The 214,545-nt window shown below is 31.1% G+C and overlaps 9 protein-coding genes across 9 annotated transcripts; 7 read left to right on the top strand and 2 right to left on the bottom strand.

The window, feature by feature from the left end:
* The first annotated feature begins 20,404 nt into the window (after positions 1-20,404).
* On the top strand, positions 20,405-26,092 carry LOC132740030 (uncharacterized). The gene is made up of 3 exons (XM_060727886.1): positions 20,405-20,794; positions 23,813-23,980; positions 25,093-26,092. Exons 1-3 carry the CDS (start codon positions 20,551-20,553, stop codon positions 25,548-25,550), a joined length of 870 nt encoding a protein of 289 aa, XP_060583869.1. The 5' UTR covers positions 20,405-20,550; the 3' UTR covers positions 25,551-26,092.
* Positions 26,093-27,517: 1,425 nt separating this feature from the next.
* On the bottom strand, positions 27,518-30,869 carry LOC132740031 (carboxypeptidase N subunit 2-like). Its single transcript, XM_060727887.1, has 3 exons — positions 30,784-30,869; positions 30,020-30,097; positions 27,518-29,639 (listed from the first exon to the last, which is right to left on the bottom strand). The coding sequence occupies exons 2-3, from the start codon at positions 30,044-30,046 to the stop codon at positions 28,308-28,310; spliced, it is 1,359 nt and encodes a 452-aa protein (XP_060583870.1). The 5' UTR covers positions 30,047-30,097; positions 30,784-30,869; the 3' UTR covers positions 27,518-28,307.
* Positions 30,870-36,820: 5,951 nt separating this feature from the next.
* On the bottom strand, positions 36,821-59,074 carry LOC132740032 (exportin-6-like). Its single transcript, XM_060727888.1, has 24 exons — positions 58,935-59,074; positions 58,184-58,274; positions 57,501-57,613; positions 56,528-56,725; positions 55,728-55,887; positions 54,672-54,806; positions 53,781-54,216; positions 53,317-53,443; positions 52,616-52,725; positions 52,057-52,165; positions 51,076-51,168; positions 49,894-50,123; positions 49,087-49,179; positions 48,311-48,461; positions 47,798-47,944; positions 47,042-47,231; positions 46,281-46,436; positions 43,883-43,997; positions 43,314-43,373; positions 41,420-41,531; positions 40,821-40,976; positions 40,222-40,320; positions 38,656-38,886; positions 36,821-37,703 (listed from the first exon to the last, which is right to left on the bottom strand). Exons 1-24 carry the CDS (start codon positions 58,935-58,937, stop codon positions 37,599-37,601), a joined length of 3,420 nt encoding a protein of 1,139 aa, XP_060583871.1. The 5' UTR covers positions 58,938-59,074; the 3' UTR covers positions 36,821-37,598.
* An 11,519-nt stretch (positions 59,075-70,593) lies between these two features.
* On the top strand, positions 70,594-84,521 carry LOC132740034 (uncharacterized). The gene is made up of 5 exons (XM_060727890.1): positions 70,594-70,666; positions 71,753-72,151; positions 72,702-72,875; positions 82,533-82,583; positions 84,332-84,521. Exons 2-5 carry the CDS (start codon positions 72,052-72,054, stop codon positions 84,394-84,396), a joined length of 390 nt encoding a protein of 129 aa, XP_060583873.1. The 5' UTR covers positions 70,594-70,666; positions 71,753-72,051; the 3' UTR covers positions 84,397-84,521.
* Positions 84,522-86,954: 2,433 nt separating this feature from the next.
* LOC132740033 (sushi, von Willebrand factor type A, EGF and pentraxin domain-containing protein 1-like) lies at positions 86,955-95,467 on the top strand. The gene is made up of 9 exons (XM_060727889.1): positions 86,955-87,008; positions 87,400-87,585; positions 89,901-90,272; positions 91,152-91,535; positions 92,246-92,419; positions 93,261-93,437; positions 93,783-93,962; positions 94,652-94,828; positions 95,171-95,467. The coding sequence occupies exons 3-9, from the start codon at positions 90,008-90,010 to the stop codon at positions 95,380-95,382; spliced, it is 1,569 nt and encodes a 522-aa protein (XP_060583872.1). The 5' UTR covers positions 86,955-87,008; positions 87,400-87,585; positions 89,901-90,007; the 3' UTR covers positions 95,383-95,467.
* Positions 95,468-95,868: 401 nt separating this feature from the next.
* Positions 95,869-118,963, top strand: LOC132740035 (adhesion G protein-coupled receptor L3-like). The gene is made up of 31 exons (XM_060727891.1): positions 95,869-96,045; positions 96,706-96,882; positions 97,463-97,642; positions 98,285-98,464; positions 99,039-99,218; positions 100,179-100,352; positions 100,731-100,907; positions 101,190-101,402; positions 101,764-101,943; positions 102,626-102,727; positions 104,147-104,247; positions 104,405-104,599; positions 105,164-105,259; positions 105,799-105,916; positions 106,763-106,858; positions 107,111-107,186; positions 107,870-107,978; positions 108,449-108,495; positions 110,006-110,120; positions 110,535-110,638; positions 111,336-111,438; positions 112,342-112,492; positions 112,945-113,014; positions 113,587-113,653; positions 114,058-114,143; positions 114,660-114,786; positions 115,334-115,375; positions 116,241-116,324; positions 116,711-116,780; positions 117,131-117,192; positions 118,002-118,963. The coding sequence occupies exons 1-31, from the start codon at positions 95,880-95,882 to the stop codon at positions 118,047-118,049; spliced, it is 3,696 nt and encodes a 1,231-aa protein (XP_060583874.1). The 5' UTR covers positions 95,869-95,879; the 3' UTR covers positions 118,050-118,963.
* Positions 118,964-120,080: 1,117 nt separating this feature from the next.
* Positions 120,081-154,193, top strand: LOC132740036 (uncharacterized). The gene is made up of 34 exons (XM_060727892.1): positions 120,081-120,319; positions 120,650-120,835; positions 123,395-123,523; positions 125,665-125,796; positions 128,560-128,679; positions 129,531-129,638; positions 132,322-132,512; positions 133,652-133,931; positions 137,889-138,062; positions 138,305-138,481; positions 139,133-139,333; positions 140,336-140,512; positions 141,019-141,132; positions 141,361-141,461; positions 141,701-141,889; positions 142,618-142,707; positions 143,265-143,379; positions 143,686-143,784; positions 144,230-144,302; positions 144,549-144,648; positions 145,504-145,550; positions 146,089-146,200; positions 147,337-147,440; positions 147,895-147,997; positions 148,430-148,580; positions 148,944-149,013; positions 149,233-149,299; positions 149,900-149,985; positions 150,625-150,751; positions 151,128-151,169; positions 151,320-151,400; positions 152,566-152,635; positions 153,195-153,256; positions 153,884-154,193. Exons 1-34 carry the CDS (start codon positions 120,271-120,273, stop codon positions 153,905-153,907), a joined length of 3,951 nt encoding a protein of 1,316 aa, XP_060583875.1. The 5' UTR covers positions 120,081-120,270; the 3' UTR covers positions 153,908-154,193.
* A 13,990-nt stretch (positions 154,194-168,183) lies between these two features.
* LOC132740038 (serine-rich adhesin for platelets-like) lies at positions 168,184-191,847 on the top strand. Its single transcript, XM_060727893.1, is given in 28 exon segments — positions 168,184-168,663; positions 170,768-172,134; positions 172,136-172,634; positions 172,833-173,009; positions 173,290-173,490; positions 174,676-174,852; positions 175,326-175,439; positions 175,628-175,728; positions 175,961-176,149; positions 178,277-178,366; positions 178,934-179,048; positions 179,357-179,455; positions 179,960-180,032; positions 180,270-180,369; positions 181,600-181,646; positions 182,237-182,348; positions 183,651-183,754; positions 184,221-184,323; positions 184,981-185,131; positions 185,529-185,598; positions 185,832-185,898; positions 186,482-186,567; positions 188,106-188,232; positions 188,645-188,686; positions 188,834-188,914; positions 189,902-189,959; positions 190,514-190,575; positions 191,212-191,847. Coding segments are annotated over 28 exon segments (4,500 nt in total). The 5' UTR covers positions 168,184-168,617; the 3' UTR covers positions 191,254-191,847.
* Positions 191,848-200,871: 9,024 nt separating this feature from the next.
* On the top strand, positions 200,872-209,188 carry LOC132740039 (uncharacterized; the record flags this gene model as incomplete). Its single annotated transcript, XM_060727894.1, has 3 exons — positions 200,872-201,045; positions 201,363-201,491; positions 209,073-209,188. Coding segments are annotated over exons 1-3 (405 nt in total), but the record flags the coding sequence as incomplete, so codon positions are not given.
* Positions 209,189-214,545: the final 5,357 nt, after the last annotated feature.

The following is a 214,545-nucleotide window of genomic DNA, read 5'->3' on the forward strand; positions in this document are numbered from 1 at the left end:
ATGCCCCTATGGCGATGGGGTAGGGTTTTGTTTGGTAGCAAAATGAAAATTTTCCGTTTTTAAAAAAGCATTTTTAAAACTTTTAAATTGAAAAATTTTTACCAAAAAGATTTATCATCCCAATGTTCTCATTTAAATTGAAAACAAATATAAAACCTTTATGAAAGTTTAAATTTAAAATTCAAATAAAAAAACTCAAAAAAGACAAATTTTCCTTTTTTACACTTTTTGGGAAGGAAAAGAAACTTTTTTTTGTTTTAAAATTGACGTCATGTAGTGATGAAAGGGGGTACCCAAAAAAAGGGAACCCTTATTTGGACATTTTCATTTGAGTAGCAATTATTTACTTTAAAAATTTTCCGTTAACTAGGGCAGGGGCAAGGGAAATAAAATTTAATTATTTTGGTTTTGGAGTAAATATATTGGGGGAAATATTATAAAACCCTCCCAAAAGAAAAAAATTTTTATCCCCCTCCCACCCTAAACGCCCAGTGAAAAAAAAAATTTGAAAAAAAAAGGAATTAATTTAAATTAATTAACCAAAAATATCTTTCCCAAAAACCAAAAAATAACATAAATTTTAAAGGGGAGAAAAAAATGATTATTTTTTGGGCTACATAAAAAACCAAATTATTTAGATTTAGTTGATTTTAATGTTTTTGAAATTTTTTAAATCCCCCTGGGTTATGAGGGGAAATGGCGTCATATTTTAAACCCTTTTCTGTTTTGGGTTTTGGCAAATTTAAAAAACCCCCAACCCAAACCCCAGAAAAAATCTTTTTTTGCTATTTTAAATTTGGAGAGCGGCGATGATTTTACTTCCCCTAAAATAAAAAGTAAAATTTTTGTTTTTTCGTAACAAACCCTTCCCCTTTTTAAATTTTTTAAATAACATAATTAAAATTTCAGAAAAAATGGAAATTAAGAAATTACATCAATGGGTTAATACCGTATATTAACTATCTTAAAAGGGCATTAAAATTTTTTTTTGAAAACAAAAAACGGGGAACAGGGGGTTCCCATTTTATTTTTAAAAAAAGAACTGGACCATTCTCTTTTATAATTGGGTATTTTAAACCCTTGGGGGATATGAAATAAAACCCTCACAAAAAATTTTTAGTTTAAAACCCCAGAAAGAAAAATTTTGTAAATTGGAAGCATTTAAGTATTTTCTTTTATATCCCAAAAATGAAATTCCCATACCCAAAGAAATTTTTACCAAAAATTTTTTAATGTTTTGGGCTTCCGGCAGGTTATTTAAAAAGGGTTTTAAGGGGTTTGAATGAAAAAACCTTTTTATTATTAAAGTCCCAGTATTTTTAATACAAAAGGGAAAAGCTTTATTTGTCGTTTAAACCACCCTAAAATTTAAAAGGATAGCCCAACAAATAAAGGGCCAAAAAATAAAGTTTATTAAAGGGACTGGTTTTTTTTGGCCCCAAAAAATGACATAGAAATGAAAAGAAAACCTTTTGTTTCTTAATTTTTAAAAAAGGTTTTTAAAGATAATTTTTAAAAAGTTTGCAGGGGTTTTTTCCCTTGGGAACTATTTTACCCCCCCTTCTGTTAAATTTTTTTTAAAAGAAAAGATTTGGAAATTCCTTAGGGTACAAAAACCCTTTTTAAACTTTTGTTTTCATTTAAATGGAAATTTTCAAATTTTCATTTTCATGGTTTTTTTCCTTCATGTTGTAATAATTCTTCGTGTTTTTTTTCAACTTTATAAAAAATTTCCTTTGACGCCTTTGGGTTTTCATAAAATTATTATTTTTTCAATTTAACTTTTAGCCCTTACCTTTATTTAAATAAGGGTTTTGAAAAAAATGAAAAATCCCAGGTTGATTTAAAAATAAAAGGGGAAAAAGAAAGGAATAATGGTTTTACATCCTCATAAGTGTTTGGAGAAAAAACTTTCGTCTTTGTTTTAATGAAACGCCCTATGAAAAACCCCCAGACCCTTTCCCAACCAGTAGTTCGGGGCCCAAAAACCCAAATTTACCCACTTTTTCCCAATCCCCTTTTTTTCCCCCCAAGTCAGTTTTGGGCCCAGTTGGAATTGAAACCCCCCATGTTGTAATTTTTCAAGTTGTGTCCCTAAAAAACCATAAAGGGATTTTGGGTCATGTTGAAAAGGGACCCGATTTTTGAAAAAAAATGTTTTAATGATAAGATGATTAAAAATTGACGATGAGGGCTAAAGTGAAATTTTTTTTCTGAGTATCTTTACGGGCATAAATATATAAAATTTAAAAAGTTGCTATTAAATTAAAGGGTTTTTTGCAAAAAAAAAAGCCCGAATAATCAAATAAAAGTGAAAAACTGTGGCTCAAAAAAAGGGTTACTGTTGAAATTTTGGGGAAGCGTTACATTAATAACATCATTTTGCGGGAAAAAAAAAATTTTTAAAAATTTAAAAACCCCACTTTTTTGATTTGAATTTTGGGTGGACAAAACCCAATTTACAAGACTTGTTCGCCCTTTTCAACAAGTGGCATCCACTTATTAAATACTGAAAATAGACTTATGAAACATACGAAATTTTTAACATTTACCTTAAACTTTTTAAAAAAATTTTAAAACAAAAAACTTTTCTTTAGAAAAAACGAACGAAAGACTTTTTGACCCCGGTAAGAAAACCCGGGTTGGTCCCCACGACCTTCAAACCTATTAGCTTTTACATTAAACAACATTAAGTATACAAGGGTGATGATGAACTCGTTCGCGTGTTTTGCATATAATAAACATATAAGATCTTTGATTTCAATCTTAATATACAATGTCAAAATATTTTTAAAGGCTGCAGTGTTAAACAAGTATAGTACATAAAAACTTTATTGATAAAAAATACATGCGCTTCTTATCACTTTTACAAGGAAAAGACGAAAAATCTTGAATAAGCACGGCCCACGAAAATAAATATACAAGCAGTCATTTGCCAAGCAGATATCTGACGTAACGGTTATTGTTATTATTCTGGCTTAAAATACATGTATAATGTCAAAATATTTTCAAAGGATCTAGTGTTTGTACACATAAAACTTTATATTCGCGCTTTTTATAACTTTTACAAGGAAAAAATCCAGAAATCTTGACAAAAGTACGGTTTACTAGCAGTCATTTGCCAAGCAGATATCTGGCGTAACGGTTATTGTTATCTTTCTGGCGACATGTGCATTATATTGCCTATTAGATGAACCTCTAAGTTAATGCTTCTTGTCAACGAAATGGGATTGCCACAAAGACATCTGGAAAATGGCACATATTTTACAACAAAAATGTGTAGATTGACTTTTTCTTTCAAATAATTCACATAATAAATATGTAAAGCCTACCTGCGGGTCATTTCACAAGAGCCAATTTCAGATTTTTTGTTTCTTGATTCCCTTTTTCCCTGGGGGAATCTAAATTTCTCCGCGACAATAAATCTCGGACATTGTGTCTAATAGTCATTTGTCTCTCACCACTGATTCAGATATCATGTGGGAAAAGTAGTCAGTCACTTACAGAGAGATTGGTAATTAATGATTAACTATCTAGGAAAGTCGGCAAGATAAACTTATAAACCAAATAAATAGTTTCCTAATAAGACGGTAGTAATTTCAACTTTTGAAATGTGCTGCAAATTTAAGTCATATGAGCAGACTCAAGTTTAATCCTTTTGAAATCATTATAAATAAGTCTATACCATTCATTACACAGGCTGACATAGGGAGAAAAGACACAGTGATATTTGATAGCCGATCATAAATGTTTTCTTTACGTTCGAGGTATAGGAATATATCTGATTGTTTTATTAGGCAAATTTCTACTATAGAAGTTGTATAAAACTTGTACCTACAAATCGATCTCTGGAAATACATTAGAGATTACTTCTAATGTTTCATGAAAGATATAGAGTTAGTAATAGATTTTTTGGAATAACGAAGTTGCTATGAGATCTATTTTTATCGTGAATATTGTATTTTGCCCATCTCAGTATCTATAAATTCACTGAAATATAAACTTTAAGGAAATAAAATAAAAGAACAAAATGAACTATTTGTAATTCATATTATTCCACAGTGTAAGAAATAAACTTTTCCGACAAGTTCTTTCGTTTGGGAATTTAACTTTTGACCAAAATATTTTCTATTTCATGAATTCATCTTTTTACATTATTTAAAAACTGAAGACATTGTTAGAATATGTTTACATTAATAAAACATGACCTGTTCACTCAAAAATCGTACCACAACTTGCTATACCACAGCATGTCATGAAATGTTAACAAAAATATATCACTTAAAATATTGATACATGGCACAAAATAATGCCAAAAATATCATGAGACTTTTATACTAAAGTATGTCATGAAATGTTGGTATCGATATCAAATCCTGGCATAGAATGTAAATCAAAGCATGTCATAAATGTTAATACCACAATATACCACGAAAGACCGATATCAAAACATGCCATGAACTATTATAACCAAACTATGCCATTGAAACGAAATTAAGAATGGTGGCAAATACCAAAAGTATGTAAAAAAATGTTCAAACCAAAATATGTCATTAAGTGTTAATAGATGTATACTTGAAATCACTTTTTAAGTATTCCAAAATGAACTTGTATTTATACGTAAGAAAGAGTCATGGAATCGTAAAAATGTGTAAGATGCAGGTAAAATCAAGAAAGGATTGCTACCTAATGTAGCCGTGATGCTTGAATCTGTAATATTACATTCTTGGCGTATTCCTAACATATGTTCTTTGTTGATCTTTGCGTTCTTTACATTTTCCAAATAATATATAAAACATGTTTTTTTATGAAATAAATTTTCAATGGACATAAATCATTAAATTAGTATAAGATTGATGGATATATTCAATGAAATATTATCAATATAGTGTATTGTTGTTGACATTGCTTAACAGTGTGATAAATAATACCATTACAAATCCATTGAATATCAATAAAACATCTTTAAAAGCCAAGTAAATGCCTAGAGAATTTTTCTTTCAAAGAATCTTTGATCTTCGAGATATCGTATATTTTTCATTAGGCTAATGTAAAGATGACAATATAAAGCAAATGTTGAAAAACAAGTTGATTTATTATTTAGAAAGGCGAGTGAAGGTTCATCAACTGGTCATTCAACTTAAATACACCGTACCAACAATATTATTTTAAAAGTTTTGCCTATATTTGTATATAAGTAAGAACATTAATCATCGGTTATCATAAACAAATGGATTGCTTTTGAATCAAAACAGTTTTGTTCCAGTTTCGTGACAAGCTCAAACATCTACAAAACTTTTGCTGACATTTCTTTTAAGCGTATGATAATATATCAGACTCCATATTGAATAACTGTGTTAAATATAGAAACAAACTGGTCAATATGTTTTTCTGTCGTTACAAATAGGTTTCATATGTCTTTTGTTCTATACATCATGAATGTAATAATGTAATTTAATGAATGTTACGGAGACAATTAAATCATAAGCTTGATTACATTGGAGATTTGTTTAATGCAAAGGTTCCTGTTTTTTATCAGTTTATCTTTTTTTTTTCTCATTATATGTGTTTTGCTTTTGTGGTTTTGTGGGTGTATGTTTCTCTCTTTTTAAGTGCCTTTGGTTTTTTAAGACAGACGCGGTATGAGAGTGGGTTGGATAGTTGCAGGAAATAGTTAGTATGTAGGACTTCTCTGAGATCTTTACTGATGTCTTAAAAAAATGAGTGAACATCAGCAACATTTTCACGCATACCCCTCCCCCCTCCCTCTTGAAAACAAGTAAAATGTCCTTGCACTTGCATTAAAACATGTCAAAATTGCTGGGAATATCCTGTATCCGCTTCTGTTAGAGTGCTCGCTATGCACTTTGCTTATCTGAGCATACCGCTATTTACACATGCCGTGTCCTTCTATAACATGTTTCAAATGATTATAATGTGTTGACAACACTTCTTTCCTTTTAATGCGTGCACTAACATGGTAAACGCCATCACATGTAATGGAACCCCTGATTACATCACCTTATAACAAAGATATTTTACAATAATCCGTTCCGGTTTGGATAATTATACTTTGAACGAATTGGAAAATGTTTCTGCAATACAATAATAATGTTATACAATGATAATTTGCAGCTAAAAACAAATCATCGAATCAAATCATGTATACAATCAATGTACAAATAGAATCTATAGACAATGCGATACTATTTTCATTATCAATATTTATCCTGGAGAATTTTCATCAGGAACTTATAGGATACTTGTTCTTACACATCGATCCGAGTGATAAAACCCGAGATTACTTATTTGATTAATGTCTTCTGTTCGATATGGCTGTTTGGGAAAGGACGTCTAGTGGTCAGAAGATCATGTTATGACTCGGCAAGAAATGACAAAACATGTAAATTACTTTAAATAAGATCAATGATAGTTTTGTTTCTGCAAAAAGGACTTTTTTTTTATTTCAGTTCTTTTTTGTTCAGCTTCTTTGTTGCATTTTTGTTGTTGTTTGTGTTTTGTCGTTTTTTTTATGTTTGTTTTGTATTTTGTTTTTTTTTTTTTGGGGGGGGGGGGATTTTGTCGTCTTTGCTGATTGACTTTTAGCTTTGTTGTATATATGAATCTTGAAAAGGATAGATCATTCGTGAGCAAGGAATTGCAGGCTAAAGAAATATTACAAACAAACCAATTCTTTAAATCATTGCTTGTGACTATTCAGTAGTGTACTTGCAGAGTTCTAGTTCGTAACGGTATAAATCAGTATAAACAGGTATAAGCTGCTTTACACTAGTAAGTATAATACTGTTATAAATAAGGATGTTGGTGTGAAATAAATACGATAACATCAAAATAATCTTGTTCATTAATGAGATTGATGGATTTTACAAGAGTTGTCACATGTGCTGACACTCCTTCAATAAATTATTCTTAAATCATTATTTCAAACAAATAGAGAGAAACAGAATTCCTAAAGAACGCCCAAAACAACTACATTGAAATATTTCCGGCTCCGTTCGATTGAGTCTGTCCATGGACGGTACTGGAAGTGAAAGTCCTTGAAGACGGCATATTATAGATAAGACTTCAATGCTATCACCATAACCTAAGGGTTATTACATAGTATTTAAGTACGAATACTGGAACCTACCAAGATGAAAAAGGTTAATTTTTGTTTGTTTGATTGATTGGGTTTTACGTCTCACTGACACAGAAAATGTCATGTGGCATTATTTCATGTACGAACTGGCACCCCCGAGTAGACCCATCGACGTTCCGTAGCTAGCTGGATAGCTTGCTCACATGAAAGAATCCAAGTCTCTGTCGGGATTAAAAAAGGGTCAAATAGAAGGAATTAAAACTACAAGCATGTACACACAACAATAATGTCGTGCTGAACGATCTTCAAGGATCGAAAATCTATAGAGGTTTTTGGTGTCAATTTGAAAATTGATTTTTTTGTCTGATTGTTCACAGAAAATACTACAAGGGCTAACAAATACCTTATTACATGTATGTAGAAATAAACCTGTTTTATGTTTTACAATAATCTACCATGTTGTGGGCGAAATAAGTATCTCATTAATTATATAGTAATGAAAATGCTACTTTAATCTGCGTTCACGCAAAATCTACGCCCAGTTTTATGATGTACTTAACCTGATTTCTTTTTTTTTTAATTTTGTATATCGGGTTATTTTTAAGTAGAATACTAAAGCGAAATGATCGACAGTTACAGTGAAGAATCTTTTATGACAGTTTCTACAAATATTATTACAGTATATTTGTTTCAGTGGACAAGGCATTCACTATTACACTGAATAACAATGTAACATAACAAACAAGAAGTGTCTTTAAAAAAGATACTCGGCCGAACTAAAACTGGTTTATTTACATATCGTATCTTGAGAAACATAGAAAAAGAATCATAAGAATTATGATGTTGAGCCTTGTATTGAATTATAAGTTTAAATTTTTGAATTATTAAAATCATATGCATATGTTGGCAAATACAATGTATTTTAATAGAAACAAAATCTTAAATCTGAAGTAAATCCTTTAAAAGTAAAGAAGAACTACAAACAAAACAATTTATTTTGTACTCAAGTTTTTCCTCTCAGTTTATTTCTAACCATCAAGGGATTCTTTTATTTCTATTTTTGTGAATGTCGTTTCAACTCAAATGAAAAAACATTTAAAGCAGCATGCCTCCAAATTCATGCTAATATTTAAGAAAAGTTTGAAAATGTATTAAGAAGTAAAATACTGTAAAGTGAACAGAGAAAGTAATTTAAACATTGCAGTCGGCACTTACAATCCACGTTAATTACAAAAAGAGGTTAAAATATACAAATATACCTCTTACTGCGTTAGTAACGCAGTAGAATTATAGTGATTGATACTGCAAAAGCAGTCATTAATCGAACATAAAATGTAAATAATTAATTAGATATTGAATGTGTTTACTCTTCTTAAAATCTTAATACATTTTTCTAAAGATTGAATTTCTTGAAATATTTTGGCTCATCTGGAAGCGTGCAGCTTTAAGTTATTGAAGTTTGTTCCAATCGAAATTTTAATTGAAAATTTATAAATGACGACGTTTTGTTGATACGAAATTCCCGAATCAACAGATTTGCAACACCTTTGGAAATAACGAAAGAAACCTAAAATCCGGAAAAAGAACCGAAAGAGAGCCTTCTTAACTAAAATTCTTTGGAAAATGTTTATTATAAACAAACAATTCAATCGTTAGCCGTTAAATAAATACTGAATAATTATGTAAAATACATGAAAATTATAAACTTTGTATATAACTAATAATACCAGATAAGTTCGTTTTCTTGTGTATTTTTCGCTATTTTCATGCGCATGAGTAAACGGGAAAGTTGATGAGTTGAAAGTGGTGGTTTTCACTAATGTGTGTCGATCGTGAAAACAGCGTAAATTAATATGTAGGATACATGGAAATATAGAACTTATAATGTGTAGGAGAAGGCATGGTTAAACAGAAGATAAGTATCCTAAATTTAAAGATGTACTAAGGTCATCCTTGAGTAAAATATTTTAATCCCAGAAATTTATTAAAATTAATGAAATTTTTATTGAATATGTCTAACTTGAATAAAAGAATTAATAAACTATGTATGAGAGGCTGCGTTCCCTATTACGGGACAAGTACAGTTGGTCCTTTCTAAAAAAAAATCATTTTTTAATGACACTATTGTGACCACCTATAGTGTATAGAACTTTAAACATGACATACAGCTCGAATTCGCTATTCCTTTCATTACCTTTTTACATCAATATTGACAAAGAGGGGTGTCGATAAAATTCTTATATAAAATAATACTACTTATGTAAATTTTTAACCACCTAATCAGTCACACATTTGTTATGCCTTTAGCATAATAGTGTAGTGGTAGAGTGTTCGCTCTGTGAGTGTTTTTTTTTTTTTTTTTACAAATAACTGGATTTTAGTTTCACGTGCATTTCATTCACACAATGCTTTTTGAAAACATTTAGTTATACGCACATACGCATTCAACAGTTTAAGTATAAGACAGCATAGCCGTGATTAGGGTGATAAATCACCAATGGAAGATTTATATATATTTGTACAAATGAGTCAAAATTGTATAAAAAATGTGGCGAATAGAATTCAGAGTTTAAAACAGAATAAAATTGATAATACTATTCAATCTGTTAAATGACTGTTAAAATCAAATATATCTAATTTTGCTTCATCGCCATAAGTTTTACTTTATATTGTGCAAAACATTATAAAAGAGAAAATGAAAAGTTACGTGACACACTATAAAAATGTTTCCTGAAATTAAAAACATACTCAAGAAATGTGCACAATTGCGGATTTGAACTCTAAAAAATCATGTTCATAACCTGAGATCTTCATAATCTGAACTCTCTAACTACTACGCTACTCGAATTTACTTGTTTTCCGCACTTTTATTCTTCTATATTACAATAACAAATCAAAATATAATAATTGAAGCACTTGAAGAACCCATTGTATTAAAATGGTACGACCGATTAATGTTAACGTTATCGTGCTCGACTTATATCTACTTTGTATCAAGTCAAAACGTGTTTATTTTATTTATACAAAGAGTCTTTGTAGCAATTATAAAAAGAATTTAAAACACAATTTGAGCATAGTGTATGTTTAAATTGATAGTCAAAGAACTTATGAATGTAGATATTTCGTTTCCAGACTCCTTAAAATCAATAAAAAATAAGGCGGGTAGTTTCCTAACCATCATTCCTGGAGAGTTACACCAGTACTAGACTACCTTTCTCCGCACTAAACTAGCAAAGCATCTCCTGGGGGGGGATCGAACCCACGCCAGAGAGGTAACTGGATTTGAAGTCATCGACTCTAACCCCTCGACCACAGAGGCGGTGTAAAAGGGAGGTTACTGTTGTGCTCAAAATAGAGTCAGTTACAGTGACTTCCCATGATATTATTGCAAATGGATAAGGGTTCCACAGGATGGTGACTGTTGTGCTACAAATCGAGTCGGTTAGAGTGACTTCACCTGATAACATTGCAAATTGGTATAAAGTTCCACAAATCGAGTCAGAATGACCTCTTCTGTTAATATTGCAAATGGCGTAAGGATTCGAAAGAGATGTGTCTGTTGCGCTAAAAAAGAGTCGAATAGAGTGGCCTCCCCTATAAAGATTGCAAATGACGTAAGGGTTCTAAAGGGAGGTTTCTGTTGTGTTCGATATAAAAAGAGTCAGTAAGAATGACCTCCCCTTAAAACATTGCAAATGGCGTAAGGGTTCAAAGGGAGGTAGCTGTTGCGCTCCAAAACAGAGTTGATTAAAGTGACCTCCCTTGATAACATTACAAATGGCATAAGGGTTCAAAAGGGAGGTAACTGTTGCGCTAAAAAAAGAGTTGTTGGTTAGGGTGACTTCCCCTGAAAACATTGCAAAAGGCGTAAGGGTTCAAAGGGAGGTAACTGTTGCGCTAAAAAAAAATTAATAGGCATGACCTCCCCTGATATCATTGCAAATGGCGTAAAGGTTAAAAAAGAGGTTAATATTGCACTAAAAATGGGTTGGTTAGAGTGACCTCCCCTGAAAACATTGCAAATGGCGTGAGGGTTACTGTTATGTTAACAAGAGACAGATAGAATGACCACCCCTGAAAACATTGCAAATGGCGTAAGAGTTCAAAGGAAGATAAGTGTTGCCTTAAATAAAAGAGTTGATTAGAGTGACCTCCTCTGATAACATTGCAAATGGTGTAAGGGTATCAAAGGGAGGTTACTGTTGCGTTAAAAAAAGTTGGTTAGGTTAGAGTGATTTGTTAACGTTGACACTATATAAGAGATTTTCGACCATGCGACCACATACATGCATCGAGGACATGTTTGAAGGAAAGTGACCGTGCGACCACATACACGCATCACAGGATTCCCATTCTCTTACGAGAAAGGGACAAACAGATGTCCGCCCTTTTATTAAAGTGCAGACTTAAAAAATGCCTTTGCCTTATATTATTGATAAGGAGGCTAATTTTTACAGATATGTCTTGAATTGGTTTATATACAACACATGAACGTTTCAAAAACGTTTTATATACGTCAAATATTGGAGATATATTTCACACGTTGTTTTCACATAATTACCTGGGGGCATTTTTGTCGAAGTACTGTCCAAGGACATAACTTGAGCCTATGTTTACATAAAAATTAATATCAATGCGAGAAAAAGAGGTTAAGCAGACTGAAGCCTAATAAATGAAACACAAAGTAAAATGTCATATTTTCATGTGCCTTGATAGCGCAGTAGGCAGAGCTTCCGCATGGTCCGTGTCAATGTTGTTTTATGCATTTAGATGCTCGTATCATAGTTAGGTACCATTACATTTGAGTGTTTTATGTATCTTTTTCTTATTTGACCAGTTTTGTTTCAAATAGTTACAAATGCATGAGATAGAATATTTTTGTACACAGGTTGATATGCAGTTGTGTTAAGTTTGGGGAAAACGTCAAACATCAGGAAAAAGCATTATCAGAAATGTAAGAAATATAATGAAATGAAGTGTGTTATATATTGATCCATATATTCAAATTATTAATATTTCGTAATCGTAGTGTGTTTAAAATTGTTTGATTTTTAAAATGTTAAATAATTTTTTAAAAAATCACTTGAAATGTAGTTAGTTTCTAAAGAGTGGAACAAAAATGAAATAAAAAAGAAACATAAAATAGAAATAGAAATTTATAAGAACCAAATACATGTACATGTATATTCAAATGACCATACAAAAGACAGACAAAAGTGAAAAAAGGAGAAAAAACAACAACAACATAATAGTAACATGGCAGAGCGAAGGATTCAAACATATAAGTGCAAATCATTAAATTTACTGTGACGTTGATAAACGATGGTACCAAGACCAAATTATCATCACAGGATAATATTGACAATACACATTTAGTTTCTATATTCGACTTATTCTACTTGAAAAAAGAAAAGGTAATGTGATGGGCTGCAATTCAGGCTGCAATAAGAAAAAATAGATTAAACTTGAGCAACACGCAAATATGACACTGTTAAGACTACAAACATGTATTTGCAAGTCTTACCATAGCTGCTGAATTTGACCGTAACAAAAGTATGAAGTAGGCCATCACGCAGTCACGCAGACCTTCATCCGTGTGACGTCATTTAACGATCTTCTCGAGAAAATTCCCTTTCAAAAGAGATACCTTATTTTCAGCTACATCTACACTTCTTACCGTAATCTATAACGCAAAACATATACATTACATACGTAGAGACTTTATTATTTTTATTTATTTATTTATTTTTTAATTCCTGGTGATAAGATTTAATACAGTGATACAAGACTATCTAGATCTAGTTCAACGCCTTTATGCCTAAATTGACAGTCATTACGCCGCCTGCCGGTCAAGTTGGAAAGGGGTCTTACAGATCAGCAAATCAGCGATAGATAAGTTTCCCATTGAGGTCACATTCAAAATGTGCAATTATCTTATTGTTAATTAATAAATTCATAAATATCCACAACTGATAGACGCTGATATTGTAAGATGATAGCTTCCAGCAGAAATCTTAAACTTATGGTAATGTTCGTTGATTCATTTACCTAGTATGTAAATTGTAAGCATTGTTGAATAAAGTAAGTTTTATCCAAATAAGAAAACAGTTTATGACAAAGCTTTATTTATATTCTGTATTGTAATTCTCTACAATCTCTTCTACGTAGTGACCCCTTTGATCAGTAAAATCTGCCAAGGGAGGTAATCACTGTGAGGAGTTTGAAGTATCTGGTATTTTATCGCGACAAAATATGGTAATTGATTTAAATCTACTATAACAACCTCTTGTCTACATGAATATATAGGTTTGCAGACCTCTTGGGGTCTCTTCAAGAATGAAGAAGTAAAAAAGATAAAGACTTTACTCAATATAGATTCATTATAAGATTTAGTCATTTCGTTGGCTTAATACTACAAACCCGTATGTCATTTTTTGTCATTTTTAGAAAATCGCATTTGAAAGTTTGAACTGTAATAACTTTTTAATGATATACCGTATAAAGCTAAAATTTTCAGTGAATTTAGGAATCTGTATGTTATACATATATACCAAATTTTATTTCTGTGCATACAATTTTAAAGCTAAAATCTCAAATAATTTATTTCAATTTTTCATAATAAATAAGAAAACACATACATATTCTGAATTCTAAAACCCCATTCGAGAGATACTGGGTTGTTGGCAAAACATTCAGGTCATTTCTACACCATTAAAGCGACATACGGGGTTCTAAGTGAAACATTTGAAGCAAAATTGACTAAGTGTAATAATTTTCGGCTAGAAACATAGCAACATTTCAAGTAAAAAATATCATTAACTTCTCCTACTGTGTAAAATATTACACGTCTGTTTGAAAATCTATGCTACTATCAAATGATATCTACATCAATTGTTCAAAGTATGCACTTGTTATGTTACATGTTTATCAACCGTGGGTATCCGACGATGCATTTCTGTCACATACCTATGTTGCTATAATATTTCAATTTTTGATTTAGAGTGTACATCAAGTAGATGCTTTTCGTACTTTAGAAACAGCGTTGAATCTGAAACAATTTGTCCTGATAGAATCTAGATGTAAACAAAGTGGTATTTTGTCTTCCATTCAAGAATATCTTATAGCTATAACTTCATGGATGATCAAAATGCAAATTGGAAAAAGGGTTCAGCTATATAGCCAATGAGTACCCCTTCAAAAAGTGTAAAAACTTAAAAATAACAAGCTTCCGGGAAACAAAAAAAATTTAGTACTCATCGAGGCTGTCCGAAATGGTAATCATCCGAATAAATGTAGTATTTACATATTTTTCTATTCAAAACATTTACTATATAATTCAAAATGATTCTAGAGCTATAAAAACTAAATCATCAATATATGTATATTACTGTAAGGTAATATGCTGTAATTATCTTTAAATAAATCACTTAAGGTTTTTCAAATATATGGTTGTGATAAAGTAGGCAGCCATTACAGATGTGTCATGTATCACGTGGTACAAAATCAGAATGTTTGATTGGACGAGAAGTTACTGGAGTCTAGAATTAAAGTTTGATGTAAATAGCGAGTTACGGGTTTGTGGAATTGGAAATAAACATTTTATGTAAGTTCTACAACTACATAAGTATGTTCACTGTGAAGAGCTCACTGAGACGAAAAAAATGATAAAAAAATCTCAATTTTGCCAAAAATCGAGTTACGGGGTTGTAGAATTAACCCGACGATTTGTAAAACGGAAATATTTGGTTTGCTACTACTATTTGTATTTATTCTGTGTAAGATACTTTCATATTAACCTAAACACTATTTAAATCGTTTTGAATTTTTGGTGTTATACATATGGAATTTGATAAGGCAAGCGGCATGCCTATTGATGTAATGAGCTAGTTTGGCAAAGTTCCAATTTTATTTTAACATGATTTATTATTTATGATAACGGAATTTATACTAAAGGACGTTACCCGAGAAAAACAAGAAACAGTCCATAGCTCACTGACTGCTTGTAATTAAATCATGACATAAAACTAGGAGAAAAAATGTCCTAATAATTGGATAAGTAATACAATACACTGTTTTATGTCGCTTCATGTCGGTAAGAAAGTATGTTCATTTTGTTTTGTTCTACGGCGCACCAACACAATTTAAGTTATATGATGCCGAAACAGGAAATATGATTTTTGCTAACCTCAGATGTAACAAACTTAAAGCAAAGCCAGGAGTCAAAACAATTTCACATGCTATGGCTGAGAGATGCATAGACTCCAGTTATTCGAACACATCTAGCCACCAATTACAATAACGCAGGGACAGAGGGTGAAAGTTCTTCCATATTTCAATACATTTAGTACTAGGCCTAATGAAAAGTTGTACACATAACTTTCAGACATTCAGTTGCAGTTCTTCAAACAGTATGACAGTTACAGATTCTTATGATTAATTACCTTCAACAACATCTATATGCATGTCAGTCAAAACTGTCTAGAACAATATATATTCATAGATATCAAAAGCACTGTGTACTTTGTTCTATTATTAGAAAAGTATTAGTGATATGGAAATGAAACATCTCAAAACGATATAAGCATAATGTGATTGGACACGCCTAGCTTTTTGAAGAAAAAAAATCGACCTTTTCTGGTGTCAGCATAAGACAATGCTACAAAAATTCGAAAAGGATACAGCGCATTTTTTAAAAGCTTTATTATATTTAATAAATCATATTGTTAACATTGCTATATTTGGTTGACAGTTTAGTTCCTGTCATATTATGACTTGTCAGTGTTCAAAACTACTAGTATTTAGTATTGATAATGATGCGTATATATTCATATTTTGTGACATAACAATTACTATACTTTATCATATAATGATATTTTAAAATAAAACGCTTGTGTCCTTACCAACACGGGTACATTTTCATTATCTTTTCATGTGACGGTGATCTTGTAAAAATGTGGACACATTAATGGCGTTAATCAATGAAAAGTTACACTGATTTACATAAGAATTATACACACATACACTAAGGCTGGCCTTAAATTAATTACAAAAGTAAAGTAAATTATCTTCGTGTGCCGATCTATAGAAATGATATTTAATTATTCAAATACATGATATATATAAAGTGAAATGTCTTAATTAAGTTACATACATAATTTCCTCTTGATCAGTCATATACATATAATATACTTGAACTCATCGCGATGAATAAAATAGTGGGGCCTGCAGCAGCCATACATATTCTGTCCATTACTTAAAAAGTATCCTTCCTTGAAGGCTGTCAAGTTCAGATAAGGTTAAAGTTCAATACACTTTAAGTGTTTTGATAGTTGACATAATGCGAAAATCAAAAGCAGATTGCCTAATGTAAAAATAGTTATATATTCGGCATGTAGGAAATGTAACTATTTGGGAATGTTTTTAAGCAGATAAACGTTTGAAATATGGATGTCGTCTCTTATATCATAATTAGATGCGCAAAGTAGAAAAAAGCTATTATTATGGTCATTAGTAACATGTTTTGGGACACCTTACAGAGCAATGATTATTGTAACAGTGTTAACCACGTATTTGGACATATTGACATAAGTGCCGATATTGCGGCTCCGTAAAATGGTATTGCACGGCTGTGCATATATCATTTGTGCTATACAAACATAGCGTAAAGACCGTTATAATATATTTTTTTTTATCTAATTCGTGTAATAAATTCAGTATTGAACTTACACATTTCATATTTTATTGTATATTTGTATTATTTAATGATTTATGCATAATTTATGCATGATAATGAAATTAAATGTGTTTTCTTTTGTGAAATTTCAATAGCCAAATAACCATTTCAAGGCCTGTGCGCAGGGATGTGTGATTTTCTATAATTTCTTTTCGTATAAATTATCGAATAAATAATATATAATCGTGCCTTTCGTCTGTAACATGTCACGTTAATTTTATGTGGCGAAAAACATGTATATATATATATGTTGACGCTGATAAATATTTTGTCTTGACTTGACTTGTTACATGTCTGCCAATTTGCATGACAATTTTGAAAATGTATAAAAAGATAAAATATTGTAAGGTGAGCAAAGAAAATTATTTTCTCATTGCAAATAACATTTACAATCCATATAAATTACCAAAAAGAGGTCAAAATATGTATAAATATCCCTTACTGCGTTAGTAACGCAGTAAATTTATGGTGAAAAATACTGCTAAATCGGTTATAAATCACTCATAACATGGAAATTATTACTTGTATCTTGAATCTTTTTACTTTTCTTAAAACGTCAGTACCTTTATTCTCAAGTTTGATTTTCTTGAAATATTTTGGTTTGTCTGGGTGCATGCAGCTTTAAAAATAATATCTTTTTAACATGCATACAAATTATATTTCGATAAATGTTGGGAAAATTATCTAATCTATGTCAGTAAGATAAAAGTGACATTAAAGCTGCACGCCTCCAGATGAGAAAAAAATATTTGGATAAAATCAAACCTGAGAAATTTACTAAGATTTTAGGAAAAGTATAAAGATTTAAAAATCTAGTAATAGTTTACGTGTTATGTGCGGATAATGACCATTTTTTCAGTATTCATAACTATATTTCTACTGCGTTACTAACGCAGTAAGGGCTATTTTTGCATATTTTGACCTCTTAATAGAAATATACATGGGCTGAACATGCCATTAATAATGTGTAAATTGCATTCTTTTGGTAACTTCACAATATCAAACTGTTAAATACAGTATCAAATTTTCATGAAAATTAGCATAAAACTGGAGGCGTGCTGCTGCTTTAAGTTCCAAGGACATATAGTGAGTGAACAGGTGAAAGTCAAAATAAGTTTACATAGTGCCATAATTCTTTTCAATTTTATAATTCACTTAGTTTCGCATGAATAATAACTCACGCGGCCGAAGGAAATGTATGTTAATATTCATCGTAGTTCAATTCATAAAAAGATAAGGCTACTTGTCTTTTCCTATTTTAGGCAGATTTATATTTTATCCTAAACATTTTCCAGTATCAACGGGTCGTCAATCTACAATTAAAATAATCAGTCTTTTGAAATATTTAGTCAATTCAGCTCAACGCTACACTAGCATAATGTCAGTATTTCTTAAAGGCACATTATGCCCCAGAAAAAAACGGTGACACAAAGGTGACATTTGGGCGTAACCGAAGTAACCGAAGAAAGATATGAATATACATGAATTCTCAAACTAAACTTTAGCAATTAAATATATCTTTTGTATCCTGTATACTTTATAATTTGATAGTCAACGTCTAGTTTTTTGCAGAGTAAATACAAATACGATGTGGTTTTTATATAAATAAAGTCTGTTACATACATTTTATGTCATAAATGAGATAAATGTAGATATCAGCATATCTCCATATATTTATTCGATCTGAAAGAATTGTATAACAAATGATGTTTGCTTAGATGTTATGATTTGTAATTTATTGTACATATGCCATGCTCTGTTATTGTTCGGTTTTGTAAATATGTTTTGCTCTTCAATATTGGAGGAATAAAAAGTATCTATCTATCTATCTATCTATCTATCTATCTATCTATCTATCTATCTATCTATCTATCTATCTATCTATCTATCTATCTATCTATCTCTATCTATCTATCTATCTATCTATCTATCTATCTATCTATCTATCTATCTATCTATCTATCTATCTATCTATCTATCTATCTATCTATCTATCTATCTATCTATCTATCTATCTATCTATCTATCTATCTATCTATCTATCTATCTATCTATCTATCTATCTATCTATCTATCTATCTATCTATCTATCTATCTATCTATCTATCTATCTATCTATCTATCTATCTATCTATCTATCTATCTATCTATCTATCTATCTATCTATCTATCTATCTATCTATCTATCTATCTATCTATCTATCTATCTATCTATCTATCTATCTATCTATCCATCCATCCATCCATCCATCCATCCATCCATCCATCCATCCATCCATCCATCCATCCATCCATCCATCCATCCATCCATCCATCCATCCATCCATCCATCCATCCATCCATCCATCCATCCATCCATCCATCCATCCATCCATCCATCCATCCATCCATCCATCCATCCATCCATCCATCCATCCATCCATCCATCCATCCATCCATCCATCCATTCCATCCATCCATCCATCCATCCATCCATCCATCCATCCATCCATCCATCCATCCATCCATCCATCCATCCATCCATCCATCCATCCATCCATCCATCCATCCATCCATCCATCCATCCATCCATCCATCCATCCATCCATCCATCCATCCATCCATCCATCCATCCATCCATCTATCAATCTATCTATCAATCTATCTATCTATCTATATCTATCTATCCATCTATCAATCTATCTATCAATCTATCTATCTATCTATCTATCACCTACCTACCTACCTACCTACCTACCTACCTACCTACCTACCTACCTACCTACCTACCTACCTACCTACCTACCTACTACCTACCTACCTACCTACCTACCTACCTACCTACCTACCTACCTACCTACCTACCTACCTACCTACCTACCTACCTACCTACCTACCTACCTACCTACCTACCTACCTACCTACCTACCTACCTACCTACCTACCTACCTACCTACCTACCTACCTACCTACCTACCTACCTACCTACCTACCTACCTACCTACCTACCTACCTACCTACCTACCTACCTACCTACCTACCTACCTACCTACCTACCTACCTACCTACCTACCTACCTACCTACCTACCTACCTACCTACCTACCTACCTACCTACCTACCTACCTACCTACCTACTTTGTCGTATAGCTTTTTGAGAAATATAAAATAAAATAAAATATAAACTAAAAGCATATCTGAAGTATAATGGGCCTTTAACATTATTATTTTAATCTTTAATGTTTTTAGCACGACTGAGATGAACGTTTGAAGAATATTAAAACCACATTCGAGTTTGCATTGTAAATAATCACTGATGGTGTCATAAAAGGAAACATGACCGTGACTCCAGTAAGACCCAAACCCATGATGTCAAAGTTTAAAGGCAAACGCATAATATGCATATTTGCACCGTTCCTAACAATGACTGACACAAGTTTCATATAACCAATGCACGATTTTAAGTTTAATAAAAACGCTATATAACATAATTACATACACGCTGTATTAGGTGTATAAAAGTCACAAACCGAAGATATTATTCGTCGTGAGGTATAAATAACTTAGCGTGAAAAGAAACTGTATTTAAAATTAAAATACAGTCTCGCTTGAGATACGCTGTATTTTCAAAGTGGTTTTCCACCCAGGGACTACGGCTTAAATGTTACCCTGAACGCTTTATGAGTAAATAAGATGTTTTCATTTCATAAGAAAGATATAAGTATGTAGAAAGTTAAATTATGGCGAAACATGCAAACTCTACAAAGCGTTTTGCTGGCGTCGCCCTAAGCTTTGACATTTTTGGATTCTGTTTTAATCTCGTAGGGATATTTGGACCAGCTTGGCTAGTGAAAGCAGACGACAATAGGCAGTGGACGTTTCATGAAGGCGTTTGGTTAGCTGAATACTGCCAAAATGGAACTTGCAGAGTATCTACAAGGGAACATGCTTTAGAAGATATAGGAAGAAACCAGTACATATCAGGTTTATATATTTTTTTCTCTTATTACTTTAACATTTATAACTTTTGCATTTAAACATGTTTTTTAATATGCATAGACTAGTTTGCAACTATGATCTTTTAAGTTGCATAAAGCGTAAAGTTTAAAACTATGATTTTTTAGAGTTGAATAAAAGCTTATAGTGTGTTAAGTTTTATACTGTAAAGAATTACACAATGTGCACAATGTATAGTTTGTGAAATATATTGCAAATACACTCAATTTTGTTTTATCATTGCTTAACCCATAACTTGTTGGAACTGAAAGCATTTGACATCAATATCGAGCCAGGCCAGCCTGAACATCCGCTAGTTGCTCATTTGTTGTTGTTATTATTGTTTTTGTTATATTAAAATCCCTTAACTTTTAACCTTAACTTTTAAATTGACTGCGGGACTAATCAAATCGCGCAAGTTTACCAGGTTTAGATAAGAACATAAATCCCAAAAACTCCATATTAACAGACAGCAGGAAAAAAGAAGTAACCAAAACGTTTATGCGCATTTGTTTCAAAAGTTTCCATCAAATAATATTAGATATTAAAAGGGCAGTAACAATAATAAGAAGTTTTTTTTTTACATTATTTCACTAACGTAAAAAAGTGAAAATGTCAATGACATGTCACCCCTGAGTGAACAAAAGTCATCATTGAACTAAATGATGATAGTATCTGATCGTTTATTGAACTTATCGTTAGTCTGTATAAAAGCAAAAATAGACAGTGAACCATAAAGCGATATAGGTAAATATTTATTTCTTTTTCAATTACAATATATACTTTACAGTTATTATCGATGATTTAATACTTTGTAAAAATGAAAGATAGCTGCAGAAAATTTAATGCTAACATTATATAACGTTATGCATATACAACTGTATGCGAAGTTCATCGTCGTTAAACTATTTTCTATTATATTTCCAAAAACACTGAAAAAAATGCAAAAAGAATATACGTAACTTTAATGTGAACTACAGTGTATATGCTATACAATTCTTAAACTAAACATTATTACAAACTAAGTGTCGAATATTTTCTTAAACTTTTACATTTTTATTACTATTAACATTTGTTTTAAAGCTAAATTCATTGCAAAACACATGCCGGCAAGTTGTAGTTGTTGTTGTTTTTCATTACATTCGAAACCAAGATTAATATACCTATATAAAGTTCATAAACTGAAACGCAATACATTAAATGTCAACACTCAATAGTATTAATTTCATTTAAGTAAAAAGACGCTTGAATACTCGTAATTGTCATCGTTGTCACTGTTTTGTACGCACTCTTTACCACGCAAAATATCTGAAATGGACTTGCCCACATTTCAATCTGGTCGAAACCATTCATTATTTTTAGTGTAAAATACGCAACCGCTTTAAAGCTGCACGCTTCCAGATGAGCCAAAATATTTCAAGACAATCAATATTGAGCAAAATGAACTAACATTTTAAGAAAGATAAAACCATTCAAGACCAAAATTATATTTTACATGTTAAGTGCGGTTTAAGACTGATTTTGCAGTATTTTATTATCATATTTCAACTGCGTTACTAACGCAGTAAGGGCTGTTTTGCATATGTTGATGATTTCTTTGGTAATTCTTTAAGAATGCATGTGCCGATTGCAATATGTTATTTTTACTTTATTTGTTCTGCTCACAATATTTTGCTATGAAAATTCAATTCCAAAATGTTCATTAAAATCAACATGAATCTGGAGGCGTTCTGCTTTAAAGTAACTATCAAACTGAAGCTCGGTCAGTAAACTGGTAATATTAGCCATTTTTTGCATTAATTTTATACCCAAAATTAAATTTTGGTCATAAAAACGTAAACGCGTGTTCAGTCAAGCATTTATGATATATTTTTTTATTGCGAATTTATAAAAGAAACCTATAAATTTTACTAAAGTTGAAAACGTTTGGCCTTATAATATAAGAGAACCATGAAACTTGGAAAGGTATTCAATTATGTTAAGGACAGAAAACATTTTATATCTTAACTAAAAAAAAAAAGAAAAAAAAAAGAAAAAAGAAAAAAAAAAAAAAAAAAAGAAAAGAAAACACCAATATTCAAAGATGGTTGTAAATATAAAGTATGCCAGGTGACATTTTCTGATGCATTATTCGTGTTTATTAAGTGTGTAATCAATAAAACTGCCAATTGTTTTTATTATTTTTCGTTGCGCGTGGCTCTTTTCAATTTCAATTGTTGATTTTTTTTAAAATTTTTATCTACCATAAAAAGTTTCACATCTGAGGCATCTTAATGATTGCGTTTAACTCTTACCGCTCTAAAAATCTTAAAAGAAGTTCGCTATCTTTCGATTCATATCATCTTAGGGTTGTTTTTGATGTTGTTGAAAATATGCACCGATTGAATAACGAACAATGAAGACCATGTTATGATTGCATCGGCAGATCATGGTCTGTCCTGGTTGCATGGGTAGAAGTATTTGCTACCAGCAGGCTCAGAGTTTAATTACATGTTAACTGAAATGAATGTTGTCAATAAGAAAATATAGCCATCATTAGATAATCCTTAAAATATTAAAGCCCTCAGATGAGTTGTGAAGAAAATTATGACAAGAGTAAGAAATGTTAAGATATGCAAATTCAAAAGATTGTCAAAGCAGCACGCCTCCAGATTCCTGATAAAATTCATGAAAATTTTGAAAATGTATTAAAAAAGAAAGAAAAAAATGTTGTGAATTGAACAAAGAAAATAATTTACACATTGCAAACGGCACTTATAAATTACCAAAAAAATTATCTTGAATCTTTTTACATTTCCTAAAATATCAGTACAATTTTCTAAAGTTTGGTTTAAAGCTTGCAACTTGAATATTTGCTGAAATAGCAATTTTGAATATCATACCCAAAAGGTTAGGGATATTTCAACATAGAAGTAGTCCGATACTTGAAGTTATTAACACCGTATGCTAGCTTGTATTGCTCAGTATTAGTATAAGTATTAATATTTGCATTCTTTTTTCCAACAGTTTTGGAAGAATTCCACTGGACGCAGTTTAAAGTATTGACGATAATGGCCATTGTGTGCAATTTTCTGGCAGTTGTTTTGACAACAATATTTCTTTCAAAGAATCCTAAGAACCAGACTATATCTATTATTATACTATTTGCAAGCGGGATCACATCCCTTTCATCAAGTAAGATGTTTTCATTTTAAAGATGATCCAAATTTTGTTAATACTAGAAAGGGCTATACATACATGCACGCCATTTTTTGTGATAGTCACTTATGTATGAATATCTAATTACATCGCCAACAGTTTTGTTCAGGACTTCGGTTCACTTCATAACATAATTTGGAACGTGTCAAATTTTGTTAGATTTTAGATGCCGTTTTCCTGGTTGTTTGTGTTCCATTACCTAACTTTGCTTTCTAATGTGTGATATGTAAGCAAATGATGTTTGTGTTTTAAGGTTATTGACGTATATAATACAAATAGGCATTCAGCACATTTGTTACAGATTGTTAGACTTAGATATGATTAGCCTAGTGTTATTAGCCTGAATTTAGCTTATACTCGTTTATCACACACATGTGCCGATTTTGCGACTCCGTAAATATGGTATTGCACGGCCGTGCATATATTTTGACGTGACGTCATTAGCGTTATACAAACATAGTGTAAAGACGCGCTAAATATTAGCGTTATACTATAGGCGCGTCAATGAAAAATGACTCTTTTTTCACTTTCAACGGTCTTTATTTTGGGTAAGTGATAAATAGAATATTAAATTCTTGTAAGTTCATTACTGAATTTATTGCACTCGTTGAATAAAATAATATTATGCTCGCCAGAGTTTATTGCACTCGTTGAATAAAATAATATTATGCTCGCCAGAGGCTCGCATAACATAATTTTATTCAACTCGTGCAATAAATTCAGTATTGAACCCTCACTCATTCAATATCCTCTATTTATCACATGTCCGTGCCGACTCCGTAAAAATGGTATTGCACGGTCGTGCATATTATTTTGATATGACGTCATCTGAGTTATACAGACAAAGCGTTAAGGCACAATAAATGTTAGCGTTACACTAGAGGCGCGCTAATAAAAAATGGTTCTTTTTCACTGTATTTGGTATGTGATAAATAAAATATCCATTTTATAACTCTTTGAATAAAATAACATTATGCTCGCCAGAGGCTCGCATTTACTCGTTCAATAAATTCAGTATTAAACTTACACTCATCCAATATCCTCTATTTACGTACAAAACGTTCTCTGTTTTGTTTCTCTATTTTCAGGTATGTTTTTACTTATACCGGTGCTTAAACTTACTGCCGTAGATTCAAGCAATAGTTTTAGCGATGCTTGGGCAAAAATACTGTCGGCTGTCGGGGTATTTATGCATTTTGCTGCAGCAATAAGTATGGTGTTTGCTGTTTACCAAAGTTTGCAGCATTATTGTGCAATAAAACGCATCGAAAGGTCGCGCTCTAGGCGATTTGAGATGGTCGAAAGATATCTGTCGTCACAGCAAGATAATGTGACGCCACAACGTCATTATGTGTCGTCACCGCAAGAGAATGAAACAAGAGACTCGGTGAATCAAGCGGGGCAACAAGTAATATCTGTATCGAATGAGCGGAGAACGCTAAATTGTAACGGCGTGACTGGTCACGCCGGAACGCCTTATAATAGGCCGCCACCTTATACTGTTGCTGCTGAGTTACCAAGTTACAGTGAAATAAGTTTGAGGTAATCAGCATCTTGATCTGTTCTTGTGCCAAATATTGTTTAACTTTGTGTTTAATTACATTAAAGCAATAATAGGCGATACAGTTCGAGCCATACTTGATTGCTAGTAATACCACCTAATATCGTAATTCATTCGTTAATATGTACTCGGGTTATATACACATAAACTATACTTCACATTAGCATGTCTATTTATATAAGCCGGCTAAAGAAGTGATAGCTTATTTAATGTATGAAATGTTAAAGAGTATAACTTAGTTAACCCTTAAGTTGGTTGATACGTAATTTATGTAAGTTCGACAGTGTAGGAAGAGATAAGCTTAAAGACACAATCTCGAATCCTTTCCTTGAACAAACCAGTACTGAGCAATGAGTGTGAAGTGTCTTGCTCATGGAAACAAACCATTACGTGCCCTTAAATTCTTAATAATTATGTGGATTTTTCAAGCTTACTGCTCTTAGAATTTTCCATTATCAATATTTGGAATATCAAACTGAAATTTTAAAATTTGGTCAATTAACAGTATAGAGCCTGGTCAGACTACACGGACAGGTGTCAAAGACTTACCCGTTTTAAGTGAACAATATTGAGCCTGTAGTCAAACTGCACAGTATGGCTCTATTCTGGACAGGTGCTAAAGACTTACCCCTTTACAGTGACCAGTATTGAGCCTGTAGTCAAACTGCACAGTATGGTTCTATACTGGACAGGTGTCAAAGACTTACCCGTTTGAAGTGAACAATATTGAGCCTGTAGTCAAACTGCACCGTATGGCTCTATTCTGGACAGGTGCTAAAGACTTACCACTTTACAGTGACCAGTATTGAGCCTGTAGTCAAACTACACATATGTTTAGGCTAGCCTGGCTCTGTAGCTCTGGTAGCTTGATTACAGTCCAATATGTATGTATATTGTACAGTGTATGGAAATGAAATATAGGGCGTATAATTAGGATATAGCATTACAAATCATACATTATTTAAGATATAAATGTGTACACTTTATATTATAATGAGATACCTATTTTGCATTTATACCTATGTATTAATTTTAAATATATGTTAAGATAATTATACGATGCAGAACCTATTTGAATAGATTTCATGTAATGTGTATATTGAATTTATCTTCATATAAATTCAATACCGAAGAAGCAATTATCTGGTTAAATTTCACAAAAATTAAAACCGTCAATATGGGTGAAAGTTATATTTTAGAATTGGTTATTTAGGTGAATATTCATTTAAAAATTTAATTAATGTAAAAAATATTAAAATTGGCTACCTAGGTAGAAATGAATGAACCGGGAAAAAGTGATAGGTGAAAGTTTATCTTCAAAATGTTAAAAACTTGCATTAAATAAACAAACACTCTTGCATGATATAATTTTGGGTTTGTACGTGTTATGTGTTCCAGCGTATGGTGAACACACCAATTTGTTGTTGTTTAAGTGTTGAGTTTTACGTCGCACTATCACAGTATAGGTCATATGGTGACTTCCGAGCTTTACTGGTGGATGAAGACCTCATGTGCCCTTCCGTTAATTATTTCAGACACGAACGGGCACCTGAGTAGAACCACCGATGCGCCGTAAGCTAGGTTGGATGGCTTCCTCACATGATAGATTCTAAAGTCCCTGTCGGGATTCAAACCCACAGCGGTAAGGGACAAGTGGTTGATAGCCTGATAATAAGCATTATGTTCATAAGCTCAGGTCTGTTGTACTACTATAGAAGCAACATATGTCCAACACTGTTCATATTAAAAGTCTATGTCAAGAATGTAACTTCAAATGATGCACACAGGAGTAGCTAAATATGGATCATATCAAACTGTTTGTATACTAGTATATTAGTACTGCCAGAGCCGGTGCTATGGAGAATGCGTCGTGACATGAGGAATGTCTAAAAGCACGACTGTCTGTGAACAAAATCAAAACAAGACGGTGTTTGAGTTTAAGTTTCTTTAATTGGTATAAGGTAAACACCTATTTGTGAAACGATCTTTTCTAGGCACCAACAATCAATCTATAGATATAATTAATATCAACCAAACAGTCTATCATGTGGTATAAGCATATATTACATGTATTAAAGTGTTTCTATACGAACATCATAAAACATTTAAAAAGTTCATGATAAATTATACAATACAGTATACAATGTATCGTGCATCAAATTCCTCAACACATGTTTATTTCTCAACGAATCGTTGATAAGAATCGTTCATATAAGTATTTTTCCAACAAAGAATCGTTCAATGATATTAATAATTCATAACTTGTTATTTTCATTTTACTATGTATCCTTCATAATTATTGATGCATACGACTATATTTCACATAGGATCGTTCATTAATATTTCTCCACAACAGTACATTTCACAAAGAATCTTCCATTTATTTATTACTATAAATATTAATCCATAAAAGAATGTTTAACAAAGAATCGTTCATTAATATAAATCCATAACTTTTCAAACAATCGTTCTGTAATATAAGTCACTAACAGTACTGTATACACGTATATATCAAAGAAGTACCGTTCATTAAATATTAATCCATAGCAGTATCTATCTCAAAGAATCGTTTAATAATATTAATCCATAACAGTATATTTCACAAACAAACTGTTCAGAACATATAAAATTGTTACAGTATTATCTAAATATGCTTAAAACATCAGTGATAGCAATGGCAAAAATATATGATTAAAGCCTGAAAATTTGTCAGGAATTAAGAAAGAATGTTTAGGTTCTGTCTTAGCAATGTATCAGAGACTGTTCAAGAAAATCTCTGGTTTTCTCTGTCGATAGGTAACAGTGGGATGTGTCAGAAATTGTGTTGGTTTTATTCCAAGACTTCAAATATGCCAGGTCACACGTACAGTCAACGGGAGTATTGTCTAAGCCTAACTGAACAAGGTTACTAAGGGTCATAACGGCAACGGGTATTTGGGACAGTCTGGTCTCGCTTAAATCTAACACATTTAGTTTTAAATTGTTGATGAAAGACTCTTTGGAGATATACAATATTGGGTTGCCTTTCAGATCGAGGACATTCAAATCGGTAAGCTTCGAAACGTCGGGCTCCGCGACACTTGTTATGGAGTTGTATGCCATGTTCAACTGCGCCAATGATCTGAATTCATTTACCGCGTATGGTATTCGAGTAAAATTGTTTCTGTTTAGATCAAGACTGTAAATCGTGAAATTTAAAGAAGTTAGAAAGTCACCATTCATGACAAGAAACCCATTTTTGTTTGCAGTCATACTGTAGACGTTATGAAACAAACTTAAGTCTGGAAATATTTCCATGTTATTATCATCAAAATAAAAAAATGAGACCTGAAAGCTGTTGTGTGTGCAGTGACTGGTAACCTGTGAAGTCATTCTGTTTAGGTTATGATTTGATGAAAAGTTTAAATATTGTAAGGAGTTGAATATGCATAACGCACGTGGAATTTCTTCCAGCCTTGAGTTGTGAATCTCTAGACTGACTAGCGTGCTTTCAAAACCATGAAAAGCATTTTGTGGTAATACGTAAAATGGAATGTAACCTATCTTAAGGGTGGCTAACGAACGTAAATACCGAAGCTCGTGTGGCCAAGACTGAAAATAGCCCATATCAAAGGTGAAGGTCATCAATGAGCGTCCAATACTGATCATAGTTTGTGAACTCAAATGCATCAACGGGTTTTCATTTAAGTATAAAGCACGTAACTGCGAAAGATTTTCGAAGGCCTTTGGGATAGACGATAGATTATTTTGCCTTAAATAGAAAGTGATCGACGCATTCCTAATCCAATCAAACGCTCCATCCGCTATTGTCTGAATTTCGTTGCTATCAAAATTTAAATTACAAACTTGGCTAGTACTTTGATTTTTAAATATTCCTGCTTCTATGTTAGTTAAGTGATTATCATTCAGACTTATTTTGCAACGACGAGTTTTTGGAATCCATGGCACCATTTGTAATGATCTGTTGCTACAAATAAAGTCGTCTGCGCAACTACAGTTTACGGGGCAATCGGTAGCATCAGTCTCTAGGACAAAACAATGACACGACACGAACAACATCTGAACGAGTAGCGCCTGTAACAGAAATTGAAACATACCATGATATCGACAATACAAATACATGCCGGTGATATGATATCTTTTGGTATGACCTGAAGTTTAAAAGCTTTTATTTGTGTTTTTATTATTGTTTTGTATATTTCTTAATTACAACTGTAATCTTGCTAGAACCATTTTCAATGATTACCTTACAACAGTTCACAATCTACGAATAATTAATTCTGCCAAATATATATTGAATTATTCTCAATATTGCAAATGCTTCTGGTGAAAATAGAGGATATATAGTTCAAAATGTCTTGTGTATATGTTTTATAAGAAGGTGACTAAAGAATCCATTATAAGAAGATGATTAGAGAATGATAATGTTCGCTGACGTTATAAAAATGTCTTACCGAAACCAACATCATGGGAATCATCATTTTTTTTGTCGAAATAAGAACATAAAGGAAGATGCTGACAGAAAACGGCTTCTGTAAGTACAAAAGTAAAACTTGACATTTCATAAAGCATTCTGTGAAGAAATCGCAAATCGGATTAAGCAATGACAATCAAGTTATGAAGATGATACATCAATTAAAGAGAAAAAAAACATGTTTTACGTAGTACATGCATAATATCATACAAGTATGAAATATTTCAAGCATGGATTGTAAAGAAGTTTACGAATAACATAAATATTAAGTGAAACGCATGATTTATGCGAATTGAGTTATTAAAGTTCAAGGCTTTAGGTGCAATTAAAATAACCAACACAATGGACCGTTAATTAGGTAAAATAACCAAAGTATAGTAACAAACGTACAGAAATAAATGAATATACCTATCATTTACATACGAAAAAATACTATATTTTTCCATGCATTGTGTTACACTAAGTTACAGAAATGAGGTGTTACATATTTTTAACCACCGCCCCAATCCTCGTATAATTGTGTTCCTCTTATAAAGAGAACTATGATTTTTATTTAATCTTTTCCCCAGTCATGTTCATAATTGATGTTTTTTTAAATTCTGTACTTGACCACGTCACGTCTTTCAAGACACAAACGCAAACATCTATAGCCATTGTAGCATAAATACGTACCTCAATTTTAATTTCAAATACAGTTCAGTCGTTATAAAAATGTCTTGCAAAATCAAAATTAAAGTGTCTTACCAGTCTGCAATTAGCCTTGATTTATTTATCTAAATGAGTTTTTAATGATTTTAACCTGGCCGTGTCTTATCGTTCGTCTTAATGGAAGGATTGGCTATGTCTAAATATAGTCAATGCATGCAATGAATGCATGCTTTAAGAATAAAATTATATGCAGAAATTGTTTTTGTTTAGTTGGTTTAACGGCGTACTAACACAATTAATGTCATATGTCGCCGAAACAGGACAGACGATTTTGGCTAACCTCTGATGGTATAAACTTAGAGCATTTGTACATTTTTTCACATATTCAAAATTTCATATTGAATTTCGTACTTATTTTCACATGTTCAAATATGAAATTCGTACATATGTTCACATGTTCGAAATTATTCGTACATAGTTTCATATGCTCAAAATATGAAATTCGCAGAGATTATCGTATGATTATTTAAAATTTGTTATTTATACATATTTTTTTACATGTTCACAATTTCATATTGGTATGTAAATCATATTTAACAGATTATTATGGTGGCTGATTTGGAACAGTTTTGTGCATCGTGTTGTCGCTAGCGACAGGACGAGAAAGCGCCAAACGGCGTTTTGTCATCCTGCCGCTAACGATGCACGCCAACCGGTGCGTTGTCGGGCGGCGTGTTGTCGCGATGTCACATTGTCTCTCGGCTCAAATCGAAGTATTGGCTATTTATATATAAGCCACATGACAGGGCGACATCGGGAAAACGCGTCGCAAGACAAGCGTGGTTTGGCGTGCTTCGCTAGCGACAGGACGACAAGATGACAGTGCGACAACGCGCCTTTTGGCGCTAGTGACCGGACGGCAAGACTAAAAGGCGATAACGATATAGGTTGTGTTGTCGCTATCGCCAACGCAACGTGCAAAGTGTACCAAATTAACCATCATAGATAATATGTTTGCCCTTTTTAAAGAAATATTCATTTGTTTCTGAGGCATAATATGCCTGATTGTTTTGTAAATTGTGACTACAAAACTTAATACAATGTATCCCATTTAATCACATTAAGAAATATTGAAAGTGTAATCAAATCGGCTGTGTTATCAATTTTACTAAAATATTCTGGTTGTGGAAATGAAATGGAACGTTGCAATTTTTTACATAATGCCAAAATAACAGTATTTATTATTCATATTGGTTTTAATCAAAATGTGAAATATTACCACAAAATTTCTTCTGGCATGATTCAATCATTCGTTCTTTTAATTAATTGATCAACTTTTAAGAAAAATGTGAACGCTGCCACATGTCACTGCGTCTGACAAGCGTTTGTGTGGCTAAAAAAAACCCAACTTTTTTCACCTCTCCTAATTAGTGAAGAGTTCTGAACCGGGATTAAAAAAATTGCATGCATTGGTGCACTCTTAACAGTATACTTTTTACTCAGCACTGGTAAAAATGGAATAAGGGAAAGTTACTTAACTTATTTATTTCTTATTCAGGACAACACGGACAGCCCGAACCAGTGTCCTGCATGTCGTCACATTATATTTCTGCCAAAAGTTTTAATTTCCTTCTATTGGTTCAAAAGATACAGAGTGGACACGAAGTTTAGAAATTCATAGAAAATTTCTTAATGTGACCTTGACCTATGGAAGGTCAAACCTGCCCTCTTCACATCGTCTCATCATGGTTTACATTTCTGTTTTAATTTCCTTCAAAAAATACTGACCAAACACAAAATTGCACAAAATGACAGACGGACGGACAACCAGGTGCATTACAATATACACCAAGGCATATGAAAACAACAAAAAACTGATCATTTTCATATTTTTTATTATAGAAAATGTTACATTTGGAAAAAAATAGTCTGACAAAACATGAATGCTGAACAAAGACAAAACAAGTATTATGCCTTCACAACTAAAACAACAATGATGTCCACAAATTGTGATAAGTATAAAAATATTTACTGAAGAAGTTACACAAAATATCTGATATTGGTATAAGTGAGCTACGTCCCTTTTATATTGGTACATATCTTAAATGAACCATCATGCATTTCCTAAGAGCCTATAACCTGTCTTTTTCGAAATAAGGTGGTACAACCAAATTAGTAACGATTCGCCACAATAATATTTCACCACAATAACGATTCACAACAGTGAAATAACTATTCGCCACAGTGCTCAAACCTACAACCGCCATTTATGTGAATATAACTGTTGCCAATCAAAATCAAAATACACGTATCTGTGTTATCATCAGAATGAAAATGATGAATTTTGACGAAAACTTTTCATATTTATATAACATTTCAGAAATGAAAATCCGTATCAGTACCCAACAAATTAATGTTATGGCAAAAAAAGTTATCACTGATAGAATGATTTTTACATATTTATGTCAATGTCACAGTATTAAACTGTTCAATAATTAGGGGAGCAAGTGTGTAAGTGGCCGGACAGAGCCACGGTACCGTATCCCATGGGTCCCGGGTTTGAGTCCACGTCAGGCTGCACATTCTTCTCACCCTGTGACATTAACAATTGTTATAAGAAATGTTTACCATACATGTGTATAATAACAGGGGTAATATCAAAGTCAAACTTATACATTCCTTTGCAATAATGATAATGTAAATACTACATTTAATTTAATCTCCATGCTGTTGTTGTTTTTGAAGTGGTGATATTTTAAAATGTGCATGACTGTCAACAAAAGCCAAAAGAAACTGACAAAACATAACTGAATATCAACATCTAAAGAACAGATTCTTTTTTATAATATTTTTGACCAAAAACAGATCAAAAATATTTATTGTCAAGAAATACTGACCTCATAATATCTCAAATTATATATTTCTAACTTTCTAGACAGTTTTGTCTGTACATGTATTTCAAAAACATTCTTTTTTTTAATCTTAACTCATATTTAATACCATGTTTATCCATCTATAAATATAAAACTGACAGCAATAAACCACTTGGTGCAACAATCACATAAGCTTAATTAAGACAAGACACTTTACAATATATCACAGAGATAATCTAAATGCCAATGATTTATTGTGCATGTTCTACTTCTAAAACATTATTTACACAGTCTTACAACATTCTTTCCATATTTTTGAACTGTTAATCTATTATATTTAATACCGTCTCTTTCTACTAACTAAAATTCAATTTTCAAATACCTTTACCTCCTCAACATTACAGATTCCAAACAAAAAATAAATTACCAAAAAAACAAACAAAAACAATATATTTTAATAAACTCTGTTAAATTTTAAAAAAAGTCATCTAAAAAAAAAAAGAATATTGGCATCAAACTCCAAAAATGCTGTTGCTTTCTGGAGACTTTGAAGACAAAATAAAGAGAAACGAAATTCCTAAAGAAGACCCAAAATTGCAAAATTGAAAATCATGTAGGCTCCATTTTATCTAGCCTTTCAATGGGAAAACTTTTATAAAAAATCTGTTGTTTTTTTTTTCTCCCTTAAAAACACTGAAATTTGACCCAATTTACACTGACCTTGACAAAAGTAACATTGACCTTGACAAAAATTACATTGACCTTGACACAAATAACTTGACCATTACCAATAGTAGAGATCCATCCATTAAAAATTTTGATCTGGGAAAAAAAACAAAACATGACTGAATTGTGGAAGGCAAGATGGACACCGGGACAAATTGGCAACTACATGTATATGAACCATTAAAATTTTTTTAGAAACTTAAAAAATATTCTTTGAATGTATTACTTGCATGACATTACTAGTCTTGAACTAAATTTCTGTTCATTTCATGTTTTTGTTCAAAAGAAAAATGAAGAAACCTGCAACAATCCCTGCTTCACTTTGTGAACACAAAACCATAACAAATTTAACACGAAAATACATGTATTATAATAAGAATAAAATTTATGGCTTTTTAGAGACTATTTTTTAAAATATCTCTATCAACAAAACAACAATTTATTCAGTGCACAAAAAATAAAAACTTGACATAGTAAAGTTTCTATAGTCTTAAATACAATACATAGAACAGAGATACTTGGGGACCCAGGAAAATGTGGATTTTTCCGTCTAGTCCCGGGGTACGAACAAACTTTTACAATTACAACCATCAAATGTTCAATGTGTTGTTATCTCTATTTATATAATCAGTTCAATAAAAACAAACGCTTTTCTTAAGCTTTCGACGTTTAATCTTCTTCAGAAAAAATTGACGTTTTTTTTTTTATTATCTCTATTGTTTTCTGTACTGCATCATAAAGCTATTGAGTAAATGTATGTTTGTACCACTGGGATTAGATGGAAAAACAAGAGGGCCATGATGGGCCCTGAGGTGCTCACCTGTATATAGGCCCCGCCCCCCCCCCCAACCCCCCCCCCCCACGTTCAGGGCCAATTTAAACCAAGGGTAGACACCCATAAGAAGATGTTTTTCATGCTAAAAACATCTAAGCTCTAGCTCATTGGGCTTTTTAAAAGAAGATTTTTTTAAAGTTTTTACTATACACATATAGTTAAAAAACAATGACACCCTCTGGGGCCGGGCCAAGTTTTGACCCCAAGGCTTTTTTTGAACAAACTTTTGTAGACCACTTACTAGAAGATGTTTCATGCTTAATATCTAAACTCTAGCTATTTGGGTTTTTTCAAAGAAGATTTTTTAAGTTTTTGCTATACACATATAAAGAAAAATCAATGACCCCCCGGGCGGGGCCAATTTTGACCCCAGGTCTTTTATTTGAACAAACTTTGTAGACACTCACTAAAAGGATGTTTCATGCTTAATATCCTTAACCTCTAGCTATTTGGGTTTTTTCAAAAATGATTTTTTAAGTTTTTTGCTATACACATATAAGGAAAACAAATGACCCCCGGGGCGGTGCCAATTTTGACCCCAGGGCTTTTATTTGAAACAAACTTGGTAGACACCTATTAGAACATGTTTGATGCTAAATATCTTTTAGCCATAGCTCTTTGAGTTCTTTAAAAGAAGATTTTTTAAGTTTTTTACTAAATGCATATAGGGAAAATCAATGACCCCCCCGGGGCAGGGTCAACTTTTTGACCCCAGGGCTTTTATTTGAACAAACTTGGTAGACACTTATTAGAACATGTTTAATGCTAAATTATCTTAGCTCTAAACTCTTTTGGTTCTTTAAAGAAGAAGATTTTTTTAAATTTTTACTATATGCATATAGGGAAAATCAATGACCCCGTCTGGGGGCGGGGCAAATTTTGAACCCCAGGGGCTTTATTTGAACAAACTTGGTAGACACCTATTAGAACATGTTTGATGCTCAATATCTTAGTCATAGCTCTTTTGAGTTCTTTAAAAGAAGATTTTTTTAAGTTTTTACTATATACATATAGGGGAAAATCAATGACCCCCGGGGCGGGGCAATTTTGACCCCAGGGCTTTTTATTTGAACAAACTTGGTAGACACCCATTAGAACATGTTTCATGCTAAATATCTTAGCTCTAGTTCTTTGGGTTCTTTAAAAGAAGATTTTTTAAGTTTTTACTATATGCATATAGGGAAAATCAATGACCCCCTGGGGCGGGGCCAATTTTGACCCTAGGGCTTTTATTTGAACAAACTTGGTAGACACTCATTAGAAGATGTTTCATGCCAAATATCTAAGCTCTAGCTCTTATGGTTTTTTGAAAGAAGATATTTAAAGTTTTTTCTTTCGGTTGCCATGGCAACCAGAGTTCTGCATGGAATTAAATTCTTTGAACAATTTATAAAGGTGACCACCAAAGGAACATTCCTGTGAAGTTTTGATGAAATTGGCTTAGTGGTTTATGAGGAGATGTCATTTAAAGTAAAAGTTTACGGACGGACGGACGCCGGACGGCCGGACGGCGGACGAAAAGCGATCACAAAAGCTCACCCTGTCACTTTGTGACAGGTGAGCTAAAAACACCAAGATTTACCAAGTTACAAATAACATCTATTCAACAATTTTACGGTTAGCACTTTCTGAAAATGGCACTTAAATTTACAAAATCATAGAGTTTCACTTAATGTGTGAATTAACAGTTTTCTTTATAATATGTATTTCAAAATTACTAAAACAAGCCTTATACCTCAATAAGTTTTGGGATTTTTCCCAGATAATATATGAATTTCTAAATAAAAGGAAATCCTGTCTGTGAACAGTTACTTTTTCAAAAATCTTAAATGCCAAGAAAAGGTTTGAACATGTAAGAAGTTAAGGAGGTGATGATGGAGCCAGCATACAGTTTATTGTAGCAGTAGCTGTATCTGGATAGTGATCAGCCAATAAACATTTGAGATTTACAAATCAAGAATGAAAAAAAATTCAATAAATGTGTCAAAAAACCAATACAATAAGAATCTCATTGATAATTATAAAGATATTACTAGACATAGCACCAAACAATTACTTTAAAACTATTACGTGACTGTTACTGAGGCCAATATAAACATTACAAAATTCTTTTTTTAATTCCAATGCAAAACCTTAGTCAATAACTGAGATTACACAAAAAGTAGACTGAACCCTTACTTTATTGAATTTGTGTCATGAACTTGTCCTAATTGGAAGATGGAACATTCCATTTAGAATTCTAGGGATTTAAAGATGAAATTATAAAAATTCTCCCAATTGGAGGAATACAGACCCTCCTCAGACTGTACGCAGACAAATTAAAAATCCTAATTTGACTGCATGGTTGTTCCAGCTGGCCTTACTCTTTACTGAAAAACTTAGGCAGTTTCAAATTGCTGCTTGCTCTGATGGAATTAACTGTTGTCAGAAACAATTGATTTTTAACATAAATAAAACACACTAACAACTAGTGAACATCATGAAAATTGCACAGATCCCGCAGGTAAGCTAGTGTTCATAAGTCTGTAGTATCTCAGATCATTCACAAATCTCTGTAGATTCTGTGTAAATGTTGGCAGATCCTGAAATCACAAACAAAAATATTAAGGAATTAATATTAATAAATTTTAAACGATAACACTTGAAATTATGCAACAAAATCTAATTATAAAGTATGTAAACATACTGATACAGTGCAAAATATGTAATATGCCCTGTACATAAACATATCTACACCTTTTTGCAGTAACTGGTTAAGTCCTTCTAAAGTAGTTAGGAGTGTTACTGCACTAAGGTGACAATATAACAGATATTTTGGATATACGATTGCTGTCTCATTTTTTTTATACCTTAGTACATATTGCCACATACATGTATGAGCAAGAAATTCATGTATGTATTTTGGTCGGGTGTAATGCCGCACCAACATTGACTGTAAAGGTCATGTGACAACTTTGTAGCTCTAAGGGTGGAGGAAAGACCTCATGTGCCACTCTATGCATTAATTCAGGCACAAATGGGCACCTCCCCACCCCCCCCCCCCCCCCCCCCGAATAGAACTAGAACCACCAACATTTCATAAGCTACCTGGATAGCCCTAGAGGGATTTGAACCAACCATGGTGACGTGCAAGTGGTTTAAAGTCAATGACCTTATTCAATCAGCCACAGACTGCCTAGGTACACATTCAAAATCAATGAAATAACAAGCATGCCTCCAGATTTGTGTTCATGTTTACAAAAGACTTATAGTTTTAACAGAAAAAAAGTCAAGTGTACAAATTAAGGGTGATTTTACCTAGCCTAACACTTACTATTCAGAGATGTCTTATTATAACTTATCTAACTCATTTCCCTCAGTAGTGTTTGAGATACTAACTTGCAGGCAAAAACACTTAAGCAAAGTGTGATGCCAAAGCCAACGCAAATTCCTGAGAGTACAATAGCACTCCATATTCTTTGAAGAGTCAAGGTATTGAAATTGTTTCAGTTAAATTAGTTATCATCTAGTATGACATCAAAAAAAGTTATATACCTTTTCCACTTTGAAGTTTTGCCCTAGCATATGTTTCTGTCCGTTATCTAGGCCATCACATCCTGTGAGGAAATGTGGTAAGAATTCTGAATAGAATCTGTCAAAGTCTACAGAGGCCATGTTATATATGGTCACAACAATCTCTTCCTGTAGTAGGTCATGTGACTTGTGTACTAACACTTGAAGTAGAACGTTCATGAACTGTGACAGCATCCCCGTGTAAAATATAGGCTGAAATATTCATAATTATATTTTACATGTATGATAACATTTCCAGATGCACTACTTCTTTTTTTTTGCCTGGACAATAAGCCATTGCCAATATGTTAAAAATGACAAAAAATTCAGTGGTGTTGCTTATAAGTTAAAGCAGCCTGTACATTAATTTGATTCTGTTTTCCTTTATGATGTGCATGGGGTAAAGTCATGTTTAATTAGAAATTTGTCTATAGGACACAGATGCCTCTACTTCCACTCTTTTATCAAACAAGAGGGCCATAGTGACCCTTATATAGCTCACCTTATTATGTAGGCTGAAACCCAATTATAAGAATATTTGGACTAAAACAGTATCCCTTTAGAGTGTTATCAAAGTATTTGTTCATATTTAGGCTGTGTGACCTAGTTTTTAACCCAAAGTGATCCATATTTGAACTTGACCTAGTAATCATCATAACAACCTTTCTGACCAGTTTCCGTGATAATTGGATCAAAACAACAGCCTCAAGAGTGTTAACAAGGTTTTTCCATAAATGGGCTGTATGACTTAATTTTTTACCCCAGGTGAGCCATATTCTAACTAAACCTAGAAATCATAAAAACAACCTTTCTGACCAATTTCCAGGATATTTGGTTTGGAACAAAATCCCCAAGAGTGTTAACAAGGTCTTTCCATATTTGAACTGTGTGACCTAGTATTTGATCCCAGGTGACCCATATACAAACTTGACCTTTAAATCATCATAACAATCTTTCTGACCAATTTCCAGGAAATTTGGACAGCACAAATGTACATGCTGATCTCCCAAAGAGGTTAGGGGATAGAAAGCAAACAAAACTAAAAGGTTGAAAAAAATGTCTCTTTGTCTGTTGGTGGTTACTTATTCTAAAACACTTCTCATTATTGCCATTTAAACATACGTGGGAGTACTCAAACACAATAAACCACAGAATACAGCAAGCAATATCTACATTCCCAAATGATGTCAGACGAGATGTCAATAAACACACTGATATCATGAAAATTATACTTTTTCTCTCAATGTAGTTCAACATACCTTAAAAGATTATCTCTTTCTACTAGCAAAAGATAAATAATAAATTTTAGTTGTAAAGTGATGAAGTCTTTGACAACTATCTGAAAAAGGTAACTCAGAATTAATATCCTTTACCTATTAAGTTATTTTAATTCTTATGATGAAAAGATGGTGTGTGTGTGGGGGGGGGGGGTGGGCTGGTTATTCAAGTGAAGTTATGATGCTGATGAACAAAATTTATACAAATATCCTTATTTCTACCTTTTTGATGAACAAATATTAATACACATGTAAAATTTTATATATCTACCTTTTTATAAAGTCTCCATTTAGTATTCAGTTTCTCTAAAGACTCGAGATTCTGTCTGAAGACAGCAATATCTGTTTGTAAAAATGACTGACCATATGCCTGAAATAATAGATAGGTACATCACTGTAATCTTTGTAGAAAATATTCAACTGAAAGATGTATGGTTAAAACTATGCATGGTCAGACGTATATATATCACAGACATGTGGAAACATTATAATTGCTTATCTAACCCTTGTTACACTAAATATATTAAATGGTCAAGTTCATCTTTTAAATCTGGACAAATCTATTTATCAATTATATAATAGAGTTTATACTAATTTGTTTTAGTTTGATTGTGTTGGAAGCAATAAATTCATTCCTGGAACCAACCAGTACTAAGCAATGAGTGTATAGTTTCTTGCTCACGGAAACAACAACTTGAACCTGTTTGGGTTTGAACCCACGTGGCTAGCACACCTTATATTATAAGTCTGACACGTTATCCACTTGGCCATGCCACACTTAATCATACAAAGTAATACTTATAATTTTTTAACACTTATAGAGCAACAGTTTGCTAGGATTAATCATGAAATCGTGGCAGACATTCTAACCTGCATGATAGCTGAAAACTGTGCTTCATTCTCCACAGTTTCCACTTTGCTTCTAAAAGATGTTAACACAGACCCCTTGAAGAAATATTTCCAGTTACTAAGGAGAAATTCATGCAGTAATTCATACAACACTTGTTTCATATCTGGAGAGGAACGCTGAAAAATAAAATACATTCTGATTACTGAAATTTTTAGGTGGTTTGATTTTCTATAGCAACAGAGGTCAGGCATTATTAATTATTTATTATCCTAATTAACACATCAATCCTTAAGGAGATTCTCTTTAAGCTTCTACAATCCATGTCAATGCATTTACTTTTTTTATGGTCCCAAAAATTCTGCCACTTGGTTTGAAAGGAAATGAATGCATTGGTCTCCAAAAAGAGAGGTTTAACATTAATTGGTAACAAACAAACAAATATAGAAAAGTTTTTATGATACATGTAACATAAATAACATTGATTTATTATATATGTTCCATACATCTATATGTTCCATGCATATGATTATCTATAATACTTTGTAAAATTTGTCATCTGTACTGTAACAGGACATACATGTTCAATATAGCTAAAATGCTACATAGAATAAATTACTACCTGAGCTATAACAGGATATATATGTTCCATACATATATCTATAATACTGGGTAGAAATCTTTTGAATGATGAACCAGGTTCTTGTATAATAATCTGTAGAATCTTCAAAAATCTATAATGAAACAACTACAGTTAAGATGGCTAATAATAATAATAATAGCTAAACTGTACTATACCTGGCAAAAATAACGTAAAAACTTAATCTTACTTTGCTATTTTACATAAAAATGGAGAAAAAATTCTAATTAAGAATTAACGTAGCTAGGTTTTAAGTCCCTGATACTTTAAAAGGTCATGTGGTAATTTTATTGCTTTATTGGTGGAGGAAGACTTCTACTGTCCTTCTATGCATTATTTCAGACACAAATAGACATACAAGGGCGGAGCATTATATGCCTGAAAGTGGTTTTTTTTTTTGGTAGGGATGAAGCATTTGTAAGAGATGGGAATTAAATAAAGTATTACCTCCTTCAAATAGCAATCCTCCTTTGAAGTTTGAATATTGTGGGCCAAATGGAACTTAAGTTATGCTCTGGAAACTGTTTTCAGTTTTGAGGTAATAGCGACCTTGAACTTTGACCTTGTAACCACAAAATCAATAGGGTTGTTCTACCCAATATGGACAATCATCCTATGAAGTTTGAACACTGTGGGCCAAATAGAACTTAAGTTATGTTCTGGAAACTGTTTTCAATTTTAAAGTAATAGTGAACTTAACCTTTGACCTTGTGACCCCAAAATCAATAGGGGTCTCCTACCCAATATGGACAATCATCCTATGAAGTTTGAATATTGCGGGCGAAATAGACCCTAAGTTATGCTCCGGAAACTGTTGTCAGTTTTAAAGTAATAGTGACCTTAACCTTTCATCTTGTGACCCCAAAATCAATAGGGATCTTCTACCCAATATGGACAATCATCCTATGAAGTTTGAACACTGTGGGCCAAGCAGAACTTAAGTTATGCTCCAGAAACTGTTTTCAGTTTTAAGGTAATAGTGAACTTGACCTTTGACCTTTTGACCCCAGAATCAATAGGGGTCTTCTACCCAATATGGACAATCATCCTATGAAGTTTGAATTTTGTGGGCCAAACGGAACTTAAGTTATGCTCCGGAAATTAAATTGCTAACAGACAGACATGCCACTTAAATGGACTAAAGGGGCCATTTCTTTTGTTACTTTCTTTTGTTTACTAGAGGACCATGGCCCCTTTTTCTATTGTTACGGAATGAACTCTATTGTTCTCTTTTGTTCTGTTTACAGTTAGATGGTCCCCTACTTCTCTTAAAAAGCCCGGACAGACAGACGGACGGACGGACGCCAGTGGGTATAACATTATATGCCCGAAATTTTTTAGGGCATATAAATATGACTTAACACAAGTGTTTCAACTGAAAATTAAATGTGTCACCCTGTACATTGTGGCGTTTATGATGCACCCTTGTAAAAAATAAAAACAACAACAGCTTATGTTCTTGTTGTTTCACTACTTTTTGTTTGCTTGGGTTTTATGTCCTCCTAACACAGTTTAGGTCATAAATCGGCTTTCCAGCTTCACTGATGGAGGAAGACCTCAAGTGCCCTCCTGTGCATTATTTCAGGCATAAACGGGCACCTGAGTAGAACCACTGAGGATCCTTAAGCTAACACCCACAATAATTCTAAACATCATAATTTACATGCCAAATGGTTTTTCTGACACACATTATTTCATCAGACTTCAAGTAAAAACAAAATATATGATTAATAATTCTAATAAAATCTGTTCAATTAATAATTTGATATATGGATTCAATCACAAAACTTAATGTGTTACAAATATGCATAAATCGGTATAGTATCTTATGGAGATATTGTTTAGAATGTCTACATACGGCGCTATTTTAACTTACTTTTCTATCACTCGATGTGCAGCACTGCTTTCATGCCTTATGGTTTCTGCTAACTGCTCTCTGAATATACAAATTATTCCCAAATATTGTAATTATATGTTTATACAATAAACAAGCATAATTATCTCCCTTTTTAAGTTATAAAAACGTATTTCAACATTTATAAAGTGAGCTAAAATAGATTTCTTCTTTACAATATATCAGATTAACATAATCATGAAACTTTTATAGTCACATCATAAAAATACCCCTATTTGCCCCTGGTATTTGTTTATTTAATGATTAAGCATCTTTGGTAGAAGCACAGACCTTCTGTTTACTTCACCATATAAATGTCATTAATTCCCCCACCCCTCAATTTGGGTTTAAATCTGCAGATGTAAATTGCAAGTATATACCATACCACTTACCCACACGATTACTATTTTTGTGTTTAATCAAGGCTTATTTATAATGGCACTTGTATACTCACAAGTGTCAGCCTTTAAACTTAACAGAAGCACTGACCTCCCACAAACTGACAAAATCATGCAAGCAAATATTATTGTAAACTTTTGAAATTGTCATACTTGCTGAAAAGTCCCATGAATGTCTGAATGGCATGTTCTGTAAAAGGGACTCCCATCTGTACTCTACATGATTGAAACAAGGCCAGGAAAAATGTCATCAATTCTTCTACCACATCTGAAAGAACAAGTTTTGTATCTATTTACTGAACAGCAATGAAGTTGGAGAAAGACCTTGGTTGACCCTGTCTGTGCATTATTACATGAAAGAACACGCACCTGAGTAGAACCATCAACGTTCAGTAAAAATGCTGGATAAATGTCCAATGTTGATCCTGATAGGAATCAAACCCACATTGGTCAGTGGCAGGTGATTTGAAGTCAGCAACCTTAACCACTCCACAACATTTAATGTTAAATTTTAACTCACAGGGAACAAAGGTCGTAAAGAATTGCATTTGAAGGTATATTAATCACCATTTAAGTCAGTTTAAGTTTATCTGTCACACAATCAGCTTTCATGCTCAAACTGCAGCATAAAACCCCACTAGATCCTATTTTTTTCAACTTGTATTTAGTACTTCAAATTGTTAAGATAAAAATGGACATTTTCATATGACCACTGATTTTTTACAGCATTTTATAGGTTATTTCATTTAATCAGTGTCGGTCAAATAATGGAAATATTTCTTTAAAAGTATCAGGAAATTTTCTCATCTCAACACTAAATCAGCAAAATTTCAGCAAAAAAATCTTCTGTGGAGAGAGAAACTTATTCTTATGTGTAATGCAAAAGTATACTGGAGTTATTGCACAAATATGCACACATGTTACACAGATATACATTGTACAATAAAGACATGTGCATGAAATTAGATTATGTATATTGCCTTGTGAAAAGGTAATGAAATGTGAAAGCATCATGTTTCTTGTCTTAGTTGCTGTTTAATATCTGGAAAAAACTAGGATTTAACAATAATGGACCAGTCATGCATAAACATTTTCCAACACCCCCCTGGGCCAGATGTTGAACACATATGTTGACATTTGACCTCTGCATGACCTTGACATCTGTGGCTCTGAAATTTATATTTCCTGTCTTGTGTAGTAATCTTATTTAAGCCAAATCAATTTTAAACACTTTAACCAATACAGTAAACTCCGCTTATAACGAACTCATTGGGACATTCAAAATCTGTTCCTTATATCCGGAGTTCCTTGTAAGCATATAGCGAATTAGTTCCTTGTATCAGGAGTTTTTATAGCGAACAGATTTACATATAACGAACTGATTGTTAAACATCGTCCGCCATTTTTAAGAGCATTTGATTAAGAATAATTAATCATTTATTTCTTTTTTAGACACAATACCCGAGAGCGTACATTTTGGAATTTGAAAATCCTTTGCTATTTCAGTTTTAGTTTTACTCCCTTTCTCAATTTTTCATAAACATCATATTTTGTTTCTTAACTCACTGCACTGTGCTTTTCGTTTTCTTTCAATGAATAAGAATAAACAAGATTTTCCATTTTTCTTCCTTTTATATTGAATATCTTCTATTATATTTTAAGGGTGACTTTAACTAATAATATATAGATTTCTTTTCATTTCAATCAAGCATACTTTGTAGTTTTCTATGGATTATGTTTGCAAGCATGCGTGATTATGTTGAAAACCGATAATTATTTTACTCGAGCAAACTATTAAAGAAAAGAAATTATAGAATAAAAGGAATTACCGTTTTATTTTTGTGACAAGAACTCAAGCTAAAAATATTCTAAATAGAAAACTATTACATACTTCTATACAAATTCATTTTCATATATTGAATTACATACAACAATAAACGGTACATTCCGCGAGTTTTATTCCGTGCAAATGAAAACGAAAGTTGAAAATGCGGGATATATTTACGAATAGACGATATTTGTAGTTCGTTATAAAAGTGTAATTTTATGCACTTTTAACTAAATTGGGACTAAGAAATGAGTTCCTTATAAGCGATAATTCCTTATAACCGTGTTCGCTATAACCGTATATTTTTATATGAAATAAAGAAGGGCAAAATTCGGGCCAAAATAAATTGTTCCTTATAACCGGAAGTTCGCTATAACCGTGTTCGCTATAAGTGAAGTTTACTGTAGATATTTACCATACATCATACAATATGATTCATGCCTTTTCATAACCTTTGAACTCTGTGAATTTTTTTAAGACCCAACAGACTGGAAACAAAATCTGCTAGAATTAATACTGTAACAAGTTATCATAAGAATGCTGGTCCCCATGTGGGTTCAAACCCCATCAGGAGGAAGCTGTTGTTTCCTTGAAGTAGAAACTTACCCTCATTGCTTAGTACCAGTTGCTTCCTGGAACAGATTATTCGAGAGTGTGTCCATAAGCTTATAATTCCAACACAATATAAATTCTATTTCATCTAACATAACACTGTAATCTTACCAGGTTGATGAATGAAGACCGGAAATACTGCCAGACTGATGTTCACAATCTCTGACATAGACTGGTAACAAATCTGTTTTGTTTTTACCACCTCTCCTGACACACATTCGACCCAGTCTACCATCAGCTTTAAACTGTTACTTATCACCAACTTGGCTGAAAAACACATTATTATGACAGATAAACAGTGAATCAGTGAAACAATATAACTAATTCATTTTCATACACATCATAGTATCAAGGCTTGCAACTGATTCATATTCTTTTTCCTTATTTTTAATACAAAACAATAAGTAAATAAATGAAATGTTCCTAATTTAATGAAATACAAGTGATATTATGGCTGGGTGGATAATAAAAAAAGACTAAATCTATTGTACCATCATATTCCATCTAAGTAATTTATGGTCTGAATAAATCATAAAACATTATTGAATAACCTTTAACCCTATCAGGTTTTCATACCTTGTTGAGTACAATACTGAATTCAAACCTCTATTGGATGAGGTACTTGGAGTTCAATATGGATTTGATATGGATTTTCTGGACTTGCAACATGAAACGATTCTTAATTGAGTACAACTGTAATTTTAATATGGATTTTTGGACTGGAAAATGAAAAAGAGGCTAAATTGATAAGATTGGATCCAATAATGAAATACATTGCATAATCATGTGCAAAATCTGGAAGTTTATTAGCTACATTTGATTTCATAAGGTGTAAGGTAATTAACTATATCCAACTTAAAAAAATCATTTACCTGCATCCTGGGCAGTTTTGTTGTTTATCAGTGACGAAGTGTCTTTTAATTGGAAATATGGTGCTGCCATCTGGTGGCAGAAACTCTCATGATTGCTGGCTCGGTTACTCCAATCTTGTTCAGAATCAGGAATATTGTTCCATGGTAGTAACAAGTGAAGACTGAGGGCTCTGTACAACAGAAGTTGTACCTGACAAAAATATGTGCAATTCAGTTAAAAGAATGACTTGATTTTTACTTAAAAGTCAGAAAAGACAAAGAGCCCTATTTATCTAGTGCCTACGTATTTAGATTATATTAAATATATTAAACAATTTTTGTTTCATACTAACTGAAGTAAAATATCTGCATATGAGACTAAATGATTTGTCAGTCATCTACAATTGTAGTAATCATGATATCCTGATGGCCATTTCGGGTCCAGATGACATCCCTAGTAATCACCTAACCATGAGCAAATAATTTCATCGCCTACTTGTAGTTTACTCAAACTTTTGTCACCTACTCTAAGCTGCTTGTTGTTGTTTTGGTTTTGAACTTTCCCCACCCACCCAAAAAGGCACACCTTTAGACAAAATTTACTGCAGTTGAGAAATGAAGACAAGATGTAAGGGAACTATAAAAAGTGACCAAAAAGTCACTTTACCATATTCTTGTCTTAATTCTGTAAAACACTCTGTCTTATAATGTTATTAAACTATCTGATTAGGTTAGATTATTACAGGCATTAATATTGCATAATATAAGTGATCATACCTCTATATTAACTTTCCTAAATGCACCTTGACTTGCTTTATTGTAGAGTTCTTGGACACACGTAATTTGTAGCAAGAAGTTAGGTCTTACAGTGGTCACTAATGATAGTAACAAGTGGGCAGCTGAACGCGAGATCTTGTCAGGTATCTGGAAAATACAAAAAAATCATTTTATTCTTTAACAAACAATTACTAATATCCTTTATTATTAATTTTTCATGTAAGTCAACAATCTTTAACAAAAGCAACACTATTGTGAATCATGAACAATGTGTTTTACACAAATATGAAATAAGTGTTCATCCTAACACTTGTCACCAGTATAGAACCAGACAAGCCTGTACTTTTTTATGCAATTTGTCCAGGCCCTATCATGTTGGTAGTTAAATGTGTATTTTGATATCAAAATCCCTTAAAAATTCAAATGGACTGTTCCAAATTCAAAGCTGGGCAAATCTATTACACAAATTTAAAAAGTGGGTCAAGGGTTAATATATCTGTTAATTCTATCTACCTGTTCCTCAAACAGACCAGTGATGGCGTCCAGTAATGTTGTAACCATGTCAGTAAACTTCTTCCTCTGATCAGGATAATTCTGTGACTCAGCGTAGAACTGTGACAGCCAATGAGCAAATGGTTTGATTGCCGCTAACGCTTGAGCATGCCTGTAATATGTAATTATGATTAAAAGACATATATCCAGGATTATATAAGTATGCATGTTAACAAGAAATGAAATTTAAGCATAAATCTGAAATGTATTTGGGTGTGGGGAGAGGTTAAAATTTGTATTTTGGCAGTATTTTAAATGTACTTTCATTCAAATGATCTTCATCAATGATAGGGTTTGCACAGTGAAAAGTGTAAACTGTTTGCAATACTTTTTTACATGTATATCTTATCTGGATGTCTTGCGTATCTCTGACCTAATTATAACAAATACAGTGAAATCTGTGTTATAAACATCTCTTAATAAAAATCACATGTAGATAAATGTAAATAAATGATTTAAAATGTGCTGAAATCGTAAGTTGCTCAAGGTAATCTTCAAAAGAGGACAATTTTATTTTCATTTCTGGTTGGTCTTAATAGAGAAGTTTAACTGTAAATAATCTTAAGAATAATGAGTAATTTATCAAATTCTGCAGAACAAATTGTTTTCCCAAGATAATTTAAGACTAAAGATAAAAGATAATTAAAGAGAAGATGGTAAAAGAATAGAAATTGAGTGCCCATCCTTGATTAAATTCTCACCAGCAAACAAAAAGTAATAAATATTGTTTATCTTACACTTCTATCAGATCTGTTTGTAAAACACTTTGCTCTGTGGACGTCAGTTCAAACAGTTTTACTCTACTACCATACACAACCATATGTATTAATCTGAAATATAACATTCAAGAAATATATGATAAAAAATTGTACTTATCCCACATTATTTTTACATCAGCAGTAAGAGATAAATGACCTTTAGACTCAATGTTTAATGTAAGTTGTCACAGAGAAGTTCTGTCTGGCATGAGGATTAAACCAACAACTGCTAGACTACAACTCTGTTGCTCTCCCTATTGACATAAGCCGGTGAACTTAACAAAATTGTTAACAAAGTGAACTTAGATACTAGTATAAAGACATCTTTTCTAGCCTTAGCAATCTTTACATTGACACAATTTACCTAAAACCACAAACAAAGCGATCTATGAAAGGGACAAACATTTTTAATGATCTATGAAAGGGACAAACATTTTGAATATATATCTTAGATACTGCAAAATCATTATTATTTGTGAGGCATATATTTTCGTGGATATATCAATCCCTGAATTTAAGATCCAATAAAACTTCATTTTGTCTGCTGTAAGATTATTTTGTATCACATTTTTTACAAGTTACCTTTTGGAAATACAGACAGTCCATGAAATTAAGATCCCATGCAAATGTTCTTTTATGCCCACAAAATTAAGTGAATTCACAGTATGGGTGAATAAATGAAGGTGCTATGACAAATTGTGAGGGCCATAAGACAAAAACAGGGCCATAAGACAAAAAAAAAATATGAAAAAAAATTTTTTTTTATGAATCTTCAATGATACTTACCTTTCCATTAACACTTGACCATCTGCAAATCTTTCAGCAAATTTTTCAGCTATAAAATGATCAGCTAATCTGCCAAGCCCTTGTAATAGGGATGAAAGATCTCTTAAAGAACAGTGCAGACGTCTACAGTCATTCTCCCCTCGTATATTTAAACTACGTTTGGAGTTTGTAGATTGGATATGTCTCTCTAAACCAAAATATATTTCCATCACTTCTTGAAATGGTTCATACTGAAAAAGTATACAAAACTGAATGGAAAAGTATTCATATATTACATTATCATTGAAGTTGACTGTAACAATGTGATTGAATAAGTCATTTTCTATTATCATACAGGAGACACAAAAACTGTTTGTTGTTGATAAAGAGGATATTGAATGAGTGTAAGTTTGATATTGAATTTATTGAACAAAGTGATAAAATAATCATATGCGAGCCTCTGGCGAGCATTATATATTATTTCATTCAACAAGTTCAATAAATTTATTATTTAACTTATTCGAATTTAATAATCTTTTTATCATATACCAAAAATAAAGACCACTTGAAGTGAAAAAGAACCATTTTTCGTTGACATGCCTAAAGTATAACACTAACATTCAGCGTGTCTTAACCCTATGCTTGTATAACGAAAATGACGTCACATCAGAATATATGCACGCCGTGCAATACCATTTTTACCAAGCTGTAACAGCAGAAGGGGTGTGAGATAAATATTTGTTCTTATAAATAACTTTTTCGAAACTGAAATACTTTTAAAAACATAAGAACTGTCAGAAGAAAAGTGTGCTTGACTATTCTCAGTGCTTGATAAAACAAGAGCCTTGATAATGTACAATTTTCTACCTTCAGATAGGTCTATAATTTTGCCAAAATGTTTTGTTAGAGTTATAGACCTTGGACAGTGACCTTTTTTTATGCTTACAAAAAAGGGCATATAGTTTCAACCCCTTCCCATCAGTAATTGTGGAGATGCCAACATGCACGCAAAAACTCAACCAAAGCATGACACCCATGCCGATGCCTTCGTAAGAACAATAGCTCTCCCTATACTCCAAATATTTGAACTAAAAATTCTTCAATCACAGTGTATCTTCTCATCTTTAAACTTTATATAGTCACAACAGTGCTGTGTTAAATTAATGTTTGTTTTAAGTTACAAGTTTAAGTATATCTATTTACCAGTATCTGGAAGGTCTCGGCTGTCAGTATTTCTGCAACTCGAGCAATCAACTCCAGACATTGTCGTAGAAAATGCTGCCACTCTGTTTCCTCCTGAAAGTAAGAAAAATATATTTTTAGAAATGTCCCAATACTAATGAATCAGGGACATTTGCCACCCCCACACCCCAGTCTAAAATTACATCATCAGACATTCCCTCAAGCTTTATAATAGCAATTTTCCAGATTCCTGGTATACAAAGATTTTATATGGAAATTTTCCAGGTTTTCTTGTATGGGAAGACTTTAGTAACTCTAATGCACATTAGTAATATTTAATTAAGACACAGGGTGACACCTGAATAAAACTGAAGACCTTGTTTAAGCTATATTTACAAGATAAAATACTTCAATGTCCCTCATAGCATACAAACCCTTAGCCAACATGGGCAACAGATAAATAGAGGATATTGAATGAGTGTAGGTTTAATACTGAATTCATTAAACAAGCTGAATAAAATCATATCATGTGAGCCTCTGGCAAGCATAATATTGTTTTATTCAACGAGTTTAATAAAATTAGTATTGAATCTACGCAAATATAATATTCTATTAATAATACAAATGATGTCATGTCAAAGTGTTATTACACTAGTGTAATATTGTTTTTATAAAATGGAATTATTAAACGCAATGGTTTATGTGATAAAAGATAATTACTAACAGATTTTTACAATTACAGAAAATTACTACAAGGTTATTACAATTACAGATAATTACTACCAGATTATTACAATTATGGATAATTACTACAAGGTTATTACAATTACGATAATAACTACCAGATTATTACAATTACGGATAATTTCTACAAGGCTATTACAATTACAGATAATTACTACCAGATTATTTCTATTACGGATAATTACTACCAGGTTATTATAATTACAGGTTATAACAACTACAGAAAATTACTACCAGGTTATTACAATTACAACTTACATCATAGTCAAGTGTCTCGTCATCAAGTTCCTCTAGTTGTGACTGATTGTATTTAAACTGTAGCTTCTGTAGAATATGTCGTACCAGGGACGTTAAAGCTTCTTTATATCTAAGAAATAGAATAGCTTGATTTATATATAAGATAAAAAACAAACAAAACCTGAAACATCTACACATGTTTGCAAGTTAAAAACATCAGAAATCCCTGAATTCAGCATGATTTTAATTGGCTAATATAGAATGTGTGCTTTCAAGTATAAAAGACCTTGACTTCTGACACATGCTGGAAAACTTGTACCCATGTATACAATGACTTTCTAAAGGATATAACAAATGTATCTCAAATGCTTAAAAGCAGCATGCCTCCAGATTTTCACATAACTCACACATGACATGTAATAAATTATTACTTGAATCTATTTGTCTTAAAATCTTAGTACCTTTTTCAAAAGTTTGATTTTCTTAAAATATTTTGGCTCATTTGGGGGTGTTCAGCTAAAACCTGGCAATAAATAAACATATTTATTATAACAGGGCATTTCACAAAAAATAACTTTACCTAACAACAATGGCCTGAAGTTCACTCTGTCTACCCTTTGACCTGGTCAGTAGATAGTCTAGAAAAGTTGTCCATATATCTAAACAGTTGTAAAACCCTTCATTAGATGGCTGAAATAATAAACAATAACAGTTAGATTCACATCACTCTCGCCTATTATAAATGATTCAAAGTAAAATAAGCCAGACAAGAATCTTCATTATTAACAAAGGGAAACAACTGAGTGAAAATCCATGCCTTAATTTTGACTCCAATTAAGTGACTTACAATTATGTCCTGGAAGATATGCATGCAGAAGTTTTTCAAATGAATATTACCTTTAACTATACTGACCAATGATTTTAAACTCCAAGACAGGCTGAATTTTTAAGTTTCAAGTCAATGTAAAACCTATTTTTTTTCTGTTTAACATACCAATGTAGTAATTGTGCTGCTATATGTCAATATTCTGACCTCTTTTTGGCAATGTAAGTGGACTACAAGTGCCTTTTGCACTAAGTAAATGACTTCCTTTGTTCACATAACTAATTTTTTTTTAAATATATTTTCAAAATTTTCATGAAAATTAGAGAGCTGCTTTAATTATGTATTTAGCTAGGATAAAAAGGTTTTCATCAAAACATGTTTTCCTTTAATAAGCTTTCATCAGTTGATATAATAAATAACAAAGGAAATGTATTGTAGTATTTAGTAGAATTTACCTGTCTAAAGGTGTATTTAAAGAGAAGTGCCAGAAATTCTATGACAGGAAACTGTGTACTTGATTCAAATCTTCTTAGATGTATGCTCACAAACAACCTAAGGAAGTCGGTGAACTTTTCTACATAACTGTAAATAATAAAATATTAATGTCATTTAAGGTTTATTTTACATGTATTATTCTTGGAAATAAGAAAAACATTTAATCAAATACATTGTACAATAAATCCTACATAACTAAAGTTTGCCCCAAGACATTTGTGAAAAATTTGTTCTTTACCCTGCTTCAAAAATGGAACAGTCAAAGATAACTTTATGGTATATCAATTTCAAATCATCCGTTTCAAACAGGTAAAAGTTAGAAGTCTATTGAACCAGCCTAAAGATGCACTGCTTGTGTCCAAAAACTTAAAACTTAAAAATATATCAATCAATTTCACTATTATAGAAGAATGCATAAACATACTTCTCGTCAAGTTCTGTGAGTCTGTTTCCACTTGAACATGTGCTACTATCCTTGGTGAGTTTCTGTAGTAGATAAAATGTCTGCTGAAACATCTGTAACAAATAGTCCTCAAACTCAGCCGGCACGCAATTCTTCGATAAAAGTTCATTGATGCAATTCATAGCAATAATTCCAAGATGGCACGAAGAAGAGTTGAAATTAGCACCGGAGTTCATGGTACGTCCACCCTGGGTCTCGCACCCGAAACCAGCAAAGTGGAAAATGGTGCTCAGTAGAGATGGGGTTATAAAGGAAGAGAGCGGGATCCAGCTGAAGTAGTGAGAAAGGCAGTTCAGTGTCAGTGCACACAGTTCCTGGGTACCAGAGTCAAGTGGTGGTAGAGCCTCTAACTGCACATGGCTTCCAGGAGACTTGAACATGTCACTCATGAAAGAATCTGGAATTAAAAAAAAAAAAGATGTCAAATCAACACCACAAAAAAACAATAATTCATTAAATAAATCTTATGACGTATCTGTATAATGCATGCTACTTACAGAAGATCCACTAAAATTTGAAATTATTATTTATTATTGTTTTCCACTGGCGATTAAGTCAAGCAGCTGAAAACAAAAAAATCAAAATTTTCAATCCACGGCAGTTTACAGCAAATTTTGGGTTGGTAAATATTCAGGTTATCAATTTCGGACGATGTCTGTGGCTAATTGGTGGATATTAGATGCAAAATCCACAAATAATCGCCAATATTATAAAATTATCGCAAATGGCGACTGACAGCGTGAGCCCTGCTCATGAATATGTGTACTTGCGGCATAATTAATCGCTGATACAGATTTTAAGTGTATGATGTCATAGCTTCCTCTACATCTAAATATAGCTCTGTGCACTTACCAGATTTCAATGGCGAATCTGTGAATAGGAGAACAGACTGTTGTTTCCTCGTTCCCGACTCTCCATGGGTAGGGGATGGTGGTGGAGTGGCCATTACTAGGTGACGATGTCTTTCCAAAGCCATATCAAGTACATCTGTAAAACAATGAAGCTGACATTAAATGAATATTCACTATTTTTTGGCAAGATTTCAAGACAAACACTTATTATGTCATTTAAAAAAATTTCTGCGTTTTATTATCAGAGGAAAACCACTGAAGTCCCTCCTTCATTAATTGATTGATTCCTACTCTGACCTTTTTTTTGAATAACAAACCACAAACATTGACATGTGCTCTCTTGTTAACAGATATGTTGTGGTGAAATTCTTACTGTATCTACTAATCAGATAATTAGAATTAGTCAGGTCAGGGATCTATGCATTCAGACATTTAAAAAAAAAAAGAAAAAAGCACTATATGTTACCAACAGCTTCAAGTACTATCCTAAAAAAAGACTTTAAATAATTAAATGCTTATTTGGCTAATCTGCAGCATGAATCACAAGTTTCACAAGCATATTTTACTGAATAAGGAAGTAAACTGACAATCCTTGGTGCAATTTTACAACTATCTTAGTAGAAGCACCTACCTTCAGTACAGAGGCTTTATATAATTCAAGTTAACAATGACCCTAGGCAGTTCAAGCCAGTGTTCAAACTGCTTGTTTGAACTTACTACTAGTTTCAAAAAGGAGTTTTGAATGACAAGTTGTTAAATATTGCAAAAAATAACACAAGTCTAGCGCATGGCTTTAGAAAGTATATTAAATCAATAGTTATTACAAATGAGCCATGTCACGACAAAACCAACATAATGGGTTTGCGACCAGCATGGATCCAGACCAGCCTGCGCATGCGCGCAGGCTGATCAGTATCCATGCTGTTCGCTATCAGTTTCTCTACTTGTTATAGGATTTGTAAGCGAACAGCATGGATCCTGATCAGACTGCGTGGATGCTTGTTTTGTCGTGACGCGGCTCGAATTATATGATCTATATATCAACATATTATCTTACTGTTTAGTAAGCTTAAGATAGTGGGAACTTGCTGGAGAAGAAGCTTATGCAATTCTTCCTTTCTGGACATAGACAGTTCCTCCCTAGGCACAGCCAGCTCCTCTGAGGCTGTGTGTAGGAGTATGATCCCCAGTGATGTGGTTTCTGACTGCTGTACAAGCTGTAAATTAAAATAAAATTAGTAATAAGTAAATAATTTTCTTACAATTCTCTTCTTTGGAGCCTAATACAAAGCTACTAGTATATATTTGCTACATGTAGTTCACAATTTTTTTTTTTACAAAGAATATTTAAGAAAGGTTTAGGTTATATGGCAAGCAACTACTTCAGAATATAAGTTATAAAGATTTTTGACAGGTTATATGACCCTATATAAATGGTAATTAATTTTGAAATATCGCGGGGAGGATTATACCAACCATTTATATACCGCCATAGAACCTGTCAGAAATATTTATAACCTATTAATAATACAGCAAGCATCATTTTTCAAAGAAAAAGTAAGATTTCTTCATAAACTGACAACAGCTGTGTATATAACATATATATGTCGCAATTTAACCAATGAAAAATAAATAAATAAAACAAGCACCATTTTAAAAATCAGTAAGATTTCTTCAAAAGTGGTTAATAAAACAAATTCAAAAACTTTTCTATAAAATTTAAAAAAAATTATTTCGTAAAATTGTAGGCACTAAGTATACATTACAGATAATATTCACATCACTATTAATCAAATGAAAATCAACATCATTACAATCATGGAGTATTATGATATCATTGAGAGTGACATCAATCACCTGTATGATACTAGAGAAGAAGTCAGGATAGAAGTGAGGCCAGTCGATCTTGCCAACATCTACCACCAGTTTGACAAGCTTATTCCGGATGAATGTTGGCACCTTGGTATGATGTTCGAGCAAGTACTGGTTCAACAACATTCTTATCTCTCGCTTGTCATCTACAGAAAATCCTACCCATTGTTTAGTTATGAGATTCTGAAAAGAAAAGTTAATAAAGTTATTGAAATATTTAATCCTGAATTGAATTCATCTGGAACAAAAATAAATTCAACTTATTTTCTACAACTTATCTTTAATCTGATCCTGATGAAGGTTTGATAGAACCGAAACCGGCAGAAAATAGATAACCTCAACAAGCTCTGCCGTCTGAAGTATACTTCTGAACTTAAATTCATATAATTGTACATAAACAAGGAATCAAAACCAAAAAATGTTTTAAGTTTTTTTGAAAGTCTCCTAAAGTCCACTTTATTTTCATTTGTCAAAGTTATTTTTCAGGCTTTATCACTTTTATCAATTTTTTTCCACATACTTATATGTATACATCACAACAGCAGGTGTCAAGTGCCATGTGGCAGCTGTAAAAAGTTGCCACATACTTCACTTCAGAGTTGTTATATTTTTCTGGTCTTTTGCCGTTCAGGATAATTGATTCCAGCATTTTTAAGTGTTGAAAATTGAGTACAGCTCAAGCCAGTGCTAGAGGGCATGAAAGAATTTGCACTTTTTCATTATCGCTCACGTGCAGAGTACAGACTCAATCAAACTGAGTCTGCAATTTTCATGTAATTTTGCTGATTCTAATGCTTCTGAGGGATCACTTTATTTTCCAGATATTTAAAAGCAAGTTGCTGACAACTTCCCATACATGAAATTAATATGTTTAATCAAAGATTTACCATACAATAAAATTAATGTTTTCTTAAACAGAAAAACAGAGTTTTACACCAAAATCTCAACAAATCCTTACCTCCAGTACAGTGAGACAGTACATCATAACATATTCGTTCTGTGAGTTGGATAAGAAGAACAGGCATTGTTTCCAACAATCTCTAGTCTGACTAAACTGATTCAGTATCTCCTCTACAATGATGGTAACAATAAATGAAGTCTTTGATAATACATCACTAAATAATAACATTTTTTTAGATTTGCTACTTGAATTACCTGAGTGATTATGACTTAAGAGCTATACGATGTGAATGGAACTCAGATATTGAAAATTCCACTCGTCTGCTCGTAATTACAAGTAGAATTTAAGAAAACTTGATGCAGGACGAGTAGAAAAATGTTGCCTGCACATTGGATTTAGAAGTTACTCTTCCTGCAGGATGAGTGACTCTGAAAATAATTTTTCGATGCCTGGGAACTGGCTGTGCCATCTTTTGCTCTTTGACAATTGGCTTCCTTTATGACGCATTACTACTTTCTTCAGGTAATTAACTGCCACTGGTACATCTATTGTCCTAAACTCCATTATTAAAACATTATTAAAATTTAAATACATGTTTGCCCTCTTAAAACAAGCAAAAAAACATTCATATCTGTGGTTCTCTGTGCCTGAAGGAAATTTTTAACATTATAGCTATAATTCACTTTAATTTGCTAAAACTATAGGTACTTATTTGTATCATGATATGAAAGTATACTCACCTATCTGCCTCTTGCGTTCATTACTAGTTGCAGCATTGAAAAATTCTGACATAAGATGCTCCAGTGACTGGAGACTTGATCCATCTCCAGCCTTAAAAATAAACAAGCAAAAATTGTGGTTACTATCGATAATTTAGAAAACAAAATATTACTAGATTCATTGCCAACACCCCTCAGTTATGGTGCCAGAATTCAATCAAGCAACTCAATCACTTTAGATGTTTGGAATTACTGTGATCCTTCATATTTACCCGACAATCAGTTTACCTGACAAAATCTACTGTATTCCTGTCAAGTAGTAACATTTATGTGTATTAAGAACCCAAAATAAATTGAGTAAAATTTCATTACTTTTAAAATGGTTTTAAATATAATTTACAGCCAAAAAACATCCTATTTTGTGCGGTAATATGAAAGAATTCAAGGGGACAGCCTCCTAGATTAGGGTGTGTCAGCTGTGTTACACATTTTGTAAACTAAACCGAATTTCAGGTGAAAAGAACTATTCAAATGATTTTAGTATTGAAATAAACAATTCAAACTATACCTTTATGCAGTATGAACACTATAAAATATTGTAGGGATAAAGGCTATGTTAATCGAGTATGACACGATACTATAAAATCCCTATCCGAATTGATGTCCTATCCGAATTACCCTATAAGAAATTTTATTATCGAGTAGAAAAAATACCGTAAATGTATTTAATCAATTAAAATGGATAGCAATAATCAAATTCTGTTTTTCTTACCATCTTAACTTTTCTTTATAACGAAAAACCTGGATTTATGGTGGTAAAATTAATTAATCCAACATTTTGCTAATGGTCGGTTCCTTGTGGTATTGATTGAAATAAATCTTAGAAGCACCGACTGATTTATTCGATTAAGTCAGCTAACTGCTCAAAAACTAACGAAAAATTAAATTTACAAGCCAAGCACACGGTAAATAATTTAGCTTAATGCTGTTGAGTTTTCTCTTGGTGTCTTGAAAAAATCATCAGGAATTAAAGCACCAGGCCTGGGACTAGACTTCTAGATTATTAGGCGGACACCGAGCCAGATCGCATAAAGGGTTAACCTCAGCATTTTGTCCCAGTCTTCAGGAAGCAAACCAGAAGATTCTAAATAAAATAGATTTATTTCGGTATAAAAATCTCACATTAGTTATAGTTTGTCATCCTTGATAAAAAATAGAGATAAAAAAATCTAAACATGTACTTAAAATGGTGTTAATGGCCCAAATAATATTATAACAAACCCTTAATAAATAATACAACGTGATATGCGAATTATTTTGCTGAAAAATCTATATTCATACACGTGCATACACGTATACCACGTGACTATATGTGATCTGCAAAGAAATAAAATCGGTCCATTAAAATTCCATTATAAGTCCCCTATCGGTTTAACCGGAGGGAACTTTATTGGTTTACCCTCCATCCGTCCGTCCACAAAAGTGGATCCTGTGATATCGCAAAAAGTAGTGAAAATATTTTTTATGAAACATACATGTAAATGGCAGTGTGGAGATTATGCAGCTTCCTTTGGCAAAATAATTCTGGTTGCTATGGCAATAAATAAACTGAAAATATGTCAAAAACTGGATCACGTGATAACGCAAAAAGTACTGAAAATATTTTTATGAAACTTGGCAGATAGGAGTCTGGAGATTATACACATCATTTTCTTTTATTACTATGTTGAAAAATTTGGATGCTATGGCAACAAATAGGCTAAAATATGGCAAATATAATAGTATTTGTGATTACTCAAAAGCTAGGTACTGAAAATATTTTTATGAAACTTGAAATATGGATAGATGGCAGTATGGAGATTATATACACATCATTTTAATCTTGACTATATGGAGTCTACACACCAAGCGTCGGCGATCTCGTCAAGATTTCTGAATCAAGTTTTTACGCCTTTTCACTATAAGTTCGATCTTTATTTATTGAGGTATATACTTCAAACTTCAAATTTATGTTGCAGATCATCAACCCCATCAGATGTGACAAGGTTTACAACTTTGGCATAAAAATATCAGAATTATCCCCCTTGAACTTAGAATTTTCATGATTTTTTTCTTTTTGTAATACCTTCTTTAATTCTTAATGTATCTACTTCAAACTTTATATATATGCTTTTTATTAACACTCAAATCATGTGTGAGAAGATTCAATACTTTAGCTTGACTATTGCCCGTTGAACTTAGATTGTTTTCTAGAAATAATTATTTTTCTCTGGGAGGTAAATTATCATCACTTTGTGCTTCAAGATTAACCCTTTAAGGGCATGACTGGTGACATACTGGTCCGTTCTCGACAGCGAAAGCTGCTTTCTGCTCCCTTGTGGGCGGATTGACCCTCATAAACATAGACTTCAGACTGACAGTAGATAGTATTTTGAAAAATAAGCGATGCAAAGCTGAAAAGACGTAATAAATGACTGGTTTTATATCATTATAAGCTGTGAAGTAATGCATAAGCAGCAACGAACCCAGCAATTTTCAGCTGGGATCCATAAAGTATATAAAACTATATCTGACGCCTGCAGTGACCAATTGCACTTTTTGTTTAGATTTTGGAAAAAGGGATACTTGAATGCTTGCATGAAAGAAAAAGGTTGGTATACTGCATTAAGAGCGAATGGTGCATGCGCCAATTCATTGTTATACGGGTTAAATCCTAAAGGAAAATAGCAAAATAAAGTTTTGTTCTGGAATGTATACGTTTGAAAATAACCAAACTGTCCTTGCAAACATGTTAAATTGAGGCTTTTTGTACATTTTTTGGGGGCACATTTTAAAATACAATTTGAACCCCGTGATGTTTCAAAAAGAAATCTTTATTGGATACAATGTTATAAATTTAGCCTCGATTTCATTTCAAGAATAAAAAATTCATATCAAATGCATATCGCACCAGATATTATAGCCTAGTTTTCATTTTCGGATTACACAATATTTATATTAAATGCATGTCTATCCAATATAGCCTCATTAACTTTCCATTTTCAGAATCCAAAATATCTATATCAAATGCATATCGTACCCCATCGAATCTCATTTTTCAGGGTAGAACAAAAGCTTTATCAATTTCTTATAGTATTTGAAGCAACACAGTTTCGTTAACATGTAAAAAAAATGAAAAAAACCCAGGTCATTTTACATTGTTTAGAACAATGCAGTTTCAACCGGACTCGTACACGGATTCAGAATTTACAGCAGATTCGGCCATGAGAATTCAATACTGTACTCGACAATGTATAATAACCTCATAATATTGACTTGCTACATTCATTTTTTATCTCTTCTAAAAACCCATTGTCATTAAAACATCAAAGTTCAAATGAGTAAGCAATACTATTAGGGAAGTATACGAATGTTATATTGTTAATTTTGATAAATTTTGATAAGCATGAAGTAGAAACCAAACCAAAAAATAAATAAATTAACAAATAAATAAGTAAATAAATAAATAAAAAAATATAGAAAAAAATCTGAGATTGTTAAAGGGCACTGAGGTTATTTGACTTGACGGGAGTGGAGATAATTTTCGGTGAATATTGATCAAATTGATATGGATCGTAATCAATACGTTGTGTGAAAAAGTAGAGAAGGAAGATTTATCAGTACGTTATCCAGGGTGCATATCAATATCATAATCAAACCACTTGTTCACTTTAGCCCACAAAACATAATAAGGCGGTGGGTGTTGCGAAACATCGCGATATTTTGTTCATTGGTTCATTCTGGCCCACAAAACATGCCGAGACATTGCGACTTTGTGTAGCTAATTGTGGAGTTGCAGTAACTGAACAATGAACGAATTCCTAAGAAAGACATAGTTAAAACATTCTAGTGTTCTTAGTATACTTGCTTTTCACACCACATACCAACGTTTAACAGTAGAATGAACATTTACTGCATGGTATCTCTGTCGTCGATTTGTTTTCAGCAGAGAGTGACCTGCGCATGTGCAATGAGGGTAGCGATTAAGTTTATTTTGCAAAGAGGGTATACCGATATGAACATGCACTGTGTTATCTGAACAATTATCACAAATGCATGTACTCCACTCCGAAAATGCTCGTTATTTTTAAACATTTGCATACAAATGTAATAAAAAATTGCAATCTGTGTCAGTTATCGTCTTTCAAATATAGCGTAAGCTAGTTATGATTAGTTTTTCAAAGATTTGAAATGCAAAGAGAGTAACATGTAATACATGTTATTTCGAAGCGGACGTATGGATATTGTTTATTGATTACTACGTATGTAAGATTTAACATGAACAGATGAAAATAGGAACAATGGACTTGCTGTGGTTACATATTTTCATACTGATATATGGTACGTTACTAACATTTGATTAAACAGTTTTGTTAAAAGTTTAAACAATCAAATGCATTTTTCTGTTAACCCTCGAGGTTTGTACACTTCTTCAGTTACGACCATGTTTCTTTATAGGATAGCAGTAATTCTAAGAAGCTTTATAAATTCAAATTAGCGCCAACTTATCTTCACAAAATTGATCTTAAATGCATGTTTAAACAAAACATTTCGGACTCCCTTCAGGGATTCTGTTTTTCCCTAATATATGGCACACCAGTGTTATTTGTGCCGTGAGGCGGTCGCAAAAAGTCGCCCCGTACATACACTATTTCCGATCCATGAAGATCGATCGTCTAGTAAGGCAAGTTGTGTTTGCGAGTATATAGTAATTTAGTTTCTTCTATTTGATTTTTTTTTCTGGATGGGTGATTCGAATATTCCTACTTGAATATTGTCGAACCACGTACCTTAGGACTTGTTGCCTGCTTTTTAAGTTTGTCTTTTGAAGTCTTCTTTGTGATATTCAGACTTCATAATATCTGACCCCCCTCTCAAAATTTCATTTGGTTAGAGTCGCCCATTGTTTTCTCGTCTAGAGCACACGCATTCTTTTACTTGGGGACCATACGTCGATCTTCAAGGAATGGCACGAAAATGTCTCATTGAAGGTTCCCTGATAATCGCCATATGAACACACCTGCGGATGGTTTTTAAATTAAAAAACTCACCATTTTCATGTTTAAATGTTGAATTCTGCTTAAGCCGGTGCTAGGGGGCGTGGGCGGTGGGCAGCAATTCCCAGTATCGTATTTTTGATATTTTTTTATCTAACCAACAAACAATTTGTTACGCAGACAACCCTTTATATGTGTTTTGGGTCGGGGTTTGTACTAGTTTATGTCCTTCCAATATATGTTTCCTGCTGAAATCATAATCAAATTTATAAAAAAGATTGCCTCAATCTTTTTAAGAATTGAATGTTATAGATACAATATGAACGTTTCTGTTGATCACTTGGAATATTAGTTATTTTTTTCATGATAGTACAATATGAAATTGAACATAACTTTTGAATAATGTCAAGTTATTTTGACTTTCACATGTTCATTGACCATTTAAATTGGATGGGAATAATGGCACTTTAATTAAATATAAACGGTATGTCGCTCCGAGGAGGTTACCACTGCTTGGGGTGCCATTTTTTGGATTGTACAAACAAACACACCATGAAGGAAATAGCATTAGTAAAAAACGTGTGCAAAATAAAACAAATAAATTTATTGTTCTTTTAAATATAAATAGGTAAATCTCTGTACTTTCTTTGCCAAAATTCCAATAGGTTATGTTATTGCTATGTGATATATAAATAGGATTTTCTTTTTGTGTAGCTTCATTGGTTGATTGATTAATTATTTTTTAACAGACTTCTCTCCAGAAAAAAGTAATATTGTAATATTTAATTTATGTTAATTTTTTGTTATATTTGTAATAAAGTAATATTTATTCAACTTTTTTATAAAATTAAGATGTCTTTTTTTGTAACAAAACATGTATATATTGTTTTTTTTTTGTCCAAACATCAATTTGTTTGATGTCAGAATATGTAAGGTGCAATAAAACATATCAAGCTATATTATCATGTTGCTTCTAGTCTAAATCTGAATCTATACATTTTACATACACATAATATTAGCACCTAAATAGCTTATAATAGAACAAATTCCCAAATATTAATCTCCTCGCATGTTATTGCAGACCGAGAACGGAAAATAAAAATTAAAATCCACCCACCCGCCCCATTTTTATCCAAAATTTGGATGAGAATCTAGTTATTTATTTTCTATTGCCTTACCCTGCCACAACCATTAAGTTTAATTTAATGCCAGATGACATGGAATGCATTGATATAAAGAGTTATTTCATGAAGCTACATAGTATTTTTTATGTCATTTTTCAATTCTTTTAATTAAATAAAAATATCGAAATAACAAAATTATGTTTAATCTTTTATTAACGTTTATCAAAATTGCTTGATTCGCTATATAAATAAAATATGTACATGTTTGTTATTGAATGTATTTTCTTTTCAAATGACACAAAGAAAATAACAAAAATCTGTAAGTTTAAGTCTTTTGGCAACCTTTATCAAAATGATCTGATGACTTGCTGTGTAAATTAGAAATGTACATACATTTAAACTTGTTATTGGACGTGTTATGTAACTTCTAATTTGTTTAGCCAAGCTATCCATTGCCAGTATAGAACAATTTGGCATACATGTATCAAGCTATGTATTGTTTTTGACAAACCAAGTGTAGTAATTTTTCAACTACAGCTACCATCAAAGCTATTCATTCTGATAAATAAACAAAAAAAATAAATTCTTTCAATATTACATAAAATGGCTTTTCTTTCTAAATTTCTTAATTTTCCACTTTACATACTTTATCTAAACCATCTATACTTGACATAAATATTTCGTATCTTGTTTTCGTTGTAAAAGTTTTTCAACCTTCAAACCGTCTGGTATATATCTTATGTAAGAAGGACAGAGACCGATAAAGTGTTGAACTTATGCATTATCATTCACAAACCCACGCACTCATAATTTGTGATTATTATTCGCATTGTTACGATTTTATTAAAAATGTTTTTAAGCTTTTATGTCTTAATAATAAAATTATTATTGCAATATGAAGATACACAAACAATACTTGTTTGTAATATATAACAAGTAAACACCCTAGCTTCAAATACCTTTTCATCGATTCAGATCTTCAAGATCTTAAATAAATGTTGTCCTCTGTGATTACGTGTATTATTAGAATTTGTTATATATGTTACATACTGAGATATATTTAATAAACTTGAAGATAATTTATTTGTAATTATTTATCACATATCAATTATATGAGCCTAAATGGACTCTTTAATTACATGTACTATGTTTCTTGACAGGACGGGACTGAAAATATTTTCAAGATTTTGTACCAATTGATTTAGACCTTATCTAATAATGTGTATGCGAATTTTCAAGTCATTCCCTCATCCTGATTTTACAGTATAATTGTTTTTAAAAAGCCCCAAAATGAAAAGCGTTGCAAGGTTTTTCAATCAAATCCGGCTGATAATCGCATCAAATTAAATTTTCAGTTTAATTCTAATTATATTTCTTTCTTCACGTTCTTATCCTTGGCAGATTGTTTCATTTTAATTGATTCGATTGATATTTGTAAGATTTTCAAATTTTATGTTTTTATGCCTTTGAACCTCAGTGCAGTTCCGTTTAAAGAAATAGAAAATGTTTTACTTTTTTTTTAATTCTAGACGAATCTGCAGTATTAATTTAAAAGCGACACTTGTAATAATATCATTTGTTGAATGTTACATTTTGTTATATGATCATTTAGCATAGATTAATTCAATCTTAAAAAATAGGGGATAACACTTTAATTTATGAGATTATTACAATACCAATAACGACTACAAACATTTGCAGAATGAGACATGCCAGTTAAACTCACCTTACAAATTGCATATCTAAATCACAATCTGTTTTGATTTTGTGATAACATGCATGCATTGTAACACCTGACAAGCGAATACAAATTACTTAATATGTAAATTTAATTAAAATAAGAATTCTTCAATACTAAAAGGTTGTATTCAAACTTCACAGAAATATCATTTTGATTGCATTCCCTTATAAGTTGCATGTATTTTTTTTAAATATAAGAGAATCACAGGATCGTTATCAATTAGAAGGCTCGGATTTGAAAAAAAGGTACATTACGCAACCAACATAAAGATGTTTTTATGTATTGCAAGAATTACAACTAAGGGCACAGATTTAAGTCATTTTTTATGTTTTTATTCATGACAATTCAAAAGTTGATACAATTATATACATACTACTTAATTCATTTATCAGTTATCACATGCCCAATAAAAATCGTTGACTTTTACGATTTGAAAAGTCATTGTTAATCAATGAATAAATAAAATTTTAAACTAACATAATTGAACGTTTAAATGTGAATTGCCTTTTTTATTCCAGACATAGCTAAAGCAGCAGCAGCAACTGAAACGACTCCTGTTACACAAACAACAAAAGGTATAGTAAACGAAAACGAGAAAACCAATTAAAAAAACAAACTTTGTTGGGTTTTACGCCCCACTAACACAGTATAGGTCATACGGCGACTTTCCATCTTTATTGATGGAGGAAGACCCTCAGATGCCCGTCCGTGCATCGATAACTTCTTCACATGTTAAAATCCAAAGTCCCTGTCGGGATTCGAAACCATAGCGGTAAGGTATATTCTTTTTGTGCCACCATTAGTCTGTAAAACTAATTGCAACGTTTACTGAATGTTCAAATGAGGATACATGTACGTACATATGGTGCAAATATTATAATCATTATTGCTATGATATGCAAATCTGATATTTTGTTGATAGGTGAATGTTTATCTGATAATTTTTAACTTATTTGTCAGAATCGATTTCTAGCGTTAAAGCGCGTTTATGTAAGTGTCACACATAGACGCGTCAATGAAAATGACTGTTTCTAACACTAAAATTGTTCTTATTTTGCATATGTCATAAATTGAATATTATATTCGTGTCGAATCAACACTAAATTTATCGAACTCTTTGAATAAAACCAGAGAGCCAGAGGCTCGCATGATATGAATTTATTCAACGCGTTCAAGGATTTAGTATTAAATCGATACTCATTCAATATTGTCTATATACAAACAACTAAACACTAATGGGAACACTTATCATGACTCGTAACTTCATCAGTTGATAAAATACTGATTTGTGTCTCCTAGACAAAAATGAAATCTGCATGCTGAATGGCTTCTCGTGCATTTTTGGTGCACATTTTAAAATACAAGTATCTACATTTGTCCGCAAAATTTTTCACTGAAAAATAATGCGATCTTAAATTTTTAATTCTAATCCATCTTTGAAAACTATCTACTTATTAAATGGAGGTTTCTGATGAATTTTCCCATTCTTGTTTCTACATTGTCTTCAATATGCAAGATCGCTAATAGCTAGTCTTTTTAGTATAATAAGTGATTGCTTTTGATGCATTTCCGAGGGCACATTGTTTAAATCACGTTTTTCTTGACTTTTGTTAGAAAAAAATGTTTAAAGTAACAATTAACAAACCTTGAAATAATAATGTAAATTTTTAATGGGCAAGCTTGTTTTGCCAATTTACCTGTCGGCTACATGGACAACGCCATGTTTGCTCTCGAAATCGTGAAAATTACCTACTCTGTATTGCTTTTCCAAGGGTTAAAATTAGAAACAGCATCGCTTTCAAAATTATGAAAGCTCGCCGATGATTGGCTGTGTGAAAGGTCACCAGAAATGACTATTCAGATTGAACTTCATCAATATTTTTTCGTTCAAGAAATAGTTTTTATAAGATTATCCAAATGATACAGTTCTATTGTTTATATCAATTTGAAATATATATCGGAAATTTGGTGAAACAAAGAAAATACGAACATTGTAATGGTTATGATCAACTTAGTACATTTATTTCTGTATCTTATCCGCCAGCAAACTACATATATTATTAGTTATAAAGATTTTGACCCTATATAAATGGTTGTAAATATAACCCGAGCCGATAGGCTATAAGAACTTTTAGTGAAAAAACGTAAAAAATAGAATTAGAAGTCTTGACGAGGTCGCCGACGTTCGGTAAGTATGACAGTTTTCAGATATCAAGTTTCATAAATTATATTTTCAGTACTCACGGATCTAGTTTTGTGGACGGACGGACGGACAGACTGACCGACACACGTACGGACGGACGGAGGGTAACCTACAGTCCCCTCCAGGGAAGTAATAATAAGCCAAATTTGAGTTTAATACGGATAACACAAAATCTTACTTTTTAATACAACTATTTTTCCAAATGATAAGTAGGTATTGCTACATTGTTCTTGTATGTCCAAAATATTAATTGAACCACTTTTCATAAAATCATTACCTCGAGTATTATTAAATGTTATTTAATGGTATGTTAAAGTTTTTGCGAGATTTGTTTCTTTTTCATATATTAAATTTAAGGCCCACCTTCTTGTTTTACGCGTTATTAATTAACTATACAACTATAATATATTGAGCGTATTTTCATTTTATTACATTAGACGATTCTTGTTCGTTTTCGGCAGCATAAAAATGACAATGAACGAAGGTGAGTGCATACTGTAGAAGTAAGCTGAGTGCTTACGATTCATAAAACCTTGAGAGTGTCATAGATATTCAGATTAACGGTGCAGGTGACCTATGTTAATCACCAAACGCAAAACCAAATGGTGTTTGCTGGGATTCAATACACTTGAAGCCCCTTACAAATTTGTTTAGACACTTCAACATAATGGATGAAATTGCTCAAGTGTGGTTTGACACAGTGTCTCTTGAACACTGTGATCCTGATCGCTCGCATCTTCTCATAGTGGATGATCATGGATCGTATGAGAGTTTGGCTATAATAGAGCGGGCTATTGAAGAGAATATTGTCCTCCTGAGTTTACCTCCCCATTAAACCCATTTTCAACAACCCTAAGACCGCACAGGTTTTTTATAAGCCTATTTTAATATGACTGTTGTCATTGCAATAACTAGGCCATTATGAAAACACTTAAATTTTGACATAATATTATTATAAAGATGTCATATGAACCTCCATCAATAATTTGGATTTTATGGCTGAATTTAGGGTATTTACAATGTATGTATCATCCCTCGTATATCAATATTTGAATTTCAGACTGCACATCTCCTAAATTGCTGAACGGAGATGTTCATTTTTCCAATGGTACGTCGATCGGGTCGGTTGCGACTTTTACATGCAATACGGATTATTACATCGCTGGTTCTTGTGGACAGAATGTCACATCCAAATGCCTAAGAAATGGAACGTGGAGTGTGTCACCAACAAGTTGTATTCCTAAAGGTATCTTGTCAAGCAGTAATGCAATGTTTCAAGAGAAACATCCGAACATAACAAACATAAAATTATTAAAATCATTATAACAAAAACTGTCTTGATATTTGAAAAAAGATGGTTTACTTAAATGAAGGCATTCCCTTTTTAAGCAATGAAATGGTCTAATAATGAACAACTTAAGGAAGATACTTTGATATTTATTTTGATCACAATTGCTAAAGGCACATTATGCCTAAGAAATCCATTCATTTTTAATTCTTTAAAAATATCAAATTTGTGTTTAATAATTTTTGAATTATAGATTAAGTGCATGTTAGATGTTTTAACACTAAAATGTAGCTCTGAACATGTAGTTATGTGCCATAAAGGTACAAAGATGAAAACAAACTAGATTTTTGACTTCAATACACAATACTTATTCACTATACTTATACCAATTGCCAACAGAACTAAAGATGCAAAAGATAGTTCATAAATATAGCAAATGAGTATGTTTTTGGAAACCATAACAAAATACAAAAAAAACCCAACTTTTTTGAGAAACAAAAATGATGGCATTTCTTTGGCAAAATGTGCCTTAAGATTAAAACAATGGTTATGCTTATTCTTTAAATTTATATACAATATGTAAATGAGCACATACACTAGTATAAAATATGTACAAATGAAAAACTTCAGCGCACTTTACTTTTTAGTTATCCCATGTTTGAGTGTGTGCGTTCTTGCGTATGTTATAATAGTTCTTTGCTATATATATTATTCATTTAGATAAATATCTTATTTTTCAGCTGAAGATGTTTCATTAAGCTTTTCAGAAAACATTTTCATAGAAGGCTCAGTGGATTTTATAACAATAATATGTAATTCTTCTACTACAATACATAATATAGAAAATATGGGCTTACGAAGGAGAATTGAGGATAAATGGGAATCAATTGCAACAATCGACGACAAAAATGGTTTACTTATATATCCAAAAAGTAATTTCTTAACGAAATCGTTATTCAGTGGTGGATTCAAGCAAGACGTATTTCTATCGTTTTATATAAATGAGTCAGTGATAACGTGTGAAGATGAAACATTATATCAGTGTTATGCCGTGTATAAAAATACAGTTTGTAATCAATTTGGCAAAGACGATATAGAGCTGAAGGGATTCTGTAAGTCATATTTTTTTCAAATACACTTTTTTATGATTGCTGTTTGTGGTTTAATGACACATCATTTATAAGTTACCAGTTATATAATTTATCAGAATTCTGAAGATTTGATTCATCATATCAGTAATAGAAAGAGCATCAAAACACGAGGCTTTCTGATTTGCACGAGGGGGCGTAGCCCTCCAGTATAAATCAGATTGCGGAGTGTTTTGATGTTCTTTGTCTTTTGTATCATAGTCAAACATAAAAACACGTTCCTTGTTGTCACAATATGAGACCCCAGAAAAAGTTACCAAATGCACGAGCATCTGAATATGATATTTCTGTCGCTTACTGTTTTTCTGCAGTCACATTGAGCAAACCCCAGTAAACATTAGCCAATCAATGGGCATGCTCTGGAGTGCGGGTAACTTATACCTGCACTCCAGTTAACGCACTGTGCATGTATATTTTAACTCTAAAACATTTTCAAGAGAAAGGTCCCCAGACTATGCTACAAGTTTACTTACCCTTTCGAATTCTTAGAAGTTAAGATTCAGTTACTGCAAACAACAAATTCTCATAATTGAATAAAATTGATAACACGACTTCTTAAATCACACTACTATGAAATATTCATGTAGTATACAGTTAACTTAATCATAATCACAAAAGAAGGAAAATCCTCACATGAAATTCATGAACTGTTACAAATTATTAATTAAAATTATTGTTCATAATCATTTGGCAACAAGATTATTACATAGTAAAATGAGTAAAACCTTTTTTGGAATATGATTTAAAATGCAGTACACTAGAAAGTGCATGCTGGTACTTTTATCACATTTATCATATTGTCAGTATTCAAGTTACTTATTTCACATCTATTTTGTCTTTCTGTACATACTGACAAATAATTTAGTTTTGAAATAAGCAAACAGAACTAAAGAGTTAAATGTTATTATAACTTTACATCATTTGGTGTAAGATTTTTTATGTGCACTAATATTGTATTGTTTAAGTAATTATAAAAAGGTTGATGAAAATCTCAACATTGAAATGCTTCAAAACCTGTTTCTTTTTTCAAGCTTTTACTTTTTCTTACAGTTTTTCCAAAAGATGTTTCTTTGGAAGGAAGCAAAAATGGCGTTCTTTTAGAAAACGCCAGTCGATCATTTCCTGCCCAGGTGAAACTAGGCGATACACTAGACCTGAATTGTACAGCAAACATTGGTAGCGATCCTAATGTGACGATATCTTGGTTATATACTACTCCGTTTTCAAATGGCCAATTTATACGTGATAAGCCTAAAGGAAACTCTTCGCCAGGAACATCAATAAAGGACGATAACTGCCAGTATATACGAAGTGCCACAATAAGTCACACAATAGATGGAACAGATGAGATGATGGGTAACATATCATACACATGTCAGGTTGAAGTGCAGTCTCCTGATGGGTCTTTGAAAAAAGTTATGTCAGAAGATGTTTTGTTTGTTGAAATATGTAAGTACACTTATTATGAAATATTTACTTCACATGTGTGATAAAATTATATGGACCATGACAAGGTAGTTCCCGAAAATGGGATGTGTTTCAAAAGATAAAGCTTTAACCTCTTTTTTAAATGGCATAATCCTTTTTATCCCTTTTGTTGCCAACATATACTTTAAAACTAAACATACATGCATAAATTGATAAATCAACTGCAAATTCTTGAACGTAGTATGTAAACTTAAAAGGCTCTCTTGTACGACATTCACTTCTTAAACAGAACGAACCAAAAGAAAAATAGAACGCCCAAAACGGCAGTATTTAAAATCGTTTTGTTTGAGCTTGTTGATGGACGATAGTGGTAAATGCAAGGTACCATGATAACTGTCAAAAAGGAAATCTCGAAAGTCGGAACAAATTTTGAAGTTTGCTTGCCCTGATGACTGTCGTTTTAGCATATAAAACCATATCTGCATTACAAATTATACGAATATTTAATTGTTTTATACACATTGTTTCTGATCTTCTAGTATACACCACTTTTTAATTTGTTTTATGTTAGATAAACTGTGCCCTCGTCCACCGCCAATTGAGAATGGCGACATAGTGATAACGGGAACAAGTAATGGCTCAAAAGCTGAACTTATCTGTGATCAAGGTTATAAAAGATCTACAGGATTTGCAACTTGTACAAGCTCTGGAAAATGGGATACAAATATGATGTGTAGTAAAATAGGTAAGCGGAACTTTTAAAAATATAAACACGATGACAATTCTTAAATACATAGGATATTAAATTGCATAATATTGTTTATTTTAGACTCATGTTAAAGTTAAGTGTTAAATTTTATTTTTCGTGTTTCCTTGTTTTGCTTTTCTTTAAATAAATGATAATAATATTAGGTAGTTATAAAATAAAAGCATACATCAGGCGTTCTTGTTTTTTTGCATTTAGAAGTTTTGTTTGATCCTAATTACATCTATAACCTTTTTCACATAAACCACGGCGCTGGAATGTAATACATAGAATGTTCAATAAATTCAGTTATGAACCTACAACACACTTAAAATGAAGACCGTTTTAAATGAAAAAGAACATTTTGTTATCACTGACGCGTCTGTAGTGTAAAGCTAACATTTAGCGCATTTTACACTATGTTTATGTAACGCAAATGATGCCATGTCAAAGTATTTACGGAGTTGCAAAAGCCATTTAATAAAAAAACGACATTTCACTATAAAAGCGTAATAACTTTTTCGACGCTATATACCATTATAGCTTTAAAGGAACTCCAAAAAGGAGGTCCAAAAGCCTAAAAACATTTTTTTATTTCTTATATAGATCAGCTGGTGCAGTTTTAACAGAAATATATGCAAAATATAGATAAAAAATATACATTTTTTTTGTACTCGAAAACAAATTGTAAGTCGTATTTTTGTGCTGTTCATAGCCCGATTTGAGTGAAAAGCGTTGCAACGCTTTTCAATTTTGGGTCATTTTTCACAATTCTAATAAATTATTCTGGAAAGTCAGAATATGCAAACGATCTGAAATATTGTACGCGAGTTATTGGTCCAGATCTCTATCAAATAGAACATTAATCTGCAAAAAATAGTATGTGGCCCGTCATGCCAAATAACCTCAGTGGAGTCCCTTTAAAGCGTGCTAATGTTAGTGTCACACATAGGCGCGTCAATGAAAGATGATAGTTTCTTACTGTAAACTGTTCTTATTTTGGACATGTCATAAACTGAATATTCGATTTGTGTACATTTAACACTGAATTTAACGAACCCTATGTAAAAACAATATTTTGCTCGCCAGAGGCTCGCACAAATTATGATTTTATTCAACTCATTCACTAATTTACGTATTAAATCGACATTCATTCAATATTCTCTATATACAAGGAACTAAAAACTAATGAGTAATCTTATCATGCATTTCACATGTGTAATTTCATCAGTTGATGAAATATGAAATCTGCATTTTAAATGGTGGCTTCTCGTACATTTTTGGTGCACATTTTAAAATACAAGTATCTACATTTGTCCGCAAAATTTCGCACTGATAGATAATGCAATCTTAAGTTTTAAATTCTAATAGATCATTGAAAATTAACTATTAAATGGAGGTTACTTATTCTTGTTTCTATATTGTCTTAAATATGCAAGATCGCTAATTGCTAGTCTTTTTAGTATAATAAGTGGTTGTTTTTTATGTATTTCCGAGGGCACCTTGTTAAAATCACGTTTTTACATTTCACAGAAATATTGGTATTGTACACTTTATTTGATTAAATGTATTTAGATTGTCAAACTGGTACCATGCGTATGTCATAAAGATGAGCGCGTGGACGATTCTTTTTAGTCGACCTAAGCACAACGTGCTCACTTTTTTATTATGCGGGACTCATGGCGCAATGTTTCTTGGTACGGAACACAGATCGCGGATCGGTTTACAAAAAACCCAACTCACACTTCTGTTTTTGCTTTTGTTTTGTTTAGATATTTCAACTTAATTTTAATAGATTTGACCACTTGTAACTTTTTTTTTTTTCATCCTACTAAAAAGAAATTTGACTTGGTTATAATTCACAAATAAATTATGAAAGTTAAAGACAATATAAGAAAAAAATTGTGTTAAGGATGATGTTGAAAAAAGTAACTGAGTAACATTTATGCTCAGAAAGACATGCAGAGTTCTGGTTCAAATTAGACTTGATGCCATCAGGAACTGAAGAATTAATTAATATTTTCTTTGTTGCGGCTCTAAATATTTGTTTGAATAACTTGGTCGGAATTCAAAGGAAAAAAAGAAACAAAAAACAAACAAACACACAAAGAAACGACTAATACATCACTGTTTCCTTGACATTTACTTCGAAATTGCAAAATATAAGACACCAAATTTCCGAAATATTCACTCTCTAGAACAATTGTTGTTGGTCAAATTGTCTCCATGTAAGACTTACTATGAATTGTATTACATGCCTTTTAGAACATATTTGCATGAGAAAATAATTGACGCATCTTTATAATTATAAACTTAATAAAAAAAAAAAAAAAAAAAAAAAAAAAAAAAAAACAAACGATTTTCTATAGAGGGAAAACATTTTAAAGGTATAAATAAGAATATAAGAATGTAAAAATAAATGAAATAATTACAAACTACCATTAATAACTCTTCTGTGGTATAACTCTATCATGAAACAGTGATTTGTCTCAATACCATATCCAACTAACTCACTGGAAATATTTGCCGCTGGATTTTCCGTCCATGCTTCATCAAAATGTCTATTAATAGAAGCATCTCTTAACTCCTAGTCTAATTTTTCCGGGTATATATATTGTAATCAAATAAATAACAACCACGCCTGGACATAGTTCTTTGACAAATGAATCAGAAAGGTAGTAATCGTCATGACTATTTTCACCTTTGCATTAGAATATGAAGAACCATCTGACGGTCTCCTAAACCTGATTCATTTAATTGGTTTACGTTGAATCCTACATCATGACTTTCAACATCTTCATCAAATCTACATCATATTCAATTATTTTTAAACTATATCCTCAGTTAAGCTGAACTTGTTTGAGCTATGACACTTGATGTTTCAACGAATACTTTATAACTTTGTTCCTTAATTCCTTACACAGTACTTCAGCTTTTAACATACTGTGTAGCTTGACTATGTGTCCAGTGGCATTATAAGGAAATCAGACACACTACCCTATGTCAAATGTTACATCACAAATAAATGCATCTATTTTTGCTGGGTAAGTTGAAACTGTAGACTCACTCATGTTATGGAATAAGTTGTTTGAAGTTACCAAATGATAATTGCCGGTTCGTGGAACGTACACTGAACATGACAATATAAGAAACTCAGATGCATTTTGGAATGGGAAATGATTTTGTTTACAGCAGACATTGTTAGTTCAAAACACTCCAAACGAAACAAATGAGTTATGGTTTTGCGGAAATCAAACCGCGAGATAAGAAAACGCGGAATTACTGATTAAAACGAATACTTTTAGGAAAGAGAAACACTAATATACGAACGACCAGTGATGACATTTCAACTTCTTGACTTCTAGCTCGGGTTCATCTTCACAAACTCAAACTATTTGGGATTTCAACATACAAAAAATCACTATTTCAACTTCACGAATTTGTGAAGTTGACTTACTATTCAATACACTTACTGTTAAATCTTCATATATTTATGAAATGAATGATAAGGTCGTTTTTAAAATATGCGCCATTTTGTATCTTATCACAGTTTGAACAATTACATGTATCACAAATACTCCACTTAAAATGTTTCGTTTATTTAAAGATTAGCAAAGGTAATGAAATCTTGCTATCTGACACACTGCATTATGGGTTATCTTGTTACAAACACTGAGAAGGCTAGTTGCCGCCCGTTATAACAAGTTATTAAAAGTATTTGAATTACAAAAAGAGTAACTGGTGTTATTTGGATGCACATTTGTAAAGAATGTTGATTATTGGTGACTATACATGTATATCATAAATATAAACAGATGAAAATATTAACAATGGAGCTGTCGTGATTACATATTCTCATATTGTTACATGGTACATAACTAACATTTGATTAAATAGTCTTACACTTACGTAGTTACGTCCACGCTTTTTTAAATGACAACAACAGTAATTTCAAAAAGCGGGCTCGTGATAAGTTAAAATAAGCATTAACATACTCTATCGCACATGAAAGTGGCTTCCGAGAGATGACACCTATAAAATGAATTTATGTACATATCTGCGTTAACATTTTATGAAAAATTTTGACCTTTGTCAATATTTAATGAATATAGTTTTCTCTGATCTTGTTTTTCGTGTAGTTACATCGCCACCGATTTATTGTGACAATATTTTAAAGGAAAATAAAAAACAATGTCAAAGAAATTTTACAAGTTAAAATGCTTGCAATTGCTTGAAATTATGCTTTATCATTAAAAAACCCAACAGACTCATAGTTTGTGATTATCACTTAACATTTTATGTAAATGACGCCTGATATATACCAGTCTGAAGGTTATGTGTTTTGATAATATTATTATTTGGACAACATCTAAATTTACGTATTAGGAAACGTATTTATTTGTAATGTTACAACATCGTTGCCTTCTCTTTCCCTTCGGAGTGTGCACTTCACAGGAAAGACACATGACATCGGCAGACGATTTGAAAAACTTGGGACTGCAATACAGCTTCCGATGTCCTGACTAATGCCGAGGGGTTTGGCCCTACAGAGAAGACAGGGACGGCGAGGAGCCCCTTACACAGAGAGTGACGACTTGAATGGCAAGCCCTTTGCTGGGCACCAACAGCCCTTTTCAGGGCTACCTTCTATTCATATTGTCTCAAGTTACTGTACATTCAGGTTCTCATTTTCCGCCGTACAGTGACCTATTTTTGGCTAAACATTGATATCGTTGGCTAATACTCCGCCGAAAGTGCATGGAGATAAATTAACACCACTTCACTGAATTTAATTTTTTAGGGTAAAAAAATTAAATCCAATACCTTATAGTATTTGAAGCAACACGATTTTGTCAACATGTCTAAAATCTGAAATAAAGAGGTCATTATACATTGTTGTGAACAATACTGATTAAATTTTGGACTTCTACACAGCTAAAAAATCTACGTCGGTCTCGGCTAGCTGTGAACTCGTCTTTAAGAATCCAGTGCTGTAGTCGACAATGTATGATAACCTCATAATATTGACCTATAACATTATGATTTCATCTACACTTCCATTGACAGTAAAAAAAATCAAAGTTCAAATGATTAAGCTGGTACTAAAAGCCTAGCATGAAGTAGAAACCAAATTAAAAATCTGTTAATTTGTTAAAGTGGCATTATGCCAATCCAAGGGTATAAATGAGTGAACAAGGGCATGTCAAAATAAGTTTTCATTTAGCCATAACATTCCTTTTAATATAAAAATTTATTCCACATTAACAATAAACAATGCATGGATTCAAACGAAATTTTCGTAATTATCCATTAGAATTTACCGTTTACGTTCATTACATAAAAAGAGTGGGGCAGTCTTTATATATTTTAGGCTGATTTAAATTTTATCCTAAACGTTTTCCTATAATGAACTGTTGGTCAACATTTTCGGATAATTATCATTAGAAGTGTGAAAAATGCCGCAAAATTGAGAAGCGTAACTCAAATTGGACTAAAATAGCTCAAAAATACGATTAACAATTTATTCCTGAGTATATTTCTTTATTATCTTTTGTATATCTTTCTGTTTCAAGTGTACCAGCTGATCTACTAGTATGTAAGAAATTCGACGTTTAATTATGTTTTGGGTTTTTGAACCTTAGTGGAGTTTCTTTTAAGAGTTATTTAAACTTTTCTGGTTAAACATATATCAGTTCCTGTTTATATTTAAGTTTTCATGGAAGGAAGATTTATCTCTACGTTATCTGCACAATTTATCACAAATACTCCACTTCAATTTTAACATTATCAAATCTAATAAAATTTTGCTATCTAATACATTGTGTCAATATGCATTGTGGGTTATCGTCTTTCAAATATAGAGTAAGCTAGTTGCAGTCCGTTATGACAAGTGTTCAGATATTTGAAATACAAAAATACCCGCGTGTTATTTGGATGCATATTTGCGAAGTGGACGTATGATAACTATATAACAAAAACTGATGAAAATAGGAACAATGGAGTTATCGTGGTTACATATTTTCATACTGATATATGGTACGTTACTATCATTTCATTGTAAACAGTTTTGTAAATTAAAAAAATTCAATGTATTTATTCTTTATCTTTGGGATCGTGGTTTGTGCACTTCGTTTGTCATGACCATGTTTCTTAAGTGGAAAACAGTAATTCCAAAATGCGGGCTCGTGATAAGTTCAAATAAGCGTCAACTTATCTTCAAAACATGCATTTTAAGAACATGTTACAACAAAACTTACCAATAAACTTACATTTTGCTACTCATTCACACCCTATGTATGTATTAGGGAATTGGGTTTGTACACGTTTTATTTATGTCTTTCCTGCATGTTGTACATGATAAGACACTTATACATGTATGCTTGTTCCTTAACCTTAAGCACGCTAAATATCTAAATGGACTTGTTTATCCTTCAAGCTAGACAAAACAAATCATAATTTTAGGGAAAATTTAAAAATAAGTACGGGACTTAAAAAGCTAACAGTGCACACCAAGATCGGATGTCACAATTGTGCTGACTGATTTTGTCTCCATTTGTTGAATGTGTAGATTTTTTGTTAACTTAATTCTAGATAATACTTAATATCTAAAAGGCGCATTGTTTAAGCCTCAACGAAACTATATTAAATCCGAAACATTTGACCCACAACAATGTGTGTACATTTAGTATTGACACCCAATTGCAATGTTTTTTTCAGAATTTTTAATAATTATTTTAAGTAAGGTTATTCACTTTTTGAGAAAAAAACAACATGTTGATGTGTTTTCTTAATAAATACACCATTATTGTACAGAGTTTTAGGTTCATAAATGGTAAGGCGGTTTAGTGGCGGCGTGGCCGAGTGGTTAGCGCGTCGGACTAGTAATCTAATAAGGATTGTGAGGGTTTAAACCCTGTCAAGGGCAGGGCGTTGTTTCCTTGAGCAAGAAACTTTACATTGATTTCTTAGTACTGGTCGGTTCGAGGAACAGAATCGGTAGTGTTTCAGTAAACTTATAGCCTCCAACATAATCGCACTAAAATAAATTTGTAAACTAAAGCGGTTTAAATTTAATTAAATATGAACGGAATAAAACTAAACGGTCGCTCCGAGGAGGTTGTCATTGCTCAGAGGTGTCGGCCCAAGAGGTTATGCTGAAGCAATTTTAAAAGATCCTTGTTTAAATAACTTTGGTCTATACAAACATACATATCGTTAAGGAGATGGCATTAGTTTAATAAACTTGTGCAAAATACCCGATAAGACAAATAAATTCGTTACACTTGATCCTGCCAAAACCGTTTAATTTAATGTAAGATGACAAGATAATGCATTGAAAAGAGATAACGCATAAAAAGTAAACATTGTTCTTCAATTTATGAAGCTACGTAGGATTTATATATATTTTTCAATATTTTTTATTGAATTCAAATATTCAAGTTATAAAAATCTGTAGGTTAAATTTTGTCAACGTTTATCAAAATTGTCTGATGATTTGCTATATAGATAAGAAATGTGCATGTTTGATATTGAATATATTTTTGTTTCCAAAATGACACACAGATAATGCATAATAACCGTTTTTTTAACACACATGAAAGGGGATACCTGCAAACTGAATATCTGAATGCATGCATATTTGAATTAACAACAGTAAGCCTCAGAAATATTATCATTGTTTTATAAGCTCTCATTTTCGGTGTCTTGATATAGTTTCAAAAAAGTTACTCATTAGTCATACAGCTGAACCATCTTTGGCTTCTTTTGCGTTTTAACAATGAGTGTTCAATCATGATAATGATTTAATATTTTATATGGAAGTCAAAATACTATTTTGTTTGCATTTTGCTACCTTTATGAGAAATTATTTCACAGGCATAACTATTTTCTTCAAGTTATAAGCATCTCACACGTTCTACTACATCCACTATTGCACCATTTTAAAACATATACTTGCCCCTTTTTTCTTTTCTGATGAATAATGTGCCTTTGATAAAGCGTCTAACAAATGTTGTTAAGTTTTAAAAACGTTATATGCCTGTATCTAGTTTATTTTTGCTTTGCGACTGTTATAAGTCTAACTAGCCGTTTTGAATATATGTAATTATGTTTTGTAAAGTCTATCTGGCTATGTAATTTATCATTTTTTATCTAGAGAGCGAAAAGTCTGATGGAACTCACACGACTCGTAGTTATGAAAATAACTTAACTTTGGTCCAGCAGCTTAAAAATAAAATTTAATTGCTTACATAGAACTATTTTTGCTCGTAAAAGATATGCAAAAGATATTTATAAAATATACTCAGATTATTAAAAATCGTATTTTGTGCTATTTTAGCCCGACTTGAGTGGCAAATGCTGCAAGCTTTCAACTGTTGATCATTTCTTTTCACAATTAGACTTATCATTCAGGAAAAACGGATCGAGCAAAAAGTTTAAAATTTTGCACACAAGTTATTGGTTTAGAATACATCATATGGAACAATAATCTCAAAAGATGATTGTCAGTCCCGTCTTTTCTAAAAACGTCAGTTAAGTCCCTTTAACATTAGAAATGCTATACACAGCATTTCAAATTATTTTTAAATACCAGTTCAAAATTATATTTATATTCAATCCAACCGTCGTATCACATTTTAATAACTCAACTTTGGTTTTTGACATGATGGGACTTGAAACATACCATTTAATGTAGATCTCGACTCAAAATTTCAAATCATTCCCTTTCTCCATTTTCCCCATAATAATTACTTTAAATGTGCATAAAAAGACACGAAATAAAAAAAAACGCTGCATCCAATCCAGCCTAAGAATTGTGCGAGAATCCGATTTTAATATAAATTTACTCTGAGTATATTTCTCTATTATCTTTTGTAAAATTCCTCCATTTTAAGTGCATCCTTTCATCTATGGAAGTATTTCATTTTTTGTTTGTATTTAGTTTTGTTTACTTCAATAAGGTTCTTTAAAGAGAAAAAAGGTATATGCCAGATTAACGGACCCATCTAATGTCTAGCATAATGATTGTTAACTGTTAAGACATATAGGCAAATAAATTTATGCTAGAACAAATAAGATTTTTTTTCAACATTTAATCAAATGCCACTTCTTTTAAAATAACTCGATTTTCTTCTATACATTTTTTTAACCATTCACACTTGACATATAAACATTTCGTATCTTGTTTTCGTTTTACAAGTTTTTCAAACTTCAAACCACTTGATATCTCCAATTTTACACGGACAGAACTGATAAAGTTTTAAAATTATGCATTATCATGAACGAACACACATTTATAGTTTATGATTATCATTCTGTATATTTACGTAAAGTACGCTAGTATCAAAATCAATATTTTAAGGCTTTGTGTGTGTCTTAAAAATAATGTTATCCGGCAATTTGAAGACACTCATTATGAACGAACTTGCTTATAAGTGATAATTAAACATCCCTGCTTCACCTTAACGTTAAACATGGTACTTTATATCTGATGCAACTATTTGATCATAGCTTAAGAAAGTCTATGCATGAAATATGCTTGCTTCAGCATAATTAATGTCAAAACCGAAGTGTCGCATATATAGACCAAATATTTCATTAAAAATACATTATAACTGCAACATAAATGCAGTGCATTTACTACAATTTGTATTTCAGGAACAACAGTTGTTTCCAGTGCTACCAGTACAACGACACTAACACCCACAGGTAATAAGCGTTAAAAATTCTTCATAGGTCTACTTGGGCTCGTAAAACAGAAAGCTATGCAAAAGATATTTATGAAATATACTTAGAATAAATTGAAAATCGTATTGATCAACTGTTGATAATTTCTTTTTACAATTAGTATAAACATTTAGGAAAAACGGACTGATTATTTTTTTTGAAATTTTGCACACAATTTATTGGTCTAGACATTCATCAAATGGAACAGTAATTTAGAAAAATAATTGTCTGTCTGTCCCGTCATGTCTAATCTTTAGTGGAGTCCCTTGGACATTAGAAATGCAACACACAGCATTTCAAACTATTCTGAAATACCAGTTAAAAATGATATCATTATTTAATATAACCGTCATATCACATTTAAAGAGATTCCACTGAGGTTTTTGACATGAAGGAACTATAATTTTTACGTACCATTTGATGTAGATCTCTGCTGGAAATTAAAGATCATTCCCTCACGACGTTTTGTTTTTTAGAAGAATTATTTTTATTGTGCAAAAAGACCCAAAATAAAAAGCGCTGCATACAAACCAGGCTAAGAATCGTGCAAGAAACCGACTTTAAATATATATTTATTATATTTCTGTATTTTAAATGCATCCTTTTATCTATGGAAGTATTTCATTTTTTTGTTTGTATTTAGTTTTTTTTAAACTCAATAAGGTTCTTTAAAGAGGAAAAAGATATATGCCAGATAAATGTACGCATCATATGTCCACCATAATAATTGTTAACTGTTAAGACATATAGGCAAACAAATTTATGCAAAGAACAAAAAAGTAATTCTTTCAACATTTAATCAAATGCCACTTCTTTCAAAATAACTCGATTTTCTTTTATACATTATTAGGAGCTAATTATTTAGGAGCATCCAACCTCGTTAACCATATTATTATTATATAGTAATTAATATGTTTTGTCGTATTGTAATATTTACATTATTCTGCCTCTCCCAAGCGAGATGTCATGTGTAACCAATCTTCGTTTAATATTGTTCCCTGAAACTCTTTGGTTTGGTAATTTTATATGACACAGTGAATCAGCTTAAAGTGTATGAGCTACTTTCCCATTGACCAAAGAATTGTTTCCCGTGAATACACATGCCATCTCGACTTCTTGTCACGTATTGCCATGTTTCTATTTTTTGTATTCAATGGCTCTATTTAGGGCTTTAGTGCAAATAAAAGTTCTTCTTCTTCTTCTTCTTCATTATTTAAACCATTCACACTTGACATATAAACATTTCGTATCTTGTTTTCGTTTGACAGGTTTTTCAAACTTCAAACCACTTAGTATCTCCAATTTTACACGGACAGAACTGATAAAGTGCTGAAATTATGCATTATCATGAACGAACACACATTTATAGTTTATAATTATCATTCAGTATATTAACATAAAGAACGTTGTACGCTTTTATCAAAATCAATATTTTAAGGTTTTGTGTGTGTGTCCTAAAAATAATATTAGTATGACAATATGAATACTTTCATACGAAAGTATTTGTTTGTAATGTAATAACTTAACCCCTTGCTTCTAGGTAAAGTTAAATATGGTACCAAATGTTTGATGCAAATATTTGATCATAGCTTAAGAAAGTCTATGGATTAAATATGTTTGCTTCAGCATAATTAATGTCAAGACCGAAGTGATGCATATATAGACCTAACATTTCATTTAAAATACATTATAACATAAAAGTAAAACATTAACTACAATTTCTATTTCAGGCACAACAGTTGTTTCCAGTAGTACCACTACAACGACAGTAACACCGAAAGGTAAAAAGCATTAAATTATGGCTGAAAACATGTGATCCTTGCAATATTTGCTTTTTGACAAAAAGAAAAACAACATTTTGTTCAATAGCAATGAGAAAATAAATAAAAATAAAATGTAACAACGGTTTACAAACTGATTAATTTATACTCTGGGTTAGTTTTAGATATTTTTATAAACATAGATTATCGTCGTATACTCAGATCCACTGACAGTATTTCACAATAGATACAGTCTAAAATTATCATTATCCTTTTTAGTTGAATGTAATATATATACTTTGTATTATATATACTGATATTGAAACACAAGCCCTAGAGACTTTGCATTAATTCAAATACTTTTTCACACATTCAGATAATGTTGTTATTAACAAATTTATCATTATATCATTTATATGAACATAAAAACATTAAATATATCTTACCTTTTAAATTCTGAAAAAACCGAAATGACAAATATTAAAACTGTGGAAAAACATCATTTTTGGTTATAATATGATCAATCAGCTGCAGACATTTATTCACTTTAAATACAGTCTATTTAATTTCTACTTAGTACATCAACTGAGAACAATTCTATAGTAATAACGACGACTACAAAAAAATCAATAATTTATTGTGAATCCCTTATTTCTTGTTAATTAGATGCATGCATTTGTGCACTTGTCAAAGGAAAACTTCAATTCAAATTAGAATTTTTCAAATTGAATACGAAATGTTTAAATCTAAATTGCACAGCAATATCGTGTATATTGCATTTCTTTGCAATCCGCATGCATTCATTTTAAATGTAAGTGAACCATGAGGTCATAACCAATTAAAAGGCTCGGACTTGAACAAGAGATGTATAACGCAAGCAACATAAAATATTTTTATTGTTTTGGAGGAACATCACAGGTTTGAGTAGATTAGATTTGATTTCTATTAATGGCAATACATACTACTTAATGCAGATGACAAATTACTTTGACTTTTACAATTTGAAACGTCATAAGCTACAAGTGTAGTTGAAACAGGACGATGTGAATATGCTTCGAAATCACATTATTATTAATGATATTGAAATATCCTTGTGGAGTAACAAGGCGGCCAAAATTGCATCATGACAAATTCCTTGAAATTATGACCTTAAAAGAACTTGAATTTTGTATTATTCAAATAACATTAGTATTCATACCTTAGAATGTCTGATTAAATGCGTTCATCTTTCATTTATTTTAAATTCAAAGAAAAAATGTGAACTTTTCTAATGTTATACAAATCTTTAGTATTATTGTACTTGTAAGCTTATATTTAGTATCGTATCGGCATGAAAACTCTATATAGTAGAAAATCATTTTTAACAGTTGAAAGGAAAAGATTTGTTGGTAAATTAGCATTAATATTTATGTTTTATCATAGATATACTCTGTACTGTTACCAAACGCAGTTGTTAACATTAACATAAAGAAACATTGTATTTCAGTTTCATCTACTACAAAAAGTGGAACAACTCAACCAAAATCGTCAGCAACAAGTATGACATTTTCCTTTTTCTTCCTTCGTTCTTATAGTTTACAGTTTTAAACATTAAATAGTAACAGGCTGCATGAACTTTCACCTTTAAAGGATACCTTAGCCAAATTTGAGTCTAATACATTTAATAAAAAAATTATCATATTACACAATTATCTTTCCAAATATCCTTTTGCACTGCTACATAGTTTGCACTGCAACATAGTTTGTTTAAAATATATCTCAAGAAGACATGCTATAATATTTTATGTTGTCGTATATGAAATCTCATTTTGATGCTGGACGATTATTTATCTGGCATTGCTTTTCTTTGCAAGTTGCATGTACATGTATTGATTTAAATGTAAGTGACCCATGGGGTCGTAATCAATTAGAAGGCAAGTGATTGAACAACAGAAGCAAAACACAAGCAACATAAGACAGTTTTATTGTTTTTGCAGAAATATCTAAGTTTTGAGTAGATTCGAGTTTTTTATTCATGGCATTTCAGAATCTAATACATACTACATAATGCAGATGGCCAACAACAAACTACTTTGACTTTTACAATTTAAAACGCCATAAGCTACATGTGTAGTTAAAACTTGTCAATTTCAATATGCATCGAAATTACATTATTATTAATGATATTGAAATATCCTTGCGGAGTAGCAAGGCGGCCAAAATTGCATCATGACAAAGTCCTTGCCATTATGACCTTAAAAAAACTTGAATTTTGTATTATTCAAAATAACATTAGTATTTATGCCTTAGAATGTCTGATTAAAAGCGTTCATCTTTCATTTATTTTAAATTCAAAGAAAAAATGTGAAATTTTCTAATGTTAAACAAATCTTTAGTGTTATTGTACTGGTAAGCTTATATTTAGTACAATCATGTATTTCTGATTCGTATCGGCAAGAAAACTCTATATAGTAGAAAATCATTTTTAACAGTTGAATGGAAAAGGTTTGTTGGTAAATTAGCATAAATTATTTTGTTTTATCTTTGTTATACTCTGCACTGTTACCAAACGCAGTGGTTAACACTAACTTTAAGAAATATTGTATTTCAGCTTCATCTACTACAACAATTGGAATTATAACACCTAAACCAAAACCGCCAGCAACTAGTATGACATTTTCCTCTTTCTTATTGCTGTTCTTATAGTTTACAGTTTAAAACATTAACTAGTAACAGGCTGCATGAACTTTCACCTTTAAAGGATACTTTAGCCAAATTTGAGTCTAAAACATTAATTGAAAACTTATTATATTACACAATTCTCTTTTCCATTGATCCGTTTGCACTGCAACATAGTTTGCACTGCTACATAGTTTGTTTAAAATATATGGCTGTCGTATGTGCAAATCTCATTTTGATGCAAGACGATTATTTATCGGGCACCTATTCTTTACGCTGTTTAATTTATTATTTAAAAAAACATTGTATTTTCAAACCTAGAACCGATTTTTTAGCTTAAGAGCCACTTTCTTGACTCTAAACTAATATATGATTTTCAGACTGCACGTCTCCTGAATTGCTAAATGGAAATGTTCAGTTTTCTAACAGTACATGGATCGGATCGGTTGCTACTTTTACATGCAATGGCAATTATTACATCGCTGGCTCTTGTGAACAAGATGTCACATCCGAATGCCTGAAAAATGGAACGTGGACAGTATCAGCACCAAGTTGTGTTCCAAAAGGTATCTTGTTAAACATTAATACAAACATATGAAAAGTAAAACCTTTACAATTTGAGAAATGATCAGTTCATGACATTTTTGATGTTGTTAGTAAAACAATGGCAGATCTTAGTGAGACAACTTTATGCACATTAAATGAAAATTAAGACACTCTGGTATATTTATTTTTGGAATTGATAATGACTTGTTTAAAGCATTGCCCTGAAATACTTGACGCAATGTGGATTGAATTAATCCTCTTTCTTAATTTCATACATAAATAAACACCGTAACAAAAGCTGTTAAAACTTAAAGCGGGCTTCAGCTTTTCTAAATAAGTTTTTTAATTTAAGATAAATCGTTTCATGTAATTGTCAAAAAGGTGAAAAATGAAATTTAAACGAAAATTTCATAATTACGAAATAATGAGTAGTAAAATAAAGTAGTACTTTATAGTATTTAACCGACCATCTTCTTACACGTTAAATAACATGATTTTTCGTTTTTAGGAAATAATATTTCGTAATTACGAAATACGTATTATTTCGTTTTTACGAAATACCATTTTATTGTTACGAAATGCCATTTCGTTTTTAGCTCGACTATTCGAAGTATAGATATGTATAGAGAGAGCTATTTTAAGCACTCCGGTGTCGTTATTGGTTTACTTTACAAGCATTTTGTACATGTATATCCAACCTAATAACGAAAAACAGAAACCAAAACGGCATTTCAGAGATTTTATTAAGAAATAGCTTAAGAAGATGTTAAATAATATTTAGTCCTGAAAGTTTCAAAGGCAGTGTCAGAGCTATGGGGCATGTAAAGTGGTCTTCAGTTATGATTTAAAAGTTACGATTTAAGTTTCAAGTGAATAGCTTCATTAATTTTAAAGATAGTTATTGCATGCACAACTTTAACCAACATTTTTTAAATTTCAAAAGGGTCATAACCCAGTCAAAATATATGCCAAGAGTTATGAGCCTTGTAAAGTGACCTCTTGATATGGTCACAAAAATATGTAATAAGATTTAAACGAATACCTAAAGTAATTTTGAAAATTGATGTTACATGCAAAACCGTAACGAATAAATTTCATTAAGGACCATAATTCGTTTGGGCGGTGACCGTAAAATTGAATTGTGATACAACAGATACGTATAAGATTTAAATGAATACCTTTAGTGCTTTTATTGACTTATGTTGCATGCTAGACTTGAACAAAGACTTTTGTAAGTTACAAGAGAGGCCATAATTTAGTCAAAATACATGTCAGAATTATGGACGTCCAATAATGACCCCAACAACATGTTTTAGGTTTCAACTCAAACACTTTATTAATCTTAATAATTATTATTGCATGCAAAACTTTAAACAACAATTTTCTAAAGTCAAGAAGGGCTATGATTCAGTCAAACTCCATGCTAGAGTTATGGGCCTTGGATTATGACCTACAAATATCATCCCGGAGATTTGCAAAGAGATGCCTTAAGTATTAAGTGAATACCTTCAGAAGGTTTAAATATTGACATTGCACGCGAAAATTTAATAAAAGAGTTCTTACAGTTCATAAATGAAATCATTCCGTCAAAATCCATACAAGAGTTATGGATCTTGGATTCTCAGTAAATACCTTCCGAAATTTGGACGATTGATGATACATGCAATATTTATAGTTAAAAAAGGACCATAATTCTTTCAAAATATTCAGGTTGTGTGTCTTTAAAAGTGACCTTCTTTTATCCTCTAAAGTAAGTGTGTCAAGTATCAACCCGTTAACTTCTGCAGCTTTTGAGATAACAACTGCGCACAAAAGTAACCATTACCGACACCTGAGTGCGTACATTAGCTCTCCCTATTCGAATAGTCGAGCTAAAATCATAATTTCAAACAAAAATGATAATAACGCAATATTGTTTCGTTAAAATGGAATAACCATTCATTTAACACGGAAAAAGAAGAGCGGTTAAATACTATAAAACACTACTTTATTTAACTATTTATCATTTCAAATTAACTACTTATTACTTCGTTATTACCATTATTATTTCGTTTTTACGAACTGTTATTTCGTTTTTATAGATGTTATTTCGTTTAAACGGAAAGCATTTTGTAATTACGAAATATTCTGTCATAATTACGTAATACTATTTCGTAATTACGAAATGTTATTACGTTTTTAAGAAAAAATATAATTTCGAAATGATGTATCAAAGATGTCAGTATAATGGCACCGTAAAAATGATAGCTTTAAATTAATCACGGTTTATTTGTGTAAGTTATTTAAATTGATTTATCAACATGTATTCTTTTAGATAATAACATTTTTTTTTCAGATAACGGAGTTTCATTTAGCATCTCAAAAAACCCTTTCATTGAAGACTCAGATGACTTAATTACGATAACATGCAATTATAATATTACAACAAATGACTTTAAAACGATGCTAATACACAGGAAGTTACAGAGTACGTGGGAAGTAATCGCAACATTGTACGATGACAACAAAACATTTATCAACAGTACAAGTAATTTTGCAAAAGAAATTACTTACAGTGCTAGTGTCAAAGAAGGCGCAACTTTATCGTTGTTCGTAAATGAATCAGACTTAACGTGTGAAGATCAGACCTTATATCAGTGTCATGTCGAGTATAACAATAAATATGGACAGTGTTATAGCGAAGAAGATAAAGAGCTGAGGGGATTCTGTAAGTCATTGCTATTCAAAGAACATTCTATAAGTCTACTGTAAGCATATTGTTTTTTAAAATTATATAACTCCCACTTACATGTATCACAAGTACACCATTTTTATTTTCATAATAAGTGTTCATGATATATTTAATTGTTTTGTTACGTTGAATGTTAAAATATTGTCAAAAATAATAATACATGAATACCGCATGTCTCATTATCTTAGATCTACCAAATCAAAGTGTAGTTATTATAGTGATATGTCAGCTTAAGGAGACTGTATGCTGAAACAAGGATGTTACATAATATACGAGTAGTAAACTAAACATTCATGTATTTACACATATATCATTTTCCTTCCAACACATTTGTTAAACATCCAAGAATTTGTCACATTTATATAACAAATTTTTAAATATACATGATAAATATGTTTAATAAATAATAACATTTCGCCAAGACTTAAATACAAAAGATCTTAAAGTTTATAATTAACTCCCTTTATTTACATTATCTGTAAAATAAATCCTGTTAAACTTATGATATTGATAATTTTCATTTAAGCATCAGGTTTGTCATATGCTTCCATAAAATGTTTGAGGTACAGGGAGTTTTACATTGTTGAAAACTTGATAAATGATAATTGAAAAGAAATATACAAAATATATTTCTTTTTAATTGTTTCTTATGTTTATTACATTATATAGGTGCGGAACAGACACATTCGAAATTCGGCTGCGGATAACTTCCTTTCCTTTTTTGTTTTATATACACCGCTAACACCGATATCATTTCTTTAAAGTGTAAAAGATAACTTTAAATTGCCTTAATTGCCTAAAATGAATCAAGGCATGCTTATGCTTCTATTTACAATGTTTACCCTTTTATTACAGTTTTTCCAAATGCTATTACTCTGGTTGGGAGAAATAATGGCAGTCGTATAGAAAACTCCAGCCGATCATATCCAGCGCAGATGAAAGTAGGCGATACGCTAGACCTGAATTGTACTGCAAACATTGGCAGCGATCATAATGTAAAAGTTTTATTGTTATCTACTACTCTTGTTTCAAATGGAGAGCTCATACCTACAACAGGCTCACTAGGAGCAGCAATAAAGGGCGGCGACTGTCAATATATGCAAAGTGTCACACTTAGCCATGCCATAGATGCGTCAGACAAATCAATGGGTAACATATCATACTTATGCCAAGTGGAAGTGATCACACCGGATGTGACATCGAAAGTTATTAAGTCAGATGTCTTTTTTGTTGAAATATGTGAGTACAATAAAGATGAATCTTTATTTCGTTAATTTTCATGTGTCATAAGGATCATTACAAAACATTTTCCCTTTTGGAATAAAATATTTAATTTAACTTCTGAAATTTAATGACCTTCACTTTTTCTTGTTTTTCATGCGCATACATGCATATTTGATAAAATGAGTTATATTTCAGGTATCACTTACAAGGCACACTTTAATTGTTTTCAATGATTGACCTAAAACATTAAACAAATAATTCCTTTAAAAAAAAAGAGAAACTGTTGTTTTAACTATCATCATACTAGGATGCAGCATATTGTCAGTAGGTCGGTTGGTCGATCCGTCCGTCGGTCTATCTGTGCGGCCGAAATCGTTTCTGATAAATAACTGGGGAACACATGGGCCCATTAATTCATATATACATGACCCCTATTGGTTTTGGGTCAAGGGCTCAAATGTCAAAGCCACATTGATCCTGTGTTCCAAAACGGTTTCCGATTAAAAACTCAAAAATCAAGGGGCCCTGAGCCCTCATTACTTATTCTTACTACCGAGAGGCATATTTGTCATTTTTAAAATTTCTTGTTTAATCATTGTTTCTATTCTTATTTGAAATTTATAAAACCAGTTTGTATTTTATTAAACCAGTTTGTATACGAATATTTAAACTTTATTCATACGCCATTGGTGCATTTCCATCTTACCACAATTGTTGTATGATAGATGATCAGTGCCCTCGTCCATCGACAATTGAAAACGGTAAAATAGTGATAACGGGAACAAGTAATGGCTCAAAAGCAGAACTAACCTGTGATCAAGGTTATAAAAGATCTACAGGATTTGCAACTTGTACAAGCTCTGGGAAATGGGATACAAATATGATGTGTAGTAAAATAGGTAAGTATGGCTTGTAATACAAACATTCATTTAATGTTAACCGAGAATAAAGGTATTACGGCATAAATAGGCATGATATGTCTTATTGCATTCAAGCCATCGAATAAAAAATATTCGGTTTAGGCTATCAAGTTTAAAGATTTGTGTTTTTGTTTGTTGATCCTATTGCTGTTTTTAACAAATGGTTATAAAATCAAAACATTTTACATTCAATAGTTTTCTTTGATAAAAAAAACGTATACATTTATGATTATTCCTGTCATGTATTTCAAATGTAACTTTATGAGTTGATGTTTGGAATACAGTATAAAAGTATTTGATTATAATTGAAAACAAGCTTGATAAATTGTGGCCAAGATACCGAAAAATATACGTTTTAAAATTGTAACATTTGTTTGACATAAAAACCCAACCTGGAGCTACACAGAAGGGAAAGCAATGTTGAAATGTTGCGGTCGACATTCATTAACAAAACATATTTATGGACAATAAGGAAATGGCATCTTCTGTTCATGTAATACTATTAAGCAAATACAAATTAAGTTAAAGTATGAACTAAGAAATAAATTATTGGTATAAAAGTTTAAAATGGTTTTACAATTATGATAATACCAATAGAACAAAACTTTTCAAGTACGATTTACAATTAAAGGACACGTCATAATATGTCCAAAGTAATACGTTTGAAAGTTTGCAAATTTCGTTTTTTTGCATGAAATAAGATTGCTGGCAATTTATTCTGTAAGTTTTAAAGGGATAATTTATTTGTAAAATTTCACAGGTTTCACAAAATTCTGATGTAGTAAAATGTATGATAGAAATTTGTTCTCATATTTTGCAGACTGCAAAAATCTAACGATACCTTTAAACGGCATGGTAACCTATAACAGCAACACCTTCTTCAATGACAGCGCAGAAATTACTTGTAATGATGGTTACAGTTTAAAAGGACAGAATTCATCTTATTGTCAAGAAAATGGACAATGGAGTATCACAAATAACACATGTTTTCTCAAACGTATGTTATAAATTATGTAAAATATTTACAATAATGTCAACATAAACATCCAGAAAAAGTGTGATCCTTTGACAGCATTTATCACAACACAATCACATGAACATTGCAGACTCGGTTTGAGTCTGTACATTGTCATGCAGGATATTTGCAAGATAAAAATATTTTTGATTTTTTTTTTAAGTTTACGTTGATTTTCGTGTAAATAAGATTTCCGTGAACTTAATCTATTTTGTTTATCATAATTTGCTTAATATAACAAAATCTTATGTATATAAAACATTAATGATTATAATAATAGTTAATAATTTATAAACCAACTTGTATGTCTTTTTTTTCTTCATAAAGGATGTGCTCCTCTTCTACCGCCTAACAATGGATTCATCAATGTCAATAATTACACAACGTTTGTTAATGATTCGGTGACATTTACATGTTATCCTGGCTACAAGTTGGTTGGAGCAGCGGTTACTGAATGCAGTCTTGATTACACTTGGACCAATGCAATACCTTCATGTATTATACAAAGTGAGTATGAGGTTATGTTACATTGTTGTTGTTTGTATTAGACAAATTGGTGGTACTAATCAATTAATGATATTATGCTATTTTCAAGAACAGGGAATAAGATGAGTAATCTTGCAGACTGAACGGACTGTTATTGCAATTTGCAATTATAGTTATTTCATAGAAATATGTACATGGTAAATTGTTCGTTCGGTATGGTATATAACGTAATGTGGCATATTAATAAAAAATCTGATTATCTTTGTCTGCAAAGAAATATTTGTTCGAGAAATGGATGCTTTTTGTTGTTTTCTACATTTTACCTTTTCCTGATTTTCGTATTTTGAGAGAAATAACGTTAAAATTATGAAATAAGGGAATTGTGTTTCCAAAATCGAGATTAAATAACGTGGGAAACTCCTGATTAAAAAAAACCAAGATTAGCGGTTATGTCTAAACGCCGTATTTCGGACATAGGTATTAAAGACGTTAATACTTGGTTGCTGTTCGCCATTATGCGATAATGGCCCTCGAGTTCATAATGTCTTTCGGGCCTGCGACCCTCATGCCATTTTGTACATCTTGGGGCAATTACCGCATAATGGCGAGCAGCAACCAAGTATAAACCTCTAAATAATTTTGTAAGAGATGTACAGTAATACTTGCACTCGCAAGAAATTATTTGCGAACCTAAAATATCTCTACTTCAGATTGTACTGTTCCATCTGCTCCAAGCAACGGCTTTTACAGTTTGGCTACCGAATCGAGCGTTAATTCAACTGCAAGTCTGACTTGTAAACCCGGTTACAGACAGTTTGGTAATGGCACAATACAATGTCTGGTAAATGAAACATGGAGTGAAACGTCAGCCAATTGTACTTTGATAGGTAAACAAATGGTTCTTTCTCGAATTTGTGATTATCATCAAGCAAATTTGTTAGCTATTATATTCAATCGTTATTAATTTACATTGTATTTGTATTATACACGTTTAAATATTTTACTGATATAATTTATATTCCAACTCTATAAAAACACTTGCTATACAAAGCATAAGTTTTACTTGGTTTATCCTTACCTGAAGTGAATGTAAATTAATTTTGGATAGCTTACATAATTGCTGTCATCTTTGTTTTTCTTTTTTCATTATTGTAAATAAAACATGAATTGGTCGTGTAAATTAATGAATATAATACAGAACTGAACTAAGCCATATTTCATTCATTTAGAATGTCCAAGTCCTACGGCACCTGATAATGGAGAAGTCAATATTGATAATAGAAATACAGAAGTCAATGATACAGTGACATACTCATGCAACACTGGTTACAAATTGTCTGGAACAGCACAAATTAAATGCGATTCAAATGGAAGCTGGGATGCAACACCGCCCACATGCATTCTGCGAAGTAAGTTCAACAATATAAGAGGCTCTCGTTGATGATTTTTGTATCATCTTTTAAATCCGTGTAGTAATTCAAATACAGACTGCCAGAAAGTTGTAGTGTTTTGCAAGCAGACCGTACTCATATACAAAAATAACACTCTGATATTTAAAAGAACAATATTTGTATTCATGCTATTTCAATTTTATTTTTGAGAAAAACCAGACGCAAATATATTACATAAATCGTGCATTATATTATACTAGATAATTTACCATGAGTCTAAATGCTTACATGTTGTCTCGTACATAAGCTTGCTTAATTGTCATGAAAGATTAGAAGTAATATTGACATCGATTATGTCCATATGCGAGTGTAGTTTATTCTTCGGTTAAGAAGACAAAATAAGATCTAAGCTCTTAACAGTTCTGTCGTACTTGTTTGAAAAATCAAATCCTAAATAATGTACTATTAGCATTATTTCTTAATTCCATGTAAATTTATTAGTACACCGTAATTCTATTAAAAATATTTTTAAGAATGTTTAAGTCCTATGGAACCTGATAATGGACAAGTTGATATAGATAATGGTAAGACAGAAGTGAATGCAACAGTGACATTTTCATGCTACACTGGTTACATATTGACTGGAATAGCACAATCGAAATGCAATACAAGTGGAAGCTGGGATGCCTCGCCGCCAAGTTGTATTGTCGAAAGTAAGTTTATCAAACTGGGAGATTCTCGTTGATACTCTTCGTGCAAGTATTTGAAATTCATGTAGCTATGTATATATGGAAATATCGAAATGCATCTTTTAATTTGCCATCATATCGAATGCTGTTTTAAAATATAATACAAAACTGTGATACTGTACTATTTATTATCAATATTTCTACTATCACAATACTGAGTAAAAGACAATTTTATGACTTTAGAGTATATTAATAAGAAATAAGACGATGCTTTTTAAAGACTGAAATGTAATGTAATTGCAATGTGCATTAAGTACATTTTGTACTTTAAAGTATTTGTTCTTGAAGAAATGGTCTTAAATATGTCATATTGCGCAAAGGTAATGACAACTGTATTTATTTGTCTGTAAAAAAACAGTTGTTTCAGAAACAGTCTGTTATAATTGTTATTTACTACATTTTGTCTCACATGATAACTTTATCAGTTTGAATTAATGAAAAAATAAGACAAATATATATAAGATTTCTTTGGTATAATAAAAATACGCATTCTCAACAATAACATGCGTTCAACTTCTTATTAAGATCTGTATAATAAAAAAAAATTGTTTTTCAAAAGATTTGACATGTAAATTGCATGCATATAATAAATCATGTGTGTAATAAAAAGCGTCTCTACTTCAGATTGTACTTTTCCATCTGCTCCAAGAAATGGCTTTTACAGTTTGTCTACAGAATTGAGCGTTAATTCAACTGCAAGTCTGGTTTGTGATCCCGGTTACAGACAGTTTGGTAATGGCACAATACAATGTCTGGTAAATGAAACATGGAGTGAAACGTCAGCCAATTGTACTTTGATAGGTAAACAAGTGGTTTTTCCTAAAATTTGTTTATCATGAAGTTGATTTATTAATTCTTGATTTCAATCGATATGTATGCATTTATTTATGATATAGTTCACGTGTTTGGTAAATGAAACATGGAGTGAAACGTCAGCCACTTGTACTTTGATAGGTAAACAAGTGGTTTTTCATAAAATTTGTTTATCATCAAGTAAATATATTTATTAAATTCTCGGTTTCATTCAATATGTACGCATGTATTTGTGATATAGTTCACTCGTTTACATATGTTGCGAATATAATTTCTCTTTAAGTTGAAACTTTATGAAAACAATTATAGCTATGCATGTATAAAGCTTAATGTATTCATGCACATTTTTATGATTTCTCTAATTATTAACCGAAGCTAAATTATATTTAGTCATTATAATTATTTCTTTGCCTTATTTTGTTATAAAACAATTCTAAACTATGCACTTTAATTTAAATGAAAATGAATACCGGGAAGGTTCTACTAAACAAGGTAAATGGTAAGCTAAATGTATATTTTAATTACGTAATTAAACGAGTCATTGATTTTTGTCTATTTATATTCTCAGAGTGCCCAACTCCGATCGCCCCTTCTAATGGAATGGTGAGATTAGAGAATGGTACACAGAATGTTAATGACACGGTGTCATATTCCTGTTATCCTGGTTACAAGATAGATGGCGCTCATGATACTAAATGCAGTCTTAATGGTACATGGAATGAAAAAGCGCCATTTTGTTTTATACAAAGTAAGTGGAAATTATTCGCTTTGTCTTTCTTTCTTTGCATCTATAAAAACAAGAAACAAACATTTAAATCATATAACTAGACAAACGAATGAAAAAAAATCAACTAACATAATAAATATTCACATTAATATTACCAGGCTAACATATATTATTGAGTACACAGCTGTCACGTGAGACCCTTGCCAAGTCTGATATATACCTTGCACCTTTGTTAGTCAAATAGTATTCATCATTTCACAACACCCATTTTGTTAAACTTTGTTACGTCAAGTACAATATTAATTTGATATGGATATTTTGGACTCAGATTATGACTGAAAAAGGCTAGACCTAATACAAAATGGTATATGGGTTTTGTTTTCCGAAAAATGAATTTTTGGAGAACTTTCATCTGGATAAATTTATAAAATTGGGTCGGATAATGATTTACATTAAGAGACTACGTGGTGCAGCCGCTGTAATATCAATTGTTACATTTAGTTATGTATTAATTAAAGTATTGTACTTTAAATCATGTTTTACCTATATCATTGATTCTATTGAATAAAACGAAAATGAATTATCATGCACATCTTCAAAGTATCAATATGCATGATTCTTTAAATTCGCTTTTAAAATGAAACTATTATGTTTTTATTTTAGATTGTTCCGATCCAGTACCTCCCACAAATGGCCACTTTGTCAATAAAACTGGACTGTCCGTCAATTCATCTGTTGATATAACTTGTAATGAAGGGTATAGCCTTACTGGTAATAATACAAGTATACAATGCTTAGAAAACACTACATGGAGTAGATCATTTGCTGTTTGTAATATAATAGGTAAGGCCTTATTGATTTAGTATTTTCGGTAGATTTATCAATCAAATATCAGTAATGTTTTTCTTTACGACTGTTTGCTCAAGGGGTCTTTTTTACATTATGTTTTAAACTTTTTAACAACCGATAAGTGTAAAGTGTTTGTGCATCATAACAAGTAAAATATAATCATGGTTGTTTTTACTCTCTGACCTTTATTTAAATCCATTTCTATTAATACATGTAATTAGCAGTTTTTTTAGGAAACGATCTTACTCCAAATACAGTGATATCATGTTTTAATTTCTTAGAATCTGAGTATTTCCAGTTATTAAACGAGGAAATATTTTGAAATACTCTTCTATGAACTGATGGTTTTATCCAGGTATATATTCTGATATAATAATAATAATAATAATTTAATAATTGATATTTCCTGTATTTTTGAACATAAATGTTAACATATTTTATATAGTTTACATCTACATTGTTTTTTCGTCATGTAACATGTTATCAATTAAGGTAAATCATTTATTCTTGATCATTGTCAGTATAAATACATCATAATGTAAATAATTTGTTCTTTTCATACTTTAAGGATGTTCAAGTCCTTTAGACCCTGACAATGGCCGAGTCGATCTTAATAATGGTAAGACAGAAGTCAATGACACAGTGACATTTTCATGCTACCCTGGTTACAAATTGACTGGAACAGCAAAATCAAAGTGTGATTCAAATGGAAGCTGGGATGCTTCACCACCAGCTTGTGTTGTACAAAGTAGGTTTAACAAATATATGAGAATAGCATTGATGACATTTGCACTTATTTTGCTTATTTGTAAAGATATTAGAGGTACTTAGTTACATTTATTTTACAATGGGCAATATATTAAAGGACAAAAGTGTCAGATACTTTATAACATCCTTTCGAAGCACGTCTCTTTTATACTGTACAAATTGATACATACTTAAATATGTAAACAAGAACTGTTTTAAGAGACACATTATGTCTTAGAAACTAATCCATTTTTACTTCATATAAAGGACAAATATGAACTTGATAACGTTTAAAAACTGATTTTAAGGAATGTTAGATGATTTTACCTGAAGAATTTTAGTGGCGGTAAATGTGATATGTGTCATAAAAGTAGCAAAATTAAACAAAGTAGTATTTTGACTTCCATACAAAATACTAATTCACTATAACAGAACTAATGCAAAATGCAACAGATGAAAAACATGGTTCAGTTATTGGCCAATGAGCATATCCATGTAAACTAAACATGCAATTTTGTGTTATAAATCATGTATGTGACATGGATTATGAATATGACATGAATCATTTATGTAACATGAATAATAAATGTGTTTTTGTATCGAAAACCAAAGCCTAATATTTTTAGGATTAATTTTATGAAAAAAAAAACAAAACAAAAACAACAACAATGTTTCCGTTATTGAATGTTTCCATATTCATGTATGTTTATCACTATTGTATACACGATTTTAATTCTAGTTCTTAACCGTTCTGCCACACTGATTTAAAATATTTTTTTGTCAAAATGTCTCTGAATTAAAGAGATTTAAAAATTCCAAATATTATTATAATGATTTCAATAACAGGACGGTAAGGCTATGGAACATAAAGATTGTTCCGTCTAGGTAGCTCCGAATAATGGCTATTCTTGCAACATCCTAGGTCTATCAAGAATTTATACTTTTTATTTCCCTATTCCAGATTGCACAAATCCTTTGCCTCCTAGCAATGGCACTTATAAAACATCAACATTACACGTGAATTCAACGGCATTGCTTGTTTGTAATCTAGGGTATAATATATCCGGTAACGGTACAATACAATGTTCAGAAAACGGAACATGGACTCACACTTCTGTCAAATGTTCAGCCATAGGTAATACAAACGATAAACGTAAACCTAAAAGCCATTATTAATATTATCTTTTATCAAAGTAATGTGTGTCCTCTACAAGAATACTGTATTTTTATTTAAAAAAGGTCAATTTTATAATCAGTAATATATGAGACCAAGTGCATTGTATGTATTGAACAATAGAAGTAATTTCAGATCGATTTTCGATGCATTTAGGACAATTTTCAAATTTTCAGAATGTCTTGTTCACCAAGAATACTAATCTCGATTCACTGTTTTCAATAGCCAGAATATTGATATGAGAATGGAACTGCTCTCATAGTTTCTGACATAAGATATATTGTTGATGGAACATCATGATCAAGAAAGAAAGATACATGTATCTTATATGATTTATAGAATGCCAAGAGCTTCATGCACCGGATGATGGACATATAAAACTATCAAATAAGAGATGGTTTCAATCGAAGGGATCCTTCTCTTGTGATAAGGGTCATGATCTCTTTGGATCTAACGAAACCGAATGTACATTATTTGGAAACTGGACATACCCAGAGCCTTTATGTAAACCAGTTGGTAAGATAGAAAATATACATCTTGATATATGTTTTATACATGTAACTAGGCTTTATGCCGTTAAAGGTATATTTATTGATGAATGCTTTGATAACATGATGCTACAGAACTATGAGAGGCGTTTTTACTAACCTTTACGATTTTCACAAAGTTGTTTAATTCTGAAATGGAGAGATCATTAAAACAATACAAATATTGAAAATGGAAGACTATATTGAGATTGTTAAATGTTCCGCCTTTTTGTTCACTTGTTTCCTCATGTATTTATTATATTATTTTCAGACTGTGGGTTTTGGTATTATACACATAGTTCTAAAACTGACGACAGCCCGTGTGATATTTCATACTCTCCGAATAACACCTTATTTGGCTCGAAAGCCATTTGCTCTTGCAAACGTGGATACCAGATTAATTCAACAAGAACAAGTATTGCAGCTGAATGTACATCTAATATGCAGTGGAATATTGTATCACCACCTTATTGTTCTCCAATTAGTAAGACTCACTCTTGAAAAAAATTATTCATTCTCGAACATTGTTTCTTTGTATTTTTTCTTAATTCAATGTTAAACTTTGATATTTGTATGAAAAGTTGCAAACTGTCAGCGTCAGATGTTTGAAAACAAAAGAGGTGCGACTTTTTATGAATCCGTTATTTGAGTCGGATATATTATATTCTATAATGTTGAAAATATATAATTGATGACCAAACGGTTATTTAATTTAAAATCAGTAATGAACATATCGGATAACAAGATATACATTGCATATTACTTTGACGTGATGTTAATATTTATGATCACTTTGAATCTCTGAATCAGACACAGGATGTTTAAATTAGTTTTCTTTTTTTCAGCTTGTCCGTATTTCAATGTGTCTCAAAAACCAATGTTCGTAGACTATTCCTATTATGAAAATATTGTCGATACCAAAGCAACATTTTTCTGTTACAACAATGACAGTATCATTGGACATGAAACTGTTACTTGTCTAACAACTGGCCAATGGAGCGGTCCTATTCCTACCTGCAAACGGAGTAAGTATGTACAATGTTTATCATTTAAAGAAGGAAACATTATTCATTACACTTAAAAGACAAAACTAAATACCATGTCAAGGTAACATTATTTAAGATTCAACATAATGAATACTGGTTCAAGATTACCAAAACCGGATGACAATCAAATCCGGACGGCCCAAGAGTACAAGATTTATTTTGATTCTTTGTCAATAAATCGTTTTATTATCAACAATAAATGCATATTTTTTCTATAATTATGGGATTAATTTAACCTGCTTAATAGCTTAACTTACATTGCAAGAACGTTGAAAGGTTTTTAAGTTGGTTTTGATACATATATCAGTATTGTGGACAATTTAAGTAAATTTGATACCCTTTAACGTTCCTCAAATACAGGTGTCGACATAATCAATAAAAGTAGGTTTAAAGTTGGATGAAGAACCAAGTAGTACTCTGTCAAATTCCAAGGTACCTAGCTTTAGAATTGTAACCTGTCTCCGACCAGTAAATAATATTCATGGAAAAGGATGAAATCCTACTCACAGATAAATTTTCATACTACAAAAAAGTCATAAAAATAATTTCCATTAGGTTATTTGTTGCATATTGCAAGTTATCACTTCACTATCACTTATAAAATTCAATATGAAAATAATACAAGGCTACAACTTGTTGACGTAAAACGTTTTTTTTAAAGTTGAAACGACAGCCCCACCTTGCCCGGATAATGAAGATGATCGTAATACAGTTTGGAATGAAACCTTGCCTGGAATGATATCGTCGACACAATGCCCCAAAGGTATGCTTAAAACCATTGATAACTGAATAACATATTTCAATCGAAGTAAATCATTTCGAGTCATTACGAAACGTTGAATGTACGCACTATTACTTGACAAAGACATTTTTAACTAGATGCAAGGGTGTCTTAAAATTCATTTAAATCCTATGTAATAACCATATTTAAGGCAGTTAAAACCTTTAAAACCGCTGGATGTTAAGATGAACATTATAATTTCATTTTCGATGTCATGATAGGAAATCTGATAATAGAAACATAACTTTAGATAAGCTCTGACATGAACCATTACATTCATCTATTAATTTTAATATTGATGATAATGTTATTTAGATAAGCATTTATGAGCTAAATAAAGATATACGAGGGTTGTCTAAAAAATTCGTGCACTGCAGTTATTGTCGTGAGAGTTATTGATTAAAAAACATGAATTATATATCACTTAAAGGGGAAATATGTCTCAAATAAAAGACGTGTAACCGGCGTGTAAGAAAAACGAATCGTTATACCGTTACCTTAATAACGTAATACCGGCGCTCGACAAAAAATTGGGTTAGTTCATTACTTTGATGCATCACTGTATTCTTAAAACACTACATATAAACGTCAAAATTTAGGGAAAAGTGTGTGTACCTATTCCTGGTGTCACTTGAAAATATGACGTCATTTGCCGTAATGTAGCAGTCGTAAACAAAAATTTTCGTGTGGTCGTCAATACAGTCATTACGTGAAAACGTCAATCGTTAAACGTCTGGAAATACGGACGATCATTCAATTTTGCACAAATATTGGTAAAACACCGACAGATACCTACAAAGAACTTAAAAGAGAAAGCGGGACCAGTTCAATGTCACGAAGGCTGGTTTTTAAAATGGCACAAACGCTTTGTTGAGGGGCGAAGACAATGACATCCGATCAGGCAGACGTCCGTCCGTGGTAGCGGCGCATGTGACGAGGGTTGTTCAATATATTCATGCACTGGTGGAATATATTACATGTAGGTTGCATAAGAACAATAAAAACTACAAAATACTTTGCATCAGTCTTTCTTCTATTGACAGTAAAACAAATTACGACATAAAAACAAATGTCAATTTACAAGCAACAAAAAAATTAATACAATCACAGTAATGAACTAACTCAATTTTTTGTCGTGTGCCGGTATTACGTTACTAAGGTAACTGTATGACGATTCGTTTTCACGATTAACCGGTTACATGGCTTTTTCTTTTGTTTTCTTATTTGAGACAGATTTCCCCTTCAAATGATATATAATTCATGTTTTTTTATCAAAAACTCTCACGACAATAGCAGCAGTGCACGAATTTTTTGGACAACCCTCGTATTATAATTATAATATCCATGATTAATGTCAAGTATATTCGCAATATCGTTCTTTTTCGTATTTTGAAAATACAGATACTGACGGAGTAGTTTCTAGGCTATGCACAGAGAAAGGAGTTTGGCAGTTACCCGTCTACGACTGTGTTAGGAAAGCACTTGTAGTTTTGGATAAAAAGGTTTGATAATGTATTTATCATTTGTTTTGCAATGACGAACCATTTATTACGCAATTGATATAATAAACATAATAAAAATATAATACTCAAATTAAAAAAGTCAGTTATTCAGTTTGGTATAGATAATGATTTGAATCTTAATTGTTAACATTTCAAGATTGAAGCTATAAAGGACAACCCAACTGAAGAAAACGTTGATAACGCCTTAGATGAGCTAACAAGCATTACCAATAGCACTTCATCTGAAAATAAAGGTGGAATATTGAGCGGAGAACTTGAGAAAGTCACATCTATACTGGAAACTATTGTAGATATAAGCGACAAAAGCCAAGTGACAACAAAACAAGCAGAGGTGTGTATCATACATGTAATATAATTTTTAACCATTCATGTGTTTTGATTTTTTGGAGTCGTTGGCTACAATATTATTTATGAATCAAATAGCAAAGAAAAAAAATGTTAAAGGTGGCCGAATACGTTTTATTGAAAATGTTGTTTATATTAAGCTTTTGAAAAACTGCTGTTAAGTACGCAGACTACTTTCCACGTCAACGTCACCTATCCACAGGTTTAAGCAGACAATATGCAGATCTATCGACACATGCGTATTAAAACATTCTTATAGAAATTTTATAGAATAAACGATCATGAATCAAAAAATTCGAAAAGATAGTTATTATATGTATAGCATTTCTGCACTTATAAGTGTGATTATTTCTTTCTAAATATTTTTTGTCTAGTTTATAATGTATATAATTTAATAATTAATGACTTTTGTTGAATATTATCATTCACACTTTCGTGTTTCGTAAAATTGTTGAAACAATAAATTAATCTGAAGCTATTCATTTATTAACAGTTAACAGTTATTAACGTGTCATTGATAATAAAATAACATTTTATTTTCTAATTTCAGTCTTTTCTGGAAACAACAAGTAATCTTTTAGATACCAGCAATACCGAGTCCTGGAAAGCAATATCTCAGAAAAAGGATACATCGGGAAATAATAATGTATATGGAATAACTTTCATTCTTGTTTTTTTAAATCACAAGCTCTGCAAAATTTTGTTTACAATAAAATATCATGTTTATTTTCATTATAAGGATGCAATTAATGTATGATCGATAAGTATCAATGACATTTGATAAAAATGTCATATGCATGTAAGGTTTAATTTAAACAAATAGAAATAAACCATTTTAATTTGAGATTTAGTTAATGGTTAATGAATGTGATAATTTCAATTGTTATCAATAAATGATTCAATTATCAAAAACTTCACAAGTCCTCATTTCAATAAGGACTCATAAGAACACTTTGAAATTCTCTTATTGTTGCCTTTGTATTATAGCGCTTATGGTGCAAGTAGACAGCAATACATGTAATATGATCTAATTTGTAACATTTTAAAATTGATATTCCGCCAGAGCATTTTCAACGGTTATAACATAAGGCATTTTATCAAATCGTAGGTAGATAAAAGTTCAGTTCAATAACTATATTAAATAATGACAGTTCAATAATTATTGCTATAATTATTCTTACATAGCAACCATCGTCAGGCGCAAGCAAGATCCTTGACGTCGTTGGCCGATATTCAGATGCTTTAACAAGCCTACTAAACAATACAAAAAACGACACCAAAACAATTAAGGCTTCGAACTTGGGTAACATATACTTTATATAAATCAAAGTTTCGTAAAGCAAGAAAAAGCCAAGTCATGATAGATTCGTGTTTGGTTTTAGTTTTGACGTTTCTTTTTAAACTTAAGACCGTCTTATTTAATATTTCAGTAAATTTCTGTTTATTTGTCATAACACTGTATAAGATTGATCAAGAAAAAGAAGGCCTGTATTTCTTTTATTATTTGTTTCTAAAACATTTTTTTATTTGGTGTACTGTTACAATTTCTGTGAAAGTATTCATCAGCAATGCAGCTTAGCAACCTTCGATTATTTTGCCTTTGTGGTAATTAGTACAGATACAGTAAGTTTATGACTTTTATCGAAGTCAAAATTCTTTATTATATACGTTTCGCCATAATTGATTCTTATTACCAATAATTGTTCCACATAAATAATAACTTCAACGCTACTTACTTCCGGTGATATGCATCTACCCTGCCTTAAACGCAATAGTAATTTCTATTAAACACATGTTTTATTTTTCTTTCTTAAGAAAAAATACACAACAACAAACAAACAAACAAATAATCATTTTGATGCATAATGTGCCTTTAAATAAAACTTTTATAAACGTTCTGAATTTGCTTCCTGTAATTATTACAAATAAAGCTAACCAACCACATGAAACACCTAGAACCTGAATGAGAAGCAGATAAGAACAGTCATTTTTTGAAAATAATTTTGGAACTGTTAGTTGTGCGGTAGAATAAAACTATTTCATAAATTAATATACCCATGCAGCAACTGCATTCGAGAAGACTTAAAGAGTTGAAAAGTTGTGAGAGAACAATTATATAAGTAACATAAATTTTCATTTTCGATCACAGTTTTACACGTTGCAAAGATCAAGGAAGACATTGCTGTTAAATTTTCTGATGTCAGCTATAAGAGTACCTTCAATTTACCATCAACATCTCTTAAAGGTGAGACGTATTTTATTTCCAATTATTGACTGAAATAATTTGATGTTAAAAACAAATAATTGACGCATCGCTACTGAACAACATAGATGTATATATCTGTGTTTTGTTTTGTTAAATGATATTTAAGTGCCATTTCAACATTCTTTATACATATCTCGTTGTTTCGTTATCTAAATATAGAAATATTTAAAAGTCCTTATGACACTCTAAAAAATAACTAAATGTGTATTGTAAAAAATAAATTTTTTACAGGCCTGAAGCATGTATCGAGTGTCATTTACAGAAATCTTTCAGGGATACTTTCGTCGAAATCAACCACAGACACAGGGTATATATAATTTATATTATATCTCACATTATTATACAGTTTGACTGCAAAGATCCTGTATGTTGTTATTAAGATTGTTACCACACTTAAGTTGAATTTTATATATGTATGTATAAATTATGCTTCTAGAACAATTTTTAAAAGTTGAAGGATATGTAAAATATGTACTGCAAATATTTGTACCCGTTGTAAGTAATCATTTAAATATATGCTTTCATTTCTTATTGTAAACTTTGACTTAAACCTCCCTTTATTAACATGAAATGTAAATTCGGTATTATCTTTACAAATAATGCTTTCTGGAACTTACAATATTGACGAAATCTGCATTTGAGCATTATGTTTATGATATGAAACCATAAAAATTGAGTTAAAGGATCTTTAAATAGAAAGCATGTGAAAAATTTATCGGTTAATCGTTTGATTTTTTAGAAACCTCCTTTGTTTACTCGCCTGTTTTTGACGACAAAAAAGGAAATGCAATATAATAATTTTGAACTTTGGACACATGCTCTTATTCGGAGCAATATGAGGGATTTAAAATTTTTTTGAAAGGATAAAACATACCAATAATTTTACTCTTTAGGGGTTTTTATTCTGTATAATATAGTATATAATACTCGTATGTCACGTATACAGATATAATGATAGTGTTTCTAGAGCCAATGCTTATATCGTTTTAGAAACGAAACCAAACATCATATCAATTCTGAAGTTGTTGCTGTGAAAATACCAAACTGGGAAAAGAACAAGAAAACTTTCAAGTTAACATTGTCTTTTGCCCATTTTCAGGTAAGTATGGAATCTTAACACCGTTTGACCTACATATTTAGACAACTTTGAGACAAGCTCGCTTTAACCTTTCGGATAAGCATATTTTCTTGAATTCTGCATGTTAAAATTAATTGATTATCAATTTCGATTTCGACAGGACTAATGTGAAAATTATTCACAGATTCACAATGTGTATGCTGTAGTGCAGAAAGAAACAGCATCAAGAATGTTTAATATTCCAGCATCATCCTTATCTTTCGCAAACCATTGGATAATGAATAGTACTTCCTTAAAAATTTTGTTAACGTATTACTGATAGCCGTGTCTTAAAACTCTTTGTTATATACAACATTGCAAGTTCTCAAAAGTTGCTATATTCTGTTCATGTTCTCAAAAGTCTGTTTTGTAAAACTTCTTGATATTTTTAAAAAATACACTTTTGCTATATCAATGTCATAGAAATGAATATATGATATTCTTTTGTACAGGGAAACAAATATATTTCACCTCAGTGCAGTTTTTGGCGAGAAGAAAGGTAAGATTTTGGATTGGTTGAATACTTTTGATTAATCTAAAAGCACATTCATTAGTTGAATAACGTGCATATCATATCAACTGATATGTTATTGCTATTGTTTTGTTTCTTTTCAATCTATTTCGTGTATGCACATATCAATTTATACGAGGGGTGATCCAATAATTTGTCACTGCCTGGATTGCATTAAAACTTGATGTCGGTTTGCTTTAATTTACTTTTAGTCGCCCCGTACAAATAAATAAAAACCTGTTTGAGAAATAAAGATAAAAGCAATTCCGGGCATCATGGCCCTTAGTTGACCATTTAGTTGATGTACACCAAACTTCATACAAGTAAAATGGTTTCCTGCGGGGAACATTTTGAATGATTTAAAGATATTTTATTTAACTATTTTCAACATTGTTTGGGGGGGGGATAAATAAACGTTTGCATCAGGAATATAGTTGACAATAATCGATCAATATAGAAGAAGGTCTTTGGTGATGGTGACCGTTGAAGACCGGAGAAGGTCGAACATAAAACAATTATTTATTTTAAGAAAATTATTAAATAAGCCTACCATTTTATGAATAATTCCGAGCAAAAAAAAGTAAACACACAAGTTTACGCATAAAATATCTCTATTTATTAGATGCCACTACGTATATTTTAATCTTGTAGATTTTCAGTATAAACAATTTATTGTTTGTAAAATTTGAGATAGATATAAAAGAAACATTGATAATTTTCAAACACATCATTCAAGTTTTTCCACCTTAAACGGTAAATGATTATAGAAAATTAGAAATATCACGTAATAGTGTTTTGTTCTTAATGAGGTGCAATTCGGACTAATTCCCTAGAGGTAAGTCCGTAACGTACCGGCAAATGGTATTTAGCTAGGTTTTCGAAAAGGTCAATTAACCAATCATGTGCGGTTTACAGATCACATGCTCCTCCATGTACCGAAAACAGGTCACGTGCTCCTCCATGCCTCAAAAGTTAAACGCGTACCAATACCCTGCGGTCTCCAGACCGCAGGGAATAATATTGTATGATACATTTGTCAACAAATATACCGGCTTTGGTTTATTCCTACTTAAACGAGTTATAAACGCAGTGACAAAAATATTAGATCATCCATCGTACAAGAATGTGCGTGTTCTAAGTATAAAATTTATAACTATGGTTAATATTTATTGAAACTTTATACTCTCTCTACTTAATTTGTAATTATTTGTAATTTATTATGTAAATTAAACGATAAAGTGTTGTTTATTCTAGTCACTAAAACTTAGATACTAGTAAATCCAAATCATTTACTTAATTTTTTATTATTGCCACAATGTTTGATGTTGGTATTTTAATTAATATGGTTTAGAGTTTTGATGAAACATGAAATGAATTATTCCATTCAAATAATGTCCATTTACTTATTTTTCAAGTGTTTATGTTTGTTTGTAATTGTGAATGAATTGAACAGTATATAGATCTATGAATGTTAATTATTTCAAAATGTACACATCAGTTCAACATGGGACGTTAAAGGGTGCACCAAGAACCAGAGATCAAACCAGTCAATGACCTTTTGCGATTGTGATCATTTAACAAATTTCGCAATACTTATGAGTCCATGGGAATCAGTAAGTATTATTTCTTATTATACATGTTTTTTTCACATCCACATTATCTTTATGCAAAGGTTATAAGCTTCTTTACTCATCAATACTCATCATGATAATGATATTTTCCTAAAATTCAAAATATTTTCTTTTTAAATTTCGCTTGAAACAAAAATTTAAAAAAATCCGTTACTAAATTCTTGTATATTAAGAGATCTATATATTTTCTGATGTTTTTATTATATACCAATTGCGTTTCTTATTGATTTTAAATGTTTTATATTTTAATTGTATCAGTAAATATATAAATCTAGATTTTCAATCCGTAACAGATTTATTTTTGAAAGCAATTAAATACTTACTCATTCATAAAACAGTATTTGTTTTGTAATATATCATTATATATAATTTACATCTTGAATTGATCATTTCTAGGATAACGTTGATACCAAAGCTATTGACGTCATTTCAACGGTTGGATGTAGCATATCCCTGGCAGCGTTAGTCATCACCATTGTTTTCCACATTGCACTCTGGAGGTCTGTATACATTTTAATGAAAATAGCATCTATTAGAATTAGGAGAATTATCATAATTTGACCTATTCTATTATTCGTAAAATATGGATGTAATAATGATGAGTAGGTACTGTTCCATTAGAGGGTTAATACATATTTGTGCATTAACTCTTCAGAAGCACAAGGACGCATTTAAAGCCCGAGCCGATCAAATTAGCCCGAGGGTTTCTGCAGATGATAATGAAGAAAATAGGTCAAAATAGCTTTATTCTTGCATAAAAGAATACGTCTTATTCAGTTATTCCGCGTTGTACTCTGTTTCTCTTATAGAAAATCATTTGGTCATGCTTTCAAAGTACTATTGCCGATGTCAAATGGCAATAATGTTTTGTTAATAAAAAACAACAACGTTGCCATCATTTCAGTACGCTATTTTACAAGGCGCACTCACCCAAGCATATCAGAAATGTGCAACAACGACGTGTGCTCATTTGATTTTCTTCGTTTATTATGCATGTTTTTTTCTCTTCGACATATACCTGCGTACGCAGTTTTCATGCAAGGATATAGAATATAGATATTTTCATTTCTTCGTTCCTGAATTGTGAAAACAAATGTAATTTCATAATTATTATATATATTTTCTAATACATGCAGTATTTGACTACTGTACTGGATATACCGAATCTATAACAAATAAAAAAAACATTATATATAGGTACGTGAAGAGTGACCGAGTTGTGATCCTAATGCATCTATCACTAGCTCTTGTCATTTCGTATGCGATTTTCCTTGGAGGAGTGGACAGAACAGAGAATAAGGTAAAGTAGTTTTATATTCCAATTATTCATAAGGCTGAAAAGTGCTGTTAGTTTGTTTTAATCATATCTAATATCACTGCTATCAGAAAATTGAAGGACATGTAGGCTAATATAGTGAATTTAGAATATGTACGAATATTTAAATGAAATATATCATACCGTCTTAAACTTATCACTTTAAACTGTTTTTAAACAAACTTTTATATAGTTGTTTTTTTGTAATTTTAGGAATAGGAATACGCATGTTTCGTAAATTTATTGTAGACTTTATCATCAATGTCATTATTCATATTTGATATTTATTTCAATAAGGTGTTCAAGTATGTAATTTGGTAAGTTTGTTTACTGAAAAATGTTAGATATGCTTATTGCCATCTAGTAACGAACTTATTTGCTCATATTAAAATAAATAAAAAGTAATTGATAGATTCGCTTTTTATTCACGTGGAATAGTTTTTCCAGATGTATTACTTTTTCTGACATCTTAATTATTATCTGTTTGTGTTTTGAACGCTACACAAGTTAAAATTGTAAATTCTGAAAAATGTTTTGCTGACACGGATGATCTAAGGTTTTCGCAGAACCATGGGTTAATAGATTATAGTAAAGCGATTATGGTGTAGCGATCTCACGATCACCAGCCCCAAAATAAAAGCATATCTAACCAACTCCTCTTTGTTTCCTTCCTAGCATCATCAAAATATGACGTTTAATTCTTGGTGTTGAAACTGGTCCTATTTTTTACTAAATTAATTTAAACGTGCAAATGTTTTTCCTCTAACAAATATATTGTTCAATTTCAATAAAATTGTTTCTTCTGCTAAAATTTCCATTCATAATGACTTACGGGTTCCTTCTTCATCTAACTGGTTATGCTGACCCTTGTTTTGAATTAATTTATAGGATGCTTGTACAGCGGTTGCAGTGTTGCTACAGTACATATATCTTGTGGTATTCTTCTTAATGTTGGCAGAAGGTATCGAAATATCTGTTTCGGTACTGTATGTTTTTACAACGGCTTCAAGAATAAAATGGCTTCTTCCAGCTGCGTGGTGTAAGTTATGTCTTAATTTTCGCTTTTTATTGATGAAATAACTTAAGCCCGTTATATCTGTTATCATTATATCTTATTGTTTGCATACAAATCTAAAAGTGTTTTAGCAAATTTATTATTGGATGGATGATAATTGTTTGACTTCTTTATGATTGTATATGAGTCGTCTGAAAAACATTGGTATGAATATTCAGAGAACTATTTTCTTTAAATCATTTTTGCCCAGAAATACGTTCATGTACGTTTAATAAATTGCAATCACCTCAAAGGTAACTTTTGACATTGTTAATTAAGAAATTGTCAACATTTTGTTTATTTTTTTTCACTATATGTAGACAACATGTTGTCGTTAAAATTGACATTGACCTAGCCTAGTGGGATGGATTTAATCAGGACTGTCTAATTCACATTAAAATTTCGTAAACGTAAAGATGTTTTTGTGATTTTTTCAGTGATTCCTGCTGTAATAGTTGGAATATCCTTAGGAGCAACACAACTAAAAGGATATGGTAATGAGCAATTGTAAGTATTTATATCAATTTCTTTACATAAATCTTTGCGGATTGTCTAAAATTCTTTGAAGAACAAATCTGATGATCTTGATGTACAGTGCACAATATTTACTTTTTTATTAATTCGTGCTCGTACTTAACATAATGCACAACTGGATCTGATGCCTTCCTGGAAGTAGCAATATTCCTGGAAGTCGCCATATATTCTTCACAAAGTGTCGGTGCGACTTAAAAGCAATCAAATACATTTGATGATAATGCTTTTTACCTTATTTTATCTTTTATTTTTTTTATCTAATTGTCTCTCCAAGGACTAGAAATATAGTTGAAATATTCATTTCATTTTTTTCATTTTTTTACTTTCGTGCATATTTAATTTTTGCAATAATTGAAATGTATTAACTTTTGCAAACGGAAAGGGACCTATTTAACAAGTTCTTAATTAACTACTAGTGTTTGACTACTTAATTATTGGGCAGCGCTTCAGTGCCAGTTAAAGTTTGACCTACACATTTTAAAGAATATAGTAACATTTTGTGCAGGTCTGTAAATCATGAACAATATGTATTTAATGCTTTGAAGCTGCTGGCTGTCTGTTGAGGGAGGACTTATTTACGCCTTTGTTGCTCCAGCATTTATAATTATTGTTGTAAGTACAGATTTGTTTTAAACATTCTCATATAAAATTGATTGTTATAAAGTATAGAATGAAAGTATAAAACTAAAGATAGTATCAAACCAATACTTATATTCAGTATTTAAGATTAACGAAGAAAGCAATATTATTTTATCAATTTTCGTTTTTAAGTTTTTGTTTGTACTAATTAAAAAAATATAATGAATTATATAAAAGAATTAGGAACACTTGTTGCAACATCAAAAGCTGTTGACTACAAACTATAACTTTATTACTTGAAAAGAAACAAATGACAATATGGTTATAATTTTAGAAAATCAAGAATGTAAATTGAATGTTTTAGTTACCTTTCTTTATAGTGATAGTCTATCGTATCTAAAAGAAGTGTTTAGACTTGTATTTCTTATATTGCATAGGTGAATTTTGTACTTCTTGTCCTAGTTTTACGAGCTGCATTTGGTGCTCGCACGCTTGCAGAGAAATCAAAATCTGAACGAACAAAGTAAGCATATATTTCAACTGTATAACGATGTTATATTACAGCAATTATTTTACAATTGAAATAATGTAGCGCTGATCATCCAGTTATATGTCGTAAAGGTAGCAAACCGTTAACAAAGTAGTAATTCGACTTCTGTACAAAATACTGATTCACTATAATTAAAACCAATGCCAACAGGTCTTTAAATGCAAATGTAAGCTCATTTATATAGGAAATGAGTGTGCCAACAAGATACCATATAGTAAACAGTTTTTTTAAAATAAAAAAGTGGCATAATGGACCTTTAAAGAATGTTTCTTTGCGCATGCGTGACATATTGATGTTTCGATGTACGGTAGTTCTGTCCAATCGAGGAATATGTGAATAGAACTTATGCCCAAACATTTTGTACGTCAATGAGGTTTAAATTTATGACATAATTAATAGAACCTTTTATACAATCAACATTTGTCATTTCCTATTTCAAATATTTATGTTTGAATTATATTTTTAAACATATTTTGTCTTACATTTCAGGGCTGGAGTAAAATGTTTATGCGTTTTGTTACCTGTTATGGGCTGTACATGGGTAATTGGAATATTTTATGTGAATAAGAATATGGCTTGGATACAATATGTATTCGCAGTCTGCAACAGTCTTCAGGTATTTACAAAGAAAATAGATAATTGCGATATATAAAAATATATATAAGCTTCTTTAGTTCTATGTTAACGTGTGTACAAAATGTACATGATTTAGTGGTTACATGTACCATATCAGACCATAGATCCGGCTTCTGCAAGCAATTTTGATTCCCATAATCTAAGTTAAACTTATAATTGTCTCTCGAATGAGATAATAAACCGATTTCCCGTACATTCTTTGCGGCAATGAAACATCAATTCAAGGTTATGAACTTTGGTAACACCTAGAACGGTAGATATTTGTACTTTTTCACTTCGAGATATATTGACTTAACACACAAATGTCACGAGCCGACCGGACTATGACTGATGAACGTTAATTCAATACATTGTGTAAATAACCGCTTGATGCAGCGGCATATGTTATTCAGAGGATATACAGTGCAATCTTGAAAATGAATTACTGTAGTCATAAATATGTCTTTGTTACTCATATCTATTAAATTGAAATGACTTTGAATGGTTTTTTTTAAAATTAGTAGAATTAAAATCATTTTCTATTGTAGGGCTTGGTTATATTTATATTTCATTGCGCATTGAACAAACAGGTAAAATTCGTATGCTTATAATTTGATTTTGAAAGAAGAGTTTATTTTGTTTTATATATTATTATACAGAATTGTTACAGTACTGCCATTTTTGAGAATCATATATATGTAAATAGTTCATTTGATAGTGTAAAATAATTATATTCATGGTTATCATAGCCATTTAAATAATAACAGAAATAAAAAAAATTGAATCATTTCTTCTAACATGTTATTATATGTTATATTAAATCTAACTTTAAAGTGTTATAAACAGTATAATTTTGAAAAGAAAATATGCTATAGAAGTTACGTTTTGTATACAATTTACAAGGATAATAATGGCTTATTTTTGAAGTGTGTTGAACAGAAGAAATTTGAAAAATAAATTTAACTTGCCATAGTATTTAGCGTATCAAATGTTTCATGTAACATATTTGTATATTATTTAAAGTAACATAATGCGCATCCAAGCGTTTATAGTGAATGAACAGGTGAATGGTCAAAATAAGTCTTCATTTTGCATTTTTAATTTCTTTCAATTTTATAAATTTTATTTTGCATGAACAACGTAAAACTTATGTTGCTCAAGGAAAGTTTTAAACATACCAGTAACGTTCCATCGATAAAAAATAGTGGGGCAGTGTTTTTATATTAATATTTTAGGCAAATTAATACTTTATCATTTGCATTTTCATATTTTCCAACTATTAGTCAATAACCATTATAACAGCCAATGTTTTAAATATGGTCAATTCAGCTTTACAATGAAAAAATGAGCATAATGTCACTTTTAGTGTTTTGAACAGTGAAATTTGAACAGGAAATTTGATATAGATATACTTGTTTCAAGTTTATCATGAAAATATTTGGTTTGTTTTGAAAGATACGAATGGCAATAGAAAGACGAAAGAGGAAGTATGCAAGCTCGTTGTTGACCAGCGCGTCAAGCACTAAAAAGTTTTCTATGGTATGAGTATGATTCATTTACATGTTTGACACATTTAGTACCACATTTATACATACATCCTGCTAGTTGAATATACGTATATTCAATTCATATTCAATTTGATACTTTCAAGCTGATACTAGAAGAAAAGTCAGAATTTTGCTCGTGATGTCTGGCTTTTTAGTATAATATATTGTAATATATAATATATAAAACATGTAATACTTTACTGTTCAGAAGCAAGTAAATGATATACAGTAACTAATTTTTCTTACATTGTCGAAATAGCAGTGACAAGAATACCTTTTAACAACTTGACATTTTAAAAGGAAATAGTTTCGCTTTATTAATGATTGATTTATGAAATGTTGTTTTGTCACATTTAATCATTACATTTTATGTAACAGCCAAGAGCATCAGCGTCATCTTTTTCTGATCGAATGGATAGCATGTCTGATAATTTTTCCAGAGACAATAGTGAGTTTACTTCTTATCTTTTTATGTTTTTTTTTCATTTTCCAAATTGAATTTATTAAAGATCATGATTGTGCGAAAGATTCTAGCCACATATGTTATTCATTACCTTCTTGAGATAACTCCATCTTACTGTTCAAACGATAAAATCTGTAAAATTAAAGTTAGTGACATAAGCATTAGATGCTTTATATTCAAGACGTATAATATTTAAAAGAGTTCCTTGCAATTTCTAAAAATCACATTTCATTTTGGTAATCTTAACTATTGAAATTTTGCATATTGTAAATGTAGGCAGGCTTATTTACTTACATTGTAATAATACATTCAAAATTGAATTTAACTATTTTCAGCATCTTTCAAAAGCAGACCCGGGTCAGAACGAAAGAACTCTATAAGTAATACTTACGAAATGGTATGCAATAGTTTCTTTAAAGAGCCAAATATTGTTGAATTTTAAATGAAGATTAATACAATTGGTCAAAGCTCGGAAAAGCAGACCTTTCAAATAATTTCATAAGTACTATTTAGACAAATGAATTTTTGTTTTCCATTATTCTCTATAATTTCAGTTTTTGACTTAAATTTTATGATTTGTGGTGATCAGTGGTATCTAAATCTGTGAATATATATGTGTGCCATCATTAACCAACCTTTGCTGAAGACGGCCAATATATTTTGTTTTGTGAGACCACCTGTCTTAAATATCTCACTAATCATGATTCACTAACTTGATCAATATATATGAAATGCTTCATATGCAAGTTTAAGTATTTTTCCATGGTTACTGAAAGCTGTCTGGGACTGAAACTGAGTGTTTCTTCATTTTAAGACCCCAATTCTTGAAAGGTCTTAGATTTAAATGAAAATGTTAAAGCCCGACCTAGACATCTTCCCATCATTTATCGAAAACAAAGCCGATCAAACCAAGACTGATATCTTGTTCGATAGTTAGTTTCCTAATTGTACGATATTTACCTCCCGAAATTGGTAGCCCTTAAATGGACTACCAGGGACCAGGGGAAGTTATTGCTATGTGAAAATAATCTATTATTTTTTGTTTCAATTCTGCCGAGTTATCTCCTCTTGACTTAAGCTATGTTCTATACGTTTAACTTCTAATCTAATGGTTTCTGTATAAATTTTGAGGCCTAAAGTTTTCTTTATAAAATGTATATTAACATTATATACAGATTAATTAAATACTTTTATATTTCATTTCAGATATCTAGCAATAGCCTACATTCGTCGCTTATGCAGAAAAAATTGTGACGGGACAAACGTAACAAGAAAAATAAACGATAGTGATTATACTAAGTAAATGTAAAATGTGATGTATAAAAGATGAACTATGACTGATATTTCACACATTTAAATTAAACAAATGGAAAGTGTATTTTTAGGTTAACATTTTGTAGTTTGTAGATGTGTCTTGCATGAAATGCAAATATAAATTAGTCGAAGTACTATTTAACCATATACGTAAATTACCATATACGTACTTACACAAATGTATGAATAAAGGTAAAGAACTCTTTAGCGATCAAAACACATTTTGGCATGGATTTCATGATAGTACTAGATATATTTATATGTCTTTATTTATTAAGAAGATATAGCAAAAGACTTGCATAGTGTATCTAAATGAGTTATGTGAAACACTGCAAATGTTATGTGGAGTTCGGGAAGAAAAATTATTATCTAAAAAACCTTGTTCAGGATATTTTTACCTTGTGCAATAAAAATTTAACTTTTAGCCATAAATGTCAGACGAACTGGCAAAAAACAGTACAATGTTTGGAATTTAAAATTCATATAGTTATATGACCAAAATTATTTTTCTTTATACACTTCAATGTTGCCAATATGTATGTGCAAACGCCAGATTAAGAAATGAAATTTACAGGCCACTTGTCAAGCGATATTCATCTGGGTCATCCTTTGAAAGGAAAAAATCAGTTTGCAAATCAGATTTGTTTAGTTTATATATATACACTTTTTTGGTGCTTCTTTCAAATGAAAAAAGCATATTTATTGAAGTATTATAATCATGTGTTTATTTGTAATGTTATCATTATTCATGTATTATGTATGACCAAGAATCAAGACAAAGAGTGTTGTAAGAAGCATTTATTGTGTGTCCATTATATACATACATGTTTCTGTGATAATAAAATTTAATACTTTTATGTGTTATGTCTTTAATTTTATATAGAGTATCAGTGTAAACTGGTTTGTATAAACACAGTTGTCTAAAACCCATTGACCATACAATAATTTTGAAAATTATACAAGATCTCTCTAAATTCTGAATTTTAGTGAATATTTAAGACTCTGTCTAAGAATGTATGTTCATCAAAAATTAAAGACAATAATGAGAAGTGCAACATTTCTTTCGATTTCATTTTATATTGTAATTATTGCAAGTAATTTTATACATTTATAGAGTAGATATTGGAGAGTGTTTAAACAAATATTGGAGTTTCAGGGAGGAATGTAGTAGCATAGGGATCAATTTGATTGTCTCTTAAAATAGGGCTCGTAAATTTAAGTTCTACAGGTACATTGTATCACGATCATGCTTGTTACATAATATCAGTAATCTGGGAAAAGAACATAAGAGGGGATGAAATAAATGAGAACAGTTTTCAAAATGGATCCTATATGTTATGTAATTAACTGGTGAAATACCAGAATACAGAAACCACAACACTTTCAGATATAAAAGAGATACGAGATATCTGAATTAATAGATTTTAATTATATTTCAAAATTATTAACCTTGGAAGAGCAAAATAAGGGTATAAACTAGCAAAATGCAACGAAAGTGTTTAAAACTTTGTAGATATTTCATACCATTTAAACATGGACACTTCTTGTTGCGGTAGAACAATGGTCACCAATTCAGGCACGAGGTTCCCTCATTAGACACCAACAACTTACATAGACGCGACAATTAGGCTGATCTTTATGCGCTATGTAGGAAAAGGCTTTAAAAATCCTTGTTCTCTCTAGTTTGACATAAATGGGATAAAAAGACCTATTATCTGCAGCAACAATTACAATTGCCCACTTCTAATGACAACGTAATCATCTAAAAGTGTACATAGACTATCTATGTACATCACAAAGTTTATAATAGATAACAAACATTAACATTAAAACAGATGGAGATAGAAATCCTGTATCAATAGTAATGTAAGATAATGTAGTGGTATGAAGACTTAAAACTTATCAAAATTGCATAATATCTAAATTCTTTCGCTGACATGAAGTTTTCAAGATAAATTATATAGATAATAGATTCCCTTGACCGATAGAAGTGAATCAGGAAGATACTTCACTGAAGACATGGTATTTGTCAATTTGTTATCTACAAGAATTAATTTTCATGAATCTGGTCGATGAATTTGAGGATCTTTTTTTTATCTCAAGCACTTAGGCCTTTTTATTTTTGTAGCGTTCGATATTTATTAGCTTGTTTGAATTTGAGATGGAAGGATATAAAGTTTTTTTTTCCACGTATATTGTGGTATATATTGGTATGACTTTTTTCTCTTTAAAAAAATAACTGAAAAATAAATAAATAATTTTTATAAAACAAATGTAGTGCATTAAAAACTTAAACAAGACTTGTCAATGAGTTTAAAAGTAAAAATAAAAGAATTTAATTATGCTGAGAGTACTAAATAAAGTTTTATTTTGCAGTCGTTTATCGAACATGAATTAAGATTGTATATCTGAGTTACGTAAATTCTTTGTCTTTCTAGTGTCAAAACACACTTGCTTATCATATATATATAAAATTACTGGTTTAATCATTTCACCTTGTATGTGATTTTTAAAATAAATATATCTTGATATTTTCAAAGTGCTACCATTTCACGTAAATACGATGTTAATGATGGAGCCTAATTTTGTAAGCTCCTGGTATGATATGAAAGCACAAGCTGGCACTAACACGACATTACTATCCATTGAGCATGGCCTTGGAGAAACACCTTTGCTTGTTGACGTGCAAGTCCTTGGTAAAAATGGTCGTGTTTTTCCAGGGTCAGGTAATAAAGATATGTTTTATTCACGGGGAGAATCACGCCGTTCGGAACCCAAACAAACAAGATGGCGGATGCAGCCGAAAGTAAGTTATTCCTTTTTTATGAAATGTGTAATATTCTAGTGTAAAAGTACATACAAAAATCTCCTCCACAATTTTTCGGGGACACAAGATTTTATTACATGATGTTTCGTCCAGTAATTCATCTGAAATGCACGTCACAAGATTCGAAGCGAGCGAATTTTCCACCGAGTTGATCGTGATAACGTACGGCTTCTTCTCTCAAATTCACTGTTTCTTTTACATAGTTGTATATTAACTGAAAACCACTGATTTTATAAATAAATATGTCGTCATCTAAACACTCAAGCCCAATCTGGTTAAAATAACCACTGTTAATATAAATATCGAGGCATTTTCCGGAAATATAACGTTAGTACGGTGCACAAAATATCAGTGATAACGTACGGCGCATTTTTCTAATTGGTGATTTTCCATTTTTCAAGTCAGCTTATAGATAATAACAGCTAAGTTCACACAAAAGGTAACAAAAGGTGTACTTGGTGTGCACTACAGGTGTTCTTCAATGTGTACATCAAGACACAAAAAAACATAAACATGAAGAAATATGGGTTACTAGTATATTACAGATTTTGTGACTGTTACATAATTTCTATCGATATTGATTTAATTTTGTAGACTTTTTAAAGGAAAGTTTATAAAAACATTTAATTAGTTTTTTACTATTTTTTGTTTTTGGTTTTACGTCACATCGACACAGTATAGGTCAAATCGCGACGTTCCAGCTTTACTGGGGAGGAAGACCTCAGGTGCCCCTCCGTGCATTATTTTAGGCACGAACAGGCACCTGAGTAGAACCACCGACGTTCCGTAAGCTAGCTGGATTAGTTTTTTTACTTTAATATACAATTAATAATTTCTATCATTAAAATCTTATTATTAGTTTTATGTTAAAAATGGTAAAATAAAAATGTTTTATTGATATCATTATAATAACCAGGTAATTCAACATAACCAAGTAATTTCACTGAAAAACTAAATGGACAGTAGTAAATATTTTAACTTAGTCTAATTATACAAATTAGTTGATCTACTCTATAAGTAAATTATGAATATTTTCTGATAATTTCAGCAACAATTAAAATGATTATGTATTAAAATTTTAGTAAGGAAATTATATAAGACATGATGACGTACTGTGTAACACAGACTTTAATAGTCAATAAAAGTTCGTTCATGTACAAAAAATAGTTTTGTTCTGATAATAAATAGTTGATGACTTTATTTTTTTTCAAACTGTGCAACAACCAGCAACTAATCAGTTAAAGAAACACTGATCAGCCAATAAACAAGTTGACACTGATAAGAAGGTATTGTCACATATAAAAACTTAAGAATCAACATTTAAAAACTTGAGAAAATTTTATATCAAGACTTAATAATTTAAATCTTAAAGTGGTTTGCCTCTCAAAATTCAAAAACATATTTTAAGTATCTTTTATTAAACATGATTGAGTTTTCAAATTGAAGTTTAAACATTGGACCATGATAAATGCATCTGTATTAGTGACAAACAGATTAAAAATATCTGCGTATTTTTCCCAATTTATAGGCATGTAAATACTAGTAAATAAAATGACTTGGACAGGCCATAACTTGATTTTTACATTTGACAGCTGCCTGCGAAAACCCAAAATTAATGCAAATCTATGCATGTTTTAAATTCTATGTAGTATGTACTGTTGTAGAAGAAATTCATATAAGATGGGCATAAGCGGATTAAAATATTCACCTTAGATTTAGACTGGAGAATGGAAACCCTCAAGAAGAAAAACACGCCGTACGTTATCACTTCCGGAAATACCCCGATATTAATATTTACAGCGGTTATTCTAGCCAGAATGGGCATAAATGTTTAGTTGGCGATATTTTACAACTTTTTAAAGTTAGTGGTTTCAGGTAATATACAAATATGTAATAGAAACAGTAAATTTTAGAGAAGAAGCCGTACGGTATCACGATCAGAATCTGGTGACGCGCATTTCAGATGAAGTACAGGACAAAACATCATGAAATAAAATCCTGAAAATTGCGGCGGTTATCTTACACTTAACCATCACGAATTTTCATAGTAAAAACCGAAAAAACATACTTTTAGGCTGCATCCGCCATCTTCTTTGTTTGGGTAACGAACGGCGTAATTCTTCCCGTTTTATTGCAATGAACTCATTTACTGAAATCCATAACTGAACAAGAAGTTTTCTTTAAAAAACCCTTATAATTATATATCTTCCTACAAGACAATCTTTTTTCTTAGTGGCAATTCAGTACTTAAATTTATGCTTCTGATGGGATTTATTTAATGTCAAGACATTTGCCACAAAGGAAAAATTACGATTTCGTCAACATTTATTTTATCACATGTGACATTTAAATATATATAGTTGTTCTTAGATATTTTTCTTTCAACATTTAAATTGGCCGAGCATTCAAACACATCATTGTACGTGTTCAATTATGATGTATGTTATATATTTTATAGGTTGTCGTGCTAGGGATGATGATCAACCAGAAGGATATGGTGGAATAATTTACATTTACAACGATGTATACATTGAAATCAGTTCTCCGATGCAATCGGATGGACATCTTGGCCGCTGTATATACACAGGTTAAATATCAAAATTAATGAATAAATGTTTTTACAAAATATACAGCTGTGATTGTCATTTAACAGGCATACAAGTACATCTGTATCTACAATTGTGCCTATAGAGCCTGTCTGCTTATTTTTGTCGTTCATAAGAAATATCAAGTATTCTCGAAGTATTCGGAAGCTTGTTAACACATTGTATGCATGATTTCAGCCTAATTCGGATACGTCTTTTATACATTTGAATATTTAACATGTAAATTGTAAGATCTATGAATGCCATCACTTTTGGAGAATAGTATTTATGACAGTTCATGAATTATAAAACATTTGAACAATTGACTCACTTTAAATGATTGCGAGTTGAACAGCTGGGTAGTTATTTACATTCCGGTAAATTTTTTTTATAGAAAATCATGTCTATAAAAAGTGACATAAAATGAATATGGCATTGAAAAACTGTGATTCAAGTTTAAAACTGACATTCATCTAGTATGCTAGTTAAATGTACATTTTTGGGTAGCGCATAATGAATAAGTGCAACATCCCTCACGCCTCCTATCATCGGCTTGAGCGGTACTCAATTCTAAACACTTAATAGTGCTGGCATCAATAATCCCGAAGGACCAGGAAAATTTAACAACACTGAAGTGAAGTACGGGGCAACTTTTTACAGCTGCCACACAGCACTTGACGCCTGCTGTTGTGAAGTATAAAAATCTGGAAACAAAATGATCCGTCGAAAGCATTAATCACAACAAAATTATTTGATAGTTTCAGACTCTGTTTGATTGAGTCTGTACATGAGGGATAATGAATAAGTGCAACATCCCTCACGCCCTCCAGCACCGGCTTGAGTGGTACTCAATTCTCAACACCTAATAGTGCTGGCATCAATGACCTCATTAAAAAATCTTTTTCGGAATATGTGCCAAATTTGGACGGATAAAACACAATATTCAGGAGGTATGACATTTTTGAATCGATCAGATTGGAATCAAGTGTTGCAGTATTGACAGATTAGAAAAGAGTTTGCTGCCAGAAAGAACAGCTATTTTTCTTGGCTTGGTTTAGCTTGATAAATAATAACGCTAAGCTCATTAGACGAAAAAGCTGTTACGGTAGTTTATATTTGCTTATTATTTGTAAATATGCTATTTGTCACATACTCGTACTGCTTTTCTGAACCTGCATGGTCCTGGATATATTCAAAATATGAAAAACAAGATCAACAAGGAAAGGCGGCGTTCAATGAACGCAACCCCCGTATGACCCAGCAACAAGAACCAATGGCAAGGAGCCCAGGCGGACCCCAAACATAAAAAGGACAGGGCAACGACACGTTAATCAATAAATGATAAATAATTTGTAACTGATTAGGAATTCAAAGAAAATAATAATAGGCCCACAAAGAGGAAGGGGACAGGAGACCGGGGGAAGGGGGGGGGGGGTTAATCAAAGAAATAAAAACTAGAGGCAATGGGGAAGATACTTACCGTAGACGAGAAAACAACAAGGGACACAAGCAAAAGTGTCACCAAAACAGTATGAAACAACATAGACATACATCTGAGGAACACAGTGGGGCGCCGCCTTGGAACGGTCAGCAGCATAATAATGACTGCTGGGGAGTTTAAACCAGTTAATGGTGCACCAAACCTCGCTCTTAGCCCCACCATGTTCCTATAAACGAGACAGTGTAAATAAAATGAATCCCCGCCAAGTGAAATTCTAACAGTTGTCATGGTTACAAAAGGTTAAATAAGTAAAACACTAAAATGATCATGTAGAAAACATATAAAAGTAAACCCAATGACCATAACAAAAAGTACTCAATGTCCTAAAGGAAGACAGAGCAACAAGAAAATCACCTACAAGGGCCCGACGAAGCAAGGCAGAAGACGAACATTAAGACAATTCAGTCCCAAAGGGCTTTACGAACTATCCATCATAGAGTCTCCCACTTGGTCCGTCAGATGCAATCAAAAGAGGAAAGCGTAGTGACATTTACCCTATTTTAAATCCCTTTAAAATATTGCAAGCTCTTCTACCCGTAATCAGATGTTATATTCGCAAACGGTTTAATGTTATACTTAGATGATATAATTGAGAACAATTTGCATATCTGAAAACATATGAAAACTTTCTATTTAATCCAGGAAAAATGCCATACTGGAATGGATTCACTGAATATGACTCTTATTTCGCTCAAGTCAGAGCTCGAGCTTGGAAAAAATCTACCCTGCCTCCCGCAGATTTCGTAAAGACAGGACAATTCATAGCTTCAGGAGGTAAATAAATATGTTTTTTTTTATAATTCAACACACATTGTAAGTATAGTTGTTGTTTGACTCCAAAGATTCTAATATTGAAAATAATTTTAAAATACAAGACAACAACGGGTTAATACGTACATGTAATTCGCAGATTCGCGTTTTGCATAATTATGGTTACAGGCCAGACTGATTCAATAAGTGAAAGCTGTATCTGTTTTAAAATATAAAAGGATGAATCAACAAGGAAGGGTGGCTTCATTGAACGTATCCCCATTAAAACACTGCAAAACAGGACTGAAAAGGGCCAATCTATTCTTATTTTAGCGTTGTACCAAATTTAAGAGCAGTATATTAAAGGCCCAATATGCGAGTAAATTTGTACCTCATTGGGAACGGCAAATACAAAATACTATTCCACTATAACTGTTCCAATTGCCAGTATGCAAAGGAAGAACAAATATTTAAGAAGTTGGCCAATGAGTCAGTTTTTGGCTTGCAGCCACGGCTGCAAGCCATTTGTTTTGAATAACTTGTTCCGGTAAGATGGTTTCCTGTTTCCAATTGTAAGTGCATGATTGAACGGGAAACCAGCTGCAATCGTGCCAATCGCAACTTTTCGGCCTTTTCCGTCACTCTTCGGATTAATGATAATAACCGATGTAGTTCCGATTGCAATCGTGACAATTCGGGCGATTCCGTCATACTGCAGAATCAGACGAAGTAATATTACGGAAATCTAAGCTATTTTAGTTACTTCGGTAATCCCAGTTTTTTTATATAAATAGGATTTCTATTTTTACTTGATTTATCGGTTTAAACCGTAATAAATTATAAACGAAATTGTTCCGTTTCAATTGTTTTTCAAGACGCAAAAGTTAGTTTCTTTTATAATTGTTTTTTGTCTGTATTAGTTTTATACAATAGAGGATGGTGACTGTAGTAGTATTCCGTCTTCAAAGGGTGGTCCTGCTTACCAAATCACGCATGATCGAGTTATATTTAGATCTACTGAACGCAATTCAACTTCTTGGTGAGGTAATCTAAAAATAGCCCATGCATATCATTAACCTTGCCACGTGCTGATCTACAGATAGCGCATCGTATTTGTGATCGTGTAACATAGTTGATACATGCTTATAAATTGGTACCACGTAACGAAGTATTTTAGTGCATTTACTTGTCTATAAAGCAAACGAATGATTTCTCTGCGAAAAAGGGGAAATGAAATGTGCACACTTGTTTCCCTTCAGTATGATCACGGATTTATATTACAGGGATGGATCGGACACTCCCAGTTAACCCTATATAAATGCTTAAATATCTTGTCGTGCACCCGATAAAGGTACATCGATCGCTAAGCGAAAATGCCCGTTTGCAACGGATACCTACTTTACAAAAATATAAATCCGTGGTATGATAGATAGATATCCACGTTAGTATTTTTACGATTGATCGTTTTATACTTCAAATCGTTTTGACAAAAAATATTCGTTTTTCAAAAAAAAAAAACCCAACTAAATAAACCCTTTATGATATACAAATACCGTAATTCAAAAAAATTGTGATAATAAATTGAAACCAAATAAAAAAACAATTTTAAAGGGTTGGAATGAAGGCACAACTGTGCAAGCCTTTCCTTTTAAAAGGAAACTTTATTTAAACTATATGAGTACACCAAATATAAAAGGATTTTACAAAAATAAAATTAAAAACATTTCTCTTTCATGAATTATTATATCAAAAAGCAGTCGAGATGAAATTCTACCACAATTGACATTTTCTGAAGTCTTTGCTATAGATAGAATATTTTTCCTAAAGTTAACAATATTTAAGTATCAAAATTAAACTATTTCCGCCTGACTGTAGAATGAACCAAAATCTGTCTTTTCAAATTAGATATTTTTCAATGAGATTTGAGCAAGGAACTTGAAATGTGACCTTTAATGCTGTAAACACTCAAACAAGATAAATTATTTTTCATCCTGTTACCTTATGATGACATATGCGTCTCGTGGTTTATGGTTCTATTTCGCTATTGATTGATTGCTTTCCTAATTTTGGCATTTAACAACTTTGTACGTCTCACAAAACGTCATCAAAGAAGATCATTAGATACATTTCGCGTTATGAGTATATATGAACAATTTTATTACCCTTCCAGATTTTTTCCGCCTTTTTGATTGGATATTGATCACCCGAAAGAAATTGACATTACCGAGCGAGACGGGTAATATACACACTAAATTTCCCCGTTTGGTACCCCACGTTGTAAACAACATGCGCTGAGGAGATGCGCGTACGGTTCGATTTTACGCGGTGTAAATTCCGATTTACAAGCACTTTTTAACTGTCAAATGATAAATATTTACCAAAGTAGAGTAATGATACATATTCTCATCAGTATTGAAAACAAATATGACCTCGTAAAAGCTTGATATTAATTACAAAAAAGTGCGTTCAATAGACTACTCCTTTTCTCTTATTTATATCCGTTAGGTACGGGAAAAATACGTCATGTTTTATGTGACGTCATGTTGTGATGAAGGGGTACCCTAAAGGGAATCTTATTTCGACGTTTAATTTGAAACAGCAATGATTTTTTAACAAATCGTCTAAACTCGGCAGGGGAAGGGTAATAAAATTATTATTTTGGTTTTGGAGTGATATATGTGGATATATTACCTGCCAAGATAAAATATCATAGCAGGTAATATATCCACATATATCACACCAAAACCAAAATAACATATAATGTTTCAAAACTTATATTTGTTTAAGCTCAGGACAACTATTTTGAGGAACCTCATGGCCTAGGTGATTATCCTTCATTGGTGATATCAAGAACTAAGTTTCCATCGTCTACGGAAACATATCCTGATTACTATTCCGATTCTGTTGGTAAGTATGCCTTTTAAAATTGATATGATGTATTAAAAAGTCCCTGAATGACATGATATACTTACTATTCTCATAACAACAGTAACAATGAGATTTGCTGAACGTTTTGTCACAAGATGGTTCCGCTGGTTTAAATTAATGGAAACAATTCGTCCAGGATTTTTTCTGGGAAGAACCAGTTACATGTATCAATTCATGCAACAAATACCGAATTAAGACAATTGTTCTGCCTTTTTTAATAATTATAAGTTTGAATATGTTGAAAACAGATTCTGACTGAACGTAGCGTTTACTTTATAAGAACCTAATGACATAGCATTCGACAGTTATCTTTCAATAAAGAATATTTTATGAATAAATTTAAATATACATTTCAAACATTTTCGTGGTATTTAAGATTGCCCTTTAAGTGATAAAAATATTAAAGTTATTTAAGGTTGATATTTGGATGCCAATCAATCTGCCATGTGTCCGGAATAGGTACTGTTATTTAAATATGAACAGTTTCCATTGATAAGGCTTTTCAAAAATCACCCCAAAATTGAGAAATAGATAAGATATTATCGAAGATAAGATTATCTTCAAATTAAAGTATGAATACATGTGAACGTTTTGAAATTTGTAAGTTAAAGGGTGGAATTTATCTGTAAATTATTGTTTCTACTTAGTAACAATCACATTTGAAAACAAGACTCTGTTGTAGGCCTTAGATGCGACCTTTGTAGAATCAAAATTATGTGAAATCAGATCTTTAACCTAGTATCTACAAACCATTCATTGTAAAGAAACATTCGTTTTTTATTTTACTATAATCCAAAGTAAATAACATGCATGTTTAATTATACTGAAAGGTTCTTCAATGGGAATGTATGACAACACATCCACTCAGAACGCTTTTGTTGTGTACGGATTTAGTAATGAATCTATTAGAGTTTGGGCACCGACTTCTGAAGCCGATTGTAAGTTACTTTCGGTTAAACAATGGTAATAACATACAACAATGATAATAGTTATAACTGTGATAATGATGATGATGAAGATGATAATGAAAATGATGATAATGGCAAAGAGAACAATAACACTAAATAAATAATGATAAATTTGTTAATAATGAAACCAATATTGCTAATATTTACGATAAAAATAATAACGATAAATATATTGATATTTGTTGATAAGGTTGATTCACAATTTATAAAAAAATGTGCGCAAATTAAGCAAATTTTTTTCTCTTCAATGTCACTACATACAAAGTTTATATTATTCTATATCTGGATTTTCATTTTATCTACATGTCTATATGAGAACTGTAGCAAACGTCCTTAATAATAACTAAACGATTATTAGGTTTATAAATGTACATTTATAATGTTTTATTCTTTATTTTACTGTTTTATTAACCAAATGTCAAATAATAATGAACAAGTTATGTATGTTATGTATGTATATCTCTTAAAAATCGTGTAATGCATTTTTTCTTATGGTTTTATATCGTATATCTGATGCTCAAATGAAGGTTTGAAATTTTGCAGCTTTATTTGTTAAGATATTACCGACTGTAACATTTCATATGAAAAAGGGATGTTTTTAGAAATTTATAAATACATTTATTAATTTATATATATCTTATTAATATTTATTTATTAATTTATTGATTATTACTTAATTATTTATGCCAATTTGTTTCTTTTTTTTTTCAATAAAAATGAATGCATTAACTTAACGTTTAATTATAATGTACATAAACATTAACTATTCATATTTAACATATTTTTGCATGTTTGGAAATGGTTTTAGAAGAATAATGACATTACATATTTAAAACTTCATTTAACCTTATGTCACATCCTTATTTACAACATACAGAATTTTTAACAAGTACTTGTACTTAAACTTATTCATATTTTGTTTTAAAAAATAATCAGTTTCTGGATACTACCGAATACATTTCAATAAAATGTTTTTAGTCCCCTACCGGTTTACCGGAGGGGACTTTAGGTTTACCCTCCGTCCGTCTGTCTGTCCGTCCGTCCGTCCGTCCGTCTGTCCGTCCGTCAGTCCGTCCGTCCACAAAACTGGATCCCGCGATAACGCAAAAAGTACTGAAAATATTTTAATGAAACTTGATATATGGATAGATGGCAGTATGGAGATTATGCACGTCTTTTTCTTTTCTTCCTATGTTGAAAATTCTGGTTGCTATGGCAACAAATAGTCTGAAAATATGGCAAATTTTACACATAACCTGGATCCCGCGATAACGCAAAAAGTACTGCAAATATTTTTATGAAACTTGATATATGGATAGATTGCAGTATGGAGATTATGCACGTCTTTATCTTATCTTCCTATGTTGAAAATTCTGGTTGCTATGGCAAGAAATAGACTGAATTTCAAGATTTCTGACTCTAGTTTTTAAGTTTTTCCACTATAAGTTCTTTATTTCTTAAGGTATTTTCTTCAAACTTTAAATATAAGTTGCTAGTCATTAACCACATCATATGTGACAAGGTTTACAACTCTAGCACAAAATTTATTAGAACTACCTCCCTTGAACTTAAAATTTTCATGAAAAAAACATTGTTTTTTTTAATAACTTCTTTTTTTCTGAATGTATCTACTTCAAACTTCATATAAATGTTTCTTATTATCACTCAACATTTGTGAGAAAGTTCAATACTCTAGCAAGACTATTTCCAGAATTATGCCCCTTTTGAACTTAGACTTTTTTTTGAGAAATTGGTAATTTTTACTCCAACTTCTTCAATCCTGATAGGATTTTCTTCAAACTCCCACATCATAATAATATGACAAGGTTTATAAATCTAGCATCCATATTTCCAGAATTATCTCCTCCTTTAACTTTAAAAATTTTCCTATTCGTTCTTTTAACTTTCATTTACTTCAAATTCAAAATAAACATTCAATATTCATACCTTCATTACTAATTGTTCTTTGTTACACTCTCATCATGTATGACATCGTTATCTCCTTTTTAAAAATTTTGCTTTTAAAAATGTTATATTTTGATAACAGGGATGTTTAAAAGATAACTTTAGAGTGTCCTTCAGTCCGTCTGTCTGTCTGTCTGTACATAAAAACTGTTTCCTGTGATCAATTTTAAAGAACTTTTTCAACAAATTTACTTAAAATAGAAACATAAGTGAATGGCCAATGGCCCTTCAGAATGTTGCTTGGGCTCTTACCGGTAGGGGACTTATGGATTGCTTGCAATACTATGATAATTGCTTGTTAACTCATGTTTTGTTCCTGAATGTTTAAACGGATACCTTTTAAAAATATCCAGACAACATCAGGTCATTTTCATAATAGATAAAGCAAAATGTTGTTAAGTGTTATCAATTAAAACTGATCAGTATAAAACAATTAAAATTAATTCACTATCAATTTAACTATGAACTGATCTTGTATTGAATCATTATCAAGTTGTGATCAATTAAGTTTTATTAAGAGTGCAATTCAAGCTATCTTGTCTTTATTTAATAAATAAATCGGGGAAACACTGGATTTAGAAGTATACATTTATGCCAGAATAGCGCTAATCACCCTTTTTCGTGCTTTTGCAGAAACTTATGCGCGGAAGAAGGTACATGAATTCTCTATTGATTATACATTTTTCAGATATATTTGCTGGTACGGATGGTTGGAATTTTAATGTTGTTAAGAATGGAACTTTGGAATTGTATGCTTGGAGAAATTCATCATTAACTACGTCTCTTTCAAGCATTATGTATCTAACTACAACTTTTTATGGTCCTGGTCTAAGGATTACAGATATCGATATTGCTAATGGAAATTTTGTTAAAGCTTGGGTAAGAACAAACAACATTGTGGCTATGAAAATAACCTTTTTTATATGCCCGAAAGAATTTTGGGCATATTATGTTATACCCCCTTGCGTCGGTCCGTTAGTAATTTGGTTTCCGGACCATAACTGAAGTTTCATTCGGTCCACAATATTCAAACTTCATAGGATGATTGTCCATATTGGGTAAAAGACCCCTATTGATTTTGGGGTCACAAGGTCTAAAGTCATGGTCACTATTACCTTAAAACTGAAAACAGTTTCTGGAGCATAACTTAAGTTCCATTTGGCCCACATTATTCAAACTATATAGGATGATTGTGCATATTGGTTAAAAAAAACCTATTGATTTTGGGGTCACCAGGTCAAAGGTCAAGTTCACTATAACCTTAAAACAGTTTCCGGAGCATAACTTAATTTCCATTTGGCCCACAATATTCATACTTCATAGGATGATTGTCCGCATTGGGTAGAAGACCCCTATTGATTTTTGGGTCATAAGGTCAAAGGTCAGGATCAAAATGATTTTTACACTGAAAATTGTGCTTTCCGGAGCATAACACAAGTTCCATTTGACTTACAGTCTTCAAATTTCATAGGATGATTGCCTATATGGAATAAAAGATCCATATCTATATTGAGGTCACAAGGTCAAAGGTCAATATCAAATAACCTTAATATTGTTGAAAGATTTAAAACTGTCAAACTTCATTGGATGATCACATATATATTGAGTATATTAATTATATGCCATAAAAAATTGCTTGTATTATGTTATATCCCTGACATCATTCTGTCCATCCATCGTAGTAAAATTATTAAATTCCCATGTCTTACAAATGCTTCATCCTTTCTAAAAAAATCACTTTCGGGCATATAATGCTCTGCCTAGCGATGCTCTTGTTTTAAATTGTTGACAAAAAGGATAATCTTTGTAAAATAGGAAGAATGTTTATTTCATGTAGCATTTTGTTACCTAAATTAAAATATATGATTGTGACTTGTATGAAAACGCTAAATCTTATGGACGAAGTCATTATAACGCAACATATCATACATATGTTACTTTATCAGAACATTAAAACTGAAAACGAATTATAAATAAAGTCAAATGAATATTATGGTGTTTGTAACTCATTGTTTTAGGTTCAAGCAACATCTGGAGTAAATTCAGGCTTCCGGTTTGTCGGAAATGGAAATTTAGCTTACGACGAGGTTAAAACGGCCGCTGGTTGTAGCTATGGTGGACTTGTTTACGCATATGATAAAGTCGCATATGATAACAGTTACCTATACTTTTGGCAACCTGGTCCAGGAAACGGGGAATCTAATGGTGCTTTGATCTGTATAGCAAATGGAATGGGAGGAGGAAAAAATGTTCAAGCCAGTAATGACAGAGTTATTGTAGCTCATATATGGGATCTAGGTATAACACATTTTTAGATTTAATAGACAAATATTTATGTAAATTTATTAATTTTATTTTGTAAAACGCGTTATGCAATGATTCTTATATATTTATTTATTACAATTACATAGTCTTGGCAGCTTTTTTATATCAAATGTTATCTACAAGCTTTTACTAGTTTTAAAATATTTACATAGTTTAATCTTGATAGCAATTTTTATTATATTATCGATCTATATACCTATAAAGGAAGATTAAAATCAACGCTCCTTTCGCTCAAATCGGACTAAATTAACACAAAAATAGGATTTTCAATTTATTTCTGAGTACATTATTTTTTTTATTATTCCCCTTGCATACATTCCTGTGCCCCAGCTGAACTAGGTAAAAAAAACATGTTGTTAGGCTTTGGGATCTAGTAAATGGAGTTCCTATAAATCATAACAATGAAATCGATTTTAAGTTACATGCATTTCATAATAAGAAATATTCGACACTTATGTCACTTAAAAAGGAAATTATTTTTTCTTGTCTCCACTGTCATCAAATGCTATGATTTTGTTTTAGAAAATAATGTCTTTTGTTGTATGTTAATTTATTAAACGTTTTAGCGATTGCAGTTAAAATTCCTCTTGGGTATTATTATATTTAATCGATTATTGTAAGATTATTAGTTCATCAATAAAAGCGTCATTTCAAAAATAATGTATGCGTCATCAGGCCAAAAAGAATATTCAACAGGTCTGTATGTGTTGCTATTTTTAAAGAAAATGTTGGAAACGTTTAAGTGACTTCACTTAGGTTTTTTGCATGTTTGGACTAAACACAATTTTTGGAAATTAATATTCTTTTTGATGTAGGTCTAACGCAATAACTTTTATGCCAAATTTCAGATCATTTACTGGCTACGTTTTATTTTCCAAACTAATCATTCTAATTGTGAAAAATGAACCAAAACTTCGATCAGTCTAAGAATAGCACAAAATACGATTTTCAACTTGTTACCGAGTATATTAATAAATTATCTTTTAGCAGATTTTTCTGTTTAAGTGTCACAGTTGATCTTTGTACAAAATTCAAACTTTAATGCTTTAAAACGGTTACCCTTTTAGTTGGAATACACAATATTTCGAGTACCTAGATTAAATTCTCCGATAAGAAAGTAAGTTAACACAATTAATCTATCGTATTTACACGTTCAATAAAACAATACGATTATGAGTCATTGATTATGGCCATGCAACTACTTTAAACTCATGCAATCACACTTGCGTTATCATGTTGGATCAACACTACGTAGATTATCTGAAATATGTTCCATTGTTAAAATAGCAGTTGTTTGAAATGAAATCTATAAAACCGGTTGTGACATTTTAACTTTACGAATTTATGGTTCCGAATTCAAGAATTAACAATTTCAACTTAATGAACAAAGTAACCTAGATTAAATTCTCCGATAAGAAAAGTAAGTTAAAGACAATTAATCTATCGTATTTACCACGGTTCAAATAATAAAATACGATTATGAGTCATTGGATTCATTGCCATGCAACTACTTTAAACTCATGCAATCAGCAACTGCGTTATCATGTTGGATCAACAAAGGCCTATAACTGTAACATGGATTTTAAAAAGAATTTGGCCTTTTTATTAGCTTAGAAATTTTTACATTACAAAAACTCTTTTACTATCAAGCACTAAGACTAATCGAGCGTCCTGTCCTACCGACAGCTCTTATCTAGGCTAAGATCATGAATAAATGAATTTGGAATTGTTTATTTATAAAGGTATAATGATGAATTTACTAAACGTGACTTTGTGAGTTGTATTGGTGAATTGATTCATGCATGAAGTTGCAATTTCCCTATAGCCTTTGGAAAATTCCTGATTGTTTTGCATAGACTCCGTAACTGCGTATATATAACACTTCTTTACTATATTAACTTATTAAGTTTGCAGTTATTTTATTAAACATTTATCGCATGCGTGAAATAGATCAAGGACAATGCTAGTTTGACGTCAATCATTTTAGCTGTATAAAACGTCTATTTTTGGAATCATTTTGTCAAACTATTACATAGCCGTAATAAGTGCCTATGTGTGTAAATGATATATAGCAAGGGCATCCTGCAAGTCTTTGACGGTTGTGAAGTGACTATTAACATTAGCTGGTGAATTTAATCATTATTTAAATGTTTTCCAACATCAATCAGTGTTGCTACGGAGGAAAAATGATAAAAGTGCTAGTATTACTTGATTGGAACGGCACACGTGTAAAACTAGTTGACTTAACCTTGTTTTTTTTTATAAAACAATTGAAATATAAAATATGCATAGACACACTCTTGTGCGTTATCTTGTAATTGTCAAGAGCCAAATAACTGTTTACTTCCTTGCCATTATGTTTTTAAACTTTTAGCTCATAGTGATTTCACAAAAAATGTAAGATAACGTGGGGTTATTGTAAAAATGCGTAAATTCAAACAGTGTTAAGCTCTGATATACTCGATTTAGACAGCACGTTTATCAACTTTTTTACGTATAAACCGGCCATGAAAAAATACAAAACCGTTTTGGCGAAAGATAAGTATGTAAACATTCATCTAGAGTTTGGTCAATCTTTATGTGCTTGTGAACTGACAAGACTCTGTGTGTTGATCGATTACTTTAAACAAATTAATCATAATCTCATAAATTTTGTATAGACAACTTTAGTGTCAAACCAGACACACAGTATATATATTTCTCATGCAATATGATATGGAAAACGAATAATTAGTTCATGCTAATGTTGATAGTAAATTATTATGAATATAAAAGTGGTCTCTTTATATTTTCTTCTCCGACTGTCAGTTTCAAAATACATTGTTACATGTAGCTTGTTTTAATTTCAAATTGTGTTTCCACGCTCTACGTAGCAAAGTAATTTATTTCTTTACGTGTGATTGTTTTGTACAGTCAGATCTTATAAATGTTTGACGTTCTTCGTATATCCACGTTTTCAAAAAAGATATTGACTCTTTTTTATGCTAAATACTTTTAAAGATATAAAATCCTTGGTCGTTTTCGGTGCTTACTTATTTCCATTGTGTTGACAAATGTGTCAATGAACTCGGATGATAAGTTTATCCTGATTTTTGGCTCGTGTAACAGGCTAACAATTTTATTAAATATATTTGATTACCCAGAACAATTTTTTTTCATATCATTTTTATGATGACAAATTTTTCAAAAAGACTGAATTGTCCAGTATGTTGAATAATATAATAACTATTGAATCATTTCCCATGCTTATCACTTTATTACGGTATGTTTGGTCGTTTGCCATGCTGATCCCTTTTTGAGCTTTCAATGCTCATTAGATAACTTTTAAAGGCTGAAATATTTGATGACACCAGTTTTACTTTGTAAGATACTTTCAATGACATTATGTATTTAAGTAAAATTTAAGATATGACATTAAGAACGAGGCGAAATATTTTTTAATGCAGTGACATAATGTATAGGTTTGCACATTTTTATTGTTATCCGGAGTAGGTCTGAGCAAATACCTCGTACCCTTGATTTATAGTTGTGAAGCTAAAGTACGATTATAAAACATAAAACATACACTTTGAATTTAATGAAATAATTTCATATTAGTGCTTTGATAGCTGAACAGAGGACACAACTTTAACTTTACCTTTAACAACAGAAACTTTTACAGAGTCTTCAGATAATACAACTATAACAGCACCGTTTACAACAGAAACTGGAACAGAGTCGTCTACAACATCAATAGGTACTACAACATCAGCACTGACAACATCATCTACGACATCAACGGTGACAACTTCACCAAGAGTCTTAACAAAAATGACAACACAAACCTAAACAGAATCAACCAAAAGTCCCACACCTATTGAAACCTCGACGATTTATATATCGTCATCGCAATCTTTATATTAAAGATATATATCTTTATATTCACTACAGATTCAACTTCAACATCAACATACTCAACAGAGTTAAGCACAGCAACACAACCTTCGACGACTGGCGGCATCTCTTATTCCCCAACATTTAGTTCTTCAGTTGAACAACGCACGACATTACCGACAAGTACCCATTTAACAACACCAATAATACCTCCAATTACCACAATACCAGGTGAATAATGTTTTAGGAAATAAACAGTATACATTGTTAACTTTTACCATTAACAATTTTTAACATTGATTTATGCGCCATCAAGATGCGCCCTTGATGTTCAAAACTTTGAATACATCTATACCGATACGCTGATCTGTCGCTCTAAATGCTATTGCTCTATATTGTTTATAAATTATTTTGAAATAAAATATTATAAGCAAGTTTTAATTTGAAAATATTTTATTTTTATATTCCTGAAGACTGCGACAGTCCACCAGATATCGCTTTCGGATATGTAGAAGTTTCAGGAACTTCTCTCGGATCCTACGCCAAATGTGTTTGTCATCAAGGATATGAATTAATCGGTATTGAATTCATTCAATGCCAGCCGGACGGTAATTGGGGTCCGATGAACCTAGTCGAGTGTCGCCCAGTAGGTTCGTTCTTCTTCTTTAAAATTTAGTATGGACCAAAACATCTCATTACAATAAGTAGTCTGGAGAACCTTACCACGAAAACCGAATATAAACATGTTGACTATTGAAATAATACTTTCAGTCTTTGTTATTTTAAGATTATAATCTTTAACAGGCTGAAGTTAGTTACTGATAGTAAATACATATTAAAATCACATATTAAGACAGAAGTTATTATTAATTTTTAATAGTAAAACATGTACACATTTGGTTTTCGTGGTAAAATTATCAAGGCTACTTAATGTGTCATCCAGGATATGAATTTAGAAATGTATCGATTCATTGCCAGTAAGACGGTATGTGACGCACGTTGTTCCATACTGAGTGTCTCCCAGTTTGTTCTTCTACAAAATTTAGAATTGTATATTACGTATAAGTGTAATTCTGAAGCCTAAATAGCTTAAATACGGAAAGCAAAAGTGTACACGTTTTACTTTTATAATAAGAACTTCAGTCTTTGTTATTTTAAGTTTTTCATTGTGCTTGCACAAGCTTAATTGTTTTGAATATGCATGCTCTATATTCTATTTTCCTCTTAAATAATGATCAGTACTGAACAACTATACCATTTTTAATTTTAAATGAACTACATTATTAGATGTTACCTTATAGATTGCGGTCCTCTACGATTATCTATCAATAACAGTGAAGAGACAACATTCATTCCGAAGAATTCAACACATTTTGGAAGCGTCGCTTTAATTAAATGCAAAGTTGGATATTCATTTTCAAATGGAAACACGAGTGTCACATTTATATGTTCAGAAAAAGCAGCCTGGAATAGCAATGTATCAATAACATGCTCGCCTGTGTGTAAGTACTTAAGGTTGCTTTTGTATTCGTTCAAATGAATGCTTGCTTTGATTGTGTGAAATAATGTAAAAGATTTTGTTTTACAGACTTACAAAACATATTTGTTAACAAAACCTAATTAGAATATAAAGTTGCAAAGGGCATAAGTATTTAAGAATTAACAGATATTGGCACGATTACTTAGTAGGAATTGACTAATTTGATCAATGAACAATCAATTGTATAAAAATAAGACATACCGTTTCTAAGATCCTGAATTTTTGTTAAAAATAAGTACTAATGACACTTGTGTCTCAAAGCCTATTTCATACCGTGGGATAATCAAGAGTGAAAATCACTCTTCTAAACACTTCTAATTTCGCTGATATCTAAATTTAAAAACAAAATCAATATTTTTTGGCATGTCAATTCGCAATAAAACAGTATAGCAATACAATGTACTGTTTATTGTGTTCAAAAGTATTATTGTAAGAATATGAAGATCACAATATGTAAATAATCAAGATTCGGAACTTTCATTGGAATTATTCTTGTTTGTATGACGTTGTTTAGATTGTTTGGAGGTATTTGACAGTTTATATGGCTTAGAAAATCAGCTGTTAACTTATCAAACGCGGGCCACTAAGGGTTTGTTATATAGCAAACAGCTGTCTATATACGGGTATATCATTTATATAACGAAAAAAATCTTACTATATAATAGGTTTATTTATTTAAAATGAAAACTACTTGATAACTTTGCAACATTAGTGTATATAGATAATACTTGTGTACAATCGATGTTACAATCATGCTATATGATAACCATTTCAAATACCAATGCATGAATATAATTTTATGTATTTTAATATTTTGTTTATGCAATAGGATGGACATTTAATGCAAGGACTAACATATTTTATAATCTGTCCAGTATAAAGATACTTCCATCTTAATTTATACTCAGTATTTATGACAATTATTATATTTTAACATATTTTCTACTCTTATTTCATTTTCCAGACTGCAGTCGCCCAGAGGTCACAGACCAACCTACAATTGAAGGTGCAGATACTACATACACAGTTGATTCAGTCATACATTATTCTTGTGAAAACGGTTATGTATTAGAAGGCTACCGTTCTCGCGTATGTCTGAAGTCTGGACAATGGAGCGGGAGTGCACCTAAGTGCATAAAAGGTAAATTTGTACATAATTGATGAACTCTTATCATTTAAGATTTTCAGTTGAAAATGAGTTTTAATGACGATTAATAACAGATGAGCATGCCAAACCGAATGTGAATTGCATATTAAATAAAACCAAACATGCACGTGGTTACAAAATTCACGATGATTCAATAAGTCACAAAGAGTTTCTTTTTCATTGCTGCAAAGACAAACTTCAGTCTAGTTTGCTTATGTATATCTGAATGATTTACAAAGGTGTCAACTTGTGACCATCGCAATACATGGAGAAACATCTGATGCCCTTTTCTCACGTCATTATATGACTTTAACCGTGTCGTGCATGTTACAAAAGCTTTACAAACTTACTGATAAAATGTTGGAGTAAATAAAAACAAGCTACATGTAGAAAACAGTTTATTTATATAAATATTGACGTATGATTTAGTTCCCTCTCTTTTTCATAACACTCAATTTCTAAAACAATACAGATGTAGCAGAATGAAATCTATACTTCAGCTCCAAGCAAACAAGCAAGTCCGTGTGAAAAAAACACAGACAGTCATGGACAGGTTTGGAATGTAACAAATCCAGGCGAAACACGAGTGTTCCCATGTTCCAAAATAAATCAAGGTACGTATTATCTTGAAACGATTCAATGATTAAAACATAATATAATTCTGAAATTGAAAATCTTACTGAACGATATTTTCTGATAAAAAATTGATAAGATTCAAATTAGTAGAACAATCACATATCTACATAGTAGGACATTAAAAATCCACCAAAAATGTGTATGACCATGTCGATATTAATTATTATTATGTAGTTTTGACGCATATATATATATGATTACTGTAGATTTGTCTGATTATGTAACGAGAAAGTGTTCAACAGAAGGGAAATGGTTGTTACCTCATTACAACTGTATTAGAAAGGCGCTAGAGGAAATTACTGACAGTGTAACTAATTTAGTTTATATTCTGTTCAAAAATTCTGTTTTAGTTGTAAAGAAATAATAAGACAATACAAAGAAAAAATATTACTTACTATTTTGCATATTACCTAAACAATACATTCTATTTGATAAATGAATTAATGATTAATAATGAAAAGCAGCACGTTTTTCATCACATGTAATTACTTAAATGTGTAAAAGATTAAGTCAATACTACATTGTTTAATACATTTCGTTATTTAGGTAAATATTATAAAAGAAACACCGACAACCGAGACTGTAGTTCATGTACTTGATCAACTATCGTCATTAACCAATCAAACTGAAAGCAACAAAACATATAGTGGTGAATTAGAAGCGGTTACGTCAACTCTAGAGATCATAGCAACTATTGACTACACTAACATAACCATAAATGACAGTCTTTCTACGGTAATATTTGTGAAAGAATTATTTCATTTTTCTTTAATAACATGTTTTGCTAAATAGAACTTGAAAAAACACGACCTTTCAAACCAACCTTTCAGTTGTTTCAAATACAGAAAGAGAGCAACAACAATAACAAATAAACAACAAGGCGAATCTTGATATTTGAAAAATTATTATTATTATAGTTTACACTGTATATATTTACATTCTGTACTTACTGATAACTGTAACTATTATATCTACTTACGTTGCCTTCTGCAACTACAAGTAACTTACTGCACTACACTAGTATATACTGTAGTCATGGCACTGCTTGTACCATCTCTACGTCGTCAGAGGGTTCTATTTCATTACTTAAACTTAAAACTATAACTATATTCTGTTTATGTTATTTATTTATATTACATTTTAAATTTATTATAAAATGTTTACTGCTACTGCTACTACTACAACTACTACTACTACTACTAACTACTAACTTCCACCACCACCACCACCACTACTACTACTACTACTACTAATAATAATAATAATATAACCAAAACGTTTTTGTTTTGAAGGATCTTTTGGCTCCATTCTTTAACAATTCTAGAAGTTACAAATAAATGAAGCTTTAAATGTGAACACATACTTGCTCGACAACAAAATGTGTTAATTTATCATTATTCATTAGATATATATACATTCAAGGTGTATTAAGATAATTATAAACAGTATGATATATATTACAGTCCTTCTTTGAAACTACAAGTAACTTGTTGAATACAAGTAATACTGAGTCATGGCATGCTATTGGTGACCAATCGTCAGCGTCGTCAGAGGTTTGTTCTATTTCATTGAATTAAAACTTAAAACTAAAACGAATTCAAATGATTTATGTTATTTATTTTATATTTGAAAATTTTTGAAAATTTATTTATTGAAAATGTTTCTATCCTAAATAAAATAATTATTGATCCTGAGACGAACATGGCAATTTCGTGATAACTTCCATTCATCTTCTGTCTAAACTTGACTGGACTTTAGACTTACTTCTTAATTAGCACTGTATGTAATATACTACTGTTACTTCAAAAATAAGAGCAGCTTAATGACTAATCAGTAATATGGAATATATATAAATGATGTAAGAGACGAAACTGATACAAAAGTAATTTGTGTTATCTAATGATACAATTTTTTGCAATTTTGTAGGTTTGCTCAACTTAACTTTCATCTGCAACTACTTATATAGGTTCTTGTACAATGTACATTCTTGTATTCATATTTGTGTAAAATAATGACGTTTTAAAGCAAATAGCGTTGTCCTTACTCCTAAAAACAATTACTGTAGACACTGTCAAAATACAAAGTTATAAAATTTTATTCATATGATTAGGCATCATCAGGGGCGTCAAAGGTTTTAGACGTAATTAGTAACTTCACTGATGCTATTTCAAGGTCATTTAACCGTTCTGGAGGAGGGAACTTTTCAAAAACATTTGATAACTTAGGTAAGGATAAGCTACTATATTTTGGTATATTTTCATATTTAAATGTTACATATTTATGAGAATATTTTTCATAGTCAATCCTTTTTACTGACATTTAACATTTTGCAACTGACGTTCAATCAGGAATGAAATTAGATAAGGTATTCTTCATTAAATGTGTAATTAAGACATCAATGTTTTTCATATGACTGGTATAAAACATCAATCTGAATATTGCTTATGATTTTCTTTTGCTCATGATCAGGTGTACTTTTTATATTCGACAATCAAACAGAAATTAAAGAAATTTTGGATTTTTATATTTAGTTTTGGAAATAAGGAGCATTCACGACTCACCGAATATAAAGTTTCCACCTACTGGATCACAAAATGCTTCTTTGGATCTACCCAAAGCTTCTTTGACAGGTAAGACGTGAGTTTGAAACAAACAGGGCGTTTTTGTCTGGCATGACGATGTTTTACTGGTGTCGCAGTATGAATTTATATTAAAAAATAATTAAATCAATAAGTTACCAATAACAAATAAGTGTTCGTTTGTTTCTTTGTTACGCAAAATTTTTAGATTTACTGAATTTGTACTTTGTTTAAGTGCTTGGATTTAAGCCTGGTTTAATCCTGATTTAAGCTGGCACCTGAGTGAAAAGAAAACACTCTTGTAAGCCAGGTGGATAGCTTTCTCATATAAAAGAATCCTAAGCTGCTGACCGATCCGTCTGGGCACACAGCGTTGACGGGTTGTGAGGGGCAATTGATTTAAAAAGTGGGTACTTTAACCGCGATGTTACAGAGACTCCAAACATATCTTAAAATTATGAAGCAGAAACTTATATTGATATTGTTTATTTCATAGGATCAACGATATATTCAGCTGTTTTATACAAAAACCTGAGTGGTATGATGTCAATAAATACAGCTTTTAGTGGGTAAGTACCATATCCTGTAAGTTGTAATACTTTTCTTCAAGTAAGCAACGGAGTTATTATTTTAGAAACCAATATTTCATATCAAACAACTTATCAATTAGGCAATGAAATAGAAGTTGAAAAAAGGAGTTGCAATTTTAATGTAAAAAATAATGTTAATATGTTTTTTTTAGAAAATCTTTCGAACGTTTAAACCGATTTGATTACCTAAAGTTTTGTTTCATCTACTAGAATTTATCGTTACAGAAATAACATAGAATTTGGCTCGTCAGTTATGTCAGTAAAGTTGGACAAATGGACAAAAGTTAATGACTTCAATATTACGCTAACATTCCAACATTTTGAGGTATTTTAATTACAATACTAAAGCAAATGTTCAACTATTAATCTGTCAATTACTGTTACAAAATAACAAATGTTACCTGCAAAATATTATACAATTATTGACTAGTGTGCCATTGAATATGATGTGATATTAACCGACATATGGAATATTGACCGATGCGGTGGCCGAGGTCAATATGACTTTCTGACGGTGAATATCAAATCATATTTAATGGCTTACTAGTCAATAACTGTTTTTTTAAAGGAAAAGGCTATAAGAATTAAAAAAAATCACGGAAAGTACAGCCTTATACATGTACAACTTTTGCCTGTCTCTTTGAAACGCGAAAAATCTGTTTACAAGCGTAATTTTCACGTGCTTTAAAATAAACAGTCAAAGGCTACTTTTATGTTTATCCTTACGGGACGTTTTAAAATCTTATGCTTATCATAACCATTATATACTTATCAGCCATTGCTTTATATTCACCGGTAGAATGTCGGGTTTGTCTTAGGTCAATATGCCATTATGTCGATAAAAATCACATCATAATCAATGGATCCCTAGTCATTTACGTATCGTTTTGATCTACTGAGGAATACTTTTCTTCTGTTGCTGTAGTGTTGACCTTTATAAGTGGTGTAAATACATCTGATATGATAGCATTAATAATGATGTTCTCGCAATTTGCTAAAATGGCAAACAATAGAAAGAAAGAAACCATTTCCTAAGTCAGTGTAAAATCGTTTGATAAAAAGAACGTTGACAGTTGATCATGTTTTAAAAGCATTATTCTCTTCTTTTTGTTCTCATTAATTAAATATGTAAAAACAAAACAAGAAAAGAGACTCTAAGAATTATAGTTTTATTTTTCAGACTGATCAACAGTTATCAGCAATATGTAGTTACCGCAATGCATCAAGGTAAATAAACCTTAAACAGATCTGTGAGAAAATCACTATTAATCATTTGATAGTTTCAAACTATATAACCTCTGATACCCTTTCAAAAGTTTCGACCATTATTTCGTTAAGCATGCGTCAATGTCACAAAATGGCAAGAACATATCACATCGAAAGTCACATGATAACTACCTTATTAATACATAATTATGCAGATGTACTTAAATTCGAATTTTCAAAGTTTTTTATTATATTTTTGTTTGTTTTATTTCTTAATGTTCTGAATGTTCTTTTAAATGTTTACAAATTCTCCTTTAACCGGTACTAGGATGAGGTGAAGTTCGTCTACACCACACTCATTACTACCATCTATGATCAAGTTAAACAGAGCATGCAGCATTTTATATTTTTAACTGATTAACTACCTTCATAATAACCTCCGTAAATGTATGCTTAACATATATATAGTCAATATGGCGGCTTAGGTGTCCAGAGATCGTTAAACTAAAACAAATAATTAAAAATGAACACATTTTCATGGATTTAATATAATTCACAGCGTGCTATGGGGGAACAATGGATGTAAAGTGAAGCGTTCGGACAATTACAAAACTGTTTGTGAATGTGACCATTTAACCAATTTTGCGATCTTAATGAGTCCATGGACAAAAGTAAGATGATATGATATATTTTTAGAAACAATGATATTTAAATCATATTATTTTATATACTGCAGATCTTGTTTATCAGCGAATATAATCGTGATTTAATTTGTTAGTAGCACGAAATTTCTATTTAGGATTACTTACGACTTGATTATGACAATGAGACAAATACATCAATGCGCGAACCAAATACTACATTTTAATAGCGCGAATTTTAATTGATCTACAGTAGCCCTGCTTTACATATGTTTCAATTTAAAGTCATCATAAATTTAAAACACACAAAAGATATTGCCGATTTAAAGGAGCATTTCCGTCCATAGAGCTGATGGTTTTGTTCACACCTTTTCTAATTAATATAAAGAAAGGTTTTTCAGGGAATAGACAACCTGACTAAAGTTCAGATCAATTTATTTCTTTTATGTAGATCTGATAACGACCATATATTTTTAGCATTCTTAGCAATTCGGATTTCCCGAGAAATCTATTTTTAGCCATGCATTTAAACCGGTTTCTACATAGGCATAAGAAGAAGTATCGAAATACAATTATCTTTGGAAGTTAAACAAATTGCTGATTTTTGTTAGAAAAAAAAATGGTTGAAGTTATTTTTCACGAATAACCTTTAAATAATAGAGTCAATTTTAATTGGCAAGATTGTTTTGCCAGATTACCTGTCGGCTATATGGACAATGCCATGTTTGTTTTTGAATTCGTGAAAAAACACCTATTCAGTATTGTTTTTCCAAGGGTTTAAATAAGACATCACATTGTTTGCTTTTAAAATTATGAAAGCTCGCCGATGATTGGTTGTGGAAAGATCACCATAAATTACTTTGTATTTTGTCACGGTCAGATCTAAGAGCGGATCGTTATTTAGAGCAGATATTTTAATCAGATTGAGGGAATATATGTTTTCGGTTTGTATTATCTAAAGCGCCGTCTGTTTGTATTATAGTAACTTGAGTTCGAATGCTACACAACTGGTTTTTCCTAACATACTTACATCCTTCTTTAATCACAATCTTCATAACAGTTTTATAAAAGATCAGGCTGAGCACTGGATGAAGAAAATAAATTTGTAACGGATGCGTATTTATATGTAAAGATAACAATAATGTATGTTTTTATCGAATTGGTAGGAGAATGTGGAAACGGAAGCAATACGTATCATATCAATCGTAGGCTGTTCCATATCCATGTTGTGTTTGATAATAACGATGCTAACACATATATGCTATTGGAAGTAAGTATGGGCGACACAAAATAATTAAATAGCTCATAAGTTTAATGATGAAATAAATACTGCATTCCTTTATGCTAAAAAGTCGTTTTTTCAAAGCAGACATTTAGTATAAAGATTCATTTGATCATTAATTACACTTGCAATGTTGTCATTTGTATGATTGTTAGAAAAAGCTGACAAATAGAGATAAGAATGAGAAATTTCAAATTATTGATCTCCGACCTTTTACTTTCATAAAGTAAATCATACTGGATACTTGAATAGTTGTACTTAATTCTACATTTTCTTTATGGATTTAGCTAAAAAAATCTATTATCGTAGTTTAAGAATGAAACAATTTTATTATAAGTTCTTGTCAATGATATTTCCTTTTTTCATCATGGAAGTATCATCGCATCCTTTTAACTCATTAGTGTGTATAATATTTGTTGTTGTTTCTTTTACATTTATTCAGGTTTGTGAAATCTGATCGCGTGAAGATACTGATGAGCCTTTGCTTTGCTTTGCTGATTTCGTACAGTATATTTCTCGGCGGTGTTGATAGAACAGCAAATGAGGTTAGTTCACTGAAAGCATTTAATTCATAGTATCGCTTGGCTTAGTATAAGATGTTATGTCGACGTTATATCTTGTTCTGTAAGATAATCAGCATTTGTGTATCATAATTAGAGAAAATTGTTGCCCACAAACTGTAACACAATGATAATGAATAACAATAATCAGAGGCACAAACAAGCTAGAATGCTACCGTATAAGACTGCAGAAATATGATTGGCTAACAAATAATGCGGGGACATTTCCATTTGCAAACTAACGACAACCAGTGTTGTTTTTTTAATAGAAACTTCAAACCGTGCACATAAGGAGGGAATATGGAATAGACATTGATGAGTATCTTAAATGGAAATAAATCTTTATTTAAATCAGGAGAAAAAGACAAACACTAAAAGATAACATTAAGTATTTGTTATGACATTTGTGTTTTTTAGGATGTCTGCACGACAATCGCGGTATTGCTACAGTACATTTATCTCGTGGTGTTTTCCCTAATGTTGGCAGAAGCTGTAGAAATATCTTTTGTTATTCTTTACGTGTTCACTACTGAATCCAGACTAAAGTGGATACTACCATTAGCTTGGTGTATGTCTTTAGTAATTTCTAGTTAAGATCTTGTTTCTTTAAAAAAAATCACAACACAACTTTTCCAAATGCTGATTTATTTTTTATTTGTCACATCTTTCTCTTAATACAATTTTTTATCATTACGAGCGTTGTTTATCTATTGTCTATTCTATGGTCTTATAATACAGTAAAACTTTTTTGCTAAAGTAAAAGTCTATCTTTTAAGAGAAATGGCAGAATTTAAGAAAATCATGTTTACATTGGTTTCTTTTTTAAGTTTAACTTAACTGTATGATTTTTAGAATATAAATTGCAAAGCTATCGTTTCATTTCTTTAATTTCCAAATAAGTATTTTCTTTTGACATTTCTTCCTTTTTCAGTGCTGCCAGCTGTAATAGTTGGCATATCTTTAGCGGTTACTCAGACAAAGGGTTATGGAAACGATAAATCGTATGTATTTCCTATTGAAAAAAAAACCTTTATCCTACGTTGGTCTAATAGGTTCAGAGAAATACAGTTTTTACCATTTATTACATTTTAGAATAATCTACTAGAGTGCAAAAGTAAAAGAAAAATAGCGTTGCTCTTAAATTAGTTCTTTTCTATAATCTCTCAGCCCGATTGTTTTCCGAAATAAATGTTGTCTTACATAAATCTATTACATATCAGATGCTGGCTTTCAATTGATGATGGACTCATATGGGCTTTTGTAGGACCGGCCCTTTTGATTATTTTGGTATGTATTTATTTAGGTTCCACTATCTTATCATTATGAAATATTGTTTTCCCCAGCTGTTCTAGGTATATATCCTTTGTCTGGCTTTATTGCATGCAAAAACAAATTAATTCATTTTCATCTTTTATATCTGCTTACAGTTCATTTTTGTCGCTAGACTACAATATGTACAATATATAAGAATACTTATTCTGATCATCTTTTACTACTTGACTTCGCTTTTTGTCTATTCCATTACCAGTTTCGTTATTTTACATACGTGTATTATTACACCACTCTGTTTTTGAAGCATCTGTTTGTAATTGAAAACGAAGATTAATGTTTCGCTTAAATTTATGATGTAATTATGACATTTATTGTTATTTGATATAAACTTTCATTTGACCGGAAGAGGAGGGGCACTAAATATCATTTTATTATGAACTCAACTTTTTTTAATTTGTAGGGTAAATTTAAATATCACGGATCCTATATACTTTATTCAGCTTTAAAGGTTTATAAACACCATTTAATTGAGGAAATGTCGTTTTTGTTCTTGTTTTCCCCAGTAATGTTATTTTTGATTTTCAAAGACTCGTTTGCTTTTTATTTTGTCTTCAGGTGAATTTTATTTTGATAGTTCTTGTGTTGAAAGCAATTTTCAAGACAAAAACATTGTCACAGAAATCTCTGAAGGAAAGGACCATGTAAGTTTTTGTTTTAAATATATTTTTCTCTTTCTTACCTTTCATAATTTAAGTAGATGAAAAAATATATATGTTACAATTATATTACTTTAAATTTCATTATTGGATTTTTTGAATTGTAAACTCTTCCGTGACACTGTAAAATTGAAATAGTTGTTGTACATATCTCCGACATTTAGAAAAATACGTGTGTTCCACATTATTTAGATCAAATATAACGTGTATTTGTCATTATACAAATACGTAACTCTGACATTATAAAGTCAAATATATCATATCCGTGACTTTGTTTTTACGATCAAACAGATATACGTATCTCCGACATAATGAACAACAAACATAACGTAGATCGACGACTAAATAAAGTCAATAACATCGTATCTCCCACATTATAAAGATGATTATAATTATGGTCAAACATCATGATATCCGACAATTTTATATCAAACATATCTCCAAAAATATTTAGTTCAAAAATACATATTTTTGACATTATCATGATCAAGCACATGAGATTATTTAATATACTACATTTATTATGAAAATACGTGTCCTGGTCATTATTAAGATCAAACATAACATGCCTCTGACATAATTATAATCAGATGATTCACATATGAATATTGCCATATATTTCAGGGCTGGTATTCGTTGTCTTTGCGTATTACTTCCCCTTGTTGGCTGCACCTGGGTTATTGGTATATTTTATGTGAATGAAGACTTGGCGTGGATACAGTATGTTTTTGCAGTCTGTAATGGGCTTCAGGTAAATAGGGTGTTGTTTTCCACGCATTGAAAAACAACACCCTGCCTCTCTTATCATATTCTTTGGTTTTATATAAGAAGAATATTACCCAAATTGTATTCATATCTAAGCATACACCAAATACTGGTCTATTATTGTAAATGGCCTATTTATCATTTAAATAAATATTGCCAAATTGAAATAAATGTTTAAATTCTTTAACGTAACTGTAAGTTACCAAACACGCATTGTTTTGTCAGTCTTTTTCTATTCTATATATCATATTAAAGCTAAATAAAATTAAAGGGATATAGATCGGATACACAGCCATTTATAACACACAAACATTGACCTCTGTTTCGTCTTGCTTTATTTCATTTGTTATTTTACGTTTCAGGGTTTGGCTATATTCGTTTTCCACTGCTTACTTAATACGCAGGTAGAGTACAAACTGATATAATACTAAAACTTAGTCTATTGAGTCGACTTAAATCAGTTCTGAAAAATATATTTTACCATTTCTTTTACTGGAAAAACTTCAAAATTGTTTTATTCTTTCATTTATTGAAACTATCTTTATATATTTCAGATAAGGCATGCTTACCAAAGAAAGAAGAGATACTCAAGTTCTGGTCTGTTCACACGGTCGACTTCAAATCCAATCCTCGTTGTAAGCGTTTTTCTTATATATCTCTATATGTAAATCAAGTATATTCATTAAAGTTTACATTTTATTTATGTTAAGTTTTACGTCGCACCATCACGGTTAAGGTAACATGGGGGTCTTTACAGCTTTTCTAGTGGAGAAAGACCTCAGGTGCCCCTCCGTACATTATTCAGGCACGAACGGGCATTCGAATAGAAGCATCGATGTTGCCAGCTGGAAAGCTGCCTCATGGCGGGATTCGAACACACAACGGTGAGATGTAAGTTGCCGGTCGCATCTTCTCAGGTTTATGCTAAGATCCTCGAACACAATCGTTAGAATACGAATATACGAAACATTTACGGTATTTCGGCCAAATTTACGCTAAGAAACTTGACTTACCAAAAAGTAAATTCATGCAGGGGTTGAAGACTAAATTTATAACAATATATCGAGTAAAAGGCCGCCTAAATTAAGTAAAAATAAAATTTTACGTTGACAGTAAACATATATTATTTACATACTTATTATTATGGTTGTTGGAACTGAAAGTACAAAATGTCTCTCTGTTGACATTTATTCTGATTTGATTATAACTGTACATCAGTGAGCATGTTTTAATTGATTGTCAGACGTATGTTCTATTGGAATTATAGAGAAAAAGACCTTTTCGTGATGTTAAAAAATTAAAGATAGAAAAAATCAAATTCTAACATCATACATTAATAACGTCATTAAATGATGACATAACTGAGATCAAAAAGCTACGAAATTGATAATTCTTACATTAACTTATTGACACATATAAAAACGGAACAAAAAATCGCTTTTTTAGCCCATTATAAGCTCAATTATTGACTAAAGCGACTTCGTTTATACGCTTTTCATTTTTGTGTGTTTTTTTGCGTGAAAAATGATAATTCAGAAGAAAATTATTACATTTATAATAATAAAAAAATGAATAAAAAACGGTGAGAGCTATTGATGTGTTTTTCCATGTAATATATTGGTCCTAACCTTCATTTAATCGTCAAAAATATTTCAATTACTGTTGGCTTGATTGTGTTTATGACTTTGTTGACTGAATAATTCTTGTAATAAAAGTAAACACAAAATAATATACAACACATAAATGCTAAGCTTGCTAATTGTATTTTGTATCTTTGTTTTAATATTAAATATATTGCAGCCGAGAGCGATGTCCAACTCATCAACATCAGATATATACAACAGTATCAATGATAGCTATGGATCAGAGAGTATGTTCAATTTGTTGTTTATCTAATTTTAAACCATTTACTAATTATCATTCATATAAACGATTTCTGTATTCCCCCTCAAAACATAATCTTAATATAGTGTCGCTATATAGTATCACAGTGTACGTTCCAGTGTCATCTTTAACTTCCGCTTGTGACTACTAATTTACGTAAATAATTCAGTAAAAAATTCAATCATTGAATAAGTATTTTTATGTAATGAGTTGGGCAAACCGTTTCATTTGGCAAAACCTACAACTTTGAAAACAATGCGATTTGTCACTGGGATTCTTAAAAAAAGTCTTTTTGTCGTCTGCAAGTACCAAAAAATGTATAATATCTAGCATTAATTCGTATTTCAGCCAAAAAATATCCTTGTTATAATGGTAACAATCCTCAATGATTGATCTTTATTTAGCTAATTTATCAAATTTCAGTACAAATCGGCTATTTTTCAAGTTTTAATAGCTCTTAAGCGGAAGTTTTTACGAACCATTGAGTATAGAATCAAACGTTGTGAGTACAATGCATCATGAACTGTTTGTAATTGTTATTTTAGCTACTTATCACCTAGACAGGGATGTTCGCGTAAGGCGTCCAGGGGCTGAAAGAATTGAACTGGTGAGTTACAATTACAATTGCTTAAAATTGTTAAATATATCTAAATTTTCAAGTTCTTACACTTTAAGGGGATATCGTATTCTGCTAATGTTTAAAATCAAATTGTCAGGACCAATTTTTTTTTGCTTTAATACGAGTCAAAACAATGAGCCAAATGCAAAAGGAAAGTATTCTTGCATTACAAAATACTTTCAAATGGGGAGTTTTGATTTTATTTCCATATGATTCAGATCATGCAACAGAATAACAGAGGTAGTGATATCTTTCCTCCAGAAGTTCTTAGATATATAATTATTACTTACTTAACAGTACAAATACAGTATATGATCTCATGTCAATTGACATAATTTTATTTTATTATTCGTAATATGATTCATTATAATAAACAAAGCGTTACATTGCTGTTTGTTAATATATTTTACATTTTCATAAAAACATGATTATCTTTTAATTCGCTTAAACATTTATCCGTTCATAATAAAATTTGTTATATGTTCAGATTTACATGCAATTTTATCTATTAAATCAGATGCAATTCGTGCCCATCATTGCACTTTCTAATACATTTGGTATGTAAACATTTCAATTATCTTAGTAGCTATACATTTTATTATTATATCCTTTTAGAAACATTATTCAGACAGACGTTAACAGTTTGATGAATGATGACCTTGAAATCTATAACACTTTCGATAACTGCGGTGCATGGTGATACGATTATTCTTGGTGATACTAATGAATTCATGATTACTCTTGAATAATCTTAAAATTGGATTGGCGATTAAATCAAACATGGACTACAATCAAATCATTGTCTGTTATTAATTATATGTCACAATATTTTCGACATTTTCATGACATCATGTTTCTGTGATACATTGGCTTAGCTGTGAAAATTACATTTATTCTTGCTGTCATTATATAATTATTCTATAGACGTCTTATTTAGTGTTTATTTCATTTTGATATACTTGTTTCTGTTGTAACAATACAGAATAAAGAAAACATGCAACAATTGTTATTTATCTCGAAAACAGGTCTTACGTAAACAAGTCTTACCAACAGACATTAGAACGTGTAAATACACTTATAGGGAAGATGCTAAAATGTTCACGAATAAAAAGACCTGTGCATGGAAATCAGATCAAGGAACAATTAGAAAGTACAAAGTTTTTTGCACAATACAATGTTATATGACTGTAAAAAACACTAACCTTATTCTATGGCAGTACCTACTTATTTTACACATATATTACAGGGTTTGCATCATGGGACATACTAAAACGCATAATATGATTCAACGTTACGAATATAGCCTTGTTTTCAATATAAAAATCATAACATTCCATATTACACCACTATTGTACTCCATTTAGCCTCGTTTTTTCTTTCAATTAAAACCATCCATGAATATCAAATCATTTTTGTTCTGCGTCAAGTCTCATTTTCTTTTCAGAGTCCTGAACATCTATATCAAATTTTCAATGTACCCGAAATAACAAAGTTCTGTTAAAATATCAAACATTAATATGGTGGTGTTGAATAATAATGCCATTATACATATGGTTGAATACAAAACTGATTCTACTGGATTCGTACACAGTGCCATAATCTATAAAAGTTTGATAGTTGTGTATTTGTCGAACAATATCTCTGTATTGAGATAATAAATAATAATATAACATTTAAAGACATTTACTGTAATAAAATCTAATGAATAATATAAAGAACAGTTGTAGCAACATCAAAAGCTGTTGGCTAAAATCCATTACTTCATTATTAATTTAAAAGAAACAAATGGAAATAGTTTAATAATTTTAGATTGTTTACTTAACTAAATGTCTCAATTACCTTTTCGCAAGTGGAAGTATGTCGTATCTAAAAGAAGAGTTCAGACTTGTATTTCTTATATTGAATAGGCAAATTTTCTACTTCTTGTCCTCGTTTTACGAGCTGCATTTGGTGCTCGCTCGCTTGCAGAGAAATCAAAATCTGAACGAACAAAGTAAGCATATTATTCAACTGTATTGCGATGTTTAAAAACACTATTTGCAATGCTGTTTGAAATAAAAATTATTTGTAGACTGATCATATGATTATTATATTAACCTTCTATATGGTTCTCTCTTTCTATAACCAGAACAAGTTAATCACAAAGTCTTGTTGCTTTGGTTTTATGAAGAAAATATTACCAATACTTCATAAATTGCATGTAACTGATCATGCTGACCGACATCATTTGCGTCAAGAGAAACTAAATAAATTGAACTTCTCATAATATGAAAGCTGTAGAATACACACCGTTCCATTATTGTATAGCTTTCATAATAGTTTCAGGATCTAAGAGCATTAAAATACATTTTTGCTGAAAAACAATTTAATGCAACATAAGTATTTCGTAAATACTTTTAAATACATGCAATGATCAAAGCATCCGATATATTAGTATTCGATCACAGTTTATACGTATCATAGGTTTTGATAAAACGTTTAAGGCACAAAATGCCTCAAAAATCCTTTTTTAGAAAAAAGTTCTTTAGAAATGTCAAACTGAGTGTAATAAAGTGTAAGTAATAGATTAGGAGCATGTTAGTTGTTTAACAGTTGAAATTAAGCAGCGTTGAACATGCAGTTATGTGTCATAAAGGTAGCAAAACGTAAACAAAGTAGTATTTGACTTCCATTATAGAAAATACAAAGTCACCATAATTATACAAATTGCTAACAGAGCTATTATAAATGCAAATTATACCTCTGTCAGTTTTATAGCAAATGAGTTTATGTTTGTAAACTGTAAAAAGATACCAAAAATAAACAGTTTTTGAGAAATAAAATGATAGCATATCTGTGACATAATGGGCCGTTAAAGAATTTCTGTTTGTGAATGCCTTAGTAACGGACTGTTGTTTAGATGTACACGACATATATCAAATCGAGAAATATGTATACAGAACTTTTCCCTAAACAATATGTTACCTTCAGGAAGATTTATAAAACAACTGTCACAACCTTTTGCACAATCAACATTTGTCATTTCCTATTTTATATTCATGTTTGAATTATATTATTAAACCATACTTTTTATATACATTTTGTCTTACATTTTAGGATTGGAGTTAAATGTTTATGTGTTTTGTTACCTTTAATGGGTTATACATGGGTAATTGGAATATTTTATCCAATATGTATTCGCAGTTTGCAATAGTCTTCAGGTATTTCCAAAGAAAATAGATAATAACAATATATAAAAATATATTCGCATCTTTAGTTCTATGTTAACTTCCTTTCATGAAGCGTGTTTGTGGTTTGGTGGTAACTATATCTGACCATAGATCCGGCTTCTGCAAGCAACTTTGATTCCCATAATCTAAGTTTAACTTCTATTTGTCTTTCGAATTAGATATTAAACTGAAGCCCCGTATATTCCTTACAGCAATTAAACATCAATTCAAGGTTATGAACTTTGGTAACATCTAGACCGGTAGATATTTGTACTTTTTCACTTCGAGATATATTGACTAACGCACAAATGTAACGAGCCGCAAAAAGACCTGACTATGACACTTAACACGTTGTGTAAAAAACGCTTAATGCAGCAACATATGTTATTCAGAGGAAATACAGGGCATCTTTGAAATGAACTTCTGTTATCATTAATATGTCTTCGTTACTCATATCTATTATATTTAGAAAAATTAAAATCATTTTCGACGGTAGGGTTTGGTAGTATTTATATTTCATTGCGCATTGAACAAGCAGGTAAAAATACTTACTTCATAATTATTATTTAATATTATATGAAGAGTTAATTTTGTTTTATATATTTTCATACAGTATCATTGTTACAGTACTGCCATTTATGAGAATCATAATTGCATGTAACTAGTTCATTACATAGTGTAAAATAATTATATTCATGGTTATCATAGCGAACTGCATAAAACAAGGAATGAAATATTTGAATCAATCTTCTAACATGTTGTAATATTTGATATTAAATCTAAAAATTCGCCAATTTTAGTGTTCTTAAAAGACGAATTTTGAAAAGAAAATCAGCTTATTAGCTTATAAAGAAATAATGTGTTTAATAAATAATTCTATAAAATCTACGAAGATAATAATGGCTTATTTTGAAGTGTGTTGAACAGAAGAAATTTGAAAAGAAAATTTAACTTGCCATAGTATATAGTGTATCAAATATATCTTGTAAAATATTTGTGTATTATTTAAAGTGACATTATGCCCATCCAAGGGTTTATAGTGAGTGAACATGTGAAGGTCAAAATAAGTCTCCATTTTACAATAATTTCTTTCAATTTTATAAATTTCATGATTTATTTTGCATGAACAATAAATAAATCATGTGGCTCAAGAAAGTTTCTATAGTTCAATTTATGAAAAAGAGTTGGCCAGTGTTTTTAATTTCTATTAATATTTAAAGCAGATTTATACTTTTTTCTTAACATTTTTAAATGTCAATTGTTATATCATCAATAAGCATTTTAACTGTCAATTGTTTGAAATATATGTCCAATTCAGCTTAACTTGAATGGAAAAATGAGCATTATGTCACTTTAACTGGTTTGAACAGTAAAATTTGAACATGGAATTTGCAATAGAGATACTTGTTTCAAGTTTATCATGAACAAATTTGGTTTATTTTGAAAGATACAAATGGCAATAGAAAGACGAAAAAAGGAAGTATGCAAGCTCGTTGTTGACCAGAACATCAAGCACTAAAAAGTTGTCCATTGCATTGGCATGATTTATTTAAATGTTAGACACATTTAGTGCATGTATAACATTTATACATACATCCTACTCGTTTAATATACATCTATTCAATTCATTTTGATACTTTCAAGTCGATTCTAAAAATAAATACAAGATTTCGCTCTTGATGTCTAGCATTTCTTTTGTTATAATATAGTACAAGAAAAGCATTGATGCAAAGCATCAAAGGGCGTCCAAACAGCAGGTGCAGATGAACTAGTAGATATATGATGACAAGATATTCTTATAAACTTTTCAATGGTTCGTTGGGTTTTACCAGAATTGTATATCACTTTTGAATGAACGGACGAAAGACATTGTTCATTATTTATAACTTTAATCGGCATGTTAGAAATTAGAATATTACTTGTTATTTCTTTATGATCGTGGTTATTAATAGCAACGGATATACATGTATACAATCATTTATAATCCATATGTGTAACGCATGATCAACACCATACTTGTGTAATTGTCCCTTATTATGTTATCGCTATTAGCGAGGACGCCCTCTTAAGGTATCTGTTCACACTTACTAACAATATGACACTTGTTATATTACCATGTTGATCATGTTGAGCATAATTGTTTATTATACAATAAATGTAATTTCTATTTTAATAAAAAAAAATACAGATTTTATGAATATTGTTTTCTTTTCTTTTTGTGTGTGTGTTTTATGCGCTATTTTAATACTGAGTTTTTACGTTTACTACTATTTTAAGAATTCAATTGTCATAATGATCGACGATTATAAGTCAAAACTTAACTGGAAAAAGTCAGTAAATCATGGTAAATCTTTCAATATATAATATTGTTTATTCTTAAACCATATACATGTACATTTGTATTTTTCTTTATCATTTTTTAAATTATCAATCAATTGAATAATTCATAAAATCTGATTTGTAACTTTGAATAATTCCTCGGAATCTTTACTAAACACGAATAACAAATTAAATAAAATGTTTTAAAGTTGATAGTGTCATATTAATGCCATAAAAATGTACATTTTTTTCTCAATTATTGTACATATTTATTGTTTTTATCTCATATAGATAAAATATAACATGCGATTTGTGTTGTTGGTTTTTTTTTTCGAATTGTATGTTTATGTATTAAAAATAATCAATCAATTCGAGAGTTGATCTGTGTTTATTAATTATTGTAACCAAACTAAGTGACAAACATTCATTTTGAAAAAAAGCTTATTTATCTGTAAAATATTTGTTCTGTTCTGTAACGATATCAAACATCTACTCCAAAACCGGGAGAGACCGGACAATAAACGTGTGGTACTATTCGCCGGTCATTAGTAAATCCCGGGAGAGACCGGGAATTACCGATAGGAGTACATCCCTCTATAAATAGATTTTCGGAATATTTAGGTCATCAACTCATCATTCTATTAACAGCTTTCGGAAAAACATACCATAATAATCCACTGTGTACTACAAAATGATAAGCAAAAATACCCCGAAGAGCGCGATTTATTGACGGAAAGGTTATTTCATTTGAAAATGTTTGCATTGCGAAATTCTCCAGTTCGCCATTCATTGTACATATCGCGACTAATTAATAATCAAGCACCCTCATACCGATCGGAATGATCGGCTTTTATTATTGGCAACTATAAAAGGCTCGAGAAGTTGCTGTCGCCCTTTCACAAAATCTCATTTCATTCCAATAGGCGCCGCGCTTCGTAACATGTAATATATTACTGTTCAGAAGCAAGTAAATGATTTACAGTAACTAATTTATCTTACATTGTCGAAATAGCAATGACCGGTGACAATAATACGTTTTATCACCTTGATATTTTAAAACGAAATAGGTTTGCTTTATTAATGATTGGTTTATGAAATGTTGTTAATATTCGAGTTACATAATTCTTTTGGCTTTCTAGTGTCAAGGTGTACTCTGATGATTTTTAAACACGCATGCTTGTCATATATATAAAATTACTGATTTTATTTATTTTAATTTGAATGTGATTTTGAATAAATATATTTTGATATTTTCAAAGTGCTACCATTTCACGTGTATACGATGTTAATGATGGAGCCTGATTTAGTAAGCTCCTGGTATGATATGAAAGCACAAGCTGACGCTTACACAACATTACTATCCATTGAGCATGGCCTTTGTGAGACACCTTTGCTTGTTGACGTGCAAGTCCGTGATGAACATGACCATGTTTTTCCAGGGTCAGGTAATGAAGATACACGTTATGGTAATGTCCTCATTACTGAAATCCATAACCTAACAATAAGCTTTCTTTACAAAAGATCCTAATATATCCTACAAGACATTCTTTTTCTTAGTGGCAATGCAGTACTAAAATTTGTGTTTCTGATGCGATTTTTTAAGACAATTGTCGTCAAGAATAATAACGATTTCATGAACCTTCACTGAAGCACATGTGACATTTGAATATAATTAGCTTTTGTTGGATCATTTTTCTTACATCATTTAACTTTGCCAAGCCCTCAAACACATCATTTAACCATTTTCACTTTCCTTTATGATATATGTTATATGTTTTTTAAAGGCTGTCGTGCTAGAGATGATGATAAACCAGACGGATACGGTAGAAGAATTTACATTTACAACGATGTTTACATTGAAATCATTTTTCCGACTCAATCGAACGAATATCTTGGCAGCTGTGTATACACAGGTTTAGTATCAAATGTAATTCAATTTTGTTTTTACAAAATATACAGATGTGTTAGCCATTTTTATAGGCATAAAGGCACATCTGTATCTACAATTGTGCCTATAGAGCATGATTGCTTTTTTTATTGGTTATAAGAAATATCAAGTACTCTCGGAGTAATCGGAAGCTTGTTCGAAAATTGTATGCATGATGTTTGCCTAGCGGATACGTCTTTTATACATTTGAATATTTGACATGTAAGATCTATGAATGGCATTACTTTTTGAGTAATACTGAAACTGTTTAGTATTTTGTGACAGTTCATGAATTTTAAAATCTTTAAACAATTGACTCACTCGTTAAACGGTTGCGATTGGACAGCTAGATACGGGTTGACTAGCTATGCGTTACTTTTTGACAGGATTTGCATATGGGTAAGTATTTACATTCCGTTAGAGTATGTCATAGAAAATAATGTCGATAAAAGGTGACACAAAAACATATCTTTGGAAACCTGTGAATCCGGTTAAAACTGTCATACATCTAGTTTGCAAGTTAAATATTCACCTTTCGGGTAACGCACAAACTATTTCATTCAATGAGATAATTTAATTAAACCAATCTCTAAAGAACTAATTTATATAATTTTTTTGCATCCTTATTCTTTTCTAAAATACAAGCCAAATATACATGGATACCAAATATGGACTGATAAAAACAATATTTAAAGAGCTGCGACCATCTTGAATATTAAATTTGAAAAGGTTGGAAGAAAGCGTGACAGCATGTGTTGCAGGGAAAAACAGTTATCTTTTTAGAATTTTTGTATTTTGATAAATGGCCAAAAACTTTCATTAAGCTCATCGGACGACAAACTGTTACAGTATTTTGATGTTTGTTTATTATATGAGACTAAATGCTATTTGTCACAAACTCGTGCTGCTTTTCCGAACGTATACACGATATTTCATGGTCCTATATATATTTAAAGTAAACATATATTTTCCCTATTTCAAACCCTGCTAAAATATCGCAAGCTCTTCTACCCGTAAGCAGCTATTCTATTCGCAAACGGTTTGGTGTGATAGATGTTATAATTATAAACATTGTGCATATATGAAAACATATGAACACATTCTTTTTAATACAGGAAAATTACCATACTGGGCTTATTTTGCTCATGTCAGAGCTCGACCATGGAAAAAATCTTCCCTGCCTCTCGCAGATTTCGTAAAGACAGGACCAATTATATCTGCAGGAGGTAAACATTTATGGAACTTTTTTTATAATTAAAAACACATTGTAAGTATAACTATTGCAAATAACAACAAACAAATGCACATTTAGAGAAGCACTTTAAAGAAGGTCAAAGTTTTGTCTTTGTTTCTTCGATTTCGAGCAAGTCAGTATTTTTCTGTGTAGGTTATAGCAAATTAAAGAAAAGCCCGAGTGATAATTTTACATCTGACTCCATAAAACCTAAAATTGACATGATTTTAAAACACAATATTACTACAACAATGGGAGTAATACGTATTTCGCCGATTCGCGTTTTGCATATGGTAAAAGGCCAGACTGATTCAATAAGTTAAAATATAAAAAAAAATCTACAAGGAAGGGTGACTTCATTGAACGCATCCCAAAATATAACCCATCAACACAAGACTGGCAGGGAGCCAATCATTTCTTATTAAGTTTATAATATTCACGTGGTACCAATTTTAAGCGCAGTTTATTAAAGGCCCGTTATGCGAGTACATCATGTCAACTTCTTTGGGAACGGCAAATACAATATACTATTTCACTATTACTTTTCTAATTGCCAGTATGCAACGAAAGAAAAATTATTCATGGAAATGGCCTATGCGTAAGTTTTTAGAACATATAGAGGTACACCAAATATAAAGATCTTTATAAAAAAAGCATTTCTGTGTCATAATGGGCCTTTAATAAATATAAAAAAGCAGACCCGATGAAATATTACCACAATTGTCATTTTCTGGCAAATCGTTGCAATACAAAAAATAATTTTTTTATACTAATAAAATATTTCAACATTAAAAAATGAAACCATTTCAGCCTGTTCGAAAGACACAAGATCTGTTTAAACACCCATTTGGTTCCTAAATTCTAAAAATGGTACCGTTTAAAAAATGCCCAGACTACATCAGGGCATTTTCATACTAAATTAAGCAAAATCCTCTTGTTTAATTTTATCAATTAAAACTGATCAGTATAAAACAAGTAAAATCAATTAATTATATTTAATTATCACTTAATGAATTAGTATTGAATGATTTTCCAGTTGAGGTTAATTAAGTTTTATTAAGAGTGTGATTCTGGATGGAATTTCAAGTAACTATCAAAATGAAAATAAAATAGTTATGAACAAATAACAAACTACAATTAAGATATTAATTGATTAATTAATACAACGTATAGCACGTGGAGAGAATGACGCAATCATTTGTGTCTTTATTCAATAAATGAATCGCGATACACGAGAATAAGACGTATACGTTTATGCCAGAATATCGCTAATCACACTTTTTCGTGCTTCTGCGGATACTTATGCACAGAAGAAGGTACATTTATTCTCTATTAATAATGCATTTTTTTCAGTTGTATTCGCTGGCACGGATGGTTGGAATTTTAATGTAGTTAAGAATGGAACTTTGGAATTATATGCGTGAACGAATTCATCATTAACTACGTTTTTTCCATTACAAACTACATTTTCCCCTTATGTCGGTCAAAACTTTAGAACTAACGATAACTATATTGGACCTGTTGCTAAAGCTGGGGTAATGGAATATACATTGTATATGAAAGAAAAACCTTTTACCAAAATTATTGACATATAATCTTTGTAAAACGGAATAAATGTTTATGTTCATGTAATATTCGGTTTGCCCAGTAACATAACATAGCTGTGTCGAATAACAAATACGCTGCATATTATTAACAATTTCTTTATAACAAAACAAATCATAAATAAAATTCAAATGAATAATAAGAAGAGTCAAAATGAAATTTTGGAGTTTGTAACTCATATTTTTTTAGGTTCAAGCAACATCTGGAGTAAAGTCTGGCTTCTTGTTTGCGGAAATGGAAACCTGGCTTACGACGAGGTTAAAACAGCCGCTGGTTGTAGCTATGGTGGATTTGTTTACGCATATAATAAAATCGCAAATGATTACTATTCACTATACTATTGGCAACCTGGTCCAGGAAAGGGATATCTAATGGTGCTTTGATTTGTATAGCAAATGGAATGGGAGGAGAAAAAATGTTCAAGCCAGTGATGACGGCGTATTTGTAGCTCATTTATGGGATCTAAGTATTCTAAATTTTTAGATTTCATTAACAAATAATTATGTATATTTATAAGTTTTATTTTGTAAAACGCGTTATGCAATATTTATATTAACATATGCACTGTCTCTCTCAAGAATCTCTTTCTGTTGTAGGCCCTATGTAATAAGATGCAACAAAACAATACATTTTTGTAACGATTAGGACCATCTTTCCTAATTAAAAGTATTTTAACACTGAACTTCCATCCGGCATGATAGTACATAACAAAAAACATGATGTTGTATAAATATTTGCATCATAGCAAAATAGTACTAAAATTATTAATAATATATGTAAAAATATTTTAGAAAGGTTTGATAAATAATAAGCATACAAGGTTTATGATATTAAAATTTCCTTTACAATTTGCACAACAATTTAAAAAGTAGAAATTTATGAGGTTGATATCAATTTAAGCGTTAAGTAAAATTTGCATTTCGCGAGATAAGGAATTCAATTGTTGTCTTTAAGTTAACAGAGTTTTAAATTGTTCGGATGCACATAAATTCAAAAGTGTTATTTCTCTTTCCATAAAAATATTGGAAATTTGTCACCAATGCATGTATATAAACATCTAATTTACGATGATTTTTTTATTTTTTTTAATATTTATTTACGATTACATAGTCTTGTCAGCTTATTTATACAAGCTCTTACTTATTTCAAAATATTTACATAGTTTAATCTTGTTAAAGATAACACTACGTAATATATTACTGATCTTTATATCTATAAGGGAGGATTGATATCATCTCAAATCGGGTTACGATTAGCACAAAAGTAAGATTTTTAATTCATTTTAGAGTACATTTATTATTCCCCTGGCATTCATTTCTGTGCCTCAGCTGAACATGGTATAAAAAATATAAAAACTAGAACTGTGTCCAAAGGACACGGATGCCCCCACTGACAACATGTATATGGTATATAGTGAAAAAATCAACAAAGGGCCATAATTCTGTTAAATTTGGTCGCAGCAAAAATTCCTTCCTTTACTACAATCTACACATTAAGGTTGTTCATCCCTGGAAGTTTAAGCAAAATCTGCCATTCGGTTTAAGAGGAGTTGCGTTCACAAAATTTCTATATTGTATATAGTGAAAAAATCAACAAAGGGCCATAATTCTGTTAAATTTGGTCGCAGCAAAAATTCCTTCCTTTACTTCTATCTACACATTAAGGTTATTCATCCCTGGAAGTTTATGCAAAATCTGCCATTCGGTTTAAGAGGAGTTGCGTTCACAAAATTTCTATATGGTATATTGTGAAAAAATCAACAAAGGGCCATAATTCTGTTAAATTTGGTCGCAGCAAAAATTCCTTCCTTTACTACCATCTACACATTAAGGTTGTTCATCCCTGGAAGTTTAAGCAAAATCTGCCATTCGGTTTAAGAGGAGTTGCGTTCACAAAATTTCTATATTGTATATAGTGAAAAAATCAACAAAGGGCCATAATTCTGTTAAATTTGGTCGCAGCAAAAATTCCTTCCTTTACTACCATCTACACATTAAGGTTGTTCATCCCTGAAAGTTTAAGCAAATTCTGCCATCCGGTTTAATAGGAGGTGCGTTCAAAAGATTTTGGGACGTACGGACGGACAGACGTACGGACTGACGGACGGACGGACGGACAAGTGCAACGCTATATGCTCCCACTTTGTGGGGGCATAAAAACATGTTGTTAGGCTATTGGCCCTTAGTGGAGTTAAAGCATAACAATAAAAAAGATGTAAAATTACACACTACAAAGTTATTTGAAAAATTAAGAAATATTCCACATTTATACAAGAGATAACACTTAAAAGTGGAAATATTTTTTTCTTCCCCTGTTATCAAATACTCTAATCTTTAAAATATATGTATTTTCTTGAAATTTCAGATCATTTACTCGAAACGTTTTGTTTTCAAACTAATTATTCTAGTTGTGAAAAACGGCCTAAAACTTCGATTGGACTAAAAATAGCACACAATTACGATTTTTAATTTGTTACTGAGTATTTTTTATAAACTATTTTTTGAATATTTTTCTGTTGAAGTGTCACAGTTGATCCTTGTAGGAAATTTAAACTTTAATGTTTTTAGGATTTTGGACCTCAATGGAGTTCCTTTAATGTAAATGGGTACCCTCTAAGTTGCAATACACAATATTTCGAGTATAATTATACGATGATCATAGATTAAATTCATCCGATAAGAAAGGGAGTAAACACAATTTATCAACGTATGCGATACTATCCAACGTTTTTACATGCTCAGTGAAACAACACACACGAACATGAGTCATTGATTATTCCAACTCAAATACTTTAAAAAATGCAACAGTACTTGTGTTGTCATTCTAAGTCAACACTGCGTGGATTATCTGAAATGTTTCCCTTGTTAAAATAACAGTTGTTTGATCTATATGACCGTTTATGACATTTAAATTTCAAAATGGTATGGTTTTAATGATTAAAACTTCATGAACATTCATTTTTTCTCTTCACTCACTCATGTTTCAACAATTTCATGATCATGAACTCATATCTTAAGCCTTAGTCCATTATTACTTTATGAATTTACATTTAATGAATATGTGACGTTACATTCATGAAGTGTTTTTGTGAATTTGTTAACTTTAAATATAAATTTGTTTTAAGTTGAAATCATGAATAAATGTATTTGAATGTGTGCATCATTAATGTGTTATGATGGATTTACTAATTCAACATGTTATAATCTTAAAACATGACGTTGTAATAGTGACTTCGTATACTGTATTGATGAATTGATGAATTGTCAATATAGGCCTTTTGAAAATTCATTACTGTTTTGCATATACTCCGTAACTGTGAATATATAACACCTTTTTATTAAATAAGTTTCTAACCTTGTAATTATTTTATTTAACAATTACCACATTCGTGAAATAGGTCAAGGACAAAGCTCGTTTGACGTCAATAATTTTAGTTGTATAAAACGTTTATTTTTTGGAATCATTTTATCAAACTATAACATAGCCCTAATAAGTCCCTGTGTGTGTAAATGATATATAGCAATGGCAATTCTTTGACGGTTGTAAAGTGACTATTAACATTAGCTGGTGATTTTAATCATTATTAAAATGTTTTTCAACATCGATCAGTGTTGCTACTGAGAAAATGATAAAAGTACTAGTATAACCTGATTTGAACGGCACACATACAAAACTAGTTGACTAAACCTTGTTTTTTATTGTTTATAGATCTCTAACTGATATAAACATTTTTGAAAAACGAACTATGCATAGACACACACACTTGTGTGTTATCTTATAAGTGTCAAGGGCCAAATAACTGTTAACTTCCTTGTCATTGTATTTTCAAACTTTTACATCAAAGTGATTTTACAAAAAAAGTAAGATAACACTTATTGTATAAATGCGTACATGCAAACATAGTAAAAGCTCTCAAGAAGTTATTGTAGACAACGCGTTTACCAACGCTTTTACGTATTAACCGGTCATGAAAAAAAATGTTTTGGCGACACATAAGTATGTAAACATTTATCTAGAGTTTATATGCTTTGGAACTGACAAGACCCTAGACAGCTTAAATGCCGAACCAGACACAGAGTATATATTATTCATTCAATGTGATATGGAAAACGAATAAGTAGTTCAAGCTTCTTTCTATAGTATAATGAAATGAATATTAAAGTGGTCAGCTTATATTTTCTTCTTATAGTAGCATAATTCTTACATTATTGGCTTGTTTTGATTTGTTTTTCTTCGCTTTATCTAGCAAAGTAATTTATTGCTTTATTTGTGATTATTTTGTACAGTCATATCTTATTCAAATATATGAGTGTTCGTCGTACAACTACATTTTCAATACAATTTATCGACTCTTTTTATGCTGAATATTTTTTAAAAAATTATCCTTTAGGTTAGCCGTTTTCGATATTTTTGAATTCCATTTTGTTAACAAATTTACTAAAGAAATTGGGTGACAATTTTGTCAAGAATTCTGGTTCGTTTAACAGGCTATCAATTTTATTAAATATATTTGATTATCATGAACAATTTGATATTTACATATCATTTTTATGATGGCAAACTAATAAAAAAGACTAAATTGTCCTCCATGCTGAATAATGTATCAATTATATTTGATCATGTTCCATGCACTTTATTAAAATATTTTGGGTTGTTTGCCATGCTCATTACTATATTAAACATATTGAATAATCGTTTTCAATGCTGAACAAAGAGACTTAAATATTTTATAAAACCAATTTTACATTGAAAGATACTTTCAAGGACAATATATATTTTAGTTCAATGGCAAGATTAGGAATGTGATAAAAAATGTTACCGTTTATTTCAAAGTCTGACACGAGAACGAGGCGAAATATTTTTATTGGAGTGACACAATGTAAAGGTTTGCGAGCTTTTAATGTTATCTGCAATAGGCCTAAGCAAATACCTCGGATCCGTGATGTAGTTTAGTTGTGCAGCTTAAGTACGATAATAAAACATACACTTTGCATTTTAATGAAATGATTTCATATAAGTGCTTTGATAGCTTCATACACCCTTTGGACAATAAAAATGGATTTGTTTGTCAGGGTCTTTGTCATAATTATTCTATATTTAGGTAAGAGTAATCTTTTCTGTTTTAAAAGATGATTTTCGCCGGGAATATATGAAATAAAGGAAACGGAAGTTAGAAAACGTAAAGTCATTTTTCAATATACTTCTCATTAGATTGTCTTGTTATCTCAGTTGTGCTGTAGTTAAGGTTATATTAGTATATATCCACTAAAATCCTAATTCGATTTGACATTTATGAAAAATAGCTGTTTTGAAATTTTTGTTTGTTTACACCATTTACATTGTATGTCAAAAGATGAAGTACTTTCAAATTTTATATCGCTGTTTATTCTCATGCGACGCATACTTTTATTTCCATTATATTATTCTCACACTGGATGCATACCTCTCTTTTTTTGAACAAGACGCACAGTTATGCATTTGTACACTGGACGCATACTTCTATTTTTAAACACATGAAATACAGAAAAAATACTTTAAAGAATATCGGGTGTATCATAAGATAAATTTACAAAAAGTCAATCATACTTTAGACAGCTGATTGATCGGGTTAGGTATAAATGATCATATATCTGAATTATTCCAATTTGGATTGCTCAAGATTTCATTTGTTAGCTCTATTCATATTTTTAAATACAGCTACATACTGCATGAACTTTCTTCAGTATAAACTATTTTATGAAAAACTCTGAAACATGTTATTATCAAGCCTGAATGAAGAACAAGATATTCAATTCAACTTGATACACAGTGTAAATACACAAATTACATGTATTAAACGTTTCTGAATCATTAAAATAGGAAATATAAAGGAGTAAAGAAATCATCTTCGTCTGCATGTGATCAAGCTTGTAATAAATTGTGTCTTTATAGGGGTTGGTTAATATCATATCATCATTAAATTTTATTGTTTTAACGCAGTTTACTGACATTCAATATGTATGCAGTTTTTTATGTATATAAGTCAAGTGAATTAATTGTCACAAAAAAAGTAGCTTTCAGTATATTGTTTTTAACAGATCATGTCCATTTCACAATTAAATGCAAAACAAGAGCAAATCACCATTTGATAATCCGGTTGAAAATTTTTTTTTTGTTTAAGTGCCTAATGATATATTTACTGCAATGTTCATAAATCGTCATACGGCTAATTGGATTGTCATTGTATGAAAAAGTATATTACATAATCCAAAACCAAACAGTAGAATAACCTCAGTTGAAAGCATGTGACTTTATAAGATGACATTCAGTCTTACACCAGTGCAAACGCTAGAAAGTCTAGTCTGATATGTAAAAATGTATTTATAGATTGAATGATGTGTTAGAATGTATGTATAGATTGAATGATGTGCTCCATTTTTAACATCTCTGATATTGTCAATAGAGTACAATGTTGTTATCAAAAAATCAAAGTAGACCAAATTTATTGTCTAAAATCAGTGAAAAAATTTTACAGTAATTTTGTGTCTGTTATAGGAAGGACAGCAGCTTACAGCATTGTGGGTAAAAAACAACCAATCAGTGTCTTTATAGGGGTTGGTTAATATCATATCATCATTAAATTTTATTGTTTTAACACATGTGTACTGACATTCAATATGTATGCAGTTTTTTATGTATATAAGTCAAGCGAATTAATTTTCACAAAAAAGTAAATTTCAGTATATTGTTTTTAACAGATCATGTCCATTTCACAATTAAATGCAAAACAAGAGCAAATCACCATTTGATAATCCGGTTGAACAATTTTTTTTGTTTAAGTGCCTAATGATATATTTACTGCAATGTTCATAAATCGTCATACGGCTAATTGGATTGTCATTGTATGAAAAAGTATATTACATAATCCAGAACCAAACTAGGAAGTGGGTCAGCACACATTTAATCATAGTTTTACCATGCATAGTGCTCTATTAAAAGCCGAATAAGAACTTGAAGAATAACCTTTTGATATAAAGCTAAAGAATTTCAATTTGTATTTGCAAATAATATAGTTTGACTACATAAGATAGTTCTACATTTGTTTGAGAAATTTAAACTTATACATAAATACCAACATTTTGTTGTATTACATATCTTCTGTCATTTAAACAAGTAGGTAAAACTTGGTAAAATCGTAATAAAATATGTTCAGTTTTTGTCATAAGCTATAGGTAATTCTTCCACAACGACGACTATACCATATTCAGAGGCAACATCACCAACTACATATGCATATACAAACTCTGTGTCATCGGGACTAGAATCATCAACATCGTTTGTAGACACTTCTTTTTCATCCGTATTACCCACGGACGTCTCACCAAACTTTTCATCAACGACAGAAACCTCTACAGCATTTTCATTATCGACGTCTTCTGAATCAACTCCACAAAACATACGCACATCTACTATACTATCGACAAACACAACACCGACAACACCAATAACACCTAAATCATCGGCAGCATCGTTAATACTAACGACTACACTTGAAACATCATCAACAGAGAGCAATGTGACATTAACTCAGTCAACAATGACTACATTTTATGATTCATCAGCATCACCAGATTTATCAACGAGCACTCCGACTATACCTCATTTAACAACCGAGAACACTACAGCACATACAGACGCATCAACATCAACCTCGACTCGAACAAAGTCGACAGAGACTCCTACGACCAATTCATCAACCGATATCACCTCAACAACATCCGAGTTAACATCAGCAAGGACACTTTCAACTGATTCATCGCCCACAGAAATAACATTACCCACACCAGAAGAGAACACTTTAACAATTACTTATCCATCCGCCAAAAACACTATATTATCGGCCAAGTCAACAACTACATTACCAACAACTAATTCATCAACCGTTAGAACAACATCACCAGAATCTACAGAGAACACTGAGTCATGGACTTTCTCAACTATTGGAAGCCTTATATCATCAACTGATTCAGCAACGACAACATTGAACGAATCATCGACAATAAATATGACATCTTCCAAGTCATCTATGAACCCAACTGATTTAACAACCATTAAGACAACTCTATCAACCGAGTCCACAACAACAATTTCGACTGATTCATCGACCTTGGAAATAACAGAATCTTCAGAGAACACAACTTTAACACCACCTTTTACAACAGAAACTTTAACAGAATCTTCAGAGAGCACAAATTCAACACCACCTTTTACAACAGAAACTTTGACAGAATCTTCAGAAAGCACAAATTCAACACCACCTTTTACAACAGAAACTTTAACAGAATTTTCAGGGAACACAAATTCAACACCACCTTTTACAACAGAAACTTTAACAGAATCTTCAGAGAGCACAAATTCAACACCACCTTTTACAACAGAAACTTTAACAGAATTTTCAGAGAACACAAAATTCAACACCACCTTTTACAACAGAAACTTTAACAGAATCTTCAGAAAGCACAAATTCAACACCACCTTTTACAACAGAAACTTTAACAGAATTTTCAGAGAACACAAATTCAACACCACCTTTTACAACAGAAACTGCTACAGAATCTTCAGAGAGCACACATTCAACACCACCTTTTACAACAGAAACTGCTACAGAATTTTCAGAGAACACAACATTAACACCACCTTTAACAACAGAAACTGCTACAGAATCGTCATCAACACCAATAGATACTACAACATCAGCACTGATATTATCAACTACGACATCGACGGTGACATCTTCACCAACAGTAACTACAGCAACAATACCATCAACGACAATACAAACCTCAACAGAATCAACAAAGAGTTCCACGACGTCAACACCCATTGAAACCTCGTCGATTTATATATCGACATCGCAATCGTCAACATCTACTACAGATTTAACTTCCTCACCAACATACTCAACAGATTTACACACATCAACGACACAATCTTCGACGGCTGGTGACCATACTAATTCTTCAACGTCAAATACTTCAACAGAACAACTCACGACAGTACCAACATTTACCCGCTCGACTACGATAAAACCAGGTTCATTATTTTTTTATAAAATAATCATAATATATTTACAAGATTTTTAATCATTTATTGATGCGCCGTCAAGATTTACCCCTATCTTTTCTATTTATACACTTTGTAAACAAATATCATAAGCAAGTTTTATTTGAAAAACGATTTTCGTATTAAAAGGTATTGCAACAAAAATAATACTGATTATTTTTCGTGTAGACTGTGGCAGCCCACCAGATATTCCTTTTGGGTATGTTTATTTAGAAGCAAACGGATCTGTCGCCAAATATGTTTGTCATCCAGGATATAAATTATTTGGTAATGAATTCAATCATTGCAAAGCGAACGGTAAATGGGGTACGTTATCAACAGACCAAGCCAGGTGTCTTTCAGTAGGTTCGTTCTTCTTCAGTCTTCAACCTTTAGAATGGTCAGATACATCTCAATATAAGGCAGCTGTCTGAATAACCTTAATATGGAAACTAAACGTTTACTTATTTTACTATTAACATAATAAGTTTCATGTTTTTGTCAAAAACTCTTTTATTTTTGCACAAGCTCGATTGTTATGAATATGTTCTATATTTTAGATTTTTGTATTCCATTAAATATTAATAAATATTGAAGAATACTTTATCATTTTTTATGAACTTCATTATGAGATTATAACTTATAGATTGCGGTCCTCTGCGATTATCTATCAATAACAGTGAAGAGACAACATACATTCCGAAAAATTCTACACATTTTGGAAGTGTCGCCTTAATAAAATGCAAAGTTGGAAATTCTTTTTCAAATGGAAACACGAGTGCTGTATTTATATGTTCAGAAAAAGGTTCCTGGAATGTCAATGTATCAATAACATGCTCGCCTGTATGTAAGTACATACTTAAGATTGCTAATGTATCCATTTAAATGAATGCTTGCTTGGATTGTATGAAATAAGGTATAAGATTTGGTTCTACAAACTTACAAAACATATTTAGTTTATACAAATTTATTTTAGTTCGCCAAATCTCGAGTGCTATAGGAAAGCTTTATAGCATTATTTAAACTAACATCTAGGCTGACCGATAATCCGTTCTTGGTCAAGCAACATGTCACTAAAGCAATGAATGTAAAGTTTCTTGCTCAAGGAAACATTGGCTTCAAAGGGTATAATGATATATCTCATTATAATAAATATTTTTACACAATTTTTCAAAAGTAAAATTATGCTGTTCTCATAATGTTTATGGTCAATTCTCGAAAGAGTTGAAACATAAGATGTCTCTATTATTGAGCACACATGAATATTGTACGTAAACAGAATAAAATGTTCCGGGACAAAATATTAGTCTGCTATCTAAAGTAGGGTTTTTCCCTATAGCAATAATTTTGTGTGTGCCCCATTCACTTTTAATTTATTTATACAAGCAAGTTGGAAGCATTTTTTTGTAAAATTCTAACAATAATTTGTTGGAGCGAATTTATAGCTTTACACACTTTATGCTAATCTTATACCTGGATTAAATCAAGAGTGAAAAGCAATCTTCTAAATACTCATAATTTCGCTAGAGTCTGATATCAAAAATAAATTTAAAACAAAGTCTTTTTTTCAATAAGCATTAAAATATCACTGCAATACTGTTTATTATGTTCACAGATAATATTGTACGAAAAGGTACATCACTATATGTAAATATCTAAGATCCGGAACTTTCATTCGAATTATTCTTGATTCTATGACGTTGTTAAGATTGATGGAATGAATTTGATAGGTGATATGACCTAGAAAAACGGCTGTAAGTTCGCCACTAGGGGTTTGTTTTATAGAATAAACAGGTATATCATTTATTGTTAAAAACTATCGATGTTAAAACAATGCTATATTATAACCATATCAAAATGCCAATGCTTGACTAAAATGCATTTTGTATATGCAATAGAATGAACATTTAATTCAATCTCTTTAAAATTTTTAAATCTGTCCAGTATAAAGATACTTACACATTAATTTATACTCATTATTTAAGACAATTATTATCTTTCATCAAGTTTCTAGTTTTATTTCATTTTCCAGACTGCAGTCGCCCAAACGTCACAGACCAACCTACAATTTCAGATTCAAATGCTACTTACAAAGTTGATTCAGTCATAGACTATTCTTGTCAAAGCGGTTATGTATTAGAAGGCTATCGTTCTCGCGTATGTCTGAAGTCTGGACAGTGGAGCGGAAGTGCACCTAAGTGCATAAAAGGTAACATATGATGAACTCTTATCATTTAAGATTTTCGGTTGAAAATTAGTTTTTAATGACGACCAATAAGCATGATGAGCATGTCATACCAAATGTGAATTGCATATTCGATTAAACCAAACATGCATGTGGTTACAAAATTCATGATAATTCAATTAGTCACAAAGAGTTTCTATTTCATCGCTTCAAATACAAACGCCAGTCTAGTTTGCGTAAGTATATCTGATTGGTGTCAACTTGTGATCAGCGCAATACATAAATAGATGACATCTGATGCCTTTTTCTGTCATCATATGACGTTGCACATGTTACTTTACAAACTTACTGATAAACTGTTTGAAATAATGAAACTACATGTAAAAAACAGTATATTTTATATATATATTGACGTATTGAATACTTCCCTCTCTTTTTAATAACACTCAATTTCTAAGAAAAAATGCAGATGTAGCAGAATGAAATCTATATTTCAGCTCCAAGCAAACAAGCAAGTCCATGTGCAAAAACCACAGACAGCCATGGACAGGTTTGGAATGAAACATCTCCAGGCGAAACAGTAGTGTTCCCATGTTCCAAAATAAATCAAGGTAAGCATGTTCTTGAAACGATACAATTAAAATAAAAAATAATTCTGAAATTGATAATCTTACTGAACGATATTTTCTGATAAAAAGTTGAAAAGATTTAAATTAGTAGAACAATAACAAATCTAAATGGTAGGACATTAATATATAATATTTATAATATATTATATATATATATTTCATTACTGTAGATTTGTCTGATTATGTAACGAGGAAATGTTCAAAAGTAGGGAAATGGCTGTTACCTCAATACAACTGTATTAGAAAGGCGCTAGAGGATATTACTGAAAGTGTAACTAATTTAGTTTATATTCTGTTTTAAATTCTGTTTTAGTTGTAAAGACAATAACAAAGAAGAAAATCATACTTACTATTTCGCATATTATCCAAACAAAACATTGTATTTGATAAATGGATTAATGATAAATAATGAAAAGCAACGCGTCTTCCATCAGATGTATTTACTTAAATGTGTAAAAGTACTTTAGTAAATTCTACATTGTTTGATACATTTCGTTATTTAGGTAAATATTATAAAAGAAAAACCGACAACCGAGACTGTTGTTCATGTGCTTGATCAACTATCGTCATTAACCAATCAAACGGACAGCAACAAAACATATAGTGGTGAATTAGAAGCGGTAACGTCAACTCTTGAGGTCATAGCAACTATTGACTACACTAACATAACCATAAATGACAGTCTTTCTACGGTAATATTTGTGAAAGAATTATTTCATTTTTCTTTAATAACATGTTTTGCTTAATAGAACTTGAAAAAACTTCCTCGACCTTTCAAAATAAGATACCTTTCAGTTGCTTCAAATACAGAAAGAAACAACAATAAGTTATAAACAAGGCTAATCTTGCTAACAATCCAGACGGTGCATATTTGTAAGATTATTATTATTATAGTTTATTTGAACTCTTAACAATTAAGTTAGTAAGGCTTTATAGATTAAGACAAACTGTGACAGTTACCATATTAAGCCGGTGCTAGAGACATGAACAGTGACATACATAAAATACTGCCCGCTTTTATTTCTCAGTATTGCTTGTTTGACAAACTTTGTATTACACTTTGCCTCATTCTGATCTATCATGAATGATATATCTCAGTATATTTCAGCAAGAAGGCAAAATTTCAGATAATCTCAAGACACAAATTGCGTAGATTTGTTTCGTTCTCGGTTTAATTTCATTACGGATGATGTCGATATTCATAACAAAATACTATGATGTTAATTCAAATACTAAGGTTTCACCTATTTCGCAATGAATTTATGCATGCGCCATTAGCTCAAAAGGAAATAAAACAACATATTTCATATTGCAGGCAATGTATTCGAATCGTTCTTACAAAAACATTTGTAATCTAAGCAGCACAAATATATTCTATTACACTTAAGCGTCAGCATCTTTCGTTAAATCAATACGGCTTGACAACTGCATTTGTGACACATGCTTCATCTGCAAATTCTAATAATAAATAAAATAATCTAATAACCAAAATGTTCGTTACGATTTTATTCATTGACCACATCCTGCACTTTCTTCAATTTTTGTTTTGAAGGACCTTTCGGCTCTGAATATTCTCAATTTTAGTTTCATTTAACAATTTTTGAAGTTACCAATAAATGAAGCTTTAAATGTAAATACATGCTGGCTCGACAACAAAAATGTGTTTCAATTATCATTTTTCATTAACTATATATATACATTCAAGATGTAATGAAAATTACTTTAAAAAATATGACATATATTACAGTCCTTTTTTGAAACTACAATAATATTTGTGAAAGAATTATTTCATTTTTCTTTAATAACATGTTTTGCTTAATAGAACTTGAAAAAACTTCCTCGACCTTTCAAAATAAGATACCTTTCAGTTGCTTCAAATACAGAAAGAAACAACAATAAGTAATAAACAAGGCTAATCTTGCTAACAATCCAGACGTTGCATATTTGTAAGATTATTCTTATTATAGTTTATTTTGAACTCTTAACAATTTAAGTTAGTAAGGCTTTATAGATTAAGACAAACTGTGACAGTTACCATATTAAGCCGGTGCTAGAGACATGAACAGTGACATACATAAAATACTGCCCGCTTTTATTTCTCAGTATTGCTTGTTTGACAAACTTTGTATTACACTTTGCCTCATTCTGATCTATCATGAATGATATATCTCAGTATATTTCAGCAAGAAGGCAAAATTTCAGATAATCTCAAGACACAAATTGCGTAGATTTGTTTCGTTCTCGGTTTAATTTCATTACGGATGATGTCGATATTCATAACAAAATACTATGATGTTAATTCAAATACTAAGGTTTCACCTATTTCGCAATGAATTTATGCATGCGCCATTAGCTCAAAAGGAAATAAAACAACATATTTCATATTGCAGGCAATGTATTCGAATCGTTCTTACAAAAACATTTGTAATCTAAGCAGCACAAATATATTCTTTTACACTTAAGCGTCAGCATCTTTCGTTAAATCAATACGGCTTGACAACCGAATTTGTGACACAGGCTTCATCTGCAAATTCTAATAATAATGATAATAATCTTATAACTTAAATGTACGTTACGATTTTGTTCAATGACCACATCCTGCACTTTCTTCAATTTTTGTTTTGAAGGACCTTTCGGCTCTGAATATTCTCAATTTTAGTTTCATTTAACAATTTTTGAAGTTACCAATAAATGAAGCTTTAAATGTAAATACATGCTGACTCGACAACAAAATGTGTTCAATTATCATTTTTCATTAACTATATATATACATTCAAGGTGTATTGAAATTACTTTGAAAAATATGACATATATTACAGTCCTTCTTTGAAACTACAAGTAACTTGTTGAATACAAGTAATACTGAGTCCTGGCAAGCTATAGGCGACCAATCGTCAACGTCGCCAGAGGTTTGTTCTGTTTTACTAAACTTTAAAAAAACGAATTCAAATGATATCTGAAATTTATTTAAGAATAATTGAAAATGTTTTCCTAAATGAAATAATAAATGATCCTGTAATGAACATGGCAATTTTGTATTTCATTCATCATCTGTCTAAACTTGACTGGATTTGTCTGTAATGGCACTGTATGAAATATATTGTAACTTCCAATATAAGAGCAGCATTGTGACTTTTACGAAACTCGGTTTATGGTTTTGAACTTCTAATATAGAATATAGAATATTAAAATGATGAAAAAGACGAAACTTTTACAAATGTAATTTGTGACATTTAATGGTACAATTTTTGATTTTTGCAATTTTGTATGTTTGCTCAACTTAACTTTCATCTGCAACTGCTTATAAAGATATTTGTTATATCATGTCTTGTAATAATATTAATTTTGTGGAAAATACTGACCTTCTAAAGCGTTACTCTTAACACCAATTACTGTAGATACTGTCATAATACAATGTTTTTAATACAATGTTTTCTATTCATTTGTAAATTATAAAATCGCATTCATATAATTAGGCATCATCAGGGGCGTCAAAGGTTTTAGACGTAATTAGTAATTTCACTGATGCTATTTCAAGCTCATTTAATCGTGATGGAGGAGGGAACTTTTCAAAAACATTTGATAATTTAGGTAAGGATGACTTACCATATTTTAGTATATTTTCATATTTAGATGTTACATATTTATGTCTTGAGCATATTTTTATGGTAAAACCTCTTACTGATATTGAACATTATGCAACTGGCATTCAATCAGGAATGAAATATAGATAAGGTATTCTTCATTAAACGTGTAATTTGATATATATGTTTTTCATATGACTGTTATAAAACATCAATCTGAATATTGCTTATGATTTCCTGTTGCTCATGATCAGGTGTATTTTTATATTCGAAAATCAAAAAGAAATTAAAGAACTTTTGGACTTTTATATTTAGTTTTGGAAATAAGGAGTATTCAGGACTCACCGAATATAAAGTTTCCACCTACTGGATCACAAAGTGCTTCTTTGGATCTACCCAAGGCTTCTTTGACAGGTAATGCGCGAGGAAACAAACAGGGCGTTTTTGTCTGGTATGACGATGTTATACTGGTGTCGAAGTATGATTATTTATATAAAAAAATTAAATCAATTAGTTACCAATAACAAATAAAGGTTCATTGGTTTCTTTGTTACGCAAGAGTTATTTTATTTGTTCTTTGTTTAAGTGCTTGGATTTAAGTCATACTGACACTGTATACTAGTGTCTTATGGCTACTCTTCAACTTAGCTTGTGAAAGAAGACCTCCGTTGTCCCTTCCTATAGTTTTTTTTCAGGCATGAGCTGGCACCTGAGTGAGAAGAAATCACTCACATAAGCCAGATTAATAGCTTTCTCATATGAAAGTTACTGGAAGATCCGTCCGAGAACACAGCATTGAGGGGCTGTGAGGGGCAAGTGATTTGAAAGCGGGTACTTTAAATGCTTGGTCACAGAGGTTTTGAAAATATCTTTACAATTATAAAGCAAAAAGTTATATTGATATTGTCTACTTCATAGGATCAACGACCTATTCAGCTGTTTTATACAAAAACCTGAGTGGCATGATGTCAATAAATACAGCTTTTAGTGGGTTAGTACCATATCCTCTAAGATTGATTCTTTTCTTCACCTTATTACTTAAGAAAGCAATATTTCATATAATTAAAAAAAACTTATCAATTAGACAATGAAATAGAAATTGAAAAAAGTAATTGACATTATAAATGTAAAAAATAATGTGAAGATGTTTTAAGAAAATCTTTCGGACATTCAAAATAGATTTGGTTACTGAAATTTATGTTTTATCAACTTGAATTTATCGTTACAGAAATGACATAGAACTCGGCTCGTCAATTATGTCAGTAAAGTTGGACAGATGGACGGAAGTTAAAGACTTCAATATTACGCTAACATTCCAACACTTTGAAGTATGTTAATAACAAAACAAAAGAAAACAATTATTGATACAGATACAAAATGACACACTTTACCTGCAAAATAGTATTAATACTGTCTCGTATGTTTATGCATTTAAATATCTATCAGCAAGGTTCAGTATTTGTTTAATTTAACAATAGAATGTGAATAATATGTGCCCGTTATAGAACTTTACAATGTTATTTATCCAGGATTGCTATAATTTTCTTGCCCATTACGATGATTGAGTTAAAGATATAAAATTTCAGAGATTTTGTTCTTAGATTTAAACCTATAGTTTGACGCGTGAATTACCCAGATAATTCTTAATGTAACTATTCTTGGCAATTTCATACAATTGGGATGTTTTGTTATCGCTGCAGAGCACCTTCATATTTCAGAACTGGAAGAGCTACTAAATTCTAATTGACAATATATTACACTACTCTTTTTTCACTGTCATATCTCTTGCATTTACATATGATCTAAAAATAGCAGCAATCTTATTGGTCCACGCCGTACTCAACAGAACAAACTATAAGCCATATTCGGTGGTTGTAGTATCATAAAAACTGGCTGAATTTGACTTTCTTGATCTAAAATAGAATCAGGCTCATATATAATGACCAAACAGCATACATGTACAATTAATTGTTGGATGCTGTAATATAATAAAATTAATATATTTTATATTTTTCGATTGAAAATCAAAGATAAAATTGACACCGCAATGATAAGTACTTCAATATTTTAATTATTCTTTGCACAGCGTTCGCACAGCAATTTAACGCCTGACTTTATCTTTTAACGAGCGAAATTTTCAAGCGTTTCAGAGCTATATATTTACCTGTAGAATGTCGACTGTGGCTTGCGTCAATATGTCATTCTGCCGATGAAAATAACATCATAATCAATGGATCCCTAGTCATTATCTGTATAGTTTTGATCTACTGAGGAAAACTTTTCTTCTGTTGCTGTGGTGTTGACCTTTATAAGTTGTATAAATGCATCTGATATAAAAGCATTACTAGTGATGCGATCGCATTTCGCTAAAATGGTAAACAATCAAAAGGTAGGCAACTTTTCCTAAATTAATGTTAAATCGTTGGATAAAAGAAACGTTTACAGTTGATCTTGTTTTAAAAGCATTTAAATTATATTGTTTTTGCTCTTATATATTAAATATGTAAAAAAACAATGAAAAGAATAGAGACTCTAACAATTGTAATTTTACTTTTCAGACTGGTCAACAGTTATCAGCAACATGTAGTTACCGCAATGCATCAAGGTAAACAAACCTTATACAGATCTGTGAGAAGTGAGAAAATCACTATCAATCATTTGACATTTACAAACAATATAACCTCTGGCACCCTTTCAAAAATCTATTTTATTAAGTTTCGACCATTGTCAATTCGTTTAGGATTCAGATAGTATTTTACTTTGGAGCATGTGTCAATGTCACAAAATGGCAAAAACGTACCACATAGAAACACACATAATAACTACCGTATTAATACATAATTATGCAGATGTTCTTAAATTCGAATTTTCACAGTTTTTTGTTATATTTTTGTTTTATTTCTAAATGTTCTGAATGTTCTTTTAAATATTTACAAATTTTGCTTTAACCGATGCTAGGCTGCGGTGAAGTTAGTCTGCACTTATTACTACAATCCAAGTTCAAACAGAGCATGCAACATTTTATTTTTGTAACTGACTTAGTACCTTCATAATAACCTCCATAAACCTATTCTAAAATAATATGTGAAACATATAGTCAATCTGGCGGTAGGGTGTCTACCTCTTAATTCAGCGATCATGAAACTAAAACAAATAGTTTAAAAGGAACACATTTTTAAAGAATTCAATTCACAGTGTACTATGGGGGAAAGATGGATGTAAAGTGGAGCATTCGGATAATAACGAAACGGTTTGTGAATGTGATCATTTAACCAATTTTGCGATCTTAATGAGTCCATGCACAAAGGTAAGGTGATATAATATATTTTAGAAACAACAATATTTAAATCATATTATTTTATAGTTAGTTTACTTACGATTTGATCATGACAATGAGACAAATACATCAATACTACATTTTAACAAAGCGAATTTTACAGTAGCTATGTTTTACATATGTTTCAATTTAAAATAATGAAATGTTTATGTATGAGTTGACGCACACTCCAAATAACTATAAATACAACCTTTGTTCTTATAAATGCTTCAAGGGAGCATTTTATGTCCATCTGCAAGCTGTTTTTTTTAGCTCGAACTCGGAGGTGTTTTATCATATAACGAATTTAAAATGTTCGTATGATGAAGTCTTGTCCTGGATTCCCGCTTTTCCTTGTTTGTTTAAACGAAATGGTTTCTAATAAAAGAACAGAACTCCTTCTATAAGTTTATAAATAAAATACACACAAAACAATATTACCGATTTAAAGTCTGTCAATAGTTTCCGAAGAGGTGATCGTTTTGTTAACATCTTTTCTAATTACTATAAAGAAAGCTTTTTCGTGGAATAGACAATCTGACTTAAGTTCAGATCAATTTATTTCTTTTATGTAGATCTGATGACGACCGTATATATTTCGCATTCTTAACAATTCGGATTTCTCGAGAAATCTATTTTTAGCCATGCATTCAAACCGTTTTTTACGTAGGCATTAGAAGAAGTATCAAAATACCGTTATCTGTGTAAGTTAAACAAATTGCTGATTTTTCTTAGAAAAAAAAATGTTTTAAGTTATTTTTAACAAATTAACTTTAAGTAATAGAATCAATTTTTAATATGCACGATTTTTTTGCCAGTTTAATTACCTGTCGGCTATATGGACAACGCCATGTTTGTTCTTGAAATCGTGAAAAATACCTATTGAGTATTGGTTTTCCAAGGGTTAAAATTAGAAACCACATCGCTTCGTTTTTAAAATTATGAAAGCTCTCCGATGATTGGCTGTATGATAGGTCACAAGAAATGACTACGTATTTGGTCACGGTCAGATCTCAAAGCGGAGCGTTATTTAGAGGTGATATTTTAATCAGATTGAGGGAATATATGTCTTGGATTTGTATTATCTATGGCGCTGTCTTTTTGTATGATGCTAACTTGAGTTCGAATGCTACACAACTGGTATTCCTAGCATACTTGCATCTAACTTTAATCATAATCTTCATAACAGTTTTATAAAAGATCTGGCTAATGGATGAAGAAAATAAATTTGTAACTGATCCGTATTTATATGTTAAGATAACAATAATGCATTCTTTGTTATTGAATTGGTAGGAGAATGTTGAAACGCAAGCAATACGTATCATATCAATAGTAGGCTGTTCCATATCCATGTTGTGTTTGATAATAACGATGCTAACACATATATATTACTGGCAGTAAGTATGAGCAACACAACAAATTTAATTAGCTCATCAGTTAAATGATGAAATAAATACTTCATTTATTTTGCTAAGAATAACCTTTTCGTTTTTCAGAGCACTCATTTAGTATAAAGAGACATTTGATCATTAATTACACTTGCAAGGTTGTCACTGGTATGATTGTTAGAAATTGCTGACATTTATAAAGATAAGAACGAGAAATTTTGGATTATAAATCTCCGACCTTTTACTTACATAAAGTAAATCATACTCAATACTTGAATAGTTGTATTAAATTTTACATTTACTTTATGGATCCGGATAAAATCTTAGTCTATCCTCTTAGTTTCAAATTAAAAAACAAATTTATCATCATAAGTTCTTGTCAATGATCTTTTCTTTTATTCATCGAGGTAGTAGCATGACATTCTTTGAACGTATTAGTAAGTCAGGTTGTTGTTTTATTTTTACATTGATTCAGGTTTGTGAAATCCGATCGTGTGAAGATACTGATGAACCTTTGCTTTGCTTTGCTGATTTCGTACAGTATATTTCTCGGCGGTGTTGATAGAACAGCAAATAAGGTAATTTCACTGAAAGCATTTAGTTCATAGTATCACTTAGCTTACTATATATAATATAGACGTTATATCTTGTCTGTAAAATAAAAATTGTTCTTTTCGCAACATTTGCTTATATATTATTATTAGAAAAAATTGTTTCCCATAAACTGTTAAACAGTGCGAATGATCAACAATAAGAGGCAAAGAGATGCTAGGAAGGTACCGTATATGCATAGAGAAATATGACTGAGTAAAAGGTAGGACACACAATACGGTGAAATTTAATTTTTCTAAACAGCCAAACTTTTGAAATAGGAACCTCAAACTGTGCGCATAAGGAGGCAATAGGGAAATAGGCATTTATGAGTATCTTTAATGGAAATAAATGTTTATCAAAATGAGGAGAAAAAAATCAACACTAAAAGATAACATGATTAGGTCTGCCTCTCTATGTCATGCCGCCAATACAAAGGACTACAATGGAAATAAGAGCTTTTTTGCCCTTTTTTGTGTTATCCTTGGTTTTGGTGAGCATGTCATAGTTTTCTCGTATGTGATATAGTATTTAATAATGCTCATTATTTTATCCTATGTTATATTGTCAACTATGTATATGCTTCCTTTGCCGAAATAAATCTATCTATCTAAGTATTTGTTATAAAATGTGTGTTTTTTCAGGATGTCTGCACAACAATTGCGGTATTGTTACAGTACATGTATCTCGTGGTGTTTTTTCTAATGTTGGTAGAGGCTGTAGAAATATCTTTTGTTGTTCTTTACGTGTTCACTACTGAGTCCAGACTAAAATGGATACTACCATTAGCTTGGTGTATGTCTTTAGTAATCTTTTCAGTTCAGTTCTTGTTTCTCTTAACATATTCACAACACAACTTTTCCAAATTCTAACGTTCTTTGGTTTGTCACATCTTTCTCTTTATACAATTTTAATCATTACGAGCGTTGTTTAATCTATTTTCTATTCTGTTGTCCTTTTTTTATACAGTAAAATCAATCATTATCAATTATCTTTTACACACATGTAAGTTACTTAGTTTTGTTAAAGTAAAAGTCTATCTTGTAAGAGTAACTACAGAATTTAGGCAAAAAAGTTTGCATTGTTTCTTTTTAATTTAACTTTATAAATTTAAGAATATATTTTGCAATGCTATTGTTTTATGTCTTTTATTTCCAAATATATATTTACTTTTCACATTTCGTGTTTTCAGTACTGCCAGCTGTAATAGTTGGCATATCTTTAGCGGTTACTCAGACAAAGGGCTATGGAAACGATAAATCGTATGTATTTCCTATTGAATAAACAATATGGCATCGCATTTGTCATAACTTAAATCCTACGTTGGTTGAATTGGTTCAGAGAAATAAAGTTTTTACCATTTATTTCATTTGCAAGCATTTAAAACATTTATAGCATCGGCTTAGTGATTTTCTTTAAAATCTTAGCTTGTATTGACTCATCCGATTATTTTCCGAAAGAAATGTTGTCTTAAAATATATCTTTCACATATCAGATGCTGGCTTTCAATTGATGATGGACTCATATGGGCTTTCGTAGGACCGGCCCTTTTGATAATTTTGGTATGTTATTAGTAACCTTACACTATTTAATCATTATGAAATATTGTTCCCTCCTGCTTGTACAGATATTTTTGCTGTGACTGGCATGAATACATGTAACAATAAATTGATTTATTATCCTCTATAATTATATTTGCCTACAGTTTATTTATGTCGGGAAACTAGTACACTGTGTACACTTTAACTCCTTTTTGTTATCATATTTTATTACATGACTTCTCTTTTTTGCTATTTCATTTCCAGTTACTTTATATTACATAGGTGTATTATTACATCACTCTTAAATGAAATGTTTCGCTTAAATCTAATGTAATAGAGTATGACATTCATTTTCATTTGATATCAACCTCTATGGGACTGGTAGAGAAGGGCACTAAATATCATTTTATCATGAACTCAACTTTTTTAATGTGAAGGTTTAATTCAAGTATCAACAACTTAAATAACGGATCCTATATACCTTATTTAGCTTTAAAGGTTTATAAACACCATTAATTTAAAGAAATGTAGTTTTTGTTCTTGTTTTCCCAGTAATGTTATTTTAGATTTTCAAAGACTTGTTTGCTTTTTATTTTTTCCTCAGGTGAATTTTATTCTGATAGTTCTTGTGTTGAAAGCCATTTTCAAGACAAAAAAATTGTCACAGAAATCTCTGAAGGGAAGGACCATGTAAGTTTTTGTTTTAAATATTTTTTTCTTTTTCTTACCTTACATAATTTTAGTAGATGAAAAAGTATATATGTTACAATTTTATTACTTTTCATTATTGGATTTCTTGAAATGTAAATTCGTCCGTGACACTCTAGAATTGAAATAGTTATTGGATATATCTCCGACATTTAGAAAAATACGTATGTTCCACATTATTTAGATCAAATATAACGTGTCTTTGTCATTATTTAGATACGTATCTCTGACATTATAAAGTCAAATACAGTAAACTCCGCTTATAACGAACTCGCTGGGACATTCAAAATCTGTTCCTTATATCCGGAGTTCCTTGTAAGCATATAGCGAATTAGTTCCTTGTATCAGAAGTTTTTATAGCGAACAGTTTTACATATAACGAACTAATTGTTTACCATCGTCCTCCATTTAGAAGAGCATTTGATTAAGAGAAATAACTCTTGAGTTCGTCATTGTTGTCTCCCTTATATTGATTAAGGAATAATTGCAATGTTGTTTCTTTTTAATATAATTTGTATGTATAAATATATCTATAAGATAATTATATGATATGTACCATATATGCAATATTGTTATTTATTAACGATACAGTATCATGCACAAAAAAAATCACTTTGCTTTGAAGAAGTCGCTAATTTTAGTGTGGGAATGTTTACAACTCTTCAGGTTAAATTCAATATTCAATAAACTTTTAAAAACTGTTTTTCCAACATGTGCATTAGACTCAAAGTATAACCTAATCTAGTGCAAACAATCAATAGCTTCATTTTTTGACACAACCGGCAGATAATCTAAATATATCTCGTCTTCGGAAGATTGACTGTCATCGTCATTATTTGTTCCTAATATATCCGCTACATTCGGCCAAGTTGTAATCTGTGCCGATGAAAACGAAAGTAGAAAATGCGTGATCTGTTTACGGATAGCCAATATTTGGAGTTCGTTATAAAAGTGTAATTTTCTGTACTTTTTATGGCATTGGGACTAAAAAATGAGTTCCTTATAAGCGATAATTCCTTATAACCGTGTTCGCTGTAACCGTAATTTTTTACATTAAATAAAGAAGGGCAAAATTCGGGCCAAAAAAATTTGTTCCTTATAACCGGAAGTTCGCTATAACCGTGTTCGCTATATGTGAAGTTTACTGTATATCATATCTGTGACTGTGTTTGTACGATTAAATATACGTATATCCGACATAATGAACAACAAACATAACGTAGATCGACGACTTAATAAAGTCAATAACATCGTATCTCCCACATTATAAAGATGATACGTCTCATCGACATAATTATGGTCAAACAATATGATATCCGACAATTTTATATCAGACATAGTTCCGAAATTATTTAGTTCAAAAATACGTATTTTTGACATTATCATGATCAAACACATGTATCTTCGAGATTATTTATTATAAAAATACGTGTCCTGGTCATTATTAAGATCAAACATAACATGTCTCTGAAATTATTATAATCAGATGATTCACATATGAATATTGCCATATATTTCAGAGCTGGTATTCGTTGTCTTTGTGTATTACTTCCTCTTGTTGGCTGCACCTGGGTTATCGGTATATTTTATGTGAATGAAGACTTGGCGTGGATACAGTATGTTTTTGCACTCTGTAATGGGCTTCAGGTACAATAGGATGTTGTTTTCCTCGCATTGAAAGCCTTACACAACACCCTGCCTCTCTTATCATAATCTTTGGTTTTATATAAGAAGGATATTACCCAATTTTTATTCAAATCTAAGCATACACCAAATACTGGCCTATGATTGTAAATGACCTATTTATCATTTAAATAAATATTGCCAAAATGAAATAAATGTTTAAATTCTTTAAGGTACCAAACACGCATTGTTTTGTTAGTCTTATTCTATTTTAAATATCATATTAAAGCTAAATAAAATTAAAGGGATATAGATCGGATACACAGCCATTTATAACACACAAACATTGACCGCTGTTTCTTCTTGCTTTATTTCATTCTTGAATTTTTGAAATTAATTCCTTTTATAGTTATTTATTTGTTATTTTACGTTTCAGGGTTTGGCAATATTCGTTTCCCACTGCTTACTTAATACGCAGGTAGAGTACAAACTGATATCATACTTAAACTTAGTCTATTGACTTAAATCAGTTCTGAAAAATATATTTTTACCATTTCTTTTACCGGACAAACTTCAAAATTGTTTTATACTTTCATTTATTGAAAAATATCTTTATATATTTCAGATAAAGCATGCTTACCAAAGACAGAAGAGATACGCAAGTTCTGGTCTGTTCACACGGTCAACTTCAAATCCAATCATCACTGTAAGTGTTTTTTGATATATCTCTATATGTAAATCAAGTATAATGGAAATCTCCCTCATTGCTGGATTCGAACTCACAGCAGTGAGGGGCTAGTTGCTGGTCGCATCTTCTCAGGCTTTTGCTAAGAGCCTCGAACAGAATCGTAAGAATACGAATATACGAAACAGATACGGTGTTTCGGCCAAATTTACGCCAAGACACTTACCTTAACAAAAAGTAATTTCATGCAGGGTTTGAAGACTAAATTTATAACAATATATCGAGTAAAAGGCCACCTAAATTAAGTAAATATAAGATATAACGTTGACAGTAAACATGACATTATTTACATACTTATTATTATGGTTGTTGTAACTGAAAGTACAAAATGTCTGTTGACATTGATTCGGATTTGGTTATAACTGTACATCAGTGGGCATGTTTAATCGATAATGATTGTCAGACGTATGTTCTATCAGAATTTTACCGGAAAATTCTAACGTCATAAATAAAGAGCGTCATTAAATGATGACTTAACTGCGGTCAAAAAGCTAAAAAATTGATAATTCTTACATTAACGTCTTGACAAATATAAAAACGGTATACAAAAAGATCGCTTTTAGCCCGTTATTAGCTCGATTAATGAAAAAACGACTGCTTATATACGGTTTTCATTTTTGTATTTTTTGCGTGATAAAATGATAATTAAGAAGAAAATTGAAGAAAGGTATTATAATAATAATAATAAAAAAGAAAAAAATGAAAAACGGAGAGAGTGATTGGTGTGTTTTTTCATGTAATATATTGGTCCTATCCGTCATTAGATAGTCAAAAATATTTCAATTACTGTTATAAAAACTCATTTGGCTTGATTGTGTTTATGACTTTATTAACTGAATAATAATTGTACTTAAAGTAAACACAAAATAATCATACAACTCAATAAAATAAATGCTAAGCTTGCTAATTGTATTTTGTTTCTTGGTTTTAATCTTTAATACATTGCAGTCCAACTCATCAACATCAGATATATTCAACAGTATCAAAGATAGTTTTGGATCAAAAAGTATGTTCAATTTATTGTTTATCTAATTTTAAACCATTAACTAATTATCATTCATATAAACAATTTCTTTCGTCTCCCTCAAAATATAATTTGAATAAAGTGTTGCTATGTAGTATCACAGTGTACTCTCCAGTGTCAGCTTTAACTTCCGCTTGTGACTTACATTATATGTAAAGTAGTTCAGTGAAAAAGTGTTTTTATGTAAACCATAATGCTGCATTTGGCAAAACCTACAACTTTGAAAACAATGCGATTTGTCACTTGAATTTCTAAAAGAGTCTTTTTGTCATCTGCAAGGACCAATTTCAAAGTATAATATCTAGCATTCCTTCGTATTTCAGCCAAAACCTATCCTTGTTATAATGGTAACAATCCTCCATGATTGATCTTTATTTAGCTTATTTATCAAATTTCTGTACAAATCGGCTATTTTTACTAAGTTTTACTAGCTCATAAGCGGAAGTGTAAACGGACCATGGAGTATACGTTGTGAGTATAGAATCAAACGTTATAAGTACAATACATCATGAATCTGTTTCTAATTGTTATTTTAGCAACTTATCACCTAGACAGGAATGTTCGCGAAAGGCTCTCAGGGGCTGAACGAATTGAACTGGTGAGATACAATTACAGTTGCTTTAAATTATTAAATATACGAAAGGATTCATTTAGCTGTCTGACATCTAAATTTTCAAGTTTTTACACTTTAAGGGAAATATCGTATTCTTCTAATGTTTTAAATCAAATTGTCAGGCCCAATTTTATTTGCTTTAATACGAGTAAAAACAATGAGCCAAATGCAAAGGCAAGTATTCTTGCATTACAAAATACTTTCAAATTGGGAGTTTTGGAACCCATATGATTCAGATCATGCAAAAGAATAGCAAGGTAGTGATATATTTCCTCCAGAAGTTCTTAAATATATAATTATTACTTAACAATACAAATACAGTATAATAATCTCGACATGTCAATTGACAAAATTTTATTTTATTATTCCTAATATGATTCCTTATAATCTACAAAGCGTTACATTGCTGTTTGATAATATATTTTACATTTTCTTAAAAACATATTTATGTTTTTATTCGCTTTAACATTTATCAGTTCATAATGTAATTTGTTATATTTTTAGATTTACAATCATGTTATGTTATCTATTCGTGCCCATCATTGCACTTTCTTATACATTTGGTATGTAAAGATTTCAATTATCTTAGTAGCTATACATTTTATTTTTATATCCTTCTAGAAACATTATTCAGACAGACATTACCAGTTTGATGAATGGTGACCTTAAAATCTATGACTCTGTCGATAACGGCAGTGCATGGTGATACTAATGAACTCTTGAATAATCTTATAATTGGATTGGCGATTAAGTCAAACATAGACTACAATCAAATCATTGTCTGAGATTAATTACATATCACCATATTTTCGACATTTTCATGACATTATTTTCTGTGATACATTGTCTGAGCTGTGTAGATTACATTTATTATTGCTGTCATTATATAATAATTATATAGACGTTTTTATTAGTGTTTATTTCATTTTGATATACTTGTTTCTGTTGTAACAATGCAAAATAAAGAAAACATGAAACAATTGTTATTTATTTTGGAAACAAATCTTATGTAAACAAGTCTTACCAACAGACATTAGAACGTGTAAATGCACTTAAAAAGAAGATGCTGAAATGTTCATGAATAAAAAGACCTGTGCATGGAAATCAGACCAAGGAACAATTAAAAATTTCATCGGTTATTGCATAATTCAAGGTAATACATATAAAACACGAACCTTCTTCTATGGCGCAGTACCTTCAATTATTTCACACCTCATTTAATGTTATCAATGAACGTCTAGGGCTTGCACCATGTGCCATAATAAAACGCATAATATGATTCAACGTTACGAATATGGCCTTGTTTTAATATGAACATTTTATAATTATTTTTATGAAAAATGTTTTTTCCTCATGAATTTGATATTTATAAAGAATAAAATGATAAAATTTTAAACCAAAGATAGTATTAAAACAATGATATTATCATACAAATGAAAGTATGAAACCAATAATTATATTCAGTACTAAATATTTACGAAGAAAACAATTTCTTTGATCATTTTAATAATGTAACAATAGGAACTGTTGTAGCAACATTAAAAGTTGTTGGCTAAAATCCATTTCTTCGTAACTTCAAAAGATACAAATAATAATATTGTTATAATTTTAGAAAGCTAAGAATGTAAATTAAATGTTTCAGTTACCTTTCTTTGAAGTGATAGTCTATCGTATCTAAGAGAAGAGTTTAAATTGTATTTATTATATTGAATAAGTGAATTGTGTACTTCTTCAATTGGTGCTCGCACACTTGAAGAGAAATCAAAATCTGAAAGAACAAAGTAAGCATATATTTCAACTGTATAACGATATTATATTACAGTAGTTACTGCGAATTCACTTATATTCTAGGGCATGAAATTTCGTGGTTTTATTAAAACGAGCATTTTCGTGGATTCTTAAATTTGTGGATTTTCAATTTATTATAAAAATTAAAATAACGTAATGTTAAGTAATATTACATTTAATCGCCGCGCATTTTTCTTCGCATGTACATATCTTTTTGTACCACACAACGCTTGTCCAGAAATTTAATCCTTGCTTCTGGGCATTCATTACACAAAAATCGGTGGAAAAGCGCAGATGCATATTTGTAATATATAAAATAGAGAGATGGCAAGAAGTATTCGTCGGATCTTACATTAGTGGATTGACCTAACCACGAAAACCACGAAAATTCGTGCCCCACGAATAATAATGATTTTACAATTGAAATAATGTAGCGCTGAGCATCCAGTTATATGTCGTAAAGGTAGCAAAAACAATCTGGAAATAAAGTGATCCCTCGGAAGCACTAATCAAAACAAAATTACATAAGAATTGCAGACTCGGTTTGATTGAGTCTGTACATGGGGGATAATGAATAAATGCAACATCCCTCACGGCCCCTGGCACCGGCTTGAGCGGTACTCAATTCGCAGCACTTAATAGTGCTCTCATCAATGATCCCGAAGGACCAGAAAAATATAACAACACTGAAGTGAAGTACGGGGCAACTTTTTACAGCTGCAACACAGCACTTGACACCTGCTGTTGTGAAGTATAAAAATCTGGAAAAAAGTGATCCCTCGGAAGCATTAATCACAAAAAATTACATAAGAATTGCAGACTCGGTTTGATTGAGTCTGTACAGGAGGGATCATGAATTAGTGCAATGTCCCTCACGCCCCCTAGCACCGGCTTTAGCGGTACTCAATTCTCAACACTTAATAGTGCTCTCATCAATGATCCCGAAGGACCAAAAAAATATAACAACACTGAAGTGAAGTACGGGGCAACTTTTTACAGCTGCAACACAGCACTTGACACCTGCTGTTGTGAAGTATAAAAATCTGGAAAGAAAGTGATCCCTCGGAAGCACTAATCACAGCAAAATTACATAAGAATTGCATACTCGGTTTGATTGAGTCTGAACATGAGGGATAATGAATAAGTGAAACATCCCTCACGCCCCCTAGTACCGGCTTGAGCGGTACTCAATTCTCAACACTTAATTCACTATGATTGAAACCAATTGCCAATAGCTCTTTAAATGCAAAAGTAAGCTCATTTATATAGGAAATGAGTGTAACAACAAGATACCCCCCAAAAAAAAACAGTTTTTAGAGATAGAAATGGCATAATGGACCTTTAAAGAATGTTTCTTCGCGCATGCGTTTGATATTGATGTTTCGATGTACTGTCAAAACGAGGGATATTTATTTACAAAGAAAATAGATAATTACAATATATACAAATATATTAGCACCTCACCTTTAGGTCTACGTTAACTTGTGTACAAAATGTACATGGTTTAGTGGTTACCATATCAGCCCATAGATGTAACTTTGATTCCCATAATCAAAGTTTAAATTATAATTGTCTTTCGAATGAGATATTTAACCGATGTCCCTACATTCTTTACGGCAATGAAACATCAATTCAAGGTTATAAACTTTGGTAACATCTAGAACGGTAGATATTTGTACTTTTTCACTTCGAGATATATTGACTAACGCACAAATGTAACGAGCCGCAAAAACCCTTGACTATGACTGATGAACGTTAATTCAACTCGTTGTGTAAAAAACCGCTTGATGCAGTGACATATGCTATTCAGAGGATATACAGTGCACTATTGAAAAAGAATTTCTGTAGTCATAAATATGTCTTTCTTACTCATATCTATTATCTTAGAAATAACTTTAAATGTTTTAATAGTCTATGAATTAAAATCATTTCTATTGTAGGGCTTGGTTATATTTATATTTCACTGCGCATTGAACAAACAGGTAATAATAATCAACCTTATTATTTCATATTGTATGAGGAGTTTATTTTGTTTATATATTATTATACAGTAATGTTATAGTACTGCCATTTTGAGAATCATGTTTTCATGTAACTAGTTCATTAGATAGTGTCAAATAATTATATTCATGGTTATCATAGCGAACTACATTATACCAGGAATGAAAGATTTCAATCAATCTTCTAACATGTTGTAATATTTGATATTAAATCTAAAAAGTCGCCTATTTTAGTGTTCCTAACAGAAGAATTTTGAAAAGAAAATTAGCTTATTAAGTAATAAGGTTTTTAGGAAAAATTATATAAAATCTACAAAGATAATAATTGCTTATTTTGTGTGTTGAACAGAAAAAATTTGAAAAACAAATTAAACTTGCCATAGTATATAGTGTATCAAATATATCATGTTAAATATTTGTATATTATTCAAAGTGACATTATTCCCATCCAAGGGTTTATAGTGAGTTAAAAAAGGTCTTAATTTATCATTAATTTCTTTCAAGTTTATAAATTTTATAATTTATTATTCATGAACAATTGATAATTCTTGTGGCTCAAGACATATGTATAAATACCTGTAACATTCTATTTTTAACAAAAAGTGGGCCAGTGTTTTTATATTAATATTTTAGGCAGATGTATACTTTATTCTTAGCATTTTCATATTTCACCAATTGTTAGTCAATAACCATTATAACAGGCAATATTTAAAATGTATGGTCAATTCAGGTCAACTTAACAATGAAAAACTGAGTGTGCAATTCTTATGTAATTTTCTTGTGATTAGTGTTTTGAACAGTAAAATTTGAACAGGAAATTTGCAATAGATATACTTGTTTCAAGTTCATCATGAAAATATTTGGTTTGTTTTGAAAGATACGCATGGCAAAAGAAAGACGATAAAGGAAGTATGCAAGCTCGTTGTTGACCAGCGCGTCAAGCAATAGTGAGAGTACATCTTATCTTTTTATGTGAAGTTTTTCTTTATTTCGTTTTCTAATTGGAATTTATTCGAGCTCATGTGCCAAAGATGCTTTGTAAATATGTTATTCATAACCTTCTTGATACAACTCCAACTGAGTTTTCAAACTCTAACATTTTAATAAGTGTCATAACCATTAGGTGCTTTATATTCAAGATGTATTATATTTCTAGAACTCCTTGCATTTTCTAGAAACTTTATATGTTTTTACATTAGTAGAATTAATATCATTTTCTAGAGTCGGGCCTGGTAATTTTCATATTTCACTGCACATTGAACAAACTTGCAATATGCTTTATATTCAAGATGTATTATATTTATAGAGTTCCTTGCAATTTCTAGAAATCAAATTAAATATAGCTAATCTAAATCATTCTAAGTTTGCATATTACAATTACATGCTTATTCACGATGCATACAAAATTGAATAAAACTATAAGACTTAGTACGATTTAGACAAATGAAACTTTGTTTTACTTAAGGTTTTCTCTATAAAATCAGTTTTCGACTTAAAGGTTTATAAGTATTTAAATTAATGTAACTGATGTGCTTTACATCTGCAAATATAACTACGTGCCATCTTTACCTAACTCTGAATAAAACTGCGACTAAAGACTGTCACTTTATATTTTGTTTTATGAGACTATCTGTCTAAAATATCTTACTCATCATGATTCACAAACTTGATCAGTATATATGAAATACTTCATAAAGCAAGAAATACATGTTCTTCCTTGGTTTCTACATTGTTAAAGTTGTCCGCGACTGCAACTGAATGTTGTTGTATTTTTTGACCTTTTAAATAATCAATTTAAGTACTTGAAGGGCCTTAGATTGAAAAAACATGCTCAAGCCCGAGCTAGGCTTCTTCCCATCATTCTTCGAAAACAAAGCCGATCAAACCGAGACAGAGATTTTGTTTTTATAGTTAGTTCCTGATTTAATTTACCTCCTTTGTGTGGTGGCTGATTTGTGACATTCGTGTTTTCATCCCTCTATGCCGCAAAGCGAAAAATCGCAAATTAACAAGTTAAAATGGCGGGGACGCAGAACGAAAACACGCAAATTAGCGAGGGTGCGGGCGAAGTTATATACATTAACTTCGCCCCGCGGGGGCGCGGAGTAAGATTTAAGAAATAAAACGGCGGGGTTACAAGACGAACACACGTTAGTACGCGGGGGCGTGCGTCGAAGTTTGATAAATAAAACTTTGCCGCGAACCACAGCTATTTGGCGTGTTTTCGTCCCATGACCCCGCCAAGCTAAAGGTCGATAATTAACAAGTCAAAATGACAGGTGGCGCGGAGCAAAAACACGCTAAAAAGCGAGGGCGCGGGTGAATATAATATATAAAACTTTGCCCCGCGGAGCCGTGGGGCGATATTTTAAGAATAAAACGGGGTGTGGGGTTGTCGCGGGACGAAAACACGCTAATTAGTGTAGACGCGGGGCGAATTTAAAAAAAATAAAACTTTGCAGCGCGCCCCCCGCTTAAAAGCGTGTTCCCGCCAAGCGAAAAGTCGAAATTAAGACGTTATCGCGGGGGAAAACAATAATGGCATAAATCAGCCACCAAACCTTTGCAAAAATGGAATCCATTCTTTGTGTCAATATTTAATATAATATTATTGACAAAATATGAAAAAAACAATATAAGAGCTGATTCAGGTGATTAATGAAATATTTCATACATATGAAAGCATCAATGTGTAAAAGATTTGTTTTCAGATTCCATAAAGAGATCAATATGAGAGATTTATTATCATATCCAGGGCATGATATATATTGGAAACGACCCTCAAATTGGCGACCAGAGGAAGTGATAGTTGTTATGTGAAAAGATCTATTAGTTTTTGTTTCATTCCTGCCGAGTTAAATTCCATTGACTAAAGTGTTATTCTGAACGCGTAAGTGCTAATCTAATGATATTTGTATAAATTGTAAAGCCTATAGTTTCTTTTCCATAAATAGTCGATTATTATTATATACAGATTATTTAAATACTTTTATTTTTCATTTCAGACCGCCTCCGTGGTCGATGGGTTAGATTTGATGACTTCTAATCCAGTTACCTCTCTGGCGTGGGTTCGATCCCCGGGAGATGCTTTGGTAGTTTAGCGCGGAGGAAGGTAGTCTAGTACTGGTGTAACTCTCCAGGAGCGATGGATAGGAAACTACCCGCCTATATGACTGAAATACTGTTGGAAAAAGGCGTAAAATGAAACAAACAAACAAACAAACAAACATTTCAGATATCTAGCGATAGTCTACATTCGTCGCTTAAACCCCTGTCACACTAGGACGGCGTTCTCACGCCGTCCACTGTAACTTTAGAACGCCGAGGTGAACGCAGTAAGATCGCAAACATCGCCGCAGCATCGCCGTAGCATCGTAGTGGAATCGCATAGAACGCCGACCGACGGTGTGCATTTTGAGCCAAAACAAACGCCGTCACTCAGCGTTCTGAAATGAGCTCAGTGGGATCGCAGCAAGGACGCCGTAGCAACTCAATAGCATCTCCTACAACGCAACAGGAGCGCCGTGAAAGCGCAAAAAGAACGCCGAATGAACGCGGTGGTTATCCAAGGCGCTTGTACGGAGTTTGTGCGGCGTCTTTACCGCGCTTATACTGCGTGTGCACGGCGCTTTTAGAGAGCTTTACGATTTCAGCGAAGTGTGAATGCCGAGAGAGCCCCGTATTAGCGCTGTAAAAGCGCAAAGAACGTTGTAGAAGCGTGATCAGAACGAGTGAAAGCGCAGTCTGGTGTGACAGGGCCTTTATGCAGATTTTTTTTGACCAGGACACGCGTAACATGAAACATAGTCGATATTTATGTTACTAAGTAAATGTAAAATGTGATGCCTCAAAGATGGAGTATAACTGATATTTCACACATTTGTACTAAACAAATCGAAAGTGTATTTTCATGTTAATATTTTGTTTTGTGTAGAAGTTTTTAAATGATAAGCAAATTTGAATCAGTCGAAGTACTATTGAACAATATACGTAAATAGAAATGGATGAATAACCGTACAAAATTCGTTAGCGATCAAAACATATTTTAGCATGGATTTCATGCTGCAAAATATATTAATAAATAAACATTTATCAAGAAAATATAGCATAGGACTTGCATAGTATATCCAAATAAGTTATCTGAAACTACTTCAAATGTTATGTGGAAATCGGGAAGAAAAAAAGCAATCATTTGAAAACCTTGTTCAGGATACTTTTAACTTGTGCAATAAAATTTAACTGTCATATTTTAATGGAATGACTTCAAGGCGTGAACGTCAGACAAACTGGCAAAACAGTACAATGATTTTAAATAAAATACATATAGTTATATGACCAAAATGATCATTTATTATACACTTCAATGTTTTCAATATGTTTGTACATACGCCATATTAACACATAAAAGATACACGCCAGTCGTCAAGCGATATACATCTGGGTCATTCTTTGAAATAAATTGTTGAAAGGAAACAAATTGAAGTGTTGACCTAACCTTATTGCAGACTCACCTCATTTTATTGTTTGCAAATCAGACTTGTTTTGTGTGTATATACATAACGATTAATACTTTCTTTGGTGCTTCTTTTAAATAAAAAAGCATATTCATTGAAGTATTATAATCATATCTTTATTTGTTATGTTATTATTATTATTCATGAATTATGTATGACTAATAATCAAGACAAAGAGAGTTGTAATAAGCAGTTATTAGTTCATAAATTATCCTTAGATAACTAGTCCGATGCGTTAAACACTCGACAATCCCACCACTGGTGCAGTTATTGTGTGTCCTTTATATACATACATGCTTATGTGATAATAAAATTTAATACTTGCATGTGTTATCTTTTTAATTTTTTTTGGAGAATCAGTGTAAACTGGTTTGTATAAACTCTGTCTTCTAAAACCAGTTGACTATACAATATTTTTGAAAATTAACCTAGATCTCTCTAAATGAATTTTAGTGAATATTTAAGGATCTGTCAAAGAATGTATGTTCATAAAAAATTAAAGACAACAATGGGAATTTCATATTGTATTTAAATTATTGCAAGTAATTTTATACGTTCATGAATTAGATATTTAAGAGTGTTGTAGAGATATTGTAGTTTAAGGGAGAAGTGTGGTAGCATAGGGATCAATTGATTGACTCTTAAAATAGGGCCCGTAAATGTATGTTTTACAGGTATCACGACCATGCTTGTTAGATGATATCAGTATTTGTTAGCTCCAGGAAAAAGATCTAAAGAGGGGATGAAATGAATGCAAAATATTTTCAAAATGGATCCTATATGTAAAGTAATAACTGAAGAAATACCTGAATACAGAAGCCAAAACACTTTCTGCTATAAAAGAGATACGACATATGAATTAATAGATTAATAATATTTTTCAATTTATTAACCGTGGAAGAGCAAATAAAGGTGATGTATACACCAGGAAAACGAAAAGAAAGTGTTTTAATCTTTGCAGATATTTCATACCATTTAAACATGGACTCCTGTTGTTGAGATAGAACGAAAATTAGGTAGCAATGAGGTCGCATTGCTGATCTTACTGCGCCATCTGGGTCTTTAGGAATTATATTTTTCTCTAGCTTGACATAAAAGGTATGAAAACACACACACACATCAGTTGAAGCATCATATTTCAAATACTTACTTCTAATGACAACAGAATCTTCTAAAAATGTACACAGAATATCTATATACATCCCAAATATTATAATAGAAAACAAACATTTACATTAAAACAGTTGGAATTTAAACTTTGAATCAATAGTAATGTAAGATAATGCAGTGGTAAGAAGACTTTAAACTTATCAAAATTACTTAAAATTTGAATTCTTTCACTGACATGAAGATTTCAAGATATATAGATAATCGATTCCCTTTAGCGACAGAAGTGAATCAGGAAGATACTTCACTGAAGTTGTGGTATTTTTCAATTTGTAATCTAAAAAATAATTTGCATTGATCTGGTCGATGAATTTGAGTATCTTTTTTATCTAAAGCACTTGGGCCATTTTATTTTTGAAGCGTTCAATATTTATTAGCTTGTTTGGATTTGAAATGGAAGGATATAAAGTTTTTCTTACCTCGTTCTTTGTAGTATACATGGGTATGAGTTTTGTGTCATTAAAAAATAGCTATAAAAATAAGTAATTATTATAAAAGAAATGTACAGCATTTAAAATCTTTAAAAAGGACTTGATTTTTAAAGTAAAAATGAATTTAATTCTGCCGAGAGTATTCAGAAAAGGTCTTATATTGCCGTTGTTTATCGAAAATGAATTATGATTGTATATCCGAGTTACATAATTCTTTTGTCTTACTAGTCTCATCGTTAATACGTTATTTTTATTCTAGTGTTTTTTTACACACGCTTGCTTATCATATGTATAAAAAATTCTGATATTATCTATAATTTCCATTTGAATGTTATTTTGAAATGAATATATATTAATATTCTAAAGTGGTACCATTTTACGTGAATACGAGGCTAATGGTAGAACCTGATTTTGTAAGCTCCTGGTATGATATGATAGCACAAGCTGGCACTAACACGACATTACTATCCATTGAGCATGGCCTTGGTGAAACACCCTTGCTTGTTGACGTGCAAGTCTATAATGATTTACATGACATTGTTTTTCCAGGGTCAGGTAATAAAATACTTTATTGTAATGTCCTCATAACTGAAATTCATGACCGAACAATAGGCTTTCTTTACAAAAAAATCCTTATAATTATATATCTTCCTACATGACAGTATTTTTCTTAGTGGCAATGCAGTACCTAAATTTATGTTTCTGGTGCAATTTATTTATTTTCAAGACAATTGCCGTCAAGAATAATCACGATTTCATAAATTAAATATATTTATATTTTCGTTCTTTTTTTCTTCCAGTATTAAAATTGGCCGAGCATTCAAACGTAGAACGGTATGTTTTCGCTTAGATCTGTGTTATATGTTTTATAGGTTGTCGTGCTAGAGATGATGATCAGCCAGAAGGATACGGCGGAATAATTTACATTTACAACGATGTTTACATTGAAATAAGTTCTCCGACGCAATCAAATGAAAATCTTGGTCGCTGTATATACACAGGTTTAATATCATATTTAATTCATTATTTTTTTTTGTGCAAAATATACAGATGCCATTTTGACAGGTATTTTTTATCTTTACTGTGCCTATAGAGCATGATTGATAATTTTTTTGGTGAAATGAAATATCAAGTATACTATGAGTACTCTGAAGCTTGAAAGAAAATTGTAAGTTTGCCCAACGGATACGTCTTTCATACATATGAATACTTAACAAACGACCTATAAAATATGTAAGTTTTAAGATCTATGAAAGTCATTTTTATAGAAATAATAACATTTGTTATTACTTTATGACAGACCATGAATTTTAAATCCTTTGAACAATTGACGCACTCATTAAACGGTTGCAAGTTGAAGAGCTGCTTATGGGTAGAATGGCTTTGCGTTATGTTTAGATAGCATTTACATATGGGTAAGAATTTACCTTCTTTAAGAAAAATTAACCTCAATATTTAAAGAGCTGTGACCATCTTGAAAATTGAATTGGAAAAAGGTTGGAAAAAATGTTGCAGCATAGAGCAGCTGAGAAAAAAATGTGTTGCAGGCAAGAACATCTATCTACTTTAGCTGGGTTTAGCTTGATAAATGGTAAAAAGCTTTCATTAAGCTCATCGGACGACAAACTGTTACAGTATTTGATATTTGTTTATTATGTGTGACTATGCTATTTGTCAATTCTCGTACCGCGACGCTCGACATTGTCAAACGAAATATCGCGATGTCGTTAAGTTATATTATGTAAAAAAGGGCGACATTTAGAAATGTCGCTTCGTGTTGTCAAGTGTCGATTCGTATTGTCGAGCGTTACTTCGAGTTGTCGCATTGTCATTTTGCGTTGTCGCATTGTCACTTCGCGTTATCGCATTGTCGCTTCGCGTTGTCGGGTGTCGGGATGAGCAGAAATACAGACCATAACACGCGACAATGCGATACGACGCTTGACAATTCGATACGACACACACCAACACGGAGCGATATTTTATAAAATGTCGCGATCTTTTTCTGACTGACTTTTACACTGCGACACGCTACAATGCAAAGCGACACACGACAATACGAAGCGACACTCGACAATGCGAAGCGATACTCGACAATGCGAAGCGACACTCAACAATGCGAAGCAACATTTTGACTAATATCGTTTCGTATTGTCTTGCGTCTACCGGTGACAGGTCAAAATTTAATACCACACCGGCAAGCGGTGCGATGTTAATTTGTTATAACAAGCGGCATGTCATCGTCAGAAGGTAATTTATTTTCCTTGCTGTATCATATTGAATTGCACCGCTTATTCCGGTGTGGTATTAAATTTTGTCATCGCTATGTCAATTCGCATTGTCGTGCGTTGACCCTTAAACGCGACGGACGACAAAATAAATGGCACGATAAGGACACCGTACCTTTGATCAAAGAAGTATGTATAAATAGGCAATCCTCATGTATAATTCTATAAATGAACCATCCTTTCCTATTTATATGAAAAATAAATTCCAAACAGTAAATGACAAACACAATTTTAACTTAAGATCTATACAAAATGAAAAACCAGCAGTACCTAAGCCAGAAACAGAATTCTTTAGAAAATCATATAATTAGTCTGGTCATAAGGTATGGAACAACATACCAAAACATATTCGAAATTCTGATACTCTTAGGAAATTTAAAGCCTCTTTTATCCAGTGGCAATTTTCTAACTAGTTGTTTGTACATATTGTTTCCAAAAACAATAATCTTATGTATCATATAAAATGTTTAATTAAAACTGTTAGAACAGCCCTCTAAATTTCTAACTCTTCAACATTGATCTACTTTCTTGGTACTTTCCATGCTGAAGTTATGAAAATGTCACTTCTCTATAATTATAAGAAAAAAATGTGTTTACTTATTTATTGTATTAATATGATGTTTCATGTACATATTTATGTTGTCTAAATGTTGATTGTATTTTTTGTTGTTTTGTATATCGGGGCCCGCATGGTAATGGGACCTGAATGTTTTAAATCCTAAAATTAAAAAGTTTTTACGTACTTCTTATGTATATATTTAAATGGCGTCATTTCCCCTATTTAAAACCTCCCCAAAATTGAACCCCTTTCAAACCCGTAATCGCCTTTTTAAATTTAGAAAATGGTTTATTTGTGTTTAAAAATTTATAATTATGAACTTGTGCAAAATTTTGAAAACATATGAAGCCATTTTTTTTTTATCCGGGAAAATTCCCATAGGGAAAATGGCCCAAATTTTCCCGACCCCGAAATTTGTTTAAACGCCGGACCCTTGGGAAAAAATTCCCGGGCCCCCTGAGATTTCGAAAAAGAAAGGAAATTTATTTAAGGAGGAAAACATATTTTGGAAACCTATCGATTACTATGTGTGTTTAAAAGTAGGGGGTTTAATTAAGGGGAAAAAAGTTATTTTGATTCTTCGTTTTCGTTAAAGAAAAACTTTTCCTTTTGTAGGTTTGTATTTATAGAAATTAAAAAAAACCCTGAGTGTTAATTTTCTTGATTAAAAATCTAAAATTGATAATAATTTTAAAAAGACAACATTATTTTCAAAAAGGGGAATTATGTTGTTCCCGAGCCGTTTTTAAATTCAATTAGTAAAAGTTTAAACGGGTTTAAAAATAAAAAAACCAAAAAAACCCGGAATGGTTAAATTTAAATTTCCGGACCCCCCAAAATTTTAAAAACCAGCAAAAAGGGGCAGGGGCAAAACCATTTTTATTTCAAAATTTTAAAGGAGCAGGGGTTTAAAGTCCTTTTAAGCGATTAATGTACTTTTTAATTCTTTGGGAGGGAAATAAAAATAGAAATTTAAAACTGTCCGGTTTTTGGAAATATAGAGGTAACAAAAAAATATAAAATTTTTAAAGAAATAAAATTAAAAGGGGCATTTCTAGTGGGGGAAAGGGGCCCTTTAAAATGAATATAAAAACCCAAAAGATATAAAATTTAAACCCCCAATTGAATGTTTTTAAAATTTTTATGATAGTAAAAAATTTAAATTATTACAATGAAAAAAATTTTCAGTCGGTTAAAAAGAATAAATTTTTTTGAAAAATCAAATAAATTATATATGTAAAATGAGTTTTTGAAAAGGTTGGGAATGTGCCCTTTAAAATGTTTTAAAACCCTTTTTGGAAAAAGGGTAAAAAAAAGGGTTTTAATACTTTTAACAAAATGTTTGGGGCTTTTCGCCCTCGTGTTTTGTAGGTAATTGGTTTTTTTTTAAGCTTTTAAATTGTTTGATTTTTAAACTCTGTACGTCTGGGAAAAAAGTCTTTAAAAAGATAAAACTTGATACTTTAGGTAATTCAAAATTTTAACCAATTTCATTTAAAAAATTAATTTTTTTGTTAAAGTTTCAGAACATATTTTAAAGGAACCCTAATGGATAGGTATTACCCTTATTGGTGATATCAAAAAACTAAGTTTCCATGTCTAGGGAAAACATATCCTGTTTTATTTATTTTTGATTCTTTTGGAAAGGAAAATGTTTTTAAAAAATTTGGGAATATGATGTTATAAAATGTTTGTATGTTGATATACCACTGTTTAAATTAAAAACACTAAAAAAAGGTTTTTTAAAAAACGTTTTTAAAACATAGGGGTCTAAATTTAAATTTGAAACAATCCAAACGGGAATTTTTTGGCAGTCCCAAATTTAAAATTTTTTCCCCAAAATAAAAAACAAATTAAAATTTTTTTGTTTTTAAAATGTTTATTTTTTAGATATGGTTAAAACATATGATTTATGTTTTGGTAAGTTGATATCTAAATAAATTTATTTTGAAAAAAATTTTGATTAACGTAGCGTTTGCGTTAAAAAGAACCTAATGAAACTTTTTAAAGTTATTTTTTTTAAAAGAACGCTGTATGGAAAAATTTAAATATACTTTTAAACTTTTTGTGGTTTTTTTATAAAAAAAAGGGTTTGTTTTTTGAAAAAAAATTTAAAAATTTTAAAGTTTTTTTGAGGTTAATATGGAGGGAAATATATCTTTTTTGTGTTCAAAAATGACTTTCCCTAAAAAACCCCCCATCGTTTGGTTTTAGGTCTTTAAAAAAACCCGGGCCCCAAAAAAAGAATATATTAAAAACAAAAAAACATGTAAACTTATGCAATTCAAAAATTTAAACGGTGAAAATGAAATTGGGAAAAACACAATTTAAAAAATCATCTTTGCAAATACAGATTTTTTGTTGTCAGCCTTAGATGCGACCTTCGTCAAATTAAAATTACTTGGTTTCTGGTTTTAAATATTTTCAGTTTCAGTTTCAGTTTATTCAGTTTCAGTTTATTTCTAGTAATATAGGCCTCAGGCCCAAAATACAAAGTACAACAATACATCAAACAGTAGAGTGATAAAATTGCAAATACATTTGTTACTAGATGTAATGAATTGAATTTGTAAATAATTATACAGTATTTATCTCTTCCTTTCTTACATTCATTGCATAATATATATATTTAGCAATAGATATTACTTCATTTATTATTGTTGATGACATGAAAGAATAAAATAAATGGTGGGAAATGATGATGTAACCATGTATCTTTAAAATAGACAGCTCTGATATTGTTTATATAGTGAACATTCAAAAGAAAAAATGATATTCATCCTCAATAACATAAATATTTTGTCTTTAGGCAATGAAAGCAATATCTTAAAATCTCTATCTATTCCAATGTGTCTACCTTCTCTATCATAAGATTATGACATGAACAGCGAAAATTAGAAAAAGCTCTTCTTATACTTTATATGCTAAATCTTAAACTTAAATAATCGTTAAAACTTTAAGAAAAGTTTAAAGTATTGTAATGTAATGTTTAAAGGAAAAGATAACACATTTGCCATTTTGTGAAAAAAAATAAAATAAGCGTTGTTTAAAAGATTAATGTTTAAAAGTATCCCGACATCATAAAAGGACCCATAGAAACCCAAAAACCATTTTAAAAAAAGAATTTTTAATGTTGCCACCCCTTTTTTTCCGCCCCAGATTCGGTAGTCTTTTTTAACATAAAATAAAATTTTTTTGGGTACTTTGATGCTCCAAAACGGTCTTTTTAAAACCAGTATTTAACACAATTTGTCCATATAGATAGTAAAGGGGTTTAATTTTCCCACTTCCCCAAGAGCAAAATAGTTGTTGTATTTTGTCAAGTTAAAATATTGTTTTTACAAGAATTTAACTTGTACAGATTCAATCTTATCAACATAATTATAACCCAGATTTTCTGACGCATAACACAATATAGGTTTTTTACCAATTGAATCAAAAATTTTGAACATATCAATAGGATCAATGTGACCAAATTGTCTTTGAAAATTTGAATATACAAGCAGAAGCTTTAAGTCCTTGTAGTGCAAGCATCTCTTGTGTTTTGGACCATACTTACTTTGGTGTGAAAAATACACCTAAATATTTGTAAAATTGAACAACTTCAATAGGTTCATTATTAAACAACCATTTTTCAGTTTGTTTTCAAAAACACCGCCATTTCTAAAAACAATGAATTTTTCGTTTTGCTTAAGTTTATCTTCATCTTAACAGATTTACAATAATCGTCAATATAATTTATTTTGCTGCTGTAGATTTATAACGGTGTCAGGAAAGCTAGAAACATCATCAGCAAACAAAAATAGCAATTAACTCTTCAATGTCATTGGATACAAAATACCTGCTATTACATTTTTCATGCAAAAAGTAAACTAGATCATTTATGAAAAGTGAAAAAATTATCGACTTCCAACACAGCCCTGCTTGTTCCAGTATTACATGAGAAGAAGCTTGTTAGTTTGTCATCAACTTTAAACAACATGATTTTAAGTTCTTTGCATTACATAGATTTTATAATTATTAAAAATTTTCCATTTGATCTTATTTTCCTAGAAAAAGCGTCCATAAATTGTTTGATGCTGAATACTTTCAAAGCTTTTGGCAAAAATCTATGTATATACAATAAAATCTACCCCGTTTCTTCGACAGGTACTTCTGGATAAAGACATAAAGAAGTAAAAATATTATCAATTGTTGAATAGCCTTTCCTAAATCCAGCTTGAGCCTCATCAATTACATTGTAGTTTATCAACCATTTAGTAGCCCGAATATTTTAAATATTAAAAAATTTTTTACAAAGGGAACCCCTTTTAAAAGAAATCCCTGAAAATTTTTGGATTGATTTAAAATCTTTTTTATTTTTGGGAGTGAAAAAAACTTTGACTCCATTTTCGGGGAAGTTTTGGGTTTTCAAAAAATTTTTTAAAAAAGAGCTTTCAAAAAGGGAAAAATTTTTGAATAGAATTTTTGGGTAAATTTCTAAGCGGGACCCCATCGGTCGGCGCCGGTTGGGCAAGAAATGGTCTATATTTGCACTATTTCAGTTTCAGTTTAGGAAACTTTTAATTTTTCGTCAAATTTTAAGTAATCAGATTTACTTTTTGACCAGGGCTGCTCATCGATAAAACTTTTTTTCCCCAGTTAAGGTTTTAAAGAGAAATTTTTAAAATTTACTTTATTCCCTTTTAAATTAAAAGAATTGCATTTTCTTTATTTTTCCCTTTTTAAAAATTTTCCCGGGAACTTTTTTGGCTTTTTTCCCCTGAAATAAACCCAAACAGCTTCCGTTTAGTTTGCAGTGAAAAAAAATTTTTTTTTGCATAGTGTTTTTAAAATTTGTTTTGGACGTTTTATATTTTATTTAAATCATTTTTCTTTCATTTGAAACCCCGGGAAGGGTTTTTTTTATTTTTAGAATTTTACATTGGTTTCCCAACCCCAATGGTTTAATGAACGTTTTTTGTGGTTTTTAAATTTTTATCATCTGCGAAATTTTAAAATATCTAAAAAATCTGTAAAAAAGGGAAAGTTCTTTCTGGGGATTAATCGTATTATCAAATTGTTTTAAACTTAGGCGTAAAAATTTTATAAAAATTTTTTTTGAAATTTGGGTTTCCCCTTTACTTTAGCCATGGTGACATATTTCACCCTTTTAGAAATTTTAAATGATTTTGATAAATATAAAAAGGGAAAGGGAAAAAGGGAAATAATAGGGAAAAAGTACAGATTTGTCTTAATTTAACTTTTAAAAAAGTTTTAAAATTTTTAAAAAAATTAGTAAGTAGTGCCCTATAACTAAAATGGCTCCTTTTTGCAAAAAGTTAGTTACCCGGAATATATTTAAAATTTCCCCTTAAAAAAAATGTATACATAAAATTTAAAAAAAAAAAATAATTTTAATCCCAAAAAAATTAAAATCTGTATCTTTAAAAAATTAGGGAAAATTAAAACATCTTTTTGGGGAAAGGTACAACCCTACCAAAAAAATAAACAAAAGATTATCATCTAAACAAAATCATTTTAAAATTTTTTTAAAGTAATTTAAAAACTCCCGCCAAAAAAAAATTTTGGGATCGGTAATTTTTCCTTTATTTTGACTAATCTTGTATTCAAAATTTCAATACCATTTATTATCTTCAATCGAATAATTTTGTAGATCTATAAACTCAGATCAATGGATAAGATACCATTCGCGTTTTTTAAATTTTAAATGTAATGTTTTAATATACTGATAGGTTCTTCATTTGGGGAATGTAGACAGCAACTCAACTCAGAACTTTTTGTTGTGGGTACGGATTTAGCCCCAATGAAACTATTAGAGTTTGGGCACCGAACGTCTGAAGCTGAAATTGTAAGTTACTTTTAAGTTAGGTTTAACCTAATGGAAATTAAAATTTATAAATAGTAAAATAATAATAAATGATGATGATGATTGATGATGGATGATGATGATAATGTTAATGATGATACTAATAATGGCAAAGCGGCAAAGAAGAACAATAACACTTATAATGATAAATTTTGGGTAAAAATGAAACACAATATTGCTTAATATTTGGACTGGTAAAATAATAACAATATATATTTAAAATTTTGATAAGGGTTTTAAATTAAAATTTAAAAAAAAAAATTGCGCAACGAAACAAATTTTTATTCTCAGACAAAAATCCCCAAATATAATTTAAAAGATTTTTAGGGTTTAAAATGGTTTTCTATATAATACTTTTTTTATTTTTTTGTTTAACCAAGCCCAAAATTTTTACAAAAAAAATTAATGGGAAAATTATGTATGTGATATTCCCCAAGAGAATTTCCCTTTTAAAAATTCCCGACTCAGAATAAATTTCATTCTAAAATTTAAAAAAAATCCCGATATAAATGTTATCAATTAAAAAGACCAAATAAACAAGTTTTAAATTTGTCTTATTTTTTAACCCTAATGAAACTAGTATTAATTTTAATGGGTTTAAAAATTTAGGTCAATTTAAATTTAAAATTTAAAAATGTTTAAATTTTGGTGGGGGTTTGGAGTAACTATTGTAATGATAAAGGCAGTTATGAAAATTTTCAAATTAAGATATGTATTGATTAATAATACAATTTATAGATAGCACTTGGAGATAATGGCACAAGTAATTGTGTCTTTATTAATAAAATGAAACACGGGAAACATCGGATCTGGAATGTATGCTTTATGGTCAGTATAGTGTTTGATCACCCTATTTAGTGCTTCTGCAGATCCATATACATAATGCACGGAAGAAGGTAATTAACTCTCTATTAATAATGCATTTTTTTTGCAGATTGTATTCGCTGGATAGATGGTTGGAATTTTAATGCTGTTAAGAAGGAACTTTGGAATTGTATGCATGGAGGAATTCATCGTTAACTACGTCTTTTACATATCAAACTACGTTTTTCTCTTGGTCAAATCTAAGAATAAGAAATATCGATATCACTAGGGAAGTTTTTTAAAGCTGGGTAAATAAAAAAACATTGTGACTATGAAAATAACCTTTTTATGAATTGTTGATCAGAAGATAATCTTTTTAAAATAGGAAGAAATGTTTTTATTTCATGTAACATTTTGTTTCCCTTTTAAATAAAATATAATGACTAATATCAAATATGCTGAAATCTTAGAAACAAAGGTCTTTATAAAACGAACACATATCATACAAATCTTTACTCCCCAACCAAGAAATTTAAAGACTGTAAACGGGAATTATTTATATAGTCAAAATGAATATTTTTTGGGGTTTGTAAATCATTATTTTTAGGTTCAAGCCCAACCAATCTGGAGTTAAATTCCAGGTTTCCCGGTTTGTTGGTAATGGGGAAATTTCGGCTTACGACGAGTTAAAACGGGCCGCTGGTTGTAGCTACAGGTGGACTTGTTTACGCATATGATGCTATGATATATACTTTTTGGCAGACCTGGTCCAGGAAGCGGGACCTAATGGTGCTTTGGGGTTTTTATAAACAATGGGAAAGGGAGGAGGAAAAAAAAGTTAAGCAGTAACGACGGGTTATTTTTTTCTCTTTATGGGGTCCCGGTTATTTTCATTTTTTTGAATTTTTATAGAAATTTTTTTTATTAAAAATGAAGTTGGGTTTTTTTTAAAACGCGTTATGCAATAAGTTTGATATTACCATATGCACTGTCTATCTAAAGAATCTCTTTCTATCGTAGGCCTTAAGATAATAAGATGCAACAAAACTTTACATTTTTTGTAACCTTTCGTAAATAAAAGCGTTTTAACATTTAACTTCCATCCGGCATCATAGTATATTTACAATAACATATTGTGTATATATATTTTGTATCATAGCAGAATAGTACTAAAACTATTAAGTATAAAATGTGTTGTTTAATAAGAGGTTAATACACGACAGGAGAGGGCCGGAAGGTGATAATCGGTCCGCGAAATGAATAATGGTCCCGAGGGCTTACTCTGACGTGTATCAATGTTTTTAATACACTTGGTATATCTAATAGTAGCATTTTTAAAAAGCAAAACAAAAAAACAACAACAAATACTTTGAAGTTCTTTCGTTGAAATTCTTGTCTACTCTTCTACTGTTCTGTACAGAGACGTTTACTGTTTGTGTGTTCAAAGCAGTACAGTAGAATCTAGAAGCAAGTTTCATTTTCCTTTTTTTTCGGAATGATCGAATTTGTCGTATTATTTCTTCAAATTTCAATAGTAACAAAAATGTGTTTGTACTAAATACGCTAAAACTCTAGAAATAAAGCGATTCGTGCTGACAACCTACTTTCACTTTTACAGTTAACTGTTTGATGACGTAAAATATGACGTCATGGTTTCAGTTTGTGCACGTGCACATGTTCTGCGGGCTGATAACTAGTTCTCGGCCCCGGGCCGCAAACTCATAATAGGTCACGTGACACTCATAATCAGTTGAAATCATAGGCAATTTTGTTACTATATATAGTAACAAGTGTATTAAATATCGTTAATAAGAGTTTGAAAAAATTATCTTCAATAAAGCATAAAAGGTATATGATATTATCAATTTCCTTTTGATTTTGCACAAAAAATGAGAAGTAGACCATTTATGTGCTTGTTATTATTTTGTTACAGCGTTAGGTAGAATATACCTTCAGCGAGATAAAGAAAGTAATGATTGACTCTTAGTTACTTGTTACTTGTAACTGAAATTAAAATTGTTCGTATGCATATAAATTCAATAGTACGATTTCTCATTTTTTTTAGATTTATTAAGAATGCAGGTACTAAAAGAAGATTGATATTAACGCTCCTTTCGCTCTCAAATCGGGCTACGAGTAGCACAAAAAAAATAGGATTGTCAATTCATTTCTGAGTAAAATTAATTACTCTCCTTGTATACATTTATGTGCCCTAGCTGAATTAAAAATACATGTCGTTAGGCTTTAGGACCTAAGAGGACTTTCTTTAAAGCATCACAATGAAATTAATAGAAAATTACACAATCATGTATTTAAAAAGAAAAAAAGAAATATTCCACACTTATTTAAGAAATAACACTTAAAAGTGATTTATTTTGTCACCACTGTGGCCCCTGTCATCAAATGCTCTGAAAAATGTCTTTTGTTGTAAAACAATTTATTAAACGTTTTAGCTGTTGCATTACATGTAAAATTCCTTATGGGTATTATTATATTTAATCGATTTTAGTAAGATTACATGTATCAGTTGATCAACAAAGGGGCATTTCAAAAAAATTATATGCGTCATCAGAACAATAAGAATATTCAGCAGGTCTGTATTCATTGCTTTTTTTAAACGAAATGTTAGAAAACATTTAACAGACTTCACTGGGCCTTTTTACATGATTGGACTAAAAATATTTTTTGGAGATCGATGTTCATTTTGATGTAGGTCTAACCTTATAACTTTTATACCTCATTTCAGATCATTTACTCACTACGTTTTGCTTCCAAATTAATCATTCAAATTGTAAAAAACGACACAAAACTTAGATCGGGCTAAGAATAGCACAAAAAATACGATTCCAATTTGTTTTGTGTATGTTTATTATCAATTATCTTTTCATATTTTTCTGTTTAAGTGTCACAGTTGATCTTTGTGTGAAATCTTAACTTAAATTTTATTTTTAGGTTTTGGCCCGCTTAAAGGGAGTTTTTTTAATGAAAAGTGTAAAAATTTTTAACTTTCTTTTACCGATCATAGAAAAATTTACCCGAAAAAAGTGATTTAACATTATTAATAAGGTTTGTCCCTACGTTTTCCCGTTTTAAAACAAAGGAAGGGTAAATGATTTCCCAAACTAAAGCGTCATACTTGTTTTTTTTTGTTCAACCTGGTGGATTATCTGAAATAGTTCCTTTGAAAAGAAAAAAGTTTTTTTAAATTTTAAAATCTAAAAGCCCGGTTAGAACTTTTAAACTTAAAAAATTTAGGGTTTTAATTTCACAATTAAAACGTTTAAATTTTGAATTCCTTTTTAATTTCAAAACTCATGTTTCAACAATTCATGACATGAATACTTTTTAAAGTTCATTATTTTTATGTTTTTCTTGAATTTGTGACTTTTTCATGAAGTTTCTTTGGAATTAATAAAATTAAATTTTTTTTTAGGTAAAAACATAAATTTATTATTTTAAAAATTGTGTTTTAAAGGTATAATGGTAATTTACAAATTAAAAAGTAAATTCACATAATGATGTTTTTATCGTATTTGTGGTTGTATTGATGAAAATTATATATTAAAGGTTTCAATGTCCCCATTTGGGCCCTTTGGAAATTCTATGTTTTGCCCATCACGTAAACCGGTATATATTGCATTAAAGTTATTAAATTTAATTTTAAAATGATTTTTATTCAAAACAGATTCACGAAAAAAAGCACAAGAAGGGCTCTGTCGATGCAGATGCAGATGCAAAGAAAAAAATTATGAAAATTAGAAAATGCCCCCATTTGTAGACGAGTCCCTTAAGGAAAATTTAAAGGGAAAAAGGGGCAAAAAAAAGAGATCTGGAAAATATTTAAATAAAAAATATAAATTCTGACTGTAGCGAATCTTATTGACATAAATAATTTCTATAAACCTTTTTAAAGAATTGCATGCAGAATTAAAAATTGTTGAGGAAGTAACTGTATATTTTTTTTTACTGATTTGAATCTCATTTGAAATTAATGAACTTTATATTGACTATTTTTTTTTCAACAAAAATGGACCATAAAATTGTTTTCACTTATCGGATGACATGGAATAGTGTGTGAAAACTCACGCCCTTACGTTCAAGTTTTCACGCTCCGCTAAACGTTCCGTCGCGCTCCCGATGAATGGGAATAACGGCCTTACAGTCGCGATCCTCACACATTAAGTTGTGAAAACGACTAATTTTTGTTATCAATTTTGCCTAACAAAAGTTAACACCACGACACAATAAGCTCAAATGGTTTTAAAAGATTACCTAACGTAATAGTACCTGTGTGTGCTTAACGATATATAGCAAATCACCATGTAAGTCTATGACGGTCCCTGAGCAGTCTTTTCAACAAAAAGTTGCTCGAATTTAGTAACAAAAAAAAAGAAAAAGAAATACTTCAGCAGTTGCTGAATACTTAGAAATTATAAAAAGATCCAGTATAACCTGATTGGAGCGACAACGTTTTTTAAACTATTTGAATAAACTAGTTTTATTAATTGTTTCATAGATCTCCAACTTTTCATTTA

Source organism: Ruditapes philippinarum, unplaced genomic scaffold (assembly GCF_026571515.1).
Source record: "Ruditapes philippinarum isolate M1 unplaced genomic scaffold, ASM2657151v2 ctg1255_1_1_1_1, whole genome shotgun sequence".
In the NCBI taxonomy this organism is placed as follows: Eukaryota; Metazoa; Mollusca; class Bivalvia; order Venerida; family Veneridae; genus Ruditapes; species Ruditapes philippinarum.

Bases quoted from the DNA above. Each gene is read 5' to 3' on its own strand.
- LOC132740035 (XM_060727891.1), top strand. From the start codon at position 95,880: ATGGAACCTGATAATGGACAAGTTGATATAGATAATGGTAAGACAGAA. The intron at 99,219-100,178 runs GTAGGTTTAACA...TCCCTATTCCAG, and splicing joins ACCAGCTTGTGTTGTACAAA to ATTGCACAAATCCTTTGCCT. The intron at 114,144-114,659 runs GTAAGCATATAT...CTTACATTTCAG, and splicing joins TCAAAATCTGAACGAACAAA to GGCTGGAGTAAAATGTTTAT.
- LOC132740030 (XM_060727886.1), top strand. From the start codon at position 20,551: ATGGCGAAACATGCAAACTCTACAAAGCGTTTTGCTGGCGTCGCCCTA. The intron at 20,795-23,812 runs GTTTATATATTT...TTTTTCCAACAG, and splicing joins AAGAAACCAGTACATATCAG to TTTTGGAAGAATTCCACTGG. The intron at 23,981-25,092 runs GTAAGATGTTTT...CTCTATTTTCAG, and splicing joins GATCACATCCCTTTCATCAA to GTATGTTTTTACTTATACCG.
- LOC132740033 (XM_060727889.1), top strand. From the start codon at position 90,008: ATGCTAATACACAGGAAGTTACAGAGTACGTGGGAAGTAATCGCAACA. The intron at 91,536-92,245 runs GTGAGTACAATA...GTTGTATGATAG, and splicing joins TGTCTTTTTTGTTGAAATAT to ATGATCAGTGCCCTCGTCCA. The intron at 93,438-93,782 runs GTATGTTATAAA...TTCTTCATAAAG, and splicing joins TAACACATGTTTTCTCAAAC to GATGTGCTCCTCTTCTACCG.
- LOC132740032 (XM_060727888.1), bottom strand. The intron at 49,180-49,893 runs GTAAGTATCATT...GTTATATTTCAG, and splicing joins GGTCAAGTGTTAATGGAAAG to ATTAATACATATGGTTGTGT. The intron at 48,462-49,086 runs GTAAGATAAACA...TACATATTACAG, and splicing joins CAAACAGATCTGATAGAAGT to GCATGCTCAAGCGTTAGCGG.
- LOC132740034 (XM_060727890.1), top strand. From the start codon at position 72,052: ATGATGGGTAACATATCATACACATGTCAGGTTGAAGTGCAGTCTCCT. The intron at 72,152-72,701 runs GTAAGTACACTT...GTTTTATGTTAG, and splicing joins TGTTTTGTTTGTTGAAATAT to ATAAACTGTGCCCTCGTCCA. The intron at 82,584-84,331 runs GTAATAAGCGTT...TTTCTATTTCAG, and splicing joins AACGACACTAACACCCACAG to GCACAACAGTTGTTTCCAGT.
- LOC132740031 (XM_060727887.1), bottom strand. From the start codon at position 30,046: ATGATGATTCCCATGATGTTGGTTTCG. The intron at 29,640-30,019 runs GTAAGACATTTT...TTTCTGTTACAG, and splicing joins TTCCCATGATGTTGGTTTCG to GCGCTACTCGTTCAGATGTT.
- LOC132740036 (XM_060727892.1), top strand. From the start codon at position 120,271: ATGGAAGGATATAAAGTTTTTTTTTCCACGTATATTGTGGTATATATT. The intron at 144,649-145,503 runs GTATTTTAATTA...TTTATTTTTCAG, and splicing joins TAACATTCCAACATTTTGAG to ACTGATCAACAGTTATCAGC. The intron at 147,441-147,894 runs GTAAGTATGGGC...ACATTTATTCAG, and splicing joins ACACATATATGCTATTGGAA to GTTTGTGAAATCTGATCGCG.